The following is a 257528-nucleotide window of genomic DNA, read 5'->3' on the forward strand; positions in this document are numbered from 1 at the left end:
TGATAGAGGTTTATAAGATGATCAGAGGAATAGGTAGAGTAGACAGTCAGAAACTTTTTCCCCAGGTACAACAGAGTATTACAAGGGTCATAAATTTAAGGTGAAGGGTGGAAGGTATAGGGGAGATGTCAGGGGTGGGTTCTTTACCCAGAGAGTGGTGGGGGCATGGAATGCGCTGCCCATGGCAGTGGTAGAGCCAGAATCATTGGCGACCTTTAAGCGGCAATTGGATAGGTACATGGATGGGTGCTTAATCTAGGATAGATGTTCGGCACAACATCGTGGGCCGAAGGGCCTGTTCTGTGCTGTATTGTTCTATGTTCTATTGGTGGAGTTGCTGATGGTGCTGCCGATTGTGAAAGGATTGAACAGGATGTAGATTGATTGCGATTTGGGCACAGAAATGGCAGCTGCAGTTTCTTCCAGACATATGTGAAATTTAGGTGTGAATTATATTGTAAATCGCAGAATCCTTAGGACCATTAACATACAGATGGATATGCGTGGCAGGTCCATAGTGCCATAAAGACACAACACAGGTGTTCAAGGTCATTAAGAAGGCAGATAGCATGCTTGCCTTCATTGGCCAATGAATGATCTGTAAGAGTCGGCAAACCATGTTGCAGCTATGTAAAACCCTTGTAAGGCTGCATTTGGAGTATTGTGTGCAGTTTTGGTTATCACACCAACAGGAGGAAATGGAACCTTTGGAGAAAGTGCAGAAAGCGGCACGGTGGCACAGTGGTTAGCACTGCTGCCTCACAGCGCCTGAGACCCGGGTTCAATTCCCGACTCAGGCGACTGACTGTGTGGAGTTTGCACGTTCTCCCCGTGTCTGCGTGGGTTTCCTCCGGGTCCTCCGGTTTCCTCCCACTGTCACAAAGATGTGCGGGTCAGGTGAATTGGCCATGCTAAATTGCCCGCAGTGTTAGGTAAGGAGTAAATGTAGGGGTATGGGTGGGTTGCGCTTCGGCGGGCCGGTGTGGACTTGTTGGGCCGAAGGGCCTGTTTCCACACTGTAAGTAATCTAATCTAATCTAATCAAAGGGTTCACAAGATGTTGCCCGGTTTTGAGGGCATTGACGATGAGGAAAGGTAAAAAAGACTAAGATTGTTGTCACTGGAAACTGAGAGGAGACCTGATAGACGTCTACAAAGTTATGAGAGGAATAGATAGGGTGGATAGTCAGAGTCTTTTTCCCAGGATTGAAGCGTCAATTATAAGGGGCACACATTCAAGGTGAGTGGGGCAAGTTTAAGGGGGATGTGTGAGGGGAGTTTTTCATGCAGAGTGTGTGTTAGGAGCCTAGAATACACTACCACAATAGATAGTGGAAGCAGGCATACTGGCGACATTTAAGAGGCAGTTACATGAATAAGGAGCGAATAGAGGGATATGGACCAAATAAGGTCCGAAGGTTTGTTTTTCCGGTTTAGTTAGGGCATGATGATCAGCACAAGCTTGGAAGGCCAAAGGGCCTGTTCCCGCACTGCACCTCTCTTTTGTTCTTTTGAGTACAGTTAGTAATTTGGGCACAAATTGTTCTTAAAATTATGCTACTGTTTAGAAGAACAATTTACTGCTCCAGTTTCTGCTCAAACCTATTTGCATATACAGTCTTACATCATAGAAACAGGCCCTTTGGCACACCTCGTCTATGCCAACCAACAAACACTAAATTACACTACTCCCATTTACCTGCATTTGGTCCATAGCCTACTATGCTCTGGCATTTTAAGTACACATCTGGATGCTTCTCAAAGATTGCAGGAGTATCTGCCTCACCATCCTCTCTGGCAGCATATTCCATGTTCCTACCACCTACTGGGGGAGAAAGTTATTTATATTATCTCTTCTAAATCACTTGCTTCTCACATTAAGCTTATGCCCTTTGGTCTTAAATTTTTCTCCCATGGGGAAGAGATTCTCACAATCTACTTTGTCCATACCTCCCATAATTTTGTATACTTCAACCGGCTCTCCCTCAGCCTCTTCTACTCCAAGGAAAACAAACTCAACCTCTCTTCTCATCTAGTCTTTTCATCCCAGTCAATAGAGTGTAAAATCTTCCATGTATCAGTGGAATCAGGCAATGTTTAAAGAAGATATAGTTTTCTCTTGCTTTTATATCAATCTAGATTTTTAAATGTGTTAAAATGGATTTATAGCAAAAAAGAAGCATTTTCAATTAGTTTCTAGTCCACTGTGTTTCCGTCATTTGATTTTAAATAACAACAAACTGAAACTGAAAAATTGAATAGTTTTGTAATATACGGTTGTTAGTGCACCAGTTTATTAAAAATTCTTTTAAATTTTATTAATTTTTAAAATTCATTTGTGGGATGTGGGTGATGTTGGCTAAGCCAGAATTTATTGCCCATCTCTGGTTGCTCTTGAAATGATAGCAGTGAGCTGCCACCTTAATAAGTGAATATAAATGTATGGGCGTAAAAAATGGATTAAAAACACATGAATAAGGAGTGAATAGAGGGATATGGACCAAATAAGGTCCGAAGGTTTGTTTTTTCAGTTTAGTTAGGGCATGATGATCAGCACAAGCTTGGAAGGCTTGTGTATCTATGCTTTTTTTTTCAGTGGGAGCATGTAATCACCTAAAGGCTCACCAAATCAGTGAGCATATCTGTTAAGCAGCCTGTTATGGTCAAATCAGGAGGAGGAAAAGACAGGAATCATTTCAAAGCCAATGACAAATCGTTTAGGCCATGTCTGTCAAGGCAACAGGTAGCATGGCAGATTAGAATATTCTGAGCAACTTGGGGTTTGGCAATATGTGGGACAGAATTAGGTGACAAGTGTGGCCCTACCCAACATTAGTATTATCTGCTTTATCATTATGCTTTATGCAAGCAGTGTGGCAAGATCCTCTCCAGGTAACAACAAGCTGCCAATTGATTGGAATTAAATAAATAAAACCCAAAGAACTGTAGAAGCTGGGAATCCAAAACAAAAATAGAAATTGCTGGAGAAACTACAAGTTTGATAGCACCTGTGGCGAGAAAACAGAGTTAATGTTAATTGGACCCGTAACATTAACTCTGCTTTCTCTCCATAACTGCTGCCAGACCTGCTGAGTTTTTCCAGCAATTTGTTTATTTTTGTTGACAAGAATTATGCTTCTTAAACAGCTTTTAAACAACACAACGCACGTGTATAATATTCACTCTCCTACGTTACCAAACTGACAAAACAAAGAAAATTACAACACAGGAACAGGCCCTTCGGCCCTCCAAGTCTGCATTGATCCAGATCCTCTATTTAAACCTGTTGCCTATTTTCTAAGGATCTGTATCCCTCTACTCCCTGCCCATTCAGGTATTTGTCTAGATACATCTTAAATGACATTACCAGGCCCGCCTCTACCACCTCCGCTGGCAATGCGTTCCAGACACCCATCATCCTCTGTGTAAAGAACTTTCCATGCATATCTCCCTTAAACATTTCCCCTCTCACCTCGAGCTCATGACCCCTAGTAATTGAATCCCCCACTTTGGGAAAAGGCGTCTTGCTATCCACCCCTTCTATAGACCTCAATCAGGACCCCCCCTCAACCTCCATCTTTCTAATGAAAATAGCTCTAATCTACTCAACCTCTCTTCATAGTTAGTGCTCTGCATAACAGGCAATATTCTGGTGAATCTCCTCTGCACCCTCTCCAAAGCATCCATAACCATTTGGTAATGTGGCAACCAGAACTTTATTCAGTATTCCAAATGTTGCAGAACTAAAGTCCGATACAACTGTAACATGACCTGCCAATTCTTGTACTCAATACCCTGTTCGATGAAGGAAAGCATGTCGACTGCCTTATTGACCATTGCATTTCCACTTTCAGGATACAATGACCCTGAATACCCAGATCTCTCTGTACATCAATTTTCCCCAGGGCTTTTCCATTTACCATATAGTTTGCTATATACAGTACAGCAAACTATCTTCCAAAATGCATCACCTGACATTTGCCCAGATTGAACTCTATCTGCCATTTCTATGCCCAATTCTCCAATCTATCTATATTCTGCTGCATTCTCAGACAGTCCCCTTCACTACCTGCTACTCCAACCAAACTTAGTGTCATCTACCTTGATGAAGGAATTAGAAGCAATTACATGAGTCATTAAGTCAACTCCAGAAGTCATTAAGTTTCAATAACAGCTAAAACTTTGTTGGAGAAATTAAGCGGAGAAAACCCCAATGACTGCATTGATATTTTAGTGAGAAAGGTCTATGTTGTTTAGAACAGTTCTTGAACTTCCAAGAATACTGAAATGTCAAAAAGAAAGGAAATGAGAAATATTTGAAAACCACCCAAGTTTTGAGTGTAGCAGTCAGGATTTTAGACCAGCATATTGCACTCAAATCACTTCATATTTTGATGTATTCTCAAGACTTTACAAACCACATTACAGCCAGTGAACTACCCTTGAAGTAGAGTCACTGTTGTAAGGTTAGAACAGTAAAATAATATTTTCCACAATTTTATTTAAAATGTGATTTATCACAAAAGCTAGCACTGTAAATCAGAAATATTGCTTCCATGTATGTTCAGTCCTTTAAGGCTTGTAGAAAAGAGTTGAACCCAGAACCAGTTGTTCCATTAGCTTCTGCATGGACAGCAAAGATTAGAGCTCATTGTTAAAATGAACCAACTTAACAAATCATTATGGTATGAGCTCTCCTTAAGAGATTTTTCAGCTTTGCAATTATAGCTCTACTTGCAGGTCTTCATCCATCAGAACAAGTACCATCTTTCAAAATAATAAAGGGGAAATATCTAACTCTGCTTTTTCTACATTGCAAAGTGAATATAGATAATTATTTGTATACTGTTTAGGGCCATCCTGGGATCATGAAAGGCATAATAGAAGTGCAAGCCTTTTTTTAAACACTATTGAATCCCCATCATTTTAACTCACTTCTCAAACTTCTCCCATCAACATAGGATTATGGCATCAGAACTTAATGCTAATTATCAACCTGTTAAATCTGCGCTGTACCCCTTTAATGCTAATCTATATTTTTTAGATTCAAGTGCCCAAAACCTTGATGCGGTACTTTGGATAGCTACTATTTTGAGCTATTTAGTTCTATTGAATAGCAACATCACTTGTGACACAGTCACTGGATTCCAAGGCACAGGTAAGTGTAATCGAAGGGACAGGTAGACCCAAAATCACAAGCTCACTTGGGGTTGGTCCCACTCACAACAAGTAGATGGAATGGTTGTGTTAAATTGTATATAATTTGACAAATTATTAGATTATATTTTCTAATTTGTTCACAAGACAGCATTGATTGCCCACCTAATTGCCCAGAAGGCAGTTAAGACTCAACCACAAGAAAATCAACCTGAATTAGTATAAAACAAACAACCTGAATAAATATACAAAAACAGATGACCACCATCTCAGCATGCATGCATAGCTGCAGCTCAGGATGAATTGGCAAACGGATGGTGTCATAGAGATGTCTGAGAAGTTTTAACGAAGATTAAGATCAATAATTCAATAGCTTTCTAAAAGAAAAGGTGTCAGCGAAGATGAAAGAGTCAACTGTACCCTTCTGAGAGGAAGAGAGAAAGGTTGACATATTTTTCAAAGGCGGGAGAAGAATAAAGATCCAGACAATAAGAAAAAACCTTTTGAAAACTCAACACATATCTCCATCCAAAGCCAAACTATCAGATCTACCTGTTGGAACTTCACTGCGTGAGGCAGGAACTAATCTGCTGACAATTTCTTAACAAGACTGAGATTTGTAGTCAGGAGATGTAAATTTAAAGGAAACTGATGAAAGTCTATTAGAACAGGCATTTGAGACTCTGCTCACCTGAAATAAAAATGCATAGAGTTAAAAGAAGTTCAAGCTTATAATATAAACCGAAGAGACTGCCAGAGCATATGAAGACATGAGTAGATGGGTTCGAGTTATATATTTTACATCACACTTAGATTAAAGATCCATCTGCCTTATTTCTTTAATAAACAGCAACATTGATTTGTGAAAACATGACTTACTCAGCAAAGATGTAAAGATGATTAGCGCACAGTTTGAAATTGAAAAGTATAAAAATTTACCCTTCTTATATAACTGCAACATTCACAGCAATTAAAAATCAAAGGTGAAGAGCCTTTTCTGCAGAGATTATATTTTGGATAAAAGGATCAGCAGGCAAGGAGAAAAATAAAGAGTACAGGCATGAAAATGATCAGTGTTCTGGTGCGCACAGACAGGTGTTATTAAACACAGTAGTTGTCAATGGAATCTTCAATATCCAGTTCATTCATGCATCAATAAGTTAGAGGCCTTTTTAGGGGAACAGTTGGAACAGTAGTTCAGTCATCACACTAGACTCAAAATGTTCTGTCAGAAAGACAAAGCATGAACTGAAACAAAAAGAATGCTGGAAGAGCTCAGCAAGTCTGGCAGTATGTTATATAGTCAATCTGTGGAGAGAAGCATTCTGAGACTGATATGACTCTTTTTCAAAAGATTAATTGATAATGGACTCAATTCACATATGGAAGGAAGGATTTTGCTGACAAACATAATTTTTTTCAATGTTTCAGCACAATTTTGCAGGAGATATTTGGATAGTCAAGAGAACCTTACAAAACAACAAGAGACAAAGAAAACCCCAAATCATGCCTTGCAACTGTAAGCTATTCTCAAGATGAACATAAAATCACCTGCAGAGCTACTCAATGGCAGAAAGTAGAAACCACTTCATGAAAGAATCTACAATCATCAGGAGGAAATAAAGCAACAATTCAGTGATATACAGGTAGAAGAAAATCAATAGTCTATTAAGCATGCCATGCCAATTTATTGAAGACAAACTGTACATTTTCAGGTTCCAATATTGAAAGTGGGAACCCAATTACTGGAGTAAATAGTCCAAATTTTCCACTATTGTGAGAGATACTAACATACAAATGAGAAGTAACAGAGTCTATAGTCAATCTACAAGCAAATTAGTAAAACAGAAAATGTTACCAACAATATCACTAACAGACAATCAGACATAAAGATCATTAAATATGTGAAACAATGTCCATAGCAACAACTGTAACTCTAATAATGTCTGGAGCCACAAATGTTTAGTACAGCATGTTGATTCATCATAAAATGATATTAAATCCATGAGGTGGAGGCTACAATATTTTAATCACTTAAGAAATACCATAAATATTTTGAAAATAAAACAAAATATAAGAAACTTTTAAGCTGTGTTTTTTGCATTCACACATAAAAATATTAATGTTTGGAACATTATACTGATGTATACAGGATTTTTTTGGATAGAAAGTGGGATGTTTTACTGCTATCATAAAATCTAGAACTATGATGCTGGAAATCTAAACCAAAATCAAAAGATGGCATTTGGAATGTTGGCATGTTGGAGTAAGCAAATAGATGGAGACAGAGTCCAAACAGACAGAAAAAAAAATAGGCAGACAAAGGGATGGATAATGTAAATCAGATAGAAAGAAAGAAAAACTGGTAATGGGGACTATAAATATGTGAAATTGGGTTGGCTGTGGTGAAAACAGCACATGTCATGACAGGGCCAGAGATGGGTAAAGAACATAAAAGGAGGTGTTCAAGTTCTAAAATTATTTGAAATCAGTACTGAGTCCCAAAGATTGCACAGTCACCAAAAGCAAAATTAGGTGCTGTTCTTTCAGCTTGTGCTGAGCATTGCTGGAGTACTGCAGGAGACCAGAAATGGGAACATTGGCCAGGGAACGAGGTAATGTATTGAAGTGTTAGGCAACTAGAATCTTGAGGTCATTTTTTGCAGATAGAACATAGGTGTTCTGCAAAACATTTGTCTCTCTAATGTAGAGGAAACTAAATTGAGCAGGAAATACAACAGCCTAAGATTGAGTGAAATGCAGGTAAATTGCTGCTTCATCTGGAAAGTGTGTCTGGAACATTGGATAACTCACTGTCCCTCCTGCAATTCCACCATATCTCTAGGTTCCTCTCAAATGCTATCATTTTGACCAAATTTTTGACTGTACCTCTTTCGTTTTGACATCACATCCATTTGCCATAACTTTAATGCCTTAGTTGTTATTTATTACACTGTGATAATTATCACCTTTTATAGAGTCACAAATTCAGGGATTTAATATCTATATTCACTCAGGATATCAAGTTTTGAACAGTTTTAATCCTGCATTAAATCTGTTATTTTATAAGTATCAGAAAAATTACTAACTTCTACAAACCAAAATTGATATAATTGGTGAATTTAATGATCCAGTTGTAATTTATTCTTGTCAAGGGCTAGTTAGACCAGGTTTTATGAAGGACTCCCTAACTTTGAATCAAACTTACTAGAATGATTCAGAACACCAAGGGTTTGGAGAAATGACATACATTGAGGTTTAATTTTTGAAATTAGGTAGATGATTTGATTAAAGTTTAAAATATTGTAGGGAAATGAGTTCACTGTTCACCAAGAAAATAAGTTAAAATTGGAGCCAGACCTTTCTGGAGTGAAGTGAGTAAACATTTCTGAAAACAAGAGGTAGTACGAGTTTCAAACTTCCCTGTACTGTTGAGTAAATTGTCAATTTTAAATTGGATATTGATATTTTGTTAATCTATTTGGGAAATTGGGGCAAAGGTGAATACATACAGGTATGGCTCAGATCAGCCAAATCCCATTAAACAGTACAAACAAAGTGGAGGAACACAAGTGCCTCCTTCTGTTCTGATGTTGGTAGGGCTGATAAATTATTGGTCTATTTTATTGTTATTTAATTACAGATAAATTGTTAGGATGCATTTATTGTTTCTGAGCTGTACTTTACAAAAACACAACACTTTCAAAAGGGATACAGTTGGTAGATTTCAAAACAGTATTTGTTGAAACAGGCTTTGCTTGAAGCTTACAACCTTACTAATTTCTTGAAATGCTTTTTATATCACTTCAGAAAGGAATTAATGTTATGATGATTTAGTATTAAAAAGCAATCGCAATAAAGCAGGATGATTCATTAACCTACAAATGAAATAGATATATAATATATCTCAATTTGGTTATTTAGGAAGTGTTATTTCAAAGAATATTTTAAAAACTTAGCCCTCTCATCTTTCACCCTGTCTTAATTTAAAATTTCTGCCATATGTGAGACAAGGTATCATTACAGACATCCTTCACTTGCGGCTGATGGAATATCTGACACCTTTATTCAATTTAAGTGTGTGGAGAACTACAACTTGATCATTTGTCACCAATCACTTGGTAAAACATACTGAAGTTATTTAAATCTATTGACAAAATTAAATCTCACCACCACCTTGCCCCTTATTCGGCCCTTTGTCTGCTATATTATTAATTGACATTTTTTTCCAAGAAAAATTTTGCAATTCCTTATTTAAAAAATATATTACTTATTTAAAAGTACAAACTGGGGCCAGTTTGTACCATAGAAGTTGTCAGGTTTTTCATTGGTAAATGACTACTGAACTGATTATGATATCATAATATAATTTGGATCAGGCTATTAGATTTTACATAGTGACTACTGAACTCCAAACTGCAGTGACGGGAACTCTGAAATGTAGAGTTGTAGAGGAATTTGTGTGAGAGGATTACTCTTCGGAGGGTTGTTGTGGACTTGTTGGGCCTAATGGCCCGTTTCCACACTGTAGGAATTCTATGAAATCAGATCTATGAAAGGGGACAGAAGTAAAGACCTAGACAATCAAATAATACTTTTGCTCAAACTTCTTCACACAAAATATTTATTTAATAACGTGTTGGGGCCACTGATGTAAGGAGAATAAATAAGTTAAAATCTATTCTCATGTGAAAGGATTATACTTGTGTGGAGGAAGTTCCATTTTCACCCATTCAAAATTTGAGTCATCATAAGTAAAATTTCATTTTCATTATATGGAAGAATGGCAAGTTTTTTTGCACAACCAGTTTTGACATTATTTTGGTGGAATAATTACCAGTTTAACAACATTTATATTTTAGGCTTTGTACACTTCCTTCTAATACTATAAAATATGAATAAATTATTTGTTTTGACTCTACTCTTATACCAGAAAATGTAACTAATTTTGCAATGAGGTCTAGGAATAGTTAGTATTGCTTCACGTCTGATCCCATTCTTTAATTTCAATTACGAGGAAAGATCTTTGAAGATCATTCTTTCGAAACATTCACTTATGGTGAACCACAGGGCTTTGTTATTTTGTGAATTCAAATATTGTCATCTGATGAAAGCCAATGTTTCCTTAACTTTATAACTATAATTATTCTGGTCTTTTAGTTTAGTTTACATAGGAGAGTGCATTTAGTTCACCCAGATCTTCCACCAAATCACCAAACTGTTTTGGAATGTTTAGAGTGAGGGGCACGGTAGTGAATCTCCTTGATCAAGCAATTTGTTCTACTTAGAATCATAGAGATGTACAGCATAGAAACAGACCCTTCAGTCCAACTCGTCCATGCTGACCACATAGTCTAAATTAATCTAGTCCCATTTGCTAGCACTTGGCTCATATCCTTCTGAACCCTTTCTATTCATATACCCATCCAGATGCCTTTTAAATATTGTAATTGTACCAGCCTCCACCACTTGCTCGGGCAGCTCATTCCATACACGCACTATTCTTTCTGTGAAAAAGTTGCCCCTTAGATCCCTTTCAAATCTTTCTGATCTCACCGAGACCTATGTCCTGTAGTTCTGGACTCCCCCACTCCAGGGGAAAAGACCTTGACTATTTGCTCAATCCATGCCCCTCATGATTTTATAAACCTCTGTAATGTCACCCCCCAGCATCCGAAGCTCCAGAGAAAACAGACCCAGCTTATTCAACCTCTCCCTATAGCTCAAATCCTCCAACCCTAGCAACATCTTTGTAAATCTTTTCTAAATCCTTTCAGGTTTCACAACATCCTTCCTACAGAAGGCAGACCAGAATTGTACACAATATTTCAAAAGTGGGAGAAAGTGAGGAATGCAGATGCTAGAGAGTCAGAGTTGAAAAGTGTAGCGCTGGAAGAGCACAGCAGGTTAGGCAGCATCCAAGGAGTAGAAGAGTCAGCATTTCAGCAGAAGCCCTTTCAACAGGAATTACTGACAACATTCCAAAAGTATGGTACTGGAAAAGCACAGCTGGTCAGGAGCGGGAGAATCAACTTTTCACTCATAAGGTCTTTTTCAGGAATGAGAGGGTGGCCCAAAGATGCTGAGAGATAAATGGGAGAGGGTGGGGCTGGGGGGGTGGGGTGGTGGGTGGGTGAAGGTAGCGGAGAATATGATAGGTAGATGAAGTTAGGGTGAAGGTGTTCTTTTCCAGCGCCACACTCTTCGACTCTGATCTCCAGCATCTGTGTGCTCACTTTCTTCCAATATTCCAAAAATGGCTGAGCCAACGTTCTGTGTAGCCGCAACATGACCTCCCAATCCCTACACTCAATGCTCTGACCAACAAAGGAAAGCATACTAAATGCCTTCTTCACTCTCTTATCCACCTGAGATTCCACTTTCATGAAACTATGAACTCTTTGTTTAGCAACACTCCGCAGGACCTGACCATTAAGTATATAAGTCCTGTCCTGATCTGGTTTTCCAAAATGCAGCACCTCACGTTTATCTAAATTAAACTCCATTTACCACTCTTCGGCCCATTGCTCATTTGATCAAGATCCTGTTGTACTCTGAGGTAACCATCTTTGCTGTCCACTACACCTCCAATTTTGGTTGATAACTAAATGGTAAGTTATTTTGGTTGAAAGATACCTGGCTCTGATTTTGGAAGGGAAAATTGATTTAACTAACAAGGTACAGAGGAATTGTTGGAAGTAATATTATCAGGTTTTTCCAAGATTTGATAACACTATTGCTCAAAGAGTTGGAGAAATATGTTAACGCAAGTAGATGATTGCTTAAAGCATAGAGTCAGAGTAGGAGTAAACTGATCAGCACAGTGGCCCAGTGGTTAGCACTGCTGCCTCACAATGCCAGGGACCTGGGTTCAATTCCAGCCTTGGGTGACTGTCTGTGTGGAATATACACGTTCTCCTAGTGTCTGTGTGGGTTTCCTCCTACGTTCAAAAAGATGTGCAGATTAGGTGAATTGGCCATGCTAAATTACCTATAATGCTAAGTGCATTAGTCAGGGGGAAATGAGTCAAGATGGGCTCCTCTTTGGAGGGTCGGTGTTGGGCTGAAGGGCCTGTTTCCACACTGTAGGGAATCTAATTTAACTATCATTTTCAGTTTGGTGTCTCGAGGATCAGTACTGGAGCCTTGAAGGAAACGATGATCTATAATGTCTTAAAGGGACTCTGACTGATGATCAGATTATTGGATTAGCATAGACTGGATTTATAAGTTACGAGCCTGTTGGAATCCTAGATGCAGTGGGCTTCATGGAATTTGAAGATTCCAATTGCAAATTTCTTGAATCGGGATCCCAGAAAAAGAAACCATTAAACACAGAGAACTTGGAGGAGTCTACTTCTATCAGGTTGCTACTTATCCAGGAAAAGTTGGGAGATTAAAACATAGTCTACTCTTAGGTAACTATTAAACTGATCCCACAACCCCCAGCTACCCTTCACATCTGTCTCTGTCATACTAAAGAGAAAACTAATATGAATACACCGCATCCTGTGCCACCACACCACCCCTCCCCCATCTGATCCAGCCTTTTCTGGCCTGAACGGTCAGTCCCAACACCCCCTCTGAACGTTTCACCTAAGCCACTGCCTCACACATCTTGTACCATACTCACTTTGTTCACCACACATCTGGCACCCTAACCACTTAAGCAAATGATAGTCAAATCTCACATTTACCTTGCATACTTACCCTCTTTCACAGTAACTGTCAAGCTTCTGACTGTCTTGTTGGATATTTAAATCTCAGAACACAGTACACTGACTGATCCAAAAGCTGAGTGGAATTACTTGCTCAACTATCCTGTATATGGGAGAATTGAGCAGATATTAAGCATGCTTTGCTAGAAATATGGAACTTGATAGTAAATCAGAAAAAAAAAAGCAGAACGGCAATCAGACTGTGATTATCTCTGCTTGGACTATCAACATTGAGATATCCAGTTTATTGACAATATCAAGTTAGATGAGTAAGTAAGTTATGAGGACATAGATTGCAGCAGGAGACAGATTAAGTGAATGGGCAAGAAGGTAGTTAGATGGAACATAATGTGGAAAAAAGTGAGAAAATAGTGGATTATTGATTGCTAGAAAGGTTTTGATAATATCCTGACAGATTTGTGTGTACTTGTACATGAAACTTAAAATTCCACAGGAAGTCAAGTGTTATAGTGACCGTTATTGCAAGGGGTTTAGAACAAAGAGGAAGGAGATTTTATTGCAATTGTACAGTGCTTTGGTGAGATCACACCTGGAGTACTGTGTACAGTTTGGTCTCCATTTCTAATAAAAGATATATTTGCTTTAGGATTTGCAATGAAGGTTCATTAGATTCCTACATAAGGACGGTTGTCCTCAGTGGATAGATTGAGTAGAATGAGACTATGATCTCTGGAGATTAGAAGAATGCAAAGTAACTTCATTGTCATATATAAAAGTCTGAGGGGGTTTGACAGAGTAGATACTGAGAGATTGTGCTTCCTGAAATAATAACAGATGTGCTGGAGAAACTCAGGGTCTGGCAGCATCTATGGAAAGAGAAAGTTGACGTTTTTAGTCTGACACGAGAATGATATCAGTCCTTTTCTTGAAGAAAACGTCAGACCAGAATTCACATTCATGCTGTTTCTCTCTACCAGACCTGCTGAGTTTCTCCACACTTTGTTTTTACTTCAGTACCTTGCTTTTATTTGGCTGTTATCCATGGTTGGAGGGTCTAGAACATGAGACAGAATCTCAGAATAAGAGATTAACATTTTAGGACTGAAATAAAGAAAAACACTTCACTCAGATGACTTTAAATATTTAAAATTATACTAACAGCTGTGGATGCTCAGTTAAGTTGTCCAGGATCTCAGGCTAATGTTCTTAGCAGTGATGACCACATCCAGAGATTTTTTTTTATAATACTATGTACTCGTGGCCTTTTCAAGTTATGTTTTCTGTTTGTCCAAAATTTGGTTCTCGTCCTGGCACAGGTTTTCCTTGAACATAGCAACTGTGAAGAATAGATGCAGATTTGACACTCCTGGGATCACTGCAAAAGTCATTTAAATGTGCACAAATATTTTGCCTGTGAGCATGGTCTATTGAATGAGTTATGTCCCCCAATTGCAAACAGCAACAGAGCCTGCAAAATCACAATACCATTAGATTTTTTTTGAATCTGTATTTTTTAATCCACATCCCACCTTGCTCCACACAACCCCAATTTTCATCCTGAGCTTGAACCTAATATGAAGCATTAAAATTGGTTTGGAGAAGAAAAAATATTTGGAAGAGACTGTCCATGTATTTAATTTTTCAGACACTTTATTAAGGTTACCAACATTTGGTGTTTTTGTAAACCTTTTCCTCTTGTTCATGTTCAGAAACATTGCAGAAGGATCTGTGGTATATGAATCAAGTGGAACACCTTTAAGGACTTTAATGATTTTAGTTTTCTCTGCTTCACTAGTGTCTGACAAATAGCAAAAGCCTGATGACATTTTGTGAAATTACACAGGGAAAAATCTTGGATTTAATTGCAACACATTCAAAAAGGGGTTTAAAAGTATTTACCTTCACAGAAGAAATTTTGTGGAATATAGGGCAGTAACCTTGACTTTGTGTTATAACATAAAAAGTGAATATTGGATTAGCATTTGGTAAATATTGCTGTTTTAATGTAATGGAAATAAAATTAGGAGAGGAATATAATGATTCGATGATCTGATGTCACTGTTTGACATTAATATCTGATGCTATATTTATCCATAAGGTACACTAAGGAATCTGTCAACTAATAAATGATTTGTCAGCTTAGACGGATCTTATCCTCATTTTCCCCTTTACTTAAAATCAAAACATCAAACATTTGCTAAAAGTCAAATGCAAGTTGAAAGTCTTGGCTTGCACTACTTGTAATTAGTGAATACCCTATGTTTCAGTTACGCGATACACACTTGAGTGTTTGTGTTTAATTGATTTTCACGTACTGGATTCTAAGATTGTTTCACAATGTTTCAAGATGAGGATCATTTTGACTCTTCTGAGACTTTGTATCAACTTCTGATAGTAGTAGTTGCAAGTTTGAAAAATAACTTTTTAAAAAAATTATAACTTGGGGTGGGGAGGTAAGTGGTTAACTACGCAGCTGAAGAAAACTTCTAATGAAATACTTATTCAAATAATATCTCATATATACATGACATGCTGAACTATATTTCAGCAAGCTGAAAATGCAACAACAACAGGAAGCATATCAACAAATCAAATTGTCTCACTAAATATTGAATATAAACCATTTTTCTACTTCCCTTATTATTTTCAGAATCAGCAAAACAGACGCTTGGGAGGTGTATTTACCGGGGTAACACAGAAAATAGCAGAAGCCAGCCATTTGATCCATTGAGCCTGCTCCACCTTTTAATTATTATGGCTCATCTTTTATCTCAATGTCATATTCCTGATCTCTTTTCACCCCCTTGACCCCTTTAAGCTCTAGAAATCTATGTATTCCTTTCTTAAATATATTCTGTGACTTTGCCTTCTGTGGTAGAGATTTCCACAGTTTCATCGCTCTTGGAAAGAAGAAATTTCTCCTCAGCATAGTCAGAAATGGGCGAAAGGGAGTACTGTAGATGCATTCCTGATGAAGTTCTTTTGCCTGAAACATGGATTTTCCTGCTCCTCGGATGCTGCCTGACCTGCTGTGCTTTTCTAGCACCACACTCCATAGTCAGAAATGGCCTACTGTATATCATACAACAAACATCATTTCTACATTCAGTCTCACCAACACGCTGGAAATTGATGTTTCATTGAGAACCTCTTTCATTCTTCTAAACTCCAGTGAATACAGGGCCACTTGACTTAATCCAATCTTCTACAACAAATTTGCCATGCCAGGAATCTGGTGAATCTCTGCTGCAGTCCTTTTATGGTAAGTATATTTCTTATTTGATAAAGAAACAAAAACCACAGCCTACAGCCCTATACAGTTGCAGTAAGACTTTGTAGCTCCTGTACTCAAATCATCTTAGCAAAGCAACGTTAACATACAGACTGATCTGGGTGTACAGGTCCAGAGTTCCCTAAAAGTGGTAACACAGATAGCCAAGGTGATTAAAAAGGCATATGACATGCTTGCCTTCACCAGCAAAGGCATGGAGTACAGGAGTAGGCAAACCATATTGCAGCTATATTAAAAACTTTTGTTAGGTCATATTTGGAGTACTGTGTGCAGTTTTGGTTGCCACACCACCAGAAGGATGGAAACTTTGGAGAGAGTGCAGAGAAGGTTCACAGGGTGTTGCCTGGTCTCAGTTAAAAAGACTCCTCTGTTTTTTTTCAAGATTAGATTACTTACAGTGTGGAAACGGGGCCTTTGGCCCAACAAGTCCACACCGACCCTCCGAAGAGCAACCCACCCAGATCCATTCCCCTATAATCTACCACTACGGGCAATTTAGCATGGCCAATTCACCTAACCTGCACATTTTTGGACTGTGGGACGAAACCAGAACACCCGGAGGAAACCCACGCAGTCACAGGGAGAATGTGCAAACTCCACACAGACAGTTGCCTGAGGTAGGAATTGAACCCAGGTCTCTGGCACTGTGAGGCAGCATTGCTAACCACTGTGCCACCATGCCACCCATCACTGGAAAGATGATGGCTGAGAGGAGACCTGAAAGTGGTCTACAAAACTATGAGGGGCATTGATACAGTAGATAGTCAGAGTCTTTTTCACAGGATTGCAGGTTCAATTACAAGGGTGCTCAGGTTCAAGGTGAGAAGGGGAACATTTAAGGGAGATGGACGAGGGATTATTTTCACGCAGAGAGTGTTAGGAGTCTGAAATGCACTGCCAGGATAGGTAGTGAAAGCAGGCATATTGGTGACATTTAAGACATCTGGTTGGTTATGCGAATATGGAGGGAATAGAAGGATGTGGACTGAATAAGGGCAGGTGGTTTGTTTTTTAGTTTAATTAGGGCATGATGATCAGCACAGGCTTGGAGGCTGAAGGGCCTGTTCCTGTGCTGTACTTCTGTTTTTTTTATGTCCAACACATCATTTGTTTCCTGAATTGCATTTTGCACCTGCATACTTGTTTCCAATGAAAGGTGTACAAGGACATCCAGGACCCTTTGATTATAAAGATTTCTTAATCCATCACCATTTAAATAATAATCTACAATTCTGTTTTTCCAATTGAAATAGACAACTTCACTCACATCCATGTTGTCATGCATCTAACATACACCTACCCGCTCACGCAGTTTAAATTGTCTTGATGCCTCTTCACATCTTTTGCACCACTCACAATCCCACTTAGTTTATGTTATCAGCAAAATTAGAAATATTACATTTGATTCCCTCAAAGTAGTTGATATATACTGTGTATAACTGGAACCCAAGTAGATCCCTGTGGTAACTGGCTAGTAACTGCATTCCACTCTGAAAAAGACTCATTTATTTATACTGTTCCTTGTCCGCCAACTAATTCTCAATCCATCCCAGTATTTTGCACTCATCACATATGTTTCGATTTTACCAATTAACCTCTTCCATGGGACTTTACAAAAATGTTTTCTGAAAATCTTAATACACCACATCCACTCATTCTGTCATCCAAATTCTAACAACTCAGAGTAAAGAAGCTTGTCCTCATCTCAGTCTCAGGTGCTCCTGATGTAGTCTTCTCTGCATAGGGGAGACTAAACAAACTTAGGAGATAGTTCGCCAAGCATCTCAGATGGGCCCAAAGATGCTGACCAGACCTCCCTGTCACCGCCCATTTTAATTCCCCTTCCCACTCCCTTTCTGATGTGACAATCCTTGGCCTCCTCCATTGCCACAATGAACCAAACTGCAAATTGGAGGAAAACCACCTCATCTTCTGCCTGGGCAGCCTATAGCCCAGATGACTCAACACTGAGTTCTCCAATTTCAAATAACCTCCCTCCCCTTCCCTTTCACATCTCCCAGCCACCTACCAGATTCATTCCTCCCACTGACCAGCCAAGTCATACCCTCTACCTGTTTTCACCTATCACCACTTCACCAGCCTGCCTCTGCCACCTTCTTTATCTGTAAGCTCCCTTACACCCACCCCCCAATCCTGAAGAAGGGTTACACCTGAAATGTCGACTTTTCTACCTTCTGATGCTGCCTGCTTGCTGTGTTCTTCCAGCCTCCTCCTTGTCTACCTCTTCTTAGTCTGAGCTTTCTCGTTGACAATCTTGAAATTGTGACCCCTAATTACTGACATACTAACCTGTGGAAATAAATTCCTTCTTTGCCCTGTCAAAGTTGTTTATAATAAGGTCACTTCTTAATCTTCTCTGCTACAAGAAGAAGCCCAATCTCTCTAATCTTTACTTGTATCTAAAATCCTTCACTCCTGGTATCACTCTAGTAAACCTTCTCTGAACTCTCTACACAGCTGTAACATAGTTTCCTGAATAAAATGCCCAGAACTGAATACAATTCTCCAAATATTGTCCGACCAATGATTTGTAGAGGTGTAGAATCTCATCCTTGCTTTTATATTTTATTTATAAACCCAAGAATCCTTTCAGCCTACTTAAATGCCTAGCCACCTTCAGAGAATCATGCATATGGGCCTGTATTCTCTCTCTCTGATTTTCCATCAAAATGCATTACCTCACACTTCTCTGCATAGAAATTCATTAACCAACTTATCAATGTCCCTCTGAAGTTGCTCAGCATTATCCTTACAATTCATCATTCACCCTACCTTCGTATCATCAGTAAATTTAGACCTTTTACTTTCAACACCTATCTCCAAATTGTTTATATAAAATTAGAAAAAAAAAAGTCTCACCATTGATCCCTGAGATACACCACTTTCAACTCATCTCCAAGCTGAGAAATACCCACCTCTATCTATTCTCTGCTTCCTATCTTCTAAGCCATGGTGCACAGTCTCAAACATTTCTAACTTGCTAACCAAACTGCCACGTAGTGCCATTTCAAATGCTTTCTGAAAGTCCAAATATACAACATCCATAGTGTCACATCCACTACCTCTATCACCTTGTCAAAGAACTTAACTAAATTTATCAGGCATGACCCGCCCTTATGGCCATGATTGGAAACACGGCCAAGTGGATCTTATTGACTGAGAGATTCAGGATTGGTGTTGTTAACTTGGGCCAATCAGGGAGCCCCAGTTGACAGATGCAAACAGGTGATTCACCTGCACAGACAACATGGGTGCTGGGAAAAAATAAGCAGTACCACTGTGAGGTGGTAGTTTCTGGGGGGAACTAAAGGAGTATCTGGGATTCTGTTCATTAAAAAAAAAAGAAATATAAATAGATGATTCAGAAGGACTGGTTTTGAGGGCAGGTAAGTGGATGAGTCCATGAAAAGATCAGCCATGGTCTTACTGAGTGGCGGAGCAGGCTTGAAGGGCCAGACAGCCTACTCCTGCTCAGGGTTCTTACGTTCTTTTGTAAGAGAGGGCTTGACTTAAACTAGGGGTTGCTGTTTAAAAATACAAAATCACCCATTTTTGACAGATTCATACACAATGGATGTAGACCCTTTGGTCCAACTAGTCCACATTAACCATGTTCCCAAACTAAACTAGTCCCACCTGCCTGCATTTGGCCCACATCCCTCCAAATCTTTTCTACTCATGTACTTAACCAAATGTCTTTTAAATGCTGTAATTGTACCTGTAGATGATACAAATATTTCTGTTAGGGGCTCTGCAATTTCGTCACTAACCTCCCACAACATTCTAGAGTACATTTGATCAGATCCTGCAGATTTATCCACTTCTATGCTTTCTAAGACCTCCTGCACTTCCTCTTCTGAATTGTTTTCAAACCATCAATATTTAATTCCCTGAGTCCTCTAGCCTCCATTTCTTTCTCCACAATAAAAAGTGACGAGAAAGATTCATTTAATACCTCTCCCATCTCCTGAGGTTCAACACAAAGCTGACCTCATTGATCTTTTAGGGGCCTCACTCTCTCTCTCCAGTTGCTCTCTTGCGCTTAAAATGTACTTGTAGAATCTCTTTGGACCATCCTTAACCTTATCTGCTAAGACCATCTCATATCCCCTCTTTGCCTTCCTGATTTCATTCTTAGGAATGCTCCTACGTGCTTTCTACTCTTGAAGAGATTCTTTTGATCCCAGTTGTCTATATCAAATATGATTTTTTTTATTGTTGACTAGAACCTCAATATCTTTATTCATCCACTGTCCATAACCTTACCAGCTTACCTTTCATTCTAACAGAAACACACAGTGCCTCTGAACTCTCATTATCACACTTTAGATAGTTTCACAGTTGTTAGGTGTCCCTTCACTTGCCAACAATCTATTCCATTAACTTTTGAAAGTTTGTGTCTCATGGCATAAAAATTTGCCTTACTAAATTAAAAACTTTATCTTTTATGGAAGGCTTATTCTTTCCCATAACTATTTTATAACAAAGGGAAAATATATTTTTCTCAGCCGCCATGGGTTTGGAATGGTCTTCCTTAATAGGTGGTGGAAAAAGACTCTGAATACTCCCCAACCAATGTAATCTTAATTCTAAATGCCCATCTTATTCCCAAATCTCTTTATCATTATTTTCAATTACCTTGGATATCAATATATTTTCTGCTCCAGCCACTAAATTCAACAGTGCATTTCACAGCTCACAGCCCTTTGCGAAAGATGTTCCCGATGTCCCAAAACTCTTGCCTTCATTGGAAATGGCTTCAAGGCACAGGACCTCGTGGTCTGCTTAGCACTTTATAAGCTTTTAGAGTCAATGTTAATTTCAACAACTTCAGACCATGAAGTCTGTCATGCATTTGGTATCCCATCCCAATGTCCAGTTTTCTTGGTTTTGCTTTTAGCAGAGCTGACCTGTATGCAACATATCCCATCATTAAGATCTACTGTTAATACTTGCTGTGAATCTCACCCTGTTCTACAACTGTAACCATTTTGTTTGTCATCTGTGACCCCTGTGATTGCTAATCTCAATCAATCTCTAATCTTCCTGACCTTGCTGTTTCTCATTATTTGCTATAGCATAAAAATGCATCAGTTATGTTCTCACTTCAATTTTGTCAAATAGTCCTATTGCATTCAAAACATTAACATTGAGAGAAAAACAAAAAATGAGAGACTTTTTGAGTTACCATGCTGGTTTTACTTCAGATTACCAGCATCAGGCAGTTTATTGTATTTGATTCTATCAACTTTGCTCAAAGAATCACTGCCATATGGAAATATGCCAATTAGACCCATCAAGTCCACACTGACCCTCTGAAGAGCATCCCACCCAGACATGACCCTCCTCACCCTATTCCTGTAACCTTGCGTTTCTCATGGCTAATCTACCTAACCTGACACTATGGACAATTGAATACAGCCAATCCATCTAATCTGCATAACGTTGGACTGTGGGATGAAGCCGAAGCACCCAGAGTAAACCCATGCAGACATGTGGAGAATGTGCAAACTCCACATAGACAGTTGCCTAAGGGTGGAAAGGAACCAGGAACCCCGACGCTGAGGCAGCAGTGCTAACCACTGAGTCACCATTCCACTATAACATAATTTGCAGCAGCATTCAGACCCGGGGCTGCACGGTGGCTCACAGCACCAGGCTCCCAGGTTCGATTCCAGCCTCAGGCTGTGTAAAGTTTGCACATTCTCCCCATGTCTGCGTGGGTTTCCTCCAGGTGCTCCGGTTTCCTCCTACAGTCCAAAGATGTGCAGGTTCGGTGAATTGGCCATGTTAAGTTGCCTATAGTGTTAGGTGCATGTGTCAGAGGGAAATGGGTTTGGGTGGGTTACTCTTCGGAGGGTCGGTGTGGACTTGTTCGGCTGAAGGGCCTGTTTCCACACTGTAGGGAATCTAATCTCTAATCTAATCTTTGTAATTTTGAGCAGCTCTATTAGATCACCCTGTAATTTTCCCTGTTCATGATGAGATGGGATCCAAGTTTCACATTTTCTTGATTATTTTCAACTTTTGATACCAGGTATCATTTTTCTAAACAAGTAACCGTTGTACTGATCTCAGTAATTTCCTATATTTAAAGTTGCAGAGGTCCTGGTTAGACATTTTTTTTCTCATCAGAGTACAGGCCCTTCAGCCCTCAATGTTGTGCCGACCTTTTATCCTAAGATCAGACGAACCTACAAACTCTTCATTGTACTACTATTTTTCATGTGCCTATCCAAGAGTCACATAAATGCCCCTAATGTATCCGACTCTACTTTCCACTGCTGGCCATGCACCCACTACTCTGTTTAAAGAACCTACCTCTGACATCTCCCCTAAACTTTCTTCCAATCACCTTAAAATTATGATTTAAAAATTTAAATAAACCTTAAAATTTCCGCCATGGGAAAAAGTTTCTGGCTATCAACCCAATCTATGCCACTCATCATCATCTTACACACTTCTATCAAGTCACCTCTCATCCTTCTTTGCTCCAGTGAGAAAATTCAGAGCTCCCTCAACCGTTCTTCATAAGACATGCCCTCCAGTCCAGACAGCATCCTGGTAAATCTCCTCTGCATCCTCTCAAAAGCTTCCATCTCCTTCCTATAATGAGGTGACCAGAACGGTACACAATATTCCAAGTATGGTCTAACCAAGGCTCTGTAGAGCTGCAGCATAATCTTGCGCCTCTTAAACTCCATCCTCCTGCTAATGAAAGCCTTGTTAACAACCCTATCAATGTGGGCGGCAACTTTGAGGGATCCATGGACTTCCCTCTGTTCCTCCACACTGTCAAGAATCCTGCCTTTAACCCTGTAATCTGCATTCAAATTTTCCCTTTCAAAATGGATCACTTCACACTTTTCCAAGTTGACCTGCATCTGCCACTTACCAACCCAGTTTTGTATCCTGTCAATGTCACATTGCAACCTACAACAGCCCTCCACAGTATCCACAACTCCACCAATCTTTGTGTTATTGGCAAACTTAGTAATCCACCTTACCACTTCCTCATCCGAGTCATTTATAAAAATCACAAACAGCAGAAGTCCCAGACCAGATCCCCACAGAACACCACTGGTCAGCAAACTCCAGGCTGAATATGTTCCATCTACCACCATCCTGACTTCTCTGAGCTAGCCAATTCTGTATCCAGAAAGTCAGATTTCAATGTCCCATGCCTCCTTCCTTTCTGAATGAGCCTACCATGGGGAACCTTATCAAACGCCTTGCAAAATCCATGCACACCACATCCACTGCTCAACCTTCAATGTGTTTTGTCACATCCTCAATAATTCAATAAGGTTTGAGGTATCACCTGCACCTCACAAAGCCATGCTGACTATCTCTAATCAAACTTTGGTTTCCCAAGTAATCAATTTTGTCCCACAGAATTCTTTCCAACAATTAGCCCACCACAGACACAAAACTGACTGATCTGTAATTCCCATGATTATCCCTATTCACTTTCTTGAACAACATTTGCAACCCTCCAATCATCTTGCACTACTCCAGTGGACAGTGAAGGTACAAAGATAATCATTAAAGGTGCAGCAATCTCTTCCCACACTTCCTGTAGGAACCTGGGAGCTCTCTCCAGGGGATTTATCTATCTTTATGTTTTTCAAAATTTTCAGCACATCCTCCTTAACAATAAACCTGTTCAAGCCTATCACTGTTTCATGCTGTCCTCAGAAACATCAAGGTCCCACTCAGTGGAGAATACCGAAGCAAATTATTTATCCCCTACCACCTCTGACTTCAGGTCCAAGTTCCCTCCACTATCCCTGATCAGTCCTACTCTCACTCTGGCCATCCTTTCGTTCCTCACATGAATGCTTTTGGGTTTTTCTTAAATATACCCACAAAAGGACTGAAGCTTTTCATGCCCCTTCCTGGCACTCCTAATACATTCTTCAGTTTCTTCCTGGCTACCTTGTAACACTCTAGAGCCCTGTCTGATCTTTGCCTCCTCAAGTTTAAGCAAGGGTCCTTCTTCCTCGTGACTAGATGTTCCACATCCCTTGTCATTCAAGGTTCTTTCAACCTGTCATCCCTTCCATGCTTCGGTGGGACAAACCTGTCCTACACCATCAGCAAGTAATTCCTAAAAAACCTCCACATTTCTGTTGTACATTTCCCTAAGAACATCTGTTTCCAATTAAGGCAACCCAGTACCTGCATTGTAATTCCCCCATCCCAATTAAATACTTTCCCCTACCGTCGGCTTCTATCCCTTTCCATGACTATTATAAAGTCATGGAGTTGCGATCATGATCACTGAAATGCTCTACCAACGAGATCTGACACCTGTCATATCACCATCCAATATGGCCTCCTCTCTAGTCAGCCTTTCTACATATTGAGTCAGGAACACTTCCTGGACACAGTTGACAAAAACTGCTCCACCCAAACTCTTTGAACTAAGGACATTCCAGTCAATATTAGGGGACTTAAAGTAACCCGTGACACCAACCCTGTTAGTTCTACAACTTCCCAAAGTCTGCCTCCTAATCTGCTCCTCCATGTCTCTGTTGCTACTGGGGTCTCTGTAGAAAACTCCCAGTAAGGTGGCTGTTCCTTTCCCGTTTCTGACTTCCACTCATACTGTCTCTGTACACAAATCCCCAACGACCTCCCTTTCTGCAGCTGTGATACTATCCCTGATTAGCAAAGCTATCCCCCAACCTCTCTTACCTCCCCTCTTTCTTTTGTAAACATCTAAACCCTGGAACATCCAACAACCTTTCCTGCCCCTGTGATATCCAAGTCACTGTAAAGGCCACATCATAGTTCCAAGTACTGATCCATGCTCTAAGTTAACCACCCTTATTCCTGATACTTTTTGCATTAAAATATCCACATTTCAACCCATCACACTGACTGCAACTTTGCCTACCAAAATGCCTATCCCTCCTCACAAACTCTCTGCATGCTGTATCTGACTGTTCATTACATACTCCATCATCTGATCCGTAGCTCCGGTTCCCACCTCCTGTCATAGAGATATACTGCATGAAAACAGACCCTTCGGTCCAACTCATCCATGCTGATCAGATATCCCAACCCTAATCTAGTCCCACTTGCCCAGCCTCTGGTGCATAATCCTCCAAACTCTTCCTATTCATGTGCCTCAACCACTTTCTCTAACAGCTCATTTCATACATGCACCACCCTCTGCATGAAAATGTTGCTCCTTAGGTCTCATATCTTTTACCTCCCACTCTAAACCTATGCCCTCTAGTTCTGGACTCACTCACCCCAGAGAAAAGACCTTGTCTATTTACCCTATCTATGCCAGTCATAATTTTATTAACCTCTATAAAGGTAACCCCTCAGCCTCCGACGCTTCAGGGAAAACAGCCCCAGTCTATTCAACCTCTCCTAACCACTCAAATCCTCCAACTCTGGCAAAATCTTTATAAATATTTTCTGAACCCTTTCAAGTTTCACAACATTTCCTTCGGATAGGAAGGAGACCAGAATTGCAGGCAATATTCCAACAGTGGCCTAACCAAAATCCTGTACAGCCACAACATGACTTCCCAACTCCTGTCCTCAATACTCCGACCAATAAAGGAAAGCCAAATGCCTTCTTCACTATCCTATCTACCTGCGACTCCACTTTCAAGGAGCTATGAACATGCACTCCAAGGTCTCTTTGTTCAGCAACACTCTCTAGGACCTTACCATTAAGTGTATAAATCCTGCTAAGATTTGCTTTCCCAAAATGCAGTACCTCGCATTTATCGGAATTAAACACCATCTGCCACTTCTCAGCTCATTGACCCATCTCTTAAAGTGTGGTGTCCAGATCTGCTCACATTGCAAATGAGGTTTAACTAGGGGTTTGTACAGCTGCAGAATAACTTCTGCACTCTTACTACTTCAGGCCTCCTGATTTCTTAAATAGTAAGAGGTTGAAAATGGATGTAGAAAGGGACCTTGGTGTCTGTATCAATAAATCACAGAGGGCTAACATGCAGGTGCAGCAAGTTGTAGGAAGGCTAAAGAAATGTTTACCTTTATTACAACAGCATTTCAGTATAGGAGTAATAAAGTCTTGCTTCAATTTTATAGCTTTGCTAGATTGTATCTGAGCTACTCAGTCCAGGAAGGCTTATAAAAGATCGGACTTTGAAAGATTTCTGATTACCAATAGCATAAAAGGTTGAGGTTAATGTGGAATTTATAAATATTTGATCAGGTATGATCAGATTAAATGGCAGAGCTGTCCAGTCAGGCTGAATGTCCTAATCCTATAAATAACCAATAAACACAATCCGCTGATTCCTCAGAAACAAACGTAAACAAACAGACACAACGCAACCAAAACCCACAGCAACATTACCTTACATCAAAGACATATCAGAAATGACTTCCAGACTACTTAGACCCCTTGACATCATGGTAGCCCACAAACCTATCAATACACTTAAACGGCGACTAATGAACCTAAAGGATACATTCTACACTACCAGTAGAATAAACAAGATACCATGCAAGAATTGTAAAAAAACACTACGTCGGGCAAACTAGCAGGAAACTTGCCACAAGGTTCATGAACACCAACTGACCACCAAAAGACATGACCCACTATCACTAGTTTCTAAACATACAAAGGAGGATACCACATTGACTGGGACAACACACACATCCTAGGACAGGCGAAACAAAGATACACATGAGAATTCTTACAGGCATGTCATTCTAACCAGAACTCCATCAAAAACACATCAACTTAGATCCTATCTACCTTCCCTTGAAAACAAGAACCCAGAAATGACATCACCCACCTTAAGAAACCAAAACCTATAGAGAGGCAGGATATTCCACCAGCGCTTCACCACAGACTCTCACAGGTGATGTTACCTAGTATGGTGACAAAATGTCTGAAAACAAACCTTTAACCATAGTGAGCTAACTTACATACTTATTATCAACCCGAGCTACAAATCTTCTCAATAAGTCTTAATCCTAATTAATTAGGCTCCATGATAGTTTTGTGACCAGTTTTTGAAATTATGTGGTTCTCTGACTTTTATTACTAGCATGCAAATCTTTATAGCTTAATTTTAATTCCAATTATTTTTATGAATTGATTTTGTACACTATGTAGCTTACTTTGTAATTTCTGCATTAGTTTTAAGATTGTTTGCAATTCCATTCCAAGTGTTAACAAACACTATTAAAACACACGTGAACAGATTTTGTTTCCAACCAGAATACACTGATAAGTGCCTGTCTTAATGGGAATTCTACAGCAGATGCATATTGATATCTCATTTTGAATTATGAGCCCAGAAGACTTTCAGTCTGAATTACTTGCATCAGACCGCTTACCGGAAACGAGGGGGCGGCACAGTAGCTAATAGTTAGCACTGCTGCCGCACAGCACCAGAGACCGAGGTTCCATTCCATCCTTAGCAACTGCGTGACGTTTGCACATTCTCCCTGTGTCTGTGTAGGTCCCCTCTGGGTACTCCGGTTTACTCCCACAGTTGAAAGCTGTGCAGGTTAAGTGGATTGGCCATGCTGAATTGATCGTAGTGTTCAAGGATTTACAGGTTAGGTAGATTAGCCATGGGAAATGAAAGGTGAACAGGGATAGGGTGGGATGCTCTTCAGAGGGTCAGTGTGGACTCAAAGGCCAAATGGTCTGCTTCCACATTGTAGAGATTCTATGTAATAGACATCAAAATTATTGTACAGCAACATTATCTCAGCAATAAGTCATAAAATCTAAGAAAATAGCTCCAAGGAGACAGAGCCAATTTTGAAAGTAATTGACATTTGAAGAAACCAGTTAGGAGAGAGATATTTACTAATCAACCTTCTCAGCATCATTATTACATACCTCTGGAGCAAATGGGACCAGGCTTCTGAACCCAGAGGTATGAATACTACCAAAGGACAACCAGTTTGGAAGTGATATCAGTAGATGACCATCATGCATTGAAGAGATCAATCAGAAACTGGTCCCGCACTGCTGAAATCACTCAAAAGCTAGCCAGGTTTCACTTAGACCTGATTGCAGTAATATCACTGATTGATTGTGCAACTGATTTGTAGTGCAAAAGAATTAATAAGCACAGCTTTCAGTGGTCAATGCAAGTGACTTGAGACAAGGGACTACTCTCCAGACAGAATAAGAGACCATAGAATGATGGAAAAGTCTGTTGCAATGCTTTGCCATTTATCCTGCTTTTCCCCAAAGGCCTATAAATACCAGTTGAGAACAAGGTGCATTAGCCATTCTTAGTCCTCAGCTAATAATTCATAATGATGCCATGTGGTCATCTAGCTTTTGTTGAATTAGTTGTCAGACGAAGTTCAAAAAAAGAATAAAAATCACAACACCAGGTTATAGTCCAACAGTTTATTTGGAAGCACTAGCTTTTGGAGTGCTGCTCCTTCATCAGATGGTTGTGGAGATCCTTGATTTGGTGTTGTGTGATTTTTAACTTTGTACACCCCAGTCCAACACTGGCATCTCCAAATCAAAAAAAATATGAATATCACATATTATAATTGCTTTTGTTTTAAAGCATTAACATAATCCAGAGCTGTTTGTGCTGCTCTGATATGTCACATGCAGAATCCCGATTTTCTTCACTTCACCATTGGTGGTTCTATGCAGAGTTGCTTAAAACTGAAATTCTCTCCTATGCTTCTTCCACACCTTCAAAGGTTTCCAAAAATGTCTTTCTTTGATCAAGACTTTGGTCACTTGTCCTATTGTTTCCATATATGTTTGAACAAATATTTTGACACAATCATCTGAGAGGCATTGTGGAATGTTTTATTATAAAAAACTATGTAAATCACTGGAATGAGCAGTACATACCAATTAAGCTTTATTTGAATCAAACAAATTAAACAAATGCTGATATTTAAATTGTCCTACGCATTCTGGATTAAGTCACCAAAATAAGCAGTGATTGTCTTCAGTTTGTTGTTGAGAAAATTCTGTTCAATTTCTACTTGTCCACCTGCTCCAGCTAAGGATGCCACCTGCAACAAATAAGCAATTAAGTAAACAAAGGATAAACTCAAGAAAGATATCAAGTTCCACAATATATAGCACTTAAACTCTGAAATAAGTGTCAACTTATTTTCAAAGTTAGTTTTCCCACAATCTGCAGCTAGACCTTTGAATCAGAGAACGGATACAGAATTGGCTGGTCGAAAGAAGACACAGATTGGAAGTAGACAGAAAGTATTCTGCCTGTCCCACACCATTGGATCTGTTCTTGGGCCTCTATTCTTGGTAGTTTTCATAAATGGCATAGATGAAGAAATGGAAAGATTGTTAGTAGGTTGGTCGGTGGTGTTGCAGATAGCATTGAGGGCTGTCGCAGGTTACAATAAGACATTGACAGCTTGCAAAGCTGGGCTGAGAAATAGCAGGTGGAGTTCAACCTGGATAAATACAAAGTAATTCATTTTGAAAGGTTGAATTTGAATGTTGAATACAGGGTTAAAGGCAGCCTTCTTGGCAGTGTGAAAGAACAGTGGGATCTTGGGGTCCATGTACCTAGATCCCTCAAAAGTTGCCACCCAAGTTGACAGGGTTGTTAAGAAGGCATATGGTTTTGGCTTTCATCAAAGAGCAGTGAGGTTTTGCTGTAGCTGTATAAACCCTGGTTAAACCACACATGGAATGTTGTGTCCAGTTCTGGTTAGCTCATTACAGGAAGGATGTAGATGCTTCAGAGAGGAGATTTAACAGTATGCTGGCCTGGATTGGACGACTTGTGTTATGAAGAGAGGTTGAGTGAGTTGGGGCTTTTCACACTGGAGAGAAGGAAGAAAGAGAGGTGTCTTGATAGAGGTATGCAACTTAATGAGAGGCTTTGATAGAGTAGATAGAGTTGAAAAATGTGGCGCTGGAAAGACACAGCAGGCCAGTCAGCATTTGATAAAGTAGTCAGAGACTTTTCCCGAGGGCAGGAATAGCTGTCACGAGGGATCATAATTTTAAGGTGATTGGAAGAAAGTATAGGGGAGAGGTCAGAGGTTCTTTACACAGAATGGTGGGTGCATGGAATGCATTGCCATTGGTGGTAGTACAGTCAGAGACGTTAGGGACATTTAAGCCTCTGCTGGACAATCACATGGATGGCAGTAAATTGAGGGGTGTATAGATTAGGTTGATCTTAAGATAATTTACAACATCATGGGCCAAAGGGCCTGTATTGTGCTGTGCTGTTCTATGTTCTAACCCTACAGTGCAGAAAGAGGCCATTCAGCCCACTGAGTCTGCACCAACCCTTTGAACGCATCCCACCCAGATCCATCGTAACCTTGCATTTACCATGACTAATTGATCTAGCCTGAATACCCCTGGACACAGTGGGGTAATTTGGCATGGCCAGTCCACCTAACCTGCAGATCTTTAGACTGTGGGAGGAAGCCAGAGCACACAACAGAAATCCAGGCAGACACTGGGATTACTTGCAAACTCTCACAGACAGCGACCTGAGGCTGGAATCAAACCTGGGTCCCTGGGGCTGTGAGGCAGCAGTGCTAACCACTGAGCCAGCATGCTGCCCTGCTTACTCAAAGAAAAAGAGTGGGAAGCTAAGAAATTAAAATCACAATTGTTGAATCACAGAATTGAAAATAAATTGTAAATTAACATGAAAAACTTTTAAAATAATTATTTTTAATCCTTTATAAGCCAGCATTTATTGCTTTTCCCTTGATGCACTTAAGTTACAGCACAAGAGGTGGCATTTGACCCATTATGTCTGCACAGCTCTCCAAATGGAGTATTTTGCTTAGTGTCATTCCCCCACCTTCTCCCCATAATCCTTCACATTCTTCTCCTTCAAATAAAAGCCTAATTTCCTTTCAAATACACTGAGGTAGTACGTTCCAGAGCATGCTGCATGAAAGCAATTTTTTCTCATACTATTTTTGCCAGATAATTTAAAATCTATGCTCTCTCTTTCTAGATTGAGAAAAATCCTTTCAAGATTGAGAACAGTTTCTCCATATCTCTTCCTTCCAACTACCTTCTGATTTTGAGCAATTCCATTAGATCTTCTCTCAGCCTTCTCTTCAACTAAACTATCTATCCTGGCAACTGAACTTTCACATTCCTGGAACGAATCTCAAATATTTTCTGCACTGCCTTCACATTCTTCCTAAAGTGTGAAGTGTAGTGACCAGAACTGAATACAGTACTCTAACAGAAGCCTAAGCAGTGTCCTAAATAAGTTCAACATAAACTCTTTGCTCTTGTACTATGGCCATATTAATAAAGCTTAGAGTATTGTATGCTTCATTACTCTCTCCCTCAACCTGCCTGTTATCCTAACTGGTTTGTGCACATATACTCCAGGCCCGTCTGCTCTTTAGAATTGCACCTTTCATTTTCTAAGTGTCGCTCCCTGTTCTTCCAGCAAACTTAATCACTTCACATTTCATCACATTGAACGTTATCTCCCACCTGTTCACCTATTCTGTCAGTTTGTCTATGGCCTTTTGAATTTATAGATTATCCACCTCTACTTATAATGGTTTCAGTTTTTGTAGCATCTGCAAATTTTGAATTGTGCCATATATAGCAGAGTATACAACATGTATGGAACATTAGAGTTCATTAGGAAAAGAAAGAACCTCAATACTAACTGTTACGAAACTCTATTATAAACTTTTCTCCAGCTGACAAACTACATTAAACTGTTTCCTATCGTTCAGCCAATTTTATACCCATTTGCTACTGTTTCTTTTATACCAAGAACTATAACTTTACTCACAAGTCTTCTGACTTGTGTTTATGTAATGCTTTTCCTAAACAATAAACAACTTAAAGCACTTGAATGAAATACATATTTCTAAGCATAGTTATTGTTGTAGTGTCAGAAATGTGACAGCCAAGTTACTCTCAATAATCTCCACAAACAGCAATGTGATAATGATCAGATAGCTGTTTTATAATGGGACTGAGGATTAAATATGGTCAGCTCACCCATGATAGATAAAGTTCCTCAGAACCATAGGGCCGCTTTCTCATTAGAAATGACTGGTAAGGAGTTTAACAAGAGGGTCACCATGCCTCAGGTGAGGTTGAGGAGGCAGGTCATACATGGTAGCTTCAGGATGTACAGGACTAAGTAAGGGATTTGAGCAAGAGGGTGCCAGAAGAAAAACTCCAGGATAACAATCAAGAATAATCCTTTGTTGAAAAAATCCAATAGTACTTTTATATTCAGCTGGGTTTCAGTCTAATGCTGCAAAATCCAGACAGTTCAGTACTTCTTCAGTACTGGAGTGTCAGCTTCGATTTTGCATTCACACTTTGGAATGGGACTTGAACCCAGAATTTTGAACTCAGAGGGGACTGTGCACCTACTGAATCATGGCTGACGAGGAAAAATAAAAGAGGAGAAAGTGAGGTCTGCAGATGCTGGAGATCAGAGCTGAAAATGTGTTGCTGGAAAAGCGCAGCAGGTCAGACAGCATCCAAGGAACAGGAATCCTGTTCCTTGGATGCTGCCTGACCTGCTGCGCTTTTCCAGCAACACATTTTCAGCAAGGAAAAATAAAAACAAACTCAAGAAAAGTAGAAAGTGTTGTCAGTTTTCCTAAGAGACTGCATAGCTGGAATTTTATTTCCAAGTGCCCAACAATTGAAGGAATGACAGATCAGAGCAGAATGACTGATAGAGCAAAATACAGCAGATGTTGGAAATCTAATTAAAAACAAAAAATGGTGGATATATGAAACAAGTCTAATACTTCAGGTTGACCATCTTTCATCAGAACGAGGCAAAGTTACAAATAAAACAGATCTTAAGGAGGCCAGATGAAAGAAGATAGTAAAAAAGCAAAACAGAAATGTCTGCAACAAGGAGGAAGACAGAAGACAAAAATGACAAAACAGTTCACCACAGTCATAAGGGAGTTGTAATGGATTAAGTCAAGCAACAAAATATGATAGCAAGAAAATCCATGTGAAAGGTCCAAGAAACATTTTAAATTGACAAACCCAATTGAAAACCAAAAAGTACTTGGTTGTGCTAGTTGTCATGGTCACCACTACAGAGGAAAGTTTTTCAATTCCACATCTATCACATATATTTAAACTCCATCAGTTGCTATGGTGGAATTTTAACCCATCTTGTCATAACATTAACCTGGGCCTCTCCATTACCAGGCCTGTAACATTCCTAGTTTGCTGCAGAGTGTGTGAAAAGTGTATGAGAGTTACCTGTGGAGAAATGAAATTTGTGTATGTGTGAAGGGTGCCAGGGCATGGAAAGACACACGAGAGATATGCCAGTCTGAACTGTGTATCCAAAACAGGAAATGATCATGTCAGGTGTGCATTCAAGTGGGGTTGCCTACGTGGGTATGGTAGATATCTCTATTTGGGCATTTGTGTATGTAACAGAGATACATATCAGGGGTTGAGACACAAAATCTGGCAAATCACTGTGCTTACAGCACTGTCACACAATTATAAGAAATCATGTCTCACAAATGATTGAGTTTTTTGAGGAAGTAACAAAGAGGATTGATGAGGGCAGAGTGGTAGATGTGATCTATATGGACTTCAGTAAGGCGTTCGACAAGGTTCCCCATGGGAGACTGATTAGCAAGGTTAGATTTCATGGAATACAGGGAGAACTAGCCATTTAGATACAGAATGGGCTCAAAGGTAGAAGACAGAGGGTGGTGGTGGAGGGTTGTTTTTCAGACTGGAGGCCTGTGACCAGTGGAGTGCCACAAGGATTGGTGCTGGGTCCTCTACTTTTTGTCATTTACATAAACGATTTGGATGCGAAGCCAATAAGTTTGCAGATGACACCAAAATTGGAGGTGTAGTGGACAGCAAAGAGGGTTACCTCCGATTACAACAGAATCTTGATCAGATAGGCCAATGGGCCGAGAAAAGGCAGATAGAGTTTAATTCAGATAAATACGAGGTGCTGCATTTTGGGAAAGCAAATCTTAGCAGTACTTATACACTTAATGGTAAGGTCCTAGAGAGTGTTGCTGAACAGAGACACCTTGGAGTGCAGGTTCATAGCTCCTTGAAAGTGGAGTCGCAGGTAGATAGGATAGTGGAGAAAATGTTTGGTATGCTTTCTTTTATTGGTCAGAGTATTAAGTACAGGAGTTGGGAGGTCATGTTGTGGCTGCACAGGACATTGGTGAGGCCACTGTTGGAATATCACGTGCAATTTTGGTCTCCTTCCTATCGAAAGGATGTTGTGAAACTTGAAATGGTTCAGAAAAGATTTAAAAGGATGATGCCAGAGTTGGAGAATTTGAGCTATGGGGAGACGCTGGATGGGCTGGGGCTGTTTTCCCTGGAGCATCGGAGGCTGAGGGGTTACCTTATCGAGGTTTACAAAATTATGAGGGGCATGGATAGGAGTCCAGAACTAGAGGGCATAGGGTGAGAGCGGAAAGATATGAAAGGGACCTAAGGGGCAATGTTTTCACATAGAGGGTGGTACATGTATGGAATGAGCTGCCAGAAGAAGTGGTGAAGGCTGGTACAATTGCAACATTTAAAAGGCATTCGGATGGGTGTATGAATAGGAAAGGTTTGGAGGGATATAGGCTGGGTGCTGGCAGGTGGGACTAGATCGCGTTGGGATATCTGGTCAGCATGGACCGAAAGGTTTGTTTCCATGCTGTACATCTCTATGACTCTATAATTATACACTAACTAGTCCCACAGTGTTAATGGTATGGTTCTGAATTGTGACCACATGGAAACTGCACTTGTCAAGATAGCTTCAAAAACTGATTAATTAATAAACGCATCCACTCTGGAATGCTATCTATTTCTATACCAGTACCAACATTGATGTTAAGAAATGGAGGCAGTGTCTTATCTATAACTTAACAAAGATGCATTACTTTTATACTTCTCAGTTCTAGATTCACATGAGAATTATTGTGATTTTTAGAAAAACAATAAAAATCTCAACTGTAAAAAGTATTGTGTTGTGTGCCTTGCCTAATAAAATAATCAATTAGATTTGCTGCCTGCCCACTGGAAAAACATAATAAAATGAAAACAAGGTGAAAGCAAGCTGTTAAAGCAATAGAATTGAATGTCTTTAGATGTCCAAATAACCCATAAGAACAAATGTGAGCAGCCAGTGTCTTGGTTTTCATAACCAGTTTGTCCCCACGGAGAATTAAATGACAGGGTTAATTTCTATATTTATCAATGCAAGGCTTCCTCTTTCTATAATGTACAAACAATAACAAAACACTGATAGGATCCTTAAATATCTCATTTCACAAGAAAAAAGATCACCTAACAGAATCAATGTAATCAACTACTTCATGCTTGAGTTATCAATGAGTACCCACGAAGAGCTAGTTTAGCTAGATTCAACACACTCCTCTAGGGAGAAAGGACTGGCATCTAAAGAACAGCCTACCATGTGGATCCTTATCAAAGTCCTCACTGAAATCCATATAGACTATGTCTACTGCCCTGCCCTCATCAACCTTCCTTGTCACTTCATCAAAGAACTCTAACAAATTTGTGAGGCAGGATCTTCCACACACGAAGCCATGCTAACTACACTTAATCAAACCCGGTCTTTTCAAATTCATGTATATCATATCTCTCAGAATCTTCTCAAGACGCAAAGCCTCACCTTGGAAACAGGAATTCACTCCTTAAACCCAACTGCTCCCTTTCTCTTTATAATTAATATTTTGGACCAAAGTTCTGGTTGCTCTATTTATTATTTAGGATGTAATATAAATGACTTGTTGCATGTTTATGACATTGCTGTATCACAATTAATATATAGGCAAATTGCATTGCAAAAATGTTAACATGTTCAAGTTATGCACTTCATAAAAATTAAAATTATGAATTTATCTGTCCACCTTCCATAGGATCAGGATAGTGCTCATGGAATATTTGCAAGGTTATGAATTCTTGTTCACAAAAATAACTTATCAGGATTTAGTACACAGAATGTCTCTCAGTGTTACAGTTCTTGGCCCATGTCTTCAAATAATTAGATATCAGCATGAGTCCTGAGCATGCTCACAAATGAGACTGGAGACTGCTGATCCTGGAGACTACCTAACAATGATTAGATTAGATTAGATTACTTACAGTGTGGAAACAGGCCCTTTGGCCCAACAAGTCCACACTGACCTGCCAAAGCTCAACCCACCCATACCCCTACCCCTACATTTACCCCTTACCTAACACTACGGGCAATTTAGCATGGCCAATTCACCTGACCCGCACATCTTTGGACTGTGGGAGGAAACCGGAGGACCCGGAGGAAACCCACGCAGACACGGGGAGAACGTGCAAACTCCACACAGTCAGTCGCCTGAGCCGGAATTTGAACCCGGGTCTCAGGCGCTGTGAGACAGCAGTGCTAACCACTGTGCTGCCCACATCAAAAGTTTACAATGTAATTTTTAAGAAGAGTGGAGGTTACCACTATCTGAACTGATGTGGGATGAAATGGCTCTTGGTAATCACAAGATTCATATCTTCTAGCACTTCAGCAGGTAGATTGCTGAATCTATCTGCCTGATAATTACGTCAACAAAACAAGTTCAACAAAGAAGAAAGGATATGCTGTTCTGTAACAAGTAGATTTACATAATATCTTAAGCAAAGTGGAGCAATGCTTTTCTTAGCAACTAACATACATCAGTGTATACATAACAGTTATATTCACAAAATGTGCATATTTCATTCCAGTTATATAGCTTATTGCTTACAGACTGTATCAGATGCATTATCACGCAAGAGTTTCAACTGACTCATTAATTTTGTGAATGTTTTCAGGCTGAGTGGGTGCAATTCCAATGTCAAATTGCTGCATTCCAGAAATTCCTTGGAATTTCCAAAGCCTGATTGTTGTTTCATAAGCAAACGAGGACATTCACTTCACAAGGCTTTACCAGGTCATCAAAATTCCCTAATGAACACTGCAGTTTCTGATATTATCATGATATTAAATAATCCAGGGAGGTGAAGAATGCTGCTTCCTGCAAATGAATCTCAAATGTAATTTACATATGAAGATAATTATTGTATCATCCACCAACTAACTTAAATCACTGTTGAATCTTTTGCTGTCAATCTACAGAACATTCAGTTCAAAGTTCAGGCCCAAATTAATGTATACTTTACTGCACAAACAAGAACAAACTTTATACCAGAAAGCACAATTAGATTTTTAAAAATAGCACAACAGTACTATTCAGAAAATCTAATCATAACAACAAATTGGTTAAACACACTGAAGTTAGAAAATATTTTAAATGTTTTGTTGATCAAGCACTCAACTTGCTTGGTGAATTAGATTCTCAGCCGGAAGTAGATAATTGTTTACTGCTACATAAGCACAATAATAGCATAGGGCTGTGGCTTCCCTTCCCTGAGAGAAAAAATAGTTTCTTTCCGATAATATTGGAGATAACAGTTGCCCTGTACAATTACAGTTTTCTATCAATGTATTTCTAAGATTAAAATATATGAAGCATTTGGCCAGATCCCAAATTAGTAGATAAAAGCTTGAAATATAAAAGAATGATGTATACATATATATACTTAATAACCTTTTGCAACAAAACACCAAGGCGGCTCAATACAAAATCTGGTTTCAAATTCCTTGATGAAACATGACTTGATTGTGTTCAACTGGACATATAACAATCATGAGAGCTAAACCGTGCAAGTTAGTTTTCAAAAGTGGGAGTTTATGAAATGCAAAAGAAATAAATCAAATAAAATAAGTTGTAAAATGGAAAAACAAAAGAATCATCTATACTAAAGCTGTGTACTTGTTCTTGGATGTTCTTGCTGACCTGCTGCAACTGTTATAGAGTACGACAGTACGAAGACAGGCCCTTTTGACCCAAACTGGTCCATGCCGACCAAAATGTCCATCCACGCTAACCCCATTTCCCTGCACTTGGTCCATATCCTTCTAATCCTTTCCTATCAGTGTATTTGTCAAATTGCCTTTTAAAATGTTGTTAACACTCCCGCTTCAACCACTTGCACTGGCAGCTCACTCCATACCTGTACTACCCTGTGCAAAAAGGTTGCCCCTCAGGTTCCCTTTAATTCTTTCCCCTCTTACAATAAACGGATGTCCTCTAGTCCTTGATTCCCTAGCCCTTTGATAAAAACTAAGTGCATTCACTCTATCCATGCCTCTCATGATCATATGCACCTCTATAAGGTCCCCTCGCAGTTTCCTCTGCGCTAAAGAAACAAATCCTAGCGTGTCCAACCTCTCCCTATAACTCAGACCATGGAGTCCAGGCAACATCCTTGTAAATTTCTTCTACACTCTTTGCTGTTTAATAACATCCTTCCTATAGCAAAGTGACCAAAACTGAACACAATAATCCAAGTGCGGTATCCTGTCTAACTATAACCTAACTTCCCAACTTCTATACTAAAAGTCCTGACTGATGAAGGCCAGTGATCCAAACGCCTTCTTCAAAAGACTACCTTTGACTCCACTTTTTGCACCTGAACTCCAAGATTCCTGAAGCACTCCACTTGTCGCAGGTCTCCAGTCTGAAAAGCATCTTTCCACTTTGACCTTCTGCTTCCTACCATCAAGCCAATTGTGTATCCAATTTGCCAGCTCCCACTGGATGCCATGCGATCTAACCTTCAACAGCAATATACTATGTGGAATCTTATCAAAGGCCTTACTGAAATCCATACAGACTATGTCTACCACCTTGCCCTCATCAACTTTATTGGTCACTTCATCAAAGAACTTTAACAAATTTGTGAGGCAGGCAAAAAGCCATGCTGACTATTCCTAGTCAAACCTTGTCTTTCCAAATTCATGCATATCTTAGCTCTCAGATCATTCTTAATTAACGTACTTATCACAGATGTTAGGCTTACTGGTCTATAGTTCCCAGGTGTTAGCAAGTTTTGAGAAGACTTGTAGCTTAGGTTGAGGTTCTGGATATAGGTTTGCTCGTTGAACTGGTAGGTTCATTTTCAGACATTTCGTCACCATACTGGGTAACATCTTCAGTGAACCTCCAGATGAAGCACTGGTGGTATGGCCCACTTTTTAATTTATGGTTTAGGTTTCCTTGGGTTGGTGACAATATTTCATATAGTGATGTCATTTCCTGTTCTTTTTCTCAAAAGGTGGTAAATGGGATCCAAGACAATGTGTTTGTTGATAGAGTTCCGGTTGGAATGCCATGCTTCGAGGAATTCTCACACGTGTCTCTGTTTGGCTTGTCCTAGGATGGATATGGTGTCCCAGTTTAAGTGGTATCCTTCCTCATCTGTATGTAAAGATACTAGTGAGAGTGGGTCATGCCTTTTTTGTAGCTAGTTGATGTTTATATATCTTGGTGGCTAGTTTTCTGCCTGTTTGTTGAATGTAGTATTTGTTACAGTTCTTGCAAGGTATTTTGTAAATGACATTAGTTTTGCTTGTGGTCTGTATAGGGTGTTTCACGTTCATTAGCTGCTGTTTAAGTGTGTTGGCGGGCTTGTGGGCTACCATGATGCTAAGAGGTCTGATTAGTCTAGCAATCATTTCAGAGATGTTTTTGATGTAGGGGAGAGTGGCTAGGGTTTCTGAACATGTTTCGTCTGCTTTTTGGGGTTTGGTGCTGAAAAATTGGTGGACTGTCTTCATTGGGTACCCGTTCTTTTTGAGTACACTGTATAGGTGAATATACTACAGATGAGGTAGGACACCACTTTGACTGGGACAAACCAAACAGAGACACGCACGAGAATTTGGGTGGCATGGTGGCACAGTGGTTAGCACTGCTGCCTCACAGCATCAGAGACCCAGGTTCAATTCCCGCATCAGGCGACTGTTTGCACCGGGTACTCTGGTTTCCTCCCACAGACCAAAAATGTGCAGGTTAGGTGAATTGCCCATGCTAAATTGACCGTAGTGTTAGGTGAAGGGGTAAATGTAGGGAAATGGGTGTGGGTGGGTTGCGCTTCGGCAGGTCGGTGTGGACGTTTTGGGCCGAAGGGCCTGTTTCCACACTGTAGGGTACTTAATCTAATTCCTAGATGCATGGCATTCCAACCAGAACTCTATCAACAAACACATTGACTTGGATCTCACTTACCATCCCCTGAGGGAAAAAAAACCAGGAAATGACATCACCAACCCAAGGAAACCTAAACACATACATAAAAAGCAGGCCATACCACCAGTGCTTCATCCGGAGGCTCACTGTTGATGTTACCTAGTATGGTGATGAAACATCTGAAAACAAACCTTCCAGCTCAGTGAGCAAACCAACATCCAGTTCCCAGGTTTTTCTTTGCAGTCCTTCTTGAATAAAGGAAAAACATTCGCTACCCTGAAGTCATCTGGGACCTCACCTGTGGCTGACGATGACACAAAAATATCAGCCAGGGCTTCTGCCAATTTCTTCTGTAGCCTCTTGCAGTGGTCTTGGATATATCTGGTCAGGACCAGAAGACTTATCCACCTTCATATATTCCAATATGTTTTCAAAGTTTGTGCGAAGATTTCTAGCTCGGGTGCTCGTTGTTGTGGTTCTGTTCGCCAGGCTGGGAATTTGTGTTGCATTTGAATTTGCCACCTCCGGTTGTCAGTTCCAGCTGTCCGCTGCAGTGGCCGGTATATTGGGTCCAGGTTGATGTGCTTGTTGATTGAATCAGTGGAATAGTGCCATGCCTCTAGGAATTCCCTGGCTGTTCTCTGTTTGGCTTGTCCTATAATAGTAGTGTTGTCCCAGTCAAACTCATGTTGCTTGTCATCTGCGTGTGTGGCTACCAAGGATAGTTGGTCAAGTCATTTTGTGGCTAGTTGATGTTCATGGATGCGGATCGTTAGCTGTTTTCCTGTTTGTCCTATGTAGTGTTTTGTGCAGTCCTTGCATGGGATTTTGTATACTACGTTGGTTTTCCTCATGCTGGGTATTGGGTCTTTTGTCCTAGTGAGTGGTTGTCTGAGAGTGGCTGTTGGTTTGTGTGCTGTTAGGAGTCCTCGTGGTCGTAGTAGTCTGGCTGTCAGTTCAGAAATGTTCTTGATGTATGGTAAAGTGGCTAGTCCTTTGTGTTGTGGCATGTCCTCATTCGGTTGTCTTTCCCTTAGGCATCTGTTGATGAAATTGTGGGGGTATCTGTTTTTGGCGAATACATTGTAGAGGTGTTCTTCTTCCTCTTTTTGCAGTTCAGGTGTGCTGCAGTGTGTTGTGGCTCTTGTGAACAGTGTCTTGATGCAACTTCTTTTGTGTGTGTTGAGGTGGTTGCTTTCGTAGTTCAGGACTTGGTCTGTGTGTGTGCCTTTCCTGTATATCTTTGTGGTGATTTCTCCGTTCGGTGTTCTCTGTACCATCACGTCTAGGAACGGGTGTTGGTTGCCCTTTTCTTCCTCTCTGCTGAATCGGATTCCTGTGAGTGTGGCATTGATGATCCAGTGTGTGTTCTCTATTTCTGTGTTTTTAATGAGTACAAAAGGTGTCATCCACATATCTAACCCAGAGTTTGGGTTGAATTTGCAGTAAGACTGTTTGTTCTAATCTTTGCATTACTGCTTCTGCTAGGAGTCCAGAGATGGGTGAGCCCATGGGTGTGCCGTTATTTGTTCATATATTTGGTTGTTGAATGTGAAGTGTGTTGTGAGGCACAGGTCCAGTAGTTTGAGTATGCAGTCTTTGCTGATAGGTTCACCGTCTTGTTGTCTGTTCTGTATGTCCAGTAGGTTGGCTATTGTTTCTCTGGCTAGGGTTTTGTCGATAGAGGTCAACAGTGCCGCTACATCAAATGAGACCATAGTTTCTTCCTTGTTTACGTGTTTATTTCTGATGATGTCCTGAATTCCTGTGTTGACTGTATAGTGTGTCTGGATGCAACACAAATTCCCAGCTCAGCGAACAGAACCACAACATTCCAATATGTCTAACACCATCTCCACTGTGATACGGACCATCCCCAAGATATCACCATTAACTTCCCCAAGTCTTCATGCGTTAAATATTCATTGAGAACTTAGTTCTACAGATACATATCCACTCTGGTCCTTGAGGGGTCGTATTCTCTCTCTATTTCCCAAGGGTACGTCGAATTTTGACCCTTCTTAAGTAGGGCCTTCTATACACTGCTTGTGGAAACTTTCCTGAAAGTACTAGAGACATAAGAGCAAACATCAATTTAGTTTTTCTTTTGGTCGTGCAGCGATTGCAACAACATTGGAATAGAAAGCAGCATAGACCACCTCTGCAGGCTGGATGTTAATTTTTAATTTACTAAATCCAATTTATTCAAATTGTTTTTTGCAGAGTGGAGTCAGTCAATCAAGATTTTTTTTCAGTGCTCCAAGTGCCAGGGGAATGGCTGGGGGAAGATGATGGCCTAGTGGTGTTATTGTTAAACTGTCAATTCAGAAGGTCAGCTAATGGTCTATGATCCTGGAATAAAATCCCACCATGGCAGATAGTAGAATCTGATTTCAAAAATAGAAGAATCTGGAATTTAGAGTTTACTGATGACCATGAAAAACCATGCATTTTTGTCAGGAAAAACCCATCTGGTTCACCAACATCCTGAAGGAAAGAAAATCTGCCATCCTTACCTGATCTGGATTACATGCAACTCCAGACCCACAGCAATATGGTTGACTCTTACCTGCCTTCTAGGCAATTAGGGTTGGGCAATAAATGCTGGCCCAGCCAGTGAGCCCTCAGCCCATGAATAATAACAACTTAACCTCATTATTTAGCATAACAACATGACGTATAGCATGAATAAAAATTAAACCTGCTCTTAATTTGAACATTGCACTCGAAAACAAATCTCAGAAAAACACTCGCAAATTGCAATTGGAAATCTTCCATTCCCTTCAAGGGTCACTACTATTCATGAATAGGAATCTAACCTACCAGAAACTTTCTAAATTCTTGCCAACTTTCTGAAGCTTTCTAATTATATTTAGGAAAGCAAATCTTCATAAAAAATACAAAAATGACAAAAGATGACAATGTAGACTTTGGATTGACTCAATGTACTGTTGCCATCTGGTGGAAGTACCAGGTAAACCAACTATAAAGCTAAAAAAAAGTTCAATACAAGATTTTTAATGAAAAATATAAAACTAACACAATGCAACCACTTTGGCACAACTGTGTTTTTTGTGACAACATTAACTAACAAAGTAAATGCTTTGCTACAAGTTTTGATGACAATAATTCAAGCTTCTATGGAAAATTGATCATTTCTGGAAACTAGAATTTAGTTTCTAACATTGGTAAAGATATATTTACATAGTGAAGAAAAAAGTGGAAAATATAAACATACCTGGATTAAAACAAGTTATTTCCATTTTAATGAGTCATAGCAGATAAAGGAAAATAAAGAGAAATGGAAATATACAGAAAATCTGATTCTAGTTTTGGTAAACGAAGTTAGAACTCTACTTTGCGATCAAAGGTATGAAGATTTTCAGAAACTATCTAATTAAGCTCACTCCTATTTTCCTCTATTCATGAGTAATACGATATACTAAGGAAAAAAAACCAAATGGATGTCTATGGGAACAAAATATTTGAATGTCGTGCTATTTAGAATGTGCAGACATGTTTTCATACAGCAGTGCATAAAATAAAGTTGAGCTCACACATAAATAAGCATACTTGTGCAAAGCAAAGTGATTGCCAAACAACAGATCTAGGAAGAATTGTCAATCAACACAATTTTAAATTTATTTATTATGGATTTGAAAATAATGCTACTTTTTGGAAACAAATAATTAACAGTATAAATAGAAATGAGAAATAGATCTTACCTGTTCCACATCAGCGTTGCGAGGTAAAAAATAAATTATGTTTGGTGAGATCTTCTGGGAGAGTGCAAAGATTTCAGAGGTAACAAAGTTAAGGTAAAGCAGTTTGAAAGAGAAGGATCTGATGATGAAAAACACGTTTCAGAAATAGATCTGAAGCAGCAACAAAGCTATACTAAAAGAATAAATCTTGAAATTTACAGAAAGGAAAAAAAAATGTTTAGGCCTACAATGAAAACATCAACATTTTTAATCTTTACGCATTACCAGAAGTTTGTTTTTGTTCCATTCCATGAGCATTTCAAGTTTAATGTTCTCAAAGGAATAGTTGAATGAATGGCTGCAGATTGTGAAATTTGAAAAATTGGAATTATTGCCACAGTTCTCTCTGCACAGCTCACCTTCCTCGATTTATTTTGTGATTGAAGAGATTTTCAAACTGGTTACTGTATGAAACACATGGTTTTACAGGAGTCATTTATGGTCCATAAGGAGTACATTTGGGTTTATGCTGGTTATGTGTGGAACAAAATAGTCAGTCAGTCTCATTCCATTGCTCTATTCTCACTACCTTGAAGTTTGTATCCATTAACTACCAATCTAAATGTATCCTGAAATCACTGATCAACTCTGCCGCCACCAACCAGTCAAGTCTGGTTACTTATTTAATTATTTTAATGCAGTTCTTCTCTTTTAATTTCGTTCTCAGTTTTAAATTTAATCCTGGCTTGTTGAATTAATCATTCTCACATGCAAATTAGGAGCAGGAATAAGCCAATATCAGCTCGCATCTGTTCTGCCATTCACTAAGTTTACGACTAACCTTTCACTCCTTTGTCGTATGATCCCAGCTGATGGTACTACTGGACAAGTCAGATATTGGAATGAAAACTGGCTTGATAACATTTTTTTTCATAAGTTCATTAAAATTCTTTATCAACAGAATAATGTTTTATTAAATGAAAACAAGCCAAACTATTTAAATATAGAAGGAAATCTGTGTGTTTTCCAAACAAAACCTTCCTGCTGATAGCACTCACTCATTCCCTGAACTTCTAGAAGAGAAATTAAACTTGCTTCTGCATATAACTCTGGTGACTTCTAATCTGAATTTAAAACAAAACTTTGCTCAAAGCTGGATGAAACTGAAGTAAAAAAAACAAAGCTTAAATGTTGACACCAGTTACTGTAAACAAGATAAACAGTTTTCCATTAACAGTTCTGCAGTGATCTGCATTTTGAAAAAAAATACTAGATTCAGTTACTATTTCAGGAGGACACTCTCACTTTATTTATTTAAAAAGAAAATACTTCACAGACATAACCAATATCTATTTGCAATACAGATCCCAAAAAGGATACTAAAATATATAAACATGATATGCTATTCATCATATTTGTTTGTCAAGAAGGTATTGACCTTTGTTTTAAATATATTCAAACTTTGCTTCCACTCTTTTCAGGACAAAACCTTTATTGGTAGAGGGACTGAGTTTTGGTTCCATGATATCATGCTGCAGCTGTACATAACTCTGGTGCGGCCACATTTGGAGTATCGCATACAGTTCTGGTCACTGCATTACAGGAAGCTTTGCAAAGGGTTCAGAGGAGAGTTACCAGGATGTTGCCTGGTATGGAGGGAAGCTCTTATGAGGAAAGGCTGAGGGAGTTGAAGCTGTTTTTATTAGAGAGAAGGTTGAGAGGCGACTTAATTGAGACACATAAGATAATAAGAGGGTTAGATAGGTTGGACAAGTGAGTCTTTTTTCCTTGGATGACGATGGCTAGCATGAGGGGGCATACCTTTAAATTGAGGGGTGATAGATATAGGACAGATGTCAGAGGTAGTTTCTTTACTCAGGGAGTAGTTGGGACTTGGAATGCACTGCCTGCAGCAGTAGAAGACCCACCAACTTTAAGAGCATTTAAGTGGTCATTGGATAGGATATGGACAATAATGGAATAGTATAGGTTAGATGGGCTTCATTGAAGGCCGAAGGGCATGTACTGCGCTGTAATGTTCTACGTTCTAAAAGGAATGCCATTAGTTTAGCTTTTTATCCAAACTTCAGTTTTTCTATTTATAGAATTTTAAAAATGGATTTTATCAATTATTTTCTGACTAGATTCATAGAGATGAATAGCATGGAAATAGACCCTCCGATCAAACTCATCCATGCCAACCAGATATCTTAAATTAATGTAGTCCCATTTGCCAGCATTTGGTTCATTTCTCTCTAAACCCTACCTATTCATGTATCTATCCAGATGCCTTTTAAAATGCTAGAATTATACCAGCCTCCACCACCTTCTCTGGCAGCCTTTGCGTGAAAAGTTGCCCCTTAGGCCCCTTTTAAAATTTTCTGCTCTCACCCTAAACCTATGCCTTCCAGTCCTGGACTCCTCATTGGACTATTGCAGGAGCCTAGGCTCCTAGAACACTATCCCCACTGGATTACCATGTCTGCCTCACCTGCAGTCACATCTCTTGTCACTGAACCGCAGCCCAAATTTAAATTTTAACTACTTAATCTGATTGCTTAATCATGTTTAATGAGAGTTTTTTTTGGTCAAAGTAACATCCACAGTGGGTTGACGACCATTAGTAAATGAAGCGCACTTGTTTTTCCACAAAACATTTGATAAAGTGCCTTGCTGTACAAAATAAAAGCACAGTGTAAATGCAAACAAATTAGCTTGATAAAGGATTGCTTAGCTAACATAAAGCAGACAGTAGTGATAAATTGATCTGTTTTAACTGGTGAAGTGCCCAGTAGTGATGGGTTCTCAACTATTTCCAATATCTATCAATGGTTTAGAGGAGGGTGCCAAATAAAAGGAAACAAAATTTTCCAATGACACCAAGCTAAGTTGCCAAGAAGAGATTGAGAGTTTGGAATGTAAGTCATCAAGAGGAGGTAGAGATATATTGAATCCAAGTGTGGAAACAGGCTTTTTGGCCCAACAAGTCCACATCGACCCTCCAAAGAGTATCCCAACCACACCCATTCCCCTATCCTACCACACTATATTTACCCTTTACTAATGCACCTAATGTACACGTCCATGAACACTACTGGCAATTTAACACGGCCAATTCACATAGCCTGCACATCATTGGATTGTGGGAGGAAACCGGAGGACTCAGAAGACACTCACGCAAACACAGGGAAAATGTGCAAACTCCACACAGACAGTCGGCGGGGGCTGGAATTGAACTTTGGCACCATGAGACAACAGTGCTAACCACATGCAAAGAGTCATGGATAAGTTGAATGAGTCAGAAAAAAATTGGAAGATGGAGTAAGGTGTGAGTAAATACTTCAGCAGGAAGAACAGAAAAGCAGTGTACCATTTAAATACAGGAAGATTGCAGTCTTGGTACTAGAGGGTTCTTGTCCAAGAATCACAAAATTAAGATGCAAATGATTACAGATTAGAAAGTCGTTATTTATTGGAATAGCAATGAATTGTAGGAAGGAATTTATACAACACGATGCTGGTGAGACCCCATCTGGAGTACTGTATAGTTTTGGTTGCTGGATTTGGGAAAAAAAAAGCTATAAGGGGAGATTAAACCCAGGGGATGCATGTTAAGAAAGAGGTCTCGCTCTTGGATAGATATGAGATTTTATTTTCTCTTAGAGTATCATCAGAATATGGAATTCTCTTAAACAGAAGATAGGGAAGGATGTACCTTTGAATTTATTTAAGGCGAAGTTACATTAATATTTTGATATAAAAGGGAGTCAATATTTTCAGGGACAGTTAGGAAAGTGAAGCTGAGACCACAACAAAAACAGCCCCAATCTTACTGAATTGTGGAGCAGGCTTAAAGAGCAAAATGACCTTTACCTCTGTTCCTGAGATGGCCTGCACAAGGTGAATGGGTTTTGGAGGTCCTAACCAGGAACTACATACAGGTTGATGTGTTTTGTCACCTCGAATTGGTTATAATACGATTGACAAATTGTGAATGTTGTTTGGATAATGTAAACTTTCTTCTGAACAGGTTTAGCAATTTTCTTTGGGATCTCCATGGTGGCTTTTCATAGCATGACTTTCTATAGCATGAGTTTGCAGAGAAACACAGCTGTCACATTATAGCAGAACAACCTGTATCTGTGCTGTTACTAAGAATGCAGTAATTTGTGAAAACATGTGCACAAGTAAATTTACTCCTGGTTTCACATACTATTGTGCACATCGAAGGCAACTACTTATTCCACCTCATGATATCTGCACCATTGGAACGTTCATTCGCACAGATGCAATGCTGGAGTTCTGGTGTTATCCAAATCTGTACCTAGAACCATCCTTAAAAGGTAGATTTGTGACATGGAAGTAATAAGTAGGAAAGCAGGACAAACATACATAGACAGGGAGTCTGGGAACAGTGGGACCGTGAGTCAGAGATTCAGCAGCAAAAGAACGGCTCCATAATGGGCACCAGTCAGGTGGAGGAGAAAGTCCTCACTTTCTCCTCGATCTCCAGCATCTACAGTCCTCACTTTCTACCAGGTCAGATCTACCCAGATTGATGGGGAATAATGTTAAAATGAATCCTGTAATGCTAAACAAAAATGCAGACCCCATAAACTGCCGATGTTAAAGTGAAAGAGTGTTATATGGAGTTAACAGACAAAAATGGCAAGAGGTTCTGGATTTTCATTTACTGCACAATGCTCAACTGTTTTGTAAGAGCATTACAAGTTGTAATGTTAATCAAAATTCACAAATGTGCTAAAAAATTTAAAAACAAATATTAACAAACCTAATTTCTCTACTATAAAGATATATTTTAAAACTCTGAATATAGGCTTTGAAGGATATCCATCAAGAGACATCATAGTCTTCAGGTCAAAGATTTCTGCATTGACATAATCAGGGCCTCCCCATGGAGGACTGAGGAAAACAGCATCGGCCTTTAGGTCAGAAGCCAGTAGCATGAAGTCACCGAGGATAAATTCAATCTGTTCAGACACTCCATAGACTCTAGCATTGTTTTGTGCAAAGTCTATTTTCACAGGATCAATATCAACAGCAATCACTGAAACAGAAAATACGGTCGGTTAGGAAATATATAAATTGCACTTTCTTGGTCAAGCAAGTTTTTTGTCAAAATAAATGAAAACAAAAATACAAAGTTATCCATTATACCTATTGTAGATATTCCAATTAGTAATGCAACAGGGAAAAGTCTGGAATTAATGCTTATACAAGTGCCAATACAAAGTGCTGAGACCAAATCGAAACCTGACAAGAAGCATTTGGCATTCAAAAACCTACCCGTATTTAGAATAGCTGTCTAACTGGCAGAAAAGTGGAGATTTAAAAAATAAGGAATCCTTAAAAGGTTTTAATTGCTCTGTTGGAGGTTGGAGTAACAAGTTCAGTCAAATGAACTTCATAGAATGAGTTTCCTGATTGGTCAAGATTAACATCCCAAACAGGGAGTCCTGGGTGACAGACATTCTGTTCACTCAGAGCTGATTCATAGAACATAGAACAACACAGTGCAGAACAGGCCCTTTGGCCCTCGATGTTGCACTGACCGGTGAACTAATTTAAGCCCATCCCCTACACTATCCCATCATCATCCATTCACTTATCCAGGGACTGTTTTAAATGCCCCAAATGTGACCGAGTTAACTACATTGGCAGGCAGGGCATTCCACACCATTACCACTCTGAATAAAGAACCTGCCTCTTGACATTTGTATTAAATTTATCACCCCTCTACTTGCAGCTATGTCCCCTCGTACAAGCTGACGTCATCATCCTAGGAGAAAGACTCTCATTGTCCACCTTACCTAATCCTCTGTTTTACAGTCATAGCTGAATTAAAAACAAAATATTCTCCATTTGCCCCAGTTTTATTCTGATTAGAATAACACAATTAGTTCTCCCATGTTTTCAACCAAAGAACACAAAGTTTTTATTTTCTTTGCATTAATCGTGATTCCCTTTCAATAAGCATGGAAAATTTCAGTTTCTGAAGCTTATGAAGCACTATTTATTCAACTGATCAGGATAAAGACTTAATTTACTGGAGAACTGTAGCTATGGGAAACATTTTTACAGGCGAGAGTTTTTCTGCTTCCAACAGTGGCTGTTGGGAGAATTAATCGAAGCATATAAAATGAAAAGAAGGGGTTTTGAAAACAGCAAAATCTCATTTCCCTCAGGAGAAAACAACAAGAAACATCAACTTAATCTCACTGGCTGAATGGTGAGAAGGCAGTTGAGGGGAATTTTCTTTTTAAATCAGAGGATGGTGTGGAGAGAAAAAGGCTCATCACATTTAATAGGTACTTGAATAAAAATCTGTCACGCTGAAATCTACAATGCTACAAATCAAGAGCTGGAAATTGGGTTTACAGTGGTTAATGGTTTTGCCATATAATATTCACAGAATGGGCCAACTGTCCTTTTGTGCTGTACAATTATTATTTGAGAGATTATTAGAAAATGATAGTGTCAAAATAAGAGAGTACATGATTCACAGAACAATTTTAAGATAGTAGGAGAAAGTGTGGACTGCAGATGCTGGAGATCAAGAGTCGAAGAGTGTGGTGCTGGAAAAGCACAGACGGTCAGTCAACATCTGAGCAAGAGGGAGTCAACGTTTCGAGCATAAGATGAAGAGCTGTGCTTTTCCAGCACCACACTCCAATTTAAGATAGTGTTAGGTAATCTCCTATGGCAACACACAAAGAGAATGATGATTAAGCTTTGTCTTTGGGTGAAAACAGTTGAGAGCCCAGAGACCAAATTCAATTTACAGCAGTCCCAATTTTAAAATTATATATGATTAATGCTTGTTAAAGGATTTAAAAATTGTTACAATTTGGGAGGCCAAAATATAGTTTTCGTGTAGTTGAAATGCAAAGCTGGAATGCTACCACTAGTGAGATGACAGAACACTGCAGAAATTTAAAATGACTAATTGCCACTATATGTATAAAAGTGGAGGGGCTTTTCTAGTTTATCTGCAAACTCAGATAATGAAGATAAAGGTAGAGTTTTTAACCTGGAAGAGCTATGTCTTTGGACATGCTGAAAGATACTTGAATCGTCCTAGAAGAGGACTTAAGACCTTGTTGGAAACAGTTCTGTTCTTAGGGCTGAGAAAGTGACCATTCCCACCAAGTATTTGCCTCCAGTTCCTCATAAGGATCTCCCAAAGACATATCCAGGGTCTCTCAATCTGGAAATCTCATGGGAAGAATGGGAAATGTCTCATGATTTAGGTGAGGCAAGTAAATGCATAACACAGGGGCTCCCCGACTTCCAAACATCTGACTTAGGAATGCTTGGACTTATGAAAGCAATCCCTGCAAGATATAATTTTAAATATCTAATATTTGAACATTTCCTCTACTTACAAATGGTACTTTATACAGTCCTGCATTGTGTTCCGACTTCAAACAGACTTAAGAACGCAACCTGGAGAGGGCCTTAGTTTAAATTCATAAATGACACAAAGGTGGTTGTAGACAGATACAGATAGCTGAGTGAGTTGGCAAAAAAATTGGTATACTAAATATAACATGGGAAAAATGTGAAGCTGGTCACTTTGGCAGGAAAAATGACAAACAAGTACAGTGTTATTTAAATAGAGAATAACTGCAAAATTCCAAAATGTAGAGTGATGCAAGTTTTCAAGTGCATCAGTCATGAATGCAAGTATACATATACAGCAAGTTATTAAAACTAATATTCTTTGTAAGGAATTGAACAAAAATAAAGGATGTTATGTTTCAGTCATACAGTTCATTGGTTAGACCAGATCTGAAATGCTGTGTGCGATTGTGATCTCCTTCAGGAAATTCTTACAGGAGGTTTACTGGAATAAAACATGAATGAGCAGTTGTCTTTTGAGGAAAAGTTGGTATGGCTGGACTTGTTTTCACTGGAGTTTAGAAGAGAGGTGATTTGAGTTAAGCATGCATGATCTTGAAAAGGTCATGAGAAGGTGGACACAGAAGAGATGTTTCATCTCAAGGGGAATCCAGAACTAAGGGGGGGCACTATTTAAGAGTTACTGGCAATGTTTTCAGAACAGAAATGTGGAGAATTTTCTTTCCCTTAGAACGCAGTGAGACTTTGGAACTCTGCCTCAGAAGGTGGTCATAATGCAGAGGTGCCAGTGTTGGACTGGGTTGGACAAAGTCAGAACTCATACAACACCAGGTTATAATTCAACAGATTTATTTGAAAGCACAAGCTTTTGAATCGCTGCTCCTTCATTAGGAGGAATCGCTGCTCCTTCATCACCTTACAAAAAAGCAGCTCTCCAAAAGCTTGTGATTTCAAATAAGCTTGTTGGACTATAACCTGGTATTGTGCGACTTCTGAATTTGTCAAAAGGTGGTATTATTGAATACTTTTGAGGTGGATTTAGATTTAGATTACTTACAGTGTGGAAACAGGCCCTTCGGCCCAACAAGCCCACACTAACTCACCGAAGCGCAACCCACCCATACCCCTACATTTACCCATTACCTAACACTACGGGCAATTTAGCATGGCCAATTCACCTAACCCGCACATCTTTGGACTGCGGGAGGAAACCGGAGCATCCGGAGGAAACCCACGCAGACACGGGGAGAATGTGCAAACTCCACACAGTCAGTCGCCTGAGGCGGGAATTGAACCTGGGTCTCTGGCGCTGTGAGGCAGCAGTGCTAACCACTGTGCCACCGTGCCGCCCACCGTGGAGTTAAACAAAGTCTTGTCAGATAAGAGAACTAAGATTATCGAGGCTCAAAAGAAAAGTGGAACTTGAAACACAAACATATGATTTTATTGAATGTTTGAACAGGCTTGAGAGTCTAAATAGCTTTCTTCTCTTCCAAGTTTGTTTTTAAAATATTTAAAATTTCTCATTTCTAGAGCCAAATGGGCAACAGGAACCTTGCATGCAAGTAGAAAAAAACAGCATTGCTATTATGCTTGGGGAAAATAAAACAGAGTAGGATAAAAGGTCAGCATAATATCATTGGCTGAAGGGCCTGTGCTGTGCTGTACTGTTCTATGTTCTAAACTGGGCTTACAATGACGCCTTACTTACAGAAAAGATGTGGGAAGAACACTTGACAATGAAAAACATCCATTCAGTTTAAAATTGTATGTAAAGAAATCATCAAGTCTGGCATTTGCATCTCTGACTACATTATCATTAAGGGTTATAAGAAGGGATTCATGGTTTCCTGTACCAGAACACTGCACCTCTAGGAAGTAGACAGAACTTATTCCCACCATAAATCCTCATTAATATCTGGGTCAAAACTGCTAATAACCAGCACCCCCAAGCAATGTTACCCAGAAGAACTGTTAAGGGCAGGAAGAGATGTTGGGTACATTTTTCGGAGATTCAGAATAACTATAGAACTTTACATGGAATGCAACTTTTACCTGTAAGTATTAGAATTGATAGCTGGATTTCAAGTGTTTAAAAGTATGTAATTCTCAAATATCAACACAATTAACTTGATAAGGGCAAAATTGACTGATAAACCTCCAGAAGTAAACATAAATGTGCCGACCAGATATCTTAAATTAATATAGGCCCATTTGCCAGCATTTGGCCAATATCCCTCTAACCCTCCCTGTTCATGTACCCATCCAGATAAATTTTAAATGTTGTAATTGTACCAGCCTCCATCACTTCCTCTGGCAGCTCATTGTGTATATGTTCCATCCTCTGCATGAAAAAAATTATCCATTCGGTCCCTTTAAATCTTTCCCTTCTCACCTAAAACTGAAGCCCTCTAGTTTTGAATGATACCAAAGCTTTAAGTGGACTATTTATTACTTTACAGATAATCAAATTAATGCTTAATATCCAATATTTTTATATATTATTTATGGTGGCTACCATTTCTTAGATCAGCATAAACAAATCAGCAAATTACCTTTTCTGCATTGTGTATTGTATACAGCAATAAATATGAACATAGCCAATATGTTTAACTAACCAACCTGATTCACACTGTTTTGTAAAACTGTTTGGGTTGGTATGTCATCACCTTGTATAGATAACTTTAAATGTTTAGTCGTTATTCTACATCAGTAAATGGCCTTGATATAAAAGTCACTATTACAAGGCAATGCAGACACACAGCTGGATTTCTCCAGGATGGCTGAATAAGCATCTCAAAGTCATAGTCCTGTACCTCTCTTTCCAGTTAACGCAAACTGAATTGAATTGCCTCCAACTCCACAAAATGCATCAACAATGATATCACATTGAGAACTCTGCATGACACGATTGGCAATGTGCTCAGCAATCTTCTCAGGAGTGACCGAAAACCAGCCTTCTGGAAGACAAAGGCACAATTCACATTTATATTGCATTAAATAGTTACATTTTAAATATGAATGCTGCTACATAAATCCAAGATGCACCACAGACACAACATCTTCCACTGTTAATTGCAGGCAGTCAAAACCACCGCACACAAAGACAAGAAAAAGCTAATGCCCCCGATAATATTTTTATGCTGTCTCGTAGCAACATACAAAGTCCCATCTCTGTATACAGAATCCTAAATATTGTTCCCAACATGTAAATATGAATTATCCCTCAATATATTTTTACAAATTCCATCCCAAATGGAGCAACTGGATGGCCATCATATCAAAGGATCCCAACCAAACAAGTTTGTACTCAAAAGGAACACCATCCTTGTAACATGTATTATTATCCCAGCTGATGATACCACTGAACAAGTCAGATTAGCGATGTAATCTGGCTTGACTTTTGTTTGTTAATGTGGTGTACAGACACTAAGACACAATTATATGAGCCTGCAGAGTTCTTTCACATGTTTGCTACAAAAGGATAAAAACACCAAAAAAAATCTACTTAAATATGATGGACATTTTGAAAATATTTCAAAACATATAGCAAAACAAAGCTTTCAACAAAAGTCCTAACACTATTAGTTTACAGAAATTCAAGTGCAGGCAATTATCCCTCTGCATAAATTTTTAAAGTTCTACTTAGCTGATTTACCTGTGAACTACGGATCTTGTCTGTGAACTACGCAATCTTCTTATATAAATACTAAACAGACAGCTTAAACTTTCTCAGCTTCTAATAACCTACACAGATCAAACAAAACCTTTCTGGTCTGGAAGCTATACAAACTAAATGTGTGTTGAGTTAAGTTTTTACTGAACCACTGAAAAATTTCTTTCTAGCAAAAATAAACTATACTTGCTTCTGACTCCGGACAAGCTTCCACTGAAATATCCTAAAAGATTTCAATTGCTGGGTTTTCTCAACTAAAATCAATCCTTAATCATTTTGAATTGAGAACAAAGCCCTTCAAAGTTTACTCTGACTGGTGTAAATCATAACAGAATTTCCCATAAATACTTTAGGGTTTCTACTTTCCTACTTACTGTCGGCAAAAGTAACTGAGACCCATATGTCACTATTTTGAAATGTCAGCTCTAAAAGTGATATTAATATAGATATTTATATCATTTGATTTCATCACACATGATACAATGTAACCAGCAGATATGCAAGATATCAGTCTGCTCACCAGTAATGGTGTGGCCTGCACCATGGATTCAGAAATAGGACAAAAAAAATCACAAAGTTCAGTTCAGTTACCAACCCTGATCAAGTTTGACTCCCTCATCAAAGCGCGAAAACAGTCTGTAACGCTGGACCCAGTATTTGGTCAATTCTGGAACTGCTACGATGTCAGAGGGAATATCAATAACTTTCTTTTTCTTCTTCCTTCTTTTTTTGTCCTTTCTAACATTCTTTGTGGTTTGCACTGCAAAATAGTTGCAACAGTTTAACACTTACTTATTATAATGGTCAAAAATTTTCAACAAAATCGTATTGGTATCAGTGAATGTATGTGCCATGCTCCATAAAAAAAACAATAAACTTTCACCAGTGATGTTCATACAGTTAGCTAAAGACTTCTAAATAAAATACTTCTCAGGAATATATCAACACGCATTGACTCTGGACTCCTGCACACATACAATGAAGTAAAAGTAGACTAATGATTGTTTTCAAGTAAATACAGCAGTTGTAATAAAAAAAAATCCCAAATTTGGCTGGGCCTTCCAAATAGCCAGGAGCAACTAGAAATTCCTAATCTGGCAGAGTGGATTTGAGCATTTTGACCAAATTGTTCTTAAGGTGCACCAAACAGGACGTGGTAAGAGGTTTTGTACAAAGTTGAACTGTCTGCCTTCTTGCTCAGAAATATATAAATGGCAAGGGAGGACATGAAAGAGACAACAAAATTGAACAGTCAAACATATTTTAAAATTGCTAAAGATTATTATTTGAACTCGTTCTCAAATTGCTACATATAAACAAAGTCACCATTGTCCAACAGAGCAAATGGCTGCTCTCTCATTAGACAGAGACAACTGGTGGTGGCTTAAATTGAGGTTCACTGTACTTCAGGCGAGGAGAGAGATTGAGGAAGAGAGTCATTCATGGTAACCTCAGCCAGTTTGGGAATTGAACCCATGCTGTTGCCATCACTGTGCAACGAAAACCAGTCATCCAGCCAACTGTGCTAATTGACTCCCATATAAATATTTGAACATATTACAGAATAGGTTAATATATTTTACAATTTTAATATAAAACACTTATGCATTTCTACTGAATTTAAACAAGCTTCTTGATGATAGATTAAGAAAGTTTAATATTGTACAAGATTCTGGGATTAACAGCGATCATTTTACTTTGAAATAGGCCCTCTTTTACAAAATTGAAAAGAAATTCAAAAAAACTTGAAATTGTGGTTTGGATCTGTGACTCAACAAAATAGTGTTTGGATACTTAGGTTTGATACATACGTTCATCATCCCTCTCAGTTACATCAGTATCATGAAGAAGAAAATCTGGTATATCCAGAGGAACCAGCTGTCTGTCAGAAAATGGTTCAAAGTTTTTGGCAGAAGGAGGGGTCATATCATACTTTTCAGGAAGCTCTTCATTGTTGCCTTTAATGCATTCATTCAATTTGGAGGGATCACTGACACAAGTTATGAATTTCCCATCAACACAAGTGCCATCATCTCCATCTCCCCTATTGCTCTTTTCACATACAGTGGAGCTCTCTGCTTCAGGTCTGTGGTGCTGCTCAGAGTTGCTACATTCCTCAGAGCTGTGTACCACACAAGGCGGAGTTTGTGTGTCAGTTGAAAGAGAATCGTTTGAAGGCACAATTTGTTTTAAAAATCTTTGTACCTGAAATCATTAAAACAAGCAATAATCAACTCAAAAAAAATACTTATTTCTACTGTGCAATAGTTATAAATGATAACATGACTGTGGCATATCATTATGTGATACATTCAGATGTGCATAAACAACACGATCTTATCTGTGATACTCATCAGCAGTTTGTCCAAATTATTTTAAAATTTATAAACTTTATTAAATTAAGATTACAAACAAACATCACAAAGGAGAATATTTCAAGCCTGTATTTGCTCATTCTTAACAATGAAAGAGCCCAATTGGGCCAGGAATTGCTTGCAACTCAAGCTGAAATCAAACGGTACACAAGGTGCCTGCATCACTCAATCTACGGGATACAATTTTTATTACCTTTTCTAATGTTCTGCTCTTCTTAAATTTCACAACATCTCCTTCTTCACTGAAGAATATGTGTTTATTTTTGGTAGCTGGTGGCTGATGCAAGTCAACGTGTCTGGACGTCAGCTCAGTGAATTTACGATACTGCGCGTGCCCTAATTTTGAAATGCTGTATGTGAAAATTAAAAAGGAAAACACAAAGGTATTTAACATTTTTATTGGGTGTGGACTGTGGGACAAATATGCACTGATGCAATTTTAAAACTCTTGCATTGAGATTTAACTCTATCTATTGCTGTTGGAAACTATAACTGCCAAAAAAATGGAATTAGTTACAGACCTAATTCCCTAATGTTTGTAATTAAGCTAATTCATGTAAACAATCAATGTTCACCCGGTTTTAGGAAAAAAAATTGAGAGATTTCTGAATTTATTGGTTTCATATTATATCATGGACAACTTGGCTGAATATTTTACTTATATGTATATTTCATCCATTTTCCTGGTCTTCTTTATCCTCATTTATCTATGACATTGATAATGCAACAACTTAGACTGATTAAAAAGGACAGTTGTTGTGGAATGATGTCGAGTTAAGTCCCTTTAACAGGTTACCGTGCCAATATTATCACAGGAGCACAGGCTCTCTGAACTATAGCATTCTAGGCACAATCTGTGTCTGAACAGTATTCTTCAGTCTGATCTATTCATGTGCAGGTTTTAGTTAAATCATTATGATCTTAAAGCATTCTTACTTTTTACTGGCATGGTACTTGAAGCCAAGAGCTAAGTATGCATCTTCTAATGCCACAACTGGATTCTCTTCAGCATCAAGTTCATGACTAAAAAAGGCATCAAAGCAGACAAGTTGACAAAAGTGAAAACCAGGGCTGTTAAAATGACCACTTAAAGATGATCACTTATTTCAGACTTGATTTCCATATATTTAAAAAAAAACTTAATATTCTAAAAGTTACGTTTTCTACAAAAATGCAACCTTTACTTTGAGGATATTTCAGTTCTTTATTTGTAGTAAAATTGAGAGAGTGTGTTATAAAGAACATGCAGTCATTCTGCTATAACGCAAGTTTCATTAATGTGAATTCACTATAACGCGATTGAAGAATTGGGGACATTGTCTCTAAAATGTGAACTTTTAAAGCATGTACTAGTTATAATGTGATTCTGACCCCATTTGTTTAAATAGTGCTGCTATTCTGTGATTTCCTTATAACACGGGATTACATGAGAACAGGGCTACCGCGTTATAGCGGAACCAACTGTGCATGACAATATTACAGGAAAACATTCTATGGTTCAAAAAGTCAAAACTTTCAACTTTCAAAATAACATAGTTAAGTTAGTAGTAAGGGCAGACAAGTTGCAGATGAAAATTCATGCACAAATGTGAAGTGACAGATTTTGGTACAAATAATGAGAGGCAATATAACATTAAGTATACCAGTCTAAAGGGAGTGCAGGAACAGAGGGACTGAGAATCAAATTGTTGAAGGTGACAGGGCAGTTTAAGAAAGCAATTAAAAGACCAACATACAGAAATACATACAGAAAATGAATTGAAAAGCAAGGAATCACAATGGGCTTTTACCAAGCACTGGTTCAGCCTTGACTGTAGCATTGTGTGCAATTCTTGGGCATCACATTTTAGTAAGGATATGAAATCTTCAAAAATGTTTCCAAGGATGAGTGAATGGATTGGAGAAGTGTGACTGCTCTCCTTAAAGAGATGGGTGAGGGCAGATATGATAGACGTATTCAATATCACAATGGGCGTAGACAAAATAAAATAATTACCAGTAGGGAATTAGCTGAGAACCATATTAAGGGAATTGGCAAAAGAACCAACACTGACATGAGGAAAAGCTTTTTTACAAATCAAATGGTTAAGATATGGAATCCACTGTCTGATCGTCTGAGCAAACATGATATGCATTTGAAGAAAGAAATCTGCACAACCACATGACAAGGGCTGGGGAATGGGACTAGTCGAGTTGTCTGGAAAGAACCGGTGTAGGCTAAACTAGCTGAATTGCCTCACTCTATGCTTTAATAATTCTTTAATTCTATAGCAGGAATTTTATTGGGGCCTCAGGACCAAACAATGAGATCAATCCAAACCTACAATTGCCACCAGCAGTCACCTAAATGGCAAATTCAGGGTTGTGGAAGTACCTTAACATTAAGGGACTGTTTCCCTCAGAAAAAAAAAATTCAGATCATAAAGGAAAAGTAAATTCATCAGAGCGTGGAGCCTCTGGCGCAGATGGTCACCAAGCTCACAGTCTCCACATGTAGAAGGGAATTTCTAATTGCAGCAAAAGGAACCTACACCAAGAAAATGTTTGCAAATAGTAATAAAGTCACCCTTAATTGGGCCCTCTGCCAACTAAAAATTGTCTCCCTCTACCTGGAGCAGACAGGTGGCCCTAGTCCTGCTCACCCTCATTCTCTCTTCTTCCCCCACCCCATCCAAAGGCATCTGGGCCTGCAATGATAGAGCTGGGAAAATTCAGCCTTATGATTTTATAAGAAATCTTTGTGGTTTTCAAAAGGAATAACAGGAATTGTTTAAACAATTAGTAACAAAGTCTGATAATCTCATTTATTGAATCTGTTTAACAAAAAATAAGAAAATATAATTAAGATTATAATAATAAATATATGTTCATAATAATTAAAGTTATATGTCATCAGCCCCCTATCAGGGCTGGAAAACACAACATAGAATCATAGAATCTCTACAGTGTGGAAACAGATCATTTAGACTACCAAATTCACACAGGGCATCACACCCAGACTCACTCCCCTACTCTATAACCCAGCATTTATGATGGCGAATCCACCCGGCCTGCACCACCCTGAACATAGGAGCAATCTAGCATGGTCAATCCATCTAATCTGCATATAGAACATAGAACAATACAACACAGAACAGGCCCTTCGGCTCACGATGTTGTGCCGAACATCTATCCTAGATTAAGCACCCATCCATGTACCTATCCAATTGCCGCTTAAAGGTCGCCAATGATTCTGACTCTACCACTCCCACGGGCAGCGCATTCCATGTCCCCACCACTCTCTGGGTAAAGAACCCACCCCTGACATCTCCCCTATACCTTCTACCCTTCACCTTAAATTTATGTCCCCTTGTAACACTCTGTTGTACCCGGGGAAAAAGTTTCTGACTGTCTACTCTACCTATTCCTCCGATCATCTTATAAACCTCTATCAAGTCACCCCTCATCCTTCGCCGTTCCAACGAGAAAAGGCTGAGAACTCTCAACCTATCCTCGTACGACCTATTCTCCATTCCAGGCAACATCCTGGTAAATCTTCTCTGCACCCTCTCCAAAGCTTCCACATCTTTCCCAAAGTGAGGCGACCAGAACTTCACACAGTACTCCAAATGTGGCCTAACCAAAGTCCTGTACAGCTGCAACATCACTTCACGACTCTTGAATTCAATCCCTCTGCTAATGAACGCTAATACACCATAGGTCTTCTTACAAGCTCTATCCACCTGAGTGGCAACTTTCAAAGATCTATGTACATAGATCCCAAGATCCCTCTGTTCCTCCACCTGACTAAGAACCCTACCGTTAACCCTGTATTCCGCATTCTTTTTGGTTCTTCCAAAATGGACAACCTCACACTTGGCAGGGTTGAACTCCATCTGCCACTCCTCAGCCCAGCTCTGCAACATATCTAAGTCCCTTTGCAGCCGACAACAGCCCTCCTCACTGTCCACAACTCCACCAATCTTCGTATCATCTGCAAATTTACTGACCCACCCTTCAACTCCCTCATCCAAGTCATTAATAAAAATTACAAACAGCAGAGGACCCAGAACTGATCCCTGCGGAACTCCACTTGTAACTGGGCTCCAGGCTGAATATTTACCATCTACCACCACTCTCTGACTTCGACCGGTTAGCCAGTTTTCTATCCAATTGGCCAAATTTCCCTCTATCCCATGCCCCCTGACTTTCCGCATAAGCCTACCTTGGGGAACCTTATCAAATGCCTTACTAAAATCCATGTACACTACATCCACTGCTCTACCCTCATCCACATGCTTGGTCACCTCCTCAAAGAATTCAATAAGACTTGTAAGGCAAGACCTACCCTTCACAAATCCGTGCTGGCTGTCCCTAATCAAGCAGTGACTTTCCAGATACTCATAAATCCTATCCCTCAGTACCCTTTCCATTACTTTGCCTACCACAGAAGTAAGACTAACTGGCCTGTAATTCCCGGGGTTATCCCTATTCCCTTTTTTGAACAGGGGCACAACATTCGCTACTCTCCAGTCCCCTGGTACCACCCCCGTTGACAGTGAAGACGAAAAGATCATTGCCAACGGTACTGCAATTTCCTCTCTTGCTTCCCACATAATCCTAGGATATATCCCAACAGGCCCGGGGGACTTGTCTATCCTCAAGTTGCTCAAAATGTCCAACACATCTTCCTTCCTAACAAGTATCTCTTCTAGCTTACCATTCCGTTTCACACTCTCCTCTTCAACAATACGGTCCCTCTCGTTCGTAAATACTGAAGAAAAGTACTTGTTCAAGACCTCTCCTATCTCTTCCGACTCAATACACAATCTCCCACTACTGTCCTTGATCGGACCTACCCCCGTTTCCGTCATTCTCATGTTTCTCACATACGCATAAAATGCCTTGGGGTTATCCTTGATCCTATCCGCCAAGGATTTTTCATGCCCCCTCTTAGCTCTCCTAATCCCTTTCTTCAGGTCCCTTCTGGCTATCCTGTATCCCTCCACTGCCCTGTCCGAACCCTGTTTCCTCAACCTTATGTAAGCCTCCTTCTTCCTCTTTACTAGACATTCAACCTCCCTCGTCAACCAAGGCTCCCTCACACGACCATTTCTTTCCTGCCTGATAGGTACATACATATCATGGACATGTCGTATCTGCTCCTTGAAAAAGTTCCACATTTCCACCACATCCTTCCCTGACAGCCTATGCTCCCAACTTATGCTCCTCAAATCCTGTCTTACAGCATCGTAATTTCCCTTCCCCCAATTGTAAAATCTACCCTGTTGTGCGCACCTATCTCTCTCCATAACCAAGGTGAAAGTCACAGAATTGTGGTCACCATCACCAAAATAATAATAATAATTCGACTGTGGGAGGAAACTGGACACTTGGTGGAAACCAATGCAGTCACAGATTGAATGTGTAGGCTCCACAGTCGCCTGAAGCTGGAACCAAAACTGAGTCCCTGGCACTGAGTGGCAGTTGTGCTAACCACTGAGTCACTGCACTGCCCGCAGCAATTCTCAGCTTATCAATTCTCCCAATAATTGACCAAACCATTAATTTAGTAAAATGTCAGCATTTGTCTATGGTTGCAGACTTACTGTTAAGGACTCTGCCACGAATAAAAGACAGGCTGTTATATTTATAACAGTAAATCACTACACCGTGTTGTAAAACACCTGTGTTGTTCACAGGTTTGCTCTTTCTCCTCTGTTGACTGAGTAATCATAAATGGTTCCTGCTACCTCAAGAGTTGAAGCAAATTGGAATACATTACTATATTTACCTAGAATAAGAACTGTAATTTTCAGTTGTGGAGAAGATTTCCTTGGATTCTAAGAGCAGTAATTACTGTATTATAAGCGGTTACATTTTTTTTCCCCAAAAGTTCCAAAACAATGTTCAAAACAACAGCACTTTTAAAAAAAAGAGGACAACAGAGAAAGAGCAGTGACTCAAATGGAGAAAGAAACATACATTGCTGTTTGACACAGCAGTAACCTGCACAGCTGCTGCCTTTGCTGTCTGGTTTCAAGTATCTTAATGTTTCAGGGTACATATGTGTGGTAGGAGGGATTGAAAGTCTTTGCGGCAAATTTAGATTAGATTCCCTACAGTGTGCAAACAGGTCCTTCAGCCCAACCAGTCCACACCGACCCTCTGAACAGTAATCCACACAGGCCCATTTCCCTCTGACTAATGAACCTAACACTATGGGCAATTCAAAGTTTGTGAAAAGATTTGTAGCTCAGATGCTCGTTGTTGTGGTTCTATTTGCCGAGCTGGGAATTTGTGTTGCAGACGTTTCGTCCCCTGTATAGGTGACATCCTCAGTGCTTGGGGGCCTCCTGTGAAGCGCTTCTGTGATCTTTCCTCCAGCATTTGTAGTGGTTTGAATCTGCCACTTCCGGTTGTCAGTTCCAGCTGTCCGTTGCAGTGGCCGGTATATTGGGTCCAGATCGATGTGCTTATTGATTGAATCTGTGGATGAATGCCATGCCTCTAGGAATTCCCTGGCTGTTCTCTGTTTGGCTTGTCCTATAATAGTAGTGTTGTCCCAGTCGAATTCATGTTGCTTGTCACCTGCATGTGTGGCTACTAAGGATAGCTGGTCGTGTAGTTTTGTGGCTAGTTGGTGTTCATGGATGCGGATCATTAGGACAAACAGGAAGACAGCTAACGATCCGCAATCGATAAGCACATCGATCTGGACCCAATATACCGGACAGCTGGAACGGACAACCGGAAGCGGCAGATTCAAACCACTACAAATGCCGGAGGAAAGATCACAGAAGCGCTTCACAGGAGGCTCCCAAGCACTGAGGATATCACCTAGACAGGGGACGAAATGTCTGCAACACAAATTCCCAGCTCGGCGAACAGAACCACAACACTATGGGCAATTTACCATGGACAATTCACCTGACCTGCACATCTTTGGACTGTGGGAGGAAACTGGAACACCCAGAGGAAACCCACGCAGACACGGGGAGAATGTGCAAACTCGAGGCTGGAAGCGAACCTTGGACCCTGGTACTGTGAGGCAGCAGTGCTAACCACTGAGCCACCGTGCTGCCCTGAGAGGAAGGGGTGTGGCATTTTTCATTAAGGATAACATTTAGGGAGGATATTCCTGAGAATATGTCCAGGGAAGTTATTTGGGTGGGACTGAGAAAAAAATACCTTATTGGGATTGTACTATAAGCACCCCGATAGTCAGCAGGAAGTTGAGAAACAAATTTGTAAGGAGGTTTCAGCTATCAGTAAGAATAATAAAGGTGGGGGAATTTTAACTTTCCAAACATCGACTGGGACTACCATAGAGTCAAAGGTTTAGATGGAGGGGAATTTTTTTCTGTACATATAGGAAAATTTTCTGACTTAGTACGTGGATGTACCTACTAGAGAAGGAGCAAAACTTGACCTACTCTTGGGAAATAAGGCAGGCCAGGTGACTGAGGTGTCAGTGGGGGAGCGCTTTGGGGCCAGTGACCATACTTCTATTAGTTTTAAAATAGTGATGGAAAAGGATAGACTGGATCTAAAAGTTGAAGTTCAAAATTGGAGGGGGGCTAATTTTGACCATATTAGGCAAGAATTTTTAAAACTTGATTGGTGGGGGATATTTGCAGGTAATGAGATAGCTGGAAAATGGTAAGCCTTCAAAAATGCGATGAGAGTAGAGAAATAGTATGTTCTTGTTAGGGTGAAGAGCAAAGCTGGATGGTGTAGGTAAGGGTGAAGGGTAAGGTGTAGGAGATGCTGGATGACTAGAGAAATTGAGGATTTGGTCAAGAATAAGAAGGTAGCATATGACAGGTACAGACAGCAGAAAATCAAGTGATTCCCTAAAACAGTATAAAAGTAGTAGGAAAATACTTGAGAGAAATCAGGAGGGCAAAAAGGGGACGAGATAGCTTTGACAAATGGGGTTAAGGAGAATCCAAAGAGATTTTATAAATACGTTAAGGGCAAAAGGGTAAGTAGGGAGAGAATAGGGCCACTCAAAGATCAGCAAAGCCACAAGGTGGACTCACAGGAGATCGGGAAGATATTAAATGAATATTTTGCTTCAGTGGAGATGGATATGGAAGATTGAAAATGTGGGAAAATTAATAGGGGCATCTTACAAAATGCCCATATTACAGAAGTGGTGGCACTGGATGTCTTAAAACACAAAGGTGGATAAATATCTGGGCCCTGATCAGGTGTTACTCTATCGGGAGCTAGGGAAGAGATTGCTGAGCACGTTGCTGAGATATTTGTGTCACCAACAGCCATAGGTGAGGTGCCAGAAAACTGGAAGTTGGCTAACATGGTACCAATATTTAAGAAAGGTGATAAGGAAAAGGCAGGGAACTATAGATCGACATTGTCTGACATTGTTGGTGGGCAGTTGTTGGAGGTAAATCCTGTCCCTCAGGATTCCATGTACTTGGAAAGGCAAGGACTAATTAGGGATAGTCAATATGGCTTTGTGTGTGGGAAATCATGTCTCACGAACTTGATAGAATTTTTTTGAAAAAGTAACAAAGAGGACTGACGAAGCCAGAGCAGGGGAGGTGATCTACAGGGCAACCTCAGTTATCTGAACATCAATTACCCAAATTTTGGATTATCCAGACAAGATCTCAAAGTCCCTGTGCTTGGGTAAACTATATTATCTGAACATTTGATTAACTGAACAAAATATGCCCCGCCTGTGTCATCAGTATAATTGAGGTTGCTCAGTAAAGCGTTCAACTAGGTTAGACTGGTTATCAAGGTTACATCACATGGAAATGAGGGAGAACTAGCTATTACGAAACAGAATTAGCTTGAAGGCAGAAGACAGAGGGTGGTGATGTAGGATTGCTTTTCAGACTGGAGGCCTGTGACTAGCGGTACACCACAAGGTTCCGTGCTGGGTCCACTGCTTTTCATCATTTATACCAATGATTTGGATGTGAACATAGCAGTATAGTTAGTAGGATTTGTTTTGAAGGTGTAGAAGTGTACTGTATCTTGGAGAGTTGAAGAATTTAGCAAGCACAGAGTGCTGGAGAATTTACAACGTAACATTTGGTTGTTAGGAGACAAGAACAAAATCAAATTCAGCCAATCAGTTTAGATTATACTCCAAGATACTAAGCTCCAAACTTGATTGGAGTTTAGTATTTTGACAATACTAACACAAATGAAATGATCCGATGTTCTGGGATATAAAACCAAAAACAAAATTGAACATTTGGAGGAGATTTGCCAAGCCAGCAACTTATGCAGACTGCCCTCAGAATAGCTCTCTTTAAAAGGTACCTTTATCTATCAACAACATGTGAAGCAGAAACCCGAAGACGACGACAGAGGAAGATAGAAAGAAGATGTGACAGTTGGTTGGTTTTGAAATTTGAATTTTTTGGTAATTCTTAATCGGGGTTTTAACGGACAAATATTATAGGAGGGAAAGTAAAAGATAGGTTAGAGAAAGGAGTTGTAAATAGTTGCTAGTTAATTATTGTCTGTTAGACTTTTAAAAAAAATTGTTAGTTTTTACTTAAATAGTGACCTTTGGGATAGCTCTTGGCCTCTTGAATTTTAAGCACAGGTTATATCATCTGTGTTTCTGGTTTAAATTAGCTGGGGAGGTCTACCCCATGTTGTAACAGACTACACCAAAATTGAAGTAGTTACAGCTAACCTCAAGATCCTCAATGGGATCTTGATCAGATGGGCCAATGGACTGAGGAGTGGCAGATGGAGTTTAATTTAGATAAATGGGAAGTGCTACATTTTAGAACTGCAAATCAGGGCAGGACAGACACCTAATGGTGAGGTCCTGGGGAATGTTGCTGAACAAAGAGTGCAGGTTTTTCGTTCTTTGAAAGTGGAATCATAGGTGGATAGAATAGTGAAGGCGGCATTTGGTATGCTTGCCTTCATTGTTCAAGGATTTAGCAAGCACAGAGTATAGGAGTTGGAAGGTCATGTTGTGGCTCTACAAGACATTGGTTAGGCCGCTTTTGGAATACTGCATGCAATTCTGATCTCCCTGCTACAGGATGCATGTTGTGAAATGAGAAAGAGTTCAGAAAAGATTGACAAGAAAGTTGTCAGGGTTGGAGAATTTGAGCTATAGGGAGAGGCTGAAATGATTGGGGATATTTTCTCTGGAGCATCAGATACTAAAGGGTGACTTCATAAAAAGTTTTATAAAAATTATGAGTGGCATGCATAGGATAAATAGACAAGGTCTTTTTCCTGGGGTGAGAGGGAAAAGATTTAAAAGGGATCTAAGAGGCAACTTTTTCATGCAGAGGGTGGTGCGTGTATGGAATGAGCTGCCAGAGGAAGTGGTGGAGGCTGGTACAATTGCAACATTTAAAGGCATCTGGATGGATATATGAATAGGAAGGGTTTGGATGCTAGTAAATGGGACTAGATTAATTTAGGGTATCAGGTCAGCATGAATGAGTTGGACTGAATTGTTTGTTTTTGTGCCGTATATCTTTATGACTCTATATAGAATACAATTGAATAGAAATTGAGGATATTTACCTTCTCTTCATCTTTACTCGTCTATGTTCAGTTGGATCACCGTCATCTTCACTGGTGTGGCTCTTTCCTGCTGTCATATCAGTTTTTAAAGCTTTGTTGGAAATTTTATGAGAATCTGCTGGCACAGTAAATCACAAATTATTTAGGATGAACAACTTTAAATAATCTTCTAAAGATAAGGTTTATGCTATTCAAATGCTCGGCATGACACAGCTGCACTGTTGTTGATATATATAGGATTTGTACGGTCATAATATCTTCTTGACTATAACTGAAGCTTCTTGGAATTAGTTCGTTCATGAATTGAATTATGATCTGAGGCATGTCTGCTATTCTGCACAATGTGCCTTTTAAAATGTGCCATTTGTCCAATGTGTGCAGGAGGGTTTCCTGAGACAATATGTAGACAGGCCAACAAGAGGTGAGGCTATACTGGATTTGGTTCTAGGTAATGAACCAGGCCAGGTGTTAGACTTGGAGGTAGGTGAGCACTTCTGGGACAGTGAACACAACTCGGTGACTTTTACTCTAGTGATGGAGAGGGATAAGTGTGCACTGCAGGGCAAGAGTTATAGCAGGGGGCAGGGAAATTATGATGCGGTGAGGCATGACTTAGGATGCGTGGATTGGAAAAATAGGCTTCAAGGGAAGAACACAAATGATATGTGGAGATTGTTCAAGGAACAGCTAATGCGTGTCCTTGATAAGTATGTACCAGTCAGGCAGGGAGTAAAGGGTCTTGTGAGGGAGCCGTGGTTTAATAAGGAATTGGAATCCCTTGTGAAAGGGATGAGGGTGGCCTATGTAAAGATGAGGCGTGAAGGTTCAGTTGGGGCGATTGAGAGTTATAAGGTAGCCAGGAAGGATCTAAAGAGAGAGCTAAGAGCAGCGAGAAGGGGACATGAAAAGTCCTTAGTTGGTAGGATTAGGGGAAACCCAAAGGCTTTCTATAGGTATGTCAGGAATAAAAGGATGACTAGGGTAGGTATCGGTCCAGTCAAAGATAGTAATGGGAAGTTGTGCGTGGAGGCGGAGGAGATTGGAGAGACACTAAATCAATACTTTTCGTCAGTATTCACTCAGGAACAGGACATTGTTGCTGATGTGAATATGGAGTCACAAGTGATTAGAATGGATGGCCTTGAGGTATGTAGGGAAGAGGTCCGGGGAATACAGGAAAGGGTGAAAATAGATAAGTCCACTGGGCCTGATGGCATTTATCCTAGGATCCTCTGGGAAGCTAGGGAGGAGATAGCGGAGCCATTGGCCTCGATTTTTATGTCATCGTTGTCTACGGGAATAGTGCCAGAAGACTGGAGGATAGCGAATGTGATCCCCTTGTTCAAGAAGGGGAGTAGGGATAGCCCTAGTAACTATAGGCCAGTGAGTCTCACTTCTGTTGTGGGCAAAGTCTTAGAGAGAATTGTAAGGGATAGGATTTATGAACATCTGGATAGGAATAATATGATCAAGGATAGTCAGCATGGTTTTGTGAAGGGCAGGTCATGCCTCACAAACCTTATTGAGTTCTTTGAGAAGGTGACCAAGGAAGTGGACGAGGGTAAAGCAGTAGATGTGGTGTATATGGATTTTTGCAAGGCGTTCGATAAGGTAACCCATGGCAGGCTAATGCAAAAACTACGGAGGTATGGCATTGAGGGTGCATTAGAGGTTTGGATTAGGAATTGGCTGGCTGGAAGGAGACAGAGGGTAGTAGTTGATGGTATAGGTTCATCTTGGAGTGCAGTTACTAGTGGTGTTCCACAAGGATCTGTTTTGGGACCACTGCTTTTTGTCATTTTTATAAATGACCTGGAGGAGGAGCTTGAAGGCTGGGTGAGCAAGTTTGCGGATGACACGAAAGTCGGTGGAGTTGTGGACAGTGAAGAAGGATGTGGCAGGTTACAGCGGGATATAGATAAGCTGCAGAGCTGGGCAGAAAGGTGGCAAATGGAGTTCAATGTAGCTAAGTGTGAAGTCATTCACTTTGGTAGGAGTAACAAAAAGATGGATTACTGGGCTAATGGTAGACTACTTGGGCTAATGAGCAGAGGGATCTTGGTGTCCATGTACACAGATCTCTGAAAGTTGCCACCCAGGTAAATAGTGCTGTGAAGAAGGCATATGGTGTACTGGGCTTTATTGGTAGAGGAATTGAGTTCCGGAGTCCTGAGGTCATGTTGTAGTTGTATAAGACTCTGGTGCGGCCTCATCTGGAGTATTGTGTGCAGTTTTGGTCGCCATACTATTAGGAAGGATGTGGAGGCATTGGAACGAGTGCAGAGGAGGTTTACCAGGATGTTGCTTGGCATGGTAGGAAGATCGTATGAGGAAAGGCTGAGGCACTTGGGGCTTTTCTCATTGGAGAAAAGAAGGTTTAGGGGAGATTTGATAGAGGTGTACAAGATGATTAGGGGTTTAGATAGGGTTGACAGTGAGAACCTTTTTCCGCTAATGGAGTCAGCTGTTACTAGGGGACACAGCTTTAAATTAAGGGGTGGTAGGTATAGGACAGATGTTAGGGGTAGATTTTTTACTCAGCGGGCTGTGAGTTCATGGAATGCCCTGCCAGTAGCAGTGGTGGACTCTCCCTCTTTATGGTCATTTAAGCGGGCATTGGACAAGCATATGGAGGTTATTGGGCTAGTGTAGGTTAGGTAGGCTTCGGTCGGCGCAACAGAGGGCCGAAGGGCCTGTACTGCGCTGTATTTTTCTATGTTCTATAAAATCTATTTGATTGTTTAACCTGATTTAATATAAGCTATATATGGCACACTATTATTATAAAATCAAAATTACGTCACGTTGCACAATTTTAAAAGGCAGTCTCATGCACCTTCAGTAAACCCAAATCAAATTGTTTTAGGGGGAAAGAGAACAACTTATTTAACCTTAGTTATTCAGCAGTCCACCTTTTTTAAAAATATATTGTTCTGGTATTTCTTCGGGCTTTGTATTTCTGCAGAAACAAGTTTATCTCAAGTGATTTCAGGTGGTTAAATCAAATCCTTACCATTTTGTTTGTGAAGAGAAACAGTTCCAAAGCAGAAAGGTCGCTACGTACTGTAGATGTTACAGAACAAATGGTTGAGATAATACAAATCAATATATCACTTCATTAATGCAAGGTTTGTAGCTCAGGTTGAAGCTTATGGTGTAGTTTTGCTTGCTGAGTTGTAGGTTTGATATCCAGACGTTTCATTACCTAGCTAGGTAACATCATCAGTGGCGACCTCCAAGTGAAGCAAAGCTGTTGTCTCCTGCTTTCTATTTATATCTTTCTCCTGGAGGGGATTCCTGGGGTTTGTGGTGATGTCATTTCCTGTCCGTTTTCTGAGGAGTTGATAGATGGCATCCAGATTTGTGTGTTTGTTTATGGCGTTGTGGTTGGAGTGCCAGGCCTCTAGGAATTCTCTGGCATGTCTTTGCTTAGCCTGTCCCAGGATAGATGTGTTGTCTCAGTCGAAATGGTGGTTTTTTTCATCCGTGTGTAGGGCTACGAGGGAGAGAGGGTCATGTCTTTTTGTGGCTAGCTGGTGTTCGTGTATCCTGGTGGCTAACTTTCTTCCTGTTTGTCCTATGTAGTGTTTGTGACAGTCCTTGCATGGAATTTTGTAGATGACGTTGGTTTTGTCCATGGGTTGTACTGGGTCTTTTAAGTTAGTTAGTTTTTGTTTGAGAGTGTTGGTGGGTTTGTGTGCTACTAGGATTCCGAGGGGTCTTAGTAGTCTGGCTGTCATTTCTGAAATTTCTTTGATGTATGGTAAGGTGGTTAGGGTTTCTGGCTGTGTTTGGTCTGCTTTACGTGGTTTGCTCTTGAGGAATCTGTGCACTGTATTTTTTTGAGTATCCGTTCTTCTTGAATATGTTGTATAGGTGGTTCTCCTCTGTTTTCTGAAGTTCGTCTGCGCTGCAGTGTGTGGTAGCTTGTTGGAATAGTGTTCTGATACAGCTTTGTTTGTGTGTGTTGGGATGGTTGCTGATGTAGTTAAGTATTTGGTCAGTGTTTGTCGGTTTCCTGTATACACAGGTTTGTAGTTCTCCGTTGTCCTTTCTTTCGACTGTGACGTCCAGGAATGCGAGTTTGTTGTCGGTTTCTTCCTCCTTGGTGAACTTTATACCTGTGAGGGTGTTGCTGATGTTAAATGTCTCTTCTATCTTGTTTCATTTTGTGATGACAAAGATGTCATCCACATAGCGGACCCAGATTTTTGGTTTGATGGTTGGTAGGGCTGTTTGTTCTAGTCTTTGCATTACTGCTTCTGCTATGACTCCTGATAGAGGAGATCTCATGGGTGTGCCATTGGTTTGTTTGTAGACTATGTTGTTGAAAGTGAAGTGGGTGGTGAGGCACAGGTCCACTAGTTTCATGATGTTTTCGTTGGTAATGGTGGTTGGTGTGTGTGTGTGTGTGTGTGATGGTCTCTTTTAAAAGTGTGGTAAGTGTTTCCTTTGCCAGGTCGATGTTGATGGAGGTGAGCAGTGCTGTTACGTCGAATGAGATCATTGCTTCGTCTTCCTCTATTTTGGTGTTTTTGATGATTTTTAGGAATTCCTGGGTGGAGTGGATGGAGTGCTGTAACTCTTCTACTAGGTATTTCAGTCTTGCGTGTAGTTCTTTGGCCAGTCTGTAAGTTGGTGTTCCGGGTAGTGAGACTATAGGTCTGAGGGGGGCTCCTGGTTTATGGATTTTTGGTAGTCCGTAGAATCTTGGGGTGTTGGTCCCGTTGGGTTTCATTTTCTAGAATTCCATCTTGTTTAATTGTCCGGAATTGTGCAATTTTCTTCCGAGATATGTAACTTTGTTTCCTAGTTGTGGGGTCGGGTCCAGCGCCACCTGTTGGTAGGTGTTGGTGTCTGCGAGTAGTGCATTGGCTTCCTCTATGGAGTCCATTCTGTTCAGGATGACTGTGAGCCGACCTTTGTCTGCAGGTAATATAACAATGTTTTTGTCTTTTTTGAGGTTTTCTACTCAGACAGTTGAACCTACTCTGAGCCGAAAGAGGGAAGGAAACGAACTGAACACACAAGAAAAGAAAACCCTAGAAAACCTCAGAAAAGTTTCAGAAATGACAGCCAGACTACTAAGACCCCTCGGAATCCTAATAGTACACAAACCCACCAACACTCTCAAACAAAAACTAACAAACTTAAAAGACCCAGTACAACCCATGGACAAAACCAATGTCATCTACAAAATTCCACGCAAGGACTGCCACAAACACTACGTAGGAGAAACAGGAAGAAAGTTAGCCACCAGGATACACGAACACCAGCTAGCCACAAAAAGACACGACCCTCTCTCCCTCGTAGCCCTACACACAGATGAAAAAACAAACCACCATTTCGACTGGGACAACACATCTATCCTGGGACAGGCTAAGCAAAGACATGCCAGAGAATTCCTAGAGGCCTGGCACTCCAACCACAAAGCCATAAACAAACACACAGATCTGGATCCCATCTATCAACCCCTCAGAAAACAAACAGGAAATGACATCACCACAAACTCCAGGAACCCCATCCAGGAGAAAGATATAAATAGAAAGCAGGAGACAACAGCTTCGCTTCACTTGGAGGTCGCCACTGATGATGTTACCTAGCTAGGTAATGAAATGTCTGGATATCAAACCTACAGCTCAGCGAGCAAACCTACACCCTAAACTTCATTAATACAAGCAATACTTGGAGATCAATTTAAAGTAGATAGCTACCTCAAGTTACAGAACTTTTAACACAAGGAAAGGAAAAGTAACAGAAAAGGTACCAATATCCACGAAATGTCATCTATAACTTTATGCCATGACTAATATTGCTTGCTACAGTTTAAAACAAAAATTTGAAGCTACCTCTTAAACCAGAAATGACATTCATTTTGTATGAAAAAAATCTCACCTGCCTTTATTGTAACTGAAGGTTCAACTATTCTAACACCAATCACTTGAATATCATATTAAGTTCTGTTTAGACTTAGGCTTCCAGGAATAAAAAGAAAAAGAATATCTGTATTGACCACTGCAAGAGAAGATGGGAGATTCTAAACTAAACTTCACTTGCCCATCTCCAATCTATCCAACTAATACAAGTCGTTCCTAAGCAACTGTTTGCATTTACAAGTGATTTTGGCAATACCAACCTGAATGAACTGTGGAGATAGTTCCATCAGATGCAGATCTTTTGCTGTTGTCTCCATTACACGGTTCTTTCTCATCAGCAGCACACACACATGAAACTGCAGCATCAGCAAAACTCCAGCAGATATTGCTATTCACGCCAGTTGATTGCTTGGTCTCACTTTCTGGATGGAGTCTTATATCATTGATCAAACTGACAATTTTTCCATAACTAACTTCATTACCATTTGATGCATTGGTAGATTCTACTGGCATTAGAGTCTTGACATGTTCATGAGAATTATTTGCAGTATTAATGAAAGAGTCTTCTGTTTCATCTGCATTTGTGCAAAATAGATCTTTCCCAAGATCACTTTCTTTAGTCCAATCCACAGACCATCCTTGATCTATCCAGTACTGAAACTGCTCATAATACAGCCAATATTGATCAGCATAAAACTGTTGCCATTGCTCCTTAGTATCAAGGGAATCCCAAGGTGCAAGTGAGTCTTCTGACCACTCAGGGTGTTTGTTCAACCAATTTTCCCAAAGAATACCCTCACCATACTGATTCCAATATTTGTCCCAGTCTGGCTTGGACGCGAGCTCAGGAACCACTGCTCCATCACTTGAATGATCAACACCAGTATTTTCCATTTCAAAATCTGTTTTGCTATCAGTCAACTCTAAGCCAGTTACATCAGAAACGCCATTTAAAAATTCTTTTGGATACTCTTTACAAACTTCAGTCAGATCCTCAGCGTGCTGATAATTTAGTTTTTTCTTTCTGATCTTTTTCTTTGAAACTGCAATTGGCTTGTAACAGAAAACAAAAATATTTTATTTATCTGAATTAACAACAATTATCAAAATAAAAGTCTGTTTCTTTTTTTTAGTTTTTAACTTTAATAGTGTACATTTTGTGCAAAGTCACATCAATATAGATTAATTTTATAATCTCAAAAATTAAATAATTTTGTTCAGTGAAGACTGAAGAAAATATCTTTTGCTTCAGTCGTAAAGATAGATAAATGATATCCTGTAGCTTATTGTTAATTTATTATTTTGTTCACATTATGATGCAAAAACGTTAATGGTTTTGGTGGGAATATTTTTTGCCACAAGTTTGAAGACAAGCAAATTAAAATTGTTTCTCTGAAAGATAATACATCCACTGTTCAATTGTAGGAAGTCACAAAGTCATACATGGCCTTTCACTATACAGGTAGTTCAATATTCTGGATTGATTTCTGTGCAAGAAAACTATTTTGGCAATTTAAAATTAAAACCTGCAAAAGTTCTCTCATTTAAAGTTTGGAGCTAAATTATAACAGAATGGTTCATACCACTAATTGTCTATTGCTAGAAGAACTTCCAAACTGGAGAGGTAATCCCATATTTGCCATCAGTTCTGCCTCACTATCCACTCTGTTTTCCCCCTGAGGGTCTACAGTATTAAGAGTGGGCTCATTAATGTTCAAGTCTTCTTCACTCTTTTTGTCTTCCTCTTGGATATCTATAAATAACAATTAACAGCTACAATATCACAAATAAGTCTCTTTCAATATTCCAAAATCTCTACATTCATTTCATTGAAGGGTAAAATCCACAGCCAGGTAATGCAAATGTCAAATAAATAGTAAAAAATTCTGAATTTGATGGCCAAGACTTTTAGTGAGCAAACAGAAGTTGCTTGCTGCTGACCTCTAAGAAAGCTTGCCACAACAATTACTGACTTTCTTTTCCCGAAAGGCAGTTTAAAACTAATGTCAAATAAAGTGGACTTTCCTTTCTTGCAAGTACGTGTCCAGTTGAAAAACCTCAAACTGATGTACTCTCATACAGAAAAGCAGTTAAAATCTGTTTGCTTAATTTAGTCTTTCAAATAGCGAGATAAATTTAAAACACTGAAGACATAAGAAATTGAAATAAAGATAAACATGCCTTAAAATATGAATTTTGTTTACTAACTGTGGAGAAAATTTGACATTTCACAAGTACACAATAAACTTCTCCAGGATAGAAAGGATTTTTCGCTACTACTGAGAAGTAATACACCAAAAAACAAAGTCACAGCTTATTTAACAAGGTCCAACTTCTCTTTGCTAATAGTGAGACATGAACCAAACAGCTGGAATAGAAAATTACATTCTAAACATTTTTAAATACATTATCTTGTGATTCCCATTAACCAATTACATTGCAAACAATTAATAAATATTCCAAACGAATAATGTTGCCATGTGGAAATCATATACTAGATAATTTCTAAACAACTTTTTAGAAGTGTTGTTACTCACCTTTGGAGAAAGCGGGACTTGAAACCAGGCCTCCTGGCTGTTTTGCACCAGATATAGATGGAGAACAGATAACTGAAACTAATGTCCATAAATGAAAATTTCACAAATTGTCTACCTGCTCTGCTCCCAATTTGTGTACCTTGTGTATACTTCTGCCACTTCCCCATTCCAGTCAGGGGAGTGATGTGTGTAGTGGTTAATGTTTAAGCTTATTGTAATTGCTTTTAAAAAAATCAATAGAAATTTAAAATAATGAATTTGCTGAAAGCAAAAACTGCTGAAACTGAGCAAACACACCAATCCAAAAAGCTTACTATGTATATGAAACTCAAAAATATAAAAGGTAATTAATTAATTAACTACAATATATTGCCAAAATTGAAAACAACAGTAGCTGAGGTCATGTCATCCATCCAGTACAAGATTTAAGAAAAGCTATGTACTGGATAATGCTTAATTTTACTTCGAAAATACCACTGCATGATGTACACTTTCTTTATGACATATTGCTAACATTTAAAATCAAACTCTGAAGAGTATCAGGGAACTTTGAAACAGGATACAAACAAAAAAAACTAAGTAAACATAAAATAGAGGCATCTGATAAGCAACATTCAACACAACCAAATATCTGATACGTACCTCCATTATCTTCATAGTCATAACATGTCCCCATTAATCCCATCCTGTAAAGTTTCCGATCACTGAAATAAATGCAATGTGAACCAACATCACACTTACAAGTATAGTGTACAGAAATATCCCGATAAATAGTTTAAGTATGCTTTTCCTAATTTAGACATTATCACTGTTCTTGCCTGTGTACACATTTTGCAACGGATCCTGTTCTGTGACCTTCCAAGCAGCAAAAGGGCACAACTAGAGAAAAAAAAACCATTGATACATTTGAAGATAATACTTGGAAGATAATAATCTAGATTAGATTAGACTTACAGTGTGGAAACAGGCCCTTCGGCCCAACAAGTCCACACCGACCCGCCGAAGCGAAACCCACCCATACCCCTACATTACCCCTTACCTAACACTACGGGCAATTTAGCATGGCCAATTCACCTCACCCGCACATCTTTGGACTGTGGGAGGAAACCGGAGCACCCGGAGGAAACCCACGCAGACACGGGGAGAATGTGCAAACTCCACACAGTCAGTCGCCTGAGTCGGGAATTGAACCCGGGTCTTCAGGCGCTGTGAGGCAGCAGTGCTAACCACTGTGCCACCGTGCCGCCCAATCTGATTACAAGAATAATATTAATGAGAACATTGATGGATAATGATGCTAGGAATAGTTTTGTTGAACGGCGTACCTACATTCATGCCCCTCAATCTCTGAGCCCAGGCAAAAATATGACCCAGTCATACCAAAAACAGTCAGTTCTGCAGCACTAAAGCGCTGTTTATTTGTTCCCAAAGTGGATGTCTTACTATGTTGCCGGACTCTGTGATGCAGGTTTTGAGCTGCAATCTGGTTTCATTAATTAGATTACCGTGAATTCAGTCACCCTTGGAAGAGCAAGGTAGCAGCTGAAGTGGTTCAGAGGATCAGCTAAGGAATGAAAAGTGTATCAGTAATGCTGTATCAGGAATGCTATATGGGCTTGCATCCTGAAATAATCCCAGATACACAATTTTCTGAAAGGTGAGACTATTATTGAACTCAAACCATATTATGCATGTCTAAATATTTAGCAATTTTTATGCTTTAAATATAAACTATTATGCAGGATTTCACAGTGACAGTCAACACAAAAACAAGAAACTGAAATCAATGTATTCAAACTTGAACAAAACCTGTTTGTTTAAAATCTTATGATTTAGTTTGGCAGAACAACAAACAAAACTAGCAAGAAACTTTAACTACTCTATTGAAATGTTTCATTATAAATAACCCTTGTTCTGCAGTTTCACAAAGGGCTAAAATCAGCAAGTCTGAAAACAGCAGTCAGTGGTAAACAAAAATGGAAGAATCAAAACTGAAGTGCTCACTTGCTGCAAACAATTTTAACTGTTGGAAGAGAGGCAAGCTAAATTTCTTCAAAGAATGCATCCAGGTTCTTATCAATTCTATTCAGGAGTTAATATGGTCATAAAATCTAGATAGGAGCCTGTTCTGGAATACAAAATTCAGCACTGTGTTATATATATCTTCATTTTGAATGCCAATATGGTGTGCCTTATTTTCTCATACAGAAAGCATATTTTGAGTACTGGTACAATTATAATGAGGAAGTAGGAGCTATAAAAAGAGTACAGCAACTCAGGGATGTATGCACAGGAATCAGAGTCAGTAACAGGTACACAAAGAAAATTGAGGCAGCTAATGAATTGGCAACGTTCATCTCAAATGCAGGTGGAATGCAAAGGAATTAGAAGTTACATTATACTTGGATAAAACTTTGGTCAGACCCTATCATTCCAGACCTTAAACTGCTTAAAGATTTTCTTTCTCTAATATAGCTATTTTACACCTGCACACTCCCGTTATTGATATTCCCACAAGTGGGACAATTTATCCCGGTTAACTCTATTCAGATTTCTCACAATTTTGAATATTTCAATCAAATTTCATCTCCATCTTCTCACAGAGTCATAGAGATGTACAGCACAGAAACAGACCATTCGGTCCAACTCATCCATGCCGATCAAATATCCCAACCCAGTCTAATCTCACATCCCCCTAAACCCTTCCTATTTATATATCCATCCAGATGCCTTTTAAATGTTGCAATTGTACTAGCCTCCATCACTTCCTCTGGCAGCCCATTCCACACATGCACCACCATCTGCATGAAAAAGCTGCCCCTTAGGTCCTTTTTTTTATATATCTTTCCCCTCTCATTCTAAACCTATGTCCTCTAGATCTGGACTCCCCGGCCCCAGGGAAAAGACCTTGACGATTTACCCTATTCACACCCCTCATGATTTTATAAACCTTTATGGAGGTCACTCCTCAGCCTCTGACACTGCAGTAAAAATAGCCCCAGCCTGTTAACCTCTCCCTATAGCTCAAATCCTCCAACTCTGGCATCATCCTTGTAAATCTTTTGTGAATCCTTTCAAGTTTCACAAAATCCTTCTGATAGGAAGGAGACCAGAACTGCAGGCAATATTCCAAAAGTGGCCTCACCAATGTCCTGTACAGCCACAACATAATCTCCCAACTCCTGTACTCAATACTCTGACCGATAAACGAAAGCATACTAAATGCCTTCTTCACTATTCTATCTACCTGTGACTCTACTGTCAAGGAGCTATGAACCTACACTTCAAGGTCTTTTTGTTCAGCTCCCTAGGACCTTAAGTATATAAGTCCTGCTAAGATTCACTTTCCCAAAATGCAGCACCTCGCACTTCTCCAAATTAAAGTCCATCTGCCACTCCTCAGCCCCTCCGATCAAGATTCCGTTGTAATCAGAGGTAACCTTCTTTGTTGTCCACTACACCTCCAATTTTGCAGTCAGCTGCAAACTTACTAACTATACCTCTTAAGCTCACATCCAAATCATTTATATAAATGACAAAAAGTAGTGGACCCAGCACCAATCCTTGTGGCACTCCATTAGTCACAGGCCTCCAGTCTGAAAAATAACCCTCCACCATCACCACCCTCTATCTTCTACTATGGAGCCAGTTCTATATCCAAATGGCTAGTACCCCCTGTATTTCATGAGATCTAACCTTGCTAACCAGTCTCGCATGGGGAATCTTGTCGGACACCTTACTGAAGTCTATATAAATCACATCTACCGCTGTCCTCATCAATTTTCTTTGAGTATTTTGAATATGGAACAATCAAGTTTGTGAGACATGATTTCTCACGCACAAAGCCATGTTGACTATCCCTAATCAGTCCTTGCCTTTTCAAATACATGTACATCCTGTCCCTCAGGATTCCCTCCAACAACTTACCCACCACTGACGTCAGGCTCACCGATCTATAGTTCCCTGGCTTGTCCTTACCACCTTGCTAAACAGTGGCACCACTGTAACCAATCTTCCAGTCTTCCAGCACCTCACCTGTGACTATCGATGATGCAAATATTTCAGCAAGAGGCCCAGCAATCACTTCCCCCCACTTCCCACAGGGTTCTACGGTACACCTGATCAGGTCCTAGAGATTTATCCACTTTTTTGTGTTTCAAGACATCTAGCACTTCCTCCTCCTAATATGGACATTTTAAGATGTCACCATCTATTTCCCTACATTGTATATCTTCCATGTCCTTTTCTACAGTAAACACTGATGCAAAATACTCATTTAGTATCTCCCCCATCTCCTGCAACTCCATACGAAGGCTGCCTTTTGATCTTTGAGGGCCCTATTCTCTCCCTACTTACCCTTTTGTCCTTAATAGATTTGTAAAATGCCTTTCAACTCTCCTTAAATCTATTTGCCAAAGGTATCTCACATCCCTTTGTGCCCTCCTCATCCCCGAGGGAAACAGTCATTATTCTGGAATCTTTTCAGCACACTTTCTAATGTCTTCACGTCCACCTTAAAACATTGGTCCACAGAACAAGCATCGTACTCCAGGTCTCTTATACAAGTTCACCCCAACCGCCATGCTATTGTACTCCACACCACTATTAAAAGATTACTATATACTTTATTCACCACGTTCTCAACCTATCATATCACATTCAATGAATTATGCAACCAAAGCCTTCTACTCCTGCACCTCAATCATACAGCATGGAAACAGACCATTTGGTCTAATCCATCCACATCAACCGCTTTTGCCCGAAACATCAATTTTCCTGCTCCTCAGATGCTGCCGGACCTGCTGTGCTTTTCCAGCACCACTCTAATCTAGACTCTGGTTTCCAGCATCTGCAGTCCTTGTTTTTACTACATCAACCAGACATCCCAATCTGACCTAGTCCTATTTGCCAGCATTTGGCTAATATCTCTCTAAACCTTCATATTCATATATCCATTCAGATGCATTTAGATGCTATAATTGAACCAGTCTCCACCACTTCCTCTGGCAACTCATTCCATACACACACCATCCACTGCATGAAAATGTTACACCTTAGAGATTTAAAAAGGATCTTTCTCCTCATACCTCAAACCTATGCCTCTAGTTTTGGACTTGTCCACCTTAGAATAAAAGAACTTCGCTATTCACCCCATCCATACCTCTCATTTTATAAGCCTCTAGAAGGTCATCTCTCAGCCTCCAACACTCCACCGAAAATAGCTCCAGCCTATTCAGCCTCTCCCTGCAATTCAAAAACTCCAACCTTCTCAGATTTTTATAAAAGGATACAATTCTGAAAAGGAAGATGCATTTCTGATAAGCAAAAGGTATAAGGAATACGGGCCAAAGGCAGATATATGGAGTTAAGCCACAGATCATACATGATCTGATTAAATATTGGAACAGGGTTAAGGGGCTGAATGGCCTACTCTTGTTAGCAGAGATACATAGCATGGAAACAGAACATTCAGTCCAATTCATCCATGCCGACCAGACATCCTAAATTAATCTAGCCCTGTTTACCAGCATTTGGCCCATATCCCTCTAAACCCTTCCTATTCATATACCCATCCTTTTAAATGTTGAAATGTTAGCAGCCTCCACCACTTCCTCTGGCAGCTCATTCCATACACAGGTCACCCTCCTTAAGAAAAAGTTGCCCCTTAGTTCCCTTTTAAATCTTTCCCGTCTGACCTTAAAAGTGGTTTTAGACTCCTCCACCCCGGGAAAAGAAGTTGTCTATATACCTTTCCCATACCCCTCAATTTTATAAATCTCCAAAACATCACCTCTCAGCCCCGATACTCCAAGGAAAAGAGCCCCAGTCTACTCAGCCTCTCCCCATAGCTCAAAACCTGCAACCCTGACAACATCTTTGTAAATCTTTTCTGAACCCTTTCAAGTTTCACAATATTCTTCCTACAGCAGGGAAACCAGAATTGAATACAGTATTCCAATAGTGACTTAGGCTCCTAATTAGAATTAAATTAGCTTTATTGTCACATGTACTCAAATGTATACCGTTTACAAGTCATCTTTGTTGTGGTTCTGTTCGCCGAGCTGGAAGTTTTTGTTGCAAACGTTTCGTTCCCTGGCTAGGGAACATCATCAGTGCTATAGGAGCCTCCTGTGAAGCGCTGCTGTGATGTTTCTTCCGGTATTTATAGTGGTTTGTTCTTGCCGCTTCCGGGTGTCAGTTTCAGCTGTAGTGGTTTGTATATGGGGTCCAGGTCCATGTGTCTGTTAATGGAGTTTGTGGATGAATGCCATGCCTCTAGGAATTCCCTGGCTGTTCTCTGTCTGGCTTGTCCTATGATGGTAGTGTTTTCCCAGTCAAATTCATGTCCCTGGTTGTCTGAGTGTATGGCTACTAGGGATAGCTGGTCGTGTCGTTTTGTGGCTAGCTGATGTTCATGGATGCGGATTGTTAGCTGTCTTCCTGTTTGTCCTATATAGTGTTTTGTGCAGTCCTTGCATGGGATTTTGTAAACTACGTTAGTTTGGCTCGTGCTGTGCGAGCCAAACTAACGTAGTTTACAAAGACCCATGCAAGGACTGCACAAAACACTATATAGGACAAACAGGAAGACAGCTAACAATCCGCATCCATGAACATCAGCTAGCCACAAAACGACACGACCAGCTATCCCTAGTAGCCATACACTCAGACAACCAGGGACATGAATTTGACTGGGAAAACACTACCATCATAGGACAAGCCAGACAGAGAACAGCCAGGGAATTCCTAGAGGCATGGCATTCATCCACAAACTCCATTAACAGACACATGGACCTGGACCCCATATACAAACCACTACAGCTGAAACTGACACCCGGAAGCGGCAAGAACATCCATCAACAGACACGTCGACCTGGACCCCACATACAAACTACTACAGCTGAAACTGACACCCGGAAGCGGCAAGAACAAACCACTATAAATACCGGAAGAAACATCACAGCAGCGCTTCACAGGAGGCTCCTATAGCACTGATGATGTTCCCTAGCCAGGGAACGAAACGTTTGCAACAAAAACTTCCAGCTCGGCGAACAGAACCACAACAACGGACACCCGAGCTACAAATCTTCAACCAGACTTTACAAATCACCATTTAGAGGCACCATCTTGGGTACAAATGATTATTAAGTACAAATTCTTAGGGAAACATGTAGGACAATAAAGAAATAAGTCCAGCATTACACATCATGGAAATAAATTAGAAAAATAAAGAAAAGTTCAATGTAATAGTCCTTCCAAACCAATCCACATTGGCACCTAGCCTCCTGTAACTGGAAGAGTGCTCCATCACTTTGCCGCCATCTGCACCGCACCCACCGATGTGGGAGTCACCACTCTAGGCACTATCTCTTTGCCACTGGGCTCTTCACACCGATGCCGCCAAGTCCTATGTTAAACCCATACTCATCCCTCAACCAGGGGTCCCAGGCTCTGTTGCTGCTGCCACCTTGCCCATAACCAGAAATCCCTGCTCTGCACCTACCACGGCCACAATCAGCCTGCTGCTTTGGTGATGCCAGGAGCTTCCTTTCCGGACATATCATGCTGCTATCACTACAGCCACCACCGTGCCAGGAGTCCCCACTATGGGCCTACTGTCACTAGGACTGGATGGCTCCACTGCCAGGCCAGGCCACCACAGTGCCAAGAGTCCTATTTTGGCTGCAAACATCAGCTTGCCTGTGCCATCGTCTTGAAGAGTCTGCTGCCACCGCCACTTCCAGTTGCAGGAGCATCTTTGCTGCCACTGCCACCAGTCTGGAATGCCATAAAGATGTCCTTGTTATTGCCACCACCATATTTAAATTGCAGGGAGAAGCTACATCCACCACCTCCAATCACCAGAAAGCTGCCATCACTCCCCACACAGCCTATTCTCAGTGCCATGTTGATGCTACCAACCGACCCACCACATAAAAGATAAAGAAAAGAAAAAGTGAAAGAAAGAAAAAGAGAGAGAAAAAAAGGAAAAAAAAAAGAGGTGGGAGCAGATGAGCCCTGGGCAAGAGTCCATACCCAACCTTGCTAATCTACCACCATCTTGGACAGCCCTTTTTATTGTCTTTCCATCGTCTGCCTATCAAACTGAATGACTTCAAACTTCTCTGCATTGAAGTTCATTTGTTATTTGCCCACCAATTCTGCCAATGTGTTTATATCTTAAATCGATCTTCTACAGTTTAGATAGTTTACAATACTTCCAAACATTGCAACATCTACAAAGTTCAAATGTACACCAAGATCAAGGATATTAAAATAAATCAGAAAAATGAAGGGACCTAAAACTGATTACTGGGGAACAGCGCTGCAAACCTCACAGGTCAAGGAGCATCTATTAAGCATTACTCCGTTTTCTGCCCCTCAGCCAATTTAATATCCATGTGGTTGTTGTCTCTTTTACTCCAGGAGCTATTATTTTACTCAAAAGTGATTTTGCTCAGTGTGACACTATATCAAACATTTTGGAAATCCACATATGCCACATCAAATTAAATTGTCTCGCCAATCCTCTGGATACCTTGAGTCAGAGAGTCTTCAAAAGAATTCTAGCAAATTGATTACACATGAAGTACTCTTAAGAAAACAGGATGCTGCCTGACTTGCTGCGCTTTTCCAGTAACACATTTTTCAGCTCTGATCTCCAGCATCTGCAGTCCTCACTTTCTCCTAGAAGATTTTAACCTTCTGCGAATCCTCTTGCAAGGATGCCTTCCTTGAAGAAGCTCTCTTCCTCCCTCTACAAGCCTCATTCCTGAAGAAGGGCTCATGCCCGAAACGTCGATTCTCCTGCTCATCGGATGCTGCCTGACCTGCTGTGCTTTTCCAGCAACACATTTTTCAGCTCTTAAGAAAACATACTTGTTCTCTACAATTAGTCTATCTTCTCAACATGGCTATTAACTTTGTACCGAATACTGTTTCGAGAAGTTTCCACAATTTTGTAGGTGTGGTCAGTCATCTGGCAAAACCTGGCAACTAGCATCTAGTTTGTCCTAAACTAACACTCAAATAATCGATCGAACTGATCAAGAAAGTTACTGCCACTTCATCACCTCTAGAAATTTGTTAAGTTTGGCTAAGCCAGTGCAACACAGAATACTTTGGTGGTTGTAAAGTGCTTTGTTGTATCCCAAGTTTTGTGACATAAACCTGACTGTCCTTTTTTGTCACTCTCTAAATTCCAGTCAAGATCTTCATGTGCAAGCTCATTGGGCTATCAAATTGGCTATTTAAGCACTGGCATGGGATTATGTTAATACATTGCAGAAGCCAAAGTCTTAATGTTGATACATATGATCATCAGGAATCATGTGGAGGCAAAATAAAGTTTACTGACATCAAATATACCAGCAAAACTTCTTTTAGTAGTTAGTTATTTTTGAAGTGCTGTACTATGATGTAGATAAATGTGAAGAGATGAGCTATGTATCAAGAATCATATAGGTACATGAAATATACTATGGCTCTTTTTGCTCTCTAAAAGTGGGTGCACATGTTCAGAATGTTTGTATTTACACTCTATGACAACTTATTTTAGTGTGCTTATTGATTTTTATTTAGCCAGTGTAACCTCTGGCTCAGGAAGCAACAATCCAAGAATCATAAGGAATACATGCATCAGTAAAATGTTAATTTGTTCAATTTTTGCTGTCACTGTTGGCAAAACTAAACAATAAATTGGAATGAACTGTGATCAACATTTCCCCTTCCACAGCTTCACTAAATAAATTTACATGATACCAATGATCAAAGTGATGGGCATGGGTAAAAGGCAGAGACAGGAGTGAGCAAATACACTATCAGGGAGATGTTTGAGGGTAATGTTCTTGATGTGATAAACATAGGAAAATCTGAAATACAAAAAGACTAAGAACATGAAGATCAAACAGCACCTGATAACTGATGCAAAGTTGACGAGTGACAGGGAATAAATGTTGAACAGTTGTTTATCAAACTAGACTCAGATAAAGATAAAAATCACAATACTAGGTTATAGAATTCAACAGATTTATATAGACGTACTAGCTTTCAGAGCACTGCTCCTACGTCAAGAAGCTGTGGAGCAGGATCATAATGACAGAACTTAATGCAAGGTTCATAGTGTCATGCAACTGATATGATATATTGAATAAACCTAAATTGCTATTAAGTTTTTTTATCTTTTAGAATGGGTTGCAGGTTTCACTTCATTAATACGTAGACTTAACAGCAATCTAGGTTTGCTCAATATATTGTTTTAATTGCATGACACGGTGACCCTTTGTTAAGAATTCCGTGTCTTATAGTTGTAGAGTTATACAGTCGTATAGATATACAGCATGGAAACAGACCCTTGGTCCAACCCATCCATGCAGACCAGATATCCCAACCCAATCTAGTCCCACCTGCCAACACTTGGCCCATATCCCTCCAAACCCTTCCTATTCATATACCTATCCAAATGCCTCTTAAATGTTGCAATTGTACCAGCCTCCACCACATCCTCTGGCAGCTCATCCTATACACATACCACCCTCTGCGTGAAAAAGTTGTCCCTTAGGTCTCTTTTATATCTTTCCCCTCTCACCCTAAACCTATGCCCTCTAGTTCTGGACTCACCCAGCCCAGGGAAAAGACCTTGTCTATTTACCCTGTCCATGCACCTCAGCCTCTGATGGTCCAGAGAAAACAGCCCCAGCCTATTCAACCCTATAGCTCAAATCCTCCAACCCTGGCAAGATCCTTGTAAATCCCTTCTGAACCCTATGATACTGCTCCACAGCTAGCTGACAAAGGTACAGCACTCCGAAAGCCATTGCTTCCAAATAAACCTGTTGGACTATAACCTGGTTTTGTGTGATTTTTAACTTTGTCAACTCCAGTCCGACACCAGCACCTCCACATTATAGAACCTGATACACAGTGGTTTTGGGACCACTGCTTTTCTGGATATATTTTAGCAGTCTACACTTGATGTCCAGGGCACAATTTAAAATATTTGCAGATGTAGTTTGGAGAAAGTTAATGAGGAAAACCTGCAAGTGGGAGAAAGAGCAGGAGGTCAGCAAAGCAGCAAGACTGACTTACTGGACGTAGGCTCTGCTGCAGAAGCAGTGAATCTGTTCCGTCTCCTCACTATAACCTTCGAGAAAGAGGACGATTTCCGCCACCATACTCCAGTTCTCACACATGTTGTCTATCATCTCAGCACCCGACAATCTTATTCCGGCTACCCAACCAGCACCATAACAAACTTCCGACAAGGTCAGCGCTGCAGTGTATTACACTTTCCGGTAAGTGAGGTCAGAATTTTTTTGTAAGTCTGACACACCTCGCCGGAAGTGCCGTCTGCGCACCCTGGCGGATCCAGAGGGAGTGGTCACATGCATAGGAAGTGGGAATTCAGGAGAAGGAGAGGCCCAGAATCCAGAGGACTCGGGTGATCGTTTTAGCAATAAATAAGCGATTGGTGAATGATGGAGCAGCTGGTTGGGGAATCAGTGTCAGAGGGTGAGTGAGGTGGGATATATCGAGAGGAAGGCAGATCAGGACAGAGTGGAAAGATCTTTTTCATGTTTCATCAGAAGGCTTTCACTAACTATTCTGTTCAAATAGTGACATTATCTCCTTTTTGCTTTGAAGTACGAACTGGAGCTCAACAAAATGCATTATTTCTGCATCATATTTTAATATCTGATAAGAGATCAAAGATAAATAAGGGTTTAATTTTGTCCAGGGACTCTTGATTTTTTTAAGCTGTATCTGCAATGTGAAGTTTGAACAATAGTTAGAGTGTTTTGTAAAATAAAATGGTTTCTTGGGACTAGGATTGAGTAGGTCAGGTCTCCCTTAGGAATAATTTATGGTTGGTATATTAGTGTACATAGACCTGAAATTTCACATGTTAGAGCATAATTATACCATTTTATTTATCCAATTATGTAGTGTAATCTTTAAGCAGTTGTGGACTCACTGTGCAGGAAATGGATAGAATAACAGTTTTGCAAGAAAGGTAAGTCAGCATTCCTCATGAATATGAAAGTTATTTTGAAACTGACTTTTCTGTTGAAAAAATAAACTGCTAATTTGATTCACCGTCACATAATCATTTAAGATGATTATAGAGTTTGAAAACATGAACGAACAAATCCAAGAACAGCTTCTTCCCAGCTGTTATCACACTTTTGAACAATGTTAATGTTGATCTCTCTCGCTCTCTGCTTCTTTGCGGCTGTAACTTTATTTTGCTACCTTGGTGTGATATGCTTTGCCTGTGTTGTATGCAAAACAACACTTCTCACTACATCTGTACATATGATCAGAATAAATCAAATTCAAACTGTTTCTGGGCTACTGGTTATGGAGACCTCTTCCAGCTACTCTCAGATATTCTGGATTTGTATTGTGTTGATACCCTCCTTAGGGAAAGTGGTAAAAAACAACCCTATGCACAATGATGTTCTGCTTTGCTGTCTATATTATTAAATTCTGATTAGGTTCTTTTTGATTTGTTTGACTTATATTCCAAATTCCACTTAGATTTGTGGAGCTATAATTATCATATCTTTAAAATTCAGTTGATATCTGGCAAAGTTGTTCAGCAAATTGATGCTGTAATAATACACTATTTCTCATGTTTGATAAGTTCACTTTGAACCATGTACTGTGAAGAAATGTATCTAAGGTAGTGGAGTGGAACAGTGAAGATACAGTATGTTGGTTCCTATGAGAAGTTGCATGAATTGGTTCTGTGGTCTTCGTTCAAAAGAATATAAGATGGTCTTATTGAAAAGTTCAAGATTCTGAAGGGACTTGATGTCACTTAGCCTCTTTCCAGTCCAGTTCTGGGGAGTTGAGATCCACAGTTTCTGAATCTTGTTCTGTTCTTTTAATCATGGGTTTTTGTTTCGTTACTTTGCCCTGTGGGATTGTTCATGACATCTTTCTGCTTTGCCACATTCTCTTTTATAAGTTTTTTGTTTACTATTTTTCCTACATCCTGTTTCATTTATTCTGTAGATGTGGACAAACTTTTAGAGTCATAGAAACGTACAGCATGGAAACATGGACCGGATATCCCAACCTAATCTAGTCCCATTTGCCAGCACTCGGCCCATATCCCTCCAGACCTTTCCTATTCATAGACCCATCCAGATGCCTTTTTTTTAAGTTCATTTTAGTCAACTCCTTTCTGCCACAGTTTATTTCCTGAATTCAGGTACACAGATAAGGGGTGGCCTTCAGCATCAACTATTTCTTTATGATTAGAAAATAATAACTTCAGTTTACTTGCTAAGTAAAGTGTACTGTCTGAAAAGTGTTTATAGTAAGTTATACAATCTTAACATTAATTTTTGAAGCTAACAGCCTCTTTGCTGTGGAGATGCAGTGATGGTCTTCCATGTGGGCATATTGAAAACTTAATGGTTGGCACCTTTGCAGATGGTGTTTCTCCAGTTTATATGAACTTGGATCAGAGATTCCTATGAGTTGGATATTACATTCCTTTTTACAAGGAGGCTTTAAGGATATCCTTGAAGTGTCTTCTCACCTGGTAAATGCTTACCATGACTGAGCTCATTTTGGAAGTCTTGCATGAAAAAAGCGGACAATGTGGCCTGCCTCTTGATGTTTGGAATCTGCATTGTGACTCTGTTAGGAGTTGTTCGACTGCTGGGAGGAGGCATTTGAGGATCTTCTCAGCGGTGGACTTGAAAATTATTTCAGGTACAGTTTATTGGAGGCCTTCTGGCATGCTCTCCTTAGAGGGGAGTGAGATGAAGTCATATATTCATGTGAAGAATAATGGCAGATAGCATGCTTTGAGACTTTGTCAGTGGTACTCATATTGAGAAGATTCTCATTGTGCTCCTTCTATTAAGGACTGACTGCCTTTCTGTGTTTAGTGAGTACCATTCTTCTTTCAACTCTGGGGGGTGCTTGCAGAGATGGTGAGCTGATTCACTTTTGCAAGTGAAAATAAAGTATAGGAGTTGGCATTCATCCTCCGAGTTAACCTTCCCTGAATGTGTGTTTGCCACGTTGTTCTTTTGAGTTGATCTTCTCCTGCCTGCTATGATGTTGCGTTGGGAGTTCCTGGACACTAAGCAATAAGACATTCAGATCTGTCGCTTCCGTGGTTGTTTGTGAGGGTCTTTGTGTTTCAGGTTCCAAATCTCATTTTTTAGGTTTGGAAGATGCCTGTGCCAAATTTTATTTAAGTGTGGTAGCCATTGCTTGCCAACTACCATAGAGTTCTGGTGGTGCATGGTATTTGTCTTGTCATAGGAATAGGTAAGATGATTGGAGCCAAAATTGTGCAGCATTGGTGGAACTAAACACACCCATGTCACCCCTTAACAACCCTGCCCTATTCTAGAAGCTATTTGAGCTAAGTGCTAGAAATAGGGTTAGAATGTTTTTGACAGGTGCAGACTTAACCACCTAACCAATGTGCTGAAGGACCTCTCTCTGTGCTGTGGACTTGAGTCTAAGCCTGCATTTCTACTTGCTTGTGGTTCACCATTGGAGCAGAGAAGGTACTCAATATCCAGCAGCCCATATTAGATCAGCAAGGACTCCTTCTTGCCACAGTGGAAGGCTGGGTGCATCTCAAATAGTCAGGCAGATTTTCCCTTGCTCTGGTGCCAGTTTAGTTGCTGACAGCATATATCAAACTCTTGGCCTTCAGCCCCTGCTACATCTGATTAGTTTTGATTTTGTTCACAGCCCCTGATTGCCCCAGAGGCAAGCTATAGAAAGATAGTTATATAGGAATGCAAATTCACAAGATTATAAATAATTATATCTGATTTAAAAGAAGTCTAAAATATAAATGAATGGAATTCTTAATTTATCAAAGATGAATTCGATGAAAACCAACAACTAATGGTGAGCAGATCTGCAACTTTTAAAAGACCTAGAAAAGGGAATTATGTATATAATCCCTGTAAGGATGTTGAATCTTTAGAGACAGCAAAACACAGGTGGTCAAGGTTGCTAAGAGCAAAGGCTAGTTTTTTCAATGAGAACATTTAGCTTATGAAAATAGTGGAACTATATAGAATTAGAAAAGATGAGTTGGGGAGATTTTATGTGAAAATTATTTCAGTCATTGGGTCTTGAACAAGAAGCGTAATACAAAGTTAAATAAGCAGAGTAGGAAAAACATTTTTTTACATAAGAAATTGAGAGGATGTAGAACTACGTCAACAAAATTAGATTGAATAGCTGAATGAAGACCAAGAAGTTGAACAAATATAGGAAAATGATAACTAAGTGTGGATAGAACCTCTTGCTCAGAGATTAAGTACCAACAAATTAATTTCAATGGCCTGTTTGAGATCTAATTTCTAGAATAAGCTCTGCTACGTCTTTTGAAAGTCAGTCTTTTAACTATCAATGAATTGTGGAAAGATTGGCATTCTTGAGCTTTCTAGTGATAAGTGTGCGCGACTCAAATCAGCGTTACTGTTGTCATGATGTTAAAATATTAGATTAGATTCCTTACAGTGTGGAAACAGGCCCTTTGGCCCAACAAGTCCACACCGACCCTCCAAAGAGAAACCCACCCAGATCCATTCCCTACATTCACCCCTGACTACTGCACCTAACACTACGGGCAATCTAGCATGGCCAATTCACCTAACCTGCACATCTTTGGAATGTGGGAGGAAACCGGAGCACCCGGAGGAAACCCACGCAGACACGGGGGAGAATGTGCAAACTCCACACAGACAGTCACCCAAGACTGGAATCGAACCTGGGTCCCTGGTGCTGTGAGGCAGCAGTGCTAACCACTGCGCCACCGTGCCTATATTAACCTATTTTATCATGCTAGCATGTATTTAGCCATGGCAATATAAATGTTAATGTTTCTTATGGTGGTTTTAAAATTACAATAGTGCCGTTGATCAAAATTATTAAGACAAAGAAATAAAATCAGGAATAGGCCATTTGACTCTGTTGTGCCATTCAGTAGGATCATGGCTAATCCAATATTTATCATGTCCACTTTCCTGTATTTTCCCTGTAACCCTTGATTTTTCCCCTACTGAACAAGAATCTATCTCTGCCTAAAATCTCTTCCTCAATACACAAAGACTCTGCTCCCCCCCAGCTTTCTGTAGCAAAGAATTCCACAAATTCTCAATCCTCCAAGAGACAAAATTCTGCCTCTTCTCAGTCTTAACCTGCCATCCCTTTATCGTGAGACAATGTTCTCTGGTCCTGTCCCATGACTAGAAATATCATGTCAGCATTTACCCTGTCAAGCCCCTTAGAATCCTATATATTTCAATAAGATCACCTCATTCTTCTAAATTCAGATTAGTAAAGTCCCAACCTGTTTAACCTTTGTTCATAAACAGTCTCTCCATACCAGTGATCATTCTTGTGAATCTTCTCTGAACTTCTACAATGGTATGATACCCTTTCTGAAATAAGGGGACCAAAACTGCTCTCAGTACTCCAGATGTGCTCTCACCAGTACCTGGTACAATTGCAGTAAGACTTCTCTACTCTTTACTCTCTGCTTCACCTGTGTTCTCGCATTCTGTGTTTCATGCATAAATATCCCGAAGTCCCTTTTGTGTCACTGCTTTCTTCTCCTTTTAACTAATACTCCGTTTTTTTTGTTCTGCCTTTCAAAATGAACAACTTCTCATTGTCTCACATTATACTCCATTTGCCAACTTCTTGCTCACTTACTTAACCTTCTATAAGTTGTACGTGAAGACTGTTTATATAGCTTTTTTTGATTTATTTGACTGAGAAGAAATCAGATGTGGGAGTGCAGTATTTCCTGATTACATTTTTGGCCATAAAATCTTGTCGTAATCCCGCTATTTACTAATTGTTAAGATTTATGATTACTTATATTAATAGTTAACTTGACTGTAATTTGTCTTAGTTTTTTAAATTGCTGAAATTGTAAAACTACTTTTTGTTCCTACAGTTGACAAGAACTCTGTTTTAGTCTTATGCGAATACTGCTGTACCTGTCGTAATGACCCACAAACTCTGTCTTTGTGCTGACATTTGATAATGTTGGTTTGGTATGGCTGCTGCTGACGAATCCTATTTGGAAGGACAAAATGGGGGTTTTGTGTCTTACATGATTGAAATAGTGGAAAAATGGACTGGCTTGGAAATTTTGGAAGGCTCCCTGAATTACTTGGACTACCTTCTCTGGGTTTTCACTCCCCTCATCATTGTCTTCATTTTGCCATTGTTTATTATTCTGTTCCTATACCTTTCAATTCTTTTTCTACACGTGTACAAAAGAAAGAGAGAGCTACAAGTAGCTTATTCGAATAATGTTTGGGATGGAGCTCGGAAGACTTTGGCAACTCTGTGGGATGGACATGCAACAATATGGCATGGTAAGTGGTGTTCGTTCTTAATTTAACTTTTCTTATTATGCTCTTGAGCATAGCCATTAAGTGTTATGGTTAGCAGTAGTCAATAAGGAAATGCTGAGCAAATTTTGTTTTGAAAAGGAGGGAATTTCCAGTTGATCCAAACTAAAGTTTTTAAATTGTGAAGGTGCTAACCAAGGTGTTACAAGGGAAAAAGTTCCAAAACTGGATGAAAATTGAAATTAAATTCTTATTAAAGGAAAACTGCAGAAGGATTTATTTTTAATCAGAAGTGTAATAGGTTTCTGAATCAAGATGCCAAGGTAGATTATTTAATCAAACTTAAATTTTGTTTGCAGTAAAAATACTTTGTAAGCATTGAACTTGACCTTGTACCTATGAGATCTAAGTAAATTAATTACAGTCTGGAAAAAGTTCATATGTGATGAAATCATTCTTAAGTGATAGAAAATATTTTATTCCATGTTAGCCTATTAATCTTGAAATATAAATGGCCACATTAGGTGTGGCTATCTTAAGTATACAGAAAATAATCTGATAATGCTTGGGAAAGAGAAGATAGAATAGTACAGCACAGTGCAGACCCTTCAGCCCTCGATGTTGTGCTGACCTTTTATCCTACTCAAACATTAAATTAACCTACATACCCTTCATTTTACCATCATCCATGAACTATCCACAAGTCACTTAATTATACCTAATGTATTTGATTCTACTACCACCGCTGGCATTACATTCTATGTGCCCACCGCTCTCTGTGTAAGGAACCGACCTCTGACATATCCCTTAAACTTTCCTCCAATCACCTTAAAGTTATGGCCCCTTGTGATAGACTTTTTGCAAGGGCAGAAATGGCTCTGACTATTCACTCTTTCTATGCCTTGCATCATCTTGTACACCTCTATCAAGTCACCTCTCACCCTCCTCTGCTCCAATGAGAAAATCCCTAGCTCCCTCCACTGTTCTTCATAAGACATACCCTCCAGTCCAGACAGCATTCTGGTGAATCTCCACTGCACCCTGTCTAAAGCTTCCACATTCCATAATGAGGCGACCAGAACGGAACACAACATTCCAGGTGTGGTCTAACCAGGGCTCTATAGAGCTGCAGCATAACCTCGCGGCTCTTAAACTCTATTCCCTGCTAATGAAAGCCAACACCATATGCTTTCTTAGCAATGCTATCAACTTGGGTGCAACGTTGAGGGATCTATGGACATGGACACCAAGGTCCTGCTTTCCTCCACACTGCCAGGAATCCTGCCTTTAAACCTGTATTCTGCATTCAAATTTGACCTTCCAAAATGAATTACTTCATACTTTTCCAGGTTGAACTCCATCTGCCACTTCTCAGCCCAGTTCTGCATCCTGTCAATGTCCCGATACAACCTGCAACAGTCCTCCACACTATACTACTCCACCAATCTTCATGTCATTGGCAAATTTACTAACCCACATTTCCACTTCCTCATTCATTTATAAAAACCACAAAGAGCAGAGGTTCTAGAACAGGTCACTGTGGAATACCACTGGTCACCTTGCTGCAGGCTGAATACTTTCTATCTGCTACCATCCTCTGTCTTCTATGGGCCAGCCAATTCTGTAACTAGATTGCTAAATATCCCTGTATCCCATGCTTCATCACTTTCTCAATGAGCCCACCATGGGAAACTTAACAGACGCCTTGCTAAAATTCATGTACGCCACGTCCACTGCTCAATCTTCATCAATGTGTTTTGTCACATCTTCAAAGAATTCAGTAAGGCTTGTGAGGCATGACCTGCCCCCCTCAAAGCTATCTCTAATCAAACTATGGTTTTCCAAGTAATCATTGTGGGCGGCACGGTGATTCAGTGGCTAGCACTGCTGCCTTACAGGGCTAGGGACCTTTGGTTCGATTCCAGCCTCGGGCAGCTATCTATGTGGAGTTTGCACATTCTCCCTGTGTCTGCGTGGGTTTCCTCCTGGTGCTCTGGTTTCCTCCCGCAGTCCAAAGATGTGCAGGTTAGGTTAGATGGATTGGTCACACTGACTTCACAAATGTCAAGGGCCCTCTCAGTAGTGAATACTGAAGTATGTATTCATTAAAGACCTCCCCTCCCACCTCCAACTCCAGGTACATTCCCTCCACTATCCCTGATCAGCCCTACTCTCACTCTAGCCATCCTCTTGTTCCTCATGTAAGTATAGAATGCCTTGGGATTTTCCTTAATCCTACCCGCTAAAGCTTTCTCATGCCCCATTCTAGCTCTCCTAAATCCATTCTTCAATTCCTTCCTGGCTACCTGTCTGATCCTTGCTTCCTCAACCTTAAGCGTCCTTCTTCCCCTTGACTGGATGTTCCACATCCCTTGTCACTCAAGGTTCCTTCACCCCACCATCCCTTCCTTGCCTATCAGCAAGTACCCTCTAAACAACCTCCACATTTTTTGTCGTGCATTTCTCTGAGAACGTCCATGTCCAGTTTAGACACCCAGCTCTTGCCTAATAGAATTGTAATTTCCTCCTCACCCAATTAAATACTTTCACATAACATCGGCTTCTATCACTCTCCATGACTGTAGTAAAGGTCAGCGAATTGTGATGACTATCACCGAAATGCTCTCCCACTGAGAGATCTGACACCCAGCCTGGTTTGTTGCCAAGCACCAAATCCAATATGATCTTCCCTCCAGTCGGCCTATCTACATATTTTGTCAGGAATCCTTCCTGGACACAACTGACAAAAACTGCTCCATTCAAACTCTTTGTCCTAAGGAGGTTCCAATCAATATTAGGGAAGTTAAAGTCCCCTGTAACAACAACCCTGTTACTTCTGCACCTTTCCAAAATCTGCCTCCCAATCTGCTCCTCTCTGTCTCTGTTGTTATTGTAGAAAACTCCCAGTAAAGTGACTGCTCCTTTCCAGTTTCTGACTTCCACCCATACAGATCTGTAGACAAAGCCATATCAACGACCTCGTTTTCTGCAGCTGTGATGCTATCACTGAATAGCAATGCCCCCCCACCCCTGAAATCTTGTACCTCTCCCCCCTCTCCAGCCTTTTCCTTTTGAACAATCTGAGCCCTGGAGAATGTCCAACAACTATTCCTGCTCCTGTGATATCCAAGTCTCCATAATGGCCACACAACATAGTTCCAACTACTGATCCATGCTCTAAGTTCATCACCCTTATTCTTGATACTTCCTGCATTAAAATAAACACACTTTAACCTATCACACTGACTGAAACTTTGCCCTATCAAGTGTCTGTCCCTCCTCACAGACTTTCTGTACGCCATATCTGGGCTGTTCGCTAGCTACTCCATCCTTGGATCCATACCTCCGGTTCCCGTACTTCTGCCAAACTAGTTTAAACCCTCCCGAGGAGCTCAACCATATGTCCCGCCCAGGAAATTGGTACACTTGCAGTTCAGGTGCAAACCCATCCTTCTTGTACAGATCTTACCTTCACCAGAAGGTATCCCAATGATCCACATATCTGAAGCCCTCTCTCCTACACCAGCCCTTCAACCACATGTTCATCTGCACTCGCTCTCTGTTCCTAGCCTCACTAGCTTGAGATTACTACTCTGTGCGTCCTACGTTTTTAGCTTCCAACCTAATGCCTGAATTCACTTTTCAGGTCCTCATCGCTTTTTCTAGCTATGTCATCGGTACTGATGTGTACCACGACTTCTCTGGTTGCTTCCCCTCCCCCTTAAGAATCCTATAGGTACGATCAGAGACATCCCTGATGCTGGTAACATATCTGGGAGTCTCGTTTGTGACTAAAGAGTGTCCTCTGTTCCTCTCATCATTGAATCTCCTATCCTTATCGCTCTCCTATTTTCCTCCCTTTCCTTCTGAGCCACAGAGTCAGACTCGGTGCTAGAGACTTAGCCGCTCAGGCATTCCCCTGGTAAGAGCTGGTGACCACTAAGACTAAATGTCTGATTTTCTTCCGTCTTACGTGTTTCACTTGACAACATTTGTTACTATTTAAATACCCTGTCTTGGTATCTTACTTGAGATATCCATTTCCTATTATTGGGAAACCATGTCCTAAATTACTTGTTGATCTAAACGTATTAAACGTATTGTAGTATTAATTCATATTTGTATTTTATTTACATGCATCAACTTAATCAATTCTTTTCAATTTTCAAGCCCTTTGTTTGGGGTCCCAAGAATTCTGCTCATTCTCAAAGAATAAACGTTGGTGATTGAATGCTGCAATCATTGTTATGCTTACTGTAATATCCCTCTATCAGGTTACTGGAAGTTGCATAGTTTAACAATCTGCAACTAAATACTGGGGTGACAGTATCAAAGAATCATCCAGAACAATCCAAAATATTTTTTTCCTGGTCAGATCATATGCAAGCCTTCCATTTGTCATGTGGCATATACACTCTTGCTGTCACATTAGTGATCCAGTTTGGATGAGTGTTATGTATGGCTTCTCTGCCAATTATTTAATAGTACAAATTCTCTGAATTTGACTTTGTTTCATGATTTGCACTGCATTATTTTACTATTATTGTCAAATTTGGATAAGCGTATCTAAAAATAGAAGCAATGCAAGAGTTGAATGATAAGATGTGTTGCTTTAACCTCTTTGCAACTTTAGATATTTCCTATTCTTAAGCCTGTTATTTATCCATTTTTAAAGTACTGCTTCAAGCCTCTTATTGCTGCATTGTTGAAGCTGCTTCGTTTGAATGAGCTGCCAAACCTAAGACAATGTCTCTCTACAGAGGAACTTCCTTTATCCTAAGGACATAGGTGGGGAGTATTTTGTTTGGTTAATTGAATTCCAGATAATCGAATGCCAGATAACATAGTTTAGCCAAGTATCAGGACCTTGCAATCTTCTGAATAATCCAATATTTGGATAATCGCATGCCAGATAATCGAAGTTCCTCTGTATTTGGACAGATTACATAGCATTCTTCAGAGAAGAGCAATTGGTTATTTCAGCGTGCTGACGTGCATTCATTTGTCAAGCATCCCCACCAAACGGGCTTCATTGCTTTTATAATTTTTTTCTGAGTTCTTGACCTTGTTTGGAAAATCTGGTCCCAAAAAATTGGGAGAATGTGCCACTGGAAAAGCACAGCAGGTCAGGCAGTATCCAAGGAGCAGGAGAATCGCTGTTTTGGGCATAGGCCCTTCATCATCTTTCATTCCTGATAAAGGGCTCTTTCCCAAAACGTCTATTCCCCTGCCCTTTGGATGCTGCCTGACCTGCTGTGCTTTTCCAGTGCCACTCAACTCTGATCTCCAGCATCTGCAGTCCTCACTTTCTCACTCAGAAAAAAATGCATTTACTGTGCTCTAATTTTTCTGTGAGATCTTCCAATGGAGGATCCTTCAGAAATGACTCAGTGCAGTGAGCTTTGGAGAGACCAAAATCTATGTGGAATCTATGCTGATCTTTACTGCACTAGCTGCTATATTCCAGTAGGTAAAGAGTATAAAATTTCCAAACCTCCTTTTGAAAAACTAAAAATAGAGGGTATGAGGCAGTAAGTTTAATTAATTTGAAGAATTCAGCAATAATATTATCACTTAAGTGTGCTACCAAAAAGCTTATGTTAACTTATGATTACTGCCTCATGAAAGAAAAAAAAATCAACTGAATTCTGAAATTTAGACTGTTGGGCCATTTTTAAAAAATAACTGATTATGTGTTGCAATACATTGTGTTTCATGGTTAAGGTGTTATCAGGTCAGGGCTGCTGGTGCAGTGATAGGGAGTTAGGGAGTTAACTGGTTCAGGTTAGTTGAGTGAGGACTTAGCAAGAGTCAGGATGGTCATTGTGACTAACTGGGAATTCACTTGTATAGTTCTTTTGCAGTTAGATTAGTTTTTTTTGCCTTATTTCCTGGGTCATTATTCAGGTAACTGTGTCAGAACTGTCCAATGTCTCCAATTCCAACACAAAGTGGAAGACTTGTTTGGTGGCGGAGTCTCTGGGAGCATGGGAGAGAAATTTAGATTTCCTGGCAAACTCCCATTGAGTTACTCTTTTTTTGAGGGGCACTGTGACACATCTTCTTGGTTATTTCTCTGATGATCTGAAGCCTTGAAGATCTGAGCCCTTGTGTATAAATAGGCTGATACTTTTCCTTGGAACACACCAAGTGCAAACTTTTTTTCAAGTCTGGGAAGGGTTTCCTCTTAGGCTGTATCAAGGTAATGCTGACTAAGAAGAATGCCTTTGCATTTGGTGTCACGGTGGAGCAGTCTGAGAAGAGTGTGCTCTCAATAGGTGTCCTAAAGAAGTAGTTTGGAAAGGATAGCCTACTTGTTGGAAAGAACCAAAGTGTGACATCACAGGCAAAAAGGGAGTGGTCTTAGCATCTTGCAGGAGTAGAGGCTCCAAAGGAGAGAGTTAATTGGTAAGTCCAGGTAAAAGTTTCAACTTATATCACTTATAGTTTGTGGTGTAGGTTTGCTCGCTGAGCTGTAGGTATGATATCCAGACGTTTCATTACCTGGCTAGGTAACATCATCAGTGGCAACCTCCAAGTGAAGCGAAGCTGTTGTCTCCTGCTTTCTATTTATATGTTTGCCCTGGATGGGGTTCCTGGGGTTTGTGGTGATGTCATTTCCTGTTCGTTTTCTGAGGGGTTGATAGTATCTAGATCTGTGTGTTTGTTTATGGCGTTGTGGTTGGAGTGCCAGGCCTCTAGGAATTCTCTGGCATGTCTTTGCTTAGCCTGTCCCAGGATAGATGTGTTGTCCCAGTCGAAATGGTGGTTTTTTTTCATCTGTGTGTAGGGCTACGAGGGAGAGAGGGTCGTGTCTTTTTGTGGCTAGCTGGTGTTCGTGTATCCTGGTGGCCATCTTTCTTCCTGTTTGTCCTACGTAGTGTTTGTGGCAGTCCTTGCATGGAATTTTGTAGATGACGTTGGATTGTCCATGGGTTGTACTGAGTCTTTTAAGTTTGTTAGTTTTTGTTTGAGAGTATTGGTGGGTTTGTGTGCTACTAGGATTCCGAGTGGTCTTAGTAGTCTGGCTGTCATTTCTGAAACTTCTTTGATGTATGGTATTTTGAAACTTCTTTCATGTATGGTATAGTTTATAGTCTTTATATTTTCTAAGGGCTGTATTCTGTCGTAACATGGGATAGTAAAGAAGAGGCTCTAGAGTGAGATATTTGCTTCGAAACACCTTCCAAAAGGTTTCATTTAAAGGGGTAAGTCAAAGCTCAGTTGTGTTTCTTCTGCTGTACGTGGGAAGCTGGGCACGTTTCCGGTACAGAGACCAGCATGTGTGTCTCCACCTGCAGCTCCTGGTTTTGGACTAGAGACACTGGAGCATCCACAAAGGTGAGAGAATAGTAGATAGCATATGTTTGGAGGTGGCCACATTGCAGGCTAAGCCTCCATAGGGAGAGAGGGAATAGCTGGCCACTCATTGTGCACCATAAGTAAGAGGACTAGGCAGGTAGTGCAGGAATCCCCTGTGGCTGTTCCCCTGATAACTAGATATACTGCTTAGGATACTGTTTAGTTGAATGACCTCTGGGATAACAGCAACAGCCAATTTGTGGCAGTGTGTTGGCTCTTCTGCACAGGGGAAGAGCAAAAAAATGTGGAAATGCAATTGTCATAGAGGATTCAATTGTAAGAGGAATAGGTGTTTCTGGGACTACAAATGAGACTCCAGGATGGTCTACATGACGTCCTGGAGGGGGACGATGGACAAGAAGTGATCGTGGTACGCACTGGTACCAACGGCTTATGGTTTTTTTTAAAAAAAGGATAACGTCCTGAAAGCAGAATCTAGAGAGTTAGGCAGCAAGCTGAAAAGTAGAACCTCAAAGGTAGTGATCTCAGGATTACTATCAGTACCGTGTGCTAGTCAGAATAGAAATAGCAGAATATATCAGATGAACAGTGGCCAAAGAAATGGTGCAAAAGTGAGGGTTTCATGTTTCTGGGACATTGCAACCAGTTCTGGGGGAAGTTGGGCAAAATCAAACTAGTTATGATATTGTAGTGGAGGAATTCCTGGACTGTATATGGGATAGCTTTCTGGGCCAATATGTTGAGGGCCAAAGAGAGAACAGGTGATCTTTGACAGGGTATTATCTGGAATAATTGGTAATGTAGTTTCAAGAGACATCTTCGGGGTGATCGATTGTGATGGAATTCTTCATCAAGATGGAGATTGAGGTAATTGATTCTGAGACTAGTGTCCTCATTCTTTACTAGGGAAACTCTGACGTAAGGTGTGAGTTGGCTATGATGGTTTGGGGAATGTTACAGGAAGGAATAACCATAGATAGCCAATGGCAAATATTCAAAGAATATTTTTAAAAAAGTTTTTTCCTGTCTGCTGTAAAGAGGACAGTGGCAAACCATAACTTAATAGGGAAGTTAGAGATAGTATTAGATGCAAAATAGAGACATAAAAATTGGCAAGAAAAAGACCTGAGGGTTGAAACTATTTCAAAGTTCACAAAGGAGGACCAAGGGATTGATTTTGAAAGGGAAAATAGAACGCAGGTGTAAGCTTTTGGGAAACATAAGAATGGGCTGTAAATGTTTTTACAGGTCGGTAAAGGGAAAACATTGGAAACTTATGTAGGTCACTTACAGTCAGAAACAGGGTAATTTATGAGAAACAAAGAAATGGCTAATGAACTAAATTCATACTTTGCTTCATGATTAATCTACCAAAATTGATGCTGATAAATCTCCAGGCCCGATAATCTATATCCAGAGTACTTAAAGAAGTGGCCCGAGAAATAATAGATGCATTGGTGGTCATTTTCCAAGATTCTTCAGACTCTGGAACAGTTCCTGCAGATTGAATGGTAGGTAATATAATCAACTTCTTAAAAAGGAATGTAGAGAGACAACTGGGAATTGTAGAACAATGAGTCTGATGTCAATAGTACAAAAGATGTTAGAATCCATAGGATGTTATAGCAGAGCAATTAGAAAACAGTGGTAAAACCAGACACAGTCAATTTGGATTTAAAAAAGGGAAATCATGCTTGACAGACTTACTGGAATTGTTTGAGGATGTAACCAGTAGAGTTGATTGGGGGAATCAATGCAAGTGGTTTATTTGGACTTTAGGAAGGCTTTGACAAAGACTCACATAAGAGGTTAATGTGTAAAATTAAAGCGAATGGGATTTAAGTAGTGTATTGAGATGGTTTAAAAATTGTTTAGTAGATGGAACGCAAACAAAGAATAATTGGCAGTGACCAATGAGGTACTGTAGGGATATTCACAATACTTGTCAATGGTTTAGATGAGAGAATTAAATATAGTATCTCAAAATTTGCAGGTGACCTAAAGCTGGGTGGAAGGGTGAGCTGTGAGGAGGATGCAGAGAATTTGCAGTGTAATTTGGACAGGTAGAGAGAGTGGCAAAATGCATAGCTGATGCAGTATAATGTGGATAAATGAAAGATTATCCATTTGGGTAGCAAAAATAGGAAGGCAGATTATTGATTGGCTGTAAATTGAGAGAGGGGAGCATTCAGTGAGACCTAGGTGTCCTCATGCACCAATTGCTGATAGTAAACACACAACTGTATGTTGACCTTCATAGTGAGAGGCTGAGTACAGGAACAAGGGTGTCTCACTGTAATTATGCAAGGCATTGGTGAGGCCACACCAGGTATACTACATGCAGTTTTTTTTAGATTAGATTACTTAGTGTGGAAATAGGCCCTTCGGCCCAACAAGTCCACACCAACTCTCCGAAGAGCAACCCACCCAGATCTATTCCCCTACATTTACCCCTTCACCGAACACTATGGGCAAATAAGCGTGGCCAATTCAACTAACCTGCACATCTTTGGACTGTGGGAGGAAACCGGAGCATCCGGAGGAAACCCACGCAGATATGGGGAGAATGTGCAAACTCCACACAGACAGTTGCCTGAGGCAGGAATTGAACCCAGGTCTCTGGCACTGTGAGGCAGCAGTGTTCTTTATCTGATGAAGTTGATATTGCGACAGAGGGAGTGCAGCGATGGTAATTCAAACTGCTTGCTGAGACAGCAGGACCGACATGAGGAGTGATTGTTAGAATTGTATTCACTGGAGTTTAGAAGAATGAGGTGGGCTGTCATACAAACCTATAAGGTTCCTGCAGGACTGGACAGGTTAGATGCAGGAAGGATGTTCCCGCTGGTAGGGGAGTCCAGAACCAGAGATCATAGCTGAAGGGTAGGTGATAACCTTTTGGGACTGAGATAAGGGGAAATTTCTTCACCAAGAGAGTGGTGAGCCTGTTGAACTCACTGCCACATAAAGTGATTGAAGCCAAGACATTGTTTTTTCAAGAAGGAGGCAGATAAGTTTCTTGTAACTAAAGGTATCAAGTTAGATGGGTTAGGGCAGGATTAGGATACTGAACTCAATGGTCAGCTGTGATCATATTGAATGGTGGAGCATTCAATATTGAATGAAGGATTGAATGCTGCAAATGTGTTGCTGGTCAAAGCACAGCAGGCCAGGCAGCATCTCAGGAACAGAGAATTCGACGTTTCGAGCATAAGCCCTTCATCAGGAATAAGAGAGAGAGAGAGCCAAGCAGGCTAAGATAAAGGGTAGGGAGGAGGGACTAGGGGGAGGGGCGATGGAGGTGGGATAGGTGGAAGGAGGTCAAGGTGAGGGTGATAGGCCGGAGTGGGGTGGGGGCGGAGAGGTCAGGAAGAGGATTGCAGGTTAGGAGGGCGGTGCTGAGTTGAGGGAACCGACTGAGACAAGGTGGGGGGAGGGGAAATGAGGAAACTGGAGAAATCTGAATTCATACCTTGTGGTTGAAGGGTTCCCAGGCGGAAGATGAGGCGCTCCTCCTCCAGCCGTCGTGTTGTTGTGTTCTGCCGGTGGAGGAGTCCAAGGACCTGCATGTCCTCGGTGGAGTGGGAGGGAGAGTTAAAGTGTTGAGCCACGGGGTGATTGGGTTGGTTGGTTCGGGCGGCCCGGAGGTGTTCTCTGAAGCGTTCCGCAAGTAAGCGGCCTGTCTCCCCAATATAGAGGAGGCCACATCGGGTGCAGCGGATGCAATAGATGATGTGTGTGGAGGTACAGGTGAACTTGTGGCGGATATGGAAGGATCCCTTGGGGCCTTGGAGGGAAGTGAGTGTGGAGGTGTGGGCGCAAGTTTTACATTTCCTGCGGTTGCAGGGGAAGGTGCCGGGGGTGGAGGTTGGGTTGGTGGGGGGTGTGGATCTGACGAGGGAGTCACGAAGGGAGTGGTCCTTGCGGAACGCTGATAGGGGAGGGGAGGGAAATATATCCTTGGTGGTGGGGTCCGTTTGGAGGTGGCGGAAATGGCAGCGGATGATACGTTGTATGCGGAGGTTGGTGGGGTGGTAGGTGAGAACCAGTGGGGTTCTGTCTTGGTGGCTTGAAGGATTGAATGGCCTACTCCTGCTCCTACGTTTTTATGTCTGTTTTTAACTGGTTTTTAATTATTTCAGCAAAATATTGCCAGTGGTTTTCTGAAAGTTTAATGCATATCAACTGCATTTTGTTTGTATGACAAATGAGTTTTAAAGAAAAAGTTTGTTTAAATATTATATCATTGCTCAAAAATAAGTTGTGACTCTTCGGCTTGGTGATTGGTTCCATTGGATGTGTGCTTTTCCCATGAACAAAAGTACAATTTAAGAATTTTGCCAAACGTGTACAGCGACATGCTGTTCAATATTAAATTTTGAGACTAGTTAGTCCACTTGTTTGTTTCACAACGATCTTAGCTTCAAAATTAAAACAGTGCCTAGAACATGTAAAGATGCCATAGTCTTACCAGACCATAGGGCTGCTCTATCATATCTGAGAGTTGGCTACACTAAGTGAAGAAGTGATTTGCAACCATGTAGGCAAATATGACTGTAAGTTTCAGTGACTTGTATTTCTATTGTGCCTTAGCAATAGGAAAGTTTTTACTTAACTTAATAAATAGGTATAAAGAAAATTGATTCCAGGCTGTCAGGGAAAGTTTGAGAGTAGGAATAAGCTTGGTGAAAGAGCTTGGTCTTTGAAAGATTGTTAGAAACGTCGAGTGTGGTTTTGGCCAGTAGTTCTAAAGGATTAGGGTGAAGGCAGCTGAAAGCTGCATTCATGGGGCATGTTGGAAGCAGCAGGGCATACAATAGTACACAATATTGCAGTCAAAGTGATGAAAGGATTTATGCCCTCTAGGACCTACAGTTAAATGGAATTTGCAAAATGAATGAATATTTAAAATGTGATAAGGGTAAGGACGCGTCGTAGGCCAACAAACTGAGAAATTGAGACTTAGTATCAGAATTCATGTACAACAGAGTTGTGAATAAATTGGCATTTATGGAGGGAGATTGAGAGGAGACCAGCAAATGAATCACACACAGACTAGATTCTCAACTATAACAATAACCACCCTAACATCCACTAACAGAGCTGTGTTAAGACTCTGTTTAAAAAAGAGCTATAACACACTGCAACACCCCAGAGGTCCACAAAAAAGAGGAGCACCTATACGAAATCTGTGCTAATAACAGGTACCCTAGCAGCTTCATCTGCCGATGCCTGGCATACAAACGACACTAAGAAGACACTGTGCACCCCAACACTCTGACTACCCTACCTATATTAGAAATGGCTCAGAACTGACTACTAGACTTCTACACCATCTAGGAATAATGACAGCACACAAACCAACAGCCGTACTTCAGCTGCTATTCAAGCCAGATGACCCCATACCCCCAACATGCAGGATGAATGTGATCTACAAAACACCATCCAACAACTGCAAGAAACATTATATAGGACAAACAGCCAGGAAACTTGCCACCAGAATACAAGACAATCAGCTTGTAACAAAAGAACGTGACCAGTTCTCCCTCATGTCAATACACACTGGCAATGAAGGACACAAATTCAGCTGGGCCAATGTTATGATACTGTGACACGCAAAATAAATTCCTGGAAACCTGGTATTCATCGATTGGTTCCATAAACAAATATGTTCAGAGACAACACAGCGCTGAAAATGTCACCCAGTCAGGAGAGAAAACATTTGCAGAAAAATCAACTGGCTTGGCCAACCGACCAGCAACTTCTACGTATACGTCTGGTCAGCACACTACTACAATGATGTGAATGCTTTGGAGAGGGTACAGAAAAGGTTTACCAGGACATTGTTTAGTATGGGGATTTTAGCAATGAAGAAAGATCGGATAGACTGAATTTGTTTTCACTGCAATGCAAGAGTTTTGAGGAGTGACCTGATAAATGTTAATAAGATCGTGAATGGCATGGAGAGAGTGGAAAGTATGAGGCTTTTTCCCCAGGGTGGAGGGGTCAATTACTAGGAGGCACAGGTTCAAGGGGTGGAGGTGGAGGATGGGGAAGTTTTTAAAAGAGATGTGCCAGACAAGTCTTTCATATACAGTGGTGAGTGCCTGGAACGCAATGTCAGAGGAGGTGGTGGAAGCAGTCACAATAGCAGCATTCAAGAAGCACTTGGACAAATGCATGAATAGGAGTAAAGGGGTATGGATCCTGCAAGTGAAGACAGTTTTGGTATGGAACTGCAAAACATGTCTATGCAGCCTCAAAGGGCTGAAGGATCTGTGCCTGTGTTGCTTTGTTCTTTGTTTCTCTGTGATCTTTCTGAAAGAGCTGAAATGTTAACTAGGTTTCTGGCCACAAATATTCCAGTAACCTAAAGAGTATTTCCAGGATTTTTTTTGGTTTTATTTCAAATTTTCTGCATCTGCAATAATCAGGAAATTTCAAATCTGAAGGTGACAAATAGTGACCGTTTGGCAATTCAACTGTGGGAAGAATGAGTGAACCGTGTTGTGATGGAATTAACTAGTAATACTACAGTTAATTCTGATATAAAGCGACAGGGCCGTTCTCGTGCGATCTCGCATAATAGGAAAATCACACAATAGCCACAAATGGGACGGGAATTGCATTACAGCCAATACAGTTAAGGAAGGTTTGTGTTCCACAAATAATGGTCTAAATTCTCCAATCGTGTTAAAACCAATTTGCATTGAAGAAACACTTGTTACAACAGAACTGATTGTATACAGGTTCTTAAGCTTAGATCAGCATAGAATACTGATAGTCTTTTTCAGACCAAGGAACTGATTAGCTGAAGTCTTGTATATGAGATCCACATTTACCCTTTTAAACTATGGGGAGTCCCCTAAAGAAGGGGAGTCAGAAGATTTGAGTGGGTTCAATTGGTGGGCAGAATCACTTTTGTTCCTTATGTACACTTTCTCAAATTGGGGAATGCAAAGATAAACAGCTTGTGCATAAACAGTGCACAGCTTGTGAATTAATTGCCAAATGTTAACAAAATAACCTCGATTCCTGATGAAGGGTTTTTGCCCAAAACGTCGATTTTCCTGCTCCTCTGAAGCTTCCTGACGTGCTGTGCTTTTCCAGCAACACTCTGATCTGGACTCTGGTTTTCAACATCTGCAGTCCTCGCTTTTGCCCAAAATTGATAATGAGCCTGGTATTAAAGACACTCCTTTAGAGAAGCAGTGGCCAGTTAACTCAGATGATTAATGTAGTCCCTTTATGCCATGGTCATGGGGGTCAATCCTGATACATTGCTGATCCCTGAACAGTAGTTCCGAAGTACAGCGTAGTATAAACCAGAAAATAATGCGAAGGATTGTGAGAAGAACATGATGGTAATTATGCGTGATTTGAACATGTTGATTGGATTAATCAACTTGGCAAGGGTAGCCTTGAAGAAAGTGTGTGTAAGGGACTGTTTCTTAGAGCAACATAGAGTCCTAGAGATGTACAGCAGGAAAACAGATCCTTTGATCCAACTCGTCCATGCCGACTAGATATCCTAACCTAATTTAGTCCCATTTGCCAGCACTTGGCGCATATCCCTCCTTTCCTGATGAAGGGCCCTTTCCCAAAACATTGATTCTCTTGCTCCTCAATACTGCCTGACCTGCTGTGCTTTTCTAGCATCCCACTCTCTACTCTAATCTGCAGGATCTGGTCTCCTCATTTTCTCTCGTATCCCTCCTTTCCTATTCAGATGCCTCTTAATTGTTGTAATTGTACCAGCCTCCACCACTTCCTCTGGCAGCTCATTCCGTACAAGCACCACCCTCTGCGTGAAAAAGTTGCCCCTTAGATCCCTTTTAAATTTTTCCTCTCACTTTAAACCTATGGCCTCTAGTTCTGGACTCCTCCACCCTATCCAAGCCCCTCATGATTTTATAAACCTCGATAAGGTCACCCCTCCAGCCTCCGATGCTCCAGGGAAAACAGCACCAGTGTATTCAATCTTTCCCTACAGCTTAGATCTCCAACCCTGGCAACATCCTTATGGATTTTTTTCTGAACCCTTTCAAGTTTCACAACATCCTTCTGATAGGATGGAGATCGGAATTGCACACAATATTCCAAAAGTGGCCTAATCAATGTCCTGTACAGCTGTAACATGACCTGGCAATGCCTATACTCAATGCTCTGACCAATAAAGGAAAGCATACCAAAGGGACACGTTCTTCACTATCTTGTCTACGTGTGACTCCACTTTCAAGGAACTGTGAACCTCTAGTCCAAGGTCTCTCTTTTTTTTTCCAGCAACACTCCCCAGGACCTTCCCACTAAGTATATAGTTCCTGCCCTGATTTATCTTTCCAAAATGCAGCACCTCACATTTATCTAAACTAAACTCTATCTGCCACTCCTCAGCCCATTGGTCCATCTGATCAAGATTCTGTTATACTATGAGGTAGCTGTCTCCGCAGTTCACTGCACCTCCAATTTTGGTGTAATCTGCTAACGTACTATACCTCCTATGTTCACATCCAAGTCATTAATGTAAATGACGAAAAGCAGTGTACCCAGCACCAATCTTTGGCACACCACTGGTCACAGGCTCCTGCCATAGAGTCAAGTGGAGAACTGGCTGCATTAGATTTGATATTATGGAATTGAGCAGGATTAATAAATAAGGATAGTTAAGGATTCTTTGGAAGGATTGACCACCACATGCTAGAATCTCAAATTCAGACTGAAAGAGTGAAGACAGATTTTTAACATTGGGCAAAGATTTAAACAGGCTTGAGGAAGGAATTGGCCCTAACAGACTTGGCACAAATGTTCAAGGGCAGGACACTTGAAGAGCAATGGCAAATGTTTAGGGAGATATGAAATACTTCTCAATAAAACTTATCCTTAAGAGGAAGAGGAATTGAAAAATCATCCATGGTTTAACAAGGAAGTGAAAGATTACATAAAGGTAAAAACTAGGGCATATGCTGTTTTAAAAAAAAACCTAGTGGCAAGCTGGAGGATTGGGACAACTTTGAGCATCAGCAAAGAGTTACTAAAAACAAAATCAAAAGAGTCAAGATGAACTACGAAAGGAAACTAGCAGAAAACATTAGCACTGATACCAAAAGCTTCTGTAAGTATATAAAAAGGAAGAAAATAGTGAAAACAAATGTTGACGCTTTAGAGGATGAAAATGTGAGGTAATCATGGGAAACTCGGAGATGCCAGAGGCACTGAAACAATATTGTATCTTGGTTTTCATAGTGAAAATCATTTCTCCCCAAAAACTGCAGTTACTGCAGAGGAACATGGTGAATTACTGTAACAAGGAAAAAAGTATTAAGGAAACTGATGGGATTAAAGGCAGCGAAGTCCCAGGGGGCCTGATGGTCTGCACCTGAGGGTATTAAAGGAGATGGAATCAGAGGTAGTGGGTGGATTAGTTATAATTTTCCAAAACTTGCTGGATTGTGGAAACGTACCACAGTGATTTGGAAATATGCTAACGTGACTTATTCAGAAAGGGAGATCAGCAAAAACTGGGAAACTATAGACCAATTAGTTTGACCTCTGCAGTGGGCAAGTTGTTGGAGTCAATCAAAAAGGGAGATAACTGAACACTTGGAAAAACAAAGCAGAATTCACCAGTGTCAGCACTGGTTTCATGAAGGGTAAATCATGCTTGACAAAGTTGTTGGAGTTCATTTGAGGATGTAACCAGCAAGATAGATATTGTGATCCAGTTGATGTGGTATACCTAGATTTCTAGAAGGCATTTGACAAGGTGCTACACAAAAAACACTGATCCAGAAGGTGTTATCCCAGGGGTTGAATATAGAATACTGGCTTGGATAGAGGATTGGCTGACTAATAGAAAGCAGAGAGTTAGTGTAGTAGAGTCCTTCTCTAGATGGTGAATTGTAACTTGTGGGGTACCACAGGGTTCAGTTCTTGGACCTCAACTATTTACAGTCTATATAAATTATCTCCAAGCAGAGACATGTAGCATAGTAAAGTTTGTGGATGATAATGACAGGTGGGAAAACAGACAGTAATGGGTTAGAATTTACAGATGGATATTTCTAGGCTGAGGAATGGGCCAGAATCTGGTAAATGCACTTTAATGCGCATCGGTGCGAGGTTATCACCGTTTTGGTTAGTAAATCAAAGGAGGCAAATTATTTAAATGGGAAGCGGATCCAAAATGTATCAGTGCAGAGGGATCTGGGCATCTTTGTGCATGGGTACACAGGTGCAGTTTATAATAAGAAAAGCATTTATTACAAAGGTACTGGATTATAAAAGTAAAGCAGTCATTCGGTATGCTTTCCTTTATTGGTCAGAGTATTGAGTATAGGAGTTAGGTGGTCATGTTGCGGTGGTACAGGACATTGGTAAAGCCACTGTTGGAATATTGCGTGCAATTATGGTCTCCTTCCTATCGGAACGATGTTCAGAAAGGGTTCAGAAAAGATTTACAAGAATGTTACCAGGGTTGGAGGATTTGAGCTGTAGAGAGAGGCTGAATAGGCTCGGGCTGTTTTCCCTGGAGCATCGGAAGCTGAGGGGTGACCTTACAGAGGTTTATAAAATCATGTGGGACATGGATGGGATAAATAGACAAAGTCATTTTCCTGGAGTGGGGGTGACTAGAACTAGAGGGCATAGGTTTAGGGTGAGAGGGGAAAGATGTAAAAATTGCCCCTTAGGTCTCTTTTATATGCAGAGGGTGGTATGTGTATGGAATGAGCTGCCAGAGGAAGTGATAGAGGCTAGTACAATTGTAACATTTAAAAGGCATTTGGATAGGTATATGAATAGGAAGGATTTGGAGGGATATGAGCCAGGTGCTGGCAGGTGGGACTAGATTGGGTTGGGATATCTGCTTGGCATGGATGGGTTGGACCGAAGGGTCTGTTTCCGTGGTGTACATCTCTGACTCTGTATAAGTGTTGTTATAATTCTAAAAGGTGTTGCCTGGAATATTGTGTTCTGTTCTGTCTCCTTACTTGAATTTGGTGGTACTGGAGGCAATTCGGAGGAGGTTCACAAGGTTGATATCAGGGATAAAAGGGCTGTCATTTGAGGAGTGGTTGAATGGCTTGGGCTTGTACTTGCTGTAGTTCAGAAGAATGAAGAGGATTCTGATTGAGGAATGTAAAATGCTTAAAGGGTATGGATAAGGTGGCTGTGGAACAGGTGCTCTTATTGTGGGACAGTCTCGAATAAAAGAGTAGAGTGAGAGGAGGTTGATTCAAAACTGAGATGAGGAGAAACTACTTCTCAGAGGGTTGTGAATCTGTGGAAATCACTGACCCAGACTGTGATAGAGGCAGAATCAACCAACAGATTCAAAAAAGAAATAGGTATGTTTCTGATGAAACGTGAGATAAAGGGCTGTGGAGAGCAGGCAGGATCCTCCACCCACCCTGCCTCCAGCAAAAATGCTATCACTAATTCCCAATTCCTCTGCCTCCACTGCATCTGCTCTGAGGAGAACTAGTTCCACCACAGAACACACCAGGTGGCCTCCTTCTTTAAAGATGCAATTTCCTTTCCCAAAAGGTGGTTGATTCCCTCCAGCGCATCTCATCCACTTCCTGCACCTCTGCCCTCGAACCCCACTCCTCCATCTGCAACAAGGACAGGACCTCCGGTCCACACCTTCCATCCCACCATCCTCCTTTACATCGTGTCATCCTCCGACATTTCTGCCATCTACAAACTGACCCCACCACCAGAGATATATTTCCCTTCCCACCCCATCGGCTTTCTGTAAAGACTGTTCCCTGCGTGACTCCCTCATCAAGTCCATGCCCGCCCCAACAACCCATCCTCCCCTCCTGGCACCTGCCACCACATGAATTACAAAACCTGTGCCCACACCACCACCACCTTACATCCATCGAAGGCCGCAAAGCAGTCTTCAACATCCATCAAAGTTTCACCTGCACTTCCACACGTCATTTACTCACGAAATCACTCTGCCCCACCGCCCCGTGGCCGAATACTTCAACTCTCCCTCACGCTTTGCCGAGAACATGCAGGTCCTGGGCCTCCTCCATCACCACTCCCTTACCACTCAATGTCTCGAAGAAGAAGGCTTCAGTTTACGCCTCTGGACCCTCCAAACCTATGGCCTCAATGTGGATTTCACCAATTTCTTCATTTCCCCTCACCCCACCTTACCCCATTTCTAACCTTCCAGCTCAGCACTGTCCTTATGGTCTGTCCCATCTGTCCATCTTCCTTCCCACCTCTCTGCACCGCCCTCCCCTCCGACCTAATCCCAACTCCCCCACCTCCATCCACCTATTACACTCTCAGCTACCTTCACCCCTCCAGCCCCACCCCCTCCCATTTATCTCTCCACCCCCAAGGCTCCCAGACTCATTCCTGTTGAAGGGCTTTTGCCCGAAATGTCGATTTTTTTTTTTCGTGCTCCTTGGATGCTGCCTGACCTGCTGTGTTTTTTCAGCACCACACTCGTGTTTCTAATCTCCAGCATCTGCTGTAGTCACTTTCATCTAGGAAATTGAAACTAGGGAGTGGAGTGAATTTTTGGTGAAACAACTTGGGCAAATCATTTTCCTTGAGAAATTGATGACAGCAGATATTAATAAAGCACCACTTTTTAAATGAAAATAGTGCCATACATGTGTCTCACCTGGGAACTTGGTTAAGTGGATATCAAATCAAAAAAGTAAAGATTAGAATGTCTGGTTGAAAGAATGAGTTTTGAGAAGTGTGACCAGTGGAGTGGCTCAAGGGCCGGTGCTGGGCCCTCTACTTTTTGTCATTTACATAAATGATTTGGATGCGAGCATAAGAGGTACAGTTAGTAAGTTTGCAGATGACGCCAAAATTGGAGGTGTAGTGGACAGTGAAGAGGGTTACCTCTGATTACAACAGGATCTTGACCAGATGGGCAAATGGGCTGAGAAGTGGCAGATGGAGTTTAATTCAGATAAATGTGAGGTGCTGCATGTTGGGAAAGCAAATCTTAGCAGGACTTACACACTTAATGGTAAGGTCCTAGGGAGTGTTGCTGAACAAAGAGACCTTGGAGTGCAGGTTCATAGCTCCTTGAAAGTGGAGTTGCAAGTAGATAGGATAGTGAAGAAGGTGTTTAGATTAGATTACTTACAGTGTGGAAACAGGCCCTTCGGCCCAACAAGTCCACACTGACCCGCAGAAGCACAACCCACCCATACCCCTACATTTACCCGTTACCTAACACTACGGGCAATTTAGCATGGCAAATTCACCTGACCCGCACATCTTTGGACTGTGGGAGGAAACCGGAGCACCCGGAGGAAACCCACGCAGACACGGGGAGAACGTGCAAACTCCACACAGTCAGTCGCCTGAGGCGGGAAATGAACCCGGGTCTCTGGCTTTGTGAGGCAACAGTGCTGACTACTGTGCCACCGTGCCGCCCATGAAAGCGTTTGGTACGCTTTCCTTTATTGGTCAGAGTATTGAGTACAGGAGTTGGGTGGTCATGTTGCAGCTGTACAGGACATTGGTCAGGCCACTGTTGGAATATTGCATGCAGTCTTGTCTCCTTCCTATTGGAAAGGTGTTGTGAAACTTGAAAGGGTTCAGAAAAGATTTATAAGGATGTTGCCAGGGTTGGAGGATCTGAGCTACAGGGAGAGGCTGAACAGTCTGGGACTATTTTCCCTGGAGCGTTGGAGGCTGAGGGGTGACCTTATAGAGATTTATAAAATTATGAGCATGGATAGGATAAATAGGTAGTCTTTTCCCTCGATTGGGGACTCCAGAACTAGAGCGCATAGGTATATGGTGACAGGGGAAAGATATAAAAGAGACCTGAGAGGAAAGATATAAAAGAGACCTAAGGGGCAACTTTTTCACGCGGAGGGTGGTACGTGTATGGAATGAGCTGCCAGAGGATGTGGTGGAGACTGGTAAAATTGCAACATGTAAGAGGCATTTGGATGGGTATATGAATAGGAAGGGTTTGGAGGGATATGGACCAGGTGCTGGCAGGTGGGACTAGATTGGGTTGGGATGTCTGGTCGGCATGGACAGGTTGGACCGAAGGGTCTGTTTGACTCTTAAGTAGGTAGTAATGTTTAAGAAGGTATTAAGACTTAAGTCTTTTGAAGGGAAAACGTATATGTCAGTTGGCTGACTGTTATGGATGATACTGCTATATATGCAGTATATTCAACAGACACATTTTAAAACATAATGTGGCAAGTATTGTGAAATGAAAAATGTAAACTATAAAATGTAATTATCTTGATGTTAGAAATGAGTCACTACCTAGATAACAATTGTGACTGGAATCGAATTGATGTCGAGAGCCTCCATTAATGCTTATCTGTTTTTGCTAGCTTTGTCATTTATGACAACTTTTGTGACACACATTTTGCAGATCAGATTAATTTTGTAACTCTTATTTTTAACACTATTGCTTTTTGTAGACAGGAAACATTTTAAGCAGAATAATGTAGACTTTGTCATTCATTAAGTATTATGCTAACACTGCTCATTTTTCCTCAGGTTACGAAGTTCATGGTTTGGAAAAGATTCCTGATGCAGGGCCAGCCTTGATTGTTTATTATCATGGGGCCATACCCGTAGACTATTACTATTTTTTAGCTAAAGTAATTATACAAAAAGGAAGAACGTGCCACTCTGTAGCTGACCATTTTCTTTTTAAGTTACCAGGTACTTTTTCTATTATTTCTGCTTATGTTTACTTGGATAATGTGTTCTGCAAAATGGCTTATCTAGAAAACTACAAAAGTTGAAATTTCTTGAGGAAGATATCAATGTGTGCACACTTAAGTATTTTTCTCCACTAAATAACATTTTGGACATCTCTATAGAAGAGATGTGAACTTGCTTTTCATATTAGAACTTATTAAATAACTTGATATCATAGAATCATACAGTACAGAAGAGGCCCGTGGAGTCTGTACTGCCAAAAGTAACTGCCTACACTAGTCCCACAGTCCCACATCAGGCCCAAGCTAAGTGCTCATCTAAGTACTTTCTAAAAGTTGTGAAGTTTCCTACCTCAACTACCTTCCTAATCTGTCTATTCCAAACCCACCACCCACACTCTTGGTGAAAAAGATTTTACTCAAATCCTTACTAAACCTCCTGTATTTCACTTTAAAATCATGTCTCTTTGTTATTGACCCTTTGACTAAAGGAAACAGCTGCTTTCAGTTCACTTTCTCCCATAAAGCCCTGATTAGACCACACTTGGAATATTGTGTTCGATTCTGGTCGCCTCATTATAGGAAGGATGTGGAAGCTTTCGAGAGGGTGCAGAGGAGATTTACCTGGATTCTGCCTGGACTGAAGAAAGGTTGAGGGAGCCAGGGCTCTTCTCATTGAAGAAGGATGAGAGGTGACTTGATAGAGGTGTTCAAGATGATGAGACGCATAGATACAGTGGAAAAGAAAATACTTTTTTTTCCCAGGACGGAAATGGCTATCATGAGAGGGCATAGTTTTAAGGTGATCGGAGGAAAATTTAGGGGAGATGTCGGAGGTCAGTTCTTTACACAGTTGTGGGTGCATGGAATGCATTGCCAGCAGTGGTAATAGTCAGATGCATTAGGGACATTTAAGTGACTCTTGCATAGGCCCATGGATGATAGTAAAATGAATGGTATGTAGGTTAGTTTGAACTTCGAGTAGGATGAAAGGTTAGCACAACATCGAGGGCCAAAAGGCCTCTACTGGGCTGTACTGTTCTATGTTCCTTGATCCTGACCTTATACACTTCTCTCAGGTTCCCCCCGCTAACTATCTCTGTTTAAAATAAAAGCCCAGGCTTATCTGGCCTGTCTTCATATGTTCCAACACCTTCCACCCTGACCTCAAATTTACCTGGACCATTTCAGACTCCTCCCTCCCCTTCCTAGACCTCTGCATTTCTATCTCGGGCGACCGAATCAACACAAACATTTGCTATAAACCGACTGACTTCCACAGCTACCTACACCAAACCTTCTCCCCCCCGCCCCTTGTAAAAACGCCATCCCATATTCCCAATTCCTTCATCTCCACTGCATCTGCTCCCAGGAGGACCAGTTCCAATACCGAACAACCCAGATGGCCTCCTTCTTCAAAGACCACAATTTCCCTCCAGACGTGATCGACGATGCTCTCCACCGCATCTCCTCCACTTCCCGCTCCTCCGCCCTTGAGCCCTGCCCCTCCAATCGCCACCAGGACAGAACCCCACTGGTCCTCACCTACCATCCCACCAACCTCCATACACATCATATCATCCATCATCGTTTCCGCCACCTCCAAACGGCCCCCAAAACCAGGGATATATTTCCCTCGCCTCCCCTATCAGCGTTTCGAAAAGACCAATCCCTCCGTGACTCCCTTGTCAGGTCCACACCCCCCACCAACCCAACCTCCACTGCCGGCACCTTCCCCTGCAACCGCAAGAAATGCAAAACTTGCGCCCACACCTCCCCCCTTACTTTCCTCCAAGGGATCCTTCCATATCCGCCACAAATTCACCTGCACATCCACACAAGTCAGTTACTGCGTCTGCTGCACCCGATGTGGCCTCCTCTATATTGGGGAGACAGGCGGCCTACTTGCGAAACGTTTCAGAGAACACCTCTGGGACACCCGAACCAACCAACCCAACCACCCCGTGGCTCAACACTTTAACTCCCCCTCCCACTCCACCAAGGGCATGCAGGTTCTTGGACTCCTCCATCGCCAGACCATAGCAACATGACAGCTGGAGGAAGAGCGCCACATCTTTCACCTAGGAACCATCCAACCACAAGGGATGAACTCCGATTTCTCCAGTTTCCTCATTTCCCCTCCCCCCACCTTGTCTCAATCCCAACCCTCGATCTCAGCACCACCTTCCTAACCTGAATCTTCTTCCTGACCTGTCCGCCCCCACCCCCACTCCGGCCTATCACCCTCACCTTAACCTCCTTCCACCTATCGCATCTCCAACACTCCTCCCCCAAGTCCCTCCTCTCTACCTTTTATCTTAGCCTTCTTGGCACACTCCTCATTACTGAAGAAGGGCTCATGCCCGAAACGTCGATACTCCTGCTCCTTGGATGCTGCCTGGCCTGCTGCGCCTTTCCAGCAACACATTTTCAGCTCTGATCTCCAGCATCTGCAGTCCTCATTTTCTCCTTCACATGTTCCTGAAATGTTGCATTCACTCAACATCCTTGTGAATCTCTTTTGTACCTCCTCCAATGCAATTATAATCTGGACTGCGCACACTACTCCAGCGTGGCCTTACTAAAGTTCCGTACAGACCTAACATGACCTCTCTGCTGTTGTAGTTTATGCCACAAATGATAAGGGCAAGCAACCTGTATGTCTTCCTAATTAGGTAAAAGTTCTATTCCTGATGAAGGGCTTTTGCCCGAAACCTCTATTTTCCTGCTCCTTGGATGCTGCCTGACTGGCTGTGCTTTTCCAGCACCATTCTAATCTAGACTCTGTCTTCCTACTTAACCTGTCCTGTCACCTTCAGAGATCTGTGGAGAAGCACCCCAAAATCCCTGTGCTCCACTGAGTTTTCTAGTGTGCTGCCATTCATTTCAGTCCTGTTCTTTCTTCCAAAGTGCCTTAGATTTCTTCACTTGTGGAATATAGATGTTACTGGCTGGCCAGCATTTATTGTCCGTCCCTGGTTGCCAATAAGAAGGTGGTAGGGAGCTGCCTTCTTGAACTGCTGTAGGATGCTGTAGGTTGACCCACAATGTTCTTACGAAGAGAATTCTAGGATCTTGACCCAGAGACAATAAATTAACAGTGTCTTGGACAGGAAGCACAAAGGGCGGTGTTCTTATGTATCTGCTGCCCATTTATGAATGTCAAACAATAGGGGACCCTAGCACTGATCCTTGTGGTATGCCACTGCACACCAAACTCTGTCACATCAATAGCCTTCTACTACTAACCTCTGTTGCTACTAAGCCAGTTTTGATCCATCTTGCCAGGTTACCTTTGAGCCCATGAGCTTTTACCATCTGTGTCAATTTGCCATGCGTGACATTGTGAAAGGCTGTGTGGAAATCCTCATCAACTGCCCTTACCTGATTTGAACAATTTGTAATTTCCTCCCAGTATTCCACTAGATTTGTTAGGCTTTCTTCTGACAAAGTCATGGTGATTACTTTTCTCAAACCCTGCCTCTCAAATAGAGATTAATTTTCTCCTTCACTTTCTTTTCTGCAATGGTTTCTTCAACCCTGATAGGTCAGGGAACAACAGACCAGTGAGTCTATCTCCTACCATACTTCTTGTAAAATGAAATTACCCTAGCTGTCTTCTGGTCCCTCTTCTGTGGGCACAGACTATTTTAAAATTTGGGTCGTAGTCCCTCTAATTTTCTGTCTCACCTCCCACAGCAGCCTGGGTTATAACTTATCCAGATCTGGGGATTTCCTCACTTTTAAATTTGCCAAATCTCCAATACCTCCTTGCTGTTTGTATCAATCTGCTCAAGAGCTTCACAGTTGTTTTCTCGAATTTTGTGCGTGCAGCCTAATCCTCTGAGCTGAAAATGTGTTGCTGGTTAAAGCACAGCAGGTTAGGCAGCATCCAAGGAACAGGAAAGTCGACGTTTCGGGCATAAGCCCTTCATCAGGAAACCTGATGCATTCCTGATGAAGGGCTTATGCCCGAAACGTTGAATTTCCTGTTCCTTGGATGCTGCCTAACCTGCTGTGCTTTAACCAGCAACACATTTTCAGCTCTGATCTCCAGTATCTGCAGACCTCACTTTTTACGCCTAATCCTCCGAGTAAAGAAATACCACTGTAAAGGAAAGGTAGGAGAAGAGAGCCCTGAATGGCTGGCAAGTGGACACTGCTAAGTTTAATGATGATTTCAGTAAAATGCCATCTAGTTTTCGACTACACTACCTCAGACAAAGACCTTGATTATTCACCTTACCTATGCCCCTCATGATTTTATAGAACTCCATAAAAATCACCCCTCAGTCTCCTACACTCAAGGGGTAAAGGTCCCATCCTATCCAGCCTCTTCTTATATCTCAAACCCTCCAGTCTCTGTAATATCCCTGTCAACCTTTTTGAACCTTTTCCATTTTAATAACATTCTTCTTAAAGCAAGGAAGCCAGAAGTGGTATGCAGTACTCCAAATGTGGCCTTAACAATGTCTTGTACAGCTATAAAATGATGCTCCAACCCCTATACTCAGTGCTGTGGCTGATGACCATGCCAAATGCCACCTTCATCAACCTGTCTACCTTTGATGCCAAAGTTTCAAAGAGCTATGTACCTGCACTCATAGGTCTGTTTGTTTGACAACAGTCCCAGGACCCTACCGTTAACTGTGCAAGTCCTGCAGTGGTTGGCCTTACCAAAATCGAGCACTTTGCATCTATCTGAATTAAGTTCCATCTCTCATTCCATGGCCCTGGCCCAGTTGATCAAGATTCCGTTATACATTTAAATAACCACTTGCATTGTCCATTAAATCTCTAATTTTGGTGTCATCCATAAACTTACCAACCATGCCTCCTATATTTTCATCCAAATTGCTAAAAATGAGAAACAGTGAATCCAGCACCTATCCTTGTGGCATGTCATTGGTCACAGGCCTCCAGTCTGAGCAACAACCCTCTTCAACCACCCTCTGTCTCGAACCATCAAGCCAATTTTTTTTATCCAGTTGGCTGGGTCTCCCTAGCCAATATGTTCTAACCTTACTAAACCGTCTACCATGTGATATCTTGTTGAAGACCTTGCTAAAGTCCACGGTGACAATGCCTACTGCTCTGCCTTCATCTATGTTCAGTTCATCTCTTCAAAAAAGTCAGTGAAATTTGTGATACACGATTTCCCATGCACAAAGTGATGCTGACTATCTGTAATCAGACCTTGCCTTTCCATATGTATGTAAATCCGGTGTCTCAGAGTTCTTTCCCCCACCACCCCCCAACACTTTACTGGCGTTATGCTCGCCAGTCTGTAGTTCCTGGCTTTTCTTTGCAACCTTTCTTAAATAATGGCACAACATTAACCAACCTCCCAGTCTTCTGGCATCTCACCTTTGGCTGGCGATGATACAAGTATCTCTGTAATTTCTTCCATAGCTTCCCACAATGTGCTGAGAAACTCTTGATCATATCCTGGGGACTTATCTACCTTTATGTCTTTTAAATCTTCTAACACCACCTCTTTCTGTCTTATGGACTCTTTTCAAGACATCACTATCTATTCCTGAATTTCTCTAGCTTCCACATTCTTTCTCCACTAAATGCTGATGAAAAAGTGTTCAACACGTAGGTGGCTTCGTTGATCTTTTAAGGGGCCCTATTCTCCCTCTAGTTACTCTTTTGCCCTAATGTACTTATACAATCTCTTTGAGTTCTCCATTAGATTTAGATTACTTAGTGTTGAAACAGGCCCTTCGGCCCACCCTGACCCATTTCCCTACATTTACCCCTTCACCTAACACTACGGGCAGTTTAGCATGGCCAATTCACCTAACCTGCACAATTTTGGACTGTGGGAGCCAACTGGAGCACCCGGAGGAAACCCACGCAGACATGGGAGAATGCCTGTGGGGAATTTGCACAGTCGCCTGAGGCAGGAATTGAACCCGGGTCTCTGGCGCTGTGAGGCAGCAGTGCTAACCACTGTACCACCGTGCAGCCCCTACCTGAGCTTTCAAAGCTATCTCATGTCCCCTTTTTGCCCTCCTGATTTTCCTCTTAAATGTGCTCCTGTATCCCTATACCTGACACATGCCTCTTCTTTCTTTACTAGAATCTCAATATCTCTGGCCATTCAGTGTTCCCTACTCCTGCCCTTCCCATTTAACAGGGACTTGCGGGCCCTGAACTCTCGTTATCTTGCTTTTGAAGGCCTCTCATTTGCCAGATGTCGCTTTACCTGCCAACAATCTCCCCCAATCAACTTCTGAAAGCCTGTCTAATACCTTCAAAAATGACTTTGCCCCAATTTTAGAACTTTAACTTTAAACAAAAAATGCTTCAGCTTTGATGAAAAGACCTAGACTTGAAACGTTAGCTTGCTGTCTCTCCATGGATGCTGCCTGACCCATTGTGATCTTCAGCATTTGTTGTTTTTAGTACAAATTCCGTCATCTGTACTAATTTGCTCCTAGAACGTTATCTTGTGGACCAGACCTATCCTTTTCCATACATATTCTTAAATGAATGCAATTATGTTCACTGGTCCCAAAATGCAACCCCACAAACATCTCCGTCACTTGCCATGTTTTGTTTCCCGAGAGATCGGGTTTTTGCTGCTCCTGTAGTAGGGCCATCTTCATGTATTGATTTGAGAAATTTTTCCTGAACATACTTAAAAACAGCTTCTTTATCCAATACCTTAATACTATGGCAGTACCAGTTTATGTTTGGAAAGTTACAATTTATTATTCCAGACCTACTATTCTTACAGGTTTTTCTATCTCGCGACATACTTGCTCCTCAATTTCTCTGACTATTGGGGGGTCTATAGTACAGTCTCATCAAAATGATCACCTCCCTTCTTATTTCTCAGCTCCACCCTTATAGTTTCACTGAACAATCACTCAGGAATATCTTTAAGTACTGCTGTGATGTTTTCCCTAATCAAAAAAAAAGCCAGTCTCTCTCCACTCTTGCCTCCCTTCTACCCTTCTTGTAGGATCTGCACCCTGAAACATTGAGCTGCAAGTCCTGTCCCTCCCTTGGCCATATTTCTGCAATAGCTGTGATACCTATCCCTACTGTAAGTTCATCTGCCTTCCCTGTCAAGCCTCTTGCTTTGAAATGAATGCAGTTTTACTTTATCAGTCTTTCCTTGTTCACTGCCATGCACTTGCCGGCAATTTTTGTTTAAGTTGCTCTCTAATTTCTATACTAACCTCAATCTTGTCTCCCTGTCTTGTTACTGTTTAGGGTCCCACCTCTCTGTCAGACTAGTTTAAACCTTCCTGAGTAGCTCTAGCAAATCTGCCACCAGGATACAGGTTATAATGTGCGTTTTGTTAATGTGAATTCGCTACAGCACAATTGAGGACACTGTTTCTAAAGTGCAAAGCTTTAAAGTGTATATTGATCATAATGCCATTCTGGCCCCATTACTTTAAATGGTACGTAATTTTTTTATAACAGGTGATTGCATGAGAACAGAATTACTGCACTATCGCAGAACTGACTGTGTTGATCCCACTTCAGATCAGGTGTAACCCATCCCTATTTGACAGCTCACTGCTGCCCAAACGCGATCCAAAAATCCCTTGCACCAGCTCCACAGCCACACATTCATCTGCCTTATTATCCTTTTCCTACAATCAGTGCACACTGATTAAAAACCCCTTCGATCCTAATTTTTAATCTCCTGCCAAACCCCTTGTATTCATTCTGCAGGACCTCCTCCCTTTTTCTACCAATGTAAGTGGTACTAATGTGTATAACCACCTGTGACTGCTCACACTCCCCTTTGAGAAATTGCTGCAAATGGTCTAAGATGTTCTTGACCCTGGCACCAGGGGGAGGCAACATGCCACCAGGAGTCTTCTCCTGGAGAGGCTGAAGAAATGCCTGCCCATGCTCCTCCCTCATCACAGTTGCTTGTCTGGACTTTGCCATTCCTGCTTTATAGCAGAGCCAGTTGTGGTTTCTGGCTGCTGCTGGTATTTTCCTCTGAGAGGCTACTCTGAGAGACACAGTCACAGGTGTGCGCACGCACACACTGTTTGAGAGGGGAACAGCCACAGTAGACTCCTGCACTACCTGGCTACCTCTCCTGGTGGTCACCCGTTTATCTCACTGAACCTGTGGTGTGACCATCTCCCTGAAGCCACTATCTGTGGCCCCTGTATTCTCGTGTGTACCCAGCTGCCGATTCAACAGATCCATCCTGTCTGAGAGGAGCTGCAGTCGGACATGCTTCCTGCAGACATAATTGCTAGGGATACTTTACTGCTCCCTGATTTCTCATGTCTGATTGGAGGAGCGTACCACTCCACTGACTGCCACCTCTGCCCATTTAAAGGACTTAGGGAGAAGAAAAAAGTCTTATTTTGCCTTGTACGTTGTTGCTGCACGTCATCCTGAAGAAAGCCTGGTATTCACCTAAGCCTGCATTTAGACCTACCAGCAGCATTTCAAACACAAAGCAGCCCCTCTCAAAAATTGTCACTCCATTAGAGCCTGCCTACCTCTTTATTTGCTTCCTGGGCAGCCACTGGTGACACTAACAATTAATTACCTGTAACAGACCTTTTAAGTCTTTTGAAATTGCCCACACTCCTCTTCACTGCCTGGGCAGTCACTGGTTATACGTTATTTTGAACTGTAATATCTGGTCTATACCTACCCCCACTGGACTGTAGTAACGGAAATAAGATACAACAATGCCTTCTTTTCTTTCACTCCCAGCATTTCACGCTCTGCAGCTCTATCATTTTGCTGCACCTCTGCCACTTTCCACAATCTCACACACAAGATACCATTGATAGTGCAAGGGTTAAATCACCTTGATGAATATCTGCTTGATAACCCTTGTATCATAAGTTGTTTTACTTAGAATGTTTGTGCAAATGAGAAACTTCCAAGGTTTGTGTGTAATCTTGTAAAAAGGTTAGTTGCTGATTTTGCATGAACTAGAACGTTGTTTAATTAATGAACAGCCAGCCAATAGATAGACTTAAACCAATCTAAACACTAACATTAGTTTTGTCAAAGACACTTTTGGAATACTGCATGCAGTTCTGGTCACCCTTTTATAGGAGGGATGTTGCTAAACTTGAGAGATTTACCCACATGTTTCTTGATTGCAAGGGGAGGCTGGGTTTGTTTTCACTGGAGCATCAGAGGATGAGGGATGACTTTTTAGAGATTTATTAAGTCATGAGGAGTGTAGATGGGGGAATAATCAAAGTCTTTTTCTTAGGGTGGGGGAGTGCAGAACTGGAGAGCAGAGGATTAAGGTGAGAGGCAAAAGATTTAGACAGGACCTAAGGGGCAACCTTTTCATGCAGCAGATGCTATGTGTATGAGCAAGCTGCCAGAGGAAGTGATAGGGTGGATACAATTACATCATTTAAAACACATCTGGGTGGACATATGAATAGGAAGGGTTTAGAGGGATATGGGCCAAATGCTGACAAATGGGATAGGTCAGACTGGGATGTGGGTCAGTGTGGATGAGTTGGACCGAAGGTTCTGTTTCCGTGCTGTATGACTCTATAATCAGCTGTGTTATACTTTTAATGCTTTTGTGAGACAATAGAACTTAAATACTTGTTTTTTTCCCCCCCCCCGCCTATTTCTGCCAGTAAAGATACTTAAACTTTCTTTCAGGCTTTAAATTATTGTTGGAAGTTTTTAGTGTCATGCATGGTCCGCAAGAAGAATGTGTCAAAGCTTTGAAAAGTGGTCACTTACTGGCCATCTCACCAGGTGGAGTCCGTGAAGCATTGTTTAGTGATGAGTCTTACAGCATATTCTGGCGCGGTCGAAAGGGTTTTGCGCAAGTGGCAATTGATGCGCAAGTGGTGAGTACCAATAAGCTATGATTTACTATTTAGCAGATGTATAATTTAATTTTTCAATCTCTATTTTGCGTCTGCCCTTATTCTATAAATATTTTTTGCCCTGAAGAAATCCCAAGCATAAGGGAAGAGTAGCAGAAAACATCTGTGGATTCCCTTGTTGATTCCATTGCCACGGTGAAAGTATCATTTATAAACTGAAAAGATCTTTACTGCGTAAGATTAGTTAACAGTCTGTTACTTGCCCTGTTAATACACCATATTTAGCTGGCAGTTAAACTGGGCAAATGTCATCTTAGGTATGCTTAAATGGTAAAGTTAGCTGCGATCTCAAATTGATTAATAACTATCAAAGGATTTACTTCAGTGTATTATCTGTGATACAATTAGTAACACTCTTGCCTTTAAATCAAGAGTTTGTAGGTTCAAAATGAGACTTAAGCCTCAGAATTTTGACCAATAAGTAGACTATCACTGAAGGAGTACTACAAACTGTTAAGGTTTGCATGCTCTTGTAAAACCAAAAGGTGTAAATTCTTGATGCTAACAAAAAGAATAATCAGAATTTAGAATTGTAATTGACAACATTTATTGTATAATATTACGTGTCCTTGATAGGTATGTCCCTGTTGGGCAGGGAGGCAGTCATATGGTAAGGGAACCGTGGTGTACTAGGGATTTAAAGAAAGAGTTAAGAAGAGCAAAGGCAGGACACGAGCAGTCTTTGACAAATAGAATAAAGGAAAACCCCAAAGCCTTCTATATGTATGTGAGGAATAAAAGGATGACTAGGGTAGGAATAGGGCCAGTCAAAGACAGAAGTGGGAAGTTGAGTGTGGATCCTGTGGAGATTGGAGAGGTGCTAAACGAACATTTCTCATTGGTTTTCACTCGGGAAAAGGAGAATGTTGTAGAGGAGAAGAATGAGGTATGAGATATTAGATTAGAAATGATCGAAGTTAGTTACGAACAGATGTTATCAATTCCTAGAAGGAGTGAAAGCAGACAAGTCCCCTGGGCTGGATGGGATTTATCTGAGGATTCTCTGGGAAGCTAGGGAGGAGATAGCAGAGCCTTTGGCTTTGATATTTGATTTGTCATTGTCTACAGGTTTAGTACCAGAGGACTGGAGGATTGCAAATGCTGTGACTTTGTTCAAGAAGGGCAGTAGAGATGACCCAGGTAATTATAGACCAGTGAACGTTACTTCTGTTGTAGGAAAGATTTTGGAAAGATAAGATTTATAATCATCTAACAAGCAACAATTTGATTTCAGAAAGTCAACATCAAGGTTTCATCAAGGGCAGGTCATATCTCTCAAATCTCATTGATTTTTATGAGAAGGTGACTATGCATGTAGATGAGGGTAGGGCAGTAGACGTGGCATACATGGACTTCACTAAAACCTTTGATAAGGTTCCACATGGTAGGCTGTTGGAGAAAATGCAGAGGCATGGGATTGAGGGTGATGTAGTAGTTTGGATTAGAAACTGACTTTCTGAAAGAAAGCAGCATGTGGTGGTTGATGGGAAATGTTCAGCCTGGAAACCGATTACTAGTGGTGTGCCATAAGAATCTGTTTTGAGACCACTATTGTTTGTATTTTTATAAATGATTTAGATGCAGGCATAGGTGGATGGATGAGTAAATGTTCAGACGACACTAGTGGACAATTTGGAAGAATGTTACAGGTTGCAGGGGGGGCTTGGATAAACTGCAGAATTGGACTGAGAGGTGGCAAATGGAGTTCAATGCAGCTAAATGTGAAGTGATACACTTTGGAAAGAATAACAGGAAGGCAGAGTACTGGGTCAATGGAAAGATTCTTGGTAGTGTGGATGTGCAGAGTCTTAGAGTCCATGTACATAGATCCCTGAAAGTTGCCACCCAGGTGGATCGTACTGTTAGGAAGGCATACGGGATGTTAGGTTTCATTAATAGAGAGATTGAGTTCCGGAGCTGCAATATCATGCTGCAACTATACAAAACGCTAGTGCGGCCACACTTGGAATATTGTATACAGTTCTGGTCGCCATATTTCAGGAAGGATGTGGAAGCATTGGCAAAGGTGCAGAGGAGGTTTACCAGTATGTTGCCTGGTCTGGAGGGAAGGTCTTATGAGGAAAGGCTGAGAGACTTGGGTCTGTTCTCATTGGAACGAAGACTAAGAGGGGATTTGATAGAGAAATACAAGATGATCAGAGGATTAGATAGAGTAGACCGTGAAAGTCTTTTTCCTAGCTGATGACGTCAGCTTGTACAAAGGTGCATAACTACAAATTGAGGGATTATAGATTTACGACTGATGGCCTGAAGGGCCTGTTCTGCGCTGTATAGTTCTATAATCTAAATATTGAAACTTCATATTTGATTACTTCAAGATATGGCACAATGCACAAGTTCAGTACTTGTCAGTTTCTTTCTCCTATGAATACCAGCATGTTTGAGGGTTTTTTCTAAATTCCTTGAACTTGTTCTCTAGGCTCATGACACTCACAACGTTCTTAGCTTAGTCACATTATCTCTTAACATACAAATAAATCCCTTTGTAGCAATAAAACTTAAACTGCAGTGGATTATTTTTCAAACCTAATCGTCTCAATCTATTATGGATATTTTTAAACTGCCTAATCAGTTGTGTATACACACCTCTGGAGCAGGTAGGACTTCCACCCAGACGTCCTACCTCAGAGATAGAGACATTGCCACCGTGACATAAGATATGCCTCAGACTGTTGTAATTACTGAAGCTACACTATTTACTATAAAAAAAAGAACAATGTAAAGACAGATAGCAAAAGTTTCTATAAATATATAAAATTAAAGAGCAGCATTGGTCTTGTAGAGGATGAGCAGGGGCATTTAATCATGGGATATGATGAAGTGGCTGAAGCATTGAACAAGTATTTGTGAATGTCTTCACTGTGGAGGGCACTAATAACATGCCAGTAATTGACTAAGAGATGAAGGTAGAGGAGAACCTGGAAACGATCATTACCACGCAAGAGGTAGTGTTGGGCAAGCTATTGGATCTAAGGATAGACAGATCTCCTGGCCCTGATGGAATGCATTCCAGGGTACTAGATGCGATAGCAAGAGAAATAACAAGCACACTTGTAATTTTCCAAAGTTTGCAGGACTATGGGGCAATTCCAGCAGATTGGAAAACAGTAAATGTGATGCCACTGTTTAGAAAAGGTGGTAGACAAAAGATGGGGAATTATAGCTTAGCTTCTGTAGAAGGGAAGATACTTGAGTTTACTGTTAAAGAAGAAATAGCAAGGTATCTAGGTAGACTTTGTCCTTTTGGGCAGACACAGCATGGGTTCAAGAAGGGCAGGTCATGCTTAACTAATCTTTTGGAATTCTGTGAAGTCATTACAAGCACAATGGACAACGCTGACCCAGTAGATGTGTTATAGTTAGATTTCCAAAAAGCTTTCAACACAGTGCTGCACAAGATAAAGGTGTATGGTATAATGGGTAAGATTTGGCATGGATAGAGGATTGGTTGACTAACAGAAAGCAAAGAGTAGAGGTAAATGAGTGCCAACCAGAATAGCAATCAGTAATGAGTGACATGCCTCAGGAAGCAGTGTTGGGACCGCAATTATTCACAATTTATTATTGATGGTTTGGAGTTGGGCATGATGTCTCGGGTGTCATTGTTTGTAGATGACACTAAGCTGAGTGGCAGAGCAAAGTGTGCAGAGGATTATGAAACTTTGCAGAGGAACATATGTACATTAAGTGAGTGGGCATTGGTCTGGCAGATGGAATACAATTTGATAAATGTGAAGTCATCTGTTTTGGTAGTAGTAATAGTAAAAAGGACTATTACTTGAATAGTTCAAAAGTTTCAGCATGCTGCTATGCAGAGGGACATGAGTATCCTTTAACATGAATCACCAAAGATTGGTCTGCAGATACTACAAGTAATTAGGAAGGCTAATTGAATTTAGTACTTCATTGCTGAAGGGATTCAGTTTAAAACTGGGGAGGTTATGTTGCAGCTTTTTAGAGTGCTGGTGAGATCACACATTGAGTCCGGCGTGCAGTACTTGCTTACTTGAGAAAGGATGTCTTGGTACTGGGAGGGGTGCAGAGGAGGTTCACCAGGCTCATTCTGGAGTTGAGGGGGTTATCTTATGAGGAAAGACTGAGTAGATTGGGATTACATTCGATGGAATTTAGAAGAATGAGGTGGGATCTCATAGAAATATATAAAATTATGAAGGGAATAGATAAGATAGATGCAGAGAGGATGTTTCCACTAGCAGGTGAAACTGAGATAAGAGGGCATAGCCTCAATATTAGGGGGAGTAGATTTAAGACTGAATTAAGAAGGAACTTCACCCAGAGGATTGTGAATCTATGGAATTCCCTGTCCAATGAAGGGGTTGAGGCTACTTCAGTAAATGTCTTCAAAGCTAAGATTGATTTTGTTTTTGGAACAATGAAGGAATTGAGGGTAGTGGTGAGATGACGGGTAAGTGGAGTTGAGGCCACAAAAAGATCAGCCATGATCATCATGAATGACTGAGCAGGCTCGAAGGGCCAAATGGCTTAGTCCTGCTCCTAGTTTTTGAGTTCTTATGTTGTTGTTCTCAGCTGTATGCTCCCTTCCCTCGTTCCCTGGTGCAGTTTTCTAACAGACTACTCACTTTTTCCTGAGACAATTGTTTTAGTTCTAATGCTGAATTCTAATATGGATCACTAGATCCTTATAACAATTCTTGTGAAAATTAGTTTAGTCACTCCTGGGTTATTACAGCAGCCCTTCAACTTGTGACAAATGCTGCTCAATGGCAGCACCCAATGCAAATGCTAATTTCCTGCCAGATGTTCTACTACTCACTCCTCATCTCTTTCTCATATGAGTAAGGAACCAGAGTAAACTACTTGGCCCTTCGAGCCTGCTTTGCCATTCTATAAGATCATGGCTCTAATGACAACTTTATTTGTTCTTTCTTAATGATACAATATTTTGAATTGAGAAATGCAAATCAAAGGCTTCCTTAACATCCCAATAACACCTACAAATTAAAACATTTCTATATCTATTATTTATATTAATGCATCTCTTAAAAATTATCTGGATAGTTTTTTATCGTTGTTTGTAGGAGTTTGCTGTGATTAAATTGGCTGTCTTTTTTAACCTAAAGTGGTGAAATGTCAAATGGTTACATAAAAAGTATTGAATTGATTAGACAATAGGACATCTTGATGACATCAAATGTACTATATAAATGCAACTTCCTTTAAATATTAAATCATGTTTTAAAAGGGGTATGGCTTCACTTTAGTTAAAATGGATTGTGACCAATGATACTTAGCAATGGAAGAAAAAGAGCTTGTATTGTTGATATTTGCAGTTATGGATTGAAATAGATATCAGATTCATCAGAAGGTTTCAAGTAGTGAGAATCAAATTTTAGTTATGTTAGTAAGTACAGAAAGGTTGTCTGTTCCCCCTCCAACAGTTGAGAACATGGCACATATTTAAAATGTGGAAAGTAATTGCTACAAGTACACACAGCAAGAGAAACATCTCTGTGCAAATACTGTTGCGTATGGAATTACAACACAAGCATAGTTTTCTTTTTACAATGTATTAACTTGAATGAAATTTGCAGTATTGTAGTTGAACTCCTCTTCAAACTACTAAGTCAAATTTAAATTAGACCAATAAGTAATCTGCACAAAATTAATTCAATAACATATTGAATTATTTATATTTATTAAAATCAGTTTAAATGAGCAATAGTAAATGTAAAGACATTTGCAGTTATTGTTTGAATACAAAAGTTCCAATTTTGTCAAAAATGACAATGAAGTTAATCCCTGCCAAGATTTAAGTCAATGGTTCAAGTTTTGCACCAAAAATAATGGTAAAGCTGTCAGAACACTATCATTATGAAGTAAATAGGACAGCAACTTCAAGTGAAAAAGGAGTCAAGTTTTAGTTTAAGCTGAAAATCAGAAATGAAACGGTGATGGAATTATTCAGTTTTGACAACATCTGTGGAAAGAGAAATAGAATTAACTTTTAAAGAAGAGTCACATTGAACTCAAAGCATTAACTCTCTTTTTCTCCTCAGATTTTGTCAGACCTGATGGGTTTTTTCAGCACCTTCCAGGTGCTTGCACATCATCATTAAATGTGAAAATGTCAGGTAGCTTTGTGATCTTGATACTTCATTGAAACATGCTTCTTGAAACATATGAAATGCATCAATTTTCTGTGCTAAACCACTAAATTTTCCAAAATTAAAACAAGGCTTGTCCATTCTGGTGTAAATGAATTTGGAGTGGCGTGATCAATCTTAACTAGTAACAAGCAATCTCTCTGACACTGAAAATTAACTTGTGTGGAGTCTCAAACCTTAAAATTTTAATTACTGCTGAAGATTTTTTAAAAATTCCACTTTTTTCTCTCTCTTGTTCCCCATTAGTCTCCCCTTTCTTTCCTCTCTTTGCTGTGCTTTCTGTATGTGATTTGGCATTGAATTGAATAGTCTAACTCTCAGTTCTGCGCTGCTTATAAATTCTTCAATCTGAGTGGTTAAGGTGTGGTTAACTAGTTAACACAGTTGCTTGTCCTGTTCACACAGGTCCCATGTTCCCAGTAGAAGGTTATGCACTGATGTGGATTTCTCATCACTGCAAGTTCCAGTGCAAAAGCCCACAGCAACTGTGGGCAAGTGTAGGTGTAATGAGTGGCTGGCACTATTCGTTCGCTACTGACTACAAATTCCAGGCCAGTGTTCTATATACCGCTGTATAAAGTGATTTTCCATTATTGAAATATGAAGTATTACCCACTTTTTGACTTTGAAAACTGACTTTTTATTTCTGTGTCTCACTGTCTCAGGCGCTCACTTAAGTAACTCCCAAGTTCTTCATGACCTGAATAATATGATTATATTACAGTTTTGACCATGCTCAATACTTTGTCCCATCTGCTAAGTTTTTAAACAAGTTATACAGTGTTCAGTACTGGATAGAACTCTCTTTCTTGCCAATTCGTGATCAATATTTTTGTCATTTTATTAATGTTTTAAATCGTGTTTGATCCTTTTCAACACCTTATTTTAACTATTTGTGATCAGGGATGCAAAATGTTTGCATTACTAATCATATCATCATAGACCATTAACTAAGGCAGTAAATTATCCCGAAAGGCCTTATACTGAAAGCATTGATCTATTTTTTTCAAAAATTTGAATTTATGAAGCAGTTAAATTTAAAGTTGTTTCAATTATTGTTCTGCGAAACATATTTTGCTTGAGAAATGTTTAAATGATCCTTAGAATAAAATGGATGCAAAATTCAGCTTGGGAATTCTTGTAATAGCAAAACAAATTTTGGAAACTGCTTGGATTTTGTTTTACACTCTCAAATGCCCCAAGGGGTTTCATATTGAGTTAGATGTTATATAAATTTATATTTGATTCTACACCTTGTCAATAACTGATGCAAAACTAACATGTCTGTTATTCCCGGAGGGAGATTATTTTGTCTACTGCATTCATGTGTGCTCTCTGTTGAGCAATCCAATCCTTCCATTCTCCCATTCTGTACCTGTAGTCCTGTGCATTTTCTTCAAGTTCCAATTTCTTTTTTCCATCACAGGCAAAAAAATTTCAAATTATTATTTGTTCCTGTATCAAAAAAGGTTGCTTTTCATATCCCTTCTGCATCTTTTGCTTAAACCACAAAATCTATATTCCATAGCTAGTGGAAATAGCTTTATCTACCTTAGCTAAACTTGTTGTAATTTAGTACAGTTCTATCAGATGTCCCTTCCATTTCCTCAAACTCTCACTCATGTTAAATCCAGTATTTTTCTCCTTTTGACTTTTTAAGTGCCTTTGTATGCTGCAGCACTTACAGGGTCCTCTTGTATTATGGGCACTTAGCCTGATGTTTCCCTTTTAATTATGTGTCTTGACAATCTGACTTGAGTTCCACAACGCTTGATTGTAAAATCAGCAGAATCAATCGTACAACTTACTGAATCAAAATCAATCAAATAATCTCCTGGGCCACAGCTCTTAGCACCAATAATGGTACCTAAAAACACAAAACTACTGGACTAGTGGTTTTCATCACAGATTATTCATAATTCTTTACACCTCTGCATTCAGGAACTGGACCTTATACCACTCCTTGATTTTAAGAAAAATGGAGGAAGCAGGAATGATAGATGTGTCAGTTTTGCAGCAGTTGTTGATAAGGTATAGAATCAAATACAATTTATGTTTATATAGTAGCTTTATATCAATGTGAAGTTCCTTGGGTAGTTGAGAGTGTAAAACAAAATCTGACAACATATTACTGGGTCAGTTTCTACATAGCAGTGCAGCGTGATGAGTCTTACTTAAGTCTTTCTTTAAAATTGTTTGCACTTTTTCTGTTTTATCTCCTTCCTTTTTGGCTTGTTGATGCACACCAACTTTTGCATGACCAAAACTCATTGTTTGAAACTGGACATAGTGGAACCAGGCATTATCTCGCACTGACTATTATACTCTGCGTAGATTTGAGTGATCCTCCTTATCAACTTGTTAAACATATAATTGATAAATTTAATGGTTCGCAAATTTAAGACCATCTGAAGTACAATGTATTAACTCCAAGTTAAAATAGAAAAAGCTCGGAATATACGGCCGGTCAGGTTACTGCTGTGGAAAAATAACTCACGGAATATTTTCCAGGGCTTTGGAATATATTTGGGAAAGCAAGCAAAATTAGAGAAAAATGCATTGGGCTGGTTTGCCAATGACCCATCAATGACCATTTTTGTTGAGCAACCCACCCAATAGCAGCAGGAAACTAATTGAGAAAGATAATTGTGCCATTCACACAGTCCTACATGGAAATTACAACTTTCCTAGCATTGCATGGGCTAATGCTATGTCAGTATCTCGCAATTAGGAAGCGGCTGCAGCACAGTGAAATGTTAGAGCATCATGAGAGTTCTCCCTTTTTTTTGGAAAGGCTAATTGTCTTCTGTTGAAAGAAACTAGCCGTTGCATGAAGAGCTCCTGGGACTGATGTCTTTGATAGTGCTGGGAGTGATGCATTAACAGCTGCTCCCATCAGTTTGATGGAGCTGTCACTGTACTTTCCCTTCCAACCCCACTTTCTCAGCAGAAATTGTGAAGACTGTCTCCTCAAGCTGCTTGTCATGGATGTCAATGCTGGAGGCAGCTTCTTAATTCTAGCTGCTGTCATTACTGAATGCCATCTAAACCCCAAAAAATGGTTCCAACAGCTGAAAAATTTTTGAAGTTCTGGAAAAGTCTGACTTTCTACTCTGTCCTTTTGCATAAAGAAGTTAGAAATGTAATGGATTTTAAATAAATAAAGAAGCAGAGAAACAATGGGAAGGTCTGTGAGAATGATAAAGGAAGATATTTTAAATAGCAAAAGGCTTGATGGTGTACACCAAAGGAGATGGAACAAGTTAAGAAATTAAAGATGTCTCGAGGAGGTATAAATGGAAGTAGCAGAATTGTAATCTGACATTGCTCAAGTTAATGTTGAGTATAGAAGCATATAGAATATCTAATGGAATGATGTGATGTTGTTCACTGAGCTAATAGTGAGCTTCATAGGAATCAGGTAGTAGGTAAGTAGGAAGACAGAGAGATTAGTCTGCAATTAGGCAGAGATTAAAAATGACCAATAGAAATTTCCCGTGTTACACTTTCAGACAAAGTGGGGTTGTTCTGCCAAGTGGTCACACATTTTATATTTTATCTCCCCACTGTAATCAAGATGTGGAGATGCTGGTGATGGACTGAAGTGGACAAAATTAAAAAATCTCTCAATACTAGGTTGTAGTCCAATAGGTTTATTTGAAAGTCTAGCTTTCAAAGCACTGCCACTGTAGCCAAGACAAGATTGATGAGTTTTCTTCAAAGTTTTATACTTTGAGAAAGCTTAATATACCAAAATCCCTCTTTAAGTAATGAATTTAAGTTTTTTTCATATTTAGAAAACATTAATTAAATAGAATTACATTTAAAGGTAAATAGTATTTAAATGTGTTTCAGTTTACAAAACAAAATCTTATTAATAGATAAAATGAATGGAATTTTGAAGTGTTATTTATTTTGTACGTTCCATTTTTTTAAAAAGCACAAAAGCGTTTAAGTGCTCAGAAATGTCAGTCAAATACATGGAAAGGAGTGAAAACAAATCGCTTCTGAACCTGGAGACGAGAGCTGAGAGATGAAATAAATGTGCAAGTGTTGCATCACTGCATGGAAACTTGCTACAGGACAGCAAGGGATAGGTGGGAGAGTTTGAGGAATGGACCAAGGCTTTTGGGAGATAATAGTCCTTTTTGGAGTGTTGTGTGGGTAGCAGAGGAAAAATGGCATCCTGCATGAGGTAGTAGAAATCTCAGTGGTTAGCACTGCTGCTTCACAACACCAAGGACCCAGATTCAATTCCAGCCTCTGGCAACTGTCTGTGTGGAGTTTGCATGGGTTTCCTCCCACAATCCAAAGATGTGCAGGTTAGGTGAATTAGCCATGATGAATTGTCCATAGTGTTCAGAGATGTGTAGGTTAGGTGCAGTACACAGAGGAAATGTAATAGGGTAGGGGAATAGTGCTGGGTGGGTTACTCTTCGGAGTAACGGCCTTTTTCCATACAGTAGGAATACTGTTCTATGATACTTTGAATGTTGCTGACGAAGTGAAAGTTGAGAACAAATGAAACCTTATTGCGATTTGGGGAGGGGTAAGAGTTGATTTGTGGAAAATAATTGGATACAGTGAAAGGAACCCTGTCAATAGCGTTAAAGATTCTTTGATTGGGAATAAAGGTATCCATTTTGAAAGTGTTGATGGGGAATGTGGTATTATCAGAAGAGATGGAATGGTGATGAAAAAGCATGAAGTGCCGTTTCGAATTCTTTCAGGAAGTGGTGTCTGAAAAGTGCAGGCAAGTGTAGACAGTGGGTTTACAGTGGATATATTACCAGTTACCTTGAATAACCTCCTTTTCATTCCAGTTACATCTGATCAAATAATACCAATTTCCATACTAATGCTTAAAATATTATTTTTCCTTAAGTGTCCATCCAACACAATGTTGCCACCAAACATATCTACCCCCTCTTTTCACCATTTTAAAAGCAGCTGTTACTGCTTTAACACTAGTCAATCACCCACCCTAGTGAAGTCTTTCATCATTCAATACCTCCTTTTCTCACTGCACTTTCATGTGAAATCGAATGAGACACAGCACGTAATTTTTTTTGTTTCCTCCATTCCCACCATCCAAGGTCAGATGTATTTATTCCTTCAGACTGTAATATTGATTTACTTGTACCTGTCAATTTAGTGTCCTGTATTTGCTGCTCACACTGTGATCTCCTCTGCATTAAAGGCACCTAATGTAGATTAGAGGACTGTTTTATGTAACACTTCCATTTAGTCCACAATCAGAACCCTGAGCATATGATCACCTGATTTATAGGCCAGTGAGCCTTATGTCAGTGATCAGGAAATTATCAGAGAAGATTCTTAGGGACAGGATTTACTTGCTTTTGGAAAACAATGGACTTATTAGGCATGATCAGCATGACTTTGTGCCAAGGAGGCCTTTACTCTCAATTTTGATTGAGTTTTTGAGGAAGTAACAAAAGTGCCAAGCAGTGAATGTTGTATTGACCTTTAATAAAGCATTTGACAAAGTTCCTCATGGTAGGGTGGTTCAGAAGATGAGGCCACATGATCCACGGTGAGATGGTAAGTTGAATACAAAATTGGTTTGGTCATAGAAGATATGGGGTAGTTGTGGAGGGGTGTATTTCTGATTGCAAAACTGTGATCAGTGGTAGTCCACAAGGATCAGTGCTAGGACCCCTGTTATATAGTGAGGACGGTTATCAAAAGAAATTACAGTGGGATATAGATCATTTGGGGAGTAAGGCAGAGAAATGGCCAATGGCGTTTTATCCAGATAAGTGTGAGGTGATGTATTTTGGGAGGTCAAATGCAACAGGAGGGTATTCTGTAAATGGCAAGCGCCTTAGGAGCATGGATATGCAGAGAAATCTTGGGCTGCAAGTCTGTAGCTCCCTGACAATGGCAAGTCAAATGGATAAACTGATAAAGAAGGGGTATGATGTGCTTGTCTGCATGGTTGGGATGTTGAGTAAAAAGGTTGATAAGTCACGTTGAAGCTGTATAAGACTTTAGTTAGGCCACTTTCGGCCTATTGTGTATTTTTTTTAAAGGTATTCATTTGTGGGATGTGAGCATTGTTAACTGGCCAGAATTCCTCATCCATCCCTAGTTGCCATTGAGAAAGTGGTGGTGGTGGTGAACTGCTGCAGGCCACTTGCAGTGGATTGACCCACAATGCCATTAGGGGGAGAATTCCAGGATTTTGACTCAGTGACAGTGAAGAAATGCACGTCAGGATGGAGAGTGGCTTGGGGGAGAGAGACTTGAAGGTGCTTTTGTTGTACTAGATGGAAATAATGGTGGGTTTGGAAGATGCTGTCTGGCGAATATCTGCAATGTATCTTGTAGATAATCCGCTCTGCTGCTGCTGAGTGTCAGTGCTGGAGGGAGTGGATGTAGTGCCAGTCAAATGGATGGTGACAAATGTCTCAAGTGTTATTGGGGAGTACTCCATCACACTCCTGACTTGTGCCTTGTCGATAGTGAACAGGTTTTGGGGAGTAGGGAGGTGAGTTACTTGCTACAGTATAACTAGTTTCTGGCCTGCTATTGTAGCCACTGTGTTTATGGTTTATATTGTGTATCATTCTGGTTGTCATATTATAGGAAGGATATGGAAGCTTTGGAGAGAGGGTGCAAAAGTAGTTCACCAGGATGTTGCCTGGATTAAAGTGTATTAATGAGAAGGAGAGGTTGGACAAATATGGATTGTTTTTCCTAGAGCTTTGGAGACTGAGGGGCAACCTGATAAAGATATATAAAATTATGAGAGGCATGGATAGGGTGAATAGTCAGAATCTTTTATTTTCCAAGGTGGAAATATCTAATACTAAGGGGCATCTGTTTAAAGTGAGAGGGGGGAAATGTTTTAAGTGGATGTACAGGGTGATTTGTTTTATGCAGAGGGTGGTAGGTGTATGGAATGTGCTCCTGTGGGAGGTGATAGAACCAGATACAATAGCAATGCTTAAGAGGTACTTAGATACATGAACAGGCAGGGACAAGAGGGTTTGGGATTAGTTTATGGCATCATGGTTGGCATAGACATGTTCCACTAAAGTTCACAATCTTACTCGCATTCTCTCAACTCTGATTCTGCTGTTCTAATAAAGCTCAAGGGAGTTCTTGAGGAACCACAGGCTCAATTTGAGAGTAGTAATTTCAGCTAATTTTTTTTTGTTTCTTTCCATTCCCAGCTGCCATCTCCATTTGCCTTCCACCAGCAACCCTTTCCCTCAACAATCTGTACTCGCATCCTATCTCTTTTTTTTTCTCTCCCCTGTAACTTAAAAGCTTTATCCTTGTTATATCTTTCAAATTTTCACTACTTTTGTAGTGCGGTATTTTGCACATCCTAAATAGCTTCAACTGTCTGTACAGTTAACAAGATTCATCTAATATTTGCTATTTTATGCTTTGCCCCTTTGAATCTTCACACCTTTGCTTGAATCTCATTGTCAGTGGGGAATGAAAAACATTAGTCATTCATTGTGTTTAGACTTGTTAACTGTCTTTCAATCTGCTTTTATACTTGAAGTTTTGGAAATCAAAAACAGCACAGTAACTCTCTACAGGGAACCTCTTTGGATAGAACAAGTGATGCTTTGTCTCCGTAATTACATTACTGAGATATGAAGTATGCATTAGAATTGCTAAAAGAACTGAAAACAGAATTAAGTATTTTTAAAAATACTCCAACAATAATTAAAATCTGAAGCAAACACACTCTCCGTGTGTACAATATAATTAGCAATGTCAGAAAATGCACAGCAATAACAATTCACTTGGACAGGTTCTTTTCTTTTCCAGTTTTTGTAGTAGGATATTTTCAGTAGGTAAGTACTACAATTTCACATTTTTTTGAATTTGTTTCGATTTATTTCTCAGTGCAGTATTTTATAAGGAAACGTATGAAGGAGCAAGAAAGCTCACGTGGCAGCTTCTTGGTTTCTTTGTTTGTCTGTGCATGATGAGATGCTGAATGTTGCTGTTTGGTAGTGGTGAGCACTGATAACTTCACAGTTATCTCCATTGCAAAATCTGAGCCAGTGTTTACTTAATATGCCTGGTATTTCCTTATTGTTTACTACATTTTCTTCTACTCCTATTTTTAATGTGCCACTTTCCCTTTGGTAATGCTCATTCTCTCAATGTATTTGTGAAAACCTGATTAACCTTGATCCCACTTGCAACTTTCTTTATGCACATCTTTATTTTCTCTACAGATTTGTTGCTTTTTTATAATTTTCCCAGTTTGCAGGATTTCTTCTTGTCCTGCCTTTGGTTTGACAAATTTTCTTCACTGGTTAGGGCTCAACTGAAGTATTGTTTCCAATTCAAGATGTCATCCTTTTAGATAATATCAGGGCTCTGAAGTGGATACAGAGTTGGTTTGAGTATAGTATTAGGAAGGAGGGGCTTTAGTTACATGGAGAGCTAGAAAAACTAGGATTGTTCTCTTCAGAAGAGAAGATTGAAATTAAATTTAATTGGTGTGTTCAAAATTATGACCAGTTGAATTGTATAAGAAGAAACAATTTCCAATAGCAGGAAAATCAATAACTAGAAGAGACAGATTTTGCATGATTATCCAATAAATTGCTATGATTTGGAAGGCACTGTCTGAAATAATGGTGTAAATATATCCAATTTCCATTTGAATACTTTAAAAATATGTTTCTTCGTTATGGACATAGAGCAGAAAATAGGATTAGTTCAATTTTTTTTAATGGAGCTGCTGCAGGCATGTCAGATTGAAATGGCTTCTTGCTGTGCTGTATGATTTTATGACAAAATTATTTGACTAAAATTGCTAAACTACATTAGTTTCACATTTGGCAGTTGGGAATGACGCTTCCCAATGGCACCAAATACTACTTTGAATATTTCCTATGATGGGGCCCATTCCTGAAGAAGGGCTTATGCCCGAAATGTCGATTCTCCTGCTCCTTGGATGCTGTCTGACCTGCTGTGCTTTTTCAACACCACACTCTTGACTATTAATAATTCAGTCCAGTTTATTATGATCAATTTATTTCTTGCCCCTTCAAAATTCACTTCATATAAATTTTATATCTTGGTTTGTAACTCTCCCCTGAAACCTATGAGAGACTATTTTGTTTACTAGTCACAAGATGATCCCTTGTGGTCAGATTGCACACTAATTCTGATTTGTTTTTTATCACTTCACCTAGCATGGCACATTGTCATATTATTTCTGAATAAAAGGTGCAAAGTTGCCATAGTTCTACAGGATTGCTCTCTCTTGAGATAGAAATGACTGGTGAAAGTTGAATATGAGATTCACTACACTTCTTCAGTAGAGAAGGAGAGTCTTTCATGGTAACCTCGTCTGTTACAGGAATTGAACCCATGCTGTTGGCATCACAATACATTGTAAACTAGCTGTAAGGTCATCTGAGATATGTCAACAGCTTCCTCCAGAAACTTGTGTTATGATCTTGATGGAGATTAGCTTTTGTGATAAAAGAAATTCCAACCTCTAGTTCAGACTTAAAAGAACTGTCATCAGTTTTCACATTTCAAACAAAAAATCAACATGCAATAATTAAACATAAATACAATTAATTTAACACATGAATATTGCTGATGAAATACTTTTTAGACAGTTTTTTGTCTTGCACCCAGTTTTGAAGAACACCAATTTAAAGTGAAAACTCTTAACTGTCAGAGAAAAGCAAAAGGATTTAAATTTGAAACTGGTTCTTTGACCTAAAAAAAGCACATGTGTAAAAGATCATCACTTGTTTATCCATCGCTTTCGAACCTCTTTTACATCAGTGTTTTCCTGAATGCTCCCTTTTATGAAGGCAACTATAGATATAGTCTTTCCCAACATTCAGGGCTGACTCATTGTTTGGGCCTTTCATGTTTTTTCTCACCTGTAACTTATTGAAACAAACATGATGTACAGTTTTAATGGGAATTCTGAGAGATTTACCGCAGTTTCTCAAATCCAGTACTTTTCATCACTTGTTATATTCAAAAATACAGTTATTGAGAATATTCATTAAACTATTCTTATTGCACAAAACCAATTCTAGGTTAGTCTGTTTCGTAGTTGGTTCCTCATCATACTGATCTAGTAAAATACTGTGGCAGATGGATGAAAATTTTAAATTTAAGGTATTGCTTGAGTAGGGGCCAGTGCAGATCAGTGAGCATGGGTGATCTAGGGAACAAAATTGATCAGCAATACACCTTCTGAGCATCTATCTATATTATGACATGGTGACCAGGGTGCAAAAAGCCAACGAGTCTAATATCAGTTGTAAGGAAGATACTGCAATTTAATTTTAACATGCACTTTGACAATCATAGTTGATTTGATAAAATCATCATGCTTTTATAAATCTATTAGAATGTTTTGAGGTTGTAACAAGTTGAACGAATGAAGGGAAACCAGTGAATGGAGTATATATGGATTTCCAAATGGCATTTGATAGGAGCATCATGAAAGATGAAAATGTTACGTAAGTATTTCTGGAGCTTAGGGTAATATATTATGAGTAGAGGATTTGTTAGTGGACAGGAATCAGTGTAATGAAAAACGGAATATTTTCAAGTTGGAAAGCTGAATGTCGTGGAGTGTTCTCAGGATCAATGCTGAGGCCTTTTTATTTACAATCTATATTAATGACTTGGATGAAAGAATGTATTTGTTTGCTGATGATACAAAGCTTGATGGCAGTATAAACTGAAGAGCATACAGCTCCAGTAGATTTATGCAAATTAAGTGAGGACAGATTGGATAGATTGGGTTTGTTTTCATGAACGCAGCAGGCTGAAGGGTGACCTGATAAAGGTTTAATTAGATTATAAATGGCATGGATGGAGGGGCCAATTACTAGCGGACACGGGTTCAAGGTGTAGGGTGGGGGTGGAAGGCAGTGAGGGTGCATAGATGTTTAAAAGAGATGTGTGAAGCAAGATTTTCATACAAAAGTTGGTGAGTGCCTGGAAGGGGCTGCCAGAAGAGGTGGTGGAAACAGCCACAATAGTAGCAATCAAGAAACACCTGGATGAATGGATCAATAGGAAAGGCATACAGAGATACGGATCCTGTAAGTGAAGACAGTTTTAGTATGGAAGGGCAAAATGTATTGGTGCAGGCTTAGAAGACCAAAGGGCCTGTCTTTGTGTTCTTTGTTCTTCAATGCACAAATGTGGAGCTTAATGGGAGGAAATGGGAACAGAAAAGCTCTTTATTATAAAATGACTAGAGTATAAGCATATTGTAGTTGTAGTGTTACTGTAGTTGTATTGAATTTTGGTGGAGTCACAGCTAGACAGTTTTATACTATTTCGGTTTCAATATCTAATGAAATATATATTCGCTTTGGGAAATGTACAGCAGAGTTTCATGAAATTGTTCCTGAGTTGAGAGGGTTACCTATGGTAGGAAGCTGCATAAATAGGGTTGGTACTTGCTGGAGTTTAGAAGAAGGAAAGGTTATCTCAGTGAAATATAAGATTCTGAAGGGGGTTAAAAGGTTAGGCAAAGTTTTTTTTTGTTCCCTGGCTGGGAAATATAACCTTGTGGTCACAGCTGCAATCATTCAGGACTGAGATGAGGAGACATTTCTTCACTCTAAGGTGAATCTTGGGAATTGTCTACATCAGGGCATTATGGATTTTTGAGTATATTTGAGACAGCGATTGGCTATTTTTTATCGTTTTAGAAAATCAAAGAACATGGGAAGCAGGAGGAAAAGTGGCATTGAAGTTGAAGATCAGTTATGATCACATCGAATAGCAGAGTGCACAAGGGGCCCTTGTGGACTACAGCTACGACTAATACATTCTTATGAAACCCAAAGAGCAGTTTTAAAAGAAATTAATTCTCTCAAATTCTGTTCTGTGATGCACTATGAAAATGTTACTGCTCTAAAATTATACTTTTAATGCTGAGAGAGTAAGGTAGGATCAGTGTCTGTGCCAATAACAAATGTAAATTTAGGTTGGGAAGTTGTTATAGCGATTGTTCTGGGCCATCAGAAAAATTACTAACCAAATCATCATTATAATAAGGTAGCCCTTTCCAATCAACTAAGCTCATGATCTATGTTGTATGTGACCCTCTTGACAGCAACGTGTCACTCTTCCTGCCTAATAATAAATAAGAAAATGTTAATGTTTCATTTTTATGCGTTGTTGGTTCTTGAAGGTATCCATTGAAATCCAGTATATTTCACCTAATTGAGACATAATTGTTAAAAATAAAATTATATTGGGCAACGTAAGTCTGTAAAACAGTCTAAATACTGCTTTAACACTTTCTCTTTTACTGTTTTCAGCCCATTATTCCTATGTTTACACGGAATATTCGAGAAGGGTTTAGGACATTTGGATGTTTTGGTAAGTAGTATTTTTTCCTCCTGTGGACAATGTAAATTATACTTTGTAATGTATTTAATGTTCATTTCTGTTATTAGCCATGCAGGTTACAATTTCAACATTTTAAAATAAGTCTTTTGTAATGTGTTGGCAATGAAGTATTCCTCAAATTTTAAATTCCAGCATAGAATTAAATAATTTCCAGTTGTGTGTTGTGCAGTAATATTTGACACATTATTGAAATCTCCATCTGAGTTCCATGTTCATTCAAACTATTATGAATCATATGTGATGTGTTAAATTTGGCTTTGTTAGAATCACCAGCAGTTCAATCCTATAGTTTACACTTTTTCAAATAAGATTAGATTAGATTCCCTATAGTTTGGAAACAGGCCCTTCAGCCCAAGAAGTCCACACGAACCCTCCAAAGAGTAACCCACCCAGACCCATTCCCCTACCCTATATTCATCTCCGACACTATGGGCAATTTAGCATGGCCAGTTCACCTGAATTGCACATCTTTTGATTGTGGAAGGAAACCGAAGTAACCAGAGGAAACCCATGTAGACACGGGGAGAATGTGCAAACTCCACACAGACAGTCGCCCGAGGCTGGAATTGAACCTGGGTCCCTAGTACTGTGAGGCAGCAGTGCTAACCACTGAGCCACCGTGCCAGCCTTTTATAAAAGTTAGAAGAGTAAATTCAAACCTGAAAGTAGGATAATATTGATATTATTCTGAAATGATATCACCTTGGTGAAGAAAGAATAAATGTATTTTCTATTGGTTGTAAATGGATTGGAATAAAGGAATTACAATTTCACAACTGTTGAATGAATGTAAAATGTGTATAAGTGAATGTCTGTCAACTGCTTGATAAGTTCCTTTTTTAAGCTCAGTTGCTTTGATGTAAGAAGAATGGGACAGAATTGATACTTGCACTTTTTTCAGAGACCAATATTGGTACACGTATGCATACCCAGCGTGCAGTGTAACCACGAATATTTTTGATTTGATAATTTTCTTTATGTAACACAATGGTTCCATTCGTATTGAACTGCTAAAAGTTTCCGTGAAGACTTGATGCTAGTTATTCTGCCTAGAACTCATCAAATTTCCAATACATTTAGCCTCTAATGCATAAAATCAAAACTTAGAGTCACTCCTTAATTTGCCTAATCATCTCTTCTCAACCAAGGTGACAATTTACACAGTTCACCTTGGCTCTCAGTAGCCAAGCAAATATGTTCTTCTTGAGTTCTTTGCCCAAAGGTAAGACCGATTCTTGGTGTCACAGTCTCCATCTCAGGCAAGGAAAGGAGGCAGGTCCCAAATCCATCCTAGTTGGAACAAGAATTGATTCCAGGGCCATTGGTACCAATCTGATCCATACCATTGAGCCAACTTGTCTTCCAGGAAGTTGCATCACTGAAAGAAAAAAATACTCCTTTTTTAGATGTGTGTTGTAGCCTGAAATTGTGATGGGGCCTCCGGTTACTTTCTATCATGTAGCTGACCAGGAATCCCTCCTAATCTTTTTACCTGCTGTTACTACCATCTATGCTGATAAGTTTTACAAGTTGATACTCAACTTATATTTGATAATTATTTATATTTTTAAAAAATGAAGACACACAAATGGCAAATGTAAAGGGAACTATGTTCCGCATCAGCCATAATGGAAAACTAACTGAGTTCCTTTCCTCTTCGGAAAGCTTATTGCCATCATCACAGGGACACAGTGTGTGTCAGTTTTGTGTTGTTGGTAGCCCAAGAGTTCTTTTCATATTATTCAATTTAATACTGTCTTGACCACTCTCATTAGAATTTGAAGCAATCTGGCTGTACTTAAGGTGAATACTTTTGGGAACGCCTCATCTGATCTATACTTGGTAAAACATTTAATGCTTCTGCACGTTTTCACTTTCTGACTAAGGAGTCAAGTGCTCCATTTGAAACTAATCAACTTTGGTTTAGAAAATGACAACTCATGTAGTCATTTTCTATCTAATATCTGAGCTGGTCACTGGATTCGTAAGGAGTGATTGGATTTAATACAGTCCAGTGGAGCAGGCTAGGTGGCTGGCAGGCCCACAATGGTAGGGGAGGCCACTCGTCCCACTCATAGTGGTAGTACTGAACCCCATTAGGTCCAAGGAGGAATGGGCTGATGCAGAGAATCTGGCCACTGACCAATTAGACTCATTATTGAGTCACTTAAATGTCATTAATCCTGAGTCTGCCTGAATTTAGTGGTGGTTTAGTGATTCTCCCAAACAAACTTGGATTTCTAGTGTTTTCCATGATGTGGAGGTGCCAGTATTGGACTGGAATGGACAAAGTCAAAAGTCACACAACACTAAGTTATAGTCCAGCAGGTTTATTTGAAATCATACGTTTTCAGAGCACTGCCCCTTCGTCAGGTAAAGCACAACTTCACCTGACAAAGGGTAGTAATGTGAAAGCTTGTGATTTTAAATAAACTTGTTGGACTATAACCTGGTGTCATGTGACTTTAGACCTTCTAGTGTTGTCATAAGGGCACTAAACAAAGTGTCAGGTTTAGATTAGATCAGATCAGATTAGATTCCCTTCAGTCCAACAGGTCCACACAGACCCTCCGAAGAGTAACCCACTCAGGCCCATTCCCCTACATTTACCCCTGACTAATGTCCCTAACACTACAGGCAATTTAGCATGGCCAATTCACCTAACACGCACATCTTTGGATGAAAATCCAAAGGGAGCCTTTAATAGTGGCCTCCCTTATTTCAAAGGTATATAATGTCCAGTCAAGGGGCCCGGTATTGGAAAAGAGGTTACCATCTGAAAGGGACCTGTGTCCTATCGTCCCATTCCGCCTTTCTTTCTTCACTCCAGAGATACCACAGTTGCATTTTGGTAAGGCAAACCAGGGCAGGACTTAGACAGTTAATGGCAGGGCCCTGGGGGAGTTGCTGAACATAGAGACATTGGAGCGTTGGTGCTTAGTTCCTTGGAAGTGGAGTGGAAGATAGGGTGATGAAGAAGGCATTTGGCAACTTGCCTTCATTGGTCAGATCACTGAGTATAGGAGTTGGCACATTAATGAGGCCACTTTTAGAATACTGTGTACAAGGTTAGTTGCCCTTCTATAGGAAGGATGTTGTTAAACTTGAGGGGGTGCAGAAAAGATTTCCCTGGATGTTTCCACATCTGGAGGATTTGAGTTATAGGGAAAGGCTGAATAGGCTGGTGCATTTTCCCTGGAGCCTTGGAAGCTGAGGAGTACTTTATAGAGGTTTATAACATCATGAGGCGTGTGGATAGGGTAAATAGCCATGTCTTTTTTCTAGGCTGGGGAGTCTAAAACTAGTGGGCACAGGTTTAAGGTGAGAGAGAAAAAGGACCAGAGGGGCAGAGGGTGGTGCATGTGTGGAACAAGCTGCCAGAGGAAGTGGTGGAGGCAGATACAATCAGAACATTTAAAAGGCAACTGCATGAATACAGGGTTTACAGAGATCTGGACCAAATGCTGGTAAATGTCATAGGTCAGTTTGGGACATCTGGTCAACACGGATGTGTTGGATTGAAGGGCCTGTTTCTGTGCTGTATGACTCTAACTTTAGATCTTAGTCAAGAGGGTAGTGCTTGAAAAGCTGAGCAGGTTAGGCAGCATCCGAGGAGCAGAAAAATCGATGGTTCAGGCAAAAGCCCTTTATCAAGAATGGCATCCTGATGAAGGGCTTTTGCCTGAAACATAATTTTTTCTGCTCCTCGGATGCTGCCTGACCTGCTCAGCTTTTTCAGCACCACACTCTTGACTCTAACCTCCAGCATCTGCAGGACTCATTTTTGCCTAACTTTAGATCATTAATCTTTCAAGAAAATATTACAATTTTTTTAGCTATGATAGTGGTCATAACTTATTTAATTACGTGTTACATAGCATTTAACCTGCAGCATGACTTTCTCAATTTTTAACAGGTATATGTAAGTGGTTGTATGAAAAATTTAAATGGCCATTTGTTCCAATTTATGGCGGTTTTCCTGTCAAATTTTGTACTTACTTGGGAGATCCAATTCCTTATGATCCCAATATAACTGCTGCTGAGCTGGCTGAAAAGGTAATTTCTTTTCCTATTATTGTGGTGTTAAGCATTTGGGCACATTGTTATTTTGGGGGTTTAAAAAAGCAACCCATTGTAAAATCTGTGGTTCTATCCTGAAGACAAATTGTTAAAAGACTTTTCAACGATAAAGTAACAGTCATTTTTTTACACAATGAGTTCTTGACTGCTTGCTGATAAGATATCAGCAGATCCAAATATTTTTCAGAAGGAGAGGGGAATTGAAAGGACCCATGTATACTGTTGTCACATAGCTAAAATGCTAGCTGGTGATATCATAGGTAAATTAGTGCACAGAGACAGTGTATCTCATAGAGTATTGTGTATAGGTCTAAAGTGAGCATAAAAACTGTCTTTAAGTGGATGGAGGTGTTTTTGAAGAATTTGAATCAGATTAAGAGCTTGCTGGGTCTCCCCAAATAGATATCAATAGAGGTTAACTTAAAACTATAAAACTTGTAGCATAGCAGTTTTCTAATGTGAAGCCAAAATTGTTCATAACAGACTTATGTGATGTTATCTTCTCATTTTTTTTTTAGGCAAAGCAAGCTGTGCAGGGTTTGATAAACAAACACCAAAAAATACCAGGAAATATACTTCGGGCCCTTTTAGAACGTATTCACTGGAGACAAAAAGATGAATGACTTTACACTTTTCAGAACACATTTTAGTGAACACTTTTTAAAAACATTTTCTTCTCTAAAGTATCTACAACTATTCAAATACTGAATAATGTTTGCTGTTATACATTAAAAATATTTTGTTGAAAAAGTCTTGCACCAGTATTAATGTTACTTGACTTTCTAATGGTTTTGATACTGAAATATGGCATAGCACATTGGGTTGCCATTATACAGTATCATAGAGTGAGAAAAACACTGGTTCACCTGCTCACTTCTATTATGCTTTCGTCTCCATGTGATGCCATGGAAAGATACTAAGTAAGGACTCAGCAGCTTCCTTCCAATTTGAAGGTAGATTAACCTGAGTTGGATTGCCTGATGTCTTTAGGACTTGGCTGGGAAATAGCAATGATAGAGTACTGGGAACAAATTTTGCTGCAAGAGATAGGAGATCTCAAGATCTATACAGTGGGGGAAAGATGGAAGTGAAATATATTTTACCTTCTTTGGGTTTGGGATTGATAATGATGGGGGAGAAGCTGTGAAGAGAACAAAACTGATGTGCTATAAATATAAATTACCGGATGAAGTACTGGAATTTTTTCAAACTTAATCTCAGTCTAATATCAGGACATACATTTTAAATTAACCTACAGCTTTCATGGCCTATATTTTTGTTTTGTTTTAACTAGATGGTTGCTTTCTGCCCTTAGTTATATTGATTATGCTCATGCAATACATAACATTGCAGGAATACAAGGCATGAGTCACAATAATTTGTCATTCAATGTGATCATCATTGATTGATTATCCTCAACTCTACTTTTCTTCTATGCTTGATTCCCTTGCTGATTAAAAATCTGTCTCAACCTTGAATATACTAAATGACCCAGACTTGACAGTCCTTTGCAATTAAGAATTCCACAGTTTCACTACCATCTAAAGAAGTGATTTCTCTTCATCTCTGTCTTAAATGTGTGATCTCTTATTCTGAGATAACATTCTCTGGTCCTAGCCTCTCCCACAAGGGGGAAGAAAAATCCAGTCTTTCTGGATCGATTCTGTTAAGTCCCCTAAGAATAAGGTTTCTTTCATTCTTCTAAATTCTAATGAGTGCAGGTCCAACTCACTCAACCTTTCCTTACAAGACACTCCCTTCATAGCTGGTTATCAGCATGGTAAACCTTCTCCTCTCTTCAATGCTAGTATATTTTTTGTTCTCATTGGTTTGTGGTACATTTGTATGTGAATTCAAGTCAGGGCGGCACGGTGGCACATTGGTTAGCACTACTGCCTCACAGTGCCAGGGACCCAGATTCAATTCCCGCCTCAGGCAACTGTCTGAGTTTGCACATTCTCCCCGTGTCTGTGTGGGTTTCCTCCAGGTGCTCCGGTTTCCCCTCCCACAGTCCAAAAAACAATGTGCAGGTTAGGTGAATTGGCCATGCTAAACTGCCCGTAGTGTTAGGTGAAGGGGTAAATGTAGGGGAATGGGTCTGGATGGGTTGCTTTTTGGAGGGTCGGTGTGGACTTGTTGTGCTGAAGGGCCTGTTTCCACACTGTAAATAATCTAATCTAATCTATCTAACTAATTTTAAAAATCTGGAATTAAGAGTCTAACGGTGACCATGAAACTGTCAGAAAAAAAACGTCTGGCTTACTAGTGCCCTACAGGGAGGAAAACGCCCATTCTTACCTGGTCTGGCCTACATGTGACTCACTCCAGGCCTACAACTTATGGTACCAAACTATTCAATTTACCTTGAGCTGTTTTAATGAACAATAATTGGTGTAACTTCAATTCAATTCAATTCTGAACTGACATTAAAAACATTTACACTGTCTCTGCACGTTCTATTTCAAAGTGAGAATATTCATAGCTTCAAATTTTATGGAAACCAAAAAGATCTTTCAATCTACCTATTCACAAAATTTACTGAATAATGAGGATTGTGATTACTGTATATTTTGGAGTTTAAATTATGGAAACTTTTTGGCTTGTTTGAAAAATGTATCAATGTATGGTATAAGTTTTAAGCTTGTGATGGGTAAGGGAAAGTTGGCATATAAAATAATTGTATCACGGTTTCCAGTATGACTCTGACAATGTTCCAAATGCATCACTACAATTTTATTGAGTGATTTAATTATGCTTAAGTGTGAATAGAAAAGAATAATGAAAATTGCACTTTGTTTTGATCATAGGTTGGGATATATCTTAAACTTCAGGAGAAGATCAAGAGTAGGATCTATAAATATATTCTTCAGAATAATAGTTGTGCTAGTCATCCGAATTAATTTATCAAATCTGTCTATCTATCAAAGGAGATAACTAACTTAATCTCCAGCATTAAATCATCGAGCTCTGGTCTGTGCATTGCCATTGTTTACCTCATTATTAGTGGCTGAGCTTTCAGCCTTCTAGTCTTCACATTCCATCATTTCTTATGTAAACCACTTCATATCATCCTTGAACTCACTATTTTAAACAACTATTTTTGTATGTCCCTTTGAATTCTTGGTTTTTAACTTTATTATTGTGAAGCACTTTGGCATACTTTTCTGCGTAATGTAAACTGAAGTTGCAGCTATCTGAATAACATTCGGGGCAGGGTCAAGCACTAGAGATCTATAAACATACAGGCTAAAGGCTTAAACATTTTACCAGACATAGAAATTGTGGGTGTATTCACCATGTGGGTGTTGTACGGGAGTTATTATTATGATTGTTTAACTTTTAAATTTGATCAACATGTCCAGGTGAGGATTGTTGAAGCTAACAAGGCTGTCTGGTGAGGTGGATCATTTTTATTAGCACTTCTAATTTAGTGACCATATACAGTTTAAAATAAACTGTCTGATTCTTCAAAATGATTATGCCATAGCTGGAAGTACCATGCACTGTTCCAGTGCACATCATTTTCCAATTTCCAGTCTGCAATCTCACCACCAAGCTTCATAATCTTGATTTATTTCTCGTGAACCCTTCAAGTTGCACCCAACCATAAGATTGTAATTGGTTCCTTAAGCTGATGATCTAAAAATCATCTGTGTGAATAGATCCTTTCTCTGTTACAAACAGAGACACCAAGTTCTTTAAGGTTAAGATTATAAAATTATTCAATTTGGCTACCCTGCCATATTCTCATCCGCCAAAATAATTGTACAATTTGTACACAACTGTACACGGAAATGTTTTGTCATTTTTTAACTCTCCAAATTTTAAGCAGAAAAAGGGTGAGAGAGTAATTGTGTTTGATGCAAAGTTTCTATTACCTTTGTGATAAACTTACATAATCTTTTATTGCAATCATTCTTTCAGATCAACCTTGTTGTTTGTTTTGCCTAATATTGTCATTGTCATTCATTTGTCAATGTCACAGAACAAAATGGAAATCATTGAAATCAAGGGTATTTCATCGTAATGCTATGACATCCAAATGACCCACATTTTTATTTATGGTCAACAATTTCTCTTTATGTCAGTGTCAACTTTTGTCCACAAGTCACAGGAGAAATTAGATTTTTTGATTGACTTTTTTTCCACAGTTGGGTTAACACTTAGTGTATTTCATTGGTAAATATTTGAACCTTTGCATAGACACATTAATGATACTTATGGGTGAGAAGTTTGAGAGAACAGATTTTTAAAAAATTATTCCCTCATGATCAGTTCTACAAGTTAAAACTTGTCTTTAAGAATCCCATGTTTTATATCCAGATGTTTTAAAATTCAGGATGAGAAGAAATAATTTTAGAATAAGACATTCTTAACGACATGAGTATTCTAAACATACTATGCAACTAGTTATTTTGTAAATATAAATATATGTACAAATACCATAACTAATATGCATATAGCAGTGGCATATATCTGTTTTCAAATACCAGGTAACATTAGGAAGTGAAAGGTGGATATTGTGCAAGATAAAACTTCACTGTCCTTTTTGAATAGTGCTCAAATGACATCTTGTATCCACAATTATGCAAGCAACCATGAAGCTTAAGTTAACATCTCATTCATAATGTTGCATTGCTGACAGTGCACCATGACTTTCTTAGTGCATTGGATTGTCAGCCTCCAGTCACTTCAAAACTGATCCATGATTGAGATTTTGGAGATTTGTAGCTCGTGTTGTGGATCAGGTTGCAAATTAGCTCACTGAGCTGATGGCTTTATTCTCAGACATCTTGTCACCATGCTGGATAACATCAGTGAACCTCCAGTGAAGCGTTGTTTGCCCGGCTTGCTATTAATCTGTCTCGGTTTGTTGTGATGGATGGTATCATTTCCGCTTCTGTTTCTGAGAGGTTGGTAAATGGGGTCCAAATCTATGTTTGTTAATGGAGTTCCTGGTTTGATTGCCAGGCCTCTAGGAATTCCCGTGCATGTCTTTGTTTAGCCCGTCCCTCGGTGGATGCATTGTACCAGTGGAACTGGTATCACTCTTCATCTGTGTGTATGCATGCTAGTGATAGTTGGTCATGTATTTTGGTGGCCTCATGCTAGACAAACTTAAGGACACAAATGCCTGACAGCACCAGCTCAATCAGTAAGGACAGCATCTTCAAACTAGTAGACCTGTGCCTCATAAGCCACTTCAAGGAGAGGATTTACAAACAAATCAGTGGGACTCCTGTGGGATCAGCAATATCAGGGCTTCTGGCAGAAGCAGTTATGCAGAGGTTAGAATGAAAAGCCAATTCCACAGTCCAGTCCAATTTTTGGGTCTGCTGTGTGGATGACACCTTTGTCATCATGAAACGCAACAAGTTAGAAGAAACCCACAAACACATAAGCACCATCCTTACTCGTATAAAGTTCAAAGAGGAAGTGAGTAATAACAGACTTCTCTTCCACGACGTCACACTAGAACGAAAAGTCAGTGGAGAGCTGCAGACCAGCATTTACATGAAAGCCATATACACTGAATAAATACTCAACTTATAGGAGCAATCATCCCAACACCCACAAATGGAGGTGCATAAGGACATTATTTAAATGAGCCACAATATACAGCAGCACCAGGAACTATGAGAAGCTGAGGAAAAACTCCTACAGAATGTATTCAGGAACAATGGGTACCCGATAAGCGCAGCTGTCAATTCCTGCACAACAGACCTAAACAAGAAGACAACACGTCCAGAGTCTCTATCCACCAAACCATACGTCAAAGACAACTTGGAGATGACAACCAGACTACTCTGGCCCCTAGGCAACATGGTAGGCCACAAATCTATAATCACGCTGTAAGAGCTCCTGATAAATTTAAAGGACCCATTACCAACAATCAGCAGAACGAACGTCACATACAAAATATGCTGCAAAGACTGTAACAAACATTATGTCGTACAGACGGGTAGGAAACTCTCCACCAAGATATATGTGAGCACGAACTAGCCACTAAAAGACATGACCAATTATCACTGATACCCATGCACACAGACGAAGAGGGACACCAGCTTAACTGGGACAATACATCCATCCTGGCACAGATGAAACAAAGACATGCACGGGAATTCCTAGAGGCCTGGCATTCAAACCAGAACAGTCTACTAGTTTGAAGATGCTGTCCTTACTGATTGAGCTGGTGCTGTCAGGCATTTGTGTCCTTAAGTTTGTCTAGCATGAGGCCACCAAAATACATGACCAACTATCACTAGCATGCATACACACAGATGAAGAGTCCACCGAGGGACGGGCTAAACAGACATGAACTGGAATTCCTAGAGCGGCACAGTGGGCGGCACGGTGGCACAGTGGTTAGCACTGCTGCCTCACAGCGCCAGATATCCGGGTTCAATTCCCGCCTCAGGCGACTGACTGTGTGGAGTTTGCACGTTGTCCCCGTGTCTGCATGGGTTTCCTCTGGGTGCTCTGGTTTCTTCCCACAGTCCAAAGATGTGCAGGTCAGGTGAATTGGCCATGCTAAATTGCCCGTAGTGTTAGGTAATGAGTAAACGTATGGGTGGATTGCGCTTTGGCGGGTCGGTGTGGACTTGTTGGGCTGAAGGGCCTGCTTCCACACTGTTAACTCCATTAACAAACATATGTATTTGCATCCCATTTACCAACTTCTCAGAAACAGAATTGGAAATGATATCACCTACCACAACAGGCCAAGACATAAATAGCAAGCGGGGCAGAATACCAACACTTCACTGGAGGCTCACTGAACGATGTTACGTAACATGGTGATGAAACGTCTGTGAACAAATCTACCAGCTCAGCAAGCACATTTACAACCTGACTGATCCATGAATTGAGTATTCTAATTTATTCCAAGTTACAGTCTTCTCTAATGTTAATTTTGGGAGGATGGATTGAACAACTTTAGGATAGTCTTTGAATCTAATATCAGTATTTAGAATGGAGATATGTTTGGATCGGTGGTATGTGTTTAAAAGTGAGATTATGGGTTTAAGTTGTTCTGAGACTCAGAATATATACAGAAATGCAAGTCAGTAGATTTAGCCCAATTCTAGTTAAATGGTACTTGCAGTTTATCTGTTTCTAACATACATCTTGCCTTTTTATAACAGCCTTGTTTCTGTTTGCCTTCCTTTTGTATATGATACATCAAATTTAATAGTTTAAGGTTTAAGAAAAATATTAGTTTTGTAGCAATGCATTGGTTTAACATGCAATGAAAAGTCTTATTGAGGCTGGCATGGTGAATTTTGCAAACTGGCTTGTCAGGAAGTCAGTGGAGGTATTTCAATGCTACAAGTATCATGTCGATTGATGTCCAGGTTTGATCATTGTTCTTGCAGCAAAGAAGGACCATGTAAGTCCAAATATTGATGGTGGGAAATGACCCAAATAATGTAAGTTCACAAACAAAAACAGAAATTGCTGGAAAAGCATCTGCAGAGAATTCAGAGTTAACATTTTGGGTTGAGTAACCCTTTCTCAGAATTCTGTGGCTAAAAATGAATGTGATTTCATTATTCATAAATTCCATTATGGAGTTTCATCAGTGTACATGGATCAGTGTATTCTGTATACTTTGAAAGTCTATTGATAGTGCTTGAAAATAAAAATCAATATGTTGGTATATTTTATATAAAATCAGATGATCTGAAATGGATTACTCTGGTTCATGTGAAAAGAAGTTGGATTGAAGCTCGTAATCCAAACTCACAATGAATGATTTTTAAAATTGTATCCCAGATGTTGGTTTTATGTATACATTCAAAAACTTTTGTTTCCTCCTCTAGTTTAATGTTAGGTGTTAGATGAACATCATTAATTATACATGAGTCTTTTCCATGTTTCTTCCTTGACTATTAGATACGTAATTTTAAGATTAGTCTGTGGTGATTTCTGTATTGTTTCAAATCATAGATTATTTGAGAATTTTTTTTCAACCGGTTATTTTTGTGCATACCCAAATTGCTTAATATTTTTGGATTATTGTAATTATGTTAACTCTGGAAACTGTCCTGCAGCACAAAAATAATTGTCTTTTGTTACCTTTTATACTATGTGTAGTTCGTTGGTTTATTTATGGAAATACATCTTCTTTCATCTTATAAGACAAGTGCCAAATCCTGCTGTCTGGAATGTCCTTGTGTCCATTGAAATGAAACTTTACAGTGCATCATGCCCTTTTAGAGACAAACTTGTGTTGGTACTAAATTTTAATTTCACTGGAAATATCCTCCTAGAACGTTGGAATTTCGGTTAGATTCTAGCCTTGAACGTTCCTGAAAACGTTAGACTTAGACTTAGACTTACAGTGTGGAAACAGGCCCTTCGGCCCAACAAGTCCACACCGACCCGCCGAAGCGCAACACACCCATACCCCTTACCTAACACTACGGGCAATTTAGCTTGGCCAATTCACCTGACCCGCACATCTTTGGACTGTGGGAGGAAACCGGAGCACCCGGAGGAAACCCACGCAGACACGGGGAGAACGTGCAAACTCCACACAGTCAGTTGCCTGAGTCGGGAATTGAACCCGGGTCTACAGGCGCTGTGAGGCAGCAGTGCTAACCACTGCGCCACTGTGCCGCCCTATTGATTTTATTGATTTTAAATAGTTCTATTGATTTTAAATAGAATGTCAAAACCATTTGAGAGTTGCTGACCTGCTGGAAAGGAATCCAAGTCAGTCAAAATATCAAACATAGTACTGCATCTGATAAATCAATATTGCCAATATTTAGAGATGATTTTCAAATCTTGTTATTTTTAATTCTTAATGCTTCTCAAAATGGATGTCAATGTTACGTTATTTGTAATTACTTTAGAGATATTTTAAAAACTTATTTTAAGGTAATTAGTGTGTTACCTCACTGCATTGTAAATGTTAAAGTCATCTTCTATTTTAAAAAAAAAAGTGTGCTTCAAAATGTTTATAAAGTCATAGAGGTCCAAACCATGGAAACAGGTCCTTCAGCCTAACTTGCCCATGCTGCCCAGTTTTCACAATTTAAACTGGTTCCATTGGTTTGCATTTGATCCATATCCCGACATACCCATCCCCTCCATGTCTCTGTCTAAATATTTTTTAAATGACAAAATTGTACTTGCTTCCAGTACTACCTCTGGCAGCCCTTTCCAGACTCTTGCCACCTTCTATGTGAAAAGTTACCCATCTGGACCCATTTGTATCTCTCCCCTCTTGCCTTTAAAAGGAAAGATATTATTAAAGTAGAAAGAGTGCAGAAAAGTTTTACTAGGCTGCTACTCGGCCCAGAGGGTTTGAGTTATAAGGAGAGATTGGATAGGCTGAGACTTTAAGCATAAAACACCACCTTAAGAGAGGGATAATAAAACCATTGTGTTTTTGGAAGAAGAAATATTGGAAATGTACTTCTAATTGAAAGGATCCATTACTGTCCTTTGCCAATTATTGAGTGATACTTCAAATATAGCTTGCCTTGCTATAATATGCACTACAATGCAAATTTGCTGTAATGCATTTCACAAATAGGGCAAAAATATTTCTAAAACGCAAACTTTTAAAACGTTTTGGCTATAGCGCATTGCCAACATTGTGTTATTTGTATTGTACGATTCTTGTACAGTGCACATTTGCATAGAAACACGACTATTGTGCCGTAGAAGAAATGGTTGTAACAGGAATTTATGTTGTTGGCACAAAGTTTTGAACACCGGCTTTGTCACGTGGATACTTTCACTGAAGAGAAGGAAAGTGGAAATAAAATTTGTACTGTTCAGTGGCTGGCTTAAATACCAAGTAAAATGTCGTTAATCTAAAATTTGTTTCGAAGCCTGTACAATGTGGTGAATGCATATTGTGTCTGCTGTTTAGTAAGTATTATGAAAAAAAAATTCTGGGATCATGGAAATCAAAGTTAGTGAAGAAGTCAAAACATTGCCCTCCCAATATTGCATCATCTATTGACTTCACACTCTAGACAAATCAGAAGAGGGAATAGTAAGCTGTGTCATTTTGTGAAAAAAAGAATTCTAATATGACCACAGTAGTGGTCACTAAATCCTCACTTTTAACAGCCAATCTTGCACGTAATTGGTTATCAAATTCTAAAATTAGAAAACAGTTATTCAAAGTTTGATGATATGGATGCAGAATGGGGTAGTTTCACTGTGGAAATGTTGATCCTGTATGTCAGAAGTGTTTTAGCAATCTGAAAGGAAAATTCATTGTTGTTCATTCTCTGGTTTGCTTTATAATTTTTGGATATCTAAAATTTACTGTTTATAGGTACTGCATACCAATGCATTTTTATACTTTTACAAGAATTCTATAATGTGTCAGATATTAGGCAACATTGAAACACCTGTCTTGGTATATCGAATTTTTGAGCTAGCATTATGAATTCGAAAAATATTTGAAAATAACATTTTCATATATTATTGGCAACATATAAAGGCAGTTTCATATAGCCATTCATCTATCTTGGTTTATTTGAAATGTTCAATCTTTCAACAAAGTTTTGTTGTATCTATATGAAACCATTCTATCGGTATAGCAAAGTACATAGTTTAAATCATCTGATGCTAACAATTGCCATTTGAGTTCTACCTTAAAGCAATAAAAGACACATCTGTGGTTAAATGCAGTCACTAGGCTGATATTGTTCTTTGAGGAGAAAGTGAGGTCTGCAGATGCTGGAGTATCAGAGCTGAAAATGTGTTGCCGGAAAAGCGCAGCAGGTCAGGCAGCATCCAAGGAACAGGAAACTCGACATTTCGGGCATAATGATGAAGGGCTTATGCCCAAAACGTTGAGTTTCCTGTTCCTCGGATGCTGCCTGACCTGCTGCGCTTTTCCAGCAACACATTTTCAGCTCAGATATTGTTCTTTACCTCTCAATGTTCTTCAGAGTTTAGTATTATGCAGAAGGAGCCAAAAGTATCTAACTTTTTACATTAGTGAATATGATTCAACATTCCATAGACTTTGTCACATGGTAAGTGTAAGTTTGAAAGATTTACCATTCGGATGAGAACTTTCCAGTATCAAATGAAAGTCTTAATTTGACGACAACAGCAGGACCATATTGTAGACTTGAATGGATATAGAGAAATTGAGGTTGGCAGTGACAAATAGTTCAAAATAGTGTCCTTGGCATAAATGCTTGTGCCAGCAACCATTTGCTTCTGTTTGCTATCCAGTAAAATTCTGACACTGGCTATGGATGTTTTCAATAGTTTGTTACATTTTGCAACAAATATGTTTTATTAGTGAGATACGAAAGTAGCAGAGTTGTGCTGCTATTGTTCCACTCTGCCAAAAATATTCATAAATTTGACCAAGATCTTTGTATCCCTGCTAGTCACTGGAGAGGTCCTGGAGGACTAGCGAGTAGCTAATTGTTGTTCCTCTGTTTAAGAAGGTGAAAAGGGATAATCCAGGAGACTATGGACCAGTGAGACTCACATCGGTGGTTGGAACGCGAATGGAATGAATTCTTAGAGGTAGGGTTTGCGTTTGGAAAAGCATGGCCTAATTAGGGACAATCAGCATGATTTCATGCAGGGTAGGTCATATCTTATTAACTTGATTGAATGTTTTGAGGAGGTGATGAAGGTGATTGATACAAGTAAAGCAGTGGGTGTTGTCTACAGGGATTTTAATAAGGCTTTCCACAAGTTTCCTTATAGGCTTCTCCAGATTAGTATACAGGCAGAAGTGGATACTGCAGATTAGAGTCAAGATTAGAGTGGTGCTGGAAAAGCACAGCAGTTCAGGCAGCATCCAAGGAGCAGGAAAAATCGATATTTCGGGCAAAAGCCCTGCATCAGGAATGAGGCTGGGAGCCTTGGGGATGGACAGATTGGGGGGGGGTGGGGTGGTGGTGGTTGAAAGAGGTTAGTAAAATTGAGGTGCATATATCAGGTTGATGGTCAAAATCTTTTTCTCTGAGATGGAATGTCTAAGGTGAGGCAGGGCGGGGAGAGTTCAGAGATGAGAGGCAAGTTTTTTTTACTAGAATGGTAGGAGTCTGAAATGTGCTGCCAGGAGTTCTGGTGAAGGCAGATACAGAAGGGGCATTTAGGGGACTTTTAGATAAGAAAATGAATATGCAAAAAAATGAAAGGATATGGACTAAGGGCAGGAAGATGAGATGATTTAAATTTGACGTCATATTCGACACAACGTCATGGATCAAAAGGCCTGTTCCTGTGCTGTACTGTTCTATGTTCTAACCTGTTCAGAGTTTTTATTACACATCTCATGCAGGTGAGATTTGAACCTGGGTCTGCTGGTCCAGAAGTAGGAATGATACCACTGTTGAATAAGCCCTTACTAATGTGAATATAACTTTGAAAGTGATGTACAAGTTGATTGTCAATAAAAAAAAGTCACATCATTTGTATTGATAATTAAAAATGTTTGTTAATAAATGTGTTTAATAATTTTAATATGAAAATTAGTGTAATCATAGAATTCATCATGTTTTATAATTTTTGAAACTACTTGTTACAATAAAAGATGTTTGAACTGTTAATCTTGCAAATCTGATTCCTGAAAAGATTATTTGCATAAACTTTGTTTTTTTTAAAACAATTATTTACATGCTATACAAACCATTTATTGTTCAACCATGACTACTCTTGGAAAGTTGCTGATGAGCTATTTGCTTACATGTTGCAATTCATGCAGGACAAAGTTAAAAAACACAAAACACCAGGTTATAGTCCAACAGGCTTAATTGGAAGCACACTAACTTTCGGAGCGATGCTCCTTCATCAGGTGATAGTGGAGGGCTCAATCGTATCACAGAATTTATAGCAAAAATTTGCAGTGTGATGTAACTGAAATTATACATTGAAAAATTGATTGTCTGTTAAGCCTTTCATCTGTTAGAATACAGTGATAGTTTCACTTCTTTCATGGGTAAATCACAAAACCTTTTTTTTAAAGTTGCATTCTCGGGTTAGCTGTTAACAATGGTGATAGCTAGACAATATGTTGAAGGTGTTAGCCCCCTGTGTTCTCTGTCTATGACCTGATGTTTAGATTGATTCTGATCTAAAAAGTGAGATAACAGAGTTTTACATAAATTCATGCAGTTTTTGAGCTCAGAGTTCTACATGAATGTATGCAGTTTTTGAGCAAAGTGCAATGTAACTCTGCAAGTACAAAATCACCCCACAAAATATGTGTGCGTATGGGTCTATGTGTGTGCACGCCTGTCTGTGGTGGGGGTTGTGAGTGTGAGAATGTGTGTGTGTGTGTGTGTGTGTGTGTGTGTGTGTGTGTGTGTAGTGAGTGCAGAGTGTCTTAAGCCTGTGAGGGGGTGCATGTGTGAGTGAGGGAGCATGTGTGTCTATAAGGGTGTATGTGGGTTTCTGTGTGCGTCAATGTGAGTGTGTGTGTAGGAATATCTGTGTGTGTGTGTGTAGTGCAATGGTGATCACCTGTAATGTGACATGAATCCAAGGTCCCAGTTGAGACCCTCCCTATGGGTACCGAACTTAGCTATCAGCCTCTGCTTGGCCACTTTCCTCTGCTGCCTGTCCCGAAGACCACCTTGGAGGACGGTCACCCGAAGGTCCGAGGCTGAATGTCCTGGACCACTGAAGTGTTCCCCAACTGGGAGGGAACCTTCCTGTCTGTTGATTGTTGTGCGGTGCCCATTCATCCGTTGTCGTAGCCTTTGCTCGATTTCCCCAATGTACCATGCCTCCGGGCATCCTTGCCTGCAACGTATAAGATAGACAAAGTTGGCCGAGTCACATGAGTACCTTCCATGTACAAGGTGGGAGGTGTTCCCACGCGTAAATAGTGGGATCTATGTCCACAATCTGGCACATCTTGCAGCATCCACCAGGATTGTATGGAGTTGTCCTGAGAGCCGGGCGGTTTGCTACGAACAATGATCTGTTTGAGGTTTGGTGGTTGTTTGAAGGCAAGTAGTGGAGGTGTGGGGAAGGTCTTGGCGAGGTGCTCATCCTCATTCATCATGTGTTGCAGGTCACGTAGAACATCGCGTAATTTTTCAGCCCCTGAGAAGTACTGAACAATGAAGGGTACTCTGTCAGTTGCAGCACATGTCTGTCTCCTGAGGAGGTCATTACGGTTCCTTGCTGTGGCACGTCGGAACTGGCGGTCGATGAGTTGAGCATTGTACCCCGTTCTTGTGAAAGCATCCCTCCACTATCACCTGATGAAGGAGCGTTGCTCCGAAAGCTAGTGTGCTTCCAATTAAACCTGTTGGACTGTAACCTGGTGTTGTGTGATTGTTAACTTTGTACACCCCAGTCCAACACCAGCATCTCCAAATCATGCAGGACAAAGCAGCCTACTTCATCTTGTGTCATTCACTGTCTCCACCCTGGCACCTATTGAAAACAGTGCTGCCATTACAAAATGCACTGCAGCAACACATTGAGCACATTCCAAACATGTGATCTCTACTATGTAGAAGGACAAGTGCAGCAGACTCATTGGAACATCACTGCCACCCTGCAAGTTCCCCTCCAAGCCACACACCATACAGCAATAATTCCTATAAAGACCAATTACTTAAAGAAAGGAAGCACCACAATGACTACAAAAAGAAAAGTTAACAAACTAGCATTAGGATATTTTGACTATTAACAGGCTAATCATATTTCAAATAAAAGGGTAGATTTTTCTTTAAATAGTTATACAATAAGTATGTTCCTCATTTCAGTATATATACTGTCTAATATATTTTTACTTAACACTTAATTGATTTGGCCCTCACCCAAAGCCTCCATGATGCCTCTAAAGGTAGTCCATGCTTTGAAAGACACAAAATTGACGACAAAGGGTGAGTAAAATTAACAGCTTGTTCCAACATTTAAGTGAAACATAATGGTAACATTGAACAGAGATTTTCCAACGTGAATGGGAGACCCAACAAACAACAATCCAGGACAGTTTGATAGGAGGATGTCTAAGGATAGACAAGTGATTGATTACAGTCCCATTAATAAAAGGATGTTGTCCCATTAAATGAATAGCACCAATTAGAAAAAGGGGTGTAAATCTCAGCCAGTGAGCCAGCCAGCCCAACTCATGAACGAGCTATGAAAATAACAGCTAAGGTTATTTTGTAGTAATTAGTTTTTTCTTTGAAGTTGTTCACAATATTAAGAAATAGATTCTAATTACAGTAATTATGCCAGGGAAACAAACCCTTCGGTCCAACTTGTCCATGCCGACCAGATATCACAAGCTAATCTAGTCCCACTTGCCATTACCTGGCCCATAACTGTCCCATCCCTTCGTACTTATCCAGATGCCTTTTAAATTTTGCAATTGTAAGACCTCCACCACTTTCTCTGGCAGCTCTGTGTGAAAATTTTGTCCCTTAGGTCTCTTTTATATCCTCCCCCTCTCACCTCTCTAGTTCTAGACCTCCTCAACCAGGGAAAAGACCTTGTCTATTTACCCTATCCATAGAACATAGAAAACTACAGTGCAGTACAGGCCCTTTGGCCCTCGGTGTTGCACCGATCCAAGCCCACCAAACCTACACTAGCCCACTATCCTCCATATATCTATCCAATGCCCGTTTAAATGCCCATAAAGAGGGAGAGTCCACCACTGCTACTGGCAGGGCATTCCATGAACTCTCGACTCGCTGAGTAAAGAATCTACCCCTAACATCTGTCCTATACCTACCACCCCTTAATTTAAAGCTATGTCCCCTCTTAATAGCTGACCCCAAGTGCCTCAGCCTTTCCTCATATGATCTTCCTACCATACTAGGCAACATCCTGGTAAACCTCCTCTGCACCCATTCCAGTACCTCCACATCCTTCCTATAGTGTGGCACCAAAACTGCACACAATACTCCAGATGCGGCCGCACCAGAGTCGTATACAACTGCAACATGACCTCATGACTCCGGAACTCAATTCCTCTACCAATAAAAGCCAGTACGCCATACGCCTTCTTCGCAGCACTATTTACCTGGGTGACAACTTTCAGAGATCTGTGTACATGGACACCAAGATCCCTCTGCTCATCCACACTACCAAGTATCCGACCATTAGCCCAGTACCCCATCTTCTTGTTACTCTTACCAAGGTGAATCACTTCACACTTAGCGACATTGAACTCCATTTGCCACCTTTCTGCCCAGCTCTGCAGCTTATCTATATCCCGCTGTAAGCTGCCACATCCTTCCTCACTGTCAACAACACCACCGACTTTCGTATCATCCGCAAACTTGCTCACCCAACCTTCTAGCCCCTCCTCCAGGTCATTTATAAAAATGACAAACAGCAATGGTCCCAAAACAGATCCTTGCGGAACACCGCTAGTAACTGCACTCCAAGATGAACCTTTACTATCAAATACTGCCCTCTGTCGTCTTCCAGCCAGCCAATTCCTAATCCAAACTCCAACTCACTCTCAATGCCAAACATCCGTATTTTTTGCAGTAGCCTACCATGGGGAACCTTATCAAATGCCTTACTAAAATCTATATACACCACATCTACCGCTTGACCCTCGTCCACCTCCTTAGTCACCTTCTCAAAGAATTCAATAATGTTTGTGAGGCACGACCCTTCACAAAACCATGCTGACTATCCTTGATCACATTATTCCTAACCAGATGTTCATAAATCCTATCCCTTACAATTCTCTCTAAGACTTGCCCACACCAGAAGTGAGACTCACCGGCCTATAGTTACTAGGGTTATCCCTACTCCCCTTCTTGAACAAGGGAACCACATTTGATATCCTCCAGTCTTCTGGCACTATTCCTGTAGACAATGAGGACATAAAAATCAAGGCCAATGGCTCTGCAATCTCCTCCCTTGCTTCCCAGAGAATCCTAGGATAAATGCCATCAGGCCCAGGGGACTTATCTATTTTCACCCTTTCCAGAATTTCCAACACCTCTTCCCTACATACCTCAAAGCCATCCATTCTAATTAATTGTAAGTCATTATTCACATCGGCAACAATGTCCTGTTCCTGAGTGAATACTGATGAAAAGTATTTATTCAGTGTCTCCCCAATCTCTTCAGCCTCCACACGCAACTTCCCACTACTATCCTTGACGGGACCTATTCCTTCCCTAGTCATTCTTTTATTCCTGACATACCTATAGAAAGCCTTTGGGTTTTCCCTAATCCTACCAACCAAGGACTTTTCATGTCCCCTCCTTGCTGCTCTTAGCTCTCTCTTCAGATCCTTCCTGGCTACCTTATAACTCTCAATCCCCTCAATTGAACCTTCACGCCTCATCTTTACATAAGCCACCCTCTTCCCTTTAACAAGGGATTCCAATTCCTTATTAAACCACGGCTCCCTCACACGACCCTTTCCTCCCTGCCTGACAGGTACATACTTATCAAGGACACTCAATAGTTGCTCCTTGAACAAACTCCACATATCAATTGCACCCTTCCCTTGAAGCCTACTTTTCCAAGCCACGCATCCTAAGTCATGCCTCACCGTATCATAATTTCCCTGCCCCCAGTTATAACTCTTGCCCTGCAGTGCAGACTTATCCCTCTCCATCACTACAGTAAAAGTCACCGAATGGTGGTCGCTGACCCAAAGTGCTCACCTACCTCCAAGTCTAACACCTGGTCTGGTTCGTTACCCAGAACCAAATCCAGTATGGCCTCACCTCTTGTTGGTCTGTCTACATATTGTGTCAGGAAACCCTCCTTCACACATTGGACAAACACCAACCCATCTAACGTACTCGAACTATAGCTTTCCCAGGCAATATCTGGAAAGTTAAAGTCCCCCATAACACAGTGGCACAGTGGTTAGCACTGCTGCCTCATAGCGCCTGAGACCCAGGTTCAATTCCCGACTCAGGTGACTGACTGTGTGGAGTTGGCACATTCTCCCCGTGTCTGCGTGGGTTTCCTCCGGGTGCTGACCCACACATCCAAAGATGTGCGGGTCAGGTGAATTGGCCATGCTAAATTGCCCGTAGTGTTAGGTAAGGGGTAAATGTAGGGGTATGGGTGGGTTGCACTTCGGTGGGTCGGTCTGGACTTGTTGGGCCGAAGGGCCTGTTTCCACACTGTAAGTAATCTAATCTAACTACCCTATTACTTTCATTCTTCTCGTGAATCATCCTCGCAGTCCTTTCTTCTACGTCTCTAGGACTATTAGGAGGCCTGTAGAAAACTCCTAACAGGGTGACCGCACCTTTCCTATTTCTAACCTCATGCCCTTCATGATTTTATAAACCTCTATAACGTTACCTCTCAGCCTCCGATGTTCTAGGGAAAACAGCCCCAGCCTATTCAACCTCTCTCTAAGCTCAGATCCTCCAATCCTGGCAACATCCTTGTAAATCTTTTCTGACCCCTTTCAAGTTTCACAACATCCTCCATGAAAGGAGACCAGGATTGCATGCTGTATTCCAAAAGTGGCCGAGTCAATGTCCTGTACAGCCGCAACATGTCCTCCCAAATCGTATACTCAATACTTTCACCAATAAAGGAAAGCACACCAAATGCTTTTTCCACTATCTCATATACCTGTGACTCTACTTTCAAAGAGCTATGAATCTACACTCGAAGGTCTCTTTGTTCAATGACACTCCCTAGGACCTTACCATTAAGTATATAATTCCTGCTAAGATTTGTTTTCCCAAAATGCAATACCTCGCATTTATCTAAATTAAACTCCATCTGGCAATCCTTAGCCCATTGGCACATCTTATCAAGATCCCCTTGTAATCTGAGATAACTTTCTTCGCTGTCCACTACACCTCCAATTTTGGTGTCATCTGCAAACTTACTAACGATACCTCCTATGTTCACATCCAAACCATTTATTTAAATGATGAAAACTAGTGGACACAGCACTGATCCTTGTGGCATTCCACTGGTCACAGGCCTCCAGTCTGAAAAACAATCCTCCACCACCTCCCTCTGTGTTCTTCCTTCAAGCCAATTCTGTATCCAACTGGCTAGTTCTCCCTGTATTCCATGAGATCTAACTTGCTAAGCAGTCTCCCATGGGGCACCTTGTCGAACGCCTTACTGAAGTCCATATCGATCACATCCACCGCTCTGCCTTCTTTGAGTTTTTTGAAGAAGTAACAATCAAGTCCATGAGACAAGATTTCCTATGCACAAAGCCACATTGATTATTCCTAATCAGTCTTTGCTTTTCCAAATATATATATATCCTGTACCTCCGTATTTCCTCCAACAATGTGTCCACCACCAACTGCCTGTGGACTCTTGTTATCACATTTTTGAAGGCTTTCCATTTTCCAGTCATCCCTTTACCTGCGAACATCTGCACCCAATCAGCTTTAGAAATTTCTTGCCTAATACCAACAAAATTAACCTTCCTCCAATTTAGAACATCAAATTTTAGATTTAGTCACTGGCCCCAAAATGCTCCCCCACTGATACCTAAGTCCACCTGCTCTGCCTTATTTCTCATGAGTAGGTCAAGTTTTGCACCTCCTTCTAAACCTTTAACACGATAGAAGTTCAAGTCTAGGTTAAAATCTCTGACCATAACCACTCTATTATTCTTACAGATAACTAAAGTCTCCGTCCAAATTTGTTTCTCAATTTCCTACTCTCTGTTAGGGGGTCTATAATACAATCCCAGTAAGGTGATTATCCCTTTCTTATTTCACAGCTCCACCCAAATAACTTCCCTGGATGTATTTTCAGGAATATCCTCCCTCAGCACAGCTATCCTTTATGAAAAACACCACTCCCCCTCCTCTCTTGCTTCCCTTTCTATCCTTCCTGTAACATTTATATCCTGGAACGTTTAACTGCCAGTCTTGTCCATCCTTGAACCACATTTCTGTAATTGCTATGATATCCCAGTCCCATGTTCCTAACCATGCCCTGAGTTCATCTGCCTTCCCTGTTAGACCTTTTGCATTGAAATAAATGCAGTTTAATTCATCAGTCCCACCTTGTTCTTTGCTTTGTCCCTGCCTGTCCTGACTGCTTGACTTGCTTCTTTTATCAACTGTACCAGTCTCCAATTGATCTCTTTCCTCACTATCTCCCTGCGTCCCAACCCCACCCCACCTAACTAGTTTAAATCCTCCCAAGCAGCTCAAGCAAATCTCCCTGCTAGTATATTTTCACCTTCCAATTCAGGTGCAATCCATCCTTCATGTACAGGTCACTTCTACCCCAGAATAGATTCCCATGATCCAAAAATCCTTCTCCATATACCATCTTCTCAGCCATGCATTCATCTGCTGTATCCTCCTATTCCTATCCTCACTAGCTCATAGCACCAAGAGTAATCTAGATATTACTATGCTTGAGGACCTCCTTTTTAAATCTGTGCCTAACTTTCTATATTCTCCCTTCAAATTTCATTCTTTTCCCTTCCTATGCAGTTGGTTCCAATGTGCACAATGACCACCTGCTGGTCCCGATCCCCTTTGAGAACATCCTGCACTCTCTCTGAGACATCCTTGATTTTGGCACCAGGGAGGCAACACGCCATTCTGATTTTTCGCTGCTGGCCACAGAAATGTTTGTCTGTGCCTCTGACTACAGAGTCCCCTAACACAGTCGATTGCTTGGAACCTGACTTACTCCTCATTCCTTTGGACTCTGTCTTGATACCAGAAACCTAGCCGTTCATGCTACATTGCCTTGAGGATCCCTCCCCTCTATATTTTCCAAAACAGCACACTTGTTTGAAATGGGGATACCCGCAGAAGTCTCCTGCACTACCTGTCTACCTCTCTTACCTTTCCTGCTGTTAACCCATCTATGTGACTGTATCTGCAACTTTTCTCCCTTCCTGTAACTGCCATCCATCATACCTCTTTGTTCTTGTAAATTCCTCACTGACCCTAACTGTTGCTCTAACCAGTCCATTCGATCTGATAGGATTCATAATCAATTACATTTGTTGCATTTTTAATCCTCAGTGACATGTAAACTCTCCCCAAACTGCTACATCTGACAAGAAGAGCATATCAATCTACTAAAGGCCAATCTGTACACCCAGAAATTAGCACAGTCGTATTCATCTACAAAGCACTGCTCCAGGCTATCATAATACTAATGACTTCAGAGACATATCTCTATAAAACATATAATCAATAAGAACCCATTCTACTCACTATTGTAGATTTACAGCAAGGCTATACTTAAAACTCTTCACTTACCTGTTTCTGTGCTGTGACCTCTCCCAAACAGCTTCCCCCAAGATCAGTTTTAAATTTCACTGTTTTTTAAATTTTCAGAGACACATTCCAATATTTAGCGATGCATGAATTCAAACGGCAAAAGCAGTAACTGTGCAAGTTCACTGCTGTATCAGTTAGCATCTTGGGTTTCTTCTTCTCTCTTTCTCCTGCACTGACCATGTGCTGCCTTTGCTGTCCTTCATTTTAAAAGTGCCATTGCATTGACTTTTTTTGTCTCCAAATTTCCAAAGCAACGTAACAGCACATGAAATCACCTCCAACACCTAAAACACTTCAAAAAAGGAGCAGCATCTTACAGCCAGAAATTCTTCCCATCCTCTATCTTGGATTACCCAGAATCCTTAATGATTCTTCAGGTAATCAGATTTCAACATAAGGATTGATACATGTATAACCAAAGTATAATAGAAGCATTAGGGCAAAAGAAATTTAAACCGAGATATGAAAACTGATTAGTCTCAGGAAATGCTGTTCTTATCTCTAAAAATATGCTTGGCATATCCTGAATGAAATAGACTTTTCACACTTTATTTGTTCCGAAGTGCTAACAGTAGAAGCAGTAGTACAAATTTACATTCTATAACTAACTTTATGATATAAATTAATATTACAAATCTTATCACAGTTAGTTAAAACCAACTGTCTTTTGTATTTTTATATACATAATTGGAACAGTAGAAAATATAAAGAGGAACAACAGAATTTGACAGAGATAACACATGAAACACGATGAATAACAGAATTCAAGCAATCCTTAGAGATAAGCAAGTCTCGGACAGACCAGATGGGGTAACTTTGGAATGAAAATTAATAGGTTGCACAGAAAGATCCCAAGGCCTGAAAATTACAATGTCTGTTAAACACCATGAGATCATAGGAACCTAGGTCTATCCATAAGAATGCCCATCATTGATTAGGTGTTTCAAAGATTGGGTGCATGGAATAAGGGGGGAGAACACAGTGACCTGCTGTATGTGATTGTTGTAACAAAAAAATGTATAAAAATGTTGTATTTCACTGTAAAAATCAGAATATCATTGATCTCTCTTCTAATCTGTGCTGCAGATTTAAGAGAACAACTGGGCTGTGACATTGAGGCCAGATCTGGGGAAGGTCTTTGGCCCTCTCCCTGGATTACCTGCTTGTTGCTTGAATAAAAGACTTTACCTTGTCTGCCTCCTCAGTCTTTGTTCCTGGTAGGGAGGTGGGGAAGGGGGTTATACTTCTACAATGGTGATGGAATGGTAGCACGGCGTCCAGGAGCCTGAAGGTTATCTATACTGTCCACCTTTATTCTACTTTTTTCTTTCTCTGCTGTTTTTAAAAAAATGTTTCCAGTTATTTGTTATTTTCAAAATTTGTCGTAACTTCTTCTAATGGTCATTGCATTCAGTTTGTCCTGGTGGTTGTCTGATACAAACACTCAGCTCTTTAGCAAGCCTGAGCTGTTTTTCAATGTTTAGGTTTCAGATTCTTGGAGTCGTAGAGATATCCAGCATGGAAACAGCTCCTTTGATCTAATTCATCCATGCCAATGGGATAATCAGTTGGGTTTTTGGATAGGTTCAGTTATTCTACATTCATTTATCTTGTGTTTGTGTTTCATTCAGTAATCTTGCAAATAAATTCTGTTTTTTTTTAAATTAAGTGGTTGGGCCAGTCGCATCACTCCTGGAAAATCTGCATTACACCTACTTAAAACAACTAGCAAAGTTAGGTTCCGGGCTCTAGTCATGAAATGTTTTGAGGGAGTCTGGCCTGAGGAAGGGTCACTCAACCCAAAATATTATCTCTGATTTATCTCCACAAATGCTGCCAGATCTGCTGAGTTTTTTCAGCAATTTCTGTTCTTGTTTCTGATTTAGAGCATCCGCAGTTCTTTAGGTTTTTATTAAGGAATAGAGAGGCCTCTGGAGAGCAACAAGGAATGAAGAGGACACTTGAGGAGCAGTGAGGGTAAGTAGAGAACACTGGAGGAAGAGAATGGATTGAAGATAAATCCTTTAGAGTAATGAGCAATGGAGAGGATGTTTGTGAAGAAGCAAGAGAATGAGAAGATGGTGGTGAATAACATGTAATAAACATGATGCCAGAGGAGCAGCAAGTAATGAAGAGAACTCTGCAGAGTATTGAGAAGTGAAGATTGCACCTGAGGAACAGTGAAGAATGAAGAGGATGCATGGGGAGCAGTGAGAAACAATGAAGATGCCTGAGGAGTAGCGAGGAATGAAGAAAACGCTCAAAGAGCGCTGACGAACAGAGAGAATACCTGAGGAGAATCAAGGAACAAAGGCATTGCCCAAGCAGCAGCAAGAAACCAAGAGACAGATGATGAGCAACGAGGGAATGAGAGGATCCCTGAACATTAGCATGGAATGGAGAGGTCTCCTGTGAAACAGCAAGTAACGAAGAGGACAATTGAGGAGTAGCGAGGGTATGGAGCGGACACTGAAGAAAGAGCTTGAATTGAAGATGTCTCCTGTGGAGCAATGAAGAATGGGGAGGATGTGCTTGGAGCAGCGAGGGAATGAGAGGAAGTCTGTTGAATAGCACGGAAGAAAACGGACACCCCAGGAAGAATGAGAAACTGAGAAGATGCTTGAGGAGCAGTGAGGGAATGAGATGGTGCCTCAAACAAAGAAAGGAGCTGTGAACACACCCTGGGGGTCAGTAAGGAACCAAGATGCTCATGGAGCGGCAAGGAACTTAAAGGATGACTGAGGAGCAAGGAGGGAAGGAAAGAATGGCTGTTGTGTAAGCAGAAATGAAGAGGATGCCTGAGGAGCAGCAAATAATGGAGAGGATACCAAAGGAAATTTGAGCAACAAAGCAGAAACTTGAGGAGCAGTGAGGGCATGAGAGGACACCTGAGGAGCAGTGATGATTCCCAAGGAGCAGAGGGAATGATAAGCTGACCAAGGAGCAGTAACACAATGAGAGGAGTTCAAGGGAAAAATTTCTGGCTGTAAGAGCTGCTTCTTTTTTTGAGGTATTTTAAGTTGGAGGTGATTTCCTCGAATTCCAGGAGCAGCAATTACTGTTTTCATATGCTGTTGCATTGTTTTTGAAGTTTGGAAAAAAAGTCAAAACAACAGCAGTTTTAAAAGGGAGAAGAGCAGACAAAGGAAGCACATGGTGAGGACAGTGCAGAAGAGAGAGAGAGAGAGAGAGAGAGAACCTGCACAGTTACCACTTTTGCTGTTTGATTTCGTGTATCGCTGGACATCGGAGTGCTTCTGGGAAAATTAACAAACAGTGAAATTCACAACTAATCTTGGAGGAACTGTTGGGCGAAGTTCACAGCACAGAACCAGATAAGTTAATTGTTGTTTTAAGTCTGTCCAAGAGAAAGGCTGCAGTAATGGGTACCGTGGATTCTTTCTTGATTATGTTTTTGGAGATAAGTCTCTTGATTAAACTTAAAATATAAGCCATAGCTATTCATTTAACCTGGGGCAGTGTTTGTAGAGGAAAAAGATGGTGTTATTTTCTTGGTCTGTAGATTGTGAAGGAGCAAAATTGGCCTCTGCAGTGATATGTACTTGTCAGATGTGGGAGTTTAAAGAGTTTAATGGATACTGTGGATTATATCTGCCATAAATGCTGTTGGATGCGAATCTTATCAGATTGAATGGATGGGTTGGAGAGACAGTTAGAAGTGATGGAGGAATTTGCAACAGCAACAGTATGTGATGGATGGCAGTTATAGGAAGGGGGTAAGCGTCTGATACAGTCACATAGATTAATTCCAGGAAAGGTAAGAAAGGTAGGCAGCTAGAGCAGTAGTCTTTTGTGGATATACCCATTTCAAACAGATATGCTGTTTTGGAAAATGTTGGGGGTGATGGATTCTCAAGTGAACATAGCATGAACAGCCAAGTTTCTGGTATTGAGACTGGCTCTAATGCAACAAAAGATGTGCTGGCTTCCAAGAGATCAATTGTGTTGGGGGATTCTGTAGTCAGGGGTACAGACAGGCGTTTCTGTGGCCAGCAGTCATAAAGCAGAATGGTGTGTTGTTTCCCTGGTGCCAGGATCAAGGAGGTCTCAGAGAAAGTGCAGAATGTTCTCACGGGAGAGAGGGGCCAGCGCGAGATCATTGTCCACATTGGAACCAACGATTTAGGAAGGGAAAGATTTGAGACTCTGAAGGGAGATTACAGACAGTTCGGAAGAAATTCAAAAAGGAGGTCCTCAAGGGTAATAATATCTGGATTACTCCCAGTGCACAAGCTAGTGAGGGCAGGAATAGGAGGATAGAGCAGATGAATGCATGGCTGAGGAGCTGGTGTATGGGAGAAGGATTCACATTTTTGGACCTTTGGAATCTCTTTTGAGGTAGAAGTGACCTGTACAAGAGGAATGGTTTGCACCTAAATTGGAAGGGGACTAATATACTGGCAGGGAAATTTGCTAGAACTGCTTGGGAAGACCTAAACAAGTAAGGTGGGGATGTGGGAGCCAGGGAGATAGTGAGGAAAGAGATAGATCTGAGATGGGTACAGCTGAGAACTGAAGTGAGTCAAACAGGGCAGGCAGGGACAAGGTAGGATGAAAAATTAAACTGCATTTATTTCAATGCAGGGGGCCTAACAGGGAAGGCAGATGGACTCAGGACATGGTTAGGAACATGGGATTGGGATATCATAGCAATTACAGAAACATGGCTCAGGGATGGGCTGGATTGGCAGCTAAATATTCCAGGATACAAAATGCTACAGGAAGGATAGAAAGGGGGGCAAGAGAGGAGGGGGAGTGGTATTTTTAATAAGGGATAACATTACGGCTGTGCTGAGGGAGGATATTCCTGGAAATACATCCAGGAAAGTTATTTGGGTGGAACTGAGAAATAAGAAAGAGATGATCACCTTATTGGGATTGAATTATAGAGCCCCCAATAGTCAGAGGGAAATTGAGAAACAAACTTGTAAGGAGATCTCAGCTATCTGTAAGGATAATAGGGTAGTTATGGTAGGGGATTTTAACTTTCCAAACATAGACTGGGACTGCCATAGTGTTAAAGGTTTAGATGGAGAGGAATTTCTTAAGTGTGTACAAGATAATTTTCTGATTCAGTATGTGGATGTACCGACTAGAGAAGGTGCAAAATTTGATCTACTCTTGGGAAATAAGGCAGGGCAGGTGACTGAAGTGTCAGTGGGGGAGCACTTTGGAGCCAGCGACCATAATTCTACTTATTTTAAAATAGTGATGGAAAAGGATAGACCAGATCTAAAAGTTGAAGTTCTAAATTGGAGAAAGGCCAATTTTGATGGTATAAGGCAAGAACTTTCGAAAGCTGATTGGAGGTAGATGTTTGCAGGTAAAGGGACGGCTGGAAAATGGGAAGCCTTCAGAAATGAGATAACAAGAATCCAGAGAAAGTATATTCCTAAAGAAGGACTTATGCCCGAAACGTCGATTCTCCTGCTCCTCGGATACTGTCTGGCCTGCTGTGTTTTTCCAGCACCACATTTTTCAATTCTGGTCTCCAGCATCTGCAGTCCTCACTTTCTCCAAAGTATATATCTGTCAGGGCGAAAGGGAAGGCTGGTAGGTATAGGGAACACTGGATGACTAAAGAAATTGAGGGTTTGGTTAAGAAAAAGAAGGAAGCATATGTCAGGTATAGACAGGATAGATTGAGTGAATCCTTAGAAGAATATAAAGGAAGTAGGAGTATACTTAAGAGGGAAATCAGGAGGGCAAAATGGGGACATAAGATAGCTTTGGCAAATAGAATTAAGGAGAATCCAAAGGGTTTTTACAAATATGTTAACGACAAAAGGGTAACTAGGGAGAGAATACAGCCCCTCAAAGATCAGCAAGGTGGCCTTTGTGTGAAGCCACAGAAAATGGGGGAGATACTAAATGAATATTTTGCATCAGTATTTACTGTGGAAAAGGATATGGAAGATACGGACAGTGGGGAAATAGATGGTGACATCTTGCAAAATGTCCATATTACAGAGGAGGAAGTGCTGGATGTCTTGAAATGGTTAAAGGTGGATAAATCCCCATTACCTGATCAGGTGTACCCAAGAACTCTGTGGGAAGCTAGAGAAGTGATTGCTGGGCCTCTTGCTGAGATATTTGTATCATCGATAGTCACAGGTGAGGTGCCAGAAGACTGGAGGTTGGCAAACGTGGTGCCACTGTTTAAGAAGGGCGATAAGGACAAGCCAGGGAACTATAGACTGGTGAGCCTGACCTCAGTGGTGGGCAAGTTGTTGGAGGGAATCCTGAGGGACAGGATGTATATGTATTTGGAAAGGACTGATTCGGGGTAGTGAACATGGCTTTGCGCTTGGAAAACCATGTCTCACAAACTTGATTGTGTTTTTTGAAGAAGTAACAAAGAAGATTGATGAGGGAAGAGCAGTAGATGTGATCTATATGGATTTCAGTAAGGCGTTCAACAAGGTTCCCCATGGGAGAGTGGTTAGCAAGGTTAGATTCCATGGAATACAGGGAGAACTAGCCATTTGGATACAGAACTGGCTCAAAGGTAGAAGACAGAGGGTAGTGGTGGAGGGTTGTTTTTCAGACTGGGGGCCTGTGACCAGTGGAGTGCCACAGGGATCGGTGCTGGGCCCTCCACTTTTTGTCATTTACATAAATGATTTGGATGCAAGCATAAGAGGTACAGTTAGTAAGTTTGCAGATGACACCAAAATTGCAGGAGAAGTGGACAGCGAAGAGGGCTACTTCAGATTACAACAGGATCTGGACGAGATGGTAAATAGGCTGAGAAGTGGCAGATGGAGTTTAATTCAGATAAATGTGAGGTGCTACATTTTGGGAAAGCAAATCTTAGCTGGATTTATTCACTTAATGGTAAGGTCCTAGGGAGTGTTGCTGAACAAAGAGAACTTGGAGTGCAGGTTCATATCTCCTTGAAAGTGGAGTCACAGCTAAATAGGATAGTGAATAAGGCATTTGGTATGCTTCCCTTTATTGGTCAGAGTATTGAGTAAAGGAGTTGGGAGGTCATGTTGTTGCGTACATGACATTGCTCAGGCCACTGTTGGAATATTGCGTGAAATACTGGTCTTCCTGTTGGAAAGGTGTTGTGAAACTTGAAAGGATTCAGAAAAGATTTACAAGAATGTTGCCAGGGTTGGAGGATCTGAACTACAGGGAGAGGCTGAACAGGCTGGGACTGTTTTCCTTGGAGCATCGGAGGCTGAGGAGTGACCTTATAGAGATTTACAAAATTATGAGGGGCATGGATAAGATAAATAGACAAAATCTTTTCCCTGGGATGGGGGAGTCCAGAACTAGAGGGCATAGGTTTGGAGTGAGAGGGGAAAGATATAAAAGAGACCTAAGGAGCAACTTTTTCACACAGAGGGTAGTACATGTATGGAATGAGCTGCCAGAGGATGTGGTGGAGGCTGGTACAATTGCAACATTTAAGAGGCATTTGGATGGGTATATGAATAGGAAAGGTTTGAAGTGACATGGGCCAAGTGTTGGCAGATTGGACTAGATTGGGTTGGGATATCTGGTCGGCATGGATGGGTTGGACCGAAGGGTCTGTTTCCATGCTGTACATCCCTATGACTCTATGACTCTATAAGAAGCAAAGGAAAGAGAAGATGTCCAATGAGCAATTAGGAATAGAGAGGATGCTTGCAGAGCAATGAGAAATGGAAGGGAACATGAGGAAGATTGAGGAATGGAGAGGATGATTGTGGAGAAGCAAAGGAATGAGAGGACGTGTGAGAAAAAGATTCGATGTTGGAGAGAGCACAAGAGAAGTGAAGAATAAAGAGGATGTCAATGGAGCAACAAGTAATGAAAAGGATGCATAAGGAGCTGCAAAGAACAAACAGGGCATATGACAGGCGGTGAAGAACAAAGAGGACACCTGAGGAACATTGAGAAACAAAGAGGATGGCGAAAGAGCAGTGAGGAACAGAGAGAATGCCTGTGGAACAACAAGTTAACGGAAAGGTCTTCTGAAAAGAAATCAGTAATGATGAGGTTGATTGAGGTAGAGCGAGAGAACATTACGGGAACAGCATGGATTGAAGAGGACTTCTGTGGAGCAATGATGAATGGCAAGGATGCTTGAGAAGCATTGAGGGAATTAAACAATAACTAAGGAGCAGCAGGCAATGCGAGACCATCAGAAGATCAGCAAGGAGATGTGAGGACTGTTGCGAAGAAGTAAGGAAATGAGAAGGTGCTCAATGAGCAGTGAATGACAGAAAAGATGCCTGAGGAACAGCACGGAAATGTGAAGATGTGCAAGAAACAAAGGTACTTGGGGAGCAGGGAAGAATGATAAGGATGCCTGCAGAGCAGTGAAAAATGTAAGGTTGCTTGTGGAGCAGGAAGGAATGGAGAGGTATTCTGCAGAACAGTGAGAAGTAATGAGGGTGATCAAGGAGTAGTGATGGTACAGGGAGGACAGTCAAAGAAGAGCATATATTGAAGAGGAGCAATGAAAAGCAGAAAGGATGCCCAAGGAGCAGTGAGAAAATTAGAGAATTCCAGAAGAGTAGCAAGACAACGCAAGGACTCTTGAGAAAGAGCAGGAAAATGAAAAGATGCGCAGGGAGCAACGAGGAATGGAGAGAATATGTCACGAAGAGTAAGGAACAGAGAAGACATGTGGACCAGCAGTTGATGCCTGAGGAGCAGAACACAATGGATAAGTCCCTAAGAGGATAATCGAGGAATAGCAAGGGTATGGAGAGGACACCAGAGGCAGAGCATGGATAAAGGGAATTCGTTTAGAGCAATGAAAAATAGACAGGGTGCTCAAGGAGCACAAAAGAACAGCTGTGCAAAGATGCTCAAGAAGAAGCAACAGAACAAGAAGATGTAAAGGAGAAGTGAAGAACAAAGAAGACGTTAGTGGAGTAATGACAGAATGAGGAAACACTGAGGTGAAATGAAGAACTGAGATAATGCTGAGGAGCAGCAGGGAATAAAGAGAATGCATAATGAGCAGTGAGGAACAAAAAGGATGCCTGAAGAGCAGTCAGGAGTGGAGATGATACCTGAAGAGCAGCAAGAACTTAGGTTCAAAATGTTGACAGATACAGAGGCATCACTGGCTGAACCTTCTTTGGTGCATTCACATCTCCTGCCGCTGACCTCCCAGTGAACCGGCAGACAGTAGCTCAATGTGGTGAAATCTACCTGAGTGTGAGGCTGGTACAGGGAAATGGGAATAGGAGTATGCAGATAGTGGAAGTCTTGTTGGAATCTTGGCTGGCTGCTAACAGAGTTGAGAATTACTTTTCCAAACCAAATAAGGAATTAATAGGAGGCTTGAGGAACAGCAAGGATTGAAGAAGATGTCAAAGATCAATGAGCAACAAAGAGGATGTGTGAGGAGCAGAGAGGGACAGAGACAATGACTGTGGAACAGAGAGGACATCAGAGGAACAGTGAACAATGGAGAGACCTCTTGAGGAGCAATTAGGAATGAAGAGGAAGATCAAATAATAGTGAGTGAATGAGAGGATGGCTGCTGAGTACTATGGAATGAGGAAGACAACAGAAGAATAGTGTGGAATGGAGAGGACATCTAAGGAAGAGCAAGTAATGGACAGAACACTTGAGAAACAGTGAGGGAATAAGAGGACAACCAAGGAAAGAGAGAGGACTCTTGAAAAAAAACAAGGGAATGATAAGATACACAATAATCAGTGAGGAAGAGAAAGGATGCCCAAGGAGCAGCAAGAGAATGAGAGGATGTGCGAGACTAATAGAGGATGTCAGATAGGCCATAAGAGAAGTGAGGAATAAAGAGGATGCCAGAGGAGCAGTAAGGAATGAAGAGGATGCAAAAGTAGCTGCAAAAAAACAATCCAGGCACATGACAGGCAACAAGGAACAAAGAGGATGCCCAGAAAGCAACAAGGGAATGAGAAGATGCCTCAGGAGCAGCAAGAAATGGAGAGGTCTCATGTGGACCAATGAGGAATGAAGAGGATATTGGAGGATGTCTGAGGGTACAGAACGGGCACCGGAGGTGGAGTGTGGATTAAAGACGACTCTTGTTGAGCAACAAGGAATGAACAAGGAGGGAACAAGAACCACCGAGGAGCAGGTACAGAATGAAAGGATTTTCGAGGATCAGTGAGGCAATGTGAGAACACTGGAGAAGTGAGCCAATTAGATGACTCTTGAGGGGAAGTAAGGGAACGCAAAGACATCCAAAGAGAACTGAGGAACAAGAGAGGATACCTGAGGAAGAGTGAGGAATGGGAAGGATGGAGCAATGAAGGAATTAGAGGGCACTTGAGGCAAAATGATGGACTGAGGGGGTGCCCAAGGAACAGCAAAGAACAACAGTGAGGCAATGCAAGAACCCTCACAGAGAAATAGGCAAATGACATGGTGCCCATTGACCTGTGAATTGTTAAGGCAGGTGAAAAAAGAAGGATGCATGTATGGAGCAGTGAGAGAATTGCAAAGACACTCTAGGCAGCAAGGAACAGAAAGGATGGCTGAGAGCATTCTCTGGTAGGGACAGCTGTTAATTCAGTGGCCTAGGTATGTTCTTTGGACCTGGGTTCGAATCCTATAACAGCACATGGTAGAATTTTAATTCAATAAAAATCTGGAATTAAGATGACCATGAATCCATTGCTGATTGTTTGCAAAAACCTATCTAGTTCACTAATGCCCTTTAGGTGAATAAGAGGAATTCTGGCATCCTTACCTGGTTGGGCCTACATATGAGTCCATACCTACAGTTGACTTTTTACTGCCTTCTGAGCAACAAGTGCTGCCCTAGCTAATGACGTCCTCATCCTGTGAATGATTAAAGAAAAAACAGTGAGAGAATGAAGAAGAACAACCAAGGAGTAGTGAGGGGATGGAATGTATGCTCGAGGAGCAATGGGGGAATGGAAAGTACGCCCAAGGAAGAGTGAGGAATGGAAAGGTGAGGAAAAGTGAGGGAACCACAAGGACAGGTGAGTAATAGAGAGGATGCCTGAAGAGCAGTAAGGGAGTGGAGTGGAGACTGGAAAAAGAGTGAGGAATGGAGAGGAGGATTGAAAAGGACAGGAATATAAAGAAATTAGCAGAGGAGTGACGAATGGCAAAGATGCTGGAGAAATGGAGAAGATGCCCAAGGAGCAACAAGAGTTAGTGAGGAAAGGAGAAGACACATGAAGAGCAATAAAGGAGGAGCAATGAAGATGGAGAATGCACCTGAGGAGCAGCGAAGAACTGAAATGATGCCTGAATGAAGCGAGGGAACTGAGAAGATGCCAAAGGATCAGTGAGTGAACAGAGAGGATGGCAGAGGAAGACCTAAGAGTGAAGACAGCGATCAAGGAATCCTGAAGAATTGACGTGATGCCCGAGAAATGAAGTGGGCCACTGAAGTTCAGCAAAAGCAGAGAGGACACCCAAAAAGTTGACAGATACAGAGGCATCACTGGCTGAACCTTTGTTGGTGCACACACATCTTCAGCTGCTGACCTCCCAGTGAACTGGCAGACAGTAGATCAATGTGGTGAAATCCACCTTAGTGTGAGGCTTGTACAGGGAGATGGGAATAGGAGTATGCAGACGGTGGAAGTCTGTTGGCATTTTGGCTAGCTGCTAACAGAGCTGAGAATTATTTTCCAAACCAAATCTGATTGTGTCCTTTGAATTGAGATGCTTGGCAAGTATTAGGTGGGAGCAGGAGAAATTCTGCCATCTTAGAGTTTAATGGACTATGCAATAACATGCAGTTAGTGCATCCTGCTCATAGTTTCAGATCCTCATGCAAAATAATATGAAAATACAATTTTATGATTTTGATTACCTTCTCCTCCTTCTGTTTCTCCTGTTCCACTTGTTCTAATTTTCTGACTGGAGCTTTCTACATTTGCATGTATTCCCAACTCTTTCTGTGTAGTTTCCTCATGTCAGTCTCAAACTTATATGGGGAAAGATGGAAGGCTCATGCATAACTGTGTGTACTGCTGAAGAGAGGGAACCATTGATTTAAGTGTGATCAATGTCCTTGCCTGTTGTGTTCCCCTTGCAGTCTGTCTGGGCAGCCCACCAGGGCAACCTGGGCTTCATGAAGATCAATGTCCACCCATCACCAGCTGGAGGTGAACCTCATTGTGGAAGGAGCCATCAGAAAGTCCAATGGTCACACAACATCAGCAGTCCGTGAGCTCAACTGAAAAAGATAATTAAGAGGAGATACGTGTGATTGTGCTTTCCTTCACAACTTGAGCTACTTTCAGAGGTAGTACTGGGAACTCCTGACTCATTTGTATTAGGCATCTTCTGGGCAGGTTATCTCTCAAGTCCATTATTATCACAACAGTGGAGCAAAACACAATGTGTCTCAAAACCCATTTCTGGAATACTCCATCTAGATTGTCCCAGACATATTAATAGCTGAGAGTCTGTTAGGTGCACATGCATACCTGTTTGACAGCACTTCTGTGGATGTCAAAATAAATGCAATTTGAATAAAAGTGGTGTAACAGTGCAGAACTGGTCCTTCATCTTATCTTGTCCAATCTGGTCAGGCATATGTATCTTTTCTCATCCGATTTTGCTGTACTTGATCCATAGCCTTGAACACTAAGGCATTTCAAGTCTTCATTTGAAAGCTTGTCAACTGCTGTGAAGCATCAATCCATTTCTAATTAAGACAACTGCAATCTTTCTGGTCGATCAAGGTTGCTGAAGTGTTCTAGCCCTAGCAATATCTTGGTGAATCTCCTGTGCAGCTTCTGGAGTGCAATTGCATTCTTCAAATAAGGTAATGATTAGAACTGCACTCAGTTCTCCTGATGGCTTAAATAACATTTTGAACAGCTTCCTTGTAACCTCCCTGCTCTTGTATTTAATACTGTAGACTATAAGATATTGGAGCAGAAGTGTATTATTCAGGCCATGACGTCTGGTAGAGATCTGTGGGAAGAAAGCTGAGTTAACATTTCCAGTCCAGTGACTCTTCAACAGAACTGGGATGATATTAACAGGGTTCTAATGAAAAATCACTAGAATCAAAGCATTAACTCTGTTTTCTTCCCACAAATGCTGCCAGACCTGCTGAGTTTCACTATCAATCTCTGTTTTTATTTCAGATGTCCAGCATCCACAGTTCTTTGTTTTATTTTAATTCAGCCTATTATGTTTGGTCTGCAAAACAATGAAATCATGGACAATCTAACAGTGCTCAACTCTACTTTCCTGCTTTTTCCCCTTAATGCTTGATTCTCTTATTAATTAAAAATCTTACCTGTTTCAGACTGAAATACTGTTCATGACCCAGATTGTTGAGCTCTCTGTAGTAAGGAATTCCACAGATTAACTAGCCTTTGAGAGAATGCATCTCTCTTCATCTCTATCTGGTGGTTGAACCCATATTCTATATATACAGAGAGCATTTACTCCATACATTATAAGCATTTGGACAAAGAAATGATTGTCACACTTGCACTGTTTCCACAGTTCCACAGCTGACATATTCAGGTCAGTTCATTTGTCTACGCTGGAAGCCATTTACATATATAAACGAAACATCCATGAATTGCGGAAGTTCAATAATATGTGCAGATCTGCTAGTGTAGAAAGCTGTTACCAAGACTCAATCTTCCCAAATCCATTGCTTACTGAGTGATTTCTGCAAATGTCTCCATCAATACTGTTCATAAGCTGACAGACGTCCAGTGGTGATGTTATGATGCCAGCCATTTCCTGTAATCTATGTTCCTTGGAAAATTAACTTAGGCCAAAATCCATTGTAGTGCAGAACTATCAAAAAAAAAGCAGAGAATTGAATTTGTATCAGGATGTTGGATAGCATTGATGTGGGATTGCATGTGTAGGCCTAGCTGATCTTCCAATGTGGTCTCATTTAGATTTTCTTCATTTCTCCTTTTGCATGGCTATTGTAAATTAATCACATTTTGCAATCTCTCTCTATATCCCTGGATACAATAATGGCAGTTCAGATATAAATGAAAAAATCCAAAATGGTCATTGTTTAGCCTTAATTGCAGGTTCTCACATATTTGACTGCCTAGTATGATTGCAAATCAATGAGGGATATTTTGGGTTCAGCTGTGATTTTCACATAAAGACAATGAAGAGAGAATCTAGTTAACCTACTTGACTAATCTCATGCTTATCTGCTACGATAATGCCACTGAATTATATTTTTGTTGGGAAATTTACATGGTGTAATGGTGTTCTAAGTTCTGTTAGCCATATCATGTTTACCCTGCAGATCCCATGATGTTGGAAGAAAAACCAAGTGCACTACTTAACATGACTAACTGACTGTTGACCACATTTCTCAATCAATATTGACTTTGCTCTGTTTGTCCTCCATGTTTACCTTGCCTGGAAGTGTGTTCAACGTGTTGGCCTTTTATTCTCTGCTGTTTTCTTTCTCTTATTGTTTTGTAACCTGGCTCTTGTTTGCAGCACAATAATGATCACTTTAAAACATACTTGCTTGCTATAAAATATACTCCAATTGTGTATACCAAAATTAAAGACTTATCACTACAAATAAAAAATTTTCAACATATTTCACTTTCAGGGGCCATTACAACCTATCTCTCCCCCACCACAGACCACTCTCTCTCCATCACCCATTACAGTCTCCCTCACCTCCATGACTGTTTTCCTTGCCCATCATCATCTCCCTCTTACCTCCATCACTTTCCTCATCAGACCCTTCCACCATCTCCATCACACCCATTACAATCATCCTTGCTCCTCATCATCATCACCTCTCTCCGGATCTGGCTGAGAGATGATTCAGTGGATCAGTGGTTAGTGCTGTTGCCTCACAAGGCCAGGGACATATGTTTTCATTCAGACTTGGATTTTGCATGTTCTCTGTGTCTGAGTGTGTTTCTGTTGGATGCTCCAGTTTCCTCCCACGGCCCAAAGTTTAGGTTGACTGATCATGCTAAATTGCCCTGTTGTGTACAGGATGTACAACCATGTCAGTTTAACCATGGGAAATTCTTTTTGGGTTTATAGAGAGAGGGTGGGATCTCTTTGAAGAGTCGGTACAGATTTGATGGTCAAATGGCTTCTTTCCTCAATGTAAGGTTTCTATGCTTCTATCAGAGGATGGCCCCCAGAGTTGCCTCTGTTCTGTGCTAGGCCCTTCACTGTCATCTTCCCTTGCACCATGTCTGTTGGCTGCTGGTTCCCTGATAAACAGCTCTCTCTCACATTTGTTAACCATTAAATAAATTGTTTGTATGTCATTATTTTGTAGCAACATTGTGTTCATTGGTTTCAAAATAGTGGCAATTAAATAATCAGAACAAACATCATTTTTAACATTGGCAGCTAGCCCAGTTAAAGAAAGATGCATAAGAACACTTTTCAAGACTTACAATCAAAGTGCATGCAAAATTATCTTGCTAAAATCTACTGCCCATGCTCCATAGTGTTAATAAATACAGCCACACAATTCATTAAAGGAAATATTTGGATCACACCCTTGTGGTAGGTTACCTTCTAATTATCTCATGATAGACTCTTCAATCTCATGATAAGTTGAGTAATCATTACAGCAGCTTCGAAGGGATTTTCCACTGTCTTCACCAAATGGCTTCACTTCTCTCTTCAGTTATCTCAACAAAACCCTTCATAGTGCAAAATTGGCTATGCAGAAGGCTTATGTATTGTTGCTTCCTTATTGGAAATTGGAGACCCCTTTAAAACTGAGGTTTTTTAAACCATTCTATTTTTGATATTCCTGTGTTGCATGAGACCATATTTAACCATGTTGTTTTCTACTGATGTTAACAAAAACTTATGGAGCACCGCACTACTTTCTTATTAATGTAGTGTTTTGAAAAACAAGATAATTTGGTCTCAGAAGAAATTAAAATTAACCTTTAAATGGAGGTGGCTAACTAGAAAAAGATCATTCTGACATTATGAGTACCTGCTCTGCAATCATTGACAATTGATCGACAGGCATAAGTGTCTTGGATCACAGGGTATAGCCAAGCGGTTCTTTTCGATTTGGTTAAATATAGTTAAGAGAAGGCTTGGTAACTGCAATTTGCTTAAATGTGAATGTTTATTAAGTAATAATAATGATAACAATAAGAGTAATAAATGGAAAAGAATGCCGGTCGAGGACCCCTTGATCAACAGCTGGTCTGCTTAGGTTTGTTCCTGACACTGTTCACGATTCTGATCCACACTTGGAACAAATCTCTCTCTCAAAACTGATAGTATGGAAACAGCTACAGAACAGAAACAAGCTTCAACCCGTAGAATGAATGTTCACAGTACTCGTTCAAGGTCATACAGCTTGTCAAGTAGCATCAAAAATTTTAACCCTTCAGCCCATCCTAGACAATCTATTTTTCATGCAGCTGTCAAATATCATTAACATTTAGCCCTTTGGCCCATCCAATATAGGTCTATTCTATGCAATAAGCTAACAGTTCCTGGAAGTAGGATATATCAACAAGTGCTCAGTGCAGAGGGTGGTCCTTGCCAGGCAGTCCTTATTTGTTGCAGTCCTCATCAGAGAGCTGGCTTCTTCAGATGGAAGATGAGCCAAACAAAAGCAGGAAGACCCAAGGAAATTTTCCCAAACATTTCAGCTAAAGAACAAGATGACTGGGAAAGGACCCTAACAGGGAAGACAGTGGAACAGCAATGGCAGGAATTGCTGGGAGTAATTTAAGAGATACAGCAGAGATTCATCCCAAGGAAAAAAGATGATACAGGAAGGTTGAGGCAACCAAGACTCACTAGGGAAGTCAGGAATAGCATAAAAGCAAAAGAGAAAGCAGATAATGTGGTGATAGGCAGTGGGAAACTAAAAGATTGGGAAGCTTACAAAGGCCCACAGAAGGCAATAAAATAAAAAGGAGGGAGAAGATTAAGTATCCAGTAATATAAAGGAAGACTGTAAGGGTTTCTTTAGATATATAAAGGGCAAAAGAAAGGTAAAAGTAGACATTGGGCTGCTGGAAAATGACACTGGAGAGATAAGAGTGGGGAACAAGGAAAAGGCTGAGGAACTGAACAGTTACTTTATGTTAATCTTCACTGTGGAAGACACAAGTAATATCCCAAAAGTTCAATCCAGTGAGGGTCAGAGCTGAGTATGGTGGTCTTCACAAAGGAGAAGATGCCAGAAAAACTGCGTGGCCTGGAGGCGGATAAATAACCTGGACCAAATGGACTACACCCCAGAGTCCTAAGGAAGATAGCTGAAGAGATAGCAGAGACATTGGGGTGATCTTTCAGAAATTGCTAGAATCAGGGAGGGGTCCAGAGTACTGGAAAATTGCTAACATGACATCTTATTTGAAAAGGGAGTAAGGTAAAAGACAGAAAATGACAGACTGATTAGCCTAATCTTGGTCATGGGTGAGATCCTGGAATCCATTGTGAAGGATCAGATCTCTGAATACTTGTAAGTGAATGGTAAAATAGGTCAAAGTCAACATGGTTTCATCAAAGGGAGGTCATGCCTGACAAATCTTCTCGGATTCTTTGAGGAAGTAATGAGCAGATTAGACCAAGGAGAGCCAATGGATATTATCTACCTGGACTTCAAGAAGGCCTTTGACAAGGTGTTGCACAGGAGGCTGCTGAGTAAGATAAGGGCCTATAGTGTCAGAGACAATGTGCTAGCAAGGATAGAAGCTTGGCTGTCTGGCAGACAGCAGAGAGTGAAGATAATGAGGTTGGCAGCCAGTGACATCAGTGTTGGGACCACAACTTTTCATTTTATACATTAATGATCTAGATGAAGGAGCTGAGGGCATTCTTGGGGGGCGGGGGCTGCAGAATGATTTTGACAGGTTAGGACAGTGGGCAAAGAAGTGGCAGATGGAGTACAACATGGGAAAGTGTGAGGTCATGCACTTTTGTAGAAAGAATAGAGGTATGAATATTTTCTAAATGGGGAAAAAATTCAGAAGTCTGAAGTGCAAAGAGACTTGGAAGTTCTAGTCCAGGATTTTCTCAGGATAAACTTGAAGGTTGAGCCAATAGTTAGGAAGATAAATGCAATGATGGCATTTATTTTGAAAGGATTTGAATATAAAAGCAGGCACATACTTCAGAGGCTCTGTAAGGCCCTGGCCAGACCACATTTGGAGTATTGTGTGCAGTTTTGGGCCCCCTATCTTAGGAAGGATGTATTGGACCTGGAGTGTGTTCAGAGGAGGTTCATGAGAATGGTCCTGGGAATGAAAAGCTTAACATATGAGGATGTTTGAGGACTATGTTTAATGGAGTTTAGAAAGATGAGGGGAATCTAATTGAAACATGCAGCATACTGAATGGTCTGGACAGAGTAGACGTTGGGAAGATGTTTTCATTGGTAGGAGGGACGAGGATCCAAGGGCATAGCCATAGGGTAAAGGGAATACCTTTTAGAACAGAGATAAGGAGAAACTTCTTCGGCCAGAAAGTGGTGAATCTATCAAATTCATTGCCAGTTCATTGAGTATATTTAAGACTGAGATAGAGCATCAAGGGGATGCTCTATCTGTTCTTGAGACTGTTCTTGAGCATCAAGGGGATCAAGGGTTACAGAGAGAAAGCAGGAGAATGATTTGTGAAATCTATCAGCCATGATTGAATGGCAGAGCATGCTTGATAGGTTGAATGGCCTAATTTCTGCTTTGATATCTTATCGACTTATGGTCTTAAAATTACATTTTAAAGTTTTGCTGGCAAACTTGATCTGTACATATTGACTATGGTTGGTGAGCAATTACAAATGATCTTTCTTGTATGCTCACAGCCTAACATGACTTTTGATGATCAGTAGCCAGTGGTATGCTAACATGATTTGACTTTGTGGTGCCAAGAGTAACTATCTTAGGGTGAATCCTCAGAATGAATATAGGGCTGTGGAAGTACAAAGCAATATAGTACCATAATTCTGGTATGTAGATTAATTGTACCGTTGTTCTGTTTCAAATGAACCAAAACTGATACCAATAATGTTTTGGATTATTACTCAGAAGAGCATCCAAAATCCATCCAAAAACTCCTTCAAATTGTATCCATATCAAGAAGTTTCTGAGCAGTTGTCATTTATTTTTTGAAGACTAATTGTAACTCAGTTGAATGCTTCATGATGGCCGCAATTAAATTATTTTTGATAACATTGAGGTCTGTATAAGCCTTACTCCAATACATTGCAAATATCACATTCCAGCAAGTCACATTAAAATCCAGATGACTCAGAACTTTGCTGACACACTATTCACTATACAATAGAATCCGGCAATAGTAGAGGCACAGTGCATAAAACTCACCTGTTTTCTCACTTTTTTTATGCTTGCTCTACATATCACCCTACAATATCTCCTTTATTTTTGTTGACTACTGAGTGTGGCCAAAATTATGTTTCTGTTGGGTACATTATGTGCTCTGTTTGCAGGTGACTATGGTTCTCTACATTTGGATGGCTCTTCAAAAAAGAATTAATTTTATGAACGTGCTAAATTTCCAAAAGGCTTCAAGGCTGCTTGGGATGGTAGGATTTGGGATACTGTAGTTGCTATGCAGGCCTTGCCAAATAATTGAGGACAGATATGAAGTATCAATCAGGTTTTCACTTTGTCTATTTTAAATGACACATTAAGGGTGATTTCTCCAGCAGAATGCATTGACTGGAGGTTAATTGCAGTGACTGGAGGTTCAGACATGTTACGACATATCTAAAGTAGATGGGATTTGAACCAGGATCTTCTGGCCTAGAGGCAGGGACACTACCACTGTGCCACAATGCAAACTGGATTTTTAAGCCTACACATTACTTTTTCTTCAACAAATTCTTGCATTCAAGAGGGCTTTGGAAGGGTATTTGGATAAAAATGGTGTTTAGGGTTGGGGGTAAAAGCAGGAGTACAAGGTACTTTGCTTTATCCACATGTGTAAAACTTGACAGTGAGTTTATTTGACAAAGAACAAAGAACAAAAAAAATTTACAGCCCAGAAACAGGCCCTTTGGCCCTCCAAGCGTCAGCTGATCCAAATCTACTGTCTAAACCTGTCGCTCAATTCCTAAACATCTGTATTCCTCTGCTCCTCACCTACTTATGCATATGTCCAGATGCATCTTAAATGAATCTACCATGCCTACCTCTACCACCTCTGCTGGCAACGCATTCCAAACGCCCACCACCCTCTGTGTGAAGTACTTACTGCGTGTATCCCTTAAACTTTCCACCTCTCACCTTGAAAGTGTGACTGCTCATTATTGAATCCTTCACCCTGGGAAAAAGCTTGTTTCTATCCACCCTGTCTATACTCTTCATAATTTTGTAAACCTCAATCAGGTCCCCCCTCAATCTCCTTTTTTCTAATGAAAATAAACCTAACCTACTCAACCTCTCTTCATAATCAGCACATTCCTTACCAGGCAACATCCTTGTAAACCTTCTCTGCACCCTCTCCAAAGCGTTCACATTCTTTTGGTAATGTGGCGACCAGAACTGTACACAGTATTCTAAATGCGGCCAAACCAATGTCTTGTACAATTTTAACATGACTTGCCAGCTCTTATACTCAATACCCCATCCAATGAAGGCAAGATTACTATATGCCTTCTTGACCACTCTATCCACCTGTGCAACAACCTTCAGGGTACAATGGACCTGCACTCCCAGATCTCTCTGCCCATCAACTTTTCCCAAGGCTCTTCCGTCCATTGTATAATTCGCTCTAGAATTAGTCTTGCCTAAATGCATCACCTCACATTTGTCTGGATTGAAAACCATCTTTCCGCCCAACTCTCCGGTTTATCTATATCCTCCCATATTTTCTGACAGTCCTTTATGCTTTCTGCTATTCCACCATTCTCTGTGTCATCTGCAAACTTGCTGATCATACCAACAGTGCCCTCTTCCAGATTATTTATGTATATTGCAAACAACAGTGGGCCCAATACTGACCCCTGTGGAACACCACTGGTCATGTTTCTCCATTTCAAGAAACTCCCTTCAACTTCTACTCTCTGTCTCCTGTTTCTCAACCAGTTCTTTATGCACCTAGCTAGAATACCCTGCACACCATGTGACTTCACTTTCTCCATTAGTCTACCACAGGGAACCTTATCAAATTCCTTACTAGAGTCCATGTATATGACATCAACAGCTCTTCCTTCATCTATCAACTTGGTCACTTCCTCGAAGAACTCTATTAATTTAGTAAGGCATGATCTCCCCCGCATGAAACCATGTTGCTTATCACTGATAAGCCCATTCTTTTCTAAATATAAATAGATCCTATCCCTCAGTACCCTCTCCAGCAACTTCGCCACCACCGACGTGGGGCTCACTGGTCTGTAGTTACCCTAAATATCCCTACTACCCTTCTTGTACAGGGGGACAAAATGAGCAACCTTGCAGTCCTTCGGCACTTGACCTGTATTTAAGGATGCCACAAAGATATTTGTCAGGGCCCTAGCTATTTCCTCTCTCGCCTCCCTCAGCAACCTGGGATAGATCCCATCCAGACCTGCGGATTTGTCCACCTTAATAACCTCTAGCCTACCCAACACATCTTCCCTACTTATGTCAATGTGATCCAGACTAATCAAACTTCTATCTCTAATCTCAACATTCATCATGTTCCTCTCCTCAGTGATTTGGAGATGCTGGTGATGGACTGGGGTGTACAAAGTTAAAAATCACACAACACCAGGAAGCACACTAGCTTTCGGAACGACGTTCCTTCATCAGATGATAGTGGAGGGCTCGATCATAACACAGAATTTATAGCAAAAATTTGCAGTGTGATGTAACTGAAATTATGCATTGAAAAATTGATTGTCTGTTAAGCCTTTCATCTGTTAGAATACAGTGATAGTTTTACTTCTTTCATGTGTAAATCACAAAACTTTTTTTAAAAGTTGCATTCTCGGTTAGCTGTTAACAATGGTGATAGCTAGACAATATGTTGAAGGTGTTAGCTCCCTGTGTTCTCTGTCTATGACCTGATGTTTAGATTGATTCTAATCTAAAAAGTGAGAATGCTGAGTTTTACATAGATTCATGCAGTTTTTGAGCGCAGAGTTCTACATGAATGTATGCAGTTTTTGAGCAAAGTGCAATGTAACTCTGCAAGCGCTACTAGTGTGATTTTTTATAGTAACTTTTGTGTTATAATAATCTCAACTGAATTCCACCAATATCTTTTTGTCTGTCTATCAAAGTAAATACTTCGGGAGCTTTAAGTTGCTATATTGTGAATTTGCTGTCTATTGCAGTTGTAAACTGAAACCATTTGTGATTTCTACAGAGTTTTTGGGTTTGGGGTGGAATGAAAACATGTGGAAAGGAAGAAAATTACAGGTTAAACTGATCCTTTCATACTCTGGCAGTCAGCTGAACAATTGTCTTGTTTTAAATGAAAGCGAGGCCCCCTTAGTCTGCTTTTGGTGAAGGAATTATATGTGATATGGAGTCAATTTTAAAATGGGGACAATTCTGCATGTTAAATCAGTCAAGCATTTTGAAATCAAATCTTTGTGGCCATTCACAAGAAGGAGCCATAACAAAACACAGGGTATTATGACTCGAATATAATTAGAGTATAATTGCTGATAATAAATAAAAGACATTTTTATTAGTAGATGCTTTTAATTAGATTGAAATTCTTTCTTTTGTTTCATTCTTAAAAATACTATTTCATGGAACAAACATTATTGATATATAGTACTGCAGAATTGAGCCAAAATTTTATACGACATATTACAGGTCTTAAGCTGTTAAATGGATCCTGATGTTTCCTCCTCCTCCTTACGTTCTGTTGGGTTTTTTTTGGCCACAGAATGACTGGGGTCCTCTCACCAAGCCCACAGGAAGGCTGCCAGTGTCTTTCAGGTCAGATGATTCCCCTTTACTGATAAAATGCCAGAAGGAGAAAAGACCCTAGGGATGGCCACAAGGTTGTTTACTTAGCCTGCAAGTAGGACAACATCTTCCACCTTCCTGCTGCTGATGCAATGCAATAGTAGTGCAAAGATAATGGCCAATTCAATACACCACTACCTCCCTCACCCTTCACTATTTTATAAGCACTCTAATCTGACATTGCCCCCTCTTTGAGAGAGATGGTAAAATGTACACATGACTACCTATATGAGGAACCAATTGTGAGAATGCTGTTGCCAAGCAAATATAACACAGGCGCTATCTTTTGGAAGGTTAAGGGATCATGAGTGCTGGTGCACAGGGTTCAAATAAGAATTTTAATGGATCAGACCACAGCAGAGGGATGATAGGTATATACAATGCTTGACACCTATCAGAGAACCTGTGGTGAATGTCACACTTGTACTACAGATATCCCAGTGGTCAGCAAGAAATTGAGGAGCAAATATGTAGGGAGATTGCCGATAACTGTAAGAATAGTAAGGTTGTAATTGTAGGAGATTTTTAACTTTCCAAACATAAACTAGACTGCCATAGTGTTAAGGGCTTGAATGGGGAGGAATTTGTTAAGTGCGTTCAAGAAAACTTTCTCAATCAATATAACTGTCTGTCCTTGTTTGCTATGATCTTCCTGTAATATTCACAAAACAAAGTTTTTCACTGTACTTAGATACATGCACTACAAAAGATCAAATCAAATTTAAAAACAAAATCAAAAAAATCAGATGGTCTTACTAAAGAAGTGGTAAAATAAAGCAGGGCAACTGACTAAGCTGGAGGATGTACTTTGGGACCAATGACCACAATTCTATCTTCAAATAGTTGTGGAAAATGATAGGTCTGGTGCATAAATTAAAATTGTAATTTGGGTCAAGGCCAATTTTGATGATATTAGACAGGAATTTAGAAACATTGATTGGGTGAGGTTGTTCGCAGGTAAAAGGACATCTGGTAAACGTGAGGCTTTGAAAATTGAGATAGTAAGAGTTCAGGGTTAGCATGTCCCTGTTAGTGTGAAGGGCAATGCTGGCATGAGTAGAGAACATTGGATGACTAGGCTCTGGTCAAGAAAACAAAATAAGCATGTAGGTAAAAACAATGACTGCAGATGCTGGAAACCAGATTCTGGATCAGTGGTGCTGGAAGAGCACAGCAGTTCAGGCAGCATCCAACGAGCAGCGAAATCAACGTTTCGGGCAAAAGCCCTTCATCAGGAATAAAGGCAATGAGCTGGAAGCATGGAGAGATAAGCTAGAGGAGGGTGGGGTGGGGAGAGAGTAGCATAGAGTACAATGGGTGAGTGGGGGAGGAGAGGAAGGTGATAGGTCAGGGAGGAGAGGGTGGAGTGGAGAGGTGGAAAAGAAGATAGGCAGGTTGGACAAGTCCGGACAAGTCATGGTGACAGTGCTGAGCTGGAAGTTTGAAACTAGGATGAGGTGCGGGAAGGGGAAATGAGGAAGCTGTTGAAGTCTACATTGATGCCCTGGGGTTGAAGTATTCCGAGGCGGAAGATGAGGCGTTCTTCCTCCAGGCGTCTGATGGTGAGGGAGCGGCGGTGAAGGAGGCCCAGGACCTCCATGTCCTCGGCAGAGTGGGAGGGGGAGTTGAAATGTTGGGCCATGGGGCGGTGTGGTTGATTGGTGCGGGTATTTCGGAGATGTTCCCTGAAGCGCTCTGCTAGGAGGCGCTCAGTCTCCCCAATGTAGAGGAGACCGCATCAGGAGCAACGGATACAATAAATGATATTAGTGGATGTGCAGGTAAAACTTTGATGGATGTGGAAGGCTCCTTTAGGTCCTTGGATAGAGGTGAGGGAGGAAGTATGGGTACAGGTTTTACAGTTCCTACGGTGGCAGGGGGAAAATGCTAGGATGGGAGGGTGGATCATAGGGGGGCGTGGACCTGACCAGGTAGTCACGGAAGGAACAGTCTTTGCGGAAGGAGGAAAGGGGTGGGGAGGGAAATATATCCCTGGTGGTGGGGTCTTTTTGGAGGTGGTGGAAATGTCGGCAGATGATTTGGTTTATGCGAAGGTTGGTAGGATGGAAGGTGGGCGTTCTGTCCTTGTTACGGTTGGAGGGGTGTGGTCTGAGGGCGGAGGTGCGGGATGTGGATGAGATGTGTTGGAGGGCATCTTTAACTACGTGGGAAGGGAAATTGCAGTCTCTAAAGAAGGAGGCCATCTGGTGTGTTCTATGGTGGAACTGGTCCTCTTGGGAGCAGATACGGCGGAGGCGGAGGAATTGGGAATATGGGATGGCATTTTTGCAAGAGACAGGGTGGGAAGAGGTGTAATCCAGGTAGCTGTGGGAGTCGGTGGGTTTGTAAAAAATGTCAGTGTCAAGTCGGTCATCATTAATGGAGATGGAGAGGTCCAGGAAGGCGAGGGAGGTGTCAGAGATGGTCCAGGTAAATTTAAGGTCAGGGTGGAATGTGTTGGTGAAGTTGATGAATTGCTCAACCTTCTCGCAGGAGCATGAGGTGGCGCCAATACAGTCATCAATGTAGCGGAGGAAGAGGTGGGGAGTGGTGCTGGTGTAATTACGGAAGATCAACTGTTCTACGTAGCCAACAAAAAGACAGGCATAGCTGGGGCCCATACGTGTGCCCATGGCTACCCCTTTGGTCTGGAGGAAGTGGGAGGATTCAAAGGAGAAATTGTTAAGGGTGAGGACCAGTTCGGCCAAACGAATGAAAGTGTCGGTGGAAGGGTACTGTTGGGGACGTCTGGAGAGGAAAAATCGGAGGGCTTGGAGGCCCTGGTCATGGCAGATGGAGGTGTAGTGGGTTTGGATATCCATGGTGAAGATGAGGTGTTGTGGGCCGGGGAAACGGAAGTCTTGGAGGGCGTGGGTGGTGTCTCGAACGTATGTTGGGAGTTCCTGGACTAGGGGGGATAGGACAGTGTCGAGGTAGGTAGAGATGAGTTCAGTGGGGCAGGAGCATGCTGAGACAATGGGTCGGCCAGGGTGGTTAAGCTTCTGGATCTTGGGAAGGAGGTAGAACCGGGCAGTGCAGGGTTCCCGTACTATGAGGTTGGAAGCTGTGGGTGGGAGATCTCCTGAGGTGATGAGGTTCTGGATGGTCTGGGAGATGATGGTTTGGTGATGGGGGATGGGGTCATGGTCTAGGAGGCAGTAGGAAGAGGTGTCCTCGAGTTGGCGTTTAGCTTCAGCGGTGTAGAGGTCAGTGCGCCAGACTACCATTGCACCCACTTTATCCGCTGGCTTAATGGTGAGGTTGGGACCCATTGTACTCTATGCTACTCTCTCCCCACCCCATCCTCCTCTAGCTTATCTCTCCATGCTTCCAGCTCACTGCCTTTATTCCTGATGAAGGGCTTTTGCCCGAAACGTCGATTTCGCTGCTTGTTGGATGCTGCCTGAACTGTTGTGCTCTTCCAGCACCACTGATCCAAAATAAGCATATGTCAGGCATAGGCAACAGAGATCAAGTAAATCTCTTGAGGATATGGGAGAGTATAGGAGTACATTTAAAATGGAAATCAGGGGAGTAAAAAGGGACCTGAAATAGCTTTGGCAGATAAGGTAAAGGAGTACCCGAAGAGATTCTACAAGTATGTTAAGGGCAAAAGAGTAACTGTGGAGAGAACAGGACCTCTTAAAAATCAATGTGACCATCAACGTGTGGAACCACAAGAGATAAGTGAGATCTTAAATGAATATTTTGCATCAGCATTAACAGTACAGAAAGACATGGAATCGACTCAGGAAAATAAATAGTGATGTCTCAAAAAGGATGGGACAGAGGATTCTTACCTCATTGGTATCAATTATTTTGGTGTGGATCAAAGATTTAAATAGAAAATAAATGGTCATTGAAGGAGTTGCAGACCAGCAGAGATTGAAGAGTTTGTATTGCTGAAGGGGCCATACTAAGGAATCATAGGAATTTTATCCAATTACTATTCAATTATCTCCCTGTGATTGACTAGGATGAACTCAAAGTGGAACTTGATAATGTATGAGACATGAAAAATGTGGTGCTGGAAAAACACAGCAGGCCAGGCAGCATCCGAGGAGCAGGAGAATCGACGTTTCGGGCATAAGCCTTTCTTCAGGAAGCCCTTCATTCCTGAAGAAGGGCTTATGCCCGAAAATCGATTCTCTTGTTCCTCGGATGCTGCCTGGCCTGCTGTGTTTTTCCAGCACCACATTTTTCAAGTCTGGTCTCCAGCATCTGCAGTTCTCACTTTCTCCCAATGTATGAAAGATGCAGATATTAGACTGTCAGGAAGAGAATCAAATTAAATAGTACCCATCTTCAAATGTGAAGAAAATGTATTCCAGGAGAAGAAAAATTTCCAGATTGCCTGAATTTGTGAAATTAGAGACTTGGGAGGAGGTAGAGAAGTGGTGAACAGAGAATTGGGATTGTAGTTACTGGTTTCACAATTGAAATAGGTTTTTTACGTACCACAAATTGAAAACGGGTCATCATGATTACCATTTCGATTCCTCTTCCTCTGCTTCTTCCTCTGACAGGGTTGGTGGCAAGGGCTGTTTCTTCATGGCTTCCTCCTGCAGCATGAAACAGATGAGCATGAAGCTTATAATCTGCTTAGCCACACATTGCAGGGCTCTTTGAGAATTATTAATCAACAATGACCAATTAGTACTCTATCAGCAGGTAACTGTAGCAGCATGTATTTCATTATCTGCTATCCTTCAACTTGCATGACTAGCTCAAAAGCAGGTGCCATAGCAGTCTTCTGCAAAAATGAAGACTTTATAACTGTTTCCTGAATGTTGGCCTTTGACCTGCACTTTGACCAGTAAGACATGTTGCTTGTAAACACTGGGAGAATGTTGAAGGAGTAAAATCAATTTTGGTTCAGTCACTTTACAGAGTTGGCTTATGACACCTGCAAGCCAGAGCACATGCAATCAATGACTTCCTGTACATTGGGGAAGCCTTTAACACATACAAACTCTTGTGTTTACTCCATTTGCTTTTCTTTGGTCAGTGAGAATGAAATATATTTTAACTACCCTTGAGTAGAAAGTCTTAGTGAACCACTTTCTGCAACAGTGCACAGTCAATACCTTAGTAAATATGCTAGTATTGGTTATTCATGCCTCTAGTTATGTATTGCTGCATAAAGATCCATTACCCTAGACACCTTCACAGACACTGATAATACCAGCGCCAAGACCAACATCTAGCTTTACTTTGAGCTTGTAGTTGTGGTTTTATTTGTTGGCACTTTCCTTCATCCTTTAGCAGAAAGTGAGTACTGCAGATGCTGGAGATCAGAGCTGAAAAATGTGTTGCTGGAAAAGCGCAGCAGGTCAAGCAGCATCCAAGGAGCAGGAGAATCGACGTTTTGGGCATTAGCCCTTCTTCAGGAAGGGCTTTCCTGAAGAAGGGCTTGTGTCCGAAACTTCGATTCTCCTGCTCCTTGGATGCTGCCTGACCTGCTGCACTTTTCCAGCAACACATTTTTCAGCTTCATCTTTTAGCCACAATGTAAAACCAAAGATTGGCTGTTGGCAGTTCAGGTATTCATTTAACATTGAATCATTACTCTATTATCAAATCTTCACAGCCCACCATCATGTTGACAATGAGAATGTGATTTCACACGAAACCTCATAGCGAAAACAGTTGTAGCACTGGACCAATTAAAGGAGTCCTACAGTGCTTGCTGGACCATGAGTCCTGATTTTTAGTAATTTTTTGATTCCTCATGAGGGTATGGCTCTTACCACCAGAGATATTATGAGCAACTCAAGGTAGAGGAGGAGGAGTAGATAGGAAGAAGGCAGCTATTTTGACAAGGTTATCCATGATCATCTAATTTGACTTCAGTTCCCATGAACACAAAGCCAAGCCCTCATTGCACAATATCATCTTTCTGTTATGAGCTATTACAGCATTCCATTATCATTATATTGAAATAAAAGCCACCAAAATATTCAAATCATCTATTCCAACATAATCCAAGAAACCATAAATTATTTATTAATAAAATCAATACATTCCCCTTGTACATTCTCTTTTTTTTTAGATTAGATTACTTACAGTGTGGAAACAGGCCCTTCGGCCCAACAAGTCCACACTGACCCGCCGAAGCGCAACCCACCCATACCCCTACATTTACCCCTTACCTAACACTACGGGCAATTTAGCATGGCCAATTCACCTGACCCGCACATCTTTGGATTGTGGGAGGAAACCGGAGCACTCGGAGGAAACCCACGCAGACACGGGGAGAACGTGCTGTGAGGCAGCAGTGCTAACCACTGTGCCACCGTGCCGCCCACAAATGCTACTCTTGTGGTTGTTCCCTGATCAGCTGCTCTAATGTATTGCAACGTCAGAGGTTATGACATGGCTGGTATAGGGCTGCTGACTTTCAGTTAGGGAGACTGCAGATGTCCTTGCAGGATTACTTTGAGCAGCTTTGGACTGCTCAACCTGAGTATGGGTAGCATCAGGTTGGGCTGTCTGGCTGACAGGCATCAGCCAGGACAATGATGGAGTGACAGTGATGGTCAGAGCATGAGTATTGTCATCCTGAAAGATGATAGTAAGTTGAACTATTGGGATAGGCTGAACAGGCTAGGTTTGTTATCCCTGGAGCGTCGGAGGCTGAGGGGTGACCATATAGAGATTTACAAAATGATGAGGGATATGTATAGGGTAAATAGGCAAATTCTTTTCCCGGGGGTTGGGGAGTCCAGGACTAGAGGGCATAGGTTTAGGGTGAGAGGAGAAAGATATAAAGGAGACCTAAGGGTCAACTTTTTCACACTGAGGGTGGTACGAGTATGGAATGAGCTGTCAGAGGAAGTGCTGGAGGCTGGTACAATTGCAACATTTAAGAGGCATCTGGATGTGTATTTGAATAGGAAGGGTTTGGAGGGATATGGGCTGGGTGCTGGCAGGTGGGACTAGATTGGTTTGGGATATCTGGTCGGCATGGACGGGTTGGACCGAAGGGTCTGTTTCCATGCTGCACATCTCTATGACTCTATGACTCTAAATTAATATACTACAGAGGTAATGCTACTCTCTTAAGACAGTACTTCACCAGTTTTGTAACATAATGGAAAGATAGATTACTGGACTTGTCTAAAGACCCAGTAAATCCCTTTGAGCACTGATACACATAACCATTTTGACAGCAATTTGAGCTTGCATCGTAAGAAGCTGAGATTTAATGGCAGAAGCCTCAAATTCCAACTCAGCACTCTGATGTTGGCCGGTTTCTGCTTAATACATACGATTACATAAGACAGGCAGCACAGAATCAGGCTATTCAGATATCTGTCATCATATCATGTTTATGTCTTCTCTCTCTAACCTCCTATTTATCTGTTTTTGCAGTATTTATCTCAGTCACTTCTACTGGTAGTGAAACTGCATTCTTGTTACACAGGCTGAGTCCCTATCTGGTTTCTCGACAATGATCTCTTACTGATGACCTGTAGTTTAGTTCTTTCCTACCAGTGGAAACAGTCTCTCTGTAACTACTATATCAAAAAATTTCATAAGTTTAAAGACCTGTATTATTTCACCCTTTAGTTTCTCCTTGCAAGAGAAAAGAGACCCAATCATCCACTCCTGATAATTATACTTTTAAATTTTCTCTCTCCTACTCAGTGTTGTTTGATGAAGGCTCAGTACAAGTTTAACTTAATTCTTTACTTTTGAATTTTGTCAATCTTGAAAAACTCCAGTGCTTAGTTTGCTTAATTGTAATGGCTATTTAACCTGCTTCATTACATTTAGTGATCAATGCACTTGATTCTTATTTGCTAAATAATACATCACACATTTTTGCTAAGCCAAAATATAAAACATCACATTTAATTTGAAATTAATTTGCTTGTGCTCCAATGGAATCTGAGACATTGACCATCAGATGCTACATTATGTTGATAGCATATGTGTGTTAATGGAGATGGAATCACTTTCATGCTGGAAAGTATGGGCTCCAAGTCCTGTAAAAATACAGTGCATCATTAGTGCTCCTTGACAGTGACAGCAGGTTTTCCAATGTACCTGCAAATATAGCAAGTATTTTTGTTTTGCATGTGTATCCCCCTCATTCCGTAAAACACCCAATCAAACCCTTTATCTCTATCCTTCATCTTGACCCTATTGCAACACAACTTGTGTGTGACTTTGCTGGTGCTTGTACTGTCCTCCCTTGTACCCCTGCACCTTCCCCCAGCTCTGACTGGAGTTGTCCCAGTAACTTATCACATGCAGATCCAGTAATAAATGTTTCCTGCTAAAGTTCACACAGGATCAGTTTCTGAGCTGGCAGCTCTAAGAGTATGAGTGATAGGGGTCATTCTTCTTAAGCTATTTCTTGATTCTCTTGGACTCCACTGTCCAAGTCATGACCAAATTATTCCTCTTAGGTATCTGAAAGGATAAAAGGACAAGAGCAAGGTTGTGGCAAGGGAATGGAAATGGGGGAGAGAAAAAAATCATTTGTTTCCTCCATATGCATTTGTAAATCAGATAACACTGTGGGATAAAAAGAAAAGTGGGATGTGAGAAGGTACATTAGCTAGCAACACAGCATCATCCTGTACAGTTTAAGCTTTGCCACTGGTCGTGGCCTCAGTCATGTCTGGCCATGGCCTCAGTCATGATCAACAGCACCATCTCCTTTATGTAGTTGAGTGTGGGCAATTATGTCTAGGATAGGTTTGTTTCCCTTAAAGCAGAGGAGTCTAAGGGGTGACTTAATTGAGATGTACACAATAATGAGGGGGCAGCAAAGACCTGTTTCCTTAATGCAGAAGTTAATTATCAGGGGGCACAAATTTCAGGTGATTACCAGAAAGATTAGGGAGATATGAGGAAAAGCCTTTTCATGTGGAGTTTGGTGGGTATCTGCTTTAGTTTTGAGGCCAAAACCCCTAACATGGAACCTGCATCTGCACTTGAAGGGCTGGGACTTCTCCTCATGTCAACATCCTGCACCAAAGTCTCTACTCCAGTATTTAAATTGAAGAATTCTCTCTAACCTGTTGAAGTATTTCCAATCCACTTTCTGTTAATAAAACTCCCCTTTAACAGGTTTCAGCAGCTTTCAAAATGCACCTACCATTGAACCTTTCAAGTAGAATGTTAATAAAATATGGCGCTGGAAAAAAGCACTGCAGATCTGGTGGCACCTGAGGAGCAAGAGAGCCAATGTCTTGGACTTAACTCTTCATCAGGACTGGTAACAACATGCATCCTCTGTTGAGACGTTCAGACATTCAGCTGTGTGGGTGTCATGGGGCTGGCTGCATGCTACAATTAAATCAATTAGCAGTTAACACAACATTTGCCTGCTTACTATTGACAGATGTCAGTTAAATGCAAGTAGGAATACTTGGTTCTGAATGACCAATGAACTCCATTTTCATACACATGGTTACAATTCATGCTTTTCATGGATCTAGTATAAAGTCAGCTGAAGATAACTGAAGCATGGCCTAATATACAAAGTAATATAAGCTTTCATTCCTGGACAAACAATAAGCTAATTTATCATCATTTTCTCCACATCATTTCACAACATGATTAATAACAGTCACACAGGCACTTTTATTTTGGATTGAATTATGAACATTTATACATCAATGGACTTTTATACAGAAACAATTAATATAGCTAGTTTGTCAAAGCCAGCTCAAAGTACACAGTAGATTAGAAAAGTTCATGAAAAAATGTTTGCAATTTTAAACGTGCAGATGACCATTGTGCCCATCCTACACAAATAGTTTAAGGTGGAAGACCTAACTGACAAGGTGGTTAAAAAATGCACATTGGTCACTTGGCTTTATAAACATCTGTAATGTAAATGTGAAGAAATTATTCTTTAACCTAATAATAAATCATCAGTAATCATCGGCTGGATTAGCGCGTACAATTCTGAGCATCATCATTCAGTAACGTCCAGAGACGGAGTGCTGAGGAGGTTTCAACCTCTCAAGATTGCTGTGCACCCATCACCTTGGACACCAACTCATCCAGTTTATCATCCTTTGAAACCCCTATCTTTCTACCCAATCCATCTCCAAACCCTTACAATCACCTACTGTCCTTGCAAGTCGACCTGTACCATTCTCCACTTTCACCATGATTTCTACCTGAGGAACAAAAACTTACTTGCTTGGAGACTATAGTTTATTCTAGTGTGTTGCTCAGCCAATGAAGGAATTGTCTGTCAGGCTGACCTCTGGGCAAGCACCTCCTTCTCCAACACCTCGATCCGGGATTTCTGCCTTTATTCCTTTCGTACTCTTGACAGAAGACAAGAGTCTTCACCTTGTCCCACTATAGCCTCAAGAAGGGAAAGCCCCTCCGCTTCCTTTTCTGGTTGGCCAGGAACCAACAAAATGAGTCCCAGAATTGCTCATCCTTCAGCAGTAGGTTGTGATCTGCACACAGCACCTGCTGCATGGAGCTGCCAGAACACAGGAGACGTACACCCTCAAAACCCTGACCCAAGGCCTCACAAAGGCGATGGAGTCAGAATTGAGATTTCACCAGACATCGTCCAGATCAAAAGGCTTGACCAAGTCCCTCAACCTTCTCCTGATGCCAAACTAGATTGGACATCACAACAGTTCCGGTCCTTTCGGGTACAGTTAAAATCCCGCCCAAGGACGTTCTTCAATGGGGGTGAGGTGAGCAGACACTTCGTCGAAGAAACACATTTTCCCCACCAGAGGATTGTATACATTCACAAAGTGAAGCAACACGCTCCTCCTAGCTGGACTGTCAGGTGAAGCAACTGGCCTGGCACTGGCTTCTTGACCCTGAAGATCTCTAGCTGAAAATGTCCTGCTAGAATCTCCTGCTAGAATTATGGGTGAGATGACTCAAGTCTCTACAAGTGTCAAGTGACTTTGTCTCTGGAGTGGTGTGGGTTTCTTGCAGGAGGCTCATTGTACTATTTCTGTCTCAAAGGACTGAGAAGATCTGGAATCTGCATTGTGACTTCCTGCTGAAGTTGATGTTGAGGCTGGTTATGGTAGTCTTGACATCAGCAGCACTGTGCAACTGTCACCAAAATGTAAAATACTCATTGGGAAGAGGAAGGAAGAGCACACAGGTCACTCTCCTTCCTCACATTAAGGAACATTTTGTATGCTGTAGATCATTCAGGCAAGTCCTGGAGTTGAGAGAGACTCATGAGAGACTCACTCCTTGTCATCCCCAATACCCATCACCAAGCCCGAGTCCTCCTGTGGGCAGTCAAAAGTGGCCACTGGCCCCTCTCCTACTGTAAAAGAGAGGGGTGGTTTGGCAATACCAGCTGGCTCTAATCTCCCAGTAACACCATCCCGAGGGTCACTGGCAAGGACTTTCTTGCTGGATTCCATCAAGGTGTATTCTGAGTCTGGGTCATCGGATGGTAGAATTCAGAACCCTGTCCCTCTCCTGACACCAGGTCACCTGGCCTCTCGGGGGGGTGGGGTAGGCTCCCCCCAGGACCAAGGCACCCTGTAAAATAGTCTGTGAGGGATGAGTGAGGAAAACATCTTCTTCCTCTCCACTATCTAATGACACTGCAAGGTACAAAGTGTCTGCACCATGGCCTTCATAGGGTTGCGGCTCATCCCCAGGAGTTGATGATGCTGAAGCAGTGGGAGTGCGAGCCACAAATCCCGAGGTTTTAGACTCGCTAGGCCATGGCACAGGAGGAGTAGAAGGCACTGCGGGTTCAGTCTCATGGGAGGAACAGTGCTTTACTCTGGTGACAGGGAAGTCCTTCCCCCTGCTGAGAGTGGCACCCTTTCGTGGCCGTGATGGTGGCCTCTTTTCCTTCACAGTCTTCTTGATGGCTGCAGAACCTCTTTTCAGCCACCATTGGCTGAGGGAATGCAAAGAGGCATGGCGAGGTTGGGGAAGGCCACCTACATCACTTTCAGCCATGCCTTGGAACATCCGGGTTCAAGTAGGGATGGGTGGGGCCGGGGCCCATTTGGAGGAATCAAACTCCCTGCACTTGATTGCTTTGGGGAAGCCCTTGGAGTCAGGCAACATGGGTTGGGGCTGGCCCAGATTTTTGGAGTTGGGGGGGCTCTAGGTTTCCATGCCGAGGTAATGTAGGCGTGGCCACAGAGTCATTTTCATGCTGGGTGTGGCAGGCCAAGGTTCCAACTCCAAGGGTGGAGGGGTGTAATTGCTCCAGAGATACAAGGGGGCGCATCCATGGGGGCAGTCCCGAGGTGTTCTATTTTCCTCTACACCTTCTTACCAGCTGAACGCTTGAATCTCTTCCTGCCAGAGGCTACGATAATGGCAACCTCCAGCTCAATCCCTGTTTGAGGGGCTCCAGGTGTTGCATTGGGAGGAGGGTGAGTGGATGTGGCTATGCCACTTGGCAGCCTTCAAGGTAGGGAAATTCCATTACACAGGTGATACCACATGCATCCACTGACCAGAAGGCATAGTAGACTGCCCCCAGCAGAGTCCAAAAGTAAAGGACATGTGTTTAGGGTGAGAGGGGAAATATTTAAAAGGGACCTAAGGGGCAACTTTTTCACGCAAAGGGTGATGCATGTATGTAGTGAGCTGCCAGAGGAAGTGGTGGAGGCTCATACAATTACAACATTTAAAGGGCATCCGGTTGGGTACCTGAATAGGAAGGGTTTAGAGGGATATGGGCCAAGTGCTGGCAAATGGGGCTAGATTAATTTAAGATATCTGGGCGGCATGGATGAGTTGGACCAAAAGATCTGTTTCCGTGCTGGACACCTCTAGGACTCTATGACTCATGGAGCACAGAGAAGGTGTCCTCAGCTACTTCCTCATTGGCCAGTCAAATGAAAACCTGGTACCAGAAGGAGTAGATGTGCTTCACCCTGCGCAGATTGGGTGCAATCCCTGACTGCACCACCCCCATCAGCTGAAACATTATAATGAAAGGATAGCTTCATTTTTTCCTAATACTTAATCCCATTACAATGATATACAAAGGATATTAATCTAAGCTCATATTAATTTCACGCACATGCATATATGTATGGTATCTGTTCAATCTTATTTATAATTTATCCTTTAAGTCCATGATAACGCAACAGCTATCACATTCTTATGACCAACAATATATACAATTCGTAAATTAAAGGTCTGTGGGCAGCACTATCTCCTACACATTGTTTGTCTCATAAACATTAAAATGTTGTAAGGTGGTACCAAACTCAATAATTTCTTTCCAATCATAGAGTATTATCACTGGTGGGTGTTGAGTGTCTTTGAAAAATAATCAATTGGCTGTTCAATTCCATCATCATCTTCCTGTAGCAGTATGGCTCCAACTCCTATATCGCTAGCATCAATTGCAACTTTGAAGGCTTTCAAAAAGATTGGTGTAGCTAAGACCAGCGCAGTGGTCAATACTGCTTTTAAATTACCAAATGGCTACTGGTATTATTCTGTCCACCGAAATTAATTTACCTTCTTCAGTAAGTCTGTTAGCAGTCCCACCACGCTGCTGAAGTTTGGAATAAAATTCCGGTGATTTCCGTTAAGTCCCAAACATCAAAGCGCCTCTTTCTTTGAAGTCGATCATGGAAATTCCTCGATGGCTTTCGTCTTTGCATTCCTTGGGTCAACCTTCCATGACCGATGTTATGTCCCAAGAACATCTGCCTGAGCGAATCTGTCTTCTTTAAGGATATTACTTGTTTTACTTCTTGTAATAATTCAAAGAGCTCTGTCAACTGTAACATGAGATCATTCCATGACCCACTAAAGATCACTACATCATCCATTTGGACTTCATAGTTTGTTAATCCAGCCACAACTCTATTCATGCATCTTTGGAATGTGGCAGGAGCATCCTTCATTTCAAAAGGCATCATTTTGAATTGGTAAAGCTCATTTTGGGTTGCAAATGCAGAAACATCTATCACTTTCTCTCATAAAAGTACCTGCCAAGAACCACATAGAAAGTCCAACTTTGTGATGTAACTGACTTGTCCATCTTTTCCTATACAGTCCTCAAAATTTCGTATTGGGTATGAATCTGATTTTGTTACAGTGTTAACTTTCTGATAGTCCACACAAAATCGTTGAGTCCCATCAGGTTTGAAAACTAGCATGATTGGCAAACTCCACTCGCTCTAACTTGGTTCAATGTTATCTTTGTTGAGCATTGTATCGAACTTCCTTTGTACCTGTGTGGCTTTGAAAGGATTAAGCCTGTAAGGGTGTTGTTTGTTTGGAACAGCATTCCCTACTTCTACCTCTTGCACGATAGCATTAGTTTTCCCCATCTTATTCCTGCAAATGTTCTCATACTGCTGGAAAAACCCTTTCAACTGGTTTCTTTGCTCCTGAGACAGTTAGTTCATTAACCTATCCCATTCCTCATTGTTTAATGTATTTTGAGGTGCATCAAACTCCATGACCTTCGAACTTGATTCCTCACTCTACAGGGCAGTAACTAATACCAGTTTCTCCAGTTCTCGTGCTCTCTATTATAATAAGGTTTCAACATATTCACATGACATAGCCGATACAGTTTTTTTTTCCCCATCCAGCATCTTTGCCAGCTGGTTTACCTGGCTCTACTTTTTCTCAATTTGATAAGGACTACTAAACCTGGCTTTGAAGGGATCTCCAATTTGGTAACAATACATCATTCTCATGGGAAACATGCAAATTTTAGAGTTTTATCTGCCACCGGCTTCATTCTACATTGTGCCCTCTGCAGGTGCTGTTTAGCTAACTCACCTACCCAATTTAACCTCTCACTCACCTTAGATACATAATCCAATTGTAAACTCTCCGACTGTGGTCCTGTCAATTTCTCTTTAATTAATTTCAAAGTCTCTATTACTTCATGTCTGAATGTTAACTCAAAGGGATTAAACTGAATAGATTCATTTGGGGCATTTCAATGGCAAACCAAACAAATGGGATGCTTTATTCTAATCATTCAGTTAATCCTGACAATATGCTCTTCAGGGTCTTCAGGGTCTGAAGTCACCTTTTCAAAGCTCCCTGGGTTTCAGGATGGTACACATTTGATTAAAGTGCTGTGTGCCTAAGCTATCCATGACTTCCTTAAACAGCCTGGTAGTAAAATTAGACCCTTGGCCTGATTGAATCTCTTTGGGTAGCCCATACCACATGAAGAAAGCTACTAACTCCTCTATGACCCTTTTTGCCTTAATACTCCATACTGTAAATTTCTCCGGAGATCTGGTAGACATATCCTACATGCTTCGCAAGGACTGGTTTCCAATTTTAGTTTTTGAAGGGACCTACACAATCAATCATACCCCTGTGAAAGGTTACTCGAATGCAGGAATTGGCAGCAAAGGTGCTGGTTTTATTATCGTCTGTGGCTTACCTACCATTTGGCATGTATGACATGTCTGGCAATAGTTAACCACAACCTTGTATATTCCAGGCCAATAGAAACGCTTTGGTACATTATCCAGAGTCTTCCTTATATCTAGGTGACCTCCTATTGGTAAATCATGTGCTACCTGTAACACTTTCTGTCTGTATGCTACTGGCAAGACAATCTGGTGCACTTCTGCCCATTTCTCCTCTGCACTAACCTGTCCAGGTCTTCATTTCATCTTAGGTTTCTATCTTTCAGATGATAACCCTCAGGAAAATTCTCTGACTCCTTTTCTGAGTACGCATCCACATATATATCTTTTATTGTCTTGTCTTTCTACTGTAAGTCCATTAGCCTTTCTGGACTTCTGCCTGTTCCGGTTTTTCCTGCACCATTATGTCAAACAGGGTGTCTGCTAACTGAACCTCAACTCCTTTGTCTTTCTCTTTAGTTTTTGCTTTGTGCTGTGACTTATGATAGTGGGATCTTGTTACTACACAGTCTGGAAAAATTCCGGGGTATTTTTATTTTATGTCCTCACTTCTCTGATCTTCCTTTGGCTTGTCCACAACAAACAGTGTCACTCCCACTTTGGCTTCTGCTAAATCATTTCCAAGAACAAACTGTATTCCTGGAACACTTAGTCAATCACTCCTACTGTTAATTTCCCAACATTGAGTTGGCACTTTAACCTGATCTTACATAAAGGAACACTAAATTTCTGTCCATCTATCCAACAAATTACAACTCTTTCGGTTTACAGGTCACAATTCATCTCTTACTATTAGAGAATGATTGGATCCTGTATCTCACAAAATTATAACTTCTTGCCCTTCCACCCCTGTTCTTTCTGAGTAAACTTTAACCCCAGAGTCAAAGTCATTATAGAGGTCGGCACTAACTCCATATCCAGCCTGTGCCTAGGCTGTGCACTCTCCTGCGGCTCCTCCACTTTTCTTGGCATTTCCTTTACAACTTTCATTAATGCCAAAGCCTTGACTTCTTTTACCACATCTTTTCCCACAGTGCCTTTCTTTAATGACCAACACTGTGACTTTACGTGTCCCACCTTCTGGCAATGTAAACACATTTTCTCAGTGTCCTTCTTAAACCAGAGGCACTGTAATTTTCCGGGCCTCACTCCATTACAGTGAAAACACCTTTCATCTCCTGTACACCCTCTTGGACTTCTTTTTTAACCTGAGGTAAACTATTACCAATGTGCTCTACTCTTAGTTTTGTAGTGTAGGATCTCCCCTTCTCCCAATTTCTATCCATCACAGGATGAAATTCTTGCTGGAAGCTAAATTTTGCCTCTTGCACCAATGCATATTAATCTGCCATCTCTGCTGCTCTTCTCACTTCTTGAACTTGCTGTTCAGTCACATGAATTGTTATCATCTCTCAAAGAGAGTTTTTAAACTCTTCCAGCAGAATAATCTTTTTTAGAGCCTCATAGCTCTTGTCCATTTTTAAGGCCCGTGCCCATCTATCCACATTACTATGTTTCATTCTTTCTAACTCAACATAAGTCTGACCTGGTTCCTTCTTTATGTTTCTGAACTGCTGTCTATAGGCTTCTAGTGTCAATTCATAAACACTCAAAATTCCCCATTTGGCATCTGCATTATCTCTTCATCCCTCATATGACAGCACTACAAATAGCTCACTAGCTCTGCCTACCACTTTAGTCTGAACTAGCTTTACCCAGAAATTCTCTGACCACTCCATTTGCCTAGCCAATTTTTCAAATGAAATAAATACTTTGAATCTTTCTCATCAAAATGTGGCAATGTTTTAACATTCTGTATGCCTTCTCTCTTCATTTCCATACTGTTAACTTGATTTTCCTGACTAATTCACAATTTCTGAAGTTCAAATTCTCTCTCCCTTTCTCTTTCTTCTCTCTCTTTTTGCTCAGCTACAAACCTACTCTCTCTTTTTTGTCTCTGTCTTCCTTCTCTCTCTTTTTCTTACTATCTCCTTTTTATCTCTCATCACACTTCTTTCCCTTTCTTTACTTTCTAACTCCATTTTCCTCAAATGTAGTTTAAGTTTTTCTAACTCTACTGCAAGTGCTTGACAAACTGCCTCACAATTTCAGCTTTACTTTTGTCCATGGTTAAACCCAATTCTAACATCTTTGTTAATTCTAAACATATGGTCTTTTCCTGTCCTTGGCAGATTTAGAAATCATCTTCAAAGCTCAGAACCTCTTTAGCAATCTTAAGAGCCATTTCTCTCATTTTTAATTTAATCATCCACAAGTAACTGAAGTTAAACAATTTGTCCCACCTACATTTATTTAAAGATCTATGACACTAACCTGTAAGTATTTAAATCTGCTGGGATCTTTTGTACCCCAAACTTATTCAAATCTGTCCACATCTCAGACTTGATCTGTCTAAACCTGTCCAAATCATGGACCCAAGGCCCCAAACTGTTATGACATGATGGTGAACCCCTCTGTTAATTAAACCAAACACTCAGAAAAGCTTGCCTCGCCTCATAATCTGTTAAAATATGAGTGACAGAGAACTCCCAAATTCCACTAATTAAAGAAAAATGTATCAATTTCTCTTTAATTCTAAAAGTGAGCTTTAAACAACTATTCATAATTCTAAGCTCGTTTCTTTTAAATGTTTGTTATCTGCCTCCAACTCAATAACAATATACTGTTCCAATAAACAGGCATATTAAAATTACATAAACTTAATTTCAAAACCACGATGGTTGTCATCTCCAGTATCCTTCTTTTGGCTGAAAATCTCCCTGGGTCACCTTCTGTCTTTTACTACAAACATGCTTTGTATGAAAAAGGGACCTTTGATAGAGAGTGTTTTGAATGGCAGTCTCTCTCTCGATGGCAGTTTACTCTCTGTCTAAATTTCAAAATCCCTGCCATTTCTTTCCCCCCAACACCAGATCGTCTTATTGGTTTGATGCTGGCAAAACAATAAATTCAAAATCAATTGGGTTTTAGTATCCTGGGGCATAATTTAAACTGATTGGTTAAATTTGAATTGTTGTCAAAATAGCAACTAACTGAGGTATCTGTTCCACAGCCAAATGGTGCATATTTTCAATTTTCCAGTACACTCTGAGACTGCTAGTTTGTTATATGCCAGGTACTTGTAAGCGCTCAGTGGAAAACAGCATTCAGTTTCTCTTAAAGCTGCAGTACACACCTTCAACTTCATAACAGGAGAAACTGAAAAAAACGTAAGTTTTCAAAAATTGTTGCTACAGCTTTAAGACTAGTAGCAACCACAGCTGAATAACTGTTAGGAAGAAAATAATCTCTGGACAGAAAACTTTTGTTGTAAAAATATCAAAAATGAGTGTAAGGCCCGAATTGGGTAATTGAAGGAAAGTTGGGAAAGTACTGCAAGAATAAAAAGATCAGAGTGCATACAGTGCTGGTTACCACGCTACCAGAAGGATGTAGATACTTTGGAGAGGGTACAGAAGAGGTTTACTGGGATGTTGCCTAGTATGAGTGATTTTCGCTATGAAGAAAGGTTGGATAGACTGGATTTGTTTTCACTGGACCTAAAAGAAGCTTATACGATTATGAATGGCATAGATAGAGGAGAAAGTATGAGGCTTTTTTCCAGGGTGGAGAGGTCAGTCACTAGTTGGCACAGGTTCAAGTTGCACGGCAGGGATGTTTAAAAGAGATGCGCGTGGCAAATTCTTCACACAAAGTTTGGTGAGCAACAGGAATACACCACCAGAGGAGATGGTAGAATCAGACACAATAGTAGCATTCAAGAGGTACCTGGATGAATACATGAATAGGGAGTGATTAGAGGGATATGGATCATATAAGCGATGACAGTTTCGTTATGGAAGCGCAAAATATATCACAATAGGCTTAGAGGGCCGAAGGGCCAGTTCCTGTGTTATATTGTCCTTTATTCTTTGTTCTTTGTATTTCTGACATCGAGCCCATGTTTTGGAACTGTCCCCTAAAACTTTAAGTGGTGATTATCTCATTTCTATGCATTCACATCTCATTAAGAACTAATCTTTCTTCATTTCTAGACAGTTCCTTGACTTCACCAAGAAATTGAATGTCTGAAATTCCCAACATGAAAGTCACAGCAGGTGATCAGCTCGCTGCTAGCTTCTCCTGGCCCTAATCAAGCTCCATCATCACATGCTCAATTGATCCCAACTTCTTCCAACCTTCTATCACATAACTGGGTAGTCCCTACCATCCTCGACAGCTTCCCCTCCCTGCCCCTCTCTGCCTCCCACAAGGACAATGCCCTTTGTCACTCCTTGGTTCACTCCTCGCTCCCCAACAACCTCTCTAACTCTCCCCACCCCCTTTATGATTAGATTAGATTACTTAGATTAGATTAGATTACTTACAGTGTGGAAACAGGCCCTTTGGCCCAACAAGTCCACACCGACCCACCGAAGCACAGCCCACCCAGACCCATTCCCTTACATTTACCCCTTCACCTAACAATTTAGCGTGGTCAATTCACCTAACCTGTACATTTTTGGACTGTGGGAGGAAACCAGAGCACCCGGAGGAAACCCACGCAGACAGGGGGAGAATGTGCAAACTCCAGACAGACAGTTGCCTGAGGCGGGAGTTGAACCCAGGTCTCTGGCGCTGTGAGGCAGCAGTGCTAACCACTGTGCCACCGTGCTGCCTATCTTGCCTTGTATCGAAAAAAAAAGATGATACAGGCCATATAGCACTTCCCTCATGTCTATCCAGGGTTCCAAATAGTCCTTCCAGACAGAGATTCACCTGCATCTCCTCCAACCTAGCCTACTGCATCCAGTGCTCCTGATGTGGACTTCTCTTCGTCAATGAGATCAAACGTAAACTAGGTGACCGTTTCACTAAACATTGTCACCAGGCCCTAAGCGGCCAGCCTGACCTCCTGGACATTGCCAACTTCAATTCCGCCTCCCACTCTCCCTCTGACATATCAATCCTCAGCCCCCTCAATTGCCACACTGAATCAAATCACAAATTGGAGGACCAATACCTCAGCTTTAGCCTATGGCCCGGAGTTCTCCAATTTCAAATAACCTTTCCATCCATCCCCTGGCTCCCTTTCCAGTCTCCTCTATTCTATTCCACCTCCTGACCCTTCCTTGCAGCTACCAACTGGATTCATCCCTCCCATCAACTAACCAGGCCTCAACATAGTCCTCACTGGCTTCAATATTTCCCCCCATCCCCCAAAACACATGTCCAGCCCTCACTCTCTTCCCTGCCTCCTTGATCTGATTTTACTTGTCCATCTTTGTCCCACCTATCCACTCCCACTGACCTATCACAATAACCCCCTACCAGCATCTATATATCACTTCCTTTCCCACAACCCCACCCTTCCAATTTCTACCTGAGCTCCCTTTCCCTTTCCCAGTCCTGATAAACAGACTTGACCTGAAAAGCCACCTTCTCCACCTCCCCTTGCTGCCTGGCTTGATGTGTTCGTTCAGTTTCCTGTTTGCCCATATCAAGTATGTTGTGACTCTGAAGGAGACATCCCCAAATATGTGGGTGGAATCTTATACTGCATAGGAAGGCAGGGTGTATTCTAAGAGAGGGCAGGTTATTACAAGGTACCACCACTCTGGTTTCAATAGGACAACAGTAGACAAATATATTGGACATGGATTGGCTGGTGGTATGAACTGGAGATATTTACCACAAATATAAGGGATGGATTGGAACACTGGATCTTGAAAGCTAGTGTAGCTGACACAAGAACATAAGAACACAAGATCACAAGAAATAGGACTAGGCCATCTGGCCCTGTTGAGCCTGCTCTGCCATTCAATAATCTTTTGTGGATTTAGGTCCACTGACCTGCCTGCTCACCATAACCCCTAATACCCTTACTGTTCAAACGTCTATCCATCTTTCCCTCAAAAACATTCAATGCTTCACTGGGCAGGGAATTCCAAAGGTTCACAACCCTTCAAGTGAAGGAATTCTGCTCTACTCTGTCCTAAATCTGCTCCCTTAATTTTTAGAGGTAAAAACAATGACTGCAGATGCTGGAAACCAGATTAGATTAGATTACTTACAATGTGGAAACAGGCCCTTCGGCCCAACAAGTCCACACTGACCAGCCGAAGCACAACCCACCCATACCCTTACATTTACTCCCTACCTAACACTACGGGCAATTTAGCATGGGCAATTCACCTGACCTGCACATCTTTGGACTGTGGGAGGAAACCGGAGCACCTGGAGGAAACCCACGCAGACACGGGGAGAACGTTCAAACTCCACACAGTCAGTCGTCTGAGGCGGGAAATGAACCCGGGTCTCTGGCACTGTGAGGCAACAGTGCTAACCACTGTGCCACTGTGCCGCCCACTATTCTGGATCAGTGGTGCTGGAAGAGCACAGCAGTTCAGGCAGCATACAACGAGCAGTGAAATCGACGTTTTGGGCAAAAGCCCTTCATCAGGAATAAAGGCAGTGAGCTGGAAGCATGGAGAGATAAGCTAGGGGAGGGTAGAGGTGGGGAGAGAGTAGCATAGAGTACAATGGGTGAGTGGGGGAGGAGATGAAGGTGATAGGTCAGGGAGGAGAGGGTGGAGTGGATAGGAGATAGGCAGGTCGGACAAGTCCGGACAAGTCATGGTGACAGTGCTGAGCTGGAAGTTTGAAACTTGGATGAGGTGGGGGAAGGGGAAATGAGGAAGCTGTTGAAGTCTACATTGATGCCCTGGGGTTGAAGTGTTCTGAGGCGGAAGATGAGGCGTTCTTCCTCCAGGCGTCTGGTGGTGAGGGAGTGGCGGTGAAGGAGGCCCAGGACCTCCATGTCCTCGGCAGAGTGGGAGGGGGACTTGAAATGTTGGGCCATGGGGCAGTGTGGTTAATTGGTGCGGGTGTCTCGGAGATGTTCCCTAAAGCGCTCTGCTAGGAGGCGCCCAGTCTCCCCAATGTAGAGGAGACCGCATCAGGAGCAACAGATACAATAAATGATATTAGTGGATGCAGGTAAAACTTTGATGGATCTGGAAGGCTGCTTTAGGTCCTTGGATAGAGGTGAGGGAGGAGGCATGGGCACAGCTTTTACAGTTCCTGCGGTGGCAAGGGAAAGTGCCAGGATGGGAGGGGGGGTTGTAGGGGGCGTGGACCTGACCAGGTAGTCACGGAGGGAACGGTCTTTGCGGAAGGCGGTAAGGGGTGGGGAGGGAAATATATCCCTGGTGGTGGGGTCTTTTTGGAGGTGGCGGAAATGTCGGCGGATGATTTGGTTTATGCGAAGGTTTGTAGGATGGTCATCTTCCATCCTACATGGGATGGAAGGGTATGGTCTGAGGGCGGAGGTGCGGGATGTGGACGAGATGTGTTGGAGGGCATCTTTAACCACGTGGGGAAGGCAATTGCGGTCTCTAAAGAAGGAGCCATCTGGTGTGTTCTATGGTGGAACTGGTCCTCCTGGGAGCAGATACGGCGGAGGCAGAGGAATTGGGAATATGGGATGGCATTTTTGCAAGAGATAGGATGGAAAGAAGTGTAATCCAGGTAGCTGTGGGAGTCGGTGGGTTTGTAAAAAATGTCAGTTGATGAATTGCTCAACCTTCTCGCGGGAGCACGAGGTGGCGCCAATGCAGTCATCAATGTAGCAGAAGAAGAGGTGGGGAGTGGTGCTGGTGTAATTATGGAAGATCAACTGTTCTACGTAGCTAACAAAGAGACAGGCATAGCTGGGGCCCATACGTGTGCCCATGGCTACCCCTTTGGTCTGGAGGAAGTGGGAGGATTCAAAGGAGAAATTGTTAAGGGTGAGGACCAGTTCGGCCAGACGAATGAGAGTGTCGGCCTTAATATTTAGGCTATGTCCCCTAGTTCTAATTTCATCTGGCAGCGAACACAACGTCCCTGATTCTATCTTGTCTACTCCCTTCATAATTTTACATGTTTCTATACAATTCCCCTCATGCTTCTAAATTCTAACGACTGTAGTCCCAGTCCACTCAATCTCTCCTCATTAGCTAACCCTTTCAACTCTGGAATCAACCTAGTGGACCGCCTCCCAGTTCATGTTTTTTCTAGTTTGGTTTAATTGTGGCAGTCACAAGATACTGAAGTCCAGGAGAGGTTGCAGCTTCAATGAATGATTCCTGATGGACTTTCTCTCTGAAAACTCTTTACATATTGTTCCCTTCCTGCCTGTAAGAATCGGTTTTTCAATTTACCTTTTTGCCAAAGGGTGTGTTTGTGGGATGTTACTGGATTCGAACAGTTTCTTAGTTAAGTTGCTGTATTTGGTCGGTTAGGTTTTCCAATCGTTAATTTATGTTAAATTTTGTTTTCTTTTGTTTGTGCTTCAACTATTGTGTTTAAATAAATTGTGTTTTGCTTAAAGCAGAGTGGTTTGACCAGCTGTGTCATACCTGGAATATTCACCTACATACCTGCCTTTAAAATAAGAAAAAGTTAGGGTGTAGGCTTAAAATATTTTGAGGGCGTCTGGCTTGGTCCATAACAATAGCAATGAAGGGCAATATTCCATTTTCCCTCTTAATTACCTGCTGCACCTATAAACCAGCTTTTCATGATTCATGCTCAAGGACACCTCTGCGCAGCAGAATGCTGCAATTTTTCACTATTTAAATAATTATCCATTTTGCTGTTATTCCTACCAAAACGGCTGACCTCACATTGACCAACATTGTACTCCATCTGCTACACCCTTGCCCACTCAAAACTTATCTATAGTTCTCTGTAGACTTTGTGTCCCCTGCACTGTTGCACCTGCCACACAGTGTGTTTTATATCTAGCAAACTCTCATAACTCTAATATCTAGCAAAATAACTTAATAATAATAAACAATAATACTCATTTATTTGACATAATTAATACTATCACAATAAAATACACTATAAATTAACAATTTACACTACGAATGTTACCTTGTGCTTTAACTTAACTCTTGATCATATACCACCACACTAGAACTTGGTTGTGTTACATGTGGTGAGGTCATCTAGTCTACTTTTCACAATTATCTCATGGTGCCTTCTCTTTTCAGTAATTGGTCTCGAGTTACCATTCTGAATGTGATGTTGTGGCGATTATTATACTCCAAAGTCTTCATGCCTTTTTGGGACGGTCTTCACTATTCACCAGTGGATCGGTCAGGCTCGATCATCCTGACTGATAGGGCCCAACCAAGTGTTGACATAATGGCAGGGTGGCGCTCAGGCCTCCATTCCCGGAAGTTTTGGGTGCATGTAGCCTCCTACAAATAAGGATGTGATACACCCTTGTGTCTGGTATACACCTTGATGTTTCCAATCACTCTGAGGGTGACATTCCATTGATTCCATTCAAATCCAAATTTGGGTGTATATTGTAGGGTCTGCAGCTACCGGGTTGATTGAAAACTGTCTGTTGGTAGCTGCATCCTATCTAGATTCTGCAGTATGTTTATTATCCAATCTTTCTAAATCCATCATAATTCATCATTTTTAGCAGCTTGTCTGCCACAGTCCCTCCTCTTGATTCTGAGCACCAAGCGTGATGGATCACATAATCAAAGATCAATCTCTGTGCAGTGACTATGCGATCATCCAGGTTCAAGCAAAGCATAACATATACTTAAGCAGCTAAACTCTTAAAGATAAAGTAGTGAATTAAAATAAATAAGACATTGAAGAAATAAACAAGTACAACAAAAAATTCATAACAAGAGAAAACATTCATGACATATTATACAAACATCGTAAAATTGGAGTACATTTTATACAAACAATAGGATAATTAATATTTACTAAAGCTAGCAAATATTTATGCTGGTCTGTTCAGTGTCTTGTGCATGTTGTTTCAAATGATGATGACAATGACAATCCTGATGAGGTATATCTTGATTGCATTTCATGCAGTCATGGTTGCCCTGGGAAGAGATCAAGTTTGTTTCTGTCATTATGCTTGTCTAATATCTAAATAGTATTGAACTAATCTAATGCATATACCTTAACCCTCACCCACATTTAAAAAAAATGAAATGGAAACAACTTATGGAATGTTGAGTTGGGCTAAGAGGCCTGGCAGGCTCTGACCTTGTTTTCTACTGGTAGCGGTTGAAGTGGTTGAACGACCCAACCATGAAGTGGTCAGGGAAGACTGAAATGAGGTAGTCATGATGACTCATGATGACCCATGATTTAACGTGAAGATGAAGACAATCTCAAGAGACCAATGATTTAAATATAAATGAAAATGAATGGACAACCAAATAATTGTAACCTGGTTAATCCCATCAGCGTATACAGTAAAAGAGTTGGAAGACGTGTGAGATGCATGAGTGTTTGGACTATGAGAAACAATTACATCTTGTCTTGGGTGGCTGTCAGGAGCTATTTCATCCCTTGGATTACGGAATGAGTGCATTTGTCAAATAGGCACCCTACAGAGATTCATCAGTGTGTTCTGAATCCTTTACCTTTGGGAGTGTGGCAATACTGAGTCCTCATGCTTTCCATGTTTATGTCCAGTCATTTCCTCTAGTGGTAACACCTGGAATTACCATTTGACAAGCTGAGTTAGCCTGATCTTCCATAGTCCGGACCAACCCTTTTTTAATGTCATGACTTGAAGGGGTGGATGCGCTGATTGGGGTGTGAGTTACAGTGAGTTGGTGATGTTTTATCTGTGTGTCTGTCAGGGTGTTGTTGGGGAGTTGTGTCAGGTCTAGCCAGTTGGGATGGGTAACATGTCCATGTTGTTAGTAGTGAGTCATTCCAACTTGTTAGAGAGTCTACCATTGAGTCAGGTAAAGTGGTAAGGGGCCCCTTGGATGTTGAAGCTGCAGTTGGTGATAGTGATGGAACTCAATCAAGGATGCGGCTTGACTGTGAGAATGTGTTGCGGGGTGTCCTTGGTCTTGTCATCTGTTGTAGGTTAGTGTCATCCATCATATGTTAATTTGATGAGAGCGGCTGTGTTGTGTGCCATAGGCTTTTGACTGGTTTACATGTGCCAGCTGGTTTTTCCCATGGCTAGTAGAACTTGATATACATAGGGGTTTGCCTTATCTACCATAGTGTGTGGACCCGAATATTTAGGGGAAAGATAGGAACTAGGTTTATAGATCTGCAGCATTATCTGGTCTCCAATAGGGTAGTCAACAAGGTTAACTTTGCTATTGAAGTACTCTTTACTTACTTTCCTTCTCTTCCCAGGCCTGACAACTGTTCTAACTGTGTGGTCTTGATATTCTCAGTCAGCTGCTGCACTGCTTTTTCGGGAGCGAGGGCAGTGAGGTTGAGGCCCAACAGGTAGTTGACTCATTTTATAGACTGGCCTGTCATCAGGGTGTGGGGGTTATATCCTGTAGAGCTGAAGATGGTGTTGTGTACAGTTATGAGAACAAATGGAAGTACTGTGCCCAAGTTTTAGTATTCTGCTGCACCATTTTCCTAAGCTTCCCTTTAAGGGTGTAATTAATCTTTTCATGATCCTATTGAATTGGAGGTAGTGTGCAATGTGCAATTTCTGCTTGATACCATGCATAGTCATCACATTTTGCATGACTCGGCCAGTGAAATGGGTTCACTGATCTGATCCAATAATGGGGGGTAGACACCATCTTGTAAACACCTGTTGCATTAGGATCTGTCCAGTTGCTTTGGCTGTATTTGCTTTCTTGGGAAAAGCCTCGACACATTTTATGAAAGTATTACTATGTTAACTAGAATATAAGTATATTCATTCTTAAGTGGTGTCAGGGGGCCTATACAATCAATTTGTAGATTTGTCCAGAGCCCTTCCAGTGGACGATGTGCCTCAGCTCTCCCTTTCAAGCGTACCTGTCCAGATTGTTTTGGGTACAGATCAGGTAGTTCCTATGTGGTGTGCTATATCTCTGTGTAACTGAGGCCACCAATACAGTTCTTTTAACCATACTGTAGTGGCCTCTATTCCTATCATGGTATTGGTTCCTGCCTTGAGTCGGAATTACATAGACTCCTGCTTTCAGGACTAACCTGTTTCGTACTTGCAGAGAACTCTTCCATTTGGTGTAAACATGTGGATTAACTCTTCCCACAACTTATTTTAAGGAATTATTGCTGTGCTTGCTTCTCTAAGATCCTCTGTGTTTGTTTGGCTTACAGTGACTGCATATGCTTGCTCACCTATGGGTGGATGCCAGAATTCTCTTACATGAGCTCCTCTTTTGGCAAATCACCTGCTCTACAGTTTCCTTCTCCGGATGTTTTGTGGTGGCTTCTAACTTTAATTATACCATATTTCCTTCCACTGGTGACCTGCAGTGTTTACTTTAATAAAAGGGCTGATGGTAGATCAGCAGAAATAAAACCTCTAGCTTTCCAGTGTGGTAAGAATTCTATGAGGCTGTTGCACACGTACATGCTGTCCGAATATATATCTGTGGGTGAAGGGAACAGATCAGGTTGGCTAACTACATAAGCACAGCTGCTAGTTCCGCAGCCTGGGCACTTAGATGACTGGGTAGTCTTAAAGCTAGTTCAACCAGTGGCTGTGCTTGAGTGTCGGTCATGTATATCCCACAGCTGGTGATCTGACTGCCCTCTTCCACAGTAGAGGATCCATCTACACAAATTCTGACGGCTTTCCTGGTTAGTCACTTGTCTTATCCCTAACCGTTTTTCCTGGTGTTTAGGTATGAAAGGGCCAATGGGATGTTTAATGGCTATGATTTGGTAGTCATGTAGATATCTTCCATAATTCAGGTTATCAGCTAGAAGGATGGATACCTTGGTACATCTGACTGTGATGCCCCAAACTTGAAACAGTACAGCCATCTTGCGGTTGACTCTGGCCTATTGAGCTGTCTTTGATTCATCTATCCGGCAGGGACTGGACTAGGGAATGTTCAGTTAGTATAGTCGATCGGTTCAAACCAATGACTGCCCAAAAGACATAAAGGAGGTGTCATTTGCACATGGAAAACCCTTGCTCCATGAGCTGAAGCACCCTCGAGGCATAGGCCACTGGGCTTGGTCTGCCATGCTGCTTCTGTAGTAGAACAACAACTATTATCAGGTCTATAGCTTTAATTTCTAGGATGTATGGTAAGTCAGAGTTCAGAACTAGTAAGGCGGGGGACTGTTGCGAGGGTGTTTTTTAAATCAGTTTCTGGCTTTGTATGTTGAGATGTTCAATTCCATGCAGAATTCTTTTTCAACAGCTCTGAGAGTCAGGCTGTCTTGGCAAAGAAGCCATCATTGTGGTTCCTGCAGTAAATCACTAGCCCTAAAAAAAGATCAAAGTGCACTAACATCTCGGGGAGTAGGAATCGTTCACTGGTCTCTATTCGCTGCTGGTCTATCTCCTTTTTCCCATGTAACTATTGTCCCCAAATACATAAACCTAGTCTGTAGAATTTGTACCTTTATCAGATTAAGTTTGCATCCTAGCCTTCCCCTCTTGCCTGTTTGGGGAAACTGTATTGTCTCTGTGGTCTCGAGTCAGGCTCTCAATTATCACCTCTCCTGGCAGTCATGTTTATGCTGGGCGAATACCCCTTCATGCTTTACAATCACCTCTCTCACAGCTGGATCCTTATTATGCTGGTTCAATTAGCATAACCACCTGCTGAAGTGATAGATAGGGCGCTGCTAATTGGAGACAGTTGTTAAATGCAGGCATTTACTGGATCAAAACTAAGATTGCACCTTGTCATGTAATTGACCAAGAGGATGTGTTCTGTGCCTGGGGATGGCTGACTAAAATAGCGAAGTGCTAGCAAGTTATGTTGCCTAGTTCAAATCTGATTGGTTCAGTGATGTACCCCTCTTGTACATGGCCAGTAAACCCACTTAAACCAATAGCCCCTGTGATCTGCCAAGTTGATCATTAAATCTGGATGTGTTCAGGGTTGTGCAGAACTTCCAGTATCCAAAAGGAATTCTGCATGGTGACCTCCTACTTTTCCATTGCCCACTTCATGTTGCCGACACATATCGGGGAGACAGAAGCCTGGCACCATCATGCAGAAGCTTTGTAGGTTGGGGGTGGGGTGTGTACATGGGTCGGCTTGTGTCCATGGCATGGACCAGAGGCTGCCAAGTGGGGTCTTCTAATGGGAATTGTTGATTCTGTCTCTCACCTTTTTGGGTCCCACTGTGGTTGTGAGTGTGGCCGCACTTGGGCTCTACATTCTCATACATAGTGTACTGTGCAGCCGCAGTGGGAGCACCATGCTGGCTGCCGTGTGTTCCCCTATTGTATCCCTCTATCTCACCTTATGTTGTGTAGGGTGGAACTGGGTTCGTTTGGTAAGGGCACTCCTCCCTTCCTTCATTTCTCCACACCAGACCCTGGTTGGAGGTTCAAAAAGGAAGCATTTTCTCTCCTTTCTCTGTTTTACTTTTATTCAATACATGAGCTTCCTTCTCCCACGCCTAGGGTATTCTTCTCAGAGCTGATGCCTCAATGTGGTTTGGCTCTGTAAGATCAAAGTTCACTCATAACTTCCTGCTCCCTCAGTTTGGACAACCGACCCTTGCTTAAGTCTCCGTAGACCCCTGTAAAGTGCACCCATTAGCAATTGGCAAAGGCAGTTGGGTGTTCCTCTTCTTTTGCCTACGCTTGTTTAATCCATTTATGCGGTTTCCTTTATTGTACCCAATTGCTGTTAAAATTGCCTTTTTCATATTCGTGGGGATTTCATGCCCTACATTTAATGGTGCTGGGATCACAGACTGCACTGACTGGCTTAAATGCATTATAATGAAGTTTTACTTCGTTTCTCTTATCTAACCCATGTGAAACCTTATGCTGCCTGACATTTTCAAAGAACATGAATAGATCAGCTGATAGTTCAAAATTGGGAATCTTTTTCGCTACCTGTTAATTGTACCACTATACATGAGGTGGTGTATGTCATTACTGGGGCTTCAGTATCCCCGACCTGTCTTTCAGTAGTAATCAGATTAATCACAAAACAGCTTGTCCCAGTTGACTCCTTTGGAAAGTGTCGGGTGGACCCCAATCCTATGTGCACACAGAATACTGTGGCTCACCTTCCCTGAACTCACTCCATTCTATCCCTTGTTCTTCTCCTTCACCTCTAACTTCCCCATATGCGCATATTATTCTATTGTGGATTGAGAGCTGTGCTTTTAACTTTTCAATTTCCTGCATGCACTTAGTGTGGTCTGCGGCTACCTGTTTCTTTTCTCTGTCTGCCTGGTGCAGTGGTCTGACTGCTGCTTGCAAATCTGTACATTTATTTCTCAACTGCCTTACTTCCTTTTCAGTGGCCTCTTTAGCTGACACTGCACACTAGGTATGTTGATATGCTCTGGATTTGGAATTGCCCCATGTGTAGTATGTTTGCTTGATTTCTCTGGTACTGAGCTGTGTTTTTCAATTTTAACTTTGTGATTTCCCTTTTTGTGTCCTCTAGTTCCTTACGGATGGTTTTTAATTCCTGCTCTGTCCCTAATAATTGTCCTAGACAGCACATTATTGCTGCGACCTTCTCAAGTTTGGAAGTCAGCTTCCCTTGAGTTCTCCTAAACTCGTCCCAATACTACTGCCCTGGGTATTCTGGTCGTGTTTCATCATTGTAACAAAATTCTGCCCTATTGGTCACTTTTCTTACAGATATGCTGCCTCAGTTTAGTTTCTCATGCAGGACAATCCCCAACTCCAGCACCTTTCTCTGCCATTTTTAATTAAACTATGGCATATGGGGGAGGATTAGACTGAAATTATGGCTTTCACTGTGTTTTGGTAATAATTCCACCAAGTCTCTACCGACTTTCAGTATTTTACATTACCTGACCGCTAAGGATCCCACACACATGCACAAAGGAAACAGTCATTTGCTTGATAAGGAGCAAACACCTGTTGGACTTTTTCTTTTGAAGAACAGTGGTTAGCACTGTTGCCTCACAGCGCCTGAGACCCAGGTTCAACTCCCGCCTCAGGAAACTGTCTGTGTGGAGTTTGCACATTCTCTCCGTGTCTGCTTGGGTTTCCCCTGGGTGCTCTGGTTTCCTCCCACAGTCCAAAAATGTGCAGGTTAGGTGAATTGGCCGTGCTAAATTGCCTGTAGTGTTAGGTGAAGGGGTAAATGTAGGGGAACGGGTCTGGGTGGGTTGCGCTTCGGCGGGTCAATGTGGACTTGTTGGGCCGAAGGGCCTGTTTCCACACTGTAAGTAATCTAATCTAATCTAAAAACAGTTTAGTTTAGACCATTCTATCCCCTTCAATTTACTTGAAATCCTGGCCTATGCATGGGACAACTGTCCTCTTAACAACCAGCTCAGGCAAAATCTCAAGAAATATTAGGTTCCATGGGCTTTAATCCCAGGGTGACAAAGTCATCTCTTATTGAGATCCCATCTGGAGTGCCAATTTGTTGTGCCAGCCGCACAGTGTGTTTTAACTCTTATATCAAGCAAAAAAATTATGAGTTGACTCTTAATAATAATAAACAATAATGCTAATTTATTTGACACAATTAATACAATGACATCAAAATAAACTATAAATTAACAATTTACATGACAAATGATATCATGTGCTTTAAATTAACTCTGGATGATCATATACAACCACATTAGAACTTAGCTGTGCTCCAAGTGGTGATGTCGTCCAGTCGTCTTCTCCTGATGATTTCAGTGGTACCTTCTCTTCTTGGCGGTTGTTCTCGGGTTACTGCATTGAGGGTGGTGTTGTGGCAATTCTCATACTCCACAGTTTTCATGCCTTTTTTGAACTAATGATTTGTTAAGGCTTGATTACCCCGATTGATCAAACCCAACCAGGCATGGGCATGTTGATGGCAGGATGGTCCTTAGTCTTCCATTCCTGGAGGTGCTGGGCGCACGTAGCCTCCTCCAAATAAGTGTGTGAGGTGTCCTCATGTCTGATACACACTTTGATGTTTCCGATCGCCCTGAGGATAACATTCTATTGAATTCATCCAAATCCAAATTCGGGTGTGCATTATAGGATTTGCAGCTATCGGGTTGATTTCAGGCTGTCCGTTAGTAGCTGCAGCCTGTCTAGATTCTGCAGCATGTTTATTAGCATAGTCACTTTGGTCAAGGCTAACCTTAGTTTCCCAACATGCCTTTGTCATTATCCAATCTTTCTAAAGCTATCATAATTCATCATTTTGAGGCCCATTTGGCCACAGTACACTTTGTTCTCCCATTCATCTTAGTGTCTTCCATGAACTTTGACACACTACACTTGGTTTCCAACTCTAAATCATTGATGTAAAACAGAACATTAAAAACTGAAGGTCTTAAATCTGAATGCACGCAGTATAAAGAATAAGGTAAATGAGCTGGTAGCGCAGATCAAAATGGGCAGGTATGATGTGGCAGGCATCATGGAGATGTGTCTGCAAAAGGATCAGGTTTGGGAGCTGAATATTCCAGGATATACATCCAATTGAAATGCTAGGCCAATGGGCAGAGGTGATAGGATTGCCTTATTAGTAAGAATTGAAATTAAATCAATGGTAAGAAATGAAGTAGGGTCAGATGGTGTAGAAGTTGTTTGGGTAGAATTGAGGAACTGCAAAGGTTAAAAGAAATACAAAACTGGAGTTATGTGCAGGTATCCAAATAATAGTCAGGAACTGGGGTGCAACATACAGCAAGAGATAGAAAAGATGCATATGAAGTTACAGTGGTCATGGGAGATTTCAATATGCAGATAGACTGGGAAAATCAGGTTGGTAGTGGATTGCAAGAAAAGGAATTTGTGGAATGTCTATCAAATAGCTTTATGGAGCAGCTTGTGGTAGAGCTCAGTAGGGAACTGGCAATACTAGATTTAGTGTTGTGCAATTAGGCAGACTTGAAAAGGGAACTTAAGGTGAAGGAATCTTTAGGAACCAGTAGTCATAATGTGATTGAATGTATTCTGAAATTTGAGAGGGAGAAGATAGAATCAGAGGTAATGGTATAACAGCTGATCAAGCCTACTACAGAGGCATGAGGAAGGAGCTCGGTAGAATTGACTTAGAGGGGAGCCTAGCAGAAAAGACAGTGGAACTGTAATGGCAGAGTAATTCAGGAGACACAATAAAGATTCATCCTGAGGAAAAAGAAGCATGGTACAGGGAGGATGACTGGGAAAGTCAGGGATAGCATAAAAGCAAAAGGGAAAGCATATAATGTGGTGAAGGGCAGTAGGAGACCAGAGGATTGGGAAGCTTTCAAAGACCAACTGAAAGTATCAAAACAAGAAACAAGGAGAGAGAACACTAAATATGAGGTATGTTAGCCAGTAATATAAAGGAAGACAGTAAGAATTTCTTTAGATATACACAAAGAAAAAAGAAAGACAAAAGTAGACTTTGGGCCATTGGAAAATGACACTGGAGAGATAGTAATGAGGACCAAGGAAATGGCTGAGGAACTGAATAATTACTTTGCATCAGTTTTCATAGTGGAAGACACGCATAATATCCCAAAAATTCAAAAGTGTGAGGGGTAGAGCTGAGTATGGTGGCTATCATGAAGGAGAAGGTGCTAAAAACTGAATGGAGACAAAAACACTGCTGATGCTGGAATTCAAAGTAGACAGGCAGGAGGCTGGAAGAACACAACAAGCCAGGCAGCATCAGGAGGTGGAGAAGTCGATGTTTCAGGTGTAACCCTTCTTCAGGACTCAGACCATAAGACGTAGGAGCAGAAAAATTGAATGGCCTGAAGGTGGATAAATCACCTGGACCAGATGGATTATACCTAGAATTCTAAGGGATAAAACTGAAGAGATAGTGTAGGTGTTAATGGTGATCCTTCAGAAATTGCTAGAATCAGGGAAGGTTCTAGAGGAATGGAAAATCGATAAAAGTCCCTTGTTTAAAAAGGGAGTAAGGCAAAAGATGGAAAATTACAGACTGATTAGCCTAACCTTGGTCTGTAAGACTGTAAGACATAGGTGCAGAAATTAGGCCATTCATCCCATCAAGTTTGCTCCACTGTTCAATCATTGCTGGTAAGTTTCTCAACCCTATTCTCCCACTTTCTCCCCATAGCCCCAATCCCCTTGATACTCAAGAACTTATCTATCTCAGTCCTAACAATGACTTGGCCTCCACAGTCTTCTGTGGCAATAAATTCCACAGATTCACCACACTGTAGATGAAGGCATTTCTCCTTATCTCCTTCTAAAATGTCTTCCCTATACTCTAAGTCTGTACCCTCAGGTCCTCATGTCTCCTACCAATGGAAACATCTTCCCAACGTCCACTTTGTCCAGGCCACTCAGTTTTCTGTATGTTTCAATTAGATCCTACCTCTTCTTTTTAAATTCCATCAAGTATAGACCCCGAGTCTTCAAATATTTCTCGTGTTAAGCTTTTTCTTCCTGGGACCATTCTTGTGAACCCCCTTGGAACATGCTTCAAGGGCAATACATCTTTCCTGCTCATAATATTTCGCATGTGGTCTGACTAGAGCCTTTATAGAGCCTCAGAAGTACATCCCTGCTTTTATATTCAAGTTGTCCTAAAAGTTTTGCCATCATTGCATTTACTTTCCTAACTACTGACTCAACCTGCATCCTTAATCTGGACTAGAACTCCCAAGTCTCTTTGCACTTCAGATTTCAAAATTTTCTCCTCATTTAGAAAATAGTCCATGCTTCTATTCTTCCTAACAAAATGCATGACCTCACACTTTCTCAGATTGTACTCCTCCTGCCACTTGTTTGCCTACTCTCCTAACCTATCCAAGTCCTTCTGCAGCCGCCGCGTCTCCTCAAAACAATCTGACCCTCTACCTGTCTTTGTATCATCTGCAAACCTAGCCAGAATTCCCTCAGTTCCTTCATCGGGATCATTAATGTGTCAAGTGCAAAGTTGTGGTCCCAACATTAAGCCTTGTGGAATACCACTTGTCACTGGCTGGCATTGAAAATGCCTTCTTGAAATCCAGGTAGATAACATCCATTGGCTCTCCTTGGTCTAATATGCTCATTACTTCCTCATGGAATTCTAGCAGATAAGTCAGGCATGATCTCCGCTTGAGGAATTCATGCTGACTTTACCCTATTTACCATACACTTCCAAGTATTCAGAAATCTCATTCTTTGCATGGATTCCAGGATCTTACCCACAATCAAGGTCTAATCAGTCTGTAATTTTCTGTTTTTTGCCTTACACCCTTTTCAAACAGGGGTAAGATTTTGGAATCAGTTGTGAAGGATGAGATTTCTGAATATATTTCTTCTGCCATAGATTTATAGACTTTATTTAGATTATTATCAGTTTTAAAAAATTTTAATCTTATTTATCCTTATTCAGGCGATGGTGCTCATGTGTCACTCAATTTAATATTAAATATAAGTTTGCAGCCTCTCCAGCCCTGGATTGTATAATTCAGGAAAATCTTCTAGCATTTTCCATTTAATATTTTTAAAAATGTTCATGGAATGTGAGCATTGCTGGCTAGGCTGCATTTATTGTTCATTCTTAATAAAGAGCTGGGGAGGGGGAAGGCGGAGGAGAGGGGAAGATTATCTTCTGGATAGTTATGTCCTGGTGCAAAAATGGGCTGCTTTATTTAGCCAGAGTCAGGGGTTTATGTAATGGAGTAGTCAGCCATGATTGGAGAGAGTAGCCCATGCCACTCAACCACAATCCTTCTAAGGCAAGAATGAAACATGAACTAGGGTAATTAAGGATTAGACATTATTATTGCATCCAGGGTACCTGGTGCAGACTTCTAAGATATGGTTACAATGACTATAAGGTAACTTGGACATCCATCAAGTGGTACCCTTTCTCATAAGCGAAGTTAGCTGCATTATCGTATAGAGTCATGGAGGTGCACAGTGCAGAAACAAGCCCTTTGGACCCAACACATCATGCCGACCAGGCTTCCTAAACTGATCTAGTTATAATTACCTCATTTGGCCCATATCCCTCTAACCCTTGCCTATCCATGCACCTCTCTAAAAGTCTTTTAGAAGTTGTAATTGTACTTGCCTCTTCCTTGGCAGCTCATTCCATATATGTACCATCCTCTATGTGAAAACATTGTCTCTCAGGTTCCTTTGAAGGCTTATCCTTTCCACCTTAAACTTATGTTCTCCAGTTTTTGACTCCCCTGCCCTGAGGAAAAGACTTTGGCTATTCACCTCATCTATGCTCATAATTTTATAAACCTCCATAAGATCGCCCGTCAGTCTTCTACACTCCAAGGAAAATGTCCCAGTAAATCCAACCACTCCTTATAACTGAAATCCTCCAGTCTCAGTAACAACCTTGCAAATCTTTTGTTGTACTCTTTCAGTTTAATCACATGTTTCCTCTACCAGGGTGAACAGAATTGTATGCAAAACTCCAAATGTGACCTTACGGCACATTTACGGCTGTCTTATACGGCAGTAACATGACATCCCAATTTCTGTACTCAATGCTCTACCGATTAAAGATGGTGAGTATAGACCTAAACTGGTCAATCTCTTCTCACAAAATATCAACCTTTCATTACTGGAATTAATTTAGTGAAACTTCTCAGAACTGTCTACAATGCATCCTCAGTAAGGGGATCAAAATTGTACGAGTACTATGGAGTTCTTAATACTATATTTGTATAGTTCATAGTGAACTGCACCTAGGATATTCCAGAAGATGACATAGTCTGTGATGTTGACTTGTGACATCCTGATTTGGTGATAGCAGTATACCTTCCTCATCTGGATAACATGATAATAAAAATGAACGACTGTGTGGTTCCTGCATATTCGCAACATACTGAGATGGATTTTCTGCTTTGAGTCTTTCATTTGGAGCCCATTTAGCAGCTACTTGAGATTGTACTGGTCTTGGGCTTATGGACAAGTGTTATTGCTAAAATTATGTGGCCAACTATAGTTCAGCATCCATAACAATGATAGAAGCTGCTTAGCCTGGATCCACTGGGGACAGTTCAAATAAGTCTATGTTGGAATATGAAAAACAAGCAGGTCATTAATAACGTGATCAGTCAGCAGTCACAAAACATACACGTGACAGTTTGTAATAGTCCTCCACACTCTGGGACATCGAGGCCCCTGACAACAATGGCTGTGGAATTTCTTGACATGGACCTTTATCATAGTAGTCCAAAGTTAGATTTTTAAATGAAACCCATATATGACCGAAGAAAGGTGGAGATAACTGCAAGTTGTGAAACATTTACATTTCAATGTGTAAGGAAAGCAGCTCTAGGCCTTGTGTTCCCTTGGCATGTGGTTACAAATTGTGAATCACAGGTGACACTTCAACGGTCTCCTATGATCTCCTTTACAGAGATTACCAGAATTAATTTGTAAAGGTCAGTGCCCTAGTCAGGATTTGTATCTAAGTAGTTAGTCACTGCATGAGATACAGATGCTGAATTTTGTGACTATGCATCTTTATAACGTTAACAGGTGAGGGACTCATTAACTCAATTACCTGTTGAAAACACTCACATCGCTCAAGTGGAGCCTGCACCCAAAGAAAAAGATACACTTCTACCTGTCCATTCTGGGTGTGCTGGCAGCTATTTTTACTTTTCATTGCACGTTGTGATGTATATGAAGATGGAAGATAATGGTGATAATATTCAAGAGAGAGTGCCTGATATTCCATGTGCCCTCCTCAAATATGTTTCTTTTTTTGCCTTACATGCTCTGCCAATTCCATTTGATTCCCATTCTAATCCAACCCATCTATTTAACTATCCATCTCTCCACTTTATCTCTTGAGTAACATAAGTATCTCTTCAGCCGTTAAGAATGAAATTAGTACAGGCTAGAAAGGAGAAAGTTCAAGGGACAATTGAATATAACACTTCAAGATTGGAGGAGGTGAACAGCCAGAGACCATGGTCTATGTTGCTACCAATGATGTAAGTAGGAAGGAATATAACATCGTGAAAACCGATTTAAAGGGACTAGAAAAGAGATTGAAAGTGGGACCGCCAAAATAGTTACCTCAGGATTACTCCCAGTCCCTAACACAAATGACTATAGCAACAGAGAATTGAGCGATTGAACACATTGTTGGAAAACTGGTGTGGGAGGGAGAGCCATGAGACATCTGAGGTGCTAGGACCTCTTCTGGGACAGATGAGAATTGTTTAAGATAGAAGGATTGTATCTTGGCAGAGACCTTACTGGGAGATTTGGTTGTGCTATTGAGGAGGGCTTTAACTAGATTGGCAAGGGAACAGATGCCTAAGGAGTCTAATATTCAAGGGAAGCAAATCTTGTAAAAAAATGGAGAGTAGTAAGCTAAAAATAGAAGACAAAAGCAGCAATGGCACCCAACAATGAGATTTAAATTGGAGAATAATGTCCAACAGTTTGGATTAATGGCACTCTATCTGAATGTGCACAGCATTCAGCAAAAAAGATGTTAATTTGAATGTACATGTTGAAGTAAATGGATCTGATTTAATTGCTACTGTAGAAGTGGAGCATGACAGGGTGAACGAGATTAGGAGCTAAAGATTCAAGCATATTTTATACTTAGAAGGAATTGACAAAGAAGAAGAAGGAACTGAATTCTGAGGAAAGGTCACTAGACCTGAAATGTTAACTTTGATTTTTCTCCACAGATGTTGCCAGACCTGCTGAGATTTTCCAGAAATTTCTGTTTTTCTTTCTGATTTTGATTTCTGGAAAGGAAAAAGAGATGGGTTAACACAGCAACAATAGGATGAAAGATCGAGGTGTAGAATTAGTTTGGGTGGAAAGATAAAGTTTGGATGGAGCACAGAGAAAATATTGAATTCCAAACAGGAGTATTATTGTCGGACATGCTGTAAATCAGTACATTAAAGATATCTGAAATGTTGGTAATACAGTAAAAATGGTTGAATTCAATTTGTACACGGATTGGGTTCATCAAATCAGAACTAATATAGTGAGGAATGAATCCTTGGAGTGTACATGTGATTGGTTCTGGAACTGTGCATTACAGAAACAAAGATCAGGCTATTTTGGATTTGGTGTTTTGACTGTAGTGAGCTGAATCCTCGAGCCACTATTATTCATTTGTTCGTCTGTTCGGGAAAAATTTCCAGGATTTTGACCTAATGGCAGAGAAGTAACAGTGATATACTTTTAAATCAGGACAGTGAGCAGCGTGGAGAGGAACTTTTAGGTGATGGTGATCTCATGTACCTGCAAGCCTTGTCTTTGTAGATGGCAGTGTTATGGGTTTGGAAGATGCTGTCTAAAGATCTTTGGTGAACTTCTGCAAAGCATTTTGTAGAAATGCTGCATATTGTGCATTGGTAGGGAAGTTAATGAATATTGAGAGTGACGTTTGGATGCCAAACAAAGGGGTTGATTTAAAGTTGCACTAGTTCAGTCAAGTGTGGAGTATTCCAACAAACTCCTGACTTGTGGCTTGTAGATGATGGACAAACTCTGGGAAGTTGCGAAGTGAAGTCCTCTCTGGAAAAGTAGTTATATGACCAGTCATTTCCCAGTTTCTTGTCAATGGCATGCCCAGGAGTATGATAGTCAGGGTTCAGTGATGATAATGCAAGGATGATGATTAGGTTCTGTTGTTGGAAATGATTGTTGTTTGGCACTTGTGTGATGGAAATGTTACTTTCCACTTGTCAGCTGAAATCTGGATGTTAGGAGAAAATGAGGACTGCAGATGCTAGAGATTAGAGTCGAGAGTGTGGTGCTGGAAAAAAAACATAGCTGGTCAGGCAGCATCTGAGGAGCTGGAGAATCAACATTTCAGACATAAGCCCTTCATAAGGAATGAGGCTTGTGGGCCAAGGGGGCTGAGAGATAACTGGGAGGGGTTGGGGTTGGGGGAAGGAAGCTGAGAGTGCGATAGGTAGATGAAGGGGAGGGAAACAAACAGATCCCACCACCAGTGATATACATCCCTCCCTACCCCTATCTGCGGTTCATAATGACCATTCTTTCTGCGACATTCTTGTCAGGTCCACGCCGCCACCAAACCACCCTCCCCTCCCAGCACCTTCCCCTGCCACTGCAAGAATTGCAAAACCTGCGCCCACACCTAAACCCTTCATCTCAGTCCAAGGACCCAAAGTGGCCTTTCACATCCGTCAGAGATTTACCTGTACTTCCCCACACATGTAATTTATTGTATCCATTGCTTCTGATGCGGTCTCCTCCTCACTGGGAAGACAGACGCCTACTTGCGGAACACTTCAGAGGACGTCTCTAGGACACATACACGAAGCAACCCCACTGCCTTGTGGCCGAACACTTTAACTCCCCCTCCCACTCTGCCAAAGACATGAATGTCCTGAACCTCCTCCATCACCAAACCCTTACCAACTGCCGTTGAAGGAAGAACGCCTCCACTTCCGCATTGGGACCCTCCAACCACACGCAATTAATGTGGATTTCACTGGTTTCCTCATTTACCCTCCCCCCACCTTCCAACTCAGCACCTCCCTCTTGACCTGTCCTACCTGTCCATCTTCCTTCCCACCCATCCGCTCCACCCTCGTCTCTGACCTATCGCTTTCACCCTCACCTTCATCTACTCTTCGTAATCTCAGCTACCTTCCCCCCAGCCCATTTTCCAGTTATCTCTCAGCCCCTTGGCCACAAGCCTCATTTCTGATGAAGGGCTTATGCTCGAAAAGTTGATTTTCCTCAGATGCTGTCTGACTGGCTGTGGTTTTCCAGCACCACACTCTTGACTCTGAAGTCTGGATATTTTCCAGGTCTTCCTGCATTTAGACATAGACTGCTTCAATAACTGAAGAGTCATGAATGCTGCTGAACATTATGTAATCATTAATACAAATGCCCATATTTGACTTTATGATGGAGCAGCTGAAGATGTTTGGGCCTAGGGAACTGCCCTGAAATACTCCTATAGTGATGTCTGGGAGCTGTGATTACCTTCATTAGTGTGACTCAAACCAACAACATATTTCTCCCTGATTCTTATTGACTGCATTTCTTGATGCCACACTTGGTAAAATGCAGCCTTGATGTCAAGAGTAATCACTCCACTTCAGCTCTTTTGTCCATGTTAACACCAAGATTTTAATAAGGTCACGAGATGAGTGGTCCTGGCAGAATCTGTACAGAGTGCTAGTGAGCAAGTTATTGCTAAGTAACCTTTTCTTCACTTTATTGATTTTTGAGAGTATGCTCCAGAGGACTGTAATTTGCCTTCTTTTTTGTCCTGGTTGATGTGTACAGGACATAGCTGAGCAATTTTCCTCATTACTGGGTGGATGTCCATATTGAAACTGTACAAGATCATCTTGTCTAGGGATGTAGGAAATCCAGAACGTAGTTGTTCAGTACTATTGCCTATTGCCTTCCCAATATATACTGTCTTCGGCCATCTATGACATTACATCAAGTGAATTAATAAGGCAGATGAGCTGTGTAGCTGGATTAGGCCACTACTGTTTTGCACTACTGGTTGGAGACAGATGCAAAAGCTCTAGCCTTGTCTTTAGCACTGGTGCTTCCCCGTCACTGAGCATACTTGTGGAGCCTCCTCCTCCAGTGAGTTGTTTCATTGCCTATCACCATTCATGACTGGATGTGACTAGACTATAGGCCTTAGATCTGATCCATTAGTCATGAAATCACTTGGCTCTATCACATGCTGTTAATGTTTTTTATGCATATGGTTTTGTTTTATAGATTCACCAAGTTGACACCTCACCTATATATTGGTATGGCTCATGTTATTTCCAGCATGGCATTCTGCATTCTTCATTGAACCAGGATTGATCACTTGACTTTATGGCAATGGTAGAATGTGGGTTATGCGTAACAATGAGGTTGTGGATTCCATTGGAGTACAATTTGGCAGTTGTTGATAGCTCTCTGTGCCTCATTGATGCCCAATCTTGAGTAGCTACATCTGTTCAAAATCTCTTATTTTAGATGACGATAACACCACAAAATACAATGGAGCATATCCTCTCTGTGAAGTGGTGACAACTTTGCAGGTAATAATATCCTTATCTCTGAGGCATAAGGTCCTGGTTCAAGCCTGACGTATAATAGAGTTGTATCATAATATGTCTGCAATGGTTGGCTACAAAGAATTTTATTACTCTTCCAAGTCATTTTGAAACCACTGAGACTTATTACAGAACCTGTGAAAATATCAAACCCTTCGTTGACTGGAATTTTCCAAACAGCAGGCACAGTCCCCACTATGGCCCAAACCCAGAAACTTTTCCAACATCCAGTTTGAATTCCAGATTGAAAGGCTGGCAAGATTGGTGATTTCTTTCAATATTTCTTCAATTCTTTCACTGAGATAGCAACTAATGTTCAAGAAAAATCTCTATATAACTTAATGGCAAACATCTTTGGTAAATCAATGCTTAAAGTACAAAGATGTGGTTCTTAACTTTGAAGTCTTGGAATAATTTAGATTACTTACAGTGTGGAAACAGGCCCTTAGGCCCAACAAGTCCATACCGACCCGCCGAAGCGCAACCCACCCATACCCCTACATTTACCCCTTACCTAACACTACAGGCAATTTAGCATGGCCAATTCACCTGACCCGCATATCTTTGGACTGTGGGAGGAAACCAGAGCACCCGGAGGAAACCCACGCAGACATGGGGAGAACGTGCAAACTCCACACAGTCAGTCGCCTGAGTTGGGAATTGAACCCGGGTCTCAGGCGCTGTGAGGCAGCAGTGCTAACCACTGTGCCACCGTGCCGCCCACAATTGTGGAAAATTTGTGGAAAAATCAGACTCCAGGTGGAAAGGCATTCTCAGCCCAAAACAAATCATGAAAATTAATTTTATTGCCCACTAGAAATTATAGAATTACCATTTTCAACATATACAAAAAGAACACAAACAACCAAATTCAACTGCTAAAATGGCCACAGTGTATTTATTCAATGATTCTGGTACCATGTGCTGCAGTAAAATAAGAAGTGTACAAAATAATTGAGATGCAATATACAAAATTTCAAGTATTCTAATTCTTTACTTCTACAAGAAAAAAAATGAACCAATATTTATTTGAAACATTACCTTAAATTTTCATCACTATAATGACTCAATTCACATTACAATTAAGACAGTACATTAACAATGCGCTGATATTTTTGCACTACCATTTGTTCTATTGCTGAAAATCATAACATTAGCAATCATGAGTCAATACAGTCTTTCAAACTTGCATTATTAAGGACTGTTTGACAGAAACGGATCATATTAATTTCAATCTTTTGGAAATTACTTGCTGAAAGATCTTTTCTTCCAAATTAACTCCAATCTATATGAGAGTTATCTAAAACATATTTGTTTTTCGACTGCAGCCTACTTTCACTACATACTTCAAAAGACCCTATATTTACCCACTATTGCATAGGAAAATCAACATTTTCTATGTTCTCACTTAAGTTTGATCAGTTGATATATTAATCAAGAAATGGAAAAGTCACTTCCAAAATGAAATATATTAAGCACCTTATAGGACAATAGACGATTCACTGGGAAAAGAATATTAGCATGAAAGCATATATTTAGCCAAAAAAAGTTCCTTCCATACAGCTGAATATTGGAATTTAAAAAGTGTATATTAAGCAATTAAACGTAAAATCATTATTTTTACACGGCAAGGAATGCAACGCATTATGAAATATAAAAAGGGCAAAATGGTATGAATGGCATAGATATTATTCATAATTACATCTGTTAATTAGAACTTACCTACGTGATCCTAATTTAATTGTGATCCGAACATATAGGTGTAAATTTACAAGCAGATCCCAAAAAGATACACATTATAGAAACTATAAAAACACTTTCTGATTAGAAATTGGGTAATGATTCAAAATGTCAATTTCATGTTAGGACAGAAAATTTAAAATCTACCCCATTAACACATTTCTGCCTACAACTCAATGAAGCATATACAAAATATTCCCATTAAAAGATTGACATAACTGACAAAATATTGTAAGTTATTGAAAAAATGTTAAAAAAAATTATTGGATGAATTATTATAAAATACATATCCACACTATATGCATAAACCAATTGAGGTAGTTACAATGTACAATATATAAGTATAGGTTATAAATAGTACATCCATCTTGAGTTTAGTTACCTAATGTTTTCAGAATCAAAGTTTGTTTTTAATTAATGCCTTTACTTATAGCAAGTATGAAGGCAAAATGAAGGTTCAATTTTGTACACCAATGAATACTGGATAATTTACGTAGGTGCTTATCGATCTCCTGTGGCACTGTGAGAGGAGTTAAGAACAAGTGTCATTTTCACGTGCAATAGATTGATAGAGAATGGGGATATTTAACCAGGGAGTATGAATGCAATTCAATCCACATTTTAGAGCCATACATGTTGTCTTTCTTCTCAGCCTATTAACACTTATAACTGTTGCAAGTGTCACAAATGGTGAAAGATTTGATCAAACTGATAAGTTTACATAGTTGGCTTCTTTCATTTACAGAGGAACCTCGATTATCCTAAAGACATGGATGGGGAGTATTTTGTTTGGTTAATCAAATACCAGATAATCGAATATCAGATAACATAGTTATCCAAGCATCAGGACCTTTTATTCTTGTTTGGTTAATCTGAAATTCAGTTTTTCGAATGCCAGATAATTGAGGTTCCTGTGCAAACAGACATCAGAATTTATAACTGAAATATAAAAATAAGGATTAGATGTATGAGTTTAAAATAGAGACTGAAGTTTTACATTGTGAGTCTCCTTCCAACAAGTTGCTGCCAACTCTGACTTATCCAAAGACAACATGATCTTGACTCCATAAATGCAAGCTCTTGGGAAATCAGCAACTGTGCCTGAATATACATTCATTCAGGTGAAAATATTGGTAAGACTGTAGGCTATTTCTTTTTATTCTTATCATATACAGGCTTTTTGAATCAAATCTTGAAACTAATTAATTATCTATTCTGGCTTTGCATCATTAGTGGTAACTGGTCTGTAGGCCTTGCCTAACTGCCAGTTTTCTCAAATGTATACAAAATTAATTGAATTCAGCATTCTGTACAAATTGCATTTCCTTCCTTCCTCTGATATTCCTCACTGTATGTTTCTTCAATTTTGACACTGGTCAAACAAACAATACCTTGTATCATTTTAGTATGTGAAAACGTATATTTATTTTAGGTTTATTTTCCACCATGGTTTGCATTTTTCAGTTATAGTGAAACAATTCTATTCCTATCATCAGTATTAGGTTCATTGGAATAAGGCACCATGTTCATGAGAAAATGCTTGGTAAGCCTTAATTTATTGTTTGTTTAGTGGGGAAAAGTGCAGACTAGCCTTGCACCATTTCATCAGAACGCTATCATGTGCAAGTGAGGTAATGTTTTATACTTACTTTATTTATAAATAAAATTGTGAAACTTGAAAGAGTTGAGAAAAGTTGACAAGGATGATGTCAAGGTTGGAAGGTTTGGTCTATAGGGAGCGACTGAATAAGCCGTCGTTGTTTTCCCTGGACTGCTGAAGGCTGAGGATTGATCTTATAGAAGACTATAAAACCATGAGGGGCTAGGATAAAGTGAATAACCGAGACCTTTCCCCCAGGGTGGGCAAGTCCAAAACTAAAGGGCACAGGTTTAAGGTGAGAAGGGAAAACTAAAGGGCAACCTTTTTCATGGAGAGGGTGGTACATGTATCGAATGAACTGCCAGAGGAAGAGGCAGAGATAGATACAATTGTAACATTTAAAAGGAACCTATGATGGGTACATGAATAGTAAGACATTAGAGGGATTTGGGCAAATGCTGGCAAATGGGACTAGATTAATTTAGGATATTTTGTCTGCATGGACAGATTGGGTCTGTTTCCAAGCTGTACAGCTGTACGACTGTACTGGAGGGGATTGGCCTTGGAATTGTAACACTGGAACTTACAATGATATCTAAAAATTAATTGAAAACTAAACTGCATTAAACAGCTTACAGCGAAATTTGTTACAAGATTAGGAAAAAATGATTTCAACATCATATTTCAGTTGAAATCTACATTTGAAATCATATTTTATTAATATGTTATATTAACTAAAATCTAGAAATGATAAAGAACAAACCCTAATATAAAAAATATAATTTATGATAATATCTCTGTACAAGGGAGCAGTCACCTCATTAGGGGTTTACTACAGGCCCCCCAATAGCAGCTGGGAAATTGAAGAAAGCATAGGTCGGCAGATTTTGGAAAAGTGTGGACGTAGTTGGGTTGTTGTAATGGGTGACTTTAACTTTCCCAATATTGATTGGAACCTCCTTCGAGCAGAAGATTTGAATGGAGCTGTTTTTGTAAGGTGTGTTCAGGAGGGTTTCCTAACTCAGTACGCTGACAGGCCGACGAGGGGAGAGGCCATTCTAGACGGTGCTCGGAAATGAGCCGGGGCAGGTATCAGATCTTGTAGTGGGAGAACATTTTGGTGATAGTGACCACAACTGTCTCACATTCTACATAGCTATGGAGAAGGAGAGGATTAGGCAAAATGGGAGGATATTTAATTGGGGAAGAGGAAACTATGATGCGATTAGACATGAGTTCGGAAGCATGGACTGGGAGCAATTGTTCCATGGTAAAGGCACTATGGACATGTGGAGACTGTTTAAGGAACAGTTGTTGCAAGTGATGAATAAATATGTCCCTCTGAGACAGGCAAGAAGGGGTAAGATAAAAGAACCTTGGATGACGAAAGCGTGGAGCATCTCGTCAAAAGAAAGAAGGTAGCTTACATAAGGTGGAAGACACTAGGGTAAAGCTCAGCTCTAGAGGATTACAGGCAAGCGAGGAAGGAGCTCAAAAATGATCTGAGAAGAGCCAGGAGGGGGCACGAGAAAGGCTTGGTAGAAGGGATTAGGGAGAACACAAAGGCATTTTACACCTATGTGAGGAATAAGAGAATGGTCAAAGAAAGAGTAGGGCCGATCAGGGATAGCATAGCGAACTTGTGTGTGGAGTCTGAGGAGGTAGGGGAAGCCCAAAATGAGTTTTTTGCTTCTGTCTTTACGAAAGAAACGAACTTTGTAGTGAATGAAACTTTTGAAGAGCAGGTGTGTATGCTGGAATGGATAGAGATAGAGGAAGCTGATGTGCTGAAATATTTGTCAAACATTAAGATTGACAAGTCGCCAGGCCCGGACCAGATTTGTCCTCGGTTGCTTTGGGAAACGAGAAATGTAATTGCTTCGCCACTTGCGAAAATCTTTCCATCCTCGCTCTCCACTGGAATCGTACCTGAGGACTGGAGAGAGGCAAATGTAATTCCTCTCTTCAAGAAAGGAAATAGGGAAATCCTCAGCAATTACAGACCAGTAAGTCTCACGTCTATCGTCTGCAAGGTGTTAGAAAGGATTCTGAGGGATAGGATTTATGACCATCTGGAAGAGCATGGCTTGATTAAATGCAGTCAACACGGCTTTGTGAGGGGCAGGTCATACCTCACAAACCTTATCGAGTCCTTTGAGGATGTGACTAGAAAGGTTGATGAGGGTCGAGCTGTGGATGTGGTGTATATGGCCTTTAGCAAGGCATTTGATAAGGTTCCCCATGGTAGGCTCATTCAGAAGGTCAAGAGGAATGGAATACAGGGGAACTTAGCTATCTGGATACAAAATTAGCTGGCCAACAGACAACAACGAATGGTAGTAGAAGGAAAATATTCTGCCTGGAAGTCAGTGGTGAGTGGTGTTCCACAGGGCTCTGTCCTTGTGCCTCTACAATTTGTAATTTTTATTAATGACTTGGATGAGGGGATTAAAGGATGGGTCAGCAAGTTTGCAGATGACACAAAGGTTGGAGGTGTCATTGACAGTATAAAGGGCTGTTGTAGGTTGCAGTGGGACATTGACAGGATGCAGAGATGGGCTGAGAGGTGGCAGATGGAGTTCAACCTGGATAAATGCGAGGTGATGCATTTTAGAAGGTTGAATTTGAAAGTTTAGTACAGGATTAAGGATAGGATTCTTGGCAGTGTGAGGGATCTTGGTGTGCAGATACATACATCCCTTAAAATGGTCACCTAGATGAACAGGGTTGTTAAGAAAGCATATGGTGTTTTGGCTTTCATTAACAGGGGGATTGAGTTTAAGAGTCGTGAGAGCTTGTTGCCGTTCTATAAAACTTTGGTTAGACTGCACTTGGAATACTGCATCCAGTTCTGGTCACCCTATGCTTTGGAGAGGGTTCAGAGGAGGTTTACCAGGATGCTGCCTGGACTGGAGGGCTTATCTTATGAAGAGAGGTTGACTGAGCTCGGACTTTTTTCATTGGAGAAAAGGAGGAGGAGAGGGGACCTTATTGAGGTATACAAGATAATGAGAGGCATTGATAGAGTCGATAGCCAAAGACTATTTTCCAGGGCAGAAATAGCAGAAACGAGAGATCATAGTTTTAAGCTGATTGGAGGAAAGTATAGAGGGGATGTCAGAGGCAGGTTCTTTGCACAGAGAGTTGTGCAAGCATGCAATGCGTTGCCAGCAGCAGATATGGAAGCAAGGTCATTGGGACATTTAAGAGACTGCTGGACATGCATATGGTCATTGAAATTTGAGGGTACATACATGAGGATCAATGGTCGGCACAACATCATGGGCTGAAGGGCCTGTTCTGTGCTCTATTGTTCTATGTTCTATATTATTTTCATTTATAGTCTCACATGACTAATATGCATTAAGTCTCAAAGGTTTTCAAGACAATTTGATAACTGCAGCATTAGTAGAAAAATAAGTTTGCCAGAAGATTATCATATCTGGCAAAGCAGCTGAAAATTATATAATTATTTATAATAAAAAATCATATCATATTGAAAGGCAGAGTCGGCTTGTTGGACCGAATGACCTACTCCTATTTCTATGCTTCTATATGTTTCTAAAGAAATCTTGACCTTTTGACTTTAAACAAAGGATTTAAAAGTGCAACTGAATGCATTACAGATTGTGCTTCCACACCAGTACATGGTAAAAATGACATCAAAAGTCACACAACACCACGTTTTCATCCAACAGGTTTATTTGAAATCACAATTTTTAATTTTCACCTGACTAATGAGCTGTGCTCCAAAAGCTTATAATTTTAAATAAACCTGTTTGACTTATAACCGAGTACTGTGTGACTTCTGACTTCGTCCACCCCAGTGCAACATTGGCATTTCCATATGATTATAAATATGATACAGAGCTTGCAATACTGAAGTATACTATATTCCCCATCACTTTCAGCCTACAGTCGAAAAGTGAGTCACTGGAAAAGCGCAGCAGGTCAGGCAGCATTTGAGGAGCAGGAGAGTTACTGTTTCAGGCATAAGCCCTTCTTCAGGACTTATAGAAAATCCAAACTCTGTAACTAAATGTACATGTGCAGAGTTTCATTCATAGGTTACCAACTGTCTATTGCAATTATAAATTGCAATTTCACTGGGGAGCCAGTAGCACAATCGTCTATGTGTTAATATTTCAAAGGTGAAAATGATGGCTAATGCTCATTGAATGCCAGAACTGACGTGTGTGACAAATTATGTGTGCTGTTCCTAAAGTACACGATAACTTGACTATGTCACAGTATACATTTCAGGTCTGAGACAGTATACATTACTCAGCATACATTAATTGCTTCTTACTCTGAAGAGTCAAATTTGATTCCAAATGTTAATATTGTTTCTCTAAAGATCGTGCCAGATTTGCTGAATAGCTCCAGTATTGTTTTTATTTGAATTCAGGGACATCTCATGCTTGATTAGAAAAGCCATCTGCCTATATTTAGTTACACAATTTGATGACTGATTTGACTAAGATTTAGAGTAAATTGGAAAGGGGAAGACCATACAAGTTTAACCTTGATAACAATTTAATAACATGCAATAAAGAGAAAATTTCCAAATAGACTAATCACAGCAGTTGCAAAAATAAACACACTTAAAGCAAACATTTCACAACCAACATAAATCACTGAATTGAAATTGCGCAGATTAAGATTGTTGAATGCTGAATGTCTTTGAGCACTTTAGTGTTCATTACCTGCCAAAATGAATTTACTTAACGTTATACAATATATTTCATTTCCTCAAGTTATGCAATACAGGTATAGTTTTTGGGTTATAACGATATTAAAGAAGTCATATTATTTTTGTGGCAACAGCTGTGACAGGAAAAAAAAACATATCTCTACCACAGCTTGTCAGTAAAAGGGAAATCATGTCGAGTTACTCTTCAGTTTTACAATTTCAGTCTTTTTGTATCACTAGGAATGTAGTTAATTTTTCAAGGTGAAAACCACGTTTTTATACATAGCTAAGGATCTGACAAATTAAAGATGCATATTTACAAATGATATACAATGCACTATGTAAAATGAAAAAAAACACAAAAACATGCACAAATAAAACAAAACAGCATGACTCCATCTTTTACTAAAAAAAATCATTCATAATATTAAATACACACATTTACATTCATAGTAGAATATGTATCACTGATTTATCAGACAATATAGAGGTCAAGTTGAAGTGCAACCATGGACAAAATTAGCTATCAATGCAACCATTTCAAAACTGTTTAATATCACAGAGTTCTTTCTGAACTTTTTACATGAAAAATATTTTACACAAAAGACAGTTAGTACACTGCTAATTATTTCGACTGTTTCCATTCTAGCATTTCTTCTGTTTATTAAAACTTAATTGCTCCTTCTTTTTTAGATTACTTATATACAACAAGTCCACACCGACCCTCCAAAGAGCAACCCACCCAGACCCATTCCCCTACACCTAACACTACAGGCAATTTAGCATGGCCAATTCACCTAACCTGCACATCTTTGGACTCTGGGAGGAAACCCACATAGACGTGGGGAGAATGTGCAAACTCCACACAGACATTTGCCCGAGGCAGGAATTGAACCCACGTCTCTGGTGCTGTGAGGCAGCAGTGCTGACCACTGTGCCACCATGCCGCCCTCAAATAGGTTTTTATAGCTGCCTCTCCTTTACTGAAGTTGGAATGATAATGCATACCATATTTGTCAACAATGTGCCAACAGTTGTGAATGTAAATGTTTCTACCAATATGTTGTGGGGGAGTATAGGTTGTCATTCTTAGAGAGTCAATTTATGTTAGGACATTTTAAAAAGCTTTTTCAATTTTAATTTTTTCCCTGCCTCCTGAACTGCTGACCTTTCCTGAGCTAGGGGTCTTCAGAAAGGAAATCATATGTCAATGTCTATAATGATGGGCAGCAGCCTTTTTGATCTGTGGGAGCACCACAGCTGAGGCTGATCCCATTCTTACCTCATGTCTATGTGTATGTACTTCCTAGGAACAGCAAAAAGGAGTGGGAGTACTTGGTGTTTTTATTCCCTCCTGAGCCCATAGATACTGAGGTCAGTGCAGCTCTCCTGCTGTGTGCCTGAGTTTTTGAAATATGTGCAGACTTCTATTAAAACCACAGATAGCAGAGAGGAAAAACAAATCAACTCAGCATTAAAGAGATGTACAATGGTTTGTAATTTAGAACAATTATATTGTGACTTCATTTTAAGTGCATTCTGAATTCTTTCATGGTAAAACAAATAAAGTGGAATAGGGTGGCATAGTGGCTCAGTGGTTAGCACTGCTGCCTTACAGTGCCAAGGACCTGGGTTTGATTCCAGCCTCAGGCATGTGTCTTAATGGGTTTTCTCCGAGTTCTCTGATTTCCTCCCAGAATCCAAAGATGTGTGGGTTAGGTAAATTGGCCATGCTAAATTGTTCAGGGATGCATAGGTTCCCTGCATCAGTCAGGGGTAAATATAGGGTAAGGGGATGAGTTAATCTTCAGATGGCCGGTATGGACTTTTTGGGCTGAAGGGCCAGTTTCCACACTGTAAGGATTCTATGATTCTGGGAATAACTTTATGAGTAGATGCTACACTTGGAGAAGTTTTGGCCAGTGGGACCACATAGAGTCATAGAGATGTACAGCATGGAAACAGACCCTTTGGTTCAACTGTCCCCAGACATCCCAACCCAATCTAGTCCCACCTGCTAGGACCCGGCCCATATCCCTCCAAACCCTTCCTATTCACATACCCATCCAAATACCTCTTAAATGATGCAATTGTACCAGCCTCCACCACTTCCTCTGGCAGCTCATTCCATACATGTACCACCCTCTGTGTGAAAATGTTGCCCCTTAGGTCTCTTTTATATCTTTTCCCTCTCACCCTAAACCCTCTAGTTCTGGTCTCCCTGACCTCAGGGAAAAGACTTTGTCTATTTATCCTATCCATATCCCTCATAATTTTGTAAACCTCTATGAGGTCAACCCTGAGCCTCCGATGCTCCAGGGTAAACAGCCCCAGCCTGTTCAGCATCTCTCTGTAGCTCAGATCCTCCAACCCTGGCAACATCCTTGTAAACCTTTTCTGAACCCTTTCCAGTTTCACAACATCTTTCCGATAGGAAGAAGACCAGTAGTTAAACAGGTCATAGTTCTTAGGGCAAGTGTGTACTCAAATTTCCAATATGGATTCCTGACTGTCAAAACTGTTGACATTGTAAACTCAATGTTTTTTTTCCACATCCCTGTTTCTTGTTGTCCAATGTCACGAGATCGAAAATAGCAGCATCTCAGATGTAGTAGCATTGTCTGTGTAAAAGGAGTAAAATAGAAACATTCTAATTACATTAAGACAAAATGAACTGGAAGTGAGGGTAAATTTAGATATAAAAATTGCTATAACTGATCATTATTAATAAATAAATTGCAAAAACAAATGTAACTTAAATTAAAGGACTAGGAAGTCACATGTTCCACAGAATTTAGTTTTCACTAAGACAGGGGTAAACACCAAAAAAAGATTGCAGTATTATTTACAGACAATAAACCTGCTGGCACAATCATGCAAAAATGCAAAGTAAATGTGACTCTTCACAATAATGTTTGAAAAATTTCGAGAATTCAAATGCAGCATGTAAATAATAAAATTGTATTCTGAAGTCAGTATGCAAGTTTGAATCTTTAGGGATCAAAGCAGCTCATTCATTTGACAACTTTGGAATTGTACACAGGTTTGATTATTTTCAACAAAAACAAAAATTGCTGGAAAATCTCAGCAGGTTTGGCAGCATCTGGTGGAAAGAAAACAGAGTTAACATTTCGGAGTCTAGTGACTCTTTAGAATAGTTCAGAAGAAGGGGCACCACACTCAAAATAAGATATCTGTTTTCTCTCCACCGATGCTGCCAGATCTGCTGAATATAGAGGCATTGAGTCATACAGCATGGAAACAGGCCTTCAGTCCAACCAGGCTATGCCGAACACAATCTCAAACTAAACTAGTCCCACCTGTGTCCTCCTGGCCCATATGCCTCCAAACCTTTCCTATTCATGTATTTATCCAAATATCTTTTAAACATTGTAATTTTACCCACATCCACCACTTTCTCAGGAAGTTCATTCCACATGCAAGCCACCTTCCGTGTAAAAAACTTTGCCTCATATCTTTTTGAAATCTCTTTCCTCTCACCTTAAAAATGTGCCCCCTATTCTTGAAATCACCCATCCTGGGGAAAACTCGATCTATCCCTTTCATTATTTTATAAATGTCTATCAGATCTCCTCTCAACATCCTATGATCCAATGAAAAATGTCCCAGCCTACCCAGCTCTCTTTATAACTCCAACCTTCCGTACCTGGCAATGTCCTGGTAAACCTCTTCCGAACCCACTTCAGCTTGATAATAAGTAGGTGACCAGAACTGGACACAGTATTCCAGAAGAAGCCTCACCAATGTCCTGCATAATTTCAAGATGACCTCCCAATTTCTATACTCAAAGGACTGAGCAATGAAGACAAGCGTGTCAAATACCTTTCCCATCACTCTGTCTATGTGATGCAAATGTCAAAGAATTATGTACCCACACCTCTAGGTCGCTCTGTTCTACAACACTACCCAAAGACCGTACCATTAATTGTGTACGCACTACCCTCATTTAGTGTACCAAAATACAATACCTCGCATTTATCCAGATTGAACTCCATCTGCCATTTTTTTAGCCTATTGACCCATTTGATCAAGATTCCTTTGTAATCTTAGAAAACTTTCTTCACTGTCTATAATGCCACCAATTTTGGTGTAATGTGCAAAGTTACAAACCATATCTTGTACATTTTCATCCAAATAATTTATATAAATGACAAACAAAATAGGACCCAGAACTGATTCCTGTGGATCGCTGGTCATCGGCCTCCAGTCTGAAAAGCATTCCTCCACCATTACTTTTTGTCTCCTGCCATTTAGCCAATTATGTATCCACTTAGAAATCTCATGTGACTTAACTTTACTAATTAGTCTACCGTGAGCAACCTTGTCAAAGGCTTCACTAAAATCCAAATAAACAATGTCAACTGCTCTGCCATCATCACTCTTTTTGATAACTTCCTCAAAAAACTCAATCAAGTTTGTGAAACATGGATTTTCCTCACACAAAACAATGCTGACGAGCCTTAATCAATTTTTGCCTCTCTAAATCTCTGTAAATCCTATCATTTGTAATCGCCTCCAACAACTTACCCATAACCGAAGTCATAAACAAAGGTACAACATTAGCCATCTTCTAGTCATTAGGCACCTCACCCATAGTTATGGATGAGGCAAATATTTTTGTAAGTTGTCTCAATTTCTTCTCTCACTTCTCACAATATTCTGGGATTCTTAGATCAGGTCCCATAGGTTTATCACCTTTATATTCTCCAGGTTTTCTAGAACTTCCTCTTAAGTAATGTGAACGGTTTTTAAAGCATCAAAGTTTATTTCTCTACATTCTGTAGACTCCATTTCTTACTCCACAGTATAAACTGATGAAAAATATTCATTTAGAATCTTTTCCATCTTCTGGGTTTCAACATAAAGATGACTTCATTGATCTTTAAGAGGCGCTACCCTCTCTCTGGTTACCCTTTCGCTCTTAATGTATTTATAGAATGTTTTTGGATTATCCTTAACTTTATCTGCCAATTATCTCTTATCCCCTCCTTGCCTTTTTGATTTCTCTCTTAAGAATGCCACTACACTCTCTATCATAGAATCCCTGCAGTGTGGAAATAGGATATTTGGCCCAACATGTTCAGACCAACCCTCCAAAGAGTAATCCACCCAGACCCTTTGGTTTACCCTTGACTAATGCACCTAATCTACACATTCCTGGGCACTATGAGAGAAATTTAGCATGGCAAATTCACTTAACCTGCACATCTTTTGGATTATGCGAAGAAACTGGAGCACATGGGGAAATGCATGCAGACATGGGAAGAATGTGCAAACTCTACACAGACAGTCACTTGAGGCTGGGATCAAACTCGGCTCCCTGGTGTGTGAGGCAGCAGTGCCAACCTCTGAGCCACCGTGTCACCCATATTGATTTTTATATTGATTAAGAGATTCAATTGCACCAGGTTGTCTGTATCTAAAATAAGATTCTCTTTTATTCTTGACTAGAACTCAATACCTTTATTCATCCATTGTTCCTTAATCTTACCAGTCTTACCTTCACTCTAATAGGAACAAAACGTCTCTGAACTCTCATCATCACATTATTGAAGGCCTCCCACTTGTCAGACATCCTGTGAACAGTTTACTCCAAACAATGTTTGGAAATTCTTGTCTCATACTATTAAAATTTGTCTTACTCAAATTAAATGTTTAACTTTTATGGAAGGCTTATACTTTTCCAAAAACATTTTGAAACTAATAGAATTATGATCACAAGATGCGAAGTGTTCCCCCACTTTTTCTTCAGTCACTTGCCCTGACTTAATGCCCCCAAAACAGAATAATTTTGCTCCTTCTCTAGTAGAAGCACCCACATATTGATAAAGAAAGCTGTCTTGAACACATTTGACAAATTCTTCACCATCCAAATCTTTAACAATATGGTAACCCCAATCAATATTTGGAAAATTAAAATCCTCCATTATTACAATCTTATTATACTCACATACACCTGAGATCACCCTACATATTTGGTTCTCAATTTCCCTCTTATTATTGGGGGGGAGGGGCTACAGAATAATCCCATTTTTCCTTTCTTATTTGTAATTTCTACCCACATATTTTTCACTGGACGATTTTTCTGGAATATACCCCCTAGTTACGGCAGTAATGCATTTCTTAATCAAAATCTCCAGCAATTTATGTTATTTTTCAGATTTCTGGCTTTCTCAGTCCTTTATTTTATTTTCATCATTTTCAAGCTGTATGTGTATTTGGACGAGATATTACAGGCCTTCGCCACATGTGTTTGGGGGTTGGTGGTGGGTGGGGGTCCCACGCTGTAGTGGTTCAACCAAGCCACAGTGTTTTATAAGTGTGGGGCAGGTTTGTTCCTGGCTCACACTAATTTTTTTTCCCTGGTGGAGGAATGGCACAAGAACAATTTCCCATTCTCTACCCCCCACTAAAAGAAGTGCCGATTGTGGTGATATCTGTGGAAACTAGCACCCTATATGGCTAATAAGAACTTGGTGGTCATGATGATAGTTGTGCATGGAGTGTGCCCTGAGGCATTGGTGAGAAGTTGGCCAAGATGCAGATCCAGATGAGTAAGCAGCAAGCTGAAATTACCAGGCTTCTGCTCTAACTCTCGTGTTGGAAAATGTCTGCATCCAGTTTCTCTTTGATGGATGGAAGAATAGTAAATTACATTCACTGAGGCGAGATGATGTAAAATGAGAATGTTAGTGTATGTAAAAAGGCCTCTTACAACACAATGGTGACCATACCGTTTCATGTTGGAAAATGGAATATTTTGCTATCAATATTGTGAATTTGATCTCATGTGAATTTCCCAACTTTCTTGCCAATGCTTATGTCATTCACTGTCAGGGAAGATTTAGCCTTTTGGGACCAAGATGTTCCACAGCGAAGGAAAGGCTTGCAGGCATGAAAAGCAGCCCTGAGACCCCACAAATGTCACAGGAGGGGATTCACCTTTGAATAGTAGAATCTTTCTCCTCAGCCCCTTTAATTTTAGTCTTTATTAAACATTTCAAGGGTACGCTGGAGGTCTTCTGCTTGTCCAATATTTTTAAGCTTATTATTATTATTTTTATTATTATATTATTATTTAAGCTTATTATTTGAATAAGATTAAACAAAAATAGGTATGGAAATAACCTTATTACTTATTACATTCCTGAAGAAGGGCTCATGCCCGAAATGTCGATTCTCCTGCTCTTTGGATGCTGCCTGACCTGCTGCGCTTTTCCAGCAACACATTTTCAGCTTATTACTTTCGATACCCAAGTTCTTCATTGCTGGAATGTACACAGTAATAACAGTAATACTTGCATTTATATAGATCCTTGGACATGGAAAAATTCCCATAGAAGCACGACAAAAACAATGCTGAACCAAAGTGCAAAATACTATGAGGAATGATGGAAAGCTTGCTAAGGGAATTGATTTTACCAAAGGTTTTGAAGTGGGTGGAGGTGAAGATTGAAGACAGATTCATTTAAATAATTCCAAAGCTTGAGGGCTTGGCAGAAAATAGATACAATTGGAATACACATTATCCTTAAAAAAGTCAATATAGTCATTAACCATTCTGAGGTGACGCTAGACTTTTACCAAACTACAGGAACAGGATGATTCACCTGTTTGAGGTGAATGCATGAACAGTACACATTAGGAACAGATCCAGAATATTACAGTGCCATTATGATGCTTCCCTCCACAATTGATGGTCTTTCATTTCAGGCAATTTGAGGCATTTGGAAAGCCCATACGTAGACGTGGCATCCACTCAGCCCTTACATAGAGATGGCATCCAAATGTAATCATGCATTGCTAGGGTTTTCATTGGACATCCATATACCCTCAAACTTCCTGTTAGGGAAGATATGAGAAGGAAATTTCTTCTTTGACATACTGAATTCTTCAGCACATTCTACAAGACAGAATTTTGAATAAATTAGGTCATTTGAGTAAGAGATCCTCCAGAAAGTTTTGATCTTAACATGATAGAATTTAACATTCAGTTCAAGAATGAGCAAGTTGGGTGAGAAACTAATGTGTTTAACTTAAGTGAAAAATTTGATAGTGAGTTGAGGATAGTTATAGCTATAGTGACTAGGAAGATAGAGTAGCAGGACTGACACCAACAAGCAGTGGCAGATATTTAATGAAGTAATTCATGACTCTGTGAAAATACATAGTCTGGAAGACAGATTCTAAGAGAGGGATAACTGACCATGGCTAAACCAAAAAAGTTAAAGAGAGTATTAAGAAAGAAGTAAAAGAATATAAAGAGACCAAAATCAGTGATAACCCCCAAAGACTGGGATAAATTCAGAATCCAGCAAAAGATAATAAAGTCAGAGAAAGTAAACTATGAGTGCAAACTGGAGAGGAATATAGAAATTGACAATAAGAGCTTCTTTAAATATGTAAAAAGGAAGAGAAAGGTCAAAGCAACATAGGCTCTTTTGAAAATGAATCTGGGGAGGCTGTTTTGGGGAACAAGGAAATGGTGGAAGAATTAAACAGATATTTTGCATCAGTCTTTATGGACGAATATATTTTGAGTGTTCCATTACTACTAAAGAATATGGGGGAATTAAGTACCACCACCAGCATCTCTAAAAAAATTGTGTTAGAATCTGAAAAGAGGTACCCAGAGATAGTGGATTTATTAGGTGTAATTTTTCAAAACAATCCTTGCTTTCTGGAGAATTACAAGATAATTGGAAAACTGCTAATGCTAATACTTGGAAAACTGCTAAAACTCCCAATTTAAAAAAAAATGAAGAAGGCAAAAGGCAAAGAAATGTAGGCCAATTCATCTAATATTTATCATTGGAAAAATATTGGAATCAATTAATAAGGAAATAATACAATATATGGAAAATTATGGTCTATTCAAGCAGAGCCAGCATGGCTTCATGAAAGACAAATAATATTTGACAAACCTAATTGAGTATTTTGAGGAAATCTCAGCCAAAATGGATAGAGGGGAACCAGTAGCTGTGTTGTGCTTGAACTTCCAAAAGACATTCAACAAGGTTGACAGAAAGTTGTAGAATCCTACAATGCTGAAAGATGCCATTGTACCCATCAAGTCTGCTCTGAAAGCATTCTATCCAGACATAGCCACCCCGCCCCCACCGTATTTAGCAGAATCTCACATTAACCATGGCCAATCCACCTAATCTGCACATCTTTGGACTGTGAGAGAAAATTGGAGCACCCAGCAGAACCCACATAAACATGGGAAAATGAGTTGGGATATAAAAAGCTTATACAGAGATACTGACAGGCTAAGTAAGTAGACAAAAAGTTGACAAATGAGTATAATTGTGGAAAAAAGCAAAGCTGTTTATTTTGGAATATAGAACAGAAGGGCAAAACATTACCTAAATTGAGAAAAAGTACAGGAAACTGCAAAACATAAGAACTTGAAGGTAATAGCAGGTAAACAGAAAGGCTAATGGAATATTGGTATTTATTTCAAAGGGATTGGAGTATAAAAGTAGGGAAGTCCTAATGCAACTGTAAAAGGTGCTGTGTGACCACATCTGGAGTACTATGAACAGTCTTAGTCCCCTAAGGAAAGATATAATTTCATTGAAGACAACTCAGAGAAGGTTCACTTGGATGATCTCTGAAATAGAGAAAGTGAGGACTGCAGATGCTGGAGATCAAAGCTGAAAATGTGTTGCTGAAAAAGCGCAGCAGATCAGGCAGCATCCAAGGAGCAGGAGAATCGATGTTTTAGGCATGAGCCCTTCTTGGAAGAGAGCTTCTTCAAGGAAGGCATCCTTGCAAAAGGATTCGCAGTAAGTTAAAATCTTCTAGGAGAACGTGAAATGGAGAGAATCTATTATGATCAAAGATTAAGCAGGACCCCAGAACTCAACTCACTGGAGGTTAGAAGAATAAGAGATGATCTCATTAAAACATATAAGATTCTTAAGGGGCTTGACAGGGTAAACGCTGGGGCAAATATTTCCCCTTATGGGATAGTCTAGAGCCAGAGGGCATTGTCTCAGAATAAAAAAGTGCCAATTTAAGACTGAGAAGAAGAGGAATTTCATATCTCAGAGGATGTGGGTTTTTGGAATTCCTTACCACAAAGAGCTGTGGGGCAGATTCCTTGTGTATATTTAAGATTAAGATGGATAGATTCCTGCTCAGAAAGGGCAGGAAAGTTAACATGAAGATTCTCCAATCAGCCATGATCTTATTGAATTCCACAGCAGGCTTGAGGACTGAATGACCTATACCTGTTTCTGTTTTGTGTTGTCTTGTGGATCTAGGTGGAATATTGGGCGCAAGATTTCTATTTATTCAGAAGCAAGTTTTGATTATAATACAAAAAGGATTTTGAAAAAAATAATCTAGAAAAACCCAGTGTCATAAATTAAAGTAACAGCTTACATAGAATTCACAATATTTTCAACTATCCCAGTTCACATGAAAAATCTCAGCTTTAACATGGCCAATCTAAACTTGCTGCTCTCTATTGCTCTAAGAGAATACTTTGTCCTTACTACTATTACACTTTTCTGCAGATACAACATGTTATTTATGTTTCAAATAAATAACTGTATGTAACTTGGCCAATGAAACAGGTTACAAGTTTTACTTTCAGGACGATTATAAAGTCTTTGTATAGATTTCCTTATATATCCTATTGACTTTGCTTTATGGGCATATGATAGTAAACAGAAGCTGCAGCACAGGTCTTACTCATGAATTTGTGTTTTTGCACCTGAATGGTAGCCATTGGATTGTTAATAGCAAAGATTTTTGTTTGAGAAACCAATCAAAAATGTAAAGACCAATAATGTCTGCCTAAGTGTAACCAGAGAGAAAAACATAGGAAAGCAATGTAAGACAGAGGAGAAAATGCAAAAGATTTCATATTTGGAACCCTGAAGGTGCATCACACAAATATTTGGAGGTGTTCTAATCATGAAAAAAAAATGGAAAAGTTGTAATGGAGATTTGAAATTGGTGATTTATTAGTGACTTTCAATATCCTGTCAGAAGATCAACATCCTGAAATCCTAAAGAGACAAAAAGCCAAGTGGACAGATCAAGCAATTTCCATGTGAAGAATTGTAGCATGGAGAGCTTTTAGGTAGAGTCTTCCTTTTCATCTACTTATACCAAGTGGATGCTTTGGAATATTTCCAGGGCTGGTCCATTAAAAAAACCCTCACACATAAGCATGAGAGTTGCTGTTTTACCCATTGGGACTTTAAGAGATTTCAAACCATTAATTGGAATGAGTGATCAGTTCCAGAATCTTGCTGCCCCATTGGGAATGAAAGATACTAGGATCCAAATTTTGTACACCCATTTTAAGACCTAATCAAATCCATTTCTTTGATGAAGCTTTTGGTTATGCTTGTAGATAGTCTCATTGTGTCTTCTCCCAGATGTTCGAGCAGCATGATTTCATGCAGACATTCTAGCTTATCATTTCTGGCTAGCATGTTCTGAGTGTGAGCCTCTCCTGCCTTGGAGTGACTCCTTTTTGCTAACATAGATGACATCTCAGGTTTTCGATTCAAGTAAACAGAAATTTGACTCTGTCATAATTGCCAGGAGCGGCACCAGACATGCCTAAAAATGTGGTATAAACCTGCTGTAGCTACCAAACAGCTAGTGGCTGCCAAATAGCATAAGCAGCTTGTCATAGACAAAGCTAAGCAATCCCACAATCAAAGGACCAGGTCTGAGCTCTCCAGTCCTGCCACAATGGTGATGGACACTTGAACATCTCACTGGATGAGGTGGTTCCAAAAATATCTCCATCCACAACGATGGAAAAGCCCAACACCTTGGTATAAAATTAAAAGCTGAAGCATGTGCACCAATCATGAGCCAAAAGTGCCAAGTGGATGATCTGTGGACCTCATCCAGTGATCCACAGCATCACAGATTCCAGCCTTGACCCAACTTTATTTAGTATACATGCTGTTAAGAAATGGTTGTTGGCACTGGATAGTGCAAAGGCTTACATCATTGTGGCACCTGTACGGAAGAACTGTGCTCCAGAATTTGCCACACCCTTGGCCAAGCTGTTCCATTACCTCATGTTTGACAACCACCTGACAATGTGAACATTTTTCCAGGTATGTCCTGCACACAAAAAGCAGGACAAATCCAATCCAGACAATTACTGCCTCATCAGTCCACTCTCAATCATCAGTGAAATGATGGAAGGTGTCATCAAAAGTACTATCAAGCAGCACCTCTTTCGCACAACCAGCTCATCAATGCCCAGTTTGGGTTCTGCCTAGACAAAATAGCTCCAGACCATATTACAATCTTGGTTTAAACATTGTCAAAAGAACTGAATTTCATAGATAAAATGTGAGTGACAGTGTGTGGTATAAGGAGTCTTAACAAAATTGGTATCAATGGGAATCAGGGGGCAAACATTTCAAATTGGCAACTGTAAAAGTGGAGCAAGCAAAAAGGTAGATGGTGATAATCATTGATGAAATCTACAAAAGCTATTAAGAAAATATTTCCTCAGATTTGTGATTGGTCATGACTCCCAATAGAAGTGTAACAAGTCAGAATGTCACCCAGCCAACAACATTGGTACTGATGACTTCTGAGGTCAGCACACTTCAAATAATTTACACAAACTCCAGGTATTGTAATTGCTTACTAGAAAATACGATATATTGCTGCAGGATTTAAAGGCCTCTATTCACTTTAAAGACCAGGTATCTACAAAATTATGTTGGCTGGAGGCAGGTTTCTGATCTGTGTTTAAGTGTTCGAGAAATCACTTGGAAGGTATGATGCCTAACTCCATCCATTATGTTTCCACTTTCCAAGCCAGCTGGACAGGTTCTTACATTGGTTTGGAAGTAAGGAGATTGGGCTGAGGGGAAGACTTCTTGCAAACAACAAAAACATGTTTCAAGGAGAGCTGCAGAAGGCATACTCATAGAGGTGACTAAAGCTTTAAGTACCAGTTAAACCATCAAATGCATGAGACATTCATATCAGCTCGAACAATAGTTGAAAATGTGGCAAAATAGGAGGCTCTGTCATGTTGTTAATGCAACTGCACAAGAGATGTTGCATTTAAAAGTTTTTTTCAGGAATCAGTTACCACTAATACATTGTTGCTCCCTACTTCTTCTATTTAGGTAATACATAGAAAAGTACTTGATTGGTGTAAAGGGTCCATACTTCATACATTGGTACCAAGAAAAAAGAATTGCATAAAAATACTAGGCATTCTCACAAACAGTTCATGGTCACACAAATTTATGATGTCTCCAGAGTTTATGTGTGTTTATGAACATTTTTCAGTGAAACATCCTTTCATGATTTAGTCTATTGGTGTTATATGAGTTGTTGAGCATAGGGCTGTCAACAACAATGTGTCTTAGTTAGGACTTTTAATATAGTAACCATACTTGAAAGTCAGGAAGTTTCCTGTATGAAATTAATCCCAAACTCTGTTCGTATTTAGCTGGAGGTTTTTTTTTTCTGCAATCTATCTAGCAGTGCTTCTGGTTAACTTGCTTAGGTTCCTATGTTCTATTCAGCATCCATATGAGCAAGGGGGGGAAATGGTAACCAATTTGTGGGAAGCAATTTTTAAAAATGTAAAGCTACCTGGCAAGGAAGAAAACAAAACAACATTGAATTAGAAATAGTAGTGAGTTTTACATTATTTCCATGAGGTTTCCACAGATCTATAGGAAGGATGTGGAAGCTTTAGAACGAGTGCAGAGGAGGTTTACCAGGATGTTGCCTGGAATGGTAGGAAAATCTTATGAGGAAAGGCTGAGGCACTTGGGGCTGTTCTCATTGGAGAAGAGAAGGTTTAGGGGAGATCTGATAGAAGTGTATAAGATGATTAGGGGTTTAGATAGGGTAGATACTAAGAACCTTTTACCGCTAATGGAGTCAGGTGTTACTAGGGGACATAGCTTTAAATTAAGGGGTGGTAGGTATAGGACAGATGTTAGGGGTAGATTCTTCACACAGCGGGTTGTGAGTTCATGGAATGCCCTGCCTGTATCAGTGGTGAACTCTCCTTCTTTATGGTCATTTAAGCGGGCATTGGATAGGCATTTGGAAGTTATTGGGCTAGTATAGGTTAGGTAGGATTTGGTCGGCGCAACATCGAGGGCCGAAGGGCCTGTACTGCGCTGTATCCTTCTATGTTCTATGTTCTATGTAGATGTTTGACAACAGTAACAATAGACAATCTAAAGGATGTCCACGGATATTCAATGTCAACGTTTTTGGAAATCCTACCAATCTAGCTACCAGCCACTAAAAATAACTCTTGCCTTTTTTTCTCATGCCTCAAGATCTTGGGCTTGCATTTTGCACAGGTTAGAATATTTGTAATAGCAATTGGAGTAAAAGTGATGAAATGTGAAACCTAAGACATTATTATGTTATTACAGTTTCACTTTCAATCAGCCATTCATATGGAAATTACAGTAGAAAATGGTATATGGAAATGACATTAGAAAATAGGTAGGTGCAAAAGTGGCTGCATATTCCTACATAATGGAATTCATGCTTGTTTTGCTTAAACAACTACCCAATGCATTAAGTGGTTTTTATTCGTTTTGCCAACTATGTTTGGAAGTGACATTATCTTTGTTAGTAAATAATGGTATTCCGAATGTTTTTCATATAATTTGACCAACTAGCATTCTTGAATTATCTCAGCCCTTCTTTAGTAAAGGAAAGGTAACTGGGAATAATTGATCGAAATAAGATTTGCATTCCTCCATTGAATATCATACTAATTTTAAAGTGTATTAACTCCACCTTTGCACCAAGAAAACTGGAGATTTAAATAAAAAGTTTGAAATGTGTAATCTTACTTAAATAGAATGTTTTGAAGTTTGAGAGAAATTATTAACAAAAGAGTATCAGGGCTTGGTAATGAAAG

At 40.6% G+C, this 257528-nt stretch overlaps 2 protein-coding genes across 8 annotated transcripts; one reads left to right on the forward strand and one right to left on the reverse strand.

Annotated features, from left to right (window-relative positions):
* Nucleotides 1-28952: 28952 nt before the first annotated feature.
* Nucleotides 28953-87559, reverse strand: tgs1 (trimethylguanosine synthase 1). 4 transcript variants are annotated; one of them, XM_060824323.1, is made up of 12 exons: nucleotides 87379-87559; nucleotides 76933-76994; nucleotides 75337-75506; nucleotides 74014-74806; nucleotides 67878-67992; nucleotides 58293-58379; nucleotides 57550-57706; nucleotides 56793-57186; nucleotides 55577-55741; nucleotides 54122-54265; nucleotides 48715-48990; nucleotides 28953-29166 (listed from the first exon to the last, which is right to left on the reverse strand). In XM_060824323.1, exons 1-12 carry the CDS (start codon nucleotides 87492-87494, stop codon nucleotides 29126-29128), a joined length of 2520 nt encoding a protein of 839 aa, XP_060680306.1. In that variant the 5' UTR covers nucleotides 87495-87559; the 3' UTR covers nucleotides 28953-29125. The 4 variants fall into 4 exon arrangements, with proteins under 4 accessions (XP_060680306.1, XP_060680307.1, XP_060680309.1 ...); XM_060824324.1 differs by lacking the exon at nucleotides 58293-58379; XM_060824326.1 differs by lacking the exon at nucleotides 76933-76994 and having other exon boundaries at nucleotides 87379-87475.
* A 107-nt stretch (nucleotides 87560-87666) lies between these two features.
* tmem68 (transmembrane protein 68) lies at nucleotides 87667-148919 on the forward strand. 4 transcript variants are annotated; one of them, XM_060824327.1, is made up of 8 exons: nucleotides 87667-87801; nucleotides 88237-88303; nucleotides 93248-93674; nucleotides 115488-115655; nucleotides 125294-125487; nucleotides 144014-144074; nucleotides 148021-148160; nucleotides 148703-148919. In XM_060824327.1, the coding sequence occupies exons 3-8, from the start codon at nucleotides 93350-93352 to the stop codon at nucleotides 148805-148807; spliced, it is 993 nt and encodes a 330-aa protein (XP_060680310.1). In that variant the 5' UTR covers nucleotides 87667-87801; nucleotides 88237-88303; nucleotides 93248-93349; the 3' UTR covers nucleotides 148808-148919. The 4 variants fall into 4 exon arrangements, with proteins under 4 accessions (XP_060680310.1, XP_060680313.1, XP_060680314.1 ...); XM_060824330.1 differs by having other exon boundaries at nucleotides 93577-93674; XM_060824328.1 differs by lacking the exon at nucleotides 87667-87801 and adding an exon at nucleotides 89652-90018.
* Nucleotides 148920-257528: the final 108609 nt, after the last annotated feature.

Source organism: Hemiscyllium ocellatum, chromosome 4 (genome assembly GCF_020745735.1).
Source record: "Hemiscyllium ocellatum isolate sHemOce1 chromosome 4, sHemOce1.pat.X.cur, whole genome shotgun sequence".
Lineage (NCBI taxonomy): Eukaryota > Metazoa > Chordata > Chondrichthyes > Orectolobiformes > Hemiscylliidae > Hemiscyllium > Hemiscyllium ocellatum.

Coding starts and splice junctions, on each gene's coding strand:
- tgs1 (XM_060824323.1), bottom strand. CDS start 87,494: ATGATAGACAACATGTGTGAGAACTGGAGTATGGTGGCGGAAATCGTC. Junction 58,380..67,877: donor CGAGTAAAGATGAAGAGAAG/GTAAATATCCTC, acceptor TGCCTTTTTTAG/TCATGAACTTGATGCTGAAG. Junction 54,266..55,576: donor GGGAGTCAAACTTGATCAGG/GTTGGTAACTGA, acceptor TTTGTCTTCCAG/AAGGCTGGTTTTCGGTCACT.
- tmem68 (XM_060824327.1), top strand. CDS start 93,350: ATGGCTGCTGCTGACGAATCCTATTTGGAAGGACAAAATGGGGGTTTT. Junction 115,656..125,293: donor TTTTCTTTTTAAGTTACCAG/GTACTTTTTCTA, acceptor ACTTTCTTTCAG/GCTTTAAATTATTGTTGGAA. Junction 125,488..144,013: donor TGGCAATTGATGCGCAAGTG/GTGAGTACCAAT, acceptor TACTGTTTTCAG/CCCATTATTCCTATGTTTAC.